The sequence below is a fragment of the Rutidosis leptorrhynchoides genome, chromosome 5, assembly GCF_046630445.1.
Source record: "Rutidosis leptorrhynchoides isolate AG116_Rl617_1_P2 chromosome 5, CSIRO_AGI_Rlap_v1, whole genome shotgun sequence".
Taxonomy (NCBI): Eukaryota; Viridiplantae; Streptophyta; class Magnoliopsida; order Asterales; family Asteraceae; genus Rutidosis; species Rutidosis leptorrhynchoides.
Genome location: NC_092337.1, coordinates 173984114 through 174272471, shown reverse-complemented (window position 1 = coordinate 174272471; position 288358 = coordinate 173984114). Strand labels below are relative to the sequence as shown.

Here is a 288358-nt window from a genome sequence, read left to right as displayed (position 1 = left end):
TGAATGTGACAAGCCGTTTTGCCACCGGTGCCAAAGAAGTGGTCATTTGGCCAACGATTGTAGAAGTGCCGCCCCCGTGGCTCAAAAGGGGCCCAATGCGCCAAAATCGGGCGTTTGCTTTGAATGTGGCCAACCGGGTCATTTTAGAAATGCATGCCCAAAGAAGAAAGCTAACCCCAATGCACGCGGCCGAGCTTTCAACATCAACACCGAGGAAGCCTGAGATGACAATGAACTAGTCACGGGTACGTTTCTTCTCAACAATTCTTATGTCTCTTGTTTATTCGATTCGGGTGCCGACAAGAGTTTTGTATCCAAGACTTTGAGTCATTCTTTTAGCACTCCACCACTTCCACTAGATACTACTTATACCATTGAAGTGGCCAACAGGAAACTATTGAGTGCCGACAAATTTTACCGGGGGTGTACGTTAAACTTAATGGGTAAAGAGTTTGAAATTGACTTGATACCTATAGAACTAGGGAGCTTCGAGACTGGTTAGCCAAAACAAAATCTCACATCCTTTGTGATCTTAAAGCGATTCAAATTCCTATCAAGAATGGCGAACACTTGATTGTCTATGGCGATAAGAGTTGCACCGGACTCAACCTCGTCTCGTTCCTTAAAGTTGAAAAATACCTTCGTAAAGGTTGTTTTGCGATTCTAGCCCACGTTAAGAAAGTCGAGATTGATGAGAAGCTCATCGACGATGTTCTGGTTGTTAGTGAATATTTCGATGTATTTCCCGACGAATTGCTGGGTCTTTTGCCTCATCGACCGGTTGAATTTCAAATCGATCTTATTCCCGGAGCCGCACCCGGAGCCGCACCCGTAGCACGTGCACCGTATAGGCTTACTCCATCCGAAATGCAAGAATTGCAAAGTCAAATTCAAGAACTACTTGACCGTGGTTTTTGAAATGTCCGGTTCATATTGATTATAAACGTTCCATATTAATTGATTTCGTTGCGAGGTTTTGACCTCTATATGAGACGTTTTTCAAAGACTGCATTTATTTTTAAAACAACCATAACCTTTATTTTATCAATAAAGGTTTCAAAAGCATTACGTAGATTATCAAATAATGATAATCTAAAATATACTGATTACACACGACCATTACATAATGGTTTACAATAGAAATATATTACATCGACATATGTTTCTTGAATACAGTTTTTACACAATATCATACAAACATGGACTCCAAATCTTGTCCTTATTTTAGTATGCAACAGCGGAAGCTCTTAGTATTCACCTGAGAATAAACATGTTTTAAACGTCAACAAAAATGTTGGTGAGTTATAGGTTTAACCTATATATATCAAATCGCAACAATAGACCACAAGATTTCATATTTCAATACACATCCCATACATAGAGATAAAAATCATTCATATGGTGAATACCTGGTAACCGACATTAACAAGATGCATATATAAGAATATCCCCATCATTCCGGGACACCCTTCGGATATGATATAAATTTTGAAGTACTAAAGCATCCGGTACTTTGGATGGGGTTGGTTAGACCCAATAGATCTATCTTTAGGATTCACATCAATTAGGGTGTCTGTTCCCTAATTCTTAGATTACCAGACTTAATAAAAAGGGGCATATTCGATTTCGATAATTCAACCATAGAATGTAGTTTCACGTACTTGTGTCTATTTTGTAAATCATTTATAAAACCTGCATGTATTCTCATCCCAAAAATATTAGATTTTAAAAGTGGGACTATAACTCACTTTCACAGATATTTCCTTCCTCGGAAATAAGACTTGGCCACGGATCGATTCACGAACCTATAACAAATATGTACATATATATCAAATTATGTTCAAAATATATTTACAACATTTTTAATACGTTTTACTATTTTAAAATTATTAAGTCAGCTGTCCTCGTTAGTAACCTACAACTAGTTGTCCACAGTTAGATGTACAGAAATAAATCGATATATATTATCTTGAATCAATCCATGACCCAGTGTATATATGTCTCAGGCTAGATCACAACTCAAAGTATATATATTTTTGGAATCAACCTCAACCCTGTATAGCTAACTCCAACATTACTGCATATAGAGTGTATATGGTTGTTCCAAATAATATATATACATGGGTCGATATGATATGTCAAAACATTTGCATACGTGTCTATGGTATCCAACGATTACATAATATATTAGAATACAAGTATAATACAATATAAGTTAGCTAGGATATGATTTGTATAGATTTGTTAAACATTTCCCGTAGCTAAAATAATCAAAAAATATCCAATCTTGTTTTACCCATAACTTCTTCATTTTAAATCTGTTTTGAGTGAATCAAATTGCTATGGTTTCATATTGAACTCTAATTTAAGAATCTAAACAGAAAAAGTATAGGTTTATAGTCGGAAATTTAAGTTACATGTCAATTACTAAAGAGGTAGTCATTTCCGTCGAAAAAACGACATCTTGATGACCATTTTGGAAAACATACTTTCACTTTGAGTTTAACCATAATTTTTGGATATAGTTTCATGTTCATAAGAAAAATCATTTTCCCAAAAGAACAACTTTTAAATCAAAGTTTATCATAGTTTTTAATTAACTAACCCAAAACAGCCCGCGGTGTTACTACGATGGCGTATGTCCGGTTTTACGGTGTTCTTCGTGTTTCCAGGTTTTAAATCATTAAGTTAGAATATCATATAGATATAGAACATGTGTTTAGTTGATTTTAAAAGTCAAGTTAGAAGGATTAACTTTTGTTTGCGAACAAGTTTAGAATTAACTAAACTATGTTCTAGTGATTACAAGTTTAAACCTTCGAATAAGATAGCTTTATATGTATGAATTGAATGATGTTATGAACATCATTACTACCTCAAGTTTTCTGAATAAAGCTACTTGAAATGAGAAAAATGGATCTAGCTTCAAAGGATCCTTGGATGACTTGAAAGTTCTTGAAGCAGAATCATGACACGAAAACAGTTCAAGTAAGATTTTCACTCGAAATAATATTGTTATAGTTGTAGAAATTGAATCAAAGTTTGAATATGAATATTATCTTGAATTGGAAAGATAACCTACTGTAAATAACAAATGTTCCTTGATCTTAGCTGATTACTTGAAATGGATTAGAAAGCTTGGAAGTAGACTTGCAAACTTGGAAGTATTCTTGATTTTTATGAAACTATACTTATGAAATTTATGAAGACCACTTAGAACTTGAAGATGGAACTTGAGAGAGATCAATTAGATGAAGAAAATTGAAGAATGAAAGTGTTTGTAGGTGTTTTTGGTCGTTGGTATATGGATTAGATATAAAGGATATGTAATTTTGTTTTCATGTAAATAAGTCATGAATGATTACTAATGTTTTTGTAATTTTATGAGATATTTCTTGCTAGTTGCCAAATGATGGTTCCCACATGTGTTAGGTGACTCACATGGGCTGCTAAGACCTGATCATTGGAGTGTATATACCAATAGTACATACATCTAAAAGCTGTGTATTGTACGAGTATGAATACGGGTGCATACGAGTAGAATTGTTGATGAAACTGAACGAGGATGTAATTGTAAGCATTTTTGTTAAGTAGAAGTATTTTGATAAGTGTCTTGAAGTCTTTCAAAAGTTAATGAATACATATTAAAATACTACATGTATATACATTTTAACTGAGTCGTTAAGTCATCGTTAGTCGTTACATGTAAATGTTATTTTGAAACCTTTAGGTTAACGATCTTGTTAAATGTTGTTAACCCATTATTTATTATATATAAAGAGATGTTAAATTATTACATTATCATGATATTATGATATATTAATATATCTTAGTATGATATATATATAGTTAAATGTTGATACAACGATAATCGTTACATATATGTCTCGTTTCAAAATCATTAAGTTGGTAGTCTTGTTTTTACATATGTAGTTCATTGTTAATACACTTAATGACATGTTTAATTATCATTTATCATGATTAAACATAGTGTAACAATATCTTAATATGATTCATATGTAATTAGTAAGACGTTGTTATAACGATAATCGTTATATATATCGTTTCGAGTTTTTTAATTCAATAAACACAATTTTATGTACATAACTCATTGTTAAAATACCTAATGAGATATTTACTTATCATAATATCATGTTAACTATTTATATAATCATATATATGTCATCATATAGTTTTTACAAGTTTTAACGTTCGTGAATCACCGGTCAACTTGGTGGTCATTTGTCTATATGAAACCTATTCCAATTAATCAAGTCTTAACAAGTTTGATTGCTTAACATGTTGGAAACACTTAATCATGTAAATATCAATTTCATTTAATATATATAAACATGGAAAAGTTCGGGTCACTACAGTACCTACCCGTTAAATAAATTTCGTCCCGAAATTTTAAGCTGTTGAAAGTGTTGACGAATCTTCTGGAAATAGATGCGGGTATTTATTCTTCATCTGATCTTCACGCTCCCAGGTGAACTCGGGTCCTCTACGAGCATTCCATCGAACCTTAACAATCAGTATCTTGTTTTGTTTAAGTCTCTTAACCTCACGATCCATTATTTCGACGGGTTCTTCAATGAATTGAAGTTTTTCATTGATTTGAATTTCGTCCAACGGAATAGTGAGATCTTCTTTAGCAAACATTTCTTCAAATTCGAGACGTGGAAAGTGTTATGTACAGCCGCGAGTTGTTGAGGTAGCTCCAGTTGGAAAGCTACTGGTCCGACATGATCTATAATCTTGAATGGTCCAATGTACCTTGGATTTAGTTTCCCCCGTTTACCAAATCGAACAACGCCTTTCCAAGGTGAAACCTTAAGCATGACCATTTCTCCAATTTCAAACTCTATATCTTTTCTTTTACTGTCTGCGTAGCTCTTTTGTCGACTCTGGGCGGTTTTCAATCGTTGTTGAATTTGGATGATTTTCTCGGTAGTTTCTTGTATTATCTCCGGACCCGTAATCTGTCTATCCCCCACTTCATTCCAAAAAATTGGAGACCTGCACTTTCTACCATAAAGTGCCTCAAACGGCGCCATCTCAATACTAGAATGATAACTGTTGTTGTAGGAAAATTCTGCTAACGGTAGGTGTCGATCCCAACTGTTTCCGAAATCAATAACACATACTCGTAGCATGTCTTCAAGCGTTTGTATTGTCCTTTCGCCCTGCCCATCATTTTATGGATGATAGGCAGTACTCATGTCTAGACGAGTCCCCAATGCTTGTTGCAACGTCTGCCAGAACCATGAAACAAATCTACCATCCCTATCAGAGATAATAGAGACGGGTATTCCATGTCTGGAGACAACCTCTTTCAAATACAATCGCGCCAACTTCTCCATTTTGCCATCTTCTCTCATTGGCAGGAAGTGTGCTGACTTGGTGAGACGATCAACTATTACCCAAATAGTATCATAACCACTTACAGTCCTTGGCAATTTTGTAATGAAATCCATGGTAATGTTTTACCATTTCCATTCCGGGATTTCAGGTTGTTGTAGTAGACCTGATGGTTTCTGATGTTCAGCTTTGACCTTAGAACACGTCAAACATTCTCCTACATATTTAGCAATATCGGCTTTCATATCTGGCCACCAAAAATGTTTCTTGAGATCCTTGTACATCTTCTCCGTTCCAGGATGTATTGAGTATCTGGTTTTATGAGCTTCTCTAAGTACCATTTCTCTCATATCTCCAAATTTTGGTACCCAAATTCTTTCAGCCCTATACCGGGTTCCGTCTTCCCGAATATTAAGATGCTTCTCCGATCCTTTGGGTATTTCATCCTTTAAATTTCCCTCTTTTAAAACTCCTTGTTGCGCCTCCTTTATTTGAGTAGTAAGGTTAGTGTGAATCATTATATTCATAGATTTTACTCGAATGGGTTCTCTGTCCTTTCTGCTCAAGGCGTCGGCTACCACATTTGCCTTCCCCGGGTGGTAACGAATCTCAAAGTTGTAATTATTCAACAATTCAATCCACCTACGCTGCCTCATATTCAGTTGTTTCTGATTAAATATGTGTTGAAGACTTTTGTGGTCGGTATATATAATACTTTTGACCCCATATAAGTAGTGCCTCCAAGTCATTAATGCAAAAACAACCGCGCCTAATTCCAAATCATGCGTCGTATAATTTTGCTCGTGAATCTTCAATTGTCTAGACGCATAAGCAATCACCTTCATTCGTTGCATTAATACACAACCGAGACCTTGCTTTGATGCGTCACAATAAATCACAAAATCATCATTCCCTTCAAGCAATGACAATATAGGTTCCGTAGTTAGATTTTTCTTCAATAACTAAAATGCCTTCTCTTGTTCATCCTTCCATTCAAATTTCTTCCCTTTATGCGTTAATGCAGTCAAGGGTTTTGCTATTTTGGAGAAATCTTGGATGAATCTTCTGTAGTAACCAGCCAATCCTAAAAATTGACGTATATGCTTCAGAGTTTTTAGGGTTTCCTACTTTTCAACGGTTTCGATCTTTGCCAGGTCCACCTGGATACCTTCTTTGTTCACTATGTGACCGAGGAATTGAACTTCTTCCAACCAAAATGCACACTTTGAAAACTTAGCGTACAGTTTTTCTTTCCTCAATACTTCTAGCACTTTTCTCAAATGTTCTTCGTGCTCTTGATCATTCTTTGAGTAAATAAGTATGTCATCGATGAAAACAATGACAAACTTGTTAAGATATGGCCCACACACTCAGTTCATAAGGTCCATGAACACAGCTAGTGCGTTAGTCAATCCAAACGGCTTAACCATAAACTCGTAATGACCATAACGCGTCTTAAAAGCAGTTTTTGGAATATCATCCTCCTTTACTCGCATTTGATGATATCCAGAATGTAAATCGATCTTCGAATAAACTGACGAGCCTTGTAGTTGATCAAATAAGTCGTCAATTCTCGGCAGTGGATAACGGTTTTTGATGGTAAGTTTGTTCAACTCTCTGTAGTCAATACACAACCTAAATGTACCATCCTTCTTTTTGACAAACAAAACAGGAGATCCCCATGGTGATGTGCTTGGTCGAATGAAACCACGTTCTAATAGTTCTTGCAGTTGGCTTTGCAGTTCTTTCATCTCGCTGGGTGCGAGTCTGTAAGGAGCACGAGCTATTGGTGCAGCTCCTGGTACAAGACCTATTTGAAATTCAACAGATCGATGTCGAGGTAGTCCAGGTAATTCTTTCGAAAATACATCAGGAAATTCTGTTGTGACGGGAACATCATTGATGCTCCTTTCTTCAGTTTGTACTCTCTCGACGTGTGCTAGAACAGCATAGCAACCTTTTCTTATTAGTTTTTGTGCCTTCAAATTACTAATAAGATGTAGCTTCGTGTTGCCCTTTTCTCCGTACACCATTAAGGGTTCTCCTTCTTCTCGTACAATGCGAATTGCATTTTTGTAACATACGATCTCTGCTTTCATCTTCTTCAGCCAGTCCATGCCAACTATTACATCAAATCTCCCTAACTCTACTGGTATCAAATCAACCTTAAATATTTCGCTACCCAGTTTAATTTCTCGATTCCGGCATATATTATCTGCTGAAATTAATTTACCGTTTGCTAATTCGAGTAAAAATTTACTATCTAACGGCGTCAATGGACAACTTAATTTAGCACAAAAACCTCTACTCATATAGCTTCTATCCGCACCCGAATCAAATAAAACGTAAGCAGATTTATTGTCAATAAGAAATGTACCCGTAACAAGCTTCGGGTCTTCATGTGCCTCTGCCGCATTAATATTGAAAACTCTTCCGCGGCCTTGTCCATTCGTGTTCTCCTGGTTCGGGCAATTTCTAATAATTTGGCCCGGTTTTCCACATTTATAACAAACTACATTGGCATAACTTGCTCCGACACTACTTGCTCCGCCATTACTCGTTTCGACACCATTTGTTCCTTTTGTTCTGTTAACCCCTGGTCCGTAGAACTCACACTTCGCCGCGCTATGACCATTTCTTTTACACTTGTTGCAAAATTTGGTGCAGAACCCCGAGTGATACTTTTCACACCTTTGGCATAGCTGCTTCTGATTGTTGTTGTTGTTGCGGTTGTTATTGTTGTTGGGATAATTGTTGTAGTTGTTGTTGTTGTTGTTGTTGTTGTTGTTGTTGTTGTTGTTGTTGTTGTTGTTGTGCCGTTTGTTGTAGTTGCGATTGTTGGGAGAGTTGTTGTTGTATTGGTGACTCTTATCACCGTTTTCTTCCCACTTTCTTTTGACTAGCTTCACGTTGGCCTCTTCGGCCGCCTGTTCTTTAATTCTTCCCTCAATCTGGTTCACTAGTTTGTGAGCCATTCTACATGCCTTTTCTATGGAGACAGGCTCGTGTGAACTTATATCTTCTTGGATTCTCTCCGGTAACCCTTTCACAAACGCGTCGATCTTCTCTTCCTCATCTTCGAACGCTCTCATACAAAATAGGCACAATTCTGTGAATCATCTTTCGTATGAAGTAATATCGAATCCTTGTGTTCGTAACCCTCTAAGTTCTGACTTGAGCTTATTGACCTCGGTTCTAGGACGGTATTTCTCGTTCATCAAGTGCTTGAATGCCGACCACGGTAGTGCGTAAGCAGCATTGTGTCCTACATGTTCAAGATAGGTGTTCCACCATGTTAATGCAGTATCTGTGAAGGTATGCGTAGCGTACTTAACTTTGTCCTCTTCAGTACACTTACTTATGGCAAACACCGATTTGACTTTCTCGATCCACCGTTTCAATCCAATTGGTCCTTCGGTTCCATCAAATTCCAAAGGTTTGCAAGCAGTGAATTCTTTGTAGGAGCATCCTACACGATTTCTTGCGCCGTTAGCTGCATTGCTAGATTCAGAGTTATTGTTGGTATGAAGCGCAGCCTGTACTACGGCTATGTTTGCAGCAAGAATGGTACGAAATTCCTCTTCACTCATAATCATGGTCTGTCGAGTAGTCGGTGCCATTTCCTTCAAAATAGCCAGTTGAATCGAGTTAATCATACAGAATATTAAGAGTAGTCAATAGTATTTCGTAGCATAATATGAACTCATTTATAAAAGCTTTTTCTTCATACTAGCGTTTTATAAGTTTAAATTCGGGTACTACCTACCCGTTAAGTTCATACTTAGTAGCTAATATACAATTCAACTACTACAATTCTATATGAAAAACTGATAATAATATATCACATACAAATATTCTTCAAACTTACAACTTCGCTATATTACATATAACATGAAATATAGTACACTTTGATACAGGACAGTTTTGAAGATAAATCTAGTTAATACGCAAGTTGTTCAGCAAAGGAAATAAAGGCACGTAATTCATAAGTCCAGAAACAAGTCATGCATTCTGGTTTTACTAAGATGACTTCCCATCCTTGGTCTTGTAGAAAATAACTGTTATGACCATTGGCTAGGCAGCATGTTGTAATGTCGTCAAAAGGACGAGGGTTTCGTAATGTCCAACAGCCTCGTAATAATCTAAAAACCTTGTTTCTCACCCCAACTACTGAATCCATTACTTGTGGGAAGGTTTTATTTAAAAGTTGCAATCCGATGTTCTTTTTCTCACTTTGTTAAGAAGCGAACATCACTAACCCGTAAGCATAACATGCTTCTTTATGTTGCATGTTAGAAGCTCTTTCTAATTCACGAAATCCTATGTTGGGATATGTTGAGTCAAAATAGGTTCTTAACCCGTAGCGTAAAATTGCATTTGGGTTCCCCGCATTTAACGCTTTAAAGAAAACACGGCGTAACTTACGGTCTCCCCAATGTGATATACCCCACCTATCAAAGGAAAGCCTTTTATAAATTAAGGCATTTCTGGAAAGTCTATCAAATGTTTGACAAGTTAATTTCGCAATAACTAAATATGCTGATGAATTCTGACCGACTCTAGACAAGATTTCCTCAATCATATCCTCTGGTAAGTCTTCTAAAATATTCGGTTGTTTACCCTTAACGTCCATTTTGTTTATATACTGTAAAATAGACAAGGATTAGATTCGTAAAAGATAATTAACAAACAATACAAGCAATTTTTTTATAGAACATAAAAGTACAAGCACACTACAATACATATAATACACAACATGATTACAACCCTCTAATCTGAATCACTGGTTTCTTCTTCTTCGAACTTGGTTCGTTTTCCTAATTTTCTAGGAATATAAGGTGTTCCTCTAATACGATCCGTCATTTTCCACAATGGTTTAGAAAAACCTGGTGGTTTAGAGGTTCCCGGGTCATTGTTACATTTTAGGAAATACGGATGTTGCCGATACATATAAAGTTCATCGGAGTTGGAATCGGGTTTCTCTATTTTTATACCTTTTCCCTTATTATTTTCTTTCGCTTCATTAAATTGGGTCGAGGTTATTTCTATAACATTATCAGAATCCTCATCGGGATCCGATTCATCGGAAAATTGGTAATCTTCCCAATATTTTACTTCCTCGGCGGAAACACCATTCACCATTATTAACTTTGGTCCGTTGGTTGAGGATTTTCTTTTATTTAATCGATTTACTATAGGTATCAATATTTCTTCCTCCAGAACCTCTTCTTCTTCTGCTTCCTCCTCTTTCGATTCCTCTTCTTCTGGTTCCTCTTCTTCCGGTTCCTCCTCTTCCGATTCCTCCTCTTCCAGTTCCTCTTCGGAAATTTGTGAATCTTCCCAAAATATATTCGACTCTTCATTATTATTAGGTGAATCAATGGGATTTGTACTAGAGGTAGACATCTATCACATAATATCAAACACGTTAAGAGATTAATACATCACATAATATTTACATGTTAATAATATATAGTTTCCAACAAAAAAAATGTTAAACAATCGTTTTTGAAAAAAAACACGGTCGAAGTCCAGACTCACTAATGCATCCTAACAAACTCGGTAAGACACACTAATGCAATTTTCTGGTTCTCTAATACCAACGCTCGGATACCAACTGAAATGTCCCGTTCATATTGATTATAAACGTTCCATATTAATTGATTTCGTTGCGAGGTTTTGACCTCTATATGAGACGTTTTTCAAAGACTGCATTCATTTTTAAAACAACCATAACCTTTATTTTATCAATAAAGGTTTCAAAAGCATTACGTATATTATCAAATAATGATAATCTAAAATATACTGATTACACACGACCATTACATAATGGTTTACAATAGAAATATATTACATCGACATATGTTTCTTGAATGCAGTTTTTACACCATATCATACAAACATGGACTCCAAATCTTGTCCTTATTTTAGTATGCAGCAGCGGAAGCTCTTAGTATTCACCTGAGAATAAACATGCTTTAAACGTTAACAAAAATGTTGGTGAGTTATAGGTTTAACCTATATATATCAAATCGTAACAATAGACCACAAGATTTCATATTTCAATACACATCCCATACATAGAGATAAAAATCATTCATATGGTGAACACCTGGTAACCGACATTAACAAGATGCATATATAAGAATATCCCCATCATTCCGGGACACCCTTCGGATATGATATAAATTTTGAAGTACTAAAGCATCCGATACTTTGAATGGGGTTGGTTAGGCCCAATAGATCTATCTTTAGGATTCACGTCAATTAGGGTGTCTGTTCCCTAATTCTTAGATTACCAGACTTAATAAAAAGGGACATATTCGATTTCGATAATTCAACCATAGAATGTAGTTTCACGTACTTGTGTCTATTTTGTAAATCATTTATAAAACCTGCATGTATTCTCATCCCAAAAATATTAGATTTTAAAAGTGGGACTATAACTCACTTTCACATATATTTCCTTCCTCGGAAATAAGACTTGGCCACGGATCGATTCACGAACCTATAACAAATATGTACATATATATCAAAGTATGTTCAAAATATATTTACAACATTTTTAATACGTTTTACTGTTTTAAAATTATTAAGTCAGCTGTCCTCGTTAGAAACCTACAACTAGTTGTCCACAGTTAGATGTACAGAAATAAATCGATATATATTATCTTGAATCAATCCACGACCCAGTGTATACACGTCTCAGGCTAGATCACAACTCAAAGTATATATATTTTTGGAATCAACCTCAACCCTGTATAGCTAACTCCAACATTACTGCATATAGAGTGTCTATGGTTGTTCCAAATAATATATATACATGGGTCGATATGATATGTCAAAATATTTACATACGTGTCTATGGTATCCCAAGATTACATAATATATTAGAATACATGTATAATACAATATAAGTTAGCTAGGATATGATTTGTATAGATTTGTTAAACATTTCCCGTAGCTAAAATAATCAAAAAATATCCAATCTTGTGTTACCCATAACTTCTTCATTTTAAATCCATTTTGAGTGAATCAAATTGCTATGGTTTCATATTGAACTCTAATTTAAGAATCTAAATAGAAAAAGTATAGGTTTATAGTCGAAAATTTAAGTTACATGTCAATTACTAAAGAGGTAGTCATTTCCGTCGAAAAAACGACATCTTGATGACCATTTTGGAAAACATACTTTCACTTTGAGTTTAACCATAATTTTTGGATATAGTTTCATGTTCATAAGAAAAATCATTTTCCCAGAAGAACAACTTTTAAATCAAAGTTTATCATAGTTTTTAATTAACTAACCCAAAACAGCCCGCGGTGTTACTACGACGGTGTATGTCCGGTTTTACGGTGTTCTTCGTGTTTCCAGGTTTTAAATCATTAAGTTAGCATATCATATAGATATAGAACATTTGTTTAGTTGATTTTAAAAGTCAAGTTAGAAGGATTAACTTTTGTTTGCGAACAAGTTTAGAATTAACTAAACTATGTTCTAGTGATTACAAGTTTAAACTTTCGAATAAGATAGCTTTATATGTGTGAATCGAATGATGTTATGAACATCATTACTACCTCAAGTTTTCTGGATAAAGCTACTGGAAATGAGAAAAATGGATCTAGCTTCAAAGGATCCTTGGATGGCTTGAAAGTTCTTGAAGCAGAATCATGACACGAAAACAGTTCAAGTAAGATTTTCACTCGAAATAAGATTGTTATAGTTGTAGAAATTGAATCAAAGTTTGAATATGAATATTACCTTGAATTGGAAATATAACCTACTATAAATAACAAAGGTTCCTTGATCTTAGATGATTACTTGGAATGGATTAGAAAGCTTGGAAGTAGACTTGCAAACTTGGAAGTATTCTTGATTTTTATGAAACTATACTTATGGAATTTATGAACAACACTTAGAACTTGAAGATGGAACTTGAAAGAGATCAATTAGATGAAGAAAATTGAAGAATGAAAGTGTTTATAGGTGTTTTTGGTCGTTGGTATATGGATTAGATATAAAGGATATGTAATTTTGTTTTCATGTAAATAAGTCATGAATGATTACTAATGTTTTTGTAATTTTATGAGATATTTCATGCTAGTTGCCAAATGATGGTTCCCATATGTGTTAGGTGACTCACATGGGCTGCTAAGAGCTGATCATTGGAGTATATATACCAATAGTACATACATTTAAAAGCTGTGTATTGTACGAGTACGAATACGGGTGCATACGAGTAGAATTGTTGATGAAACTGAACGAGGATGTAATTGTAAGCATTTTTGTTAAGTAGAAGTATTTTGATAAGTATCTTGAAGTCTTTCAAAAGTGTATGAATACATATTAAAATACTACATGTATATACATTTTAACTGAGTCGTTAAGTCATCGTTAGTCGTTACATGTAAATGTTGTTTTGAAACCTTTAGGTTAACGATCTTGTTAAATGTTGTTAACCCATTGTTTATTATATCTAAAGAGATGTTAAATTATTACATTATCATGATATTATGATATATTAATATATCTTAGTATGATATATATATATATAGTTAAATGTTGTTACAACGATAATCGTTACATATATGTCTCGTTTCAAAATCATTAAGTTAGAAGTCTTGTTTTTACATATGTAGTTCATTGTTAATACACTTAATGACATGTTTACTTATCATTTATCATGATTAAACATAGTGTAACAATATCTTAATATGATTCATATGTAATTAGTAAGACGTTGTTATAACGATAATCGTTATATATATCGTTTCGAGTTTCTTAATTCAATAAACACAATTTTATGTACATAACTCATTGTTAAAATACCTAATAAGATATTTACTTATCATAATATCATGTTAACTATTTATATAATCATATATATGTCATCATATAGTTTTTACAATTTTTAACATTCGTGAATCACCGGTTAACTTGGGTGGTCATTTGTCTATATGAAACCTATTCCAATTAATCAAGTCTTAACAAGTTTGATTGCTTAATATGTTGGAAACACTTAATCATGTAAATATCAATTTCATTTAATATATATAAATATGGAAAAGTTCGGGTCACTACAGTTTTATCCAACCTAGCCATTCACCATGGGGCGCTCCGATTTTATTCGTTAAGAAGAAAGATGGATACCTACGAATGTGCATCGATTATCGTTGTGATGACCCGGAAATTTCTGACCAAATTTAAACTTTATCTTTAAATGATTTAATGTTTTCGACACGATAAGCAAAGTCTGTTAGATTGAGTCTCAAAATTTTAGAACTGTTTCATATATACAATTACCTTTGACTACTCTCGACGATTCATGAACAATTATATGTATGCATATATATATATATATATATATATATATATATATATATATATATATATATATATATATATATATATGTATATGTACAAGTAAAAACAACTTTCCTACAGTAAAACATTATTTGCTACAGTAAAAATGACTTTGCTACAGTAAAACACTAATTGCTACAGTAAACACTATTTGATGTCGACGAACTAGCAAACAAAAATGGATAAGGGGGCCATGCGATCGCATGGCAAAAATACTGAAAACTCATGCGATCGCATGGGGTCTGAAATCTGGCTACATCTATAAATTCGAACGTTTTCTGATTTCTGATTCACTTTTCATTCTTCATTCCTCCGTATTATTATTTATATTAATATTATTAATTTTAATATTATTATTATTATTATTAAGATTAATATTATTATTAATCTTATTATTATTAATGTTATTAATTAGTATTATACATAAAATACTACGACGAGGTTATGAGCGTGTCACTTTCAAAATGGTTTTTAAGCGGGATAGAGCTAAGGAAATTATGGGTTATTGTCAAGGAGGTTATGGGTAATGTTCGGGGGTATATTTGTGAATCAAATCTAGTGTTTATCATCTCCGTTACGTCTACGTACTTTTCTGAAATATTGAATCACAATATTGATACGTTGAGATCTACGGTTATTTGGTAATCCGAGTTTCAGTCACATTTTGGTGAACGACTTTATATGCTGCTAAGGTGAGTTTCATTTGCTCCCTTTTTAAATGCTTTTGCAATATATATTTTTGGGCTGAGAATACATGCACTTTATTTTAAACAATGGACACAAGTACATACTAAATTCTATACTGAGTTTGAACCGAAAATCTCTTAGCTTTGGTAACTAGTAACTGTCGGTTATAAGAACTGGTGGGCGTGAGTAGTAGTATATGGATCCATAGGGCTTGATATCCCCGTCAGAGCAAGAGCACTAGCCTTTTAACGGATGTATGCTATTTGAGAAGCGTACACGTTGGTTTGCGTGTATTATTAAGATGATTATACAAAGGGTACAAATTATATATACGTTAAAGTTTAGTTACCAGGGTGCTCAATTTCGTAGAATATTTTGATAAACGTTTCTGGATGAAACAACTGAAATCTTGTGATCCACCTTTATATACAGATTATACGAAACATTAAAACTATGAACTCACTAACCTTTGTGTTGACACTTGTTAGCATGTTTATTCTCAGGTTCCCTAGAAGTCTTCCGCTGTTTGCTTATATGTTAGACAAGCTATGTGCATGGAGTCTTACATGGTATATTTATCAAGGAAACGTTGCATTCACCAAATAATCACCATGTATCTTATTTTGACTGCATTGTCAATGGAAGTAGTATTGTAAACAATTATTTACGGTGATTGCCTATATGTAGAAATCATCAGATGTCGAAAACCTTTGATTTAAATATTCATTTATGGTGTGCCTTTTCAAAAGAATGCAATGTTTACAAAACGTATCATATAGAGGTCAAATACCTCGCAATGAAATCGATGAATGACGTGTTCGTCCATATGGATTTGGAGCGATCGTCACAATCGTGAACTAAACAAATTGACGATCAAGAACCGATATCATCTTCCGCACATCGATGACCTCTTTGATCAACTACAAGGATCCCGTGTATATTCAAAAATCGATCTCCGCTCGGGTTATCATCAACTAAGGGTTAAGGGGGAAGATGTCTCCAAAACCGCTTTTCGGACTCGCTATGGTAGTTACGAATTCCTTGTCATGCCATTTGGTTTAACTAATGCATCGGTGGTGTTCATGGATTTTATGAACCGCGTGTGCAAACTGTATCTCGACAAGTTCGTTATTGTATTCATCGATGATATCTTGGTCTATTCTAAAAGCGAAGAAGAGCACGAACAACACCTTCGACTTGTGCTCGAACTCTTGAGACAAGAACGACTCTATGCCAAATTCTCCAAGTGTGAATTTTGGTTGAAAGAAGTTCAATTTCTCGGTCATGTCGTAAGTGACCAAGGCATTAAGGTCGATCCCGCAAAAATCGAAGCCATTAGCAAATGGGAAACCCCTACTACTCCTACTCACATTCGACAATTTTTGGGTCTCGCCAGATACTATCATAGATTCATCAAGGATTTCTCTTTGGTTGCTCATCCTCTAACCGCATTAACTCACAAGGAAAAGAAATTCATTTGGGCATCCGAACAAGAGTCCGCGTTTCAAATCTTGAAGACAAAGCTAACCACCACTCCTATCTTGTCACTTCTCGAGGGCAATGATGATTTTGTTGTATATTGCGATGCCTTGAAACATGGTTTTGGGTGTGTATTGATGCAACGAAAGAAAGTCATTGCTTATGCCTCTCGACAACTAAAAATTCATGAACGGAATTACACGACACATGATCTTGAACTCGGAGCCATTGTCTTTGCAATCAAAATGTGGAGACACTACCTTTATGGAACCAAGAGTACTATATTCACCGATCACAAAAGGCTTCAACACATCTTCGATCAAAAGCAACTAAACGTGAGACAACGACGGTGGATTGAAACCTTAAACGATTACGATTGTGAGCTTCGTTATCATCCCGAAAAGGCAAATGTAGTAGGCGATGCCTTAAGTCGAAAGGAAAGAGCGGTGCCTCTTCGTGTCCGAGCCTTAAACATCACCATCCACACCAATCTCAATAACCAGATTCGGGTAGCCCAAGATGAAGCCCTTAAGGATGAAAACATATCTCTTGAACGCTTGAACATCCTCACCTCACGATTCGAAGTTAAGGAGACCGGACTCCGATATTTCGCCGGAAGAATTTCGGTGCCAAGTTATGGGGACTTGCGAAGCCTTATTCTAGACGAAGCCCATAAGTCGAGGTATTCGATTCACCCTGGTGCCAATAAGATGTACCACAACCTCAAGGAACAATATTGGTGGCCGAATATTAAAAGGGACGTTGCTACTTATGTTGGAAGGTGCCTAACTTGCTCCAAAGTCAAAGCCGAACACCAAACGCCGTCCGAACTACTTCAACAATCCGAAATCCTACAATGAAAGTGGGAAAGAATAACGATGGATTTTATCACAAAACTACCAAGAACGACAAGCGGTTATGATACTATTTGGGTTATTGTAGACCGTCTCACCAAATCCGCTCACTTCCTTGCCAGGAAGGAAACCGAAAAAATGGAGAAACTTGCACAACTTTACATTAAAGAAATCATAGCCCATCACGGTGTGCCTTTATCGATTATTTCTGACCGAGATGGCCGTTTTGTTTCTATATTTTGGCGTACTTTACAAGAAGCGTTGGGAACGCGTTTAGACATGAGCACCGCATATCATCCACAAACCGACGGACAAAGCGAACGCACAATTCAAACCTTGAAAGAGTTGCTACGAGCTTGTGTTATCGATTTCAGAAAAGCTTGGGACAAGCACTTGCCTCTTGCCGAATTCTCTTACAACAATAGTTACCACACGAGTATCAACGCCGCACCTTTCGAAGCTTTATATGGCCAAAAATGTCGTTCTCCTCTTTGTTGGGCCGAAGTAGGCGACACACAAATCATCGGACCCAAACTCATTCATGAAACAACCGAGAATATCCTTCAAATCCGAGATAGGCTTAGGATGGCCCGAAGTCGTCAAAAGAGCTATACCGACAAAAGACGCAACGACCTCGAATTTCAAGTCGGTGACAGTATAATGTTAAAAGTCGCACCTTGGAAAGGTGTAATTCGTTTCGGGAAACGCGGAAAGTTAAATCCGCGGTATATTGGTCCTTTCGAAATTTTGGAGCGTGTTGGAACCGTTGCTTATCGTTTAGATCTTCCGCCTCAATTAAGCTCCGTTCATCCTACTTTCCATGTATCGAACTTGAAGAAGTGTTTTGCCGAACCCGAACTCGTCATCCCTCTCGAGGAGCTTACTATTGATGACAAACTTTATTTTGTGGAGGAACCGGTTGAGATTGTGGACCACTCGGTCAAAACGCTAAAACAAAGCCGAATTCCAATTGTCAAGGTCCGTTGGAACGCCAAAAGGGGACCCGAGTTTACTTGGGAAAGACAAGATCAAATGCAAAGGAAGTATCCTCATTTATTCGTGGATTCGGGAACGCAAGATCCTGAGGAAGAAACAATGACTACTACGCCTACTTAAATTTCGGGACGAAATTTCTTTTAAGGAGTAGGTAACGTAACATCCCGCCTTTTTATGTTTACCTTCCGTTATAATATTTTAAAGTCCGTTATGTAATTATAACATCCTCCATTAATACGCGTTTTAAAATATCTCGTTTACGTAATTCACGCACCCGATTCAAACTCGAGGGACTAGACTTACCAAATGACCAAAGATGTTACTAGGTCAAATGGTCAAACCATCATCCCTTCCACTCATTCACCTCCTCACTCTTTTACTACTTCCACTTTATTCTCTCAAACACCAAATCAAAGATTCATCATCTATTCAAGATCTAGCAAGCATCAATTCAAACAAATTACATATTCGGAATCCTTGCATCTTCCTCTTCGAATCCATACCAATCTCATTGCATTTAGGTAACTTTCTAAAAACGCTAAATTTCTTGTTCTTGGTCTTTTAAACTTAAAAGTGTGTTAATTGGTGTCTATGGCTCAAGTCTAACATGAATATGTGATTTCTATGCTTGTTCTTGTCATTTTGATGTAACTAGCTTAAACTTGAAATGGTTGTGTTTGATCTTGAGATTTGGTTGCTTAAATATTGTTAGATGTTAAAAGTGCATGTATTAAATGTATTACTAGCATCACTAGCTTCAATTTGGTATGTAGGTTGGCATGGATTAGCTTCATAAACAAAATTGTTAAATTTGTGATTTTGTGTTAGGATTTTGGTAGAAGTAAAATGAGCTTTTGTTGCATTAAATGCTTTGCAATATGGTTTGTAAGTGTTTAGTTGTATTGTATGCGTGATTACCTACGAAACGGCGTATCATATGTGTGCATTTAATTCCCGAATCGTAAATGTGCATTTATAAATTTGAAGCATTAATGATGAGCATTAATTGATCATTCAATTTGGAAATTTGATATTTTCAAATGATAATTTTGATTGATAGAATATGTTTAGTTGTGTTCCTCGTTAATTTACCTTTCCAATGATATAAGATACGTGCCTTGAATGTTTACGGTTCGTTAAATGTGTTTGAATGAAATTTGGTTTGGGACTTAGACTTTTGAAACGAGCCAGGCACCAGCTCCAGTTGATTTCCGCGGCGCGGCCATCCCATGTCGCGGCGCGACATAAGCTATGTTCAGTGGCTGTTCACCATGACACTTTTACGAAAAATGTTTGCTATGCTACGCACCTCCGATTCACATGTAACTTGTTCTAACATGCTTATAAATGATTAAAAACCTCTGAAAAATAGTTCGGGACCCGACCCGAACGTGTTGACTTTTTCGTTGACTTTGACTTGACCAAAGTTGACTTTTGTCCAAACTTAACCGATACTTGTTTAAACCGTTCTAATCTTCTTGTATACTTGATTCTTGCATGAAACTTGACAACTTGATTCACATGCTTTATAATCGAGTCATAATGAACCATATGATTAATTGAGCACTTTGACCAACCGTGTTTACCGATATTGATATGAACCTATTTGTTTAGGTCAAGACTAGCATTCGTTCTTGCACACGTTACTTTGTGAAGTACAATTTATTATTCGTGCAACCAAGGTGAGATCATAGTCCCACCTTTTCAACAACTTTTACTTTTAAACTATGGGATGAGAAACATATACGTATCATACTTTTATGCTTTGAACACAAGTACGAAAACAAACATTCCACAACGAGTTAGAACAAAAAGCCTCAATTCAATTATCATTAGTTACACTTGCAGGGTGTAAACGTGAACTTATGTTATGTGATCACATTGGGCTTGACGAGCCCTCATTCGGACGGTTCGCTACCGTTAGTGGATGAAATATATTTTCGAGTATAGTGTATGTTCTAACACTACGTAACATGGTACAAAACAGTTAAGTCTTGATAATTGGGTGCTCGCGAACATATACTTTTGGAATACAAACGATTTGGATAATCAACTATATTAAATCTTGTGGTTCAAAAACAACGTTACTAATACACCTATGATTTCACCAACGTTTTTCGTTGACAGTTTTCTATATGTTTTCTCAGGTCCTTGAACGCTAGGTGATACATGCTTCCGCACATTATTTTTGATATTTGCTTGGATGTCGAGTATACATGCATACGCGGAGCGTCTTTTGACTTAACTTAATTTGTGTCGCATAGGTTTCAATTGTACTTAAAACGTTGTAACACGTTTGGTCGTCGAACTACTTTGTAAACTTTGAAACATCTTTATAATTGAAATGAATGCGACATATTTTGGTCAAACGTTGTTTTAAAGACGTATGACCACGTAACGGGACCTAAGTAGACGGCGCCTTCAATGACGATTTTATCGGGTCGCCACACTTAATCTCTAAGTTAAACAAGCAATGGAAAAAGATCATTTCAATGGTGTGGATAACGGGAGCGACAGAGTCGTGCTTAGTCATCTCAAGTAGCAGATGATACAGTACGATTTTATTTTTGGAGTGGAGCACGCGAAAATATCCAACAATATGAAGATTTTAAGGTCTTTTGAGGATTTATCAGGCTTGAAGGTTAACTTTTACAAAAGTTACTTATTTGATATCGGTGTGCCTATGGATGTGGTTACCTCAATGGCAAATCATTTTGGGTGTAACATAGGCTCTTTTCTATTCTCATACTTATGGTTACCAATCGAGATCAAGATGAACAAAGTGGAGGCGTAGAAACCGGTGATTGAGAAACTTCAAGTAAAGGTTGTCGGATTGGAAAGTAAAAATGTGGTCTTTTGGTGGTCGATTAACTCTCGTGAAGTCGATGCTTAGTAACTTACCATTGTACTTTTTTTCACTCTTCCAGGCTCCTTTTTTGTGCAATTAATATCCTTGAAAAGTTGGGGCGTAATTTTTTGGGGTGGGTCGGGTGAGGGCTTCAAACTAGCATGGGATAAATGGGATACCATTCTTTACCATTCTTTCATGTGATCTTCATATCGTGTTAGTAAAAGTAAAGATTTGGGCACTTTCAGGGAAATGATGGTGGCGTTTTCGGATAGATTAAATGCCTTTTGGATTCGTGTTATTAAATGTATTTATGTATGGGAAGGGGGTTTGGGTTTCAATATTAACAATATGTACAACTCAACTTGGGCTAGCATTCTCAAGACGGGTTCCAATTTGTCAAATATTAAAATCAAATTTGTAAGTTCATTTGAGGTCGAAATTGGAGAGGATTGTAGCATTCATTTTTGGCAAGATCGATGGGAAGAAAATCACAAGAACGATGGGTAGAAAATCAGAGGCTGTGTGATCGATACAACAGGTTGTATCGGCTAGAGAACACAAAGATGGTTGATGTGTGAGATCGTTTAAAGTGGTCTGGAATAAATTGGGAACACTTTTGGGATTGGTCTAGACCGCTTTCTGGAAGAATATTGGATGATGTTGAACACTTGAAGGCTCTACTTACAAAAATTAAATGCAGGACCAATAGCAACGATTCAAGGAAATGGTCGATGGGGAAAAATGGGCTATTCTAAACTAGGGTATTTGTGCAGGAAATTGACAAAGTGCTCCTCAACAATGTGCATCAAGTTAAGGAAGCAACCAGAAACAAACTAGTGCCACAAAAAGCCGAGATTTAGAGAGCTCTATGTGGAAGGATACCAGTTCGTATTGAATTAGATAAAAGAGGAATAGACATGGATACAGTGGCAAAAACCAAGATGAAATCCAAATGTGATCTTAAAGTTTTTTTTCCGAAGTTAATTACCTTTGAAGGGTGTACTTTAGTGGTTGTTTACCTAAATAAAACATAAATTTAGAAAATATATGTGTTCCTAAAGTTAAATTTAGCGATTTCTTATACAAATTACAGACTATATTGTGTAAAAATTTCCAATATATTGGGATCAAAGGACCCCACACTCTAAAGAGTAGAATCGCCTCTGCATGGATACGGTTCGATGTCCAACATGTGATGATGACTTGAAACCAGTGGACTATTCTTTTTATTTTGTAAACATGCTTATGATATTTGGGAGCTAGTTATAGCTAGGTGTTAGGGCTTTGGTAATATGTCCAAGTTAAATATCAAGGAAATTTTTAATGGGAAGGGTGCAAATGAGAGATCGGGTGAAAGTAAACAAGGTATGGCAAGCGTTCGAGTAGGCTACGGGTTACACGATATGGAAGATTAGAAATCAAAATCAGTTTCGAAATTCTTTATGTCTTGAAACGATCGCCTTAAACGAGACTCAAGTTAATTCATAGAATAAGTTTCAAAGAGATCGATGAAAACAAGGTTTGAATTGTGTCAATGGCTTTTCAACCCAAACTCTTACGATGATGGGATAAAGGTTCGTACTGAAGAAAATGGTTAAGTGCAATTAGTGTAGTTGTTCGTGGTCGGTATACAGCCTTCGACTGATGTAAATACATAACCAAATTAGTATATAGCCTTCGACTGATGTAAATACATAACCAAATTATTAATAATGATATACTCCCACCGTCCCAGATTAATTGTAACCAGAGAAAAAACACAGAGTTTAAGAAATGTTATTGTACTTTTTATGTACTTTTTTCTTACTTTATAGTTTTAGCCTCAACTAATTAATAAGAAAGGTCTTTCACTTTTGTAAGTTAATTAATTCATTAGAGACAATATTGTAAACTTCGTTAATTTACTTTTCGTTTTTGGAGGACAATTAATTTGAGACAACTCGAAAAGAAATACTAGACTATTAATCTGGGAGGGAAGTAGTGTTTCTTTACTTTCCAAAAAGAAAATTTTGTATATAAATTTTGCCTATTATTTTTCACATAGAGAGTATTACATACATTATACGGAGTCCTATTTGTTCAGATTCAGAAGAGATACACAACTTCCACTGGGTAGAGTTAAAAAGCAATTGAAACGCAAAGTAACCTTAATTCAAATTCACAAGAAAAGGTAAATACAGCCGGAAACAAAAAACAATTCAATTGAACACTAATAATCATCATTAGAATCATTATCATCACTAATCATTAGTCATTACCAAAAGCAAAAGCTTCAAAAACACCATTAATGGCAGATCTAACCCTTTCATGATACCATTAACAAAAAAATAAACAAAAAAATACTAACGCCATGAAGAAACACTGATAAGAGGTACATCATTCCAAGCAAGTGATAGAAACCCTAATTGTGAATCATCATCATCATCATCATCAATTAAAGTATACATCTCACTGTAATTATAACTCCATAGCAATATTTTAGCTTGACTTACTGCATAATTACTTAAATTAACCCTTTCAAAACCCGATTTCGTCATCATTTTCCGCCATTGTTCTTTCTCCTCCATTCGTTCCCTTTTACTTCCTTCTTCCTCGTACCCAACCACACCTGCAATTCGCCTTCCGAATAACGATCTTTCGACCAATAACCTTTCCTTCGACCCACGTGTCATATTCGGTTCAAGTGAATCAAACAAAGCCGAATAATAAGTTAACGCGTTATCAAACCGTTTAACAAACCCTACGCGATTCAAACTTGCTTCATATTCGCCTAACGTCACAATACCAGGATTCAACGATTTCGCTAGATTTAGCGCTTTCTCAACTGCATTCGTGTTTTCGTCTAACAAATTATACAACTGAAGCATGAAATTAACAGCTAAAAACTCATTTTCTTCTATCCAAAAGCTTGAAACATCAAGTTCTTCAATAGGAATTGAAATGTGTTTGAATTCGAAGTTTAGATCTAGTACCTTTGCGAATTCACGGAGCCGGTTACCGGTCGCGATAAGCTCTGTATCTGGCGAATCTCCTAGAATTAAAGCTGGAATACCCGAGATCCGGATCCGATTCGGTTTACCAGCGGGTCGGGTCGCTAGGGCTTGTAAAAGTGATGCCCATTGGACACCTTGAAGAATACCGAAATCAACGATGTGAATTGTATCGGCGGTTTCGGAAGCTTCTAGAATCGCTTGATTTGCAGTTAAGTGAGCGAATTTGAAGTACGGACAAGCGTCATTTAAAGCTTTGTAAGTGAGAGTGAACTCTTCAGGTGACGTCACATCAGAAACTGCACGTGCTTTCTGCGTGATACGGCTGTGTAAAGCTTCAGCGAAGTAAAACGCTACTCTCTCCGTCGGATCTCCGTCGCCGGTTAGTGAATCTCGGAGGCGATTAACGGCTTTTGTTGCTTCTGCTGGATCTGTATCTACAGTCCGCGCGATATCAGTTAGGGTTTTGAGTAACGGTTTCGATTGAATACTCTCCGGTGAACTTGTTGAAGTCGACGGCGGAGCAGTTTCTGGCTTCGTTTCCTTCTCCGGCGGTAATAGATGTTCGGAAGTGAGAAGCACCGAAACCGCCGCCGCCTGTGACGGCGGCTGCCAAGTAGGATTTTTCAGATCGGTGGAAAATGGATCGGCGGCGGCGTATAGAGTGAAATCAGAGGACGGTTGCCACGTGGAACTCACCGTCGTTGAGTCAATTAAACTCTCCATCCACTCGTCGGTATCAAAGTCACCGACGGAACCAGAGGCGGCTACAAAATCGGCGAACTTAAACCCTAGCTGATGGTGTTGGTGGTGGTCCAAGTTAGGGAAGTGAAATCCAGTGGTTTCTTCTGTTCCGGCGACATCAGGAGGTTCGGCTTCAAACGGATCGGAAAAGTTGTAAGGGAGAGATGAAGATTGGTGGCCGGTGGTGGTGGTAGTGGTCCAAAATGGATTAACATTTAACGGCTGTTGGTGATGGTGGTGGTGTTGTTGATGATGAAGTTGTTCTTGCTGTTGTTTTTGTTGGATAACTTGTTGAGCTATGGCCATTAAATTGCCACTGTCGGTGCACATATAAGCTGCCATTATTCACTGAATTGTTGCCGGCGACGGTGTTTATGTCATCAGTCAGTAGAGAGAGTAGAGTAATAACGGTGAGTATATATTATGAGCAACGGCAACATTTGAGATATATTAAATTAAAAATAAAAAGGTTATTATATTAAAGATAAATTAAATTAAATTAAAAAGATTATTTAAAAATTTAACAACCAAAAATGAAAAAATGAAAAGAAAAAATTACACGAATGGACCTTATGATTTATCCTCAATTATGTGGCGGTCCTTGTAATTTTTCTAGACGTGTTTTCGGTGATCCTATCATTAACGGTCATTAAAAACTTCCTTCAAATTTTGAAATGAGTCTCGCATATTAGGTTATTTTAGTAATTTCATCTTTTCTATTTCTTTTAGTCGCTCTATCATCATCGTCATAAACTATCCTTTTTCATCTTTTCTATTTCTTTTAGTCGCTCTATCTTCATCGTCATAAACTATTTTGTATCCTTATCCAAAAACAAGATAAACTATAATTATTTTTCTCTAAAGCTAGATAAGAAAAAAAAAAAAACATCAAAATTATTATCTTACATACTGATATATCTATATTAATGAATTACAGAGAAGAGTCATTACTTTCTCACCAATAAACAACAACAAAACACACATGGTTCAGTAACATAACAACCCCACTTAATTTTAAACTCGAAATATAATAATCGTGTGTATTTTCATATTACTGTACCAGTTTTGCTGTACTTAAATACTAGTTCAGCAACCACATACTTTAAACTCAAGAGCTGAAGAGGATGATGATGATGGCATACTGCGATGGGACGCAGTTGGAAGATTCAGGTGATTGTCTTAATGGTAGTTTTTCGTGGATGGATGAACAACTTGAAGATGAATAAATCGATTAGATCTACAATTTTTCAATTTCGATCTACAAGTTTTCAAATTCGATTTTGCCCAAAATCGTTCGGATATGCAAGGCTATGAGATTTTCTTAAGTCAATATTGCTGAAATGGTCCTTGTAGTTTGTACCAAAATGTTGAGTTAGTTCCTGTGGTTTTTTACGGATTTTATCCCCGTGGTTTGCAAATGCTGCTGATTTCGTCCATCTGACTGATGGTGGTCAAAAAATTCCGTTAACTCCAGTCATGTGCTAAACATGTGAGGGTATCTTCATCTTCTTCTTTCCTTACCTTCTTTTCTCTTATATTAGCATCCACATTCATTCATCTTTCGCAAGTCCCCAAATCACAAACCATAATCAATAACAAATTCATTTACATTCCCAAATTTAAATCTAAATCCAAATCCAAATTTAAATCTAAACCCGAATCAGGATATATCTTCCAAATTAAAGCAATAGAAACTTAAAAAGAAGATGCATACCAAACATAACTTTTGAACTAAATCTCATACATTAATGAGGTAGAAAACCACATTATCACTCTAATAACATCACCACATCAAAACATACATTAATCGACAGCTACATATGGAAAAAGTACAACCACAAACCACGTTATCTCTCTAGTAACTTCACCATAACAACTGTAGAAAACACGAACAACCGTCGACTGATCTATTAGTGATGACGACGGATCTGAGCAATCGTCGCCGAAAAACATAAATCTGATTTGATCACCCCTTTTTCTTCCATTAAAGTTGTGAAATTATCGAGAAATACCTTTGATTTCATTTTTCTAAGCAGCTTAGTCGGTCGACATTTGGCAAGTGGTTGCAGTTGTTGTAGGTGGAGGGTTTCAAAAAAATCAAGCAGCTCATCCACACCAAGCAGATGACGAAAAAGGGTTGTGAAAGTGTTGTAGGTGGTCGATTGAAACACAATTAATTTTATTTATTTTTATATCTGGGAAGGTATATTTGGATTTGGGTTTAGATTTAAATTTGGGAATGGAAATGAATTTCATGTTTATTAAGGTTTGTGATATGAGGATTTGAGAAAGATAAATGAATGTGGATGATGATATAAGAAAGAAGAAGGTAAGGAAAGAATAAGACGAAATACGTCAAAAAAACGACGAGTGACTAAATCAGCTTTTTGGCACAAACAACGACATTTCACTAATTTTGTCTTTTCTTAGTTAATTTGATATTTTTTTACTCATTTTGTTCATCAAACTTTCTTATAGATTTGTTTTTGTAACACCCCGTTTTTCAGTTACGCGTTATTTTGGACGTCATTCGAATTACGAGGCGTGTAAGCGTATATTTGAATCTCAAATAAAGTTTGAGTTGATGTTCCAAAACCTTACCATTGGATAGTAAATCTCATTACGTTTCCAACGATATTTGATTCATCGAAAACGGAGTTACGGTTTGAAAGTTACGACCAAAACAAGATTCAGATTCAGGTTCGAGTGTTAAAGTTGTTCCTTGCGTTCTTAGCTACGTTTTGGTAGTGGTGGTAAGTCCTAACTCCGATTTTCTTTATTTGATTTTGATATTCAAATTAGGGTTTGAGCTTGATTTTGTTAGAAACCCTTGAATAGTTGTGAAATGGGTTTGTTGTGGTTAGTAGATGGGTTTTGACCCGTTATTGGCGGGTTAGGGTTTGATGACGAATTTGGTCATGGTTTTGGGTATAATCACTAAATCATAAATGTGTTAGTGTATAGATGTTCATAAGAACTTGTGTACTAGTTAAAATGGGTATTGACCTTGATTTGTGCCGAATTATGTTTTGGGTCAAGATGTGATGAATCGAGTATATAAATGTTTGATTAAAGTGTTAAATAGTGTTTTGGAAAGTAAATCACTAGCCGTTAGTGATTAAAGATATTTTTGGGACTCATGTTAAAATGGGTTGACTTTGATGGGTCAAAATTGGTAATGACACTAGTTTTGGTCAAATGGATGTTAAACGCTTTTGTTAGATATTAAGTGGCACTTTTTGAATGAAAATAATCATGGGAAGCGATTTTGGTTTAAATGGCGTCAAGTATAACTTAGGTTAAATTGTACTTGTTTGATGGGTCAGAATTACCACCCGTAGTGGTAATTGGTGAAGTCCACTTTAGGTGTCTAAATGGGCGGTTTGTGGAGGTAGGTATAATGTGATGCCCCGTACAAAACCATCGTGTATGGATCATCAACAACAGGATCATTACAAGGTCAAACACTATATGTTGTTTTAAAATAAGTTTGCATTCATAAGAAAAGGTGACGTCATAACCAACGCCAAATGTTTAACATACGATGATGTGCCTCTACGAATAGAAGGCGATAATAATATACGTAACCCAATGGTCGTTACAAATTCATTGTTTCAAAAGTAACATAGTTTGCATGCAAAATAAACGTTTCATGCGAAGACATCTCTAATAAGCGCAGCGGGAGTCTACAAAGCATGACAACTACAGCGGAAGCAATCAAACCTTAAACACCTTAGAAAAACATGCTTAAAAACATCAACACAAAGGTTGGTGAGCTATAGTTTAAGTATAACAGTAATGTAAGGTAGGCCACGAGATTTCAGCGTTTCAAAACAGTATGAAAAGTATATGTATAACCGTGAGCACTTGATAACTAACTTAACGTAAATAACACCCCCTAAAAGTACACTTGGCGAGTGCATAAGTTTATGAAGTATTAAACACCTATTAAATGATAGCACTACTAGCCCGAGTGGGGATGTCAAACCCTATGGATCCATATCTAAGATTCGCGTTCACCGGTTCAAAGACCAATGACTAAACGTTACCGAGCTAAGGGGAAAGTTTATGCCGTTGTATAACCCACACATATATAAAGTTTAAGTACTCGTGCCTAGTATGTAAAACGTAAAATGCGCATGTATTCTCAGTTCCCAAAATAGTTAAAGTATAAAGGGATGCTATAACTCACAGTGGAAAGTAATAAAAGTCGATATGCGGGAATAGTAAGCAAGTGGTTGGTCCGAAAGGTCCTTAACCAAAGTCAAAAGTTACTAAGTCAGTAAATCGTTCCCAAAGGTTTAAAAGTATGTAAATTAGGTCTTAAGTATCATCATCATTCATCATTAACCAAAAAATGTAAAGTAAGTTTCAATCAAGAATAGAGTTTGAAATAAAGGCTGACTTCGTTCAGTCGCCACAACCTCTATACAAACTGAAATGAAGTGAGACCAGTGGCCTGACTCTGTATATGAGTCCCCTAGAGGCCGACCAATTTCCATAACCAAACTCGTCTTCGTTTGACCGTGGTGATGGTTTAAGTGCGAGTAGGTCAGAAATTTCAGCACGACGTTAAAAGGGTGTAGTGACTTTCGGATGGCCATAAATCCTAAACCGTAACTCGGATTAAGATGAGGTCTAAACGGAAAATCATCTACTCAAACTGAACTAGCTGGAAATCAACTTTTCCGGTAGCCCAGGTTACTGATCAGTTCCAGAAAACAGTAAGTAAGGTGTTCCGGTGGGTTCTTGGTGCTTGATGCTCATCACGGTTCTCATCCTTGATGCTTATAGCTTCAAGTGTACAACTCGTTGATGGGTTTGCATCATCTTAACCAAGTTTTAACCATAATAACACTAGTGTAAGTCTAAGATATGTAGCACAACTCACTTAAGAGTTGTAAGTAGTTTGATGAACCAAAGTTACATCAAGATCTTAGATCCGACACATACATGAGTTCTAATAGTAATATTAAGCTACAAACTTGAAAGTAAACTAAATAAACAAGATCTTAAGTTGTAAAACTTAGATCTTAGCTAGATCTTAAAGATCCTAGACTAGAAAGTCTAGATCTAGTGTTCTTAAGTTAGACCCTAAGTTATAAGACTTGGATCTTTACTTTAATGAAACCATAAGTTATGAAACTTAGATTTTCATCTTGTAAAATGTATATAAGCTTATAAGCTCTTGTTTGCAACAAAATTAGAAGACCATAAGCTATAGAAACTTAGATCTAACATAAGTGTTTGAAGTTATAACTAGAAAGTTATACTTCCATGTTCTTGAACTTATAAAGTTAACTTTAGTTTCAAGAAGTATGAGATCAAGCTTAACTAGTAATACTTGACCAAATTAACAACATCACAACTTTAAAGTACTTACAAAAGAAAGAAATAAACTAAAGTTACAAGTATTATGTTCATGTTTGTTTCATACTTAAGAAGATTCAAGTCAAGCTTGGATCTTAAGAATTTAAGTCTACAAATCATGAACACAAGTATAATGATAAAGTTTATGAACCTTAAATCTTATAACATTTAAGTGTAGAACCATTTGTTAGATTCTTGTTCTTGGTTCTTCATCAAACAAAGATGGAAGTAACCAAGATTACATGAAGATACAAGTTATAGAACTTGATCTTTAACAACAACAAACAATAATAAACTACAAACTAGTAAAATGATGATGAATGGTGGCGGTTTTAGGAAGAAAAAGAAAGAAGAAAAGAAGTTGTTACTTACAAAGCTTTGAGAGAAAAAAGAGAATAAATGAAAGTGTGTAAGTATGTGCGTGTAAATGTGAGAGGAATACTAGTGAATATGTAACACAAAAAAAATTTAAACTCCTCCTTGCTTCCAAAACTGACGGTTTAGGCACCAAAGAGGAAAGTCAAGACTCACTTTCATGTCTTGGAGAATGGTGTAAGATCAAAATGGTATTAAAGTTAAATTGCATGGGAGCTTGGTGCTAGCATGCTTGACAAGTCTCTTCATACTTAAGTTAATTATTCCATGTTTATCATTAATAAAACACTAGCTTAAAAGTGTGCTTACTTAGTCCATTAAGAAGGTAGGGTGGGCTTCCAAGTCCATGTACATTAATAAAAGCCCAAGTCCAAGTAAGTATGCAACAATTAAATAAATAAAGCCCAAGTAATTAACTACTTGCATTAGTTAATTAAAAATGATTAATAATAATAATTAATCATGTACGTAAATAATATTCGAAATATTATTCGTGAAAAGTACGTATGTTACAAAGACAAGTCGAGCCATGTAAAGTCAAATACGGCAACAAGTAAATGTATAAAAATACATTTATTAACACGCAAGTATTAATAATAAATATTAATAATAAAAGTTGGAAAATCCAGGGTCGTTACATATAAACCCTTGGTTAAGGGTGTTGGGCGTCGAATTCTCTTGTAGAGAATGTATGTTGATTGTGTGTATATCTATATGCGTATTATAGGTAAAAGCTTGCTCGATTGCGTTTGGAGGCGATTTACATATATGACTTGTGCAGGCATCTCGAGGTGAGTGGAATAATTATATATATGCGTATATAGTTTATTTTCTTTTGGGCTTGTGGTTAGTGTTATCCGGGCTTGTGAATTCACTATAGTGTTATCCGGGCGTGTGGATTCACTACTCTTTTGTGCGATGGAGGCCACATGTGCGTGAAGGGTGGTTCGGTAAGTGCGGACGTCCACCTAGGGGGTTAGATGTACACTAAGGGTCATTGTGCGAGTAGCAGCGGCCATTGTGCGAGTACCGTTCCCTTGTGTTGTGTGTGTGTGTGTGTATGGTTAATCATATACGTGAAGGGTGGTTCGGTAAGTGCGGATGTCCACCTTGGGGTTAGTTATACCAACGGTCATTGTGCGAGTACCGTTCCCATGTATGTGATAATAGTTAACCATGGTTATGTGTTGTATTGTTATTAGCATATTATATTGTTTTGGTTATATTCTATTGATGGGTTAGCTTGCGGTAATGGAGACTTTTAGCTTTATACTTTGTGATGGTATGCTAATTAGATTGCTAGCATGTAAGCGGTATTTGTGTAAGTGATTGCAAGTAGGTAAATGATATATGTATGTGTATAATTATTGCATTCACTAAGCCTAGGCTTACCCCTCTCGTTGTTTACCTTTTTACATGTATTGTGATTATGATGCTAGCTAGTTGTTAGACTAGATGTGTGTGATGCCCGTACAAAATTAACGTGTACGGATTATCAACAACAGGATCATTACAAGGTCAAACACTATATGCTGTTTTAAAATAAGTTTACATTCATAAAACGGAGTGACGTCTTAACCAATCATTAAAAGTTTTACAACCGATAGTGTGCTTCTATGAATAGAAGCAATTAATAATAGTACGTGACCCAATGGTCGTTACGAATACATTGTTCAAAAATAATAAAGTTTGTGAATGCAAGATAAACGTTTCATGCGAAGACATCTCTAACACAAGCAGCGGGAGTCTAGAAAGCATGGCAACTACAGCGAAAGCAATCAAACCTTAAGCACCTGAGAAAAACATGCTTAAAAACGTCAACACAAAGGTTGGTGAGCTATAGTTTAAGTATAACAGTAGTAAGGTAGGCCACGAGATTTTAGTGTTTCAAAATAGTATGAAAAGTATATGTATAACTGTGGGCACTTGGTAACTAACTTAACGTAAATAACACCCCCTAAAAGTACATTTGGCGAGTGCATAAGTTTACGAAGTATTAAACACCCGTTTAATGCTAGCGCTACTAGCCCGAGTGGGGATGTCAAACCCTATGGACCCATATCTAAGATTCGCGTTCACCGGTTCAAAGACCAATGACTAAACGTTACTGAGCTAAGGGAAAAGTTTATGCCGTTGTATAACCCACACATATATAAAGTTTAAGTACTCATGCCTAGTATGTAAAATGTAAAACGTGCATGTATTCTCAGTTCCCAAAATAGTTAAAGTAAAAAGGGATGCTATAACTCATAGTGGAAAGTAGTAAAAGTCGATACGCGGGAAAAGTAAGCAAGTGGTTGGTCCGAAAGGTCCTCAACCTAAGTCAAAAGTCACTAAGTCAGAAAATCATTCCCAAAGGTTTAAAAGTATGTAAATTAGGTCTTAAGTATCATCATCATTTATCATTAATCAAAAAGTGTAAAGTAAGTTTCATTCAAGAATAGAGTTTGAAATAAAGGCTGAATTCGTTCAGTCGCCACGACCTCTATACAAACTGAAATGAGGTGAGACCAGTGGCCATGGCTCCGTTTATGAGTGCCGTAGATTCTGACCAATTTCCAGAACCAAACTCGTCTTCGTTTGACCATGGCGATGGTTTAAGTGCGAGTAGGTCAGAAATTTCAGCACAACGTTAAAAGGGTGTAGTGACTTTCGGATGGCCATAAATCCTAAACTGTAACTCGGATTAAGACGAGGTCTAAACGGAAAATTATCTACTTGAACCAAACTAGCTGGAAATCAACTTTTCCCGTAACCCAGGTTAATGATCAGTTCCAGAAACCAGTAAGTAAGGTGTTCCGGTGGGTTCTTGGTGCTTGATGCTCATCACGGTTCTCATCCTTGATGCTTATAGCTTCAAGTGTACAACTCGTTGATGTGTTTGCATCATCTTAACCAAGTTTTGACCATCATAACACTAGTATAAGTCTAAGATATGTAGTACAACTCAATTAAGCGTTGTAAGTAGTTTGATGAACCAAAGTTACATCAAGATCTTAGATCCGACACATACATGAGTTCTAATAGTAATATTAAGATACAAACTTAAAAGTAAACTAAATAAACAAGATCTTAAGTTGTAGAACTTAGATCTTAGTTAGATATTAAAGATCCTAGACTAGAAAGTCTAGATCTAGTGTTCTTAAGTTAGATCCTAGGTTATAGAACTTGGATCTTCACTTTAATGAAACCATAAGTTATGAAACTTAGATTTTCATCTTGTAAAATGTATGTAAGCTTATAAGCTCTTATTTACAACAAAATTAGAAGACCATAAGCTATAGAAACTTAGATCCAACACAAGTGTATGAAGTTATAACTAGAAAGTTATACTTCCATGTTCTTGAACTTATAAAGTTAACTTTAGTTTCAAGAAATATGAGATCAAGTTTAACTAGTAACACTTGACCAACCAAACAAGAATCACGAATTGAAACATGTACAAAAGAAGAAATAAATTAAATCTACAAGTAATAAGTTCATGGTTGTTCATACTTAGGAAGATTCAAGCCAAGGCTTGGATCTTTAAGAAAGTAAACCTTAAGTTTACAAAACATGAACACAAGTATGATTATAAAGCTCATGAACTTTTTTTTTAACAAGTTTTATGGAGGAATAAAACTATAAACATGATCCTCCTTGCTTCTTGTATGTTCTTGTATAAACAAGATAATATGAAGAATAAACTAGAAAGTTTGATTCTTAACAACTAGTAAGTAAACAACAACAAAAGAACAAGTAACAAAACAAGTAATTGATGATGATACTTGTGCTAGAATTCGGTTTTCAAAGGGAAAAAGAAGAAGAAAATAGTTCATGTTACTTACAATGTAGAGAGAAAAGATGAGAGAAAAAGAGTAGTAAAATGAAGTGTGTGTAAAAGTGAAGTAATACTAGCTAATAAGTAACAAAAAAATTTGAAAATGGAACTCCCTCTTTGTCCATGGATGCCGACGGTTTAGAGGACAAAAGGGGAAAGGTCAAAAGTAATCTTTCAAATGTTGGGAGATGGTGTGAGCTCAAAATAGTATTAAAGCTAAATGGCATGAGAAAGAGGTGTAAGTATACTAGTAACAAGTCTCCTCATATCCCTAATTAATCTTGTTTTGTCTTAATGAAATACTTGCATAATAATGGGCTAATTAGTCCATTAAGAAAGTAGGGTGGGCTTCCAAGTCCATGTCCATTAATAAAGGCCCAAGTCCAAGTATGTAACAATTAATTAAATAAAGCCCAAGTAATTAACTACTTACACTAGTTAATTAAAAATGATTAATAATAATTAATCATGAACGTAAATAATATTCAAAATATTATTCGTGTAAAGTACGTGTGTCACAAAGACAAGTCGGGACATGTAAAGTCAAATACGGTAACAAGTAAATGTATAAAAACACATTTATTAAAACACAAGTATTAATAATAAATATTAATAATTAAACGTTGGAATATCCAGGGTCGTTACATTACCCACCTGTTAAAGAAAATTTCATCCCGAAATTTAATTTCATCCCGAAATTTTAAGATGAGCTAGATGGAGGAGTTGGGAAAAGGTGAGGATACTTCTGCATCATTTGATCCTCTCGTTCCCAGGTAAACTCAGGTCCTCGTTTGGCATTCCATCAGACTCGGACGATCGGAATCCTGTTGTGTTTTAAAGTTTTGACCTCACGGTCCATAATTTCGACAGGCTCTTCCACAAAGTGGAGTTTGTCATCAATTGTAAGTTCCTCCAATGGTATGACATGTTCCGGTTCAGCAAGACACTTCTTCAAATTCGATACATGAAAAGTAGGATGAACTGAGCTCAATTGAGTTGGAAGATCCAAACGGTAAGCAGCGGGTCCAACACGCTCCAAGATTTCAAAAGGACCAATGTATCGCGGGTTTAAATTTCCACGCTTTCCAAAACGGATTACACCTTTTCAAGGTGCGACTTTCAACATTACACGGTCACCCAAGTTGAATTCGAAGTCTTTACGTTTAAGGTCTGCATAACTCTTTTGGCGATCACGGGCCGTCTTGAGTCTCGCTTGAATTTGGACAATCTTCTCAGTTGTTTCATGGACTATCTCGGGTCCGGTGATTTGCGTTTCGCCTACTTTGGCCTAACAAATAGGAGAACGGCATTTGTGACCATACAACGCTTCAAAAGGTGCGGCATTAATACTCGAATGATAACTGTTGTTGTAAGAGAATTCGGCTAGCGGCAAATGCCTTTCCCATGCCTTTTCGAAATCAATGACACATGCACGCAACATGTCCTCCAAAGTCTGAATCATGCGTTCGCTTTGTTCGTCAGTCTGCGGGTGATACGCAGTGCTCATGTCGAGACGAGTCCCCAAGGCTTCTTGCAAAGAACGCCAAAATCTGGAAGCAAAACGGGGATCGCGATCTGAGATGATCGATAAGGGTACACCATTACGAGATACAACCTCTTTTATGTAAAGTTGAGCGAGTCTCTCCATCGTATCAGTTTCCTTCATGGCTAAAAAGTGTGCAAATTTAGTAAGACGGTCAACGATAACCCAGATGGTATCGTATCCGCCCACTGTCTTTGGTAACTTCGTAATGAAATCCATTGTTATCCTTTCCCACTTCCATTGCGGGATTTCTGGTTGCTGAAGTAACCCAGAGGGCCTCTGATGTTCGGCCTTAACTTTCGAGCAAGTCAAACACTTACCAACATAAGTTGCAACGTCCTTCTTAAGATTAGGCCACCAGTACTGTTCCTTAAGATCGTGGTACATTTTACCGGCTCCTGAGTGAATCGAATATCTCGACTTGTAGGCTTCTTCTAGTATAAGGTTCCGTAGATCTCCATAACGAGGTACCCAAATTCTTTCGGCATAGCATCGGAGTCCAGTCTCCTTAACTTCAAATCGAGAAACGAGAATGTTCAAGTATTCATGAGATATATTCTCCTCCTTGAGAACCTCATCTTGGACTGCTCGGATCTGGTTATTGAGGTTCGAATGAATGGTGATGTTCAGTGCTCGAACACGAAGAGGTGCCATCCTCTCCTTTCGGCTCAAAGCGTCAGCTACATCATTGGCCTTGCCAGGGTGATAACGAATTTAACAATCATAGTCGTTCAGTGTCTCGATCCATCGACGCTGTCTCATATTTAGTTGCTTCTAATCAAAGATGTTTTGGAGGCTTTTATGATCGGTGAAAATAGTGCTCTCTGTTCCATAAAGGTAGTGTCTCCACAGTTTTAATGCAAAGACAACGGCTCCAAGCTCGAGATCGTGCATTGTGTAATTTTGCTCATGAATCTTCAGTTGACGAGAGGCGTAAGCGATAACCTTTGTTCATTGCATCAGTACACAACCAAAACCACTTTTCGAAGCATCGCAATAAAAAACGAAATCGTCACTGCCTTCAGGAAGTGATAAGATAGGTGCGGTGGTTAACTTCTTTTTCAAGGTTTGAAATGCTGATTCCTATTCGAGTTCCCAAATGAACTTCTTCCTTTTGTGAGTCAACGCAGTCAAAGGACGCGCAATTAGAGAGAAACCCTCAATAAATCTTTGGTAGTAACAGGCGAGGCCTAAAAATTGGCGGATATGAGTTGGAGTAGTGGGGGTTTTCCACTTGCTGATAGCTTTGATCTTTGCGGGATCAACTTTGATACCTTGATCACTCACAATGTGACCCAGAAATTGGACTTCCTTCAACCAAAACTCACACTTGGAGAATTTTGCATAAAGTTGCTCTTGTCTCAAGAGTTCCAACACTAGACGAAGATGTTGTTCATGTTCTTCTTCACTTTTGGAGTAGATGAGGATATCTTCTATGAAGACGATAACGAACTTATCCAGGTATGGCTTGCATACACGATTCATGAGATCCATAAACACGGCAGGTGCGTTGGTTAAACCGAATGGCATCACGAGAAACTCATAATGGCCATAACGAGTTCTGAATGCAGTCTTCATCACGTCGCTCTCCTTCACCCTCAACTGGTGATAACCGGATCGCAAGTCGATCTTAGAGTAAACGCTCGATCCTTGTAGTTGATCAAAAAGATCGTCAATTCGGGGAAGAGGATACCGATTCTTGATCGTCAATTTTTAGTTCACGGTAGTCGATACACATGCGGAATGATCTGTCCTTCTTCTTCACAAACAAAGCAGGTGCGACCCAAGGTGAGAAACTTGGTTGGATAAATCCACGGTCTAGCAGTTCTTGTAATTGGCTCTGCAACTCTTGCATTTCAGAAGGTGCGAGTCGATAAGGTCGCGAGCTACAGGTGCATCCCCTGGCACTAAATCGATCTGAAACTCCACTGCTCTCGATGCCGGTAATCCAGGCAATTCTTCCGGAAAGACATCGGAAAATTCGTTCACAATTCGTACATCGTCCACGCTCTTCACCTCAGTTTCTAACGTTTTCACATGTGCTAAAACAGCAAGACGTCCTTTCTTCATGATGTTTTGCGCTTTCATGCAACTAATGAGATTCAGTTTCGAGCTACATCTCTCTCCGTAAATAATCAGTGGCTCACCATCTCCGTGTGGTATACGAAGAGCTTTATCTCCACAGATAATGTCAGCCCTTATCTTGGTCAACCAGTCCATACCGACAATAACATCAAAGCTTCCCAACTTAATGAGTATCAAGTCAATCTCGAAATCCACACCAGCTATGTTGATAATAGCTCCACGGCTAATTTGGTCAATTTTCTCAAGTTTTCCATTGGCTACCTCTACAAGCATACTCTCCTTTAAAGGAACCAACGACCAATTTATCTTAGAGAAAAAGTGTCTACATACATAACTTCTATCGGCACCAGTATCAAACAGAACATAAGCTAATAAATTGTTGATAGTGAATATACCTGTAACCAAGTCGGGGTTCTCACGGGCATCCCTTGCGTTTACGTTGAAAGCTCTTCCACGCTGTGGTTCGCTGTCCTTTCACTTGTTGGGACACTCATTTTTGAAGTGGCCCAGTTGTCCACATTCATAGCACTTTCTCGGTCCAGTAGGGTTTGTCTTCACATTCAGGGTGGTGATCTTGCAGTCTTTGCCAATTGATAATGCTAAAAACGAACATATATTTCATAGCATTATTCCTCAAGAAAGACAAGCTTTTAGTTACAATTGTCCTATTTACAAGTGATATTCGTTTAAATAATAAAAGGTGAAGACAAAAGACAGATTCGATGAATTGAAGACGCAAACGACTAAAAAGCACAAAAGTACAAAATACAATCCAAGAGGTTCCAATTATTGATAAGAAACGTCTCGAAATTACAAGAGTACAAGATTCAAAACGCAAAGTACAAGATATTAAATTGTACGCAAGGACGTTCGAAAATCCAGAACCGGGACCAGAGTCAACTCTCAACGCTCGACGCAACGGACTAAAAATTACAAGTCAACTATGCACATAAATATAATATAATATTTAAATAATTCTTATAATTATTTAATATATTATATTATTTATAAAACCGTCGGCAGAAGAAAACAACCAAATATGAGCCTCCCCAGCTGGCCATGCGATCGCATGGCCTGGAAGGCATAAATCCATGCGATCGCATGAGCCCCAGTTCCAGCCCACATGCCTATAAAAATCGAGCTTTGGTGCACCACAAAACAATCTATCTTTCTCTTTTCTCCATTCATACGATATATTTATATTTATAATTTATATTTTAATTTTAATTTTAATTTTAATTATAATTCTAATAATAAGGGTATGTTAGCGAATGTTGTAAGGGTGTAAGTCGAAATTCTGTCCGTGTAACGCTACGCTATTTTTAATCATTGTAAGTTATGTTTAACCTTTTTACATTAATGTCTCGTAGCTAAGTTATTATTATGCTTATTTAAAACGAAGTAATCATGATGTTGGGCTAATTATTAAAATTGGGTAATTGGACTTTGTACCATAATTGGGGTTTGGAGAAAAGGACGACACTTGTGGAAATTAGACTATGGGCTATTAATGGGCTTTATATTTGTTTAACTAAATGATAGTTTGTTAATGTTAATATAAAGATTTACAATTGGGCGTCCCTATAAATTACCATATACACTCGATCGAACACGATGGGCGGGGTATTTATATGTATGAATAATCGTTCATTTAACCGAACACGGGAATGGATTAATAGTCACTAGAATAATTAAAACAGGGGTGAAATTATGTACAAGGACACTTGGTATAATTGATAACAAAATATTAAAACCTTGGATTACACTCAGTCGACATCCTGGTGTAATTATTAAACAAAGTATTAAAATCTTGTTACAGTTTAAGTCCCCAATTAGTTGGAATATTTAACTTCGGGTATAAGGATAATTTGACGAGGACACTCGCACTTTATATTTATGACTGATGGACTGTTATGTACAAAAACCAGACGGACATATTAAATAATCCAGGACAAAGGATAATTAACCCATGGGCATAAAACTAAAATCAACACGTCAAACATCATGATTACGGAAGTTTAAATAAGCATAATTCTTTTATTTCATATTTAATTTCCTTTATTTTATATTTAATTGCACTTCTAATTATCGCATTTTTATTTATTGTTATTGTATTTAATTGCACTTTTAATTTTCGTACTTTTTAATTATCGCAAGTTTATTTTATCGCACTTTTATTATTCGCAATTTCATTATCGTTATTTACTTTACGCTTTAATTTAAGTCTTGTATTTATTTTTAATATTTTACATTTGGTTTTAACTGCGACTAAAGTTTTAAAATTGACAAACCGGTCATTAAACGGTAAAAACCCCCCTTTATAATAATAATATTACTTATATATAAATTTGTATTTTTATAAAAGTAAACTAATATAGCGTTAAGCTTTGTTTAAAGATTTTCCCTGTGGAACGAACCGGACTTACTAAAAACTACACTACTGTACGATTAGGTACACTGCCTATAAGTGTTGTAGCAAGGTTTAAGTATATCCATTCTCTAAATAAATAAATATCTTGTGTAAAATTGTATCGTATTTAATAGTGTTTCCTGCTAAAATTAATAGCTATTTTATATACACCTCGCGAAACATCAAGTATTTTTGGCGCCGCTGCCGGGGACCAATCTAGCTTAAAAGCCGGAAGCGCAACGCTAATAATAAAAAAAAAAGAATTTTTAGTTTACTTTTATTAAAATTCGTTTTTATAAAAATACGTTTTAAATATTCGAAAATATAAAAAGAAAAAACAAAAATATAAATATTTTTTTTTAGAGTTTGGTAAATAAATAAGTTTTATAAAGTTTCTTTATTTCTATTTTTTTTAGTTTGTAAAAATATAAGTTTTATTTAATTAATAAATATATTTTATATTTTACAGCAAAAACAGAAAAAAAAAAAATTTTTTTAATTCGGCCTGTACTGTAGCAGCCCACTCTGTGGCCAGAAACCCTAGCCCATGCGATCGCATGGCTGGGCAACTGAGGACTCATGCGATCGCATGAGCCCATCTGACACGCCAGACTGCAGCCAGCAATCATTACGGAGTATAATTATTAATTATAATTAATTATAACCCTAATTAGGGTTTAGGTTATTTTATTATTTAGATTAGTTTTAATTAATTTGTATTTAAAATTTTAATTAGTTTTTATAAATTACAAAATTAATAGTTTAATAAAATAAATAATATAAAAATAATATTTTTATAAAAATTGTACTTTTTACAACTTTTTGTATATTTTTATATTTTGTCCCTTTTTAATCGTTTTAGCGTAATATTTGTATTTTTAGCTCATATTTAGTTTTAAATATAGTTTTTGCCATAGTTATTTTCACTTCTAGATTTTTAGGCTTTGCCGTAGAATTCCTTAAGTACTTTTTCTTTAGACTAAGATTTAAGTGCTTTAGAATTTTGCGACGCCTTTTTAAGTTTTAGTTTCTTTTTAAGTTATTTCCATTTGGGATATAGTTTTTCCTGTAAGCTTTAATATTTTTAGACGACTTTTACCTATGTATCAATTATCATTCCAATTAGTAATCTCAATTTGCGATTATAATTTTAAGTTAGTTGTAGTAATAAGGTTAGGTTAGTCAAGTGTTTTTTTAGTTTTATAAGTTTCTTTTATTTTTCCGTCACCTTTTATTTTTCAACCATTTTTCTTTTTCGACCTTTTTCGACGAACTCTTTTTCTTTCTTATTTCTCGCTATTCTAGTTTTAGGACATTAATTTTTATTCTACTTCTTATCTAAATTTCTTAAAATTACGAAAATTTATTTTAAGTGGTTAAATTGATAGACATCAAAATTTTCTGGTTCGTAATAATAGTTGGATTTGTACGTGGACCGGGTTATTGGAGCCAAACAGTCCTCAATTATATTGAGACCAAACGAATCCTGCCCCTCTGCTGCATCTTTTGGCTATTCGAAACGTGGGCAAAATCAGAAAAGTCTATTGATTGGATAACTTATTATAATTTTTCTTTCCTTTTAAAAACTAATAGGATATTCAGTGAATGCACCGAGCAAGACGTTCACCACCTTTTGTACGTTCACCACCTGTAACTAGATCAAGACATTTAGCAAATATTACTGCCGTTGATTTTTCTTTAGAATCGTCATCCAGTCGACCAAGTACTCCAGTTCAAATTTCCGATAATCCATTTTTTTAACCCGACCTCACAATTGAGAATCCGGAGAATATTCAGGAACGATTCGTAGATCCTGAACCACTAAACTTTCCTCCGGAACCACCAATCATTCCAACAGAGATTGTTGAGGAACGAACCATTAAATCAGAATCCTCTAGTGATTCCGATTCAACAAATTCAATTATGGAGAATCTGGAACCTTTAAGTATGGAAGACCGAATGAGAGCTAATTGCACTGGCCAAGGTCACGCAATTACTCATCCAGACATTAATGCGCCAGATTATGAAATCAAAGGACAAATTCTACACATGGTGACTAATCAATGCCAATTTAGTGGTGCGCCAAAGGAAGATCCAAATGAACATCTACGTACCTTTAATAGGATTTGCACACTATTTAAAATCCGAGAAGTGGAGGATGAACAGATATATCTCATGTTATTTCCCTGGACTTTAAAGGGAGAAGCCAAATATTGGTTGGAATCGTTACCTGAAGGGGCGATTGATACATGGGATGTTTTAGTTGAAAAATTTCTTAAACAATTCTTTCCTGCATCTAAAGCCGTAAGACTTCAAGCAGAAATTGTTACGTTTACACAGAAGCCAAATGAAACTCTATATGAGGCGTGGACTAGATATGGAAATTTATTAAGAGGATGTCCGCAACATGGTTTAGACACTTGTCAAATAGTACAAATATTCTACCAAGGATGCGACATCACTACAAGGAAAGACATAGATATAGCAGCCGGTGGTTCTATTATGAAGAAAACCGAAACTGATGCTTAAAAATTATTGATAACACTGCTTCCCACTCACATGAATGGCACCAAGAAAAAGATATCGTTAGATCATCTAAAGCAGCTAGAGCCGATTCTAGCCATGACTTAGATTCCATTTCCGCAAAGATAGATGCTGTCGAGAGACGAATGGAAAAGATGACTAAAGATATTCACTCAATACGAATTAGTTGTGAGCAGTGTGGAGGACCACATTTGACAAAAGATTGTCTCAGTATTGAATTAACAATGGAACAAAGAGAGAATATTTCATACATAAACCAAAGGCTTCGAAATAATTATCAGAATAATTATCAACCGCCAAGACCGATTTACAATCAAAACCAGAATTATAACCGAAATATTCCATACAACAACCAACAAGGTCCTAGCAATCAACAAGTATCCAATAATACTTATAATCAGCAAAGACCTAATTTTCAAAACAAACCACCACAACAAACCGATGATAAAAAGCCGAATTTAGAAGATATGATGAAGAAGCTAGTTGAAACTCAAACGCAGTTTTTCACATCTCAAAAACAAACCAATGAACAAAATGCTCAAGCATTTAGAAATCAACAAGCTTCTATTCAAAATCTGGAACAAGAAGTAAGTAACCTAGCAAGGTTAATAGGTGAAAGAAAACCGGGAAGTCTACCTAGTGATACAAATGCTAACCCCCGGAATGAAACAGCTAAAGCCATTACCACAAGAAGTGGTACAACACTTAAACCACCTGAAATACCTGTAACTTCTGATGAAGCTATTCCTACTCCACAAGAACCACAACCTGATCAAGATAAGGAAAAAGAACCGGTAGTTGAAAAGGTTAATGAAGATAACACAGTTAAGGCTAAACCTTATGTTAAACCATACCAACCACCACTTCCTTACCCGAGTAAAATGAAGAAAGAGAAACTTGAAGCCGAGCAATCCAAATTCTTGGATATGTTTAAACAGATAAATGTAAATCTTCCTTTCATTGATGTGATTTCAGGAATGCCTAGATATGCTAAATTCTTGAAAGATCTGATCACGAATAGAAAGAAAATGGAAGAACTCTCGGCTGTTACTATGAATGCTAATTGTTCAGCAGTACTGTTGAATAAAATACCAGAAAAACTATCTGATCCAGGAAGTTTCACAATTCCATGTTTTCTGGGTAGTCTTAGTTCAATAGAAGCATTAGCAAATTTAGGTGCTAGTATAAATTTAATGCCGTATTCACTATACGCTAAACCAGACCTTGGAGAATTGAAACCAACAAGAATAAGCATACAACTAGCCGATCGATCAATAAAATATCCTAGAGGGATAATGGAGAACATGCTAGTTAAAGTTGGTACTTTAGTATTTCCAGTAGATTTTGTTGTTTTTGACGTGGAAGAAGATTCTCAAGTTCCTCTCATATTAGGAAGACCATTCTTAAACACGGCTAAAGCAATGATAGACGTGTTCGGTAAGAAATTGACCCTAAGTATAGAGGATGAGAGTGTTACCTTTTCAGTTGATAGAGCAATGCAACAACCGCAATCTGCAGATGATACATGTTATTATATTCAAACTATAGATGCACATGCAGAATTGTTAGAAGAATTTCCAGAATTACAAGGAACAGGAGAATGTTCTTTAGGAGAAGGTAATGAACCAATTGATGAAGCTGAAATGTTAGCTACACTTATAGCTAATGGATATGAACCAACAACAGAAGAAATTCAAATGCTAAAAGAAGAAGACAGATATCGATATAAATCATCGATAGAAGAACCACCGAAATTAGAGTTAAAGCCACTTCCAAACCATTTGGAATACGCTTATTTACATGGTGAATCTGAATTACCTGTAATAATATCGTCTTCTCTTACTGAAAATGAGAAATCACAACTCATTTATGTGTTGAAATCTCATAAACCAGCCATTGCATGGAAGATTCATGATATTAAAGGAATAAGTCCTTCGTATTGCACACATAAAATCCTTATGGAAGAAGGTCATAAAACGTATGTGCAACGCCAACGAAGACTAAATCCTAATATGCAAGATGTAGTTAAGAAAGAGATTATTAAACTGCTAGATGCAGGTCTAATTTATCCAATCTCTGATAGTCCATGGGTAAGCCCAGTTCAATGCGTACCTAAGAAGGGTGGCATGACTGTCATTACAAATGAGAAAAATGAGCTTATTCCTACTAGGACTGTAACAGGATGGCGTGTATGTATTGATTATAGAAAATTAAATGACGCCACCAGAAAAGATCACTTTCCCTTACCTTTCATAGATCAAATGTTGGAAAGATTAGCCGAAAATAGTTACTATTGTTTTCTAGATGGATTTTCCGGATATTTTCAAATTCCAATAGCACCCGAGGACCAAGAGAAAACCACATTCACGTGCCCTTATGGTACTTTTGCTTACAAACGCATGCCATTTGGACATTGCAACGCCCCTGCAACCTTTCAAAGGTGTATGATGGCGATTTTTCACGACATGATAGAAGAATGCATGGAAGTTTTTATGGATGACTTTTCAGTCTTCGGTGATACATTTGAATCATGTCTAGTTAATCTGGAACGAATGCTTATTAGATGCGAACAATCAAATCTAGTACTTAATTGGGAGAAATGCCATTTCATGGTTAAAGAAGGCATCGTTCTTGGACATAAAATTTCAAAAGAAGGAATTGAAGTGGATAGAGCTAAAGTAGATGTAATTGCTAAACTTCCACATCCCACCAATGTTAGAGGAGTTAGGAGTTTTCTAGGGCATGCCGGTTTTTATCGACGTTTCATAAAAGATTTTTCTAAAATTGCCACTCCTATGAATAAACTCCTAGAAAAGGATGCTCCATTCATCTTTTCAGATGAGTGTATCAAATCTTTTAATATTCTTAAAGAAAAACTCACTAATGCACCGATCATGATAACACCAAATTGGAATCTACCATTTGAACTAATGTGCGATGCAAGTGATTTTGCAATGGGAGCCGTTTTAGGACAAAGGATTGAAAAACGATTTCAACCTATATATTATGCTAGTAAGACGTTACAAGGAGCACAAACGAACTATACAACTACTGAAAAAGAACTCCTTGCTATTGTCTTTGCTTTTGACAAATTTCGATCATATCTCGTTCTAGCAAAAACGGTGGTCTATACCGACCATTCTGCTCTTAGATACCTATTTTCAAAACAAGATGCTAAACCAAGATTAATCCGTTGGATCTTACTCTTACAAGAGTTTGATATTGAAATCCGAGATAAAAGAGGAGCAGAAAATCTCGCCGCTGATCATCTTTCTCGTCTTGAAAATCTCGAATTAGAAGTTCTAAATGAATCGGCCATACAAGACAACTTTCCTGATGAATATCTATTGAAGATAGATTATAAAGAAATTCCATGGTTTGCAGACTATGCAAACTACTTAGTTTGTGGATTCCTTGAAAAAGGATTATCGTACCAAAAACGAAAGAAATTCTTCAATAATATAAAACACTATTTTTGGGAAGATCCACATTTGTTTAAAAGTTGTCCCGATGGAATAATACGCCGATGTGTATTTGGAGATGAAGCTAGTAAAATTTTAAACCGTTGTCACACAGGACCAACAGGAGGGCATTATGGGCCTCAACTAATAGCAAGAAAAGTTTATGATGCTGGATTCTATTTGCCTACAATTTATAAAGACGCACACCTTCTTTGCAAATCCTGTGATGCATGTCAAATGGCCGGAAAAATAAGTCAACGTGATGAAATGCCACAAAATGTCATCCAAGTATGTGAAGTATTTGACATTTGGGGTATTGACTTTATGGGTCCATTTCCAAAATCTCATAATAATCTATATATACTCGTAGCCATTGATTATGTATCTAAATGGGCGGAAGCACAAGCTCTCCCAACTAACGATGCACGAGTTGTAGTCAACTTTTTAAAACGTCTTTTTGCAAGGTTTGGAACACCGAAAGCTTTAATAAGTGATCGGGGTACTCATTTCTGTAATAATCAACTTGAGAAAGTTCTTAAAAGATATGGAGTAACTCATAAAATCTCCACCGCATATCATCCACAAACAAGTGGACAAGTTGAAAATACCAACCGAGCTTTAAAACGTATTCTAGAGAAAACCGTAGGATCAAATCCGAAGGAATGGTCCATTAAATTGGAGGATGCACTCTGGGCTTTTAGAACAGCCTACAAAACTCCAATTGGAACCACACCTTTTAGACTTGTTTATGGAAAAGCATGTCATCTTCCAGTAGAAATTGAACACAAAGCATTTTGGGCTTTGAAGACATGTAATCTTGATTTACATGAAGCTGGACGTATACGATTAAGTCAACTAAACGAATTAGAAGAATTAAGGCATGAAGCATATGAAAATTCATTAATCTATAAAGAAAGAACGAAGAAATGACATGATAAAAGAATCAGAAGTTCAAAAGAATTTAAAGAAGGAGACAGAGTTCTTCTTTTCAATTCACGATTCAAGCTATTTCCTGGAAAATTGAAATCAAGATGGTCTGGACCATTCATAGTCAAAAGAATTTTCCCATACAGAACAGTAGAATTGATAAATTCAAATGAGAATGAATTTAAAGTTAATGGTCACAGAGTTAAACATTACATACATGGTCCGATGGAAATCGACAACGAAGTTACTCACAATTTCGACACCACAGCTAACTAAGTGTGGGGAGAATCAAGTCTTTAAAGGATAATATGTATTTCTGTTAGAGTTAGATTGTCTGTTTTCGTGTAGTTCTCGAAAATGGAACCCGAATGGTCTTTCCCTAGCAGACCCTAAAGAACTAGTCTTCTCCCCCCATTCTGAATTTTTATATTTTTTAGGTTTTTACAAAATGAAGACTGCCTGTGAACTAAACCACGGTCTAATGCTACACGCTTTGATCACTAAACGTAATAATGACATACTACCGAGTGAACTAGTATCGGTAATCAGAGAAAGAATGGACGGATTTGAAAAGAATCCAGATGCGAAGATAATAAGTTACAATTTGGTAAAGGAAAATCAAAATCCGCAGCAAAAAGAAGAGCACGACACCTAGAACGATGTCACAAATTCGGAAAATGGTCACATGGAGGTAAATGTTCAAATAATCAAACCTATTCAAATACCGAATTTGTTACTTTATGCAGAGACGGACCGTTCATATGTTTAGAAGAAAAGACACTGAATGCTCGAGGTTACGCCTATGTAGCCATGGAAAACTAATTAAACCGACTATCTTATGAATGGGATAGATCATATAACTAAGAAATCTATTTCACAGGTATGTCTGTACATTTTTTATTTTTATTTTTTTTAACCTTTTGATAATAAACGCTAATTTGTTCGCTATAAAGTATTAAATTGGTATTAAATAAAATTAGGTTTGGCGACCGAAATTATTGATATCATTCAAAAATTTATTACATCACTACGAAATTTAACGTTTATTCTTAAGGTATAAATATCTTTAATCAATCAACCCAAAATATTTCAAAAATTCGTCATGAGTTAAATTAGGTCTTGGAACCGAAATTACTTTACCGAAAAGAGGAGCGCATATTTTTGATAATATTTGATTGATTAAAGTGGGATAAAAAGTCAAAAAGATTTTTAATTTTATTTTTACCATGTTTTTAAAATTAATATTTAAATCTTAAATTAATATTGTAAACTTTGTAAAAACAATATATTTAAAATTGTAAATATTTGAAAAATTAATATAAGTTTGGTGTGAATTTATAATATTAATTTTTAAATTAAGTTTGGTGTGAATTTTTAATTTTTAAAATATAAATTTTTAATTTTATGCATTTCAAATTTTAAGTTTGGTGTGAATTTTTAATATTAATTTTGAATTTTATTTTTAAGTTATGTGAATTTAAATACAAAAATTTACTTTATCTCATTAAGTTAAAAATACGATTTTTAAAATTCGTCGTAAGTTGAAGACTAGGTCTTTGAACCGAAATTGCTTTACCCAAGGGAGGGACGAGAACTTTTATTATCACTATTTTTAATCTTATTGAAGTAAGGTATAAAAAAAAAAAAAAAAAAATTAAAAAACCCAAAAATCTAAGCTTTTAAAACAATCGCTTGAAAAAGACAAATTTAAAAATTTTGTCGAAGGACGGACTAGGACATCGATCCGAAACGACCCCGTCCTAAGAAAAAGGGAAACAAAATTTTAAAAATTAATCACTTAATTGTTTTATAAGTTAATTTAAAAAAAAAAAAAAAAAAAAAACTGAAAACACTGTACCCGGACCCCCATGCGATCGCATGGGTTTTACACTTCAACTCCATGCGATCGCATGGAGCTGAAATCCAGGCCAGAAACAAATACAGCAGCGAGTTCTGCTCTTCACCACAACACACACACATTCACGAACCAACTCCAAAAATTCACCAATTTTCGCCATTTTTCCACCGTAATTTCGGTATTTTTCTTGCTCTAATCTTGCCTAGATTCTCATTCTTCAGCAAATTGGTAAAAATTACACCCCTAAACTCTATAAATTCCTAGTTTTTGTGATAATTACCAATTTTTTACCTAATGCAATTTTGTTAATTTCTAGTGTAATTAGTGTTAAATTGTTAGTATTTTATGCATGTATAGGATTAGGTTTATCCTAGTGTAATTAGGTTTATCCTTGGCGGTAGGATGTACAGAATGTCAATGCTGGACATGGCCAGGGCCTTACAGATATATACTCCTGGTGAGTTGCTATTACCCGATTGTACAAACTTGATTCATTATGGTGAACGGGTAGATAGTAACTTTGACGCGGACGCCATTTGGAGGCGTATGCCACATTTTGATGTTTTTACACGAGCAGGAGGACACTCCTATACACATATTGACAGATCCGAGCTTCGTATTATTCATAGATTTTTGGCTAACTCGATTACACAAAGAGGTCATAATAAAGAAAAAATTACCTTATATGATTTATTCTACCTAAAGTGTATTCGGGATCCTAGAAGCTTTGTCAATATCCCTTACTGTGTTGCTTTTTATTTATCTAAAATGGTAGAGGGATTGCAGGACGGGAGTATAATAGGAGGAGGTATTTTTGTTACTCTCATTGGAGAGTATTTAGGTGTTGATAGGAACCAAGGGGGTCCATTACAGATTTGTAGAGAACAGGTTGAGCCCTTAGGATTGAAAGTTTATGTGGGTGCTAAGGTATTGAAAAGTAGACGTAACCAGGCAGTACCCTATGAGGGATCTCATCCTCAGGTAGAGAGAGGCTCAGACGAGGAAATGGAGGAGGCGGAAGACATTAGGGATGTCTTTCGAGATGCTATTCTTGACGTCCACGTTCGTATAGATGAGGAAGCAATGACGAACGCGGCCAGACATAGTATGTATGAGCAGTGGAACTCCGAGCGAGTATACGAGGATTATAGGCGACGCCAACACGATAGCTGGTTAGTTCATCAGCACCAAATCATGAGCCAGCTATCATATCAGGTACCAAATAACTATGTACCTACTCGACCTGCTCATTTTCCGCCACATAGCCCCGATATCCGACCACCCTTTAACCGGTATGACTATAACCAAGCCTATCAGAACACCTATAACCAACAATGGAACCCACCCGATGAGATGAACTGGAACCCCTATCCAGACTGATTTAGTTCCATTTGGTTATTTTTATGATTTTTATGTTTTTATCTTTTGACTTTTTCATGTTTAAACTTATGTTATTGGATATATTTGTGTAATTTTTATTATTTTATTATTATTGTGTACTAATATTTCATATTTAGAATTTGAAAGTGGGATATTAAGTTCCATTTCAAATTGCCATGCATAATTATATTTGTATGTATGTATATTGTCGATTGTACAAAACAGGGTAAAACATCGCATTTTCAAAGACTGGCATTAAGTTCAGCAAAAGCTACTAATTTTGACGACAAGATGACAAATAAATGTGATGTAACAATAGACGAAATGAACAAATGATATGCACCATTTATCATTCAGCAAACAAACGCCAATATGTTTGGAAACTTTGGTAAAATTTAATCATTTCTACGCTAATCACCCTCAATAATTTAAATTGTACTGATTTCTTGCAAATGAGGGCATTGCAAGATCTTAAGTGTGGGAAGGGGTTAAATTCTTTCGAATTTTTAAAAAATTTTATCTTTATACACTTGGTTACCATTAAAAATACTAGTAACGTGGTAGTTGTATTAGAATCTAGTGCTCTCTGATAATAAAGAACAGCCCTAGTCTTATATACTGACTACCCAATTCTAGTAAAATTTTTAAAAATTTTCAATTAAATGAACTAAAAATCATGTTTATACATATTTATGAACGATAAAACTAGGTTTTAACACCGAAATTATTGTTACCTCAAAAAGGACATAAATTGAGAAACAAACCAAAATGTTGAAATTCATTTAAAATGGAATAGAGGACGATAAAAAGGAAAATAAAAGCCAAGTGTGGGAAAATTTACCAAGTTATCTTAAACATATGTCACATATATCTGTAACAAATAACTGAAAATACTTTTGCTTTGGACTAAACTAAACCATTTTACCCGATGAAAGAAAAGAAGAGATGGATCTACACGATGAATCAATTCCATCATTAAAAGGAAGTAAAGTCTTCTGAAAAAGACACGCGCTTCTTGATTTAAGTCAGGAAGTTGTCGTCCAGACCAGCTGTAGGTTGACGAAAAATCTAGAAAAGTCATCACTAAAATCAGCAGAAAATCCACGGACCTCAGCATTAAACAGGGTCGCCAAGTGGTCAGATTTATCCTAACCATGAGAAGGATTTATCTCGTAAAATGGGGGGCACCGTGCAAATTAGCTGGATAAGACTAATGAATCAGATCCCCAGAAAGGATAATCTCCTTAAAGATTAAAAATCAGCTTTTAAGCCTGATATTACTCAATCCTAGAGATTGACCTTAAAGATTGAGAATTCAAACTCATGGAATTCAATGATATCTAAACTCGAGCTTGAACGAGAAAATATTTTGATCAAAATTACAAACCGATTTGTTTTCTGAAAACCCTATTTTCAATGCGTTCATTACCATTGAACGTAAAATCCTAGGAATTCACCTGGAATTCATTAGGTCACCTGAACCAAATCGGGTGTCAACCGTAAGAACGGTGGTTGCATAGCATGGTCAAAGACAGGACCTTGTGCCAGACCGAAAAATCATAAGGGTGAGCTTTACTATTGCTCCTACCAAGGATAGTAATTGCGTCCGACACGTTATAGACCATAATTAAAAGCATGTCAGGGGACATTGCCTTAACAGTTGCTTGTTCAACGCTTTCCTTTACAAAGGGACGGTAGTTTATCGAAAGGTAATATACGGGACAAGTAAACTGGACGTGTTGCTTTCCTAATACAAGGTTAGCAAGTGGGTGACACAAAACCGCAAGTTTTGAGCTAAAATTTTCAAATCTGAAACCCACCAAACCCACAAAAATATTTTGCAAACACCGGTGAAGGGTTATTCCGGAAAACTTATCTAGGGTAAAAGCTAGATTGAATTTTCAAAAGATCAAATATTTTCATAAAGATCCAATTTCCTTAAGGATCTACATTTTCATAGTCATGTGGGACTGTAAACCGCCTTTCAAATGTGCACTTTGCTTTGGAAACTGAAAGTAAATCGGCTATTTGATTGCATATGTCGTTGACCTAAACCCGAGGCAACTGTGGATGACACACCCACCTTTAACCATGGTTCTATCGTTACTATCATTGTTTATACCGCCGTATAGAAATCACTGATGTACAAAGTGTGAAGAATAAAGAAGTGATTCTAGTATTTCAAGACGATATTGCTTGAGGACAAGCAACGCTCAAGTGTGGGAATATTTGATAATGCTAAAAACGAACATATATTTCATAGCATTATTCCTCAAGAAAGACAAGCTTTTAGTTACAATTGTCCTATTTACAAGTGATATTCGTTTAAATAATAAAAGGTGAAGACAAAAGACAGATTCGACGAACTGAAGACGCAAACGACCAAAAAGCTCAAAAGTACAAAATACAATCCAAGAGGTTCCAATTATTGATAAGAAACGTCTCAAAATTACAAGAGTACAAGATTCAAAACGCAAAGTACAAGATATTAAATTGTACGCAAGGACGTTCGAAAATCCGGAACCGGGACCAGAGTCAACTCTCAACGCTCGACGCAACGGACTAAAAATTACAAGTCAACTATGCACATAAATATAATATAATATTTAAATAATTCTTATAATTATTTAATATATTATATTATTTATAAAACCGTCGGCAGAAGAAAACAACCAAATATGAGCCTCCCCAGCTGGCCATGCGATCGCATGAGCCCCAGTTCCAGCCCACATGCCTATAAAAATCGAGCTTTGGTGCACCACAAAACAATCTATCTTTCTCTTTTCTCCATTCATACGATATATTTATATTTATAATTTATATTTTAATTTTAATTTTAATTATAATTCTAATAATAAGGGTATGTTAGCGAATGTTGTAAGGGTGTAAGTCGAAATTCTGTCCGTGTAACGCTACGCTATTTTTAATCATTGTAAGTTATGTTCAACCTTTTTACATTAATGTCTCGTAGCTAAGTTATTATTATGCTTATTTAAAACGAAGTAATCATGATGTTGGGCTAATTACAAAAATTGGGTAATTGGGCTTTGTACCATAATTGGGGTTTGGACAAAAGGACGACACTTGTGGAAATTAGACTATGGGCTATTAATGGGCTTTATATTTGTTTAACTAAATGATAGTTTGTTAATGTTAATATAAAGATTTACAATTGGGCGTCCCTATAAATTACCATATACACTCGATCGGACACGATGGGCGGGGTATTTATATGTATGAATAATCGTTCATTTAACCGGACACGGGAATGGATTAATAGTCACTAGAATAATTAAAACAGGGGTGAAATTATGTACAAGGACACTTGGTATAATTGATAACAAAATATTAAAACCTTGGATTACACTCAGTCGACATCCTGGTGTAATTATTAAACAAAGTATTAAAATCTTGTTACAGTTTAAGTCCCCAATTAGTTGGAATATTTAACTTCGGGTATAAGGATAATTTGACGAGGACACTCGCACTTTATATTTATGACTGATGGACTGTTATGGACAAAAACCAGACGGACATATTAAATAATCCAGGACAAAGGATAATTAACCCATGGGCATAAAACTAAAATCAACACGTCAAACATCATGATTACGGAAGTTTAAATAAGCATAATTCTTTTATTTCATATTTAATTTCCTTTATTTTATATTTAATTGCACTTCTAATTATCGCATTTTTATTTATTGTTATTGTATTTAATTGCACTTTTAATTTTCGTACTTTTTAATTATCGCAAGTTTATTTTATCGCACTTTTATTATTCGCAATTTCATTATCGTTATTTACTTTACGCTTTAATTTAAGTCTTGTATTTATTTTTAATATTTTACATTTGGTTTTAACTGCGACTAAAGTTTTAAAATCGACAAACCGGTCATTAAACGGTAAAAACCCCCCTTTATAATAATAATATTACTTATATATAAATTTGTATTTTTATAAAAGTAAACTAATATAGCGTTAAGCTTTGTTTAAAGATTTTCCCTGTGGAACGAACCGGACTTACTAAAAACTACACTACTGTACGATTAGGTACACTGCCTATAAGTGTTGTAGCAAGGTTTAAGTATATCCATTCTCTAAATAAATAAATATCTTGTGTAAAATTGTATCGTATTTAATAGTGTTTCCTGCTAAAATTAATAGCTATTTTATATACACCTCGCGAAACATCACCAATATGCCCAGTCCTTTTACATTTTTCGCAGACCACGTTGCAGTACCCAATGTGATGCTTGTAGCATCTCTTGCACTGCGGCAGACTACCCTTGTAGTTAGAGTTCGAGCTAGGGTTCGGGTTGGGGTTCCTTCCGTCGTTGTGCCTCTTAGCAGGGTTTTGTTCAAAGACTCTCCCCTTGTGTTGTCCCACTTACGCTTCTCACTACTATCTGATTCAGATTTAGCCTTTTCTGGTTCTTTGCTGGTGATTTGGTTCATCAGGGTGTGCGCCATGCGCATAGCTTCCGGGATGTCAGCTGGCTTTGAAGAGGTGACATTTCCTTGGATGGACTTGGGAAGTCCCCACAAATATCGTTCCATTCGCTTAAATTCTGGAGTAACCATCGTGGGACACATCAGAGCTAATTCCAGGTACCTACGGTTATAACCATCGAGATCGGTTCCCACAACCTTCAAATCCCAGAACTCAGCCTCCATTTTCTGTATCTCTGTCCTGGGGCAATACTCTTCAATCATGGCCCCTTTAAATTCCTCCCACGGGGTAGCATACGCCTCATCAATACCCTTAGCTTGAGCAAGTGTGTTCCACCAGGTTAGGGCACCGTCCGACAGTGTACATGAGGCATACTTAGTTTTGGTCATTTTCGAACAGTTGCTTACACAGAACACAACTTCTAATTTCTCAAACCACCTTGTAAGTCCAACTGGACCCTCAGTACCGCTAAAATTGTGGGGCTTACAACTTTGGAATTCCTTGTATGTGCACCCGTTATGATTGTGCTGGATAACCGGTGGAGCTTGGGGGTTCATTTCCGCTATAGCTGCGGCTACCCGTTCGGCTATCATTTCTTTGATCTGTGCTGCTGTGGGCGTTGATCTTCCGTTGGCCATTGATCTTCTAAACAAAAATTTTGACTCAAGTCAAAATCTAGCATTCAAATAATAATAATACAGTATATGGTAACCAACATGGAATCAACACAACACATGTTACTTAAGTAATGCAAATAGATACAGATACCATAAAGTCATCATACAGTAACGTAAATAGGACACCGTACAAAGATTAAACAATGCTAAGTTCCATTCATTAATTAAAAGTTGCATACATCCACATAAGGTTCGTACAATACATTAGAAAAGCATGAAACTACAAATGAGGTTACATAAAAAAACCTAATACAAAAGCCCTATGGTGACGGTGGGTAAAGGATGTCCAGTATGTGGGACACCTGGTCCCCGAGCTCAGTTACCCGAGCACGGAGGGCATGTACTCCCCTCGTCAGTTCCTCGACAGAGGGAGAGGCTAGTGGAGCAGGCGGTGCTGATGGTGCAGGTGGTGCCGGTGGTGCAGACGGTCCAGCACTAGAAGTAGATGGTGCGTAACGGGGAGCCTTACATATGAATGGATCAGCAGGATACGGCACAAGCCGCTTACGGGCGGTAACTCTAACCTTCAGTCCATGTGCGTTAACGAATGACCTACCTCCGTTAACCCCTGGAATAACGGTACCGTCGAAAGGATACCGCTTCTTCTGCGGGGTGGAGGGTGGATGAACGGGAATCTCCTCAGGGTCCTCGTCGGAATCATCCTCGCTGAAGTCATCGGATGATGAGTCGTCGGAATCATCGGAAGGTGGATGTGCTCGGCCTGTAGTCATCAGTCGGTATCTGCCGGGTGGAATCGACACGACACGTCCATCAGGAAGGCGTCTAGCCCAATGACCATGCTCATTTCAGAAAGGAATGTCCCAATATTCCCCAGGAATCACAGCACCACCAGAATGGTGCTGTGGCTCCGAGGGTCCTGGGATGAGTGGAGCTGGAATCTCCGGTGGATCCTCATGTCCGTCTGAGATGATCACTGGTTCGGGTGCATGGCTACTGTCTCCAGAGGACGAAGCGCTAGAGTCGCTGGAGGGTAAAGAGGACGGGATCTGTGTGTCGGCAGCAGTAGCAGGCGAGGTGGCAGATGAGTCTGAGTCGCTCTCCAAAATGATAACGGGCGGGACATCCGACATCTGAACAAGGAAAAATAACTTTTTCCATGTCAGTAAGTCATATAGCAAGCACGTATTTGGCAAAGTAACTACGACAGTCTAGATCATCTATAATAGTAAACAGCATGGCAATAATAACGAATCCTACAGAAGTATCATGCAATCAAAAGCAGATGGTAGCATGCAGTAATGAAATCACGTAGTAGCATATGGAATATAGCAGTAAAAGTAAACAGCAGTATGCAGCAAGTTCCGCAGAAACAAGTAAACTAGCAAGTTATAGATTAGTCCTATTAGTGAATCCTACTCGGTCCGGTCTAGACTCACTAATGCAACCTAATTCCCTACAACCAATGCTCTGAAACCAAATGTGATGCCCCGTAAAAAATTAACGTGTACGGATCATAAACAATAGGATCATTACAAGGTCAAACATTATATGCTGTTTTAAAATAAGTTTGCATTCATAAAACGGAGTGACGTCTTAACCAATCATTGAAAGTTTTACAACCGATAGTGTGCTTCTATGAATAGAAGCAATTCAAAATAGTACGTGTCCCAATGGTCGTTACGAATACATTGTTCAAAAATAATAAAGTTTGTGAATGCAAGATAAACGTTTCATGCGAAGACATCTCTAACACAAGCAGCGTGAGTCTAGAAATCATGGCAACTACAACGGAAGCAATCAAACCTTAAGCACCTGAGAAAAACATGCTTAAAAACGTCAACACAAAGGTTGGTGAGCTATAGTTTAAGTATAACAGTAATGTAAGGTAGGCCACGAGATTTCAGTGTTTCAAAACAGTATGAAAAGTATATGTATAACCGTGGGCACTTGGTAACTAACTCAACGTAAATAACACCCCCTAAAAGTACACTTGGCGAGTGCATAAGTTTACGAAGTATTAAACACCCGTTTAATGCTAGCGCTACTAGCCCGAGTGGGGATGTCAAACCCTATGGACCCATATCTAAGATTCGCGTTCACCGGTTCAAAGACCAATGACTAAACGTTACCGAGCTAAGGGGAAAGTTTATGCCGTTGTATAACCCACATATATATAAAGTTTAAGTACTCGTGCCTAGTATTTAAAATGTAAAACACGCATGTATTCTCAGTTCCCAAAATAGTTAAAGTAAAAAGGGATGCTATAACTCACAGTGGAAAATAGTAAAAGTCGATACGCGGGAAAAGTAAGCAAGTGGTTGGTCCGAAAGGTCCTCAACCTAAGTCAAAAGTCACTAAGTCAGTAAATCGTTCCCAAAGGTTTAAAACTATGTAAATTAGGTCTTAAGTATCATCATCATTTATCATTAATCAAAAAGTGTAAAGTAAGTTTCATTCAAGAATAGAGTTTGAAATAAAGGCTGAATTCGTTCAGTCGCCACGACCTCTATACAAACTGAAATGAGGTGAGACTAGTGGCCATGGCTCCATTTATGAGTACCGTAGAGGTTGACCAATTTCCATAACCAAACTCGTCTTCGTTTGACCATGGCGATGGTTTAAGTGCGAGTAGGTCAGAAATTTCAGCACAACGTTAAAAGGGTGTAGTGACTTTCGGATGGCCATAAATCCTAAACCGTAACTCGGATTAAGACGAGGTCTAAACGGAAAATCATATAATTGAACCAAAATAGCTGGAAATCAACTTTTCCAGTAGCCCAGGTTAATGATCAGTTCCATAAAATAGTAAGTAATGTGTTCCAGTGGGTTCTTGGTGCTTGATGCTCATCACGGTTCTCATCCTTGATGCTTATAGCTTCAAGTGTACAACTCGTTGATGTGTTTGCATCATCTTAATCAAGTTTTAACCATAATAACACTAGTGTAAGTCTAATATATGTAGTACAACTCAATTAAGGGTTATAAGTAGTTTGATGAACCAAAGTTACATCAAGATCTTAGATCCGACACATACATGAGTTCTAATAGTAATATTAAGCTACAAACTTGAAAGTAAACTAAATAAACAAGATCTTAAGTTGTAGAACTTAGATCTTAGTTAGATCTTAAAGATCCTAGACTAGAAAGTCTAGATCTAGTGTTCTTAAGTTAGATCCTAAGTTATAGAACTTGGATCTTCACTTTAATGAAACCATAAGTTATGAAACTTAGATTTTCATATTGTAAAATGTATGTAAGCTTATAAGCTCTTATTTACAACAAAATTAGAAGACCATAAGCTATAGAAACTTAGATTCAACACAAGTGTATGAAGTTATAACTAGAAAGTTATACTTCCATGTTCTTGAACTTATAAAGTTAACTTTAGTTTCAAGAAATATGAGATCAAGTTTAACTAGTAACACTTGACCAACCAAACAAGAATCACGAATTGAAACATGTACAAAAGAAAAAATAAATTAAATCTACAAGTAATAAGTTCATGGTTGTTCATACTTTGGAAGATTCAAGCCAAGGCTTGGATCTGTAAGAAAGTAAACCTTAAGTTTACAAAACATGAACACAAGTATGATTATAAAGCTCATGGATTTTTTTTTTAACAAGTTTTATGGAGGAATCAAACTATAAACTTGATTCTCCTTACTTCTTGTATGTTCTTGTATAAAAAAGATAATATGAAGTATAAACTAGAAAGTTTGATTCTTAACAACTAGTAAGTAAACAACAACAAAAGAACAAGTAACAAAACAAGTAATTGATGATGATACTTGTGCTAGAATTTGGTTTTCAAAGGGAAAAAGAAGAAGAAAATAGTTCATGTTACTTACAATGCAGAGAGAAAAGATGAGAGAAAAAGAGTAGTAAAATGAAGTGTATGTAAAAGTGAAGTAATACTAGCTAATAAGTAACAAAAAAATTTGAAAATGGAACTCCCTCTTTATCCATGGATGCCGACGGTTTAGAGGACAAAAGGGGAAAGGTCAAAAGCAATCTTTCAAATGTTGGGAGATGGTGTGAGCTCAAAATGGTATTAAAGCTAAATGGCATGGTAAAGAGGTGTAAGTATACTAGTAACAAGTCTCCTCATATCACAAATTAATCTTGTTTTGTCTTAAAGAAATACTTGTATAATAATGGGCTAATTAGTCCATTAAGAAAGTAGGGTGGGCTTCCAAGTCCATGTCCATTAATAAAGGCCCAAGTCCAAGTATGTAACAATTAATTAAATAAAGCCCAAGTAATTAACTACTCACACTAGTTAATTAAAAATGATTAATAATAATAATTAATCATGAACGTAAATAATATTCAAAATATTATTCGTGTAAAGTACGTGTGTCACAAAGACAAGTCGGGAAACGTAAATTAAAATACGATAACAAGTAAATGTATAAAAACACATTTATTAAAACACAAGTATTAATAATAAATATTAATAATTAAACGTTGAAAAATCCAGGGTCGTTACAATGTGCATGAGCGCTTGGTCTCAATGGGGTAGCTTTTGGATAATTGGACGCGGATGGGGGATTTGGTAGTCCCCGGGATTATGCTCATGGTATCGGGTTGGGTTGTAGAGTCCTAATCCGTCAATATATATATAAATGGGTCGAAATGGTCACTTTTCGTAGTTTGGGTCGATGTGGGCCTGGTGTTGTAAAACTCAATTTTATTGTGAAAATCTTTTAATTATAATTGTACTAATGTGTTGTGAAAACCATTTCGTTTAAAAGTGTTGGGAAGCGGGTTTTCCACCCGCGTGAATTTGAAAAACTGAGCAGAAACTTTTAGTTCATTTGGACGTCGTCCAAAGGTCTTGGACGCCGTCCTGATCTTCACTGCTGGACGCCGTCCAGATAACTGGACGCCGTCCAGATGTACAGTATAAAAAAAATAAAAATTTAGACGCGTTTTTGGTAAAACGAGGTTGGGTCGTTACAAGTGGTATCAGAGCATAGTCTTAGGGAATTAGGTGACCTTGGGATAGGTGCCTAGTCTTAGACTTATTAACGGTTGTGCGTTATTTGCGGGACTTGTAGGAATACGGGTCGGTTTGAGATTTGTTAGTGCCTTAGAGTAGGTGACTAATTAGGACTCGTGATTGTCCAAAGCGTGATTATGTGAGGCCTTATTTCGTGTGTAAATTAGTGCCTTAGATTGCTAGTGCCTAATGTAAGTAGGCGAACTTGGACGTTGTTTTAGTGATAGTCACCTAGGTTGTAGGTTGACTTGTTATCGCGGTGTACTTGTGTATATTTATTATTATATTGTATATAGGTGTATATATACAGGTATCTATTGGTGCGGTGTCCTAGAGACGAATCCATTGGAGAGATTTGGATGTTTGGCGGTTTTGAGTGATCAAGTTCGCGGTAAGGACTTTGGTCATTCGGGCACTAGGAGTTATCGCGTGTTATCTTGTGTGAATGTTGCGTCAGTCCGGGTAAAGTACTTTGCGTGACCATGTGAAAATGGTAAGGTACGTAATTGTAATAGTGACTGATTACCATTATTACAAAAGTGTATCTTGACACCAAGCATGACATGACGAGTATCGAGCGGAGGAAACGTGGCATGGTTGGGGTAGAATCGCGACGAGTAGGAATCTTTTATTGGTTCTTAGGATATAGTGGTCTCGAGTGATGTGCTTGTAGTCATATCAGGTTCGTTGCGAGTCTGGAAGTGTTACGGTGGATTCGGTTAGTTAAGTGAGTGAGCCAACTCACGAGTTCGGCGCGTACTTAGTCACCCTAGGTAGTGGGTGCACTATTGAGATTGTCATTAGCTAAAGTTACCCATCGTAACTAGGATCACCAATTAGTGTGTATGTGTGTGCGACAAGGACTTAAATCCCGTAATAGGACGTAGCAAGTCTAATGATTGTATAATTGAGTTACACTCCGTATAGTGTGTGGCTAGAGAATCGCGTAAGGATTCTAGTTATGAGTCGTCTTGGAATTTGCGAACCGAGGAGTCTTTGGGTCATTAAACTCATGGGAGTGAGACCCGTATAACGATGATTGCGTTAGCGTGTTATGGATTATAGGGTAATATTCTTAACGGAATATCCCTTGTTATAGTGGTGGTGTCTATATTTGGAAGGGTGTAAGACTTGGTGTACCAAGCACCTCTTAGCGTTAGACGGAAGGTTTCGTTAGGCAATATCATTTGGCCTTGTGGAAGTTGCGGGTAGTGTGTGATCGGTAGAAACTTTCGATAAGACAATAAACCGTAAGGTTTTTCTAGTAAGTATGACTTTGGGTCATTATTGGGGGAGAGATGGGCAATGTCGGGTGTATGGAACCCAAAGATCGAGTTCTAAATCTCGATAGGTTGCGATGGGAGTTTGCATGACACGGCGTCAGGTGCCTTCTTATACCTGCTAGTGTAATGTTCAACTCCGGTGATGGTCTGATCATTTTGTGCTTAGGGTGCCCGTGAGATACCCTTGGAAGCATCGAAGGTTATAATAATGATCGACGAGTGATAGTAATTCGACGGTTGCAAAAGTTGAAGTTTAAGAGCATTACGGTAAATACTTCTTATTAAGTGACAGGTGAGCGAAGCTTGTTGCTCTTAAGTGATAGACGGGTAAAGATGACCGGTGAGTCAATGATGGACTTAATGGACGGTTAGGCCGAAGGTTATGACGAAGTGATGATATTGCGGTCGATACAATTATTGTGTCGGGTTGGTCACTCTTCTCCATGAAAGTGAGCATTTGTAAATAAAGGTTCATTGCAGGGAAGGTTAGGTGATCTCGACTGAGATGCACGACTGATTAAGCGGAGTGGTGTATGCCTGGGTTTAGAGGCGTACATAGGATTTTGGTGATGTTCGCTTTGCGACCGATGAAGGGCTGTTAGTTGTTAATCGTGGTACGAAGGTGTGATGTCGTCGCGCGTACGACATCTCTAGTGATTGTGTATGATGGCTCTGAGAGCCTAAGGTAAATTTACGATGATTTGGTGTGTATGACCAACGATGAGGATGGTCATGTGTGTCGTGGAATGACAATTCCGCGGGATGATATCATCTTGGCGGAGAGAATGAGGAGCAGAATCCTAAGTGGGGGAGTTTTTACTGCTGTTTGAGGAAGCTCAGGTGGTGTTAGACCAAGTGAGGTGTAAGACTTCTTAGGTAAGGTGGTCGTGTAGTACCAAGGTGCGGTACGAGACCAAGTGCGAAGTTAGTGATCACGGAGGTGAGAGAAGGAAGTTGTTGTTGTAGGTGCTCTCATAATGTAAAATCTTGGTTGCAATGAAACTCATATAGTATTATTGAATGGATAAAAGTTCGATATTGTGGTGGATACTGTATTTTCCCTGTCGGGAAACGTGATCGTGAAAATTGTCAAGTGGATTATTCCACTTAACGGACGATTGTGAGGCGAGAGTGTCGGTTCTGATTGTCTCGCATAGAGACACGCGAGTGTTGTTTGGCAACGAGGGTATGTACCATAGTGATGTAACCCGTAGGTTGCATTGAAATGTCAAGGCCATCCTTAACGGACGGTCTAGGTAGGAAGGTTCACCCGGCTTGGGTGAATATTTTGGGGTCGTGTGGCGAAATGCAGAAATTTTATGATGATAAATCGCCGTTGAAGGGATTATGGTTTACGAATAGTTTTATGCTAGTACTAGGAAGCCGTATGGTATGGACGTGTTGTAGGGTTTAGGGGAGAAACCCTGTGATGAGTGTTGATGTTTCGTCTAATTCGTGGTGTATTGTTGTCGCCCTGGATTAATCCAGTGACGGATGGTCGTGCTCGAATCGATTGATGGGGAGGTGGTGCTCCTAAAGTGATTATTTTGGGGTACCGAAATTTCTTCGTTGAAGGAATGACCGGTTGGGTAGTACGTTTATGAACCAATGGAGTACGGAGTTTTAAGTAAGCATGAATCCTTCTCGATTTGGATTAATGCAAGACATGGTTCGCGACATAGTGAATTTTAGTAGATCGCGTTGGGTGACATAGTTATGGATGTAGCTTGTTGCGAGTTGTAGCCAAGAGAACTTGAAGGGTTATGTGGTGTATTCGTATTTCCTAAATGGGAATTCTGGACGTTGAGTGTATGAGATATCGCTTGTTGCGGTAGTGCACGCTAGTGATTATTAGCGTGTGGTGAGATCTTCAGATTTGCAGAAGATGTTATGGATGTCGGGCTTGGTTGTGTTTCATAGGATCGTGAGGCGTGACGATGATGATTGTCGGTGAATTGTTCTACTTTTAGGACGATTGTGAAATGTATGGTACGAGTTTGGATACTCGGCGTAGGAACAACGGTTACGGATGTTGTTAAATGTTGAGTTAGTGTACGAAGCGAGAATTCGGATGCGTGATTACTTCATGTGTGACTCCGCATTGGAAGCGGAAATGTCCGAGGGAGAAGTGCTTAACTTCTAGTGTTAGTGCGGATCACGAGGACGTGATCCAATTTAAGTGGGGGAGAGTTGTAACACCCCATTTTCAGTTACGCGTTATTTTGGACGTCATTCGAATTACGAGGCGTGTAAGCGTATATTTAGATCCCAAATAAAGTTTGAGTTGATGTTTCGAAACCTTACCATTGGATAGTAAATCTCATTACGTTTCCAACGATATTTGATTCATCGAAAACGGAGTTACGGTTTGAAAGTTACGACCAAAACAAGATTCAGTTTCAGTCTCAGTTGGTTTGGACGCCGTCCGGCCATTTTGGACGCCGTCTAAATGGCCTGACAGGCTAGCTGTGATATTTTAATGTTTTTAAAGGGTATATTTTGGGGTGTTTTGGTCTTTTCACTTTGGGGTCGGTTTGGGATCATCAAAACTGATCCAAGGCTCTTTCAAGCTTCATTTTCACCCACACAAACACTCCTATCTTATTTAGAGAGAGAGGGTGAGTTTTAGAGAGAGAAAGCTTCGATTGGAGAAGAAGAAGCTTGAATCGGGTGAAGGTTCGAGTGTTAAAGTTGTTCCTTGCGTTCTTAGCTACGTTATGGTAGTGGTGGTAAGTCCTAACTCCGATTTTCTTTATTTGATTTTGATATTCAAATTAGGGTTTGAGCTTGATTTTGTTAGAAACCCTTGAATAGTTGTGAAATGGGTATGTTGTGGTTAGTAGATGGGTTTTGACCCGTTATTGGCAGATTAGGGTTTGATGACGAATTTGGTTATGGTTTTGGGTATAATCACTAAATCATAAATGTGTTAGTGTATAGATGTTCATAAGAACTTGTGTATTAGTCAAAATGGGTATTGACATTGATTTGTGTCGAATTATGTTTTGGGTCAAGATGTGATGAATTGAGTATATAAATGTTTGATTAAAGTGTTAAATGGTGTTTTAGAAAGTAAATCACTAGCCGTTAGTGATTAAAGATCTTTTTGGGACTCATGTCAAAATGGGTTGACTTTGATGGGTCAAAATTGGTAATGACACTAGTTTTAGTCAAATGGAGGTTAAACGCTTTTGTTAGGTATTAAGTGGCATTTTTTGAATGAAAGTAATCATGGGAAGCGATTTTGGTTTAAATGGCGTCAAGTAACTTAGGTTAAATTGTACTTGTTTGATGGGTCAGAATTACCACCCGTAGTGGTAATTGGTGAAATCCACTTTAGGTGTCTAAATGGGCGGTTTGTGGAGGTAGGTATAAACCCTTGGTTAAGGGTGTTGGGCGTCGAATTCTCTTGTAGAGAATGTATGTTGATTGTGTGTATATCTATATGCGTATTATAGGTAAAAGCTTGCTCGGTTGCGTTTGGAGGCGATTTACATATATGACTTGTGCAGGCATCTCGAGGTGAGTGAAATAATTATATATATGCGTATATAGTTTATTTGCTTGCGGGCTTGTGGTTAGTGTTATCCGGGCGTGTGGATTCACTATAGTGTTATCCGGGCGTGTGGATTCACTACTCTTTTGTGCGATGGAGGCCACATGTGCGTGAAGGGTGGTTCGGTAAGTGCGGACGTCCACCTAGGGGGTTAGATGTACACTAAGGGTCATTGTGCGAGTAGCAGCGGTCATTGTGCGAGTACCGTTCCCTTGTGTGTGTGTGTGTGTGTGTGTATGGTTAATCATGTGCGTGAAGGGTGGTTCGGTAAGTGCGGACGTCCACCTTGGGGTTAGTTATACCAACGGTCATTGTGCGAGTACCGTTCCCATGTATGTGATAATGGTTAACCATGGTTATGTGTTGTATTGTTATTAGCATATTATATTGTTTTGGTTATATTCTATTGATCGGGCTAGCTTGCGGTAATGGAGACTTGTAGCTTTATACTTTGTGATGGTATGCTAATTAGATTGCTAGCATGTAAGCGGTATTTGTGTAAGTGATTGCAAGTAGGTAAATTATATATGTATGTGTATAATTATTGCATTCACTAAGCCTAGGCTTACCCCTCTCGTTTTTTACCTTTTTACATGTATTGTGATTATGATGCTAGCTAGTTGTTAGACTAGACATGCAGGAGCGCTTGAGCTCGATGGGGTAGCTTTTGGATAATTGGACGTGGGGGATTTGGTAGTCCCCAGAATTATGCTCATGGTATCGGGTTGGGTTGTAGAGTCCTAATCCGTCAATATATATATAAATGGGTCGAAATGGTCACTTGTCGTAGTTTGGGTCGATGTGGGCCCGAAGTTGTAAAACTCGATTTTATTGTGAAAATCTCTTAATTATAATTATACTAATGTGTTGTGAAAACCGTTTCGTTTAAAAGTGTTGGGAAGCGGGTTTTCCACCCGCATGAATTTGAAAAACTGAGCAGAAACTTTTAGTTCATTTGGACGCCGTCCAAAGGTCTTGGACGCCGTCCTGATCTTCACTGCTGGACGCCGTCCAGATGTACTGTATAAAAAAAAAAAAAAAAAATTTAGACGCGTTTTTGGTAAAACTAGGTTGGGTCGTTACAGTTTTCCCTTGATTTATTCACCAACCTTTCATTTTTTTTTTTTGTTTAAAAGGTTTTGGTTCGTAACGTTTTTCTTCCTTTGACTTCAGATCAAAACACAACGATCTATAAGGCAATAGAAAAAATATAAATAATCCAAAGATATTATTGGTTTTATTATTATTATGTGCGGGGTATGTAAAAGCTTCGTTGAACGTATGTTTTAGCTTTTCAGGTGTTCCATTCAATTTGTTCCATTCAATTAGAAATTTGAACTGGGGAAAGATGAAAATACACTTGCCTTGCACATGATTAAAATTAACAGAATATCAAACGATTGTTAGTGACAAGGACCAACGACGTAACTTAGATAAACCTCAATAACCAAATCACGTCAAAAAAGTACATCGATCATATGTGTAATTTGAGATAAAACCATAAGGACCAAGCAAATAATTTTTCAAATGAAAATGAAAAGAGTGAAGGGATAAACTTAAATTGGTTGTTTTTAAGAAATAAAATAATTTTTTTTATTATTACTCCGTTAAAGGCGTTATCTTTATGGGAAATAATTTGAAGTTATATTTGAATTCGACAATTAAATAAAAATAAAATTCAGGTTAAAAAGGTAGAAAAATAGGAAAGTAGTGAAATGACATTACATCCGTAACTTGTCTATTTTTTTTTGATTATTTTTTACTGTATAGATATTTGATAGCTGATTTGATGTTAGATGAACTACAAGTTTGTGTCGAATAAAATAAATTGATTTACTCAACATTAATTGGTAAAACAAAATTGCTTTTATAAATATGGAAATGATTCTTGCAAGTTCAAAGGTTCTTTACAATTTAATTTTTCTCTAGTTTTTAATCTAAAAAACTAGTGAAATAACCCGTGAAACCACGAGTTTGTTTAAATGAAACAGTTTAATGATATGTTTTAGGTATTAAGTGAACGTAATTGCTAAAATTATTTAGTTTAATGACCCGTGAAATCACAGAGTCCGACTTAGAAACTCATGAGCTGAACATTTCATCAAACACCTAAAATACATATTAAACAATCCACATTCAATTATAAGAGATGATATTGGTTATCATTTTATTTTAAAAGTGTAAATCAAAATATTAATTTGGAATTGGTTTCCTTCTGCCTAGCTTTTATACCTTCCGGTACTCAATTCAAAATAATTAATTAAAATAATTCAAAATTATTTAATCTTAATAATTAAAATAATTATTAATAAGATTTAATAACAATAATTAATTAATAAGATTTAATTTAATTCAAAAATATTTAGATTAATGACATCACCCACCATGCTTAGATATTTTTTTTTTAATTTTTTCTTAACAAAAAAATTTGTCTAATAATGACATTATCATTTTAACATTTTAATATTAACTATAGATAGATGGGTAGCATAGTTAAATAAATATAAATATAAATATAATTTACTCAACGTTGGTTTGAATATTTATAGGTTGAATTCAATACATATAAAAAAATATCAAAATTTAATGATCATTTAGGTTCTTCTAATTTACTCCAAACATGATGTTGAATTGAATATAGATAGGTTGACGTTTAAAGTGTTTTACTCGGCCACCTGAGACGATAGCAACATATGTGGTGGTCCCACAGACATCGAATAGTAGCATGATGTCACCGTATCTCTTTTTCTCGTAGAATACGACTTCAATCCACACCCTCCGTTTCTTTTTCTGTTCAGAACGCCGGCGTTTGAGACACTGCGCTCACAAAATAATTTCGTCTTATATTATAATTTAGACAAATTACGTAGATGTCTGCGTTTGACACTCCGTTTATAAATGTGGTATTTGTTATCGTGAATTGGTGTTTGATTGAATAAATAATACGTACAAATACACAAGATATAAATAGTCCAATACTAAAAAATTTAATGGGCTTATACAAGATAAATAGCTCTTATAGAACATAGATTAAAATACAAAATAAAATAGACTAGCTAACATCCCCCTGCATTTGGAGCGGGAGGCTTGCGGATGCTCAAACTGGTCTGAAACTCGTCAAACAAAATGGTGGGTAGCCCTTTGGGGAAGATGTCGGCGTATTGATAGCGAGAGGGAACCTGTAAAATGCGCACGTGTCCCTGTGTAACGAGATCGCGAACAAAATGAATATCTATCTATCTCGATGTGCTTGGTTCGTTGGTGTTGAACCGGATTGCCTGACATATAAACAACACTAACATTGTCGCAGTATACGACGGTGGCCGAGAAAAGAGGGCAATGGAGCTCCCGTAGAAGATTACGAAGCCAGCATGTCTCGGTGACGGCGTTGGCGACGCCGCGGTATTCTGCCTCTACACTAGAACGGGCAGAGTGAGCTACCGTTTGGATGACCACGATAGGAGATTATTACCAAAAAATACATAGTAACCGAAGGTGGAGCGGTAGATGATGCGTAAAGCTGTAGACCAAGATCAGTGTGCCCTGAATACCAAAGAATCCGTTTTAACGCGAAAAAATGCTGCTATCGAGGATCATGCATAAAAAGGCATATCTGCTAGACAGCGTAGGAGATGTCGGGTCTCGTGAAAGTGAGGTACTGAAGTGCACCTGCAAGACTACGGTCAAGAGTCGGGTTTGCAACAAGAGGACCCGTGGCTGAGAGTTTGGACCCAGTTTTAACCGGAGTCCGACTCGGGTGGCAGCCTGTCATGTCTGCACGCTCAAGTATGTCAGCTGCATACGTCTTATGAGATAAGTACATTCCTGAAGAGGTACGTGTAATAGAGATGCCCAGAAAGTAGTTCAGAGGACCACATTCGGTCATAGAGAACTCACGATGTAATGAAGTAATAAGCTGCTGGAGAAAAACAGTCGAAGATGCGGTCAAAATGATATCATCCACATATAGGAGAGAAATATGCTGTATCAGCCCATCGTCGAAGTACGAAGAGGGATGTATCACATCGGCTTTGTGCAAAGCCAATGTTGTGGGCATATCCCGCGAAGTGTTGGTACCATGCTCGATGAGCCTGCTTTATGTGACGACCCGGAAATTTTCGACCAAATTTAAACTTTATCTTTATATTATTCTGATATGATAAGCAAAGTTTGTTAAGTTAAATCTCAAGAATTTTAAACTGTGTTCATACATTCATTTAACCTCGACCAATTTCCGACGATTCACGAACCATTATATAAATAGATATGATTGTATATGTATATGTGTGTGTATATATATATATATATATATATATATATATATATATATATATATATATATATATATATATATATATATATATATATATATGTGTGTGTGTGTGTGTGTGTGTGTGTGTGTGTATATATATATTATAACTTGAAAACGTTAACAAAGTATTAGATATATAATACTTCACATGAACGTATTTGTTTCAGTATGTTTATCGATGGAATTATAAGATAATATCAAATGATTGAATTATCATATACATTGTGATTATGATTACGGGTCTCTGTTATGAGGTCCACTATGATTTAAGAAAATCCATTCTTTTTAACGGTATTAGGAATAATTGGTAAAGTAATCTATCATTGAGAACAAAGTATCAATTATCAGGAACTAGACAAGAGTTAGTGGAAATTCCTATTTGATTTTCAATTCATACTTTACTATATTTTCCTCGTAACTTTTGATACAGTAATTATTAGCTTTCATAATATATAAAGTAAAAGTTATGTGACATAGATAACTTAAAAAATAAATATCGACGTTTTACCTTAAAATGATTTTGTACGTTCAACTAACCTTTGGACCTTATCTCACGCTTCATCAATATTTATTAATTTAAAAACTTGAAACCTATTATATATAATTTTACTTTTCAAATACTATATAACGATTTCCATTATTTTAACCTTTTAATTCTTAATTATATATTAGTTTTGGAAAACAAAAGTTATCACATTTATTTGATTTAGTACTAAAACATTTTCAATTTAGAAAGAACCTTATTATCAAAACATTTTAAAAGATAATTTATTAATGAAGTTTGAAGAACTTAATTAAAACTTTGTGTTATAAAGTTACAAATATATTTTAAAAGATACTAAATAATAATTTCGAAACGATTTCAAATTATATAAAGAACTTTGAAATACAATTAGTTTTGAAAAACTATATATTATATTGTTAAATAAATAATTCAAATATATATTTCGAAATGAATATATATATATATATATATATATATATATATATATATATATATATATATATATATATATATATATTTTATAGTGTAATAAAACTTAATATTAATTTAGTTATAAAACGTTTTGAGTTAAAAAGATACTATTATATATACATATGTATATGTATATATAACGGGACGTTAATTTATAGAAGCAAACGACCAAAATACTCTAATGTTCAGGTTACACTTGAGAGATATAACTTATTGGCGAATTAAGTCTAGTTATTGACAATGGTACACGTAGTGTATCGTTTAATACAAGTTTTCTTAGTGTACGGAAGTACGTTCCAAAGATCGGAACCAGGACATAAGTCGAGTGACAATGTACGAATTATCGGAACTAATTTTACACGTTAACTAGATACGTAAATATAATATAATATATATATAATTATATAAATTAAATATATTATAAATAAAATATAATATAAACCAGCAGCCCACGTTTTGTTTACATTCAATCACACACACATGGGAAGTGCATAGTGAAACCATGCGATCGCATGGCCATTTTGGTCAGGAACTCTTTATAAGCTCGACGAGTTTGCATTCAATCACATACACATATCTTTATCTCTACTCCGTAAATAATAATAATAATAATAATAATAATAATAATAATAATAATAATAATAATAATAATATTATTATTATTATTATTATTATTATTATTATTATTATTAATATTAGGATTATTAATATTAATATTATTATTATTAATATTATTATTATACATAAAATACTACGGCGAGGTTCTGCTCACATGTTTTCAAAATGAGTTTTTGAGAGGGATAGAGCTAAGGAAATTATGGGTTATAGCTATGGAGGTTATGGGTATGGATCAGGGGTATAGCTTGGGAGGTCAACCTAGTGTTTATCATCTCCGTTGCGTCTACGTACTTTCCTGCAATATTGAATCTCAATATTGATACGTGAGCACTCATAACTTAACTTTTATATATTAATAGTGTATCCCTGACTAGTGCTCGAGTATATATGATTGTGCATGATTGTATGTTTAATTTCGTCATTAAATAGCTTATGATAGATTATGAATTTGATACATATGCAATTGAGATAAGGTATATGATATGTATGTCGTTGGAAAGCTAGCGAAAAATTAATAACTTTTCATTTAGAAAGTGTATGATTTCGATGAACGGATTAAAATATATCGTCAATTGAATTATCTATAATTTTAAAGTATTATTGTTAAAATGATTATTATTATCGTTATCGTTATTATTATCGTTAACGTTAACGTTATCGTTATCGTTATTGTTATCGTTATCGTTATCGTCATTATTATCGTTATTATTATTATTATTATTATTATTATCTAATAATCAATAGTATTATTATTATTATTATTATTATTATTATTATGATTATTATTATTATTAATAATATTTTTAAAATAATTAATATTTTTATCAAAACTATCATTTTATTATTTTTATCATCATCATTATTATTATTAAAAGTATCATTAATATTAAAACTATCATTTTTATTAAAATTATCATTTTTAATAGAAATTTCATTGTTATTATAAAATATCATTATTATTATCATTTTAGTATTATCATTATTAAAAATTTATCATTTTGAATAGAATTATTACTTTTATAAAATATTATTATTATTACAGTTAATATTAAAAAGTATCGTTATTATTAAGATTATCATGATTAGAATTACCATTTTATCATAATTAATATCATCATTAGTAAATATAAGTATTGTTATTGTTATTATTATTATTATTATTATTATTATTATTATTATTATTATTATTATTATTATTATTATTATTTTATTATTAATAAAAATAATTAATATTATTATTACAAAATAATACAACTTTTACTCATTATTATTATTTTCAATATTATTTTATCAAATAAATATGTGATATAAACATATTTTTACCACACATAATATAATTACATTAATAATACATACCACTATATTTTATGATATTAAGTGAACTTTTTAAATTTTATTACTTAATATATATAAAAGTATATTTTTATCATATATAAATTTTAATATAAAATTTTCCTTATTAATAAATGATTTGTATTCTTTACTTTAATAAAAATCTGATAAATATATTTAAATATATATAAAACGATTATATTTAAGTTATATAATAAGCATGTATAAATTTTGGAAATCGTTTTGGGTCAAATTGACTTTTGTTGACTTTGCATATCGATCTCGAGCATTAGAATTACGATACACTATGACTTGACCTAATTTGATAGACAGATATTGACCAACATATAAATATATATACTTAATATAGGTTCGTGAATCCAAGGCCAACCTTGCATTGTTCAATGTCGTCATACGTATTTTTACTACAAAATACAGTATTGTGAGTTTCATTTGCTCCCTTTTTAAATGCTTTTGCAATATATATTTTTGGGACTGAGAATACATGCGCTGCTTTATAAACGTTTGACGAAATAGACACAAGTACTTAAAACTACATTCTATGGCTGGATTATTAAACCGAGTATGCCCCTTTTTAGTCTGGTAATCTAAGAATTAGGGAACAGACATCCTAATTGACGCGAATCCTAAATATAGATATATCGGGCCCAACGAGCCCCATCCAAAGTACCGGATGGTTTAGTACTTCGAATTTATCATGTTCGAAGGTTGTCCCGGAATGATGGGGATATTCTATAAGCATCTTGTTAAGGTCGGTTACCAGGTATTCACCATATGAATGATTTTTATCTCTATACAGTTTACGAAATGCCTGATATGAGATGTATATTTATGAGAAATGGAAAATGAAAATCTTGTGGTCTATTAAAAATGGTGGAAATGAATATTGATGTTAAACTAATGAACTCACCAACCTTTTGGTTGACACTTTAAAGCATGTTTATTCTCAGGATTGAAAGAAATCTTCCGCTGTGCATTTGCTCATTTAAAGACACTACTTGGAGTCATTCATGGCATATTTCAAAAGACGTTGCATTCAAGTAGTTGAGTTCAATAAAGATTATGATTAAGTAAATGATAGATTAGGTCATTTATAATTGGATATTATGAAATGGTATGCATGCCTGTCAACTTTCGATGAAATGAAATTTGTCTTTTAAAACGAATGCAATGTTGTAAAATGTATCATATAGAGGTCAAATACCTTGCAATGTAACCATATGTTATTGTATTCGTCCATATAGATTAGGCAGGTCACTTCATGTGGTATCAGAGCGGTGGTCTTAGCGAACCAGGTCTGCATTAGTGTGTCTAACATATTATCGTTAGGATGCATTAGTGAGTCTGGACTTCGACTTTAGCTGCATGTCAAAAGTTTTGCTTATCATTTTCTGTCGGAAGTTATCTGCTTATCATTCTTAGTCTAGACACATCTTACTGTATTGATTGAATGAATAGTGTATAGACAAAATTCGTATCTATATCTTAGCGTATCTGTTACTGTAAACTTTGCCTGGCATATTCCTTAAATCCCTCCGTAATCTGCGAAATCTTTTATTCTATATATATATATATATATATATATATATATATATATATATATATATATATATATATATATATATATATATATATATATATATATATATGGATATTCTATGTAATTAGAATACCATCCGATAGCCAGAAATCTTTTCGTATCAAAAAATCCTTTATTCAATCGTACGAAATGGAACTCGCCACTAGTTCAAGTCCCTCGGATTCCGATATGGAGTTTCACTCGAGCTCCGAAAGCAGTGTGACCAGAATGGATCAACCAATTAGCCATCATCTATTTTGGATGAATTGGGGATGGGTTCGTAGTCTACTTAATCATTGGAGACAAGAAGAAGGCGATCCCTTCCATCCACCACATTGCCCTCTTGGCGATGAACCTGAAGCACTTAACGGCGAACATGTCCGAGACACCATTTTCTCTCTCATTTCCAGAGTGTCTCGTCATGACTACATATTATCTCAAATTATAGATCTTATTCATCCGCTCGTTCGAACTGCCAATCATCCCGGTGTAATAGAAGAAGTCAATGAGCTTCGCGCTCGGGTAGTGACTTTGGAGGATATGGTACAAAGGTTGCAGGCACCAGTAGCAGCACCGGCAGCAAAAGTACCACCATCAGCAACACCAATAGTACCATCACCACCACCACCACCAACAGTAACATCCGCACCCCACACCTCAACATCACAAACTATATCTCGAGCATCAACGTCACACACACCATAGATACCAAGGAGTACCAACAACAACAAAACGATGAAGTATTGATTCATAACTTCATCGGAGAAATATTCTACGGTGATTCTGTAATCTCTAAAGTTTTAAAAGTTAGAAATGATAGAAGGAAGAATAGAAACCCTGATAGGATGGTGCGCGATTTAAAAGTTAGACTTGTTTTACCAACAGCATCAACAGTACCGTCAACATCACCAACACCATCAGTACCGTCAGCATCAGCAGCGCTTAAAACATCACAAGCTCCACTAGATCTATAATCACCGCAAACATCATCACTAATCAACAACGCGTATATTGTATCAACGAGTTATGAAGTATTAACTCATTTTCGCTGAAGAATTTATATGTATATCTTATATATATAAATTTTGAAACCATAATATATCTTTTCGTACAAAGCTATTATGTATGAATTAAAAAGGGGTAGATACTACCCGGTTAAATTCATATTATTAATATACTATGGTGTACATCCTTCGTTAACAACTTAACCATCGTTAATTACAATTTCTGTTTCAATTCAATGAATTCCATTTCATAATAAACTAAGTGTATTATTAAATTACACATTTGATTTTACACTTTTGATATACTCGAAACTTTCTTGAGAACATAATTCGTATCTTGCGAAATTCACAAGAATTCCACAAGCACCAACATCATCCATCGAGGAAATATCAATGAAAATGAACAATGAGGTATTGATTACATTATTAAAATAATTCGCGGAAATTATATAATCTTGAATGTTTTAGAGATTATTCATTTCTAGTTCCAGCCGAAAATCAACTGAGTTTAATTTAATATTAACTCATTAAATCTGTATTACATCTGAAGAAAATATACATATATTTTCATAAAGAATGTGATAAAATTCGTTTATACAAAATATTAATTGTGAATTTTTTTTTAACGGGTAGGTAATACCCGAGAGATATATATAAATTCACAATTAGTATGTTACATTCTTCGAATCTGATTCAGCAATCATCAACTATACTCACTACTTTCACAACAATATACATTCTTTCATAGAAAACAGAACAACCATTTTTCATCCAAATTCGATTACATATTATGATTTTGACAAATCAAAATCCAAGTCAAGATTTAACAGAAGACATTAATCTTAAATTCCTACATTTATCAAAGCCATACTTTGAATTCAAAACTGTGATAGAACATCACTTTTATTCATAACACCCATAAGGATATTAGAATCATTCGAGATTCATGACGATTTCATCATTTGGATATTGATAATGACAATCTGCATTTAAAACCCTTCGAAATTCCTGAAGACACTCCAAATAATGAGCAATCGAGATGATGATCCAACCACATGTTATCCACAGTCATGTACCTGAAAAACTCTCGAAATCAAAGTCATAGTTCAACATGTATCCGTGTCAGACCCTTTGGCATTTATTAGCAAAAATAACTTTGCAATTCCTTTCAAAAATTACAAATTTTGTCACAACTCCAGCAAGTCAACTTCAACTTTTCAGTCAAAACAGTTTTATTATAACCTCGATATATACGTTGCCCTTTCATCATCGTTACCGAAGAACCTTTTATATCTCACCACATTAGCAATAAACTTACCAACAACTTCACTGATCTTTGACTTTCCAAAAAATCATTATATTTATCGAAACCCCATCATTTACTCATCCGCATCTTGTAACAAGAATTGTCATGCCAATTACTGGGAATCAGCAATCAGTATTTTGAAATCTTTTAGCAAGCCTACGCCAACAGTTATATGTGTACATATAACGTCTATCTCCTAGACTTATATACTTCGAATGTGAAGTTTCTGAAAAACACCCCAATCTACGAATTAGTTCTCCGAATTTTTGAAAAAGTTGAATGAAGCAGCAGAAACTGTAGACAACCGTAATAGTTAAAAGTCTGATGATAAAAAATAGTGTATTGGCAAAGCTCAGAAAAAGAGAAGGTTTGGAACTGGAAAACGGATTGAGCAAACCATGAAGGAGGCTGTGGACAAATCACAATGACTAAATCTGCCTTCAAATAATCCAAATGATTCAGTGTCTGCTGAAGTCTTTAGCGAAAACCTTACTCCTGACTCTAAACCTTTACGGACAAATCTTCATCATCATCCATCGATGTTAGAAATTCTAAGATATCATTGATGTCAAAGCTAAGGGGTATAAAATACTATTGAAGTTTACAAGGAAAAACTATTAAATACGATACAATTTTACACAAGATATTTATTTATTTAGAGAATGGATATAATTAAACCTTGCTACAATACTTATAGTCAGTGTACCTAATCGTACAGTAGTGTAGTTTTTAGTAAGTCCGGTTCGTTCCACAGGGAAAATCTTTAAACAAAGCTTAACGCTATATTAGTTTACTTTTATAAAAATACAAATTTATATATAAGTAATATTATTATTATAAAGGGGGGGTTTTTACCGTTTAATGACCGGTTTGTCGATTTTAAAACTTTAGTCGCAGTTAAAACCAAATGTAAAATAATAAATAAATACAAGACTTAATTCAAAGCGTAAAGTAAATAACGATAATGAAATTGCGAATAATAAAAGTGCGATAAAATAAACTTGCGATAATTAAAAAGTACGATAATTAAAAGTGCAATCAAATATAATAACAATAAAAATGCGATAATTAGAAGTGCAATTAAATATAAAATAAAGGAAATTAAATATGAAATAAAAGAATTATGCTTATTTAAACTTCCGTAATCATGATGTTTGACGTGTTGATTTTAGTTTTATGCCCATGGGTTAATTGTCCTTTGTCCTGAATTATTTAATATGTCCGTCTAGTTTTTGTCCATAACAGTCCATCAGTCATAAATATAAAGTGCGAGTGTCCTCGTCAAATTATCCTTATACCCGAAGTTAAATATTCCAACTAATTGGGGATTCGAATTGTAACAAGGTTTTAATACTTTGTTTAATGAATACACCAGGTTATCGACTGCGTGTAAACCAAGGTTTTACTACTTTGTTAACAATTACACCAATTACCCTTGAATGTAATCCACCCCTGTTTTAATGAGTCCATTGACTATTAATCCATCCCCGTGTTCGGTCAAATGAACAATAATTCGTACTTATAAATATCCCTCCCATCGTGTTCGATTAAGCGTATGTGGTTATATATAAATACGTCGAATTATAAGTTTGTATATTAAATTAACAAGGTATTTTTTAGTTAATATAAAACCCATTAATAGCCCATAGTCTAATTTCCACAAGTGTCGTTCTTTTATCCAAACCCCAATTATGGTACAAAGCCCAATTACCCAATTTTTAGTAATTAGCCCAACATCATGATTACTTCGGATTAAATAAGCATAATAATAACTTAGCTATGAGACATTAATATAAAAAGGTTGAACATAACTTACAATGATTAAAAATAGCGTAGCGTTACACGGACAGAATTTCGACTTACACCCTTACAACATTCGCTAACATACCCTTATTATTAGAATTATAATTAAAATTAAAATATAAATTATAAATATATATATATATATATATATATATATATATATATATATATATATATATATATATATATATATATATATATATATATATTTTACGATATAGATAGAGAGATGGATGGATATATTGTGATTTTTTTTCGATCAGAATTCGTTTGCTTTTATAGGGATTTTCAACTTTTGGGGCTCCGCGACTCGCGGCATTTTTGGCCTTCAAACTCCGCGAGTCGCGGAGATTGAAATTACAGCTCAGTCCCTTTTGGAGTCTTTCTTGCCGACGGTTTTAAATATAAATATAATATATTAAATAATTATAAGAATTATTTAAATATTATATTATATTTATGTGCATAGTTGACTTGAAATTTTTAGTCCGTTGCGTCGAGCGTTGAGAGTTGACTCTGGTCCCGGTTCCGGATTTTCGAACGTCCTTGTGTACAATTTAATATCTTGTAATTTGCGTTTTGAATCTTGTACTCTTGTTAATTTCAAGACGTTTCTTATCAATAATTGGAACCTCTTTGATTGTCTTTTGTACTTTTGAGCTTTTTGGTCGTTTGCATCTTCAATTCGTCGAATCTGTCTTTTGTCTTCACCTTTTATTATTTAAACGAATATCACTTGTAAATAGAACAATTGCAACTAAAAGCTTGTCTTTCTTGAGGAATAATGCTATGAAATATATGTTCGTTTTTAGTATTATCAAATATTCCCACACTTGAGCGTTGCTTGTCCTCAAGCAATATCGTCTTGAAATACAAGAATCACTTCTTTATTCTTCACACTTTGTACATCAGTGATTTCTATATGGCGGTATAAACAATGGTAGTAACGATATGGTTTACAGTCCCACATGACTATAAAAATTTAGATCCATTAAGGAAATTGGATCTTTATGAAAACATTTGATCTTTTGAAAATTAAATCTAGTTTTTTACCCTAGATAAGTTTTCCGGAATAACCCTTTACCGGTGTTTGCAAAATATTTTTGTGGGTTTGGTGGGTTTCAGATTTGAAAATTTTAGCTCAAAACTTATGGTTTTGTGTCACCCACTTGATAACCTTGTATTTGGAAAGCAACACGTCCAGTTTACTTGTCCCGTATATTGCCTTTCAGTAAACTACCGTCCGGTTGTAAAGGAAAGCGTTGAACAAGCAACTGTTAAGGCAATGTCCCCTGACATGCTTTTAATTATGGTCTATAATGTGTTGGACGCAATTACTATCCTTGGTAGGAGCAATAGTAAAGCTCACCCTTATGATTTTTCGGTCTGGCACAAGGTTCTGTCTTTGACCATGCTATGCGACCACCGTTCTTACGGTTGACACCCGATTTGGTTCAGGTGACCTAATGAATTCCAGGTGAATTCCTAGGATTTTACGTTCAATGGTAATGAACGCATTGAAAATAGGGTTTTCAGAAAACAAATCGGTTTGTAATTTTGATCAAAATATTTTCTCGTTCAAGCTCGAGTTTAGATATCATTGAATTCCATGAGTTTGAATTCTCAATCTTTAAGGTCAATCTCAAGGATTGAGTAATATCAGTCTTAAAAGCTGATTTTTGATCTTTTAAGGAGATTATCCTTTCTGGGGATCTGATTCATTAGTCTTATCCAGCTAATTTGCATGGTGCCCCCCCATTGTACGAGATAAATCCTTCTCATGGTTAGGATAAATCTGACCACTTGGCGACCCTGTTTAATGCCGAGGTCCGTGGATTTCCTGCTGATTTTAGTGATGACTTTTCTAGATTTTTCGTCAACCTACAGCTGGTCTGGACGACAACTTCATGACCTAAATCAAGAAGCGCGTTTCTTTTTCGGAAGACTTTACTTCCTTTTAATGATGGAATTGATTCATCGTGTAGATCCACCTCTTCTTTTCTTTCATCGGGTAAAACAGTTTAGTTTAGTCCAAAGCAAAAGTATTTTCAGTTATTTGTTACAGAAATATGTGATATATGTTTTGAATAACTTGGAGAATTTTCCCACACTTGGCTTTTATTTTCTTTTTTTATCGTCCTCTATTCCATTTTAAATGAATTTTAACATTTTGGTTTGTTTCTCAATTTATGTCCTTTCCGAGGTTACAATAATTTCGGTGTTAAAGCCTAGTTTTATCGTCATAAATATGTATAAACATGATTTTGAGTTCATTTAATTGAAAATTTTGAAAAATTTTACTAGAATTGGGTAGTCAGTATATAAGACTAGGGCTGTTCTTTATTATCAGAGAGCACTAGATTCTAATACAACTACTACTTTACTAGTATTTTTAATGGTAACCAAGTGTTTAAAGTAAAAATTTTAAAATCCGAAAGAATTTAACCCCTTCCCACACTTAAGATCTTGCAATGCCCTCATTTGCAAGAAATCAGTAACAATTTAAATTATTGAGGGTGATTTGTGTGAAAATGATTAAATTTTTACCAAAGTTTCCAAATATATTGGCGTTTGTTTGCTGAATGATAAATGGTGCACATCATTTGTTCATTCCGTCTTGTTGTTATTTCACATATATTTTGCTTCTTGTCGTCAAAATTAGTTGCTTTTGCTGAACTTAATGCCAGTCTTTGAAAATGCGTTGTTTTACCCTGTTGTGTACATAAGATAAACTGCAAACATATATACATATTTTTGAAGTTTGGTATATTACCCCACATTCAAAAATTATTAAAATCTAAGAATAAAAGTTAGAAAATTATAAAAGCTATTACAATATTAACATAAGTTTTAAATGTATCAACATTACAAATTACAAAATAAAAAAAAACTAAGTAGACTAGGGATGATACTGGTACCAATAGGGGTTCCAAGCATAACCATAGGTGCTATAGAATGCTTCGGCAGGGTTATACGTAGGATACGGTGGTTGCATCTCTATAGTCCAGGGAGGGAATATGGGTTTTGGTGTAGGAATATAGTTTCTACCTATATGTTGGCAATGAGCTATGATTTGGTTCTGATGAACTTGCCAATCTTCAAATGCTCTCTGTCTAGCATTTTCGTACTCCTGTGAAGCTATAAACCTTTGCATTTCTTGCATCTCATTTCCCCCTCCTACATTACCTTTGATAATGCTAAAAACGAACATATATTTCATAGCATTATTCCTCAAGAAAGACAAGCTTTTAGTTGCAATTGTTCTATTTACAAGTGATATTCGTTTAAATAATAAAAGGTGAAGACAAAAGACAGATTCGACGAATTGAAGACGCAAATGACCAAAAAGCTCAAAAGTACAAAAGACAATCAAAAAGGTTCCAATTATTGATAAGAAACGTCTCGAAATTACAAGAGTACAAGATTCAAAACGCAAATTACAAGATATTAAATTGTACGCAAGGACGTTCGAAAATCCGGAACCGGGACCAGAGTCAACTCTTAACGCTCGACGCAACGGACTAAAAATTACAAGTTAACTATGTATATAAATATAATATAATATATAATTAATTATATTAATTATATATATATTATATTTATAAATAAAAAACGTCGGCAGAGAAAGACTCCAAGGGACTGAGCTGTAATTTCATTCTCCGCGACTCGCGGAGTTTGAAGGCAAAAATGCCGCGAGTCGCGGAGCCCCAAAAGTTGACTTTTCCTATAAAAGCAACCGAATTCTGATCGCAAATCATCCATCTTTTTCTTCTTCTTATCATACGTAAATTATATATATATATTTATAATTTATATTTTAATTTTAATTATAATTCTAATAATAAGGGTATGTTAGCGAATATTGTAAGGGTGTAAGTCGAAATTCTGTCCGTGTAACGCTACGCTATTTTTAATCATTGTAAGTTATGTTCAACCTTTTTACATTAATGTCTCGTAGCTAAGTTATTATTATGCTTATTTAAAACGAAGTAATCATGATGTTGGGCTAATTACTAAAATTGGGTAATTGGGCTTTGTACCATAATTGGGGTTTGGACAAAAGAACGACACTTGTGGAAATTAGACTATGGGCTATTAATGGGCTTTATATTTGTTTAACTAAATGATAGTTTGTTAATGTTAATATAAAGATTTACAATTGGGCGTCCCTATAAATTACCATATACACTCAATCGGACACGATGGACGGGGTATTTATATGTACGAATAATCGTTCATTTAACCGGACACGGGAATGGATTAATAGCCACTAGAATAATTAAAACAGGGGTGAAATTACATTCAAGGGTAATTGGTGTAATTGTTAACAAAGTAGTAAAACCTTGGTTTACACGCAGTCGATAACCTGGTGTATTCATTAAACAAAGTATTAAAACCTTGTTACAATTCGAATCCCCAATTAGTTGGAATATTTAACTTCGGGTATAAGAATAATTTGATGAGGACACTCGCACTTTATATTTATGACTGATGGACTGTTATGGACAAAAACCAGACGGACATATTAAATAATCCAGGACAAAGGACAATTAACCCATGGGCATAAAACTAAAATCAACACGTCGAACATCATGATTACGGAAGTTTAAATAAGCATAATTCTTTTATTTCATATTTAATTTCCTTTATTTTATATTTAACTGCACTTCTAATTATCGCACTTTTATTTATTGTTATTTAATCGCACTTTTTAATTATCGCAATTTTATTTTATCGCACTTTTATTATTCGCAATTTCATTATCGTTATTTACTTTACGCTTTAAATTAAGTCTTTTATTTATTTAATATTTTACATTAGGTTTTAACTGCGACTAAGGTTTTAAAATCGATAAACCGGTCATTAAACGGTAAAAACCCCCCTTTATAATAAAATTACTTAGATATATGTTTGTATTTTTATAAAAGTAAATTAATATAGCGTTAAGCTTTGTTTAAAGATTTCCCTGTGGAACGAACCGGACTTACTAAAAACTACACTACTGTACGATTAGGTACACTGCCTATAAGTGTTGTAGCAAGGTTTAAGTATATCCATTCTATAAATAAATAAATATCTTGTGTAAAATTGTATCGTATTTAATAGTATTTCGCACTAAAAATAATACTATTTTGTATACACCCCCTACGACATCAAGTATTTTTGGCGCCGCTGCCGGGGACACTCTTAAACACCGGAAGCGCAACGCTAATATATAAAAAAAAAAAAGATTTTTAGTTAACTTTTATTAAAATTCGTTTTTGTAAAAATACGTTTTAATTATTCAAAAATATAAAAAGAAAAACAAAAATATAAGTATTTTTAAGATTTTGTTAAATATTTAAGTTTTATAAGTTTCTTTATTTTTATTTTAGTTTATAAAAATATAAGTTTTATTTAAATATCTTTTATTTATATAAAAACAGAAAACAGAAAATAAAAAAAAAATAAATAAAGAAAAACGCGTCGAATTTAATAAGCTGTCATCTGAATTTCTGAACCCCGCGACTCGCGGGGTTTTCTTTATAAATTACCGCAACTCGCGGAGTTTCTCTGACACCGACAGAAACCCTAAACTGCATTTATTACGGATTATTATTAATTATAATTATTATTAACCCTAATTATTATTAATATTATAATTAAGTTTTATTTTAATTTAAGTTTTATTTAATTTATATTTTAGTTTATTAAGTTTAATTAAATTGTAAAATTAATAGTTTAATAAAATAAATAATATAAAAATAATATTTTTATAAAAATTGTAATTTTTACAACTTTTTGTATATTTTTATAGTTTGTCCCTTTTTAATCGTTGTAGCATAACTTTTGTATTTTTAGCTCATATTTAGTTTTAAACTTAGTCTTTGCTATAGTCATTTTTACTCCTAGATTTTTAGGCTTTGCCGTAGAATTCCTTAAGTGCTTTTTCTTTAGACTAAGATTTAGGTACTTTAGAATTTTGTGACGCCTTTTTAAGTTTTAGTTTCTTTTTTAAGTTATTTCCATTTGGGATTTAGTTTTTCCTGTAAGCTTTAATATTTTTAGACGACTTTTACCTATGTATCAATTATCATTCCAATTAGTAATTTCAATTTGCGATTATAATTTTAAGTTAGTTGTAGTAATAAGGTTAGGTTAGTCAAGTATTTTTAAGTTTTTATAAGTTTCTTTTATTTTTCCGTCACCTTTTATTTTTCAACCATTTTTCTTTTTCGACCTTTTTCGACGAACTCTTTTTCTTTCTTATTTCTCGCTATTCTAGTTTTAGGACATAGATTTTTATTCTACTTCTTATCTAAATTTCTTAAAATTACGAAAATTTATTTTAAGTGGTTAAATTAATAGACATCAAAATTTTCTGGTTCGTAGTAATAGTTGGATTTGTACGTGGACCGGGTTATTGGAGCCAAACAGTCCTCAATTATATTGAGACCAAACGAATCCTGCCCCTCTGCTGCATCTTTTGGATATTCGAAACGTGGGCAAAATCAGAAAAGTCTATTAATTGGATAACTTATATAATTTTTCTTTCCTTTTTAAAAACTAATAGGATATTCAGTGAATGCACCGAGCAAGACGTTCATCACCTTTTGTACGTTCACCACCTGTAACTAGATCAAGACATTTAGCAAATATTACCGCCGTTGATTTTTCTTTAGAATCGTCATCCAGTAGACCAAGTACTTCAGTTCAAATTTCCGATAATCCATTTTTTGAAACCAACCTCACAATTGAGAATCCGGAAAATATTCAGGAACGGTTCGTAGATCCTGAACCATTAAACTTTCCTCCGGAGCCACCAATCATTCAAACAGAGATTGTTGAGGAACGAACCATTAAATCAGAATCATCTAGTGATACCGATTCAACAAATTCAATTATGGAGAATCTGGAACCTTTAAGTATGGAAGACCGAATGAGAGCTAAACGCACTGGCCAAGGTCACGCAATTACTCATCCAGACATTAATGCACCAGATTATGAAATCAAAGGACAAATTCTACACATGGTGACTAATCAATGCCAATTTAGTGGTGCGCCTAAGGAAGATCCAAATGAACATCTACGTACCTTTAATAGGATCTACACACTATTTAAAATCCGAGAAGTAGAGGATGAACAGATATATCTCATGTTATTTCCCTGGACTTTAAAGGGAGAAGCCAAAGATTGGTTGGAATCATTACCTGAAGGGGCGATCGATACATGGGACGTTTTAGGTGACAAATTTCTTAAACAATTCTTTCCTGCATCTAAAGCCGTAAGACTTCAAGCAGAAATTGTTACGTTCACACAGAAACCAAATGAAACTCTATATGAGGCGTGGACAAGATATGGAAAGTTATTAAGAGGATGTCCGTAACATGGTTTAGACACCTGTCAAATAGTACAAATATTCTACCAAGGATGCGACATCACTACAAGAAAAGACATAGATATAGCAGCTGGTGGTTCTATTATAAAGAAAACCGAAACTGATGCTTACAAAATTATTGATAATACTGCTTCCCACTCACATGAGTGGCACCAAGAAAAAGACATCGTTAGATCATCTAAAGCAGCTAGAGCCGATTCTAGCCATGACTTAGATTCCATTTCCGCAAAGATAGATGCTGTGGAAAGACGAATGGAAAAGATGACTAAAGATATTCACTCAATACGAATTAGTTGTGAGCAGTGTGGAGGACCACATTTGACAAAAGATTGTCTCAGTATTGAATTAACAATGGAACAAAGAGAGAATATTTCATACATAAACCAAAGGCCTGGAAATAATTATCAGAATAATTATCAACCGCCAAGACCGATTTACAATCAAAACCAAAATTATAACAGAAATATTCCATACAACAACCAACAAGGTCCTAGCAATCAACAAGTATCCAATAATAATTACAATCAGCAAAGACCTAATTTTCAAAACAAACCACCACAACAAACCGATGATAAAAAGCCAAATTTAGAAGATATGATGACGAAGCTAGTTGAAACTCAAACGCAGTTTTTCACATCTCAGAAACAAACCAATGAACAAAATGCTCAAGCATTTAGAAATCAACAAGCTTCTATTCAAAATCTGGAACAAGAAGTAAGTAACCTAGCAAGGTTAATAGGTGAAAGAAAACCGAGAAGTCTACCTAGTGATACAAATGCTAACCCCCGAAATGAAACAGCTAAAGCCATTACCACAAGAAGTGGTACAACACTTAAACCACCTGAAATACCTGTAACTTCTGATGAAGCCATTCCTACTCCACAAGAACCACAACCTGATCAAGATAAGGAAAAAGAACCGGTAGTTGAAAAGGTTAATGAAGATAACACAGTTAAGGATAAACCTTATGTTAAACCATACCAACCACCACTTCCTTACCCGAGTAAAATGAAGAAAGAGAAACTTGAAGCCGAGCAATCCAAATTCTTGGATATGTTTAAACAGATAAATGTAAATCTTCCTTTCATTGATGTGATTTCAGGAATGCCAAGATATGCTAAATTCTTGAAAGATCTAATCTCAAATAGAAAGAAAATGGAAGAACTCTCGGCTGTTACTATGAATGCTAATTGTTCAGCAGTGCTGTTGAATAAGATACCAGAAAAATTATCTGATCCAGGAAGTTTCACAATTCCATGTTTTCTGGGTAGTCTTAGTTCAATAGAAGCATTGGCAGACTTAGGTGCTAGTATAAATCTGATGCCGTATTCACTATACACTAAACTAGACCTTGGAGAATTGAAACCAACCAGAATAAGCATACAACTAGCCGATAGATCAATAAAATATCCTAGAGGGATAATGGAAAACATGCTAGTTAAAGTTGGTACTTTAGTATTTCCAGTAGATTTTGTTGTTCTGGACATGGAAGAAGATTCTCAAGTTCCTCTCATATTAGGAAGACCATTCTTAAACACGGCTAAAGCAATGATAGACGTGTTCGGTAAGAAACTGACCCTAAGTATAGAGTACGAGAGTGTTACCTTTTCAGTTGATAGAGCAATGCAACAACCACAATCTGCAGATGATACATGTTATTATATTCAAACTATAGATGCACATGCAGAATTATTAGAAGAATTTCCAGAATTACAAGGAACAGGAGAATGTTCTTTAGGAGAAGGTAATGAACCAATTGATGAAGCTGAAATGTTAGCTACACTTATAGCTAATGGATATGAACCAACAACAGAAGAAATTCAAATGCTAAAAGAAGAAGACAGATATCGATATAAATCATCGATAGAAGAACCTCCGAAATTAGAGTTAAAGCCACTTCCAAACCATTTGGAATACGCTTATTTACATGGTGAATCTGAATTACCTGTAATAATATCGTCTTCTCTTACTGAAAATGAGAAATCACAACTCATTTCTGTGTTGAAAGCTCATAAACCAGCCATTGCATGGAAGATTCATGATATTAAAGGAATAAGTCCTTCGTATTGCACACATAAAATCCTTATGGAAGAAGGTCATAAAACGTATGTGCAACGCCAACGAAGACTAAATCCTAATATGCAAGATGTAGTTAAGAAAGAGATTATTAAACTGCTAGATGCAGGTTTGATATATCCAATTTCTGATAGTCCATGGGTAAGCCCAGTTCAATGCGTGCCTAAGAAGGGTGGCATGACTGTCATTACAAATGAGAAAAATGAGCTTATTCCTACTAGGACTGTAACAGGATGGCGTGTATGTATTGATTATAGAAAATTAAATGACGCCACCAGAAAAGATCACTTTCCCTTACCTTTCATTGATCAAATGTTGGAAAGATTAGCCGGAAATAGCTACTATTGTTTTCTAGATGGATTTTCCGGATATTTTCAAATTCCAATAGCACCCGAGGACCAAGAGAAAACCACATTCACGTGCCCTTATGGTACTTTTGCTTACAAACGCATGCCATTTGGACTTTGTAACGCCCCTGCAACCTTTCAAAGGTGTATGATGGCGATTTTTCACGACATGATAGAAGAATGCATGGAAGTTTTCATGGATGACTTTTCAGTCTTCGGTGATACATTTAAATCATGTCTAGTTAATTTGGAACGAATGCTAATTAGATGCGAAAAATCAAATCTAGTACTTAATTGGGAGAAATGCCATTTCATGGTTAAAGAAGGCATCGTTCTTGGACATAAAATTTCAAAAGAAGGAATTGAAGTGGATAGAGCTAAAGTAGATGTAATTGCTAAACTTCCACATCCCACCAATGTTAGAGGAGTTAGGAGTTTTCTAGGGCATGCCGGTTTTTACCGACGTTTCATAAAAGATTTTTCTAAAATTGCCACTCCTATGAATAAACTCCTAGAAAAAGATGCGCCATTCATCTTTTCAGATGAGTGTATCAAATCTTTTAATATTCTTAAAGAGAAACTCACTAATGCACCGATCATGATAACACCAAATTGGAATCTACCATTTGAACTAATGTGCGATGCAAGTGATTTTGCAATGGGAGCCGTTTTAGGACAAAGGATTGAAAAACGATTTCAACCTATATATTATGCTAGTAAGGCATTACAAGGAGCACAAACGAACTATACAACTACTGAAAAAGAACTCCTTGCTATTGTCTTTGCTTTTGACAAATTTCGATCATATCTCGTTCTAGCAAAAATGGTGGTCTATACCGACCATTCTGCTCTTAGATACCTATTTTCAAAACAAGATGCTAAACCAAGATTAATCCGTTGGATCTTACTCTTACAAGAGTTTGATATTGAAATCCGAGATAAAAGAGGAGCAGAAAATCTCGCCGCTGATCATCTTTCTCGTCTTGAAAATCCCGAATTAGAAGTTCTAAATGAATCAGCCATACAAGACAACTTTCCTGATGAATATCTATTGAAGATAGATTATAAAGAAATCCCATGGTTTGTAGACTATGCAAACTACTTAGTTTGTGGATTCCTTGAAAAAGGATTATCGTACCAAAGACGAAAGAAATTCTTCAGTGATATAAAACACTATTTCTGGAAAGATCCACATCTGTTTAAAAGTTGTCCCGATGGAATAATACGCCGATGTGTATTTGGAGATGAAACTAGTAAAATTTTAAACCATTGTCACACAGGACCAACAGGAGGGCATTATGGGCCTCAACTAACAGCAAGAAAAGTTTATGAAGCTGGATTCTATTGGCTTACAATTTACTAAGACGCACACCTTCTTTGCAAATCCTGTGATGCATGTCAAAGGGCCGGAAAAATAAGTCAACGTGATGAAATGCCACAAAATGTCATCCAAGTATGTGAAGTATTTGACATTTGGGGTATTGACTTTATGGGTCCATTTCCAAAATCTAATAATAATCTATATATACTCGTAGCCATTGATTATGTATCTAAATGGGCGGAAGCACAACCTCTCCCAACTAACGATGCACGAGTTGTAGTCAACTTTTTAAAACGTCTTTTTGCAAGGTTTGGAACACCGAAAGCTTTAATAAGTGATCGGGGTACTCATTTCTGTAATAATCAACTTGAGAAAGTTCTTAAAAGATATGGAGTAACTCATAAAATCTCCACCGCATATCATCCACAAACAAGTGGACAAGTTGAAAATACCAACCGAGCTTTAAAACGTATTCTAGAGAAAACCGTAGGATCAAATCCGAAGGAATGGTCCATTAAATTGGAGGATGCACTCTGGGCTTTTAGAACAGCCTACAAAACTCCAATTGGAACCACACCTTTTAGACTTGTTTATGGAAAAGCATGTCATCTTCCAGTAGAAATTGAACACAAAGCATTTTGGGCTTTGAAGACATGTAATCTTGATTTACATGAAGCCGGACGTCTACGATTAAGTCAACTAAACGAATTAGAAGAATTAAGACATGAAGCATACGAAAATTCGTTAATCTATAAAGAAAGAACGAAGAAATGGCATGATAAAAGAATCAGAAGTTCAAAAGAATTTAAAGAAGGAGACAGAGTTCTTCTTTTCAATTCACGATTCAAGCTATTTCCTGGAAAATTGAAATCAAGATGGTCTGGACCATTCATAGTCAAAAGAGTTTTCCCATACGGAACGATAGAATTAATAAATTCAAATGGGATTGAATTTAAAGTTAATGGTCACAGAGTTAAACATTACATATATGGTCCGATGGAAGTCGACAGCGAAGTTAATCACAATTTCGACACCACAGCTAACTAAGTGTGGGGAGAATCAAGTCTTTAAAGGATAATATGTATTTCTGTTAGAGTTAGATTGTCTGTTTTCGTATAGTTCTCGAAAATGGAACCCGAATGGTCTTTCCCTAGCAGACCCTAAAGAACTAGTCTTCTCCCCCCATTCTGAATTTTTATTTTTTTAGGTTTTTACAAAATGAAGACTGCCTGTGAACTAAACCATGGTCTAATGCTACACGCTTTGATCACTAAAAGAAATAATGACATACTACCGAGTGAAATAGTATCAGTAATCAGAGAAAGAATGGACGGAGTTAGAAAAGAATCCAGATGCGAAGATAATAAGTTACAATTTGGTAAAGGAAAATAAAAATCCGCAGCGAAAAGAAGAGCACGACACCTAGAAAGATGTCACAAATGCGAAAAATGGTCACATGGAGGTAAATGTTCAAATAATCAAACCTATTCAAATACCGAATTTGTTACTTTATGCAGAGACGGACCGTTCATATGTTTAGAAGAAAAGACACTGAATGCGCGAGGTTACGCCTATGTAGCCATGGAAAACCAATTAAACCGACTATCTTATGAATGGGATAGATCATATAACTAAGAAATCTATTTCACAGGTATGTCTGTACAGTTTTTATTTTTATTTTTATTTTTAACCTTTTGATAATAAACGCTAATTTGTTCGCTAAAAAGTATTAAATTGGTATTGAATAAAATTAGGTTTGGCGACCGAAATTATTGATATCATTCAAAAATTTATTACATCACTGCGAAATTTAACGTTTATTCTTAAGGTATAAATATCTTTAATCAATCAACCCAAAATATTTCAAAAATTCGTCATGAGTTAAATTAGGTCTTGGAACCGAAATTACTTTACCGAAAAGAGGGGCGCATATTTTTGATAATATTTGATTGATTAAAGTGGAATAAAAAGACAAAAAGATTTTTAATTTTATTTTTTTTTACCATGTTTTTAAAATTAATATTTAAATCTTAAATTAATATTGTAAACTTTGTAAAACAATATTTTTAAAAATTGTAAATATTTGAAAAATTAATATAAGTTTGGTGTGAATTTATAATATGAATTTTTAATTTTATGCATTTCAAATTTTAAGTTTGGTGTGAATTTTTAATATTAATTTTGAACTTTATATTTAAGTTGTGTGAATTTAAAAACAAAAATTTACTTTATCTCATTAAGTTAAGAATATGATTTTTAAAATTCGTCGTAAGTTGAAGACTAGGTCTTTGAACCGAAATTGCTTTACCCGAGAGAGGGACGAGAACTTTTATTATCATTATTTTTAATCTTATTGAATTAAAGTATGCCAAAAACATTGAAAAAACCCAAAAATCTTAGCTTTTAAAACAATCGCTACAAAAAGACAAATTTTAAAATTTTGTCGAGGGACGGACTAGGACATCGATCCGAAACGACCTCGTCCTAAATAACAAGAGAAACAAAATTTTAAAATTAAGTACTTAATTGTTTCAAAAGTTAATGATTATAAAAAAAAAAAAAAAAAAAAAAAAAACTCCGCGAGTCGCGGAGTTTGAAGTGCAATTCGCCGCGACTCGCGGGAGGACCGGATTACGGAAAAAAAAAATAAGAGCTGCAACAGCTCAGTTTCACACTCCACAACTCAAAAATAACTGCGAACATACTCCACAAAAACCCGAAAAATACACCCCAAAATCACAATTTTTAACCGTTAATCACCAAATTTTTTGCTAAAATCATGTTGAGAAGGATGCTATCTAAGAATTACTCAAGAAAAACGGTAAATTTCTACACCTAAACACCATTTAATCTGAAATTTGGTGTTCTTGAGCAATTTTTTCCCCAATTTGATTTTGATGCTTTTTAGTGTAATTATGCTTAAATTGTTTATGTATTATGCTTGTATAACCTAGATTGATGCTATTTAACATGATTAGAAGCCTTAAACTTCAAATTTTGAATAATCTAGGGTTTGTGTTCTTGAGAAATTTGGGGCTTTTTGATATAAACAGGTTATAGCCGATTTTTGTCATGAATTGTTGCTAAATTGAGTAGTGTAACATGTCTAGGTAGTTAAATGATCCAAACTTTGAGCCTAAACATGATTTTGAGAATTAAAGTGGACTTTTTCAAGTCTAAAAATTCATGAACTTGATTTTTGAAAGATAATGCCATTTGAGACTTGTTTAATTGCTAGTAATGATTATTTTGACATGTTATTTGAGTTGAATGCTTATGAACTTGGCGAACATTTTCGTATATGCTTATTTGAAAAAGTGTAGATTTGATAAAAATGTGAAAATGAGCTGAAGTTTGATATAAATTGATAATGTCATTGTAATTATTTTGATTGATGAGTTTGCTGACACTAATGCATATTTGGATGCACAAAAAATTGTGTTTGATGTGTTTTGCAGAATGAAAGGGGTGAATCTTCATCCCAAGCCCGCAATGCTCCTGCTGAGAATTTGGAACAACAGGAGGTGGATAACTACTACAAGCAGGATATACCTCATCCAGTCATGACCTTTTCTGATATGCACTTGGAAGAGTTGCACCCGAACCTGAGATTTGACAGACTTTGGATAGATTATCCAAAATATCAAAGGGGTTTGCATACTCTTCATTCTAAGGTTGTTGAGGTACCGAGGGTCATAGAATGGGGACCCTTAGAAGCTGTAGAATTGGCCGGGCCAATTAGGGAATTACTTGTACAGAGGTATGGTAATTCTTCTTTTAATGACTGGGTACGTTTATTCACCATGCGTAGACCTGTATATAAAGTATGGTGTGAAGAATTGTTATGTAGTATAGAGTTGAATGATCGGGTAGCTAGTTTAACTGATCGTTCTTTTATTAGATTTTTGTTAGGCGGTTCGATGCGCCACATGTCTTTACTGGACATGGCTCAGGCTTTACGTATATATACGCCTGAGGAGTTAGCGTCTGCCGATTATAGAGGATTGATACTAAACGGTAGAAAGATAGATGAATATTTTGATACACACGGTGTGTGGAGTCAAATGACAAGCCATCACCGTTTCAAAGGGGGAAATTACTCTTATTTGGATATAGATAGAGCCGAATTAAGAGTGATACATAGGTTTTTAGCTAATTCGATTACACAAAGGGGTAAGAACAAGGAAAAAGTAAATGAACAGGATTTGTTTTACTATATGTGTATTCGAGACCCACAAAGCGCTGTAAGTATACCGTATTGTGTGGGTTATTATTTATCAGCTATGGTTCGGGGGATGCGACCGCATAGCATAATAGGAGGTGGTATTTTTATTACTTTGATTGGTGAATATCTCGGTGTGGATATAAGTCGGGGGGGATTATTAGTAGAAGAACCAGAACCCCGCGATACTATAGGTTTAAATGTATACCATGGTGCGAAAGTTTTGAAGAGACGAAATAACGCCGCAGTACGATACCATGGTAGACATCCACAGGTGGAGAGAAACCAACAGCAAGGTAATGTAGGAGGGGGGAATGAGATGCAAGAAATGCAAAGGTTTATAGCTTCTCAGGAATACGAAAATGCTAGACAGAGAGCATTTGAAGATTGGCAAGTTCATCAGAACCAAATCATAGCTCATTGCCAACATATAGGTAGAAACTATATTCCTACACCGAAACCCATCTTCCCTCCCTGGTCTATAGAGATGCAGCCACCGTATCCTACGTATGACCCTGCCGAAGCATTCTATAGCACCTATGGTTATGCCTGGAACCCCTATTGGTACCAGTATCATCCCTAGTATACTTATTTTTTTTTATTTTGTAATTTGTAATTATTGATACGTTTAATACTTTTGTTTATATTGTAATCATTTTTATAATTATCTAACTTTTATTCTTAGATTTTAATAATTTTTGAATGTGGGGTAATATACCAAACTTCAAAAATATGTATATATGTTTGCAGTTTATCTTATGTACACAACAGGGTAAAACAACGCATTTTCAAAGACTGGCATTAAGTTCAGCAAAAGCAACTAATTTTGACGACAAGATGCAAAATATATGTGAAATAACAACAAGACGGAATGAACAAATGATGTGCACCATTTATCATTCAGCAAACAAACGCCAATATATTTGGAAACTTTGGTAAAAATTTAATCATTTTCACACTAATCACCCTCAATAATTTAAATTGTTACTGATTTCTTGCAAATGAGGGCATTGCAAGATCTTAAGTGTGGGAAGGGGTTAAATTCTTTCGGATTTTAAAATTTTTATCTTAAACACTTGGTTACCATTAAAAATACTAGTAAAGCAGTAGTTGTATTAGAATCTAGTGCTCTCTGATAAAAAAGAACAGCCCTAGTCTTATATACTAACTACCCAATTCTAGTAAAATTTTTCAAAATTTTCAATTAAATGAACTCGAAATCATGTTTATACATATTTATGAACGATAAAACTAGGTTTTAACACCGAAATTATTGTTACCTCGGAAAGGACATAAATTGAGAAACAAACCAAAATGTTAAAATTCATTTAAAATGGAATAGAGGACGATAAAAAGGAAAATAAAAGCCAAGTGTGGGAAAATTTACCAAGTTATCTTAAACATATGTCACATATTTCTGTAACAAATAACTGAAAATACTTTTGCTTTGGACTAAACTAAACTGTTTTACCCGATAAAAGAAAAGAAGAGATGGATCTACACGATGAATCAATTCCATCATTAAAAGGAAGTAAAGTCTTCCGAAAAAGAAACGCGCTTCTTGATCTAGGTCATGAAGTTGTCGTCCAGACCAGCTGTAGGTTGACGAAAAATCTAGAAAAGTCATCACTAAAATCAGCAGGAAATCCACGGACCTCAGCATTAAACAGGGTCGCCAAGTGGTCAGATTTATCCTAACCATGAGAAGGATTTATCTCGTACAATGGGGGGGCACCATGCAAATTAGCTGGATAAGACTAATGAATCAGATCCCCAGAAAGGATAATCTCCTTAAAGATTAAAAATCAGCTTTTAAGACTGATATTACTCAATCCTTGAGATTGACCTTAAAGATTGAGAATTCAAACTCATGGAATTCAATGATATCTAAACTCGAGCTTGAACGAGAAAATATTTTGATCAAAATTACAAACCGATTTGTTTTCTAAAAACCCTATTTTCAATGCGTTCATTACCATTGAACGTAAAATCCTAGGAATTCACCTGGAATTCATTAGGTCACCTGAACTAAATCGGGTGTCAACCGTAAGAACGGTGGTTGCATAGCATGGTCAAAGACAGGACCTTGTGCCAGACCGAAAAATCATAAGGGTGAGCTTTACTATTGCTCCTACCAAGGATAGTAATTGCGTCCAACACGTTATAGACCATAATTAAAAGCATGCCAGGGGACATTGCCTTAACAGTTGCTTGTTCAACGCTTTCGTTTACAACCGGACGGTAGTTTACCGAAAGGTAATATAGGGGACAAGTAAACTGGACGTGTTGCTTTCCAAATACAAGGTTAGCAAGTGGGTGACACAAAACCATAAGTTTTGAGCTAAAATTTTCAAATCTAAAACCTACCAAACCCACAAAAATATTTTGCAAACACCGGTAAAGGGTTATTCCGGAAAACTTATCTAGGGTAAAAACTAGATTTAATTTTCAAAAGATCAAATGTTTTCATAAAGATCCAATTTCCTTAATGGATCTAAATTTTTATAGTCATGTGGGACTGTAAACCATATCGTTACTACCATTGTTTATACCGCCGTATAGAAATCACTGATGTACAAAGTGTGAAGAATAAAGAAGTGATTCTAGTATTTCAAGACGATATTGCTTGAGGACAAGCAACGCTCAAGTGTGGGAATATTTGATAATGCTAAAAACGAACATATATTTCATAGCATTATTCCTCAAGAAAGACAAGCTTTTAGTTGCAATTGTTCTATTTACAAGTGATATTCGTTTAAATAATAAAAGGTGAAGACAAAAGACAGATTCGACGAATTGAAGACGCAAACGACCAAAAAGCTCAAAAGTACAAAAGACAATCAAAAAGGTTCCAATTATTGATAAGAAACGTCTCGAAATTACAAGAGTACAAGATTCAAAACGTAAATTACAAGATATTAAATTGTACGCAAGGACGTTCGAAAATCCGGAACCGGGACCAGAGTCAACTCTTAACGCTCGACGCAACGGACTAAAAATTACAAGTTAACTATGTATATAAATATAATATAATATATAATTAATTATATTAATTATATATATATTATATTTATAAATAAAAAACGTCGGCAGAGAAAGACTCCAAGGGACTGAGCTGTAATTTCATTCTCCGCGACTCGCGGAGTTTGAAGGCAAAAATGCCGCGAGTCGCGGAGCCCCAAAAGTCGACTTTTCCTATAAAAGCAACCGAATTCTGATCGCAAATCATCCATCTTTTTCTTCTTCTTATCATACGTAAATTATATATATATTTATAATTTATATTTTAATTTTAATTATAATTCTAATAATAAGGGTATGTTAGCGAATATTGTAAGGGTGTAAGTCGAAATTCTGTCCGTGTAACGCTACGCTATTTTTAATCATTGTAAGTTATGTTCAACCTTTTTACATTAATGTCTCGTAGCTAAGTTATTATTATGCTTATTTAAAACGAAGTAATCATGATGTTGGGCTAATTACTAAAATTGGGTAATTGGGCTTTGTACCATAATTGGGGTTTGGACAAAAGAACGACACTTGTGGAAATTAGACTATGGGCTATTAATGGGCTTTATATTTGTTTAACTAAATGATAGTTTGTTAATGTTAATATAAAGATTTACAATTGGGCGTCCCTATAAATTACCATATACACTCAATCGGACACGATGCGCGGGGTATTTATATGTACGAATAATCGTTCATTTAACCGGACACGGGAATGGATTAATAGCCACTAGAATAATTAAAACAGGGGTGAAATTACATTCAAGGGTAATTGGTGTAATTGTTAACAAAGTAGTAAAACCTTGGTTTACACGCAGTCGATAACCTGGTGTATTCATTAAACAAAGTATTAAAACCTTGTTACAATTCGAATCCCCAATTAGTTGGAATATTTAACTTCGGGTATAAGAATAATTTGATGAGGACAATCGCACTTTATATTTATGACTGATGGACTGTTATGGACAAAAACCAGACGGACATATTAAATAATCCAGGACAAAGGACAATTAACCCATGGGCATAAAAATAAAATCAACACGTCGAACATCATGATTACGGAAGTTTAAATAAGCATAATTCTTTTATTTCATATTTAATTTCCTTTATTTTATATTTAACTGCACTTCTAATTATCGCACTTTTATTTATTGTTATTTAATCGCACTTTTAATTATCGTACTTTTTAATTATCGTAATTTTATTTTATCGCACTTTTATTATTCGCAATTTCATTATCGTTATTTACTTTACGCTTTAAATTAAGTCTTTTATTTATTTAATATTTTACATTAGGTTTTAACTGCGACTAAAGTTTTAAAATCGACAAACCGGTCATTAAACGGTAAAAACCCCCCTTTATAATAAAATTACTTAGATATATGTTTGTATTTTTATAAAAGTAAATTAATATAGCGTTAAGCTTTGTTTAAAGATTTCCCTGTGGAACGAACCGGACTTACTAAAAACTACACTACTGTACGATTAGGTACACTGCCTATAAGTGTTGTAGCAAGGTTTAAGTATATCCATTCTATAAATAAATAAATATCTTGTGTAAAATTGTATCGTATTTAATAGTATTTCGCACAAAAAATAATACTATTTTGTATACACCCCCTACGACATCAACCTTGCTGTTGGTTTCTCTCAACCTGTGGATGTCTACCATGGTATGGTACTGCGGCGTTATTTCGCCTCTTCAAAACTTTCGCACCATGGTATACATTTAAACCTATAGTATCGCGGGGTTCTGGTTCTTCCACTAATAATCCCCCCCGACTTATATCCACACCGAGATATTCAGCAATCAAAGTAATAAAAATACCACCTCCTATTATGCTATGCGGTCTCATCCCCCGAACCATAGCTGATAAATAATAAACCACACAATACGGTATACTTACAGCGCTTTGTGGGTCTCGAATACACATATGGTAAAACAAATCCTGTTCATTTACTTTTTCCTTGTTCTTACCCCTTTGTGTAATCGAATTAGCTAAAAACCTATGAATTACTCTTAATTCAGCTCTATCTATATCCAAATAAGAGTAATTTCCCCCTTTGAAACGGTGATGGCTTGTCATTTGACTCCACACACCGTGTGTATCAAAATTTTCATCTATCTTTCTACCATTTAGTATCAACCCTCTACAATCGGCGGATGCTAACTCCTCAGGCGTATATATACGTAAAGCCTGAGCCATGTCTAGTAAAGACATGTGGCGCATCGAACCTCCTAACAAAAATCTAATAAAAGATCGATCGGTTAAACTAGCTACCCGATCATTCAACTCTATACTATACAATAATTCTTCACACCATACTTTATATACAGGTCTACGCATGGTGAATAAACGTACCCAGTCATTAAAAGTAGAATTACCATACCTCTGTACAAGTAATTCCCTAATTGGCCCGGCCAATTCTACAGCTTCTAAGGGTCCCCATTCTATGACCCTCGGTACCTCAACAACCTTTGAATGATGAGTATGCAAACACCTTTGGTATTTTGGATAATCAATCCAAAGTCTGTCAAATCTCAGGTTCGGGTGTAACTCTTCCAAGTGCATATCAGAAAATGTCATGACTGGATGAGGTATATCCTACCTGTAGTAGTTATCCACCTCCTGTTGTTCCGCATTCTCAGCAGGAGCATTGCGGGCTTGGGATGAAGATTCACCCCTTTCAGTCTGCAAAACACATCAACACAATTTTTGTGCATCCAAATATGCATTAGTGTCAGCAAAATCATCAATCAAAATAATTACAATGACATGATCAATTTATATCAAACTTAAGCTTATTTTCATATTTTCATCAAATCTACACTTTTTCAAATAAGCATATACAAAAATGTTCGCCAAGTTCATAAGCATTCAACTCAAATAACATGTCAAAATAATCATTACTAGCAATTAAACAAGTTTCAAATGGCATTATCTCTCAAAAATCAAGTTCATGAATTTTAGACTTGAAAAAGTCCACTTTAATTCTCAAAATCATGTTTAGGCTCAAAGTTTGGATCATTTAACTACCTAGACATGTTACACTACTTAATTTAGCAACAATTCATGACAAAAATCAGCCATAACCTGTTTATATCAAAAAGCCCCAAATTGCTCAAGAACACAAACCCTAGATTACTCAAAATTTGAAGTTTAAGGCTTCTAATCATGTTAAATAGCATCAATCTAGGTTATACAAGCATAATACATAAACAATTTAAGCCTAATTACACTAAAAAGCATCAAAATCAAATTGGGGGAAAAATTGCTCAAGAACAACAAATTTCGAATTAAATGGTGTTTAGGTGTAGAAATTTACCGTTTTTCTTGAGTAATTCCTTGATAGCATCCTTCTCAACATGATTTTAGTAAAAAATTTGGTGATTAACGGTTAAAAATTGTGATTTTGGGGTGTATTTTTCGGGTTTTTGTTCGCAGTGTTTTTCTTTGAGTTTGTGGTGTGTGGTTTCAAACTGATCAGTTTTTTACGTTTTATTTTTTTTCTGGGTTTTAGTCCCTCCGCGAGTCGCGGAGATTTCCCCTTCAAACTCCGCGAGTCGCGGAGTTTGGTATTTTTTTTATATATAATTTCTAACTTATTAAAACAATTAAGTAATTAAATTTAAAATTTTGTTTCCCTTGTTATTTAGGACGAGGTCGTTTCGGATCGATGTCCTAGTCCGTCCCTCGACAAAATTTTAAAATTTGTCTTTTTGTAGCGATTGTTTTAAAAGCTAAGATTTTTGGGTTTTTTTAATGTTTTTGACATACTTTAATTTAATAAGATTAAAAATAATGATAATAAAAGTTCTCGTCCCTCCCTTGGGTAAAGCAATTTCGGTTTAAAGACCTAGTCTTCAACTTACGACGAATTTTAAAAATCATATTTTTAACTTAATGAGATAAAGTAAATTTTTGTTTTTAAATTCACACAATTTAAATATAAATTTCAAAATTAATATTAAAAATTCATACCAAACTTAAAATTTGAAATGCATAAAAATAAAATTCATATTTTAATAATTAAAAATTCACACCAAAATTAATTTAAAAATTCATATTATAAATTCACACCAAACTTATATTAATTTTTCAAATATTTACAATTTTAAATATATTGATTTTACAAAGTTTACAATATTAATTTAAGATTGATATATTAATTTTAAAAACATGGTAAAAATAAAATTAAAAATCTTTTTGGCTTTTTATCCCACTTTAATCAATCAAATATTATCAAAAATATGCGCCCCTCTTTTCGGTAAAGTAATTTCGGTTCCAAGACCTAATTTAACTCATGATGAATTTTTGAAATATTTTGGGTTGATTGATTAAAGATATTTATACCTTAAGAATAAACATTAAATTTCGCAGTGATGTAATAAATTTTTGAATGATATCAATAATTTCGGTCGCCAAACCTAATTTTATTCAATACCAATTTAATACTTTTTAGCGAACAAATTAGCGTTTATTATCAAAAGGTTAAAAATAAAAAAAAAATAAAATAAAAACTGTACAGACATACCTGTGAAATATATTTCTTAGTTATATGATCTATCCCATTCATAAGATAGTCGGTTTAATTGGTTTTCCATGGCTACATAGGCGTAACCTCGAGCATTCAGTGTCTTTTCTTCTAAACATATGAATGGTCCGTCTCTGCATAAAGTAACAAATTCGGTGTTTGAATAGGTTTGATTATTTGAACATTTACCTCCATGTGACCATTTTCCGCATTTGTGACATCTTTCTAGGTGTCGTGCTCTTCTTTTCGCTGCGGATTTTGATTTTCCTTTACCAAATTGTAACTTATTATCTTCGCATCTGGATTCTTTTCTAACTCCGTCCATTCTTTCTCTGATTACTGATACTAATTCACTCGGAAGTGTGTCATTATTACGTTTAGTGATCAAAGCGTGTAGCATTAGACCATGGTTTAGTTCACAGGCAGTCTTCATTTTGTAAAAACCTAAAAAAAATAAAAATTCAGAATGGGGGGAGAAGACTAGTTCTTTAGGGTCTGCTAGGAAAAGACCATTCGGATTCCATTTTCGAGAACTACACGAAAATAGACAATCTAACTCTAACAGATTTACATATTATCCTTTAAAGACTTGATTCTCCCCACACTTAGTTAGCTGTGGTGTCAAAATTGTGATTAACTTCGTTGTCAACTTCCATCGGACCATGTATGTAATGTTTAACTCTGTGACCATTAACTTTAAATTCAATCCCATTCGAATTTATCAATTCTATCGTTCCGTATGGGAAAACTCTTTTGTCTATGAATGGTCCAGACCATCTTGATTTCAATTTTCCAGGAAATAGCTTGAATCGTGAATTGAAAAGAAGAACTCTGTCTCCTTCTTTAAATTCTTTTGAACTTCTGATTCTTTTATCATGCCATTTCTTCGTTCTTTCTTTATAGATTAACGAATTTTCGTATGCTTCATGTCTTAATTCTTCTAATTCGTTTAGTTGACTTAATCGTAGACGTCCAGCTTCATGTAAATCAAGATTACATGTCTTCAAAGCCCAAAATGCTTTATGTTCAATTTTTACTGGAAGATGACATGCTTTTCCATAAACAAGTCTAAAAGGTGTGGTTCCAATTGGAGTTTTGTAGGCTGTTCTAAAAGCCCAGAGTGCATCCTCCAATTTAATGGACCATTCCTTCGGATTTGATCCTACGGTTTTCTCTAGAATACGTTTTAAAGCTCTGTTGGTATTTTCAACTTGTCCACTTGTTTGTGGATGATATGCGGTGGAGATTTTATGAGTTACTCCATATCTTTTAAAACTTTCTCAAGTTGATTATTACAGAAATGAGTACCCCGATCACTTATTAAAGCTTTCGGTGTTCCAAACCTTGCAAAAAGACGTTTTAAAAAGTTGACTACAACTCGTGCATCGTTAGTTGGGAGAGCTTGTGCTTCCGCCCATTTAGATACATAATCAATGGCTACGAGTATATATAGATTATTATGAGATTTTGGAAATGGACCCATAAAGTCAATACCCCAAATGTCAAATACTTCACATACTTGGATGACATTTTGTGGCATTTCATCACGTTGACTTATTTTTCCGGCCCTTTGACATGCATCACAGGATTTGCAAAGAAGGTGTGCGTCTTTGTAAATTGTAGGCCAATAGAATCCAGCATCATAAACTTTTCTTGCTGTTAGTTGAGGCCCATAATGCCCTCCTGTTGGTCCTGTGTGACAATGGTTTAATATTTTACTGGCTTCATCTCCAAATACACATCGGCGTATTATTCCATCGGAACAACTTTTAAACAGATGTGGATCTTCCCAGAAATAGTGTTTTATATCACTGAAGAATTTCTTTCGTCTTTGGTACGATAATCCTTTTTCAAGGAATCCACAAACTAAGTACTTTGCATAGTCTGCAAACCATGGAATTTCTTTATAATCTATCTTCAATAGATATTCATCAGGAAAGTTGTCTTGTATGGCCGATTCATTTAGAACTTCTAATTCGGGATTTTCAAGATGAGAAAGATGATCAGCGGCGAGATTTTCTGCTCCTCTTTTATCTCGGATTTCAATATCAAACTCTTGTAAGAGTAAGATCCAACGGATTAATCTTGGTTTAGCATCTTGTTTTGAAAATAGGTATCTAAGAGCAGAATGGTCGGTATAGACCACCGTTTTTGCTAGAACGAGATATGATCGAAATTTGTCAAAAGCAAAGACAATAGCAAGGAGTTCTTTTTCAGTAGTTGTATAGTTCGTTTGTGCTCCTTGTAACGTCTTACTAGCATAATATATAGGTTGAAATCGTTTTTCAATCCTTTGTCCTAAAACGGCTCCCATTGCAAAATCACTTGCATCGCACATTAGTTCAAATGGTAGATTCCAATTTGGTGTTATCATGGTCGGCGCATTAGTGAGTTTCTCTTTAAGAATATTAAAAGATTTGATACACTCATCTGAAAAGATGAATGGAGCATCCTTTTCTAGGAGTTTATTCATAGGAGTGGCAATTTTAGAAAAATCTTTTATGAAACGTCGGTAAAAATCGGCATGCCCTAGAAAACTCCTAACTCCTCTAACATTGGTGGGATGTGGAAGTTTAGCAATTACATCTACTTTAGCTCTATCCACTTCAATTCCTTCTTTTGAAATTTTATGTCCAAGAACGATGCCTTCTTTAACCATGAAATGGCATTTCTCCCAATTAAGTACTAGATTTGATTGTTCGCATCTAATAAGCATTCGTTCCAGATTAACTAGACATGATTCAAATGTATCACCGAAGACTGAAAAGTCATCCATAAAAACTTCCATGCATTCTTCTATCATGTCGTGAAAAATCGCCATCATACACCTTTGAAAGGTTGCAGGGGCGTTGCAAAGTCCAAATGGCATGCGTTTGTAAGCAAAAGTACCATAAGGGCACGTGAATGTGGTTTTCTCTTGGTCCTCGGGTGCTATTGGAATTTGAAAATATCCAGAAAATCCATCTAGAAAACAATAGTAACTATTTCCGGCTAATCGTTCCAACATTTGATCTATGAAAGGTAAGGGAAAGTGATCTTTTCTGGTGGCGTCATTTAATTTTCTATAATCAATACACACACGCCATCCTGTTACAGTCCTAGTAGGAATAAGCTCATTTTTCTCATTTGTAATGACAGTCATGCCACCCTTCTTAGGCACGCATTGAACTGGGCTTACCCATGGACTATCAGAAATTGGATATATCAAACCTACATCTAGCAGTTTAATAATCTCTTTCTTAACTACATCTTGCATATTAGGATTTAGTCTTCGTTGGCGTTGCACATATGTTTTATGACCTTCTTTCATAAGGATTTTATGTGTGCAATACGAAGGACTTATTCCTTTAATATCATGAATCTTCCATGCAATGGCTGGTTTATGAGCTTTCAACACAGAAATGAGTTGTGATTTCTCATTTTCAGTAAGAGAAGACGATATTATTACAGGTAATTCAGATTCACCATGTAAATAAGCGTATTCCAAATGGTTTGGAAGTGGCTTTAACTCTAATTTCGGAGGTTCTTCTATCGATGATTTGTATCGATATCTGTCTTCTTCTTTTAGCATTTGAATTTATTCTGTTGTTGGTTCATATCCATTAGCTATAAGTGTAGCTAACATTTTAGCTTCATCAATTGGTTCATTACCTTCTCCTAAAGAACATTCTCCTGTTCCTTGTAATTCTGGAAATTCTTTTAATAATTCTGCATGTGCATCTATAGTTTGAATATAATAACATGTATCATCTGCAGATTGTGGTTGTTGCATTGCTCTATCAACTGAAAAGGTAACACTCTCATCCTCTATACTTAGGGTCAATTTCTTACCGAACACGTCTATCATTGCTTTAGCCGTATTTAAGAATGGTCTTCCTAATATGAGAGGAACTTGAGAATCTTCTTCCATGTCCAGAACAACAAAATCTACTGGAAATACTAAAGTACCAACTTTAACTAGCATGTTCTCCATTATCCCTCTAGGATATTTTATTGATCTATCGGCTAGTTGTATGCTTATTCTTGTTGGTTTCAATTCTCCAAGGTCTAGTTTAGCGTATAGTGAATACGGCATTAGATTTATACTAGCACCTAAGTCTGCCAATGCTTCTATTGAACTAAGACTACCCAGAAAACATGGAATTGTGAAACTTCCTGGATCAGATAGTTTTTCTGGTATCTTATTCAACAGCACTGCTGAACAATTAGCATTCATAGTAACAGCCGAGAGTTCTTCCATTTTCTTTCTATTTGAGATTAGATCTTTCAAGAATTTAGCATATCTAGGCATTCCTGAAATCACATCAATGAAAAGAATATTTACATTTATCTGTTTAAACATATCCAAGAATTTGGATTGCTCGGCTTCAAGTTTCTCTTTCTTCATTTTACTCGGGTAAGGAAGTGGTGGTTGGTATGGTTTAACATAAGTTTTATCCTTAGCTGTGTTATCTTCATTAACCTTTTCAACTACCGGTTCTTTTTCCTTATCTTGATCAGGTTGTGGTACTTGTGGAGTAGGAATAGTTTCATCAGAAGTTACAGGTATTTCCGGTGGTTTAAGTATTGTACCACTTCTAGTGGTAATAGCTTTAGCTGTTTCATTTCGGGGGTTAGCATTTGTATCACTAGGTAGACTTCCCGGTTTTCTTTCACCTATTAACCTTGCTAGGTTACTTACTTCTTGTTCCAGATTTTGAATAGAAGCTTGTTGATTTCTAAATGCTTGAGCATTTTGTTCATTGGTTTGTTTTTGAGATGTGAAAAACTGCGTTTGAGTTTCAACTAGCTTCGTCATCATATCTTCTAAATTCGGCTTTTTATCATCGGTTTGTTATGGTGGTTTGTTTTGAAAATTAGGTCTTTGCTGGTTGTAAGTATTATTGGATACTTGTTGATTGCTAGGACCTTGTTGGTTGTTGTATGGAATATTTCGGTTATAATTCTGGTTTTGATTGTAAATTGGTCTTGGCGGTTGATAATTATTCTGATAATTATTTCCAGGCCTTTGGTTTATGTATGAAATATTCTCTCTTTGTTCCATTGTTAATTCAATACTGAGACAATCTTTTGTCAAATGTGGTCCTCCACACTGCTCACAACTAATTCGTATTGAGTGAATATCTTTAGTCATCTTTTCCATTCGTCTTTCCACAGCATCTATCTTTGCGGAAATGGAATCTAAGTCATGGCTAGAATCGGCTCTAGCTGCTTTAGATGATCTAACGATATCTTTTTATTGGTGCCACTCATGTGAGTGGGAAGCAGTGTTATCAATAATTTTGTAAGCATCAGTTTCGGTATTCTTCATAATAGAACCACCAGCTGCTATATCTATGTCTTTTCTTGTAGTGATGTCGCATCCTTGGTAGAATATTTGTACTATTTGACAGGTGTCTAAACCATGTTGTGGACATCCTCTTAATAACTTTCCATATCTAGTCCACGCCTCATATAGAGTTTCATTCGGCTTCTGTGTAAACGTAACAATTTCTGCTTGAAGTCTTACGGCTTTAGATGCCGGAAAGAATTGTTTAAGAAATTTGTCAACTAAAACATCCCATGTATCAATCGCCCCTTCAGGTAACGATTCCAACCAATCTTTGGCTTCTCCCTTTAAATTCCAATCAATCTTTGGCATTGATTAGTCACCATGTGTAGAATTTGTCCTTTGATTTCATAATCTGGCGCATTAATGTCTGGATGAGTAATTGCGTGACCTTGGCCAGTGCGTTTAGCTCTCATTCGGTCTTCCATACTTAAAGGTTCCAGATTCTCCATAATTGAATTTGTTGAATCGGTATCACTAGATGATTCTGATTTAATGGTTCGTTCCCCAACAATCTCTGTTTGAATGATTGGTGGTTCCGGAGGAAAGTTTAGTGGTTCAGGATCTACGAATCGTTCCTGAATATTCTCCGGATTCTCAATTGTAAGGTCGGGTTCAAAAAATGGATTATCGGAAATTTGAACTGAAGTACTTGGTCGACTGGATGACGATTCTAAAGAAAAATCAACGGCAGTAATATTTGCTAAATGTCTTGATCTGGTTACAGGTGGTGAACGTACAAAAGGTGGTGAACGTCTTGCTCGGTGCATTCACTGAATATCCTATTAGTTTTTAAAAGGAAAGAAAAATTATAATAAGTTATCCAATCAATAGACTTTTCTGATTTTGCCCACGTTTCGAATAGCCAAAAGATGCAGCAGAGGGGCAGGATTCGTTTGGTCTCAATATAATTGAGGACTGTTTGGCTCCAATAACCCGATCCACGTACAAATCCAACTATTACTACGAACCAGAAAATTTTGATGTCTATTAATTTAACCACTTAAAATAAATTTTCGTAATTTTATGAAATTTAGATAAGAAGTAGAATAAAAATCTATGTCCTAAAACTAGAATAGCGAGAAATAAGAAAGAAAAAGAGTTCGTCGAAAAAGGTCGAAAAAGAAAAATGGTTGAAAAATAAAAGGTGACGGAAAAATAAAAGAAACTTATAAAACTTAAAATACTTGACTAACCTAACCTTATTACTACAACTAACTTAAAATTATAATCGCAAATTGAGATTACTAATTGGAATGATAATTGGTACATAGTAAAAGGTGTCTAAAAATATTAAAGCTTACAGGAAAAATTATATCCCAAATGAAAATAACTTAAAAAGAAACTAAAACTTAAAAAGGCGTCGCAAAATTCTAAAGCACCTAAATCTTAGTCTAAAGAAAAAGCACTTAAGGGATTTTACGGCAAAGCCTAAAAATCTAGAAGTAAAAATAACTATGGCAAAAACTAAGTTTAAAACTAAATATGAGCTAAAAATACAAATATTATGCTAAAATAATTAAAAAGGGATAAAATATAAAAATATACAAAAAGTTGTAAAAAGTACAATTTTTATAAAAATATTATTTTTATATTATTTATTTATTAAAACTACTAATTTTATAAATTAATTAAACTAATTAATACTAAATACATAAATTAAATAAAAAGTAAAAGTTAAAATAAAACTAATTATAATAATAATAATAATAATTAGGGTTAAATAATAATAATAATTAATAATTACCCGTAATTAATGCTGAATTAGGGTTCTGTCGCGTGTCAGAAAAGCTCCGCGAGTCACGGTAATAGATGCAGCAAACCCCGCGAGTCGCGGGGTTCCAAAATTCAACTGACAGGTTTAAAATTCGACGCGTTTTTCTTCTTTTTTTTTTTCTTTTTTTTTCTTTTATGTTTTTATATTTTCTGTTTATATTATCTAATTAAAATATTTATATAAAACTTATCTTTAATAACTAAGATAAAAATAAAATACTTTATAACAAAAAAAATAGATTTATGTATATTTATATTTTTTTTTGGTTTTTTATATTTATAAAATATATTTATAAAATAAATTAAATAAAACTTATATTTTTACAAACTAAAGAAACTTTATAAAACTTAAATATTTATCAAACTCCTAAAAGTATTTATATTTTTGTTTTTCTTTTTATATTTTCGAATATTTAAAACGTATTTTTATAAAAACGAAATTTAATAAAAGTAAACTAAAAATCTTTTTTTTTATGTAGCGTTGCGCTTCCGGCGTTTAAGAGTTTCCCCGGCAGCGGCGCCAAAAATACTTGATGTCAAAGCTAAGGGGTATAAAATACTATTGAAGTTTACAAGGAAACACTATTAAATACGATACAATTTTACACAAGATATTTATTTATTTAGAGAATGGATATACTTAAACCTTGCTACAACACTTATAGGCAGTGTACCTAATCGTACAGTAGTGTAGTTTTTAGTAAGCCCGGTTCGTTCCACAGGGAAAATCTTTAAACAAAGCTTAACGCTATATTAGTTTACTTTTATAAAAATACAAATTTATATATGATGTTTCGCGAGGTGTATATAAAATAGCTATTAATTTTAGCAGGAAACACTATTAAATACGATACAATTTTACACAAGATATTTATTTATTTAGAGAATGGATATACTTAAACCTTGCTACAACACTTATAGGCAGTGTACCTAATCGTACAGTAGTGTAGTTTTTAGTAAGTCCGGTTCGTTCCACAGGGAAAATCTTTAAACAAAGCTTAACGCTAAATTAGTTTACTTTTATAAAAATACAAATTTATATATAAGTAATATTATTATTATAAAGGGGGGTTTTTACCGTTTAATGACCGGTTTGTCAATTTTAAAACTTTAGTCGCAGTTAAAACCAAATGTAAAATATTAAAAATAAATACAAGACTTAAATTAAAGCGTAAAGTAAATAACGATAATGAAATTGCGAATAATAAAAGTGCGATAAAATAAACTTGCGATAATTAAAAAGTACGAAAATTAAAAGTGCAATTAAATACAATAACAATAAATAAAAATGCAATAATTAGAAGTGCAATTAAATATAAAATAAAGGAAATTAAATATGAAATAAAAGAATTATGCTTATTTAAATTTCCGTAATCATGATGTTTGACGTGTTGATTTTAGTTTTATGCCCATGGGTTAATTATCCTTTGTCCTGGATTATTTAATATGTCCGTCTGGTTTTTGTCCATAACAGTCCATCAGTCATAAATATAAAGTGCGAGTGTCCTCGTCAAATTATCCTTATACCCGAAGTTAAATATTCCAACTAATTGAGGACTTAAACTGTAACAAGATTTTAATACTTTGTTTAATAATTACACCAGGATGTTGACTGAGTGTAATCCAAGGTTTTAATATTTTGTTATCAATTATACCAAGTGTCCTTGTACATAATTTCACCCCTGTTTTAATTATTCTAGTGACTATTAATCCATTCCCGTGTCCAGTTAAATGAACGATTATTCATACATATAAATACCCCGCCCATCGTGTCCGATCGAGTGTATATGGTAATTTATAGGGACGCCCAACTGTAAATCTTTATATTAACATTAACAAACTATCATTTAGTTAAACAAATATAAAGCCCATTAATAGCCCATAGTCTAATTTCCACAAGTGTCGTTCTTTTGTCCAAACCCCAATTATGGTACAAAGCCCAATTACCCAATTTTAGTAATTAGCCCAACATCATGATTACTTCATTTTAAATAAGCATAATAATAACTTAGCTACGAGACATTAATGTAAAAAGGTTGAACATAACTTACAATGATTAAAAATAGCGTAGCGTTACACGGACAGAATTTCGACTTACACCCTTACAACATTCGCTAACATACCCTTATTATTAGAATTATAATTAAAATTAAAATTAAAATATAAATTATAAATATATCGTATGAATGGAGAAAAGAGAAAGATAGATTGTTTTGTGGTGCACCAAAGCTCGATTTTTATAGGCATGTGGGCTGGAACTGGGGCTCATGCGATCGCATGGATTTATGCCTTCCAGGCCATGCGATCGCATGGCCAGCTGGGGAAGCTCATATTTGGTTGTTTTCTTCTGCCGACGGTTTTATAAATAATATAATATATTAAATAATTATAAGAATTATTTAAATATTATATTATATTTATGTGCATAGTTGACTTGTAATTTTTAGTCCGTTGTGTCGAGCGTTGAGAGTTGACTCTGGTCCCGGTTCCGGATTTTCGAACGTCCTTGCGTACAATTTAATATCTTGTACTTTGCGTTTTGAATCTTGTACTCTTGTAATTTCGAGACGTTTCTTATAAATAATTGGAACTTCTTGGATTGTATTTTGTACTTTTGAGCTTTTTGGTCGTTTGCGTCTTCAATTCGTCGAATCTGTCTTTTGTCTTCACCTTTTATTATTTAAACGAATATCACTTGTAAATAGGACAATTGTAACTAAAAGCTTGTCTTTCTTGAGGAATAATGCTATGAAATATATGTTCGTTTTTAGCATTATCAAATATTCCCACACTTGAGCGTTGCTTGTCCTCAAGCAATATCGTCTTGAAATACTAGAATCACTTCTTTATTCTTCACACTTTGTACATCAGTGATTTCTATACGGCGGTATAAACAATGATAGTAATGATAGAACCATGGTTAAAGGTGGGTGTGTCATCCACAGTTGCCTCGGGTTTAGGTCAACGACACTTGCAATCAAATAGCCGATTTACTTTCGGTTTCCAAAGAAAAGTGCACATTTGAAAGGCGGTTTACAGTCCCACATGACTATGAAAATGTAGATCCGTAAGGAAATTGGATCTTTATGAAAATATTTGATCTTTTGAAAATTCAATCTAGCTTTTACCCTAGATAAGTTTTCCGGAATAACCCTTCACCGGTGTTTGCAAAATATTTTTGTGGGTTTGGTGGGTTTCAGATTTGAAAATTTTAGCTCAAAACTTGCGGTTTTGTGTCACCCACTTGCTAACCTTGTATTAGGAAAGCAACACGTCCAGTTTACTTGTCCCGTATATTACCTTTCGATAAACTACTGTCCGATTGTAAAGGAAAGCGTTGAACAAGCAACTGTTAAGGCAATGTCCCCTGACATGCTTTTAATTATGGTCTATAACGTGTCGGACGCAATTACTATCCTTGGTAGGAGTAATAGTAAAGCTCACCCTTATGATTTTTCGGTCTGGCACAAGGTCCTGTCTTTGACCATGCTATGCAACCACCGTTCTTACGGTTGACACCCGATTTGGTTCAGGTGACCTAATGAATTCCAGGTGAATTCCTAGGATTTTACGTTCAATGGTAATGAATGCATTGAAAATAGGGTTTTCAGAAAACAAATCGGTTTGTAATTTTGATCAAAATATTTTCTCGTTCAAGCTCGAGTTTAGATATCATTGAATTCCATGAGTTTGAATTCTCAATCTTTAAGGTCAATCTCTAGGATTGAGTAATATCAGGCTTAAAAGCTGATTTTTAATCTTTAAGGAGATTATCCTTTCTGGGGATCTGATTCATTAGTCTTATCCAGCTAATTTGCACGGTGCCTCTCATTTTACGAGATAAATCCTTCTCATGGTTAGGATAAATCTGACCACTTGGCGACCCTGTTTAATGCTGAGGTCCGTGGATTTCCTGCTGATTTTAGTGATGACTTTTCTAGATTTTTCGTCAACCTACAGCTGGTCTGGACGACAACTTCCTGACTTAAATCAAGAAGCGCGTGTCTTTTTTGGAAGACTTTACTTCCTTTTAATGATGGAATTGATTCATCGTGTAGATCCATCTCTTCTTTTCTTTCATCGGGTAAAATGGTTTAGTTTAGTCCAAAGCAAAAGTATTTTCAGTTATTTGTTACAGATATATGTGACATATGTTTAAGATAACTTGGTAAATTTTCCCACACTTGGCTTTTATTTTCCTTTTTATCGTCCTCTATTCCATTTTAAATGAATTTCAACATTTTGGTTTGTTTCTCAATTTATGTCCTTTTTGAGGTAACAATAATTTCGGTGTTAAAACCTAGTTTTATCGTTCATAAATATGTATAAACATGATTTTGAGTTCATTTAATTGAAAATTTTTAAAAATTTTACTAGAATTGGGTAGTCAGTATATAAGACTAGGGCTGTTCTTTATTATCAGAGAGCACTAGATTCTAATACAACTACTACGTTACTAGTATTTTTAATGGTAACCAAGTGTATAAAGATAAAAATTTTTAAAAATCCGAAAGAATTTAACCGCTTCACACACTTAAGATCTTGTAATGCCCTCATTTGCAAGAAATCAGTACAATTTAAATTATTGAGGGTGATTAGCGTAGAAATGATTAAATTTTAAAAAAGTTTCCAAACATATTGGCGTTTGTTTGCTGAATGATAAATGGTGCATATCATTTGTTCATTTCGTCTGTTGTTACATAACATTTATTTGTCATCTTGTCGTCAAAATTAGTAGCTTTTGCTGAACTTAATGCCAGTCTTTGAAAATGCGCTGTTTTACCCTGTTTTGTACAATCGACAATATACATACATACAAATATAATTATGCATGGCAATTTGAAATGGGACTTAATATCCCACTTTCAAATTCTAAATATGAAATATTAGTACACAATAATAATAAAATAATAAAAATTACACAAATATATCCAATAACATAAGTTTAAACATGAAAAGGTCAAAAGATAAAAACATAAAAATCATAAAAATAACCAAATGGAACTAAATCAGTCTGGATAGGGGTTCCAGTTCATCTCATCGGGTGGGTTCCATTGTTGGTTATAGGTGTTCTGATAGGCTTGGTTATAGTCATACCGGTTAAAGGGTGGTCGGATATCGGGGCTATGTGGCGGAAAATGAGCAGGTCGAGTAGGTACATAGTTATTTGGTACCTGATATGATAGCTGGCTCATGATTTGGTGCTGATGAACTAACCAGCTATCGTGTTGGCGTCGCCTATAATCCTCGTATACTCGCTCGGAGTTCCACTGCTCATACATACTATGTCTGGCCGCGTTCGTCATTGCTTCCTCATCTATACGAACGTGGACGTCAAGAATAGCATCTCGAAAGACATCCCTAATGTCTTCCGCCTCCTCCATTTCCTCGTCTGAGCCTCTCTCTACCTGAGGATGAGATCCCTCATAGGGTACTGCCTGGTTACGTCTACTTTTCAATACCTTAGCACCCACATAAACTTTCAATCCTAAGGGCTCAACCTGTTCTTTACAAATCTGTAATGGACCCCCTTGGTTCCTATCAACACCTAAATACTCTCCAATGAGAGTAACAAAAATACCTCCTCCTATTATACTCCCGTCCTGCAATCCCTCTACCATTTTAGATAAATAAAAAGCAACACAGTAAGGGATATTGACAAAGCTTCTAGGATCCCGAATACACTTTAGGTAGAATAAATCATATAAGGTAATTTTTTCTTTATTATGACCTCTTTGTGTAATCGAGTTAGCCAAAAATCTATGAAAAATACGAAGCTCGGCTCTGTCAATATGTGTATAGGAGTGTCCTCCTGCTCGTGTAAAAACATCAAAATGTGACATACGCCTCCAAATGGCGTCAGCGTCAAAGTTACTATCTACCCGTTCACCATAATGAATCAAGTTTGTACAATCGGGTAATAGCAACTCACCAAGAGTATCTATCTGTAAGGCCCTGGCCTTGTCCAGCATGGACATTCTGTACATCCTACCGCCAAGGATAAACCTAAGAAATCTTCTATCATCTATTCTAACTATATTTGTATCAAGTGATACAGTACTCATCAACTCAACACACCATTCCTTATATACAGGTCTACGAATGGTGAAAAGACGTTCCCAATCTGTAAAAGAAGAACTGCCATACCTTTGAACTAAAAGCTGTCTAACACGGTCAGCTAGATGGACCGTTTCCAAAGGGGCCCAATCAATTACCCTTGGCACCTCTACATTTTTTGTTACCAATTTGAATTTGTTCCTTTGATATGTCTCGTAATCTCTCCATCTTCTATCAAATCTCAGATTAGGATGTAGAGTGTGCTCAGGAATCGTTGGGAATTCTACTGGCGGCCTCATTGGGAATACTATGAATTCATCAACAAACTGTACCGGATCATAATAAGGTATATGCTGATCAGGCTGTTGTTGTTCCTGTTGTGGTTCTTGTTCGTGTTGCATTTCTAGTTCTGGTTCTGGTGCTGGTCGTCTAGATGATAATGCTCCTGAACCTCCAGTATCGGCTCTCTGTAAAACACATTAAACACAAAATTTGTGCATCCAAATATGCATTAGTGTTAGCAAAATAACAACTTAAAACAATCACTATAACATGTTAAATCAAAATTAAACTTATACACATTTTTACAATTTTTCACAATTCTACACTTTTCAAATAAGCACATATGAAAATGTATACAAAATTCATAAGCATTTAACTCAAATAACATGTCAAAATATTCATTACTAATAATTAAACAAGTCTCAAATGGCAAATATATCAAATTAATCAAGTTCATGAATTTTGGGCTTAAAAAGTCCACTTTAATCTCCAAAAATCATGTTTAGGATCATTGTTTGGATCATTTAACTATCTAAACATGTTACACTACTCAATTTAGCAATAATTCATGACAAAAATCGGCCATAACCTGTTTATATCAAAAAGCCCCAAATTGCTCAAGAACACAAACCCTAGATTTCTAAAAATTTTGAAGTTTTTGGCTTCAAATCATGTTAAATAGCATTAATCTAGGTTATACATGCATAAAATACTAACAATTTAACACTAATTACACTAGAAATTAATAAAATTGCATTAGGTAAAAAATTGGTAATTATCACAAAAACTAGGAATTTATAGAGTTTAGGGGTGTAATTTTTACCAATTTGCTGAAGAATGAGAATCTAGGCATGATTAGAGCAAGAAAAATGACGAATTACGGTGGAAAAATGGCGAAAATTGGTGAATTTTTGGAGTTGGTTCGTGAATGTGTGTGTGTTGTGGTGAAGAGCAGAACTCGCTGCTGTATTTGTTTCTGGCCTGGATTTCAGCTCCATGCGATCGCATGGAGTTGAAGTGTAAAACCCATGCGATCGCATGGGGGTCCGGGTAAAGTGTTTTCAGCTTTTTTTTTTTTTTAAATTAACTTATAAAACAATTAAGTGATTAATTTTTAAAATTTTGTTTCCCTTTTTCTTAGGACGAGGTCGTTTCGGATCGATGTCCTAGTCCGCCCTTCGACAAAATTTTAAAATTTGTCTTTTTTAAGCGATTGTTTTAAAAGCTTAGATTTTTGGGTTTTTTAATTTTTATTTTTTTTATATACCTTACTTCAATAAGATTAAAAATAGTGATAATAAAAGTTCTCGTCCCTCCCTTGGGTAAAGCAATTTCGGTTCAAAGACCTAGTCTTCAACTTACGACGAATTTTAAAAATCGTATTTTTAACTTAATGAGATAAAGTAAATTTTTGTATTTAAATTCACATAACTTAAAAATAAAATTCAAAATTAATATTAAAAATTCACACCAAACTTAAAATTTGAAATGCATAAAATTAAAAATTTATATTTTAAAAATTAAAAATTCACACCAAACTTAATTTAAAAATTCATATTATAAATTCACACCAAACTTATATTAATTTTTCAAATATTTACAATTTTAAATATATTGTTTTTACAAAGTTTACAATATTAATTTAAGATTTAAATATTAATTTTAAAAACATGGTAAAAATAAAATTAAAAATCTTTTTGGCTTTTTATCGCACTTTAATCAATCAAATATTATCAAAAATATGCTCCCCTCTTTTCGGTAAAGTAATTTCGGTTCCAAGACCTAATTTAACTCATGACGAATTTTTGAAATATTTTGGGTTGATTGATTAAAGATATTTATACCTTAAGAATAAATGTTAAATTTCGCAGTGACGTAATAAATTTTTGAATGATATCAATAATTTCGGTCGCAAAACCTAATTTTATTTAATACCAATTTAATACTTTATAGCGAACAAATTAGCGTTTATTATCAAAAGGTTAAAAAAAATAAAAATTAAAAATGTACAGACATACCTGTGAAATAGATTTCTTAGTTATATGATCTAACCCATTCATAAGATAGTCGGTTTAATTGGTTTTCCATGGCTACATAGGCGTAACCTCGAGCATTCAGTGTCTTTTCTTCTAAACATATGAACGGTCCGTCTCTGCATAAAGTAACAAATTCGGTATTTGAATAGGTTTGATTATTTGAACATTTACCTCCATGTGACCATTTTCCGCATTTGTGACATCGTTCTAGGTGTCATGCTCTTTTTTTTGCTGCGGATTTTGATTTTCCTTTACCAAATTGTAACTTATTATCTTCGCATCTGGATTCTTTTCTAACTCCGTCCATTCTTTCTCTGATTACTGATACTAGTTCACTCGGTAGTATGTCATTATTACATTTAGTGATCAAAGTGTGTAGCATTAGACCATGGTTTAGTTCACAGGCAGTCTTCATTTTGTAAAAACCTAAAAAAAATAAAAATTCAGAATGGGGGGAGAAGACTAGTTCTTTAGGGTCTGCTAGGGAAAGACCATTCGGGTTCCATTTTCGAGAACTACACGAAAACAGACAATCTAACTCTAACAGAAATACATATTATCCTTTAAAGACTTGATTCTCCCCACACTTAGTTAGCTGTGGTGTCGAAATTGTGAGTAACTTCGTTGTCGATTTCCATCGGACCATGTATGTAATGTTTAACTCTGTGACCATTAACTTTAAATTCATTCCCATTTGAATTTATCAATTCTACTGTTCCGTATGGGAAAACTCTTTTGACTATGAATGGTACAGACCATCTTGATTTCAATTTTCCAGGAAATAGCTTGAATCGTGAATTGAAAAGAAGAACTCTGTCTCCTTCTTTAAATTCTTTTGAACTTCTGATTCTTTTATCATGCCATTTCTTCGTTCTTTCTTTATAGATTAACGAATTTTCGTATGCTTCATGCCTTAATTCTTCTAATTCGTTTAGTTGACTTAATCGTAGACGTCCAGCTTCATGTAAATCAAGATTACATGTCTTCAAAGCCCAAAATGCTTTGTGTTCAATTTCTACTGGAAGATGACATGCTTTTCCATAAACAAGTCTAAAAGGTGTGGTTCCAATTGGAGTTTTGTAGGCTGTTCTAAAAGCCCAGAGTGCATCCTCCAATTTAATGGACCATTCCTTCGGATTTGATCCTACGATTTTCTCTAGAATACGTTTTAAAGCTCGGTTGGTATTTTCAACTTGTCCACTTGTTTGTGGATGATATGCGGTGGAGATTTTATGAGTTACTCCATATCTTTTAAGAACTTTCTCAAGTTGATTATTACAGAAATGAGTACCCCGATCACTTATTAAAGCTTTCGGTGTTCCAAACCTTGCAAAAAGACGTTTTAAAAAGTTGACTACAACTCGTGCATCGTTAGTTGGGAGAGCTTGTGCTTCCGCCCATTTAGATACATAATCAATGGCTACGAGTATATATAGATTATTATGAGATTTTGGAAATGGACCCATAAAGTCAATACCCCAAATGTCAAATACTTCACATACTTGGATGACATTTTGTGGCATTTCATCACGTTGACTTATTTTTCCGGCCCTTTAACATGCATCACAGGATTAGCAAAGAAGGTGTGCGTCTTTATAAATTGTAGGCCAATAGAATCCAGCATCATAAACTTTTCTTGCTGTTAGTTGAGGCCCATAATGCCCTCCTGTTGGTCCTGTGTGACAATGGTTTAAAATTTTACTAGCTTCATCTCCAAATACACATCAGCGTATTATTCCATCGGGACAACTTTTAAACAAATGTGGATCTTCCCAAAAATAGTGTTTTATATTACTGAAGAATTTCTTTCATTTTTGGTACGATAATCCTTTTTCAAGGAATCCACAAACTAAGTAGTTTGCATAGTCTGCAAACCATGGAATTTCTTTATAATCTATCTTCAATAGATATTCATCAGGAAAGTTGTCTTGTATGGCCGATTCATTTAGAACTTCTAATTCGGGATTTTCAAGACGAGAAAGATGATCAGCGGCGAGATTTTCTGCTCCTCTTTTATCTCGGATTTCAATATCAAACTCTTGTAAGAGTAAGATCCAACGGATTAATCTTGGTTTAGCATCTTGTTTTGAAAATAGGTATCTAAGAGCGGAATGGTCGGTATAGACCACCGTTTTTGCTAGAACGAGATATGATCGAAATTTGTCAAAAGCAAAGACAATAGCAAGGAGTTCTTTTTCAGTAGTTATATAGTTCGTTTGTGCTCCTTGTAATGTCTTACTAGCATAATATATAGGTTGAAATCGTTTTTCAATCCTTTGTCCTAAAACGGCTCCCATTGCAAAATCACTTGCATCGCACATTAGTTCAAATGGTAGAATCCAATTTGGTGTTATCATGATCGGTGCATTAGTGAGTTTTTCTTTAAGAATATTAAAAGATTTGATACACTCATCTGAAAAGATGAATGGAGCATCCTTTTCTAGGAGTTTATTCATAGGAGTGGCAATTTTAGAAAAATCTTTTATGAAACGTCGGTAAAAACCGGCATGCCCTAGAAAACTCCTAACTCCTCTAACATTGGTGGGATGTGGAAGTTTAGCAATTACATCTACTTTAGCTCTATCCACTTCAATTCCTTCTTTTGAAATTTTATGTCCAAGAACGATGCCTTCTTTAACCATGAAATGGCATTTCTCCCAATTAAGTACTAGATTTGATTGTTCGCATCTAATAAGCATTCGTTCCAGATTAACTAGACATGATTCAAATGTATCACCGAAGACTGAAAAGTCATCCATAAAAACTTCCATGCATTCTTCTATCATGTCGTGAAAAATCGCCATCATACACCTTTGAAAGGTTGCAGGGGCGTTGCAAAGTCCCAATGGCATGCGTTTGTAAGCAAAAGTACCATAAGGGCACGTGAATGTGGTTTTCTCTTGGTCCTCGGGTGCTATTGGAATTTGAAAATATCCGGAAAATCCATCTAGAAAACAATAGTAACTATTTCCGGCTAATCTTTCCAACATTTGATCTATGAAAGGTAAGGGAAAGTGATCTTTTCTATTGGCGTCATTTAATTTTCTATAATCAATACATACACGCCATCCTGTTACAGTCCTAGTAGGAATAAGCTCATTTTTCTCATTTGTAATGACAGTCATGCCACCCTTCTTAGGTACGCATTGAACTGGGCTTACCCATGGACTATCAGAGATTGGATAAATTAGACCTGCATCTAGCAGTTTAATAATCTCTTTCTTAACTACATCTTGCATATTAGGATTTAGTCTTCATTGGCGTTGCACATACGTTTTATGACCTTCTTCCATAAGGATTTTATGTGTGCAATACGAAGGACTTATTCCTTTAATATCATGAATCTTCCATGCAATGGCTGGTTTATGAGATTTCAACACAGAAATGAGTTGTGATTTCTCATTTTCAGTAAGAGAAGACGATATTATTACAGGTAATTCAGATTCACCATGTAAATAAGCGTATTCCAAATGGTTTGGAAGTGGCTTTAACTCTAATTTCGGTGGTTCTTCTATCGATGATTTATATCGATATCTGTCTTCTTCTTTTAGCATTTGAATTTCTTCTATTGTTGGTTCATATCCATTAGCTATAAGTGTAGCTAACATTTCAGCTTCATCAATTGGTTCATTACCTTCTCCTAAAGAACATTCTCCTGTTCCTTGTAATTCTGGAAATTCTTCTAACAATTCTGCATGTGCATCTATAGTTTGAATATAATAACATGTATCATCTGCAGATTGCGATTGTTGCATTGCTCTATCAACTGAAAAGGTAACACTCTCTTCCTCTATACTTAGGGTCGATTTCTTACCGAACACGTCTATCATTGCTTTAGCCGTGTTTAAGAATGGTCTTCCTAATATGAGAGGAACTTGAGAATCTTCTTCCATGTCCAAAACAACAAAATCTACTGGAAATACTAAAGTACCAACTTTAACTAGCATGTTCTCCATTATCCCTCTAGGATATTTTATTGATCTATCGGCTAGTTGTATGCTTATTCTGGTTGGTTTCAATTCTCCAAGGTCTAGTTTAGCGTATAGTGAATATGGCATTAGATTTATACTAGCACCTAAGTCTGCCAATGCTTCTATTGAACTAAGACTACCCAGAAAACATGGAATTGTGAAACTTCCTGGATCAGATAATTTTTCTGGTATCTTATTCAACAGCACTGCTGAACAATTAGCATTCATAGTAACAGCCGAGAGTTCTTCCATTTTCTTTCTATTTGAGATTAGATCTTTCAAGAATTTAGCATATCTAGGCATTCCTGAAATCACATCAATGAAAGGAAGATTTACATTTATCTGTTTAAACATATCCAAGAATTTGGATTGCTCGGCTTCAAGTTTCCTTTTCTTCATTTTACTCGGGTAAGGAAGTGGTGGTTGGTATGGTTTAACATAAGGTTTAGCATTAACTGTGTTATCTTCATTAACCTTTTCAACTACCGGTTCTTTTTCCTTATCTTGATCAGGTTGTGGTTCTTGTGGAGTAGGAATAGCTTCATCAGAAGTTACAGGTATTTCAGGTGGTTTAAGTGTTGTACCACTTCTTGTGGTAATGGCTTTAGCTATTTCATTTCGGGGGTTAGCATTTGTATCACTAGGTAGACTTCCCGGTTTTCTTTCACCTATTAACCTTGCTAGGTTACTTACTTCTTGTTCCAGATTTTGAATAGAAGCTTGTTGATTTCTAAATGCTTGAGCATTTTGTTCATTGGTTTGTTTTTGAGATGTGAAAAACTGCGTTTGAGTTTCAACTAGCTTCGTCATCATATCTTCTAAATTCGGCTTTTTATCATCGGTTTGTTGTGGTGGTTTGTTTTGAAAAGTAGGTCTTTGCTGATTATAAGTATTATTGGATACTTGTTGATTGCTAGGACCTTGTTGGTTGTTGTATGGAATATTTCGGTTATAATTCTGGTTTTGATTGTAAATCGGTCTTGGCGGTTGATAATTATTCTGATAATTATTTCCAGGCCTTTGGTTTATGTATGAAATATTCTCTCTTTGTTCCATTGTTAATTCAATACTGAGACAATCTTTTGTCAAATGTGGTCCTCCACACTGCTCACAACTAATTCGTATTGAGTGAATATCTTTAGTCATCTTTTCCATTCGTCTCTCGACAACATCTATCTTTGCGGAAATGGAATCTAAGTCATGGCTAGAATCGGCTCTAGCTGCTTTAGATGATCTAACGATATCTTTTTCTTGGTGCCACTCATGTGAGTGGGAAGCAGTGTTATCAATAATTTTGTAAGCATCAGTTTCGGTTTTCTTCATAATAGAACCACCGGATGCTATATCCATGTCTTTCCTTGTAGTGATGTCGCATCCTTGGTAGAATATTTGTACTATTTGACAAGTGTCTAAACCATGTTGCGGACATCCTCTTAATAACTTTCCATATCTAGTCCACGCCTCATATAGAGTTTCATTTGGCTTCTGTGTAAACGTAACAATTTCTGCTTGAAGTCTTACGGCTTTAGATGCAGGAAAGAATTGTTTAAGAAATTTTTCAACTAAAACATCCCATGTATCAATCGCCCCTTCAGGTAACGATTCCAACCAATCTTTGACTTCTCCCTTTAAAGTCCAGGGAAATAACATGAGATATATCTGTTCATCCTCCACTTCTCGGATTTTAAATAGTGTGCAAATCCTATTAAAGGTACGCAGATGTTCATTTGGATCTTCCTTCGGCGCACCACTAAATTGGCATTGATTAGTCACCATGTGTAGAATTTGTCCTTTGATTTCATAATCTGGCGCATTAATGTCTGGATGAGTAATTGCGTGACCTTGGCCAGTGCGTTTAGCTCTCATTCGGTCTTCCATACTTAAAGGTTCCAGATTCTCCATAATTGAATTTGTTGAATCGGAATCACTAGAGGATTCTGATTTAATGGTTCGTTCCTCAACAATCTCTGTTGGAATGATTGGTGGTTCTGGAGGAAAGTTTAGTGGTTCAGGATCTACGAATCGTTCCTGAATATTCTCCGGATTCTCAATTGTGAGGTCGGGTTCAAAAAATGGATTATCGGAAATTTGAACTGGAGTACTTGGTCGACTGGATGACGATTCTAAAGAAAAATCAACGGCAGTAATATTTGCTAAATGTCTTGATCTAGTTACAGGTGGTGAACGTACAAAAGGTGGTGAACGTCTTGCTCGGTGCATTCACTGAATATCCTATTAGTTTTTAAAAGGAAAGAAAAATTATAATAAGTTATCCAATCAATAGACTTTTCTGATTTTGCCCACGTTTCGAATAGCCAAAAGATGCAGCAGAGGGGCAGGATTCGTTTGGTCTCAATATAATTGAGGACTGTTTGGCTCCAATAACCCGGTCCACGTACAAATCCAACTATTACTACGAACCAGAAAATTTTGATGTCTATCAATTTAACCACTTAAAATAAATTTTCGTAATTTTAAGAAATTTAGATAAGAAGTAGAATAAAAATCTATGTCCTAAAACTAGAATAGCGAGAAATAAGAAAGAAAAAGAGTTCGTCGAAAAAGGTCGAAAAAGAAAAATGGTTGAAAAATAAAAGGTGACGGAAAAATAAAAGAAACTTATAAAATTAAAAAAACACTTGACTAACCTAACCTTATTACTACAACTAACTTAAAATTATAATCGCAAATTGAGATTACTAATTGGAATGATAATTGATACATAGGTAAAAGTCGTCTAAAAATATTAAAGCTTACAGGAAAAACTATATCCCAAATGGAAATAACTTAAAAAGAAACTAAAACTTAAAAAGGCGTCGCAAAATTCTAAAGCACTTAAATCTTAGTCTAAAGAAAAAGCACTTAAGGAATTCTACGGCAAAGCCTAAAAATCTAGAAGTAAAAATAACTATGGCAAAAACTATATTTAAAACTAAGTATGAGCTAAAAATACAAATATTACGCTAAAACGATTAAAAAGGGACAAAATATAAAAATATACAAAAAGTTGTAAAAAGTACAATTTTTATAAAAATATTATTTTTATATTATTTATTTCATTAAACTATTAATTTTGTAATTTATAAAAACTAATTAAAATTTTAAATACAAATTAATTAAAACTAATCTAAATAATAAAATAACCTAAACCCTAATTAGGGTTATAATTAATTATAATTAATAATTATACTCCGTAATGATTGCTGGCTGCAGTCTGGCTTGTCAGATGGGCTCATGCGATCGCATGAGTCCTCAGTTGCCCAGCCATGCGATCGCATGGGCTAGGGTTTCGGGTCACAGAGTGGGCTGCTACAGTACAGGCCGAATTAATTTTTTTTTTTTTGTTTTTGCTGTAAAACATAAAATATATTTATTAATTAAATAAAACTTATATTTTTACAAACTAAAAAAAATAGAAATAAAGAAACTTTATAAAACTTATTTATTTACCAAACTCTAAAAAAAATATTTATATTTTTGTTTTTTCTTTTTATATTTTCGAATATTTAAAACGTATTTTTATAAAAACGAATTTAATAAAAGTAAACTAAAAATTCTTTTTTTTTTTATTATTAGCGTTGCGCTTCCGGCTTTTAAGCTAGATTGATCCCCGGCAGCGGCGCCAAAAATACTTGATGTTTCGCGAGGTGTATATAAAATAGCTATTAATTTTAGCAGGAAACACTATTAAATACGATACAATTTTACACAAGATATTTATTTATTTAGAGAATGGATATACTTAAACCTTACTACAACACTTATAGGCAGTGTACCTAATCGTACAGTAGTGTAGTTTTTCGTAAGTCCGGTTCGTTCCACAGGGAAAATCTTTAAACAAAGCTTAACGATATATTAGTTTACTTTTATAAAAATACAAATTTATATATAAGTAATATTATTATTATAAAGGGGGGTTTTTACCGTTTAATGACCGGTTTGTCGATTTTAAAACTTTAGTCGCAGTTAAAACCAAATGTAAAATATTAAAAATAAATACAAGACTTAAATTAAAGCGTAAAGTAAATAACGATAATGAAATTGCGAATAATAAAAGTGGGATAAAATAAACTTGCGATAATTAAAAAGTATGAAAATTAAAAGTGCAATTAAATACAATAACAATAAATAAAAATGCGATAATTAGAAGTGCATTTAAATATAAAATAAAGGAAATTAAATATGAAATAAAAGAATTATGCTTATTTAAACTTCCGTAATCATGATGTTTGACGTGTTGATTTTAGTTTTATGCCCATGGGTTAATTATCCTTTGTCCTGGATTATTTAATATGTCCGTCTAGTTTTTGTCCATAACAGTCCATCAGTCATAAATATAAAGTGCGAGTGTCCTCGTCAAATTATCCTTATACCCGAAGTTAAATATTTCAACTAATTGGGGACTTAAACTGTAACAAGATTTTAATACTTTGTTTAATAATTAAACCAGGATGTCGACTGAGTGTAATCCAAGGTTTTAATATTTTGTTATCAATTATACCAAGTGTCCTTGTACATAATTTCACCCCTGTTTTAATTATTCTAGTGACTATTAATCCATTCCCGTGTCCGGTTAAATGAACGATTATTCATACATATAAATACCCCGCCCATCGTGTCCGATCGAGTGTATATGGTAATTTATAGGGACGCCCAATTGTAAATCTTTATATTAACATTAACAAACTATCATTTAGTTAAACAAATATAAAGCCCATTAATAGCCCATAGTCTAATTTCCACAAGTGTCGTTCTTTTGTCCAAACCCCAATTATGGTACAAAGCCCAATTACCCAATTTTAGTAATTAGCCCAACATCATGATTACTTCGTTTTAAATAAGCATAATAATAACTTAGCTACGAGACATTAATGTAAAAAGGTTGAACATAACTTACAATGATTAAAAATAGCGTAGCGTTACACGGACAGAATTTCGACTTACACCCTTACAACATTCGCTAACATACCCTTATTATTAGAATTATAATTAAAATTAAAATTAAAATATAAATTATAAATATAAATATATCGTATGAATGGAGAAAAGAGAAAGATAGATTGTTTTGTGGTGCACCAAAGCTCGATTTTTATAGGCATGTGGGCTGGAACTGGGGTTCATGCGATCGCATGGATTTATGCCTTCCAGGCCATGCGATCGCATGGCCAGCTGGGGAGGCTCATATTTGGTTGTTTTCTTCTGCCGATGGTTTTATAAATAATATAATATATTAAATAATTATAAGAATTATTTAAATATTATATTATATTTATGTGCATAGTTGACTTGTAATTTTTAGTCCGTTGCGTCGAGCGTTGAGCGTTGACTCTGGTCCCGGTTCCGGATTTTCGAACGTCCTAGCGTACAATTTAATATTTTGTACTTTGCGTTTTGAATCTTGTACTCTTGTAATTTCGAGACGTTTCTTATCAATAATTGGAACCTCTTGGATTGTATTTTGTACTTTTGAGCTTTTTGGTCGTTTGCGTCTTCAATTCGTCGAATCTGTCTTTTGTCTTCACCTTTTATTATTTAAACGAATATCACTTGTAAATAGGACAATTGTAACTAAAAGCTTGTCTTTCTTGAGGAATAATGCTATGAAATATATGTTCGTTTTTAGCATTATCAATATATAAGTAATATTATTATTATAAAGGGGGGTTTTTACCGTTTAATGACCGGTTTGTCGATTTTAAAACTTTAGTCGCAGTTAAAACCAAATGTAAAATAATAAATAAATACAAGACTTAATTCAAAGCGTAAAGTAAATAACGATAATGAAATTGCGAATAATAAAAGTACGATAAAATAAACTTGCGATAATTAAAAAGTACGATAATTAAAAGTGCAATCAAATATAATAACAATAAAAATGCGATAATTAGAAGTGCAATTAAATATAAAATAAAGGAAATTAAATATGAAATAAAAGAATTATGCTTATTTAAACTTCCGTAATCATGATGTTTGACGTGTTGATTTTAGTTTTATGCCCATGGGTTAATTGTCCTTTGTCCTGATTTATTTAGTATGTCCGTCTAGTTTTTGTCCATAACAGTCCATCAGTCATAAATATAAAGTGCGAGTGTCCTCGTCAAATTATCCTTATACCCGAAGTTAAATATTCCAACTAATTGGGGATTCGAATTGTAACAAGGTTTTAATACTTTGTTTAATGAATACACCAGGTTATCGACTGCGTGTAAACCAAGGTTTTACTACTTTGTTAACAATTACACCAATTACCCTTGAATGTAATCCACCCCTGTTTTAATGAGTTCATTGACTATTAATCCATCCCCGTGTCCGGTCAAATGAACAATAATTCGTACTTATAAATATCCCGCCCATCGTGTCCGATTAAGCGTATGTGGTTATATATAAATACGTCGAATTATAAGTTTGTATATTAAATTAACAAGGTATTGTTTAGTTAATATAAAACCCATTAATAGCCCATAGTCTAATTTCCACAAGTGTCGTTCTTTTATCCAAACCCCAATTATGGTACAAAGCCCAATTACCTAATTTTTAGTAATTAGCCCAACATCATGATTACTTCAGATTAAATAAGCATAATAATAACTTAGCTACGAGACATTAATATAAAAAGGTTGAACATAACTTACAATGATTAAAAATAGCGTAGCGTTACACGGACAGAATTTCGACTTACACCCTTACAACATTCGCTAACATACCCTTATTATTAGAATTATAATTAAAATTAAAATATAAATTATAAATATATATATATATTTTACGATATAGATAGAGAGATGGATGGATATATTGTGATTTTTTTTCGATCAGAATTCGTTTGCTTTTATAGGGATTTTCAACTTTTGGGGCTCCGCGACTCGCGGCATTTTTGGCCTTCAAACTTCGCGAGTCGCGGAGATTGAAATTACAGCTCAGTCCCTTTTGGAGTCTTTCTTGCCGACGGTTTTAAATATAAATATAATATATTAAATAATTATAAGAATTATTTAAATATTATATTATATTTATGTGCATAGTTGACTTGTAATTTTTAGTCCGTTGCGTCGAGCGTTGAGAGTTGACTCTGGTCCCGGTTCCGAATTTTCTAACGTCCTTACGTACATTTTAATATCTTGTACTTTGCGTTTTGAATCTTGTACTCTTGTTAATTTCGAGACGTTTCTTATCAATAATTGGAACCTCTTTGATTGTCTTTTGTACTTTTGAGCTTTTTGGTCGTTTGCGTCTTCAATTCGTCGAATCTGTCTTTTGTCTTCACCTTTTATTATTTAAACGAATATCACTTGTAAATAGAACAATTGCAACTAAAAGCTTGTCTTTCTTGAGGAATAATGCTATGAAATATATGTTCGTTTTTAGTATTATCAATCATCATATCTCTCATTATAAATATCTTCGATATTTCTGAAGATATCTTCATAACTATTGTTATCCGAAATCATTTATCTCTTCGCGCTATCTGTGTTATATCATAAAAGAAACTATTTTAGTTTCTAAATTCTGAAACCTTCGAGTTTAAAATATGAATGTTTTTGAAGTAGTGTTGGGAACTGAAGCATGCGTTAGTATAATATAATGACACTTGATCAACGTGATTATATTACAGTAAGTCATGCTGAGTTTCTAATGAAACATGATAATTCACAGACCATAACATCATCATGTGCCATTTTACACGACTCTTACATTTACCTGACCTTTAAACATATCAAGAAATATTTTTCTTGATGATTCGGTCTTTTTCAGATATTCTGATAATTTGACAAATCAAGATCATGCCATTACAATTTTCTTCTTAGAACATTAACTGTGTTCATTTCAAAATCCATACCTACAAATTCTGGACCATTATTCGCTTGACTTGAAGTCGGGAAAAGGAGACAAAAGTATGGAACTCTTGAATATAAAAGAAAATATAAAGCTCGACAACAACACATAAATTACAAACCGTGCATATCAATACGTACTGCCACATAAAGGCACGAGAGAATTAAAATTACTATAACCCGAAGGTAATAGTAGAAATAAATAAAATCCTCCGGTGGTAGATGAAAAAGAAGAATGACAGAGATGAAAGTTAAGAGTATATCCAGAATCAGTACTGGATGGAGTATACTGATGAATGCTTTAAAATATGAGTTGAGAGAGAAAGAAAAGAAGGGGTGAGTTGTGGAAATAAGGAAATGAAGGGAGGTGGATTTATAGTGAAATATCAGACAGAGCAATTGAGACAGGTTATCGCATTTAACCAAAGAAGATCCTAATTTCCTTAATTACGGAAGAACCAAATCTTATTACGAAGATTTCCTCTAGAATCCCTTGAATACCAGAAATCAACTATGACTACGTTAGCGGTTAAGTCGAATATGCATTTACTCATTTCACCCTTTTGTGATAGCTTTACTCGTACTCTTCACATAAACATATTGTTTTATCTATATTACTCAATGATGATAAAATTCTATTTATCAACTCATATTCATCATAAAAACATTCTTATTGTTATCCATGACAACCTCGATTAAATTTCGAGGACGAAATTTCTTTAACGGGTAGGTACGGTGACGACCTGGAAATTTCTGACCAAATTTAAACTTTATCTTTATATTATTCCGACATGATAAGCAAAGTTTGTTAAGTTAAATCTCAAGAATTTAAAACAGTGTTCATACATTCATTTAAACTCGACCAATTTCCGATGATTCACGAACCATTATATAAATAGATATGATTGTATATGTATATGTGTGTATATATATATATATATATATATATATATATATATATATATATTATAACTTGAAAACGTTAACAAAGTATTAGATATATAATACTTCACATGAACGTATTTGTTTCAGTATGTTTATCGATGGAATTATAAGATAATATCAAATGATTGAATTATTAGATACATTGTGATTATGATTACGGGTCTCTGTTATGAGGTCCACTATGATTTAAGAAAATCTATTCTTTTTAACAGTATTTGGAATAATTGGTAAAGTAATCTATCATTGAGAACAAAGTATCAATTATCAGGAACTAGACAAGAGTTAGTGGAAATTCCTATTTGATTTTCAATTCATACTTTACTATATTTTCCTCGTAACTTTTGATACAGTAATTATTAACTTTCATAATATTTAAAGTAAAAGTTATGTGACATAGATAACTTAGAAAATAAATATCGACATTTTACCTTAAAATGATTTTGTACGTTCGTCTAACCTTTGGACTTATCTCACGCTTCATCAATATTTATTAATTTAAAAACTTGAAATCTATTATATATAATTTTACTTTTCAAATACAATATAACGATTTCCATTATTTTAACCTTGTAATTCTTAATTATATATTAGTTTTGGAAAACAAAAGTTATCACATTTATTTGATTTAGTACTAAAACGTTTTCAATTTAGAAAGAACCTTATTATCAAAACATTTTCAAAGATACTTTATTAATGAATTTTGAAGAACTTAATTAAAACTTTGTGTTATAAAGTTACAAATATATTTTAAAAGATACTAAATAATAATTTCGAAACGATTTCAAATTATATAAAGAACTTTGAAATACAATTAGTTTTGAAAAACTAAATATTATATTGTTAAATAAATAATTCAAATATATATTTCAAAATGAATATATATATATATATATATATATATATATATATATATATATATATTTTATAGTGTAATAAAACTTAATATTAATTTAGTTATAAAACGTTTTGAGTTAAAAATATACTATTATATATACATATGTATATGTATGTATAACGAGACGTTATTTATGGAAGCAAACGACCAAAATACTCTAATGTTCAGGTTACACTTGAGAGATATAAATTATTGGTGAAATAAGTCTAGTTATTGACAAAGGTACACGTTGTGTATCGTTTAATACAAGTTTTCTTAGTGTACGGAAGTAAGTTCCAAAGACCGGAACCAGGACATAAGTCGAGTGACAATGTACGAATTATCGGAACTAATTTTACATGTTAACTAGATACGTAAATATAATATAATATAATATATATATATATATATAATTATATAAATTAAAGATATTATAAATAAAATATAATATAAACCAGCAGCCCACGTTTTGTTTACAATTAGTGCTGGACAGCTACTCCCATGCGATTGCATGGGAAGTTCATAGTGAAACCATGCGATCGCATGGCCATTTTGGTCAGGAACTCTTTATAAGCTCGACGAGTTTGCATTTAATCACACACACATATCTTTATCTCTACTCCGTAAATAATTATATTATTATTATTATTATTATTATTATTATTATTATTAATATTAGGATTATTAATATTAATATTATTATTATTAATATTATTATTATACATAAAATACTATGGCGAGGTTCTGCTCACATGTTTTCAAAATGAGTTTTTGAGAGGGATAGAGCTAAGGAAATTATGGGTTATAGCTATGGAGGTTATGGGTATGGAATAGGGGTATAGCTTAGGAGGTCAACCTAGTGTTTATCATCTCCGTTGCGTCTACGTACTTTCCTGCAATATTGAATCTCAATATAGATACGTGAGCACTCATAACTTAACTTTTATATATTAATAGTGTATCCCTGACTAGTGCTCGAGTATATATGATTGTGCATGTTTGTATATTTAATTTCATCATTAAATAGCTTATGATAGATTATGAATTTGATACATATGCGATTGAGATAAGGTATATGATATGTATGACGTTGGAAAGCTGGCGAAAATTTAATAACTTTTCATTTAGAAAGTGTATGATTTCGATGAACAGATTAAAAGATATCGTCAATTGAATTTTCTATAATTTTAAAGTATTATTGTTAAAATGATTATTATTATCGCTATCATTATTATTATCGTTAATGTTATTGTTATCGTCGTTATTATCGTTATTATCTAATAATCAATGTTATTATTATTATTATTATTATTATTATTATTATTATTATTATTATTATTATTATTATTATTATTATTATTATTATTATTATTATTATTATTATTATTATTATTATTATGATTATGATTATTATTAATATTTTTAAATAAATAATATTTTTATCAAAACTATCATTTTATTATTTTTATTACCATTATTATTATTAAAAGTATCATTAATATTAAAACTATCATTTTTATAAAAATTATCATTTTTAATAGAAATATCATTGTTATTATAAAATATCATCATTATTATTATCATTTTAGTATTATCATTATTAAAAATTTATCATTTTGAATAGAATTATTACTTTTATAAAATATTATTATTATTACAGTTAATATTAAAAAGTATCGTTATTATTAAGATTATCATGATTAGAATTACCATTTTATCATAATTAATATCATCATTAGTAAATATAAATATTATTATTATTATTATTATTATTTTATTATTAATAAAAATAATTAATATTATTATTACAAAATAATACAACTTTTACTCATTATTATTATTATCAATATTATTTTATCAAATAAATATGTGATGCAAATATATTTTTACCACACATAATATAATTACATTAATAATACATACCACTATATTTTTTGATATTAAGTGAACTTTATAAATTTTATTACTTAATATATATAAAAGTGTATTTTTATCATATATAAATTTTAATATAAAATTTTACTTATTAATAAATGATTTGTATTCTTTACTTTGATAAAAATCTGATAAATATATTTAAATATATAAAACAATTATATTTAAGTTATATAATAAGCATGTATAAATTTTGGAAATCGTTTGGGGTCAAATTGACTTTTGTTGACTTTGAATATCGATCTCGAGCATTAGGATTACGATACACTGTGACTTGACCTAATTTGATAGACATATATTGACCAATATATAAATATATATACTTAATATAGGTTCGTGAATCCAAGGCCAACCTTGCATTGTTCAATGTCGTCATATGTATTTTTACTACAAAATACAGTATTGTGAGTTTCATTTGCTCCTTTTTAAATGCTTTTGCAATATATATTTTTGGGACTGAGAATACATGCGCTGCTTTATAAATGTTTGACGAAATAGATACAAGTACTTAAAACTACATTCTATAGCTGGATTATTAAACCGAATATGCCCCTTTTTAGTCTGGTAATCTAAGAATTAGGGAACAGACACCCTAATTGACGCGAATCTTAAAGATAGATCTATCGGGCCCAACGAGCCCCATCCAAAGTACCGGATGCTTTAGTACTTCGAATTTATCATGTCCGAAGGTTGTCCCGGAATGATGGGGATATTCTATATGCATCTTGTTAAGGTCGGTTACCAGGTGTTCACCATATGAATGATTTTTATCTCCATGCAGTTTGAAAAATGCCTGATATGAGATGTATATTTATGAGAAATGGAAAATGAAAATCTTGTGGTCTATTAAAAATGATGGAAATGAATATTGATGTTAAACTAATGAACTCACCAACCTTTTGGTTGACACTTTAAAGCATGTTTATTCTCAGGATTGAAAGAAATCTTCCGCTGTGCATTTACTCATTTAAAGACACTACTTGGAGTCATTCATGGCATATTTCAAAAGACGCTGCATTCAAGTTGTTGAGTTCAATAAAGATTATGATTAAGTAAATGATAGATTATGTCATTTATAATTGGATATTATGAAATGGTATGCATGCTTGTCAACTTTCGATGAAATGAAGGTTTGTCTTTTAAAACGAATGCAATGTTGTAAAATGTATCATATAGAGGTCAAATACCTCGCAATATAACCATATGTTATTGTATTAGTCCATATGGATTAGGATGGGTAACTTCACTTTAATCCAAATAAGGATTTCTAAAGGAGGCAAACATGATCTGGATGCGGCGGGTCACGAAAACCTAGGGGCTGATGCATGTAGACAGTCTCTGATAGATTACCTTGAAGAAATGCGTTCTTGACATCTAGCTGATTAACAGGGCAATGTCGTGAGACTGCGAGACTAAGAACTGTGTTAATGGTGGTCGACTTTACAACCGGGCTAAAGGTCTCGTCATAATCAATATCGACTTGTTGGCTACGACTGTTGGCTACGACTGTTGGCAACGAGTCAAGCCTTATACCTGCTCAATGATCCATCTGCATTAAACTTGTGCTTATATAGCCACATGGAGCGAACTATGTTCGTGTTTGTGGGGCGTGGCACAAGGCTCTAAGTACTATTATTAATGAAAGCATTATATTCTTCGGTCATAGCGTGTTGCCAGTTAGGGTCTTTGAAAGCGTGATAGTATGTGGTAGGAATAGGAGATATGGTGGATACATGTAGGTTAAGATGTTGGACGAGTTTAGTGGGGCCTACACGGTGACGGATGACCATGGGATGAGTGGATGTTGTATAAGTGTTGTTCGGGATAATTTGTGGTTGTGGATTATGTGGCGGATCGTGTGGTGGTGAAGTGGGTGGAGTAGGGTTAGTGACAGGGATGGGTGTGGCTGGAGTGGTTGTCTCAGTGGTGTCAGGAAAGGTACAAAAAAAGTGTTTGGATGTGGGTTTAGGAAGGTATAGGAGGATGGGTTAGTGTGAGGTGAAGGCGAAGATTGAGAGGAGCCGTAAGGGAAGGTGGTTTCGTGAAGGTTACATGACGGGATAAGATTATTTTGTTGGTGGAGAGGTCGAGGCAGTGGTACCCGCAGTGATCGGATGGGTATCCGAGGAAAATGCAAGGGGTGGAGCGAGGTGCGAGTTTATTTGTGTTGTTGAGGTGAGGGTAACAAAGGCAATCGAAGACTCGTAAGGTGAATTAGTTAGGTGGTTGTCACGACCCCCGTCTCGATTTCCCAAGACGTAGTGTGACCTTCAACATAGTGTCCCAGGTCATAGTCAACGTAGCAGCGGAAACATAAATATTATTACATCACGGTCTCTGTTTTTAGTTTTGGTACATCGTGGTTATAAAATACAAGTACAGACATAGTACAAATATAAATACATCATAATCTAGCCTATCAATACTAGATTTAACAAAAGACATTTTTTAAAACTTCCACGATGCCCGACCTGAAAGTGCTTCCAAAAGTTAAGTACCTGAGATAAATACTTAAAAACATCAATATAAATATTGGTGAGTTTATAGGTTTAGTTACAATGCATAAATTAAAGTACATCTAGATTTCATGTATAAAACAGTTAAAAAGTGATTCTAGTTCATGAGCTTTCGATATCGAACGTTAACGTAAAAGTACCCGAAAACAAGTGTCACTTAAGGTGTAAGTGCATATGGTCAAAGGTTATGCATCCGATAGCCTAGAAGGCCTATCCTGATGTGAGGAGTCATCCTCAAATAGAACTATTCATAATATTCGCGTTTACCAAACCGGTAATTAACGATATCAAAATCGGGCTTTCTAAATTGACCTTTGTTAATCAACATAGAATATAGTTGTATTTACTTGATTCCAATATGTAAAACAGTAAACAAGTATTATCTCATCCCATAAGTATAAAAGATTGATTAAAAATGGGACTACGAACTCACAAGTAGAGCGGTGCGAAGCGTTCACGGTAATTGGTCAGATTGTGTTCGGTGTTCCGGGCTTGAGACCTAATAACATTTTAATAGGTCAGAGGTCTTACTATATGATATAGTACTTATTTAAGGTTTAAGATCAATCCCTTAAGTAATCTTACATGTCCAAATCGATTCTTGGTTTCAAAAGTTACTAGTTCTTAGTTTTAGAAAAAGACTGTTTTCGACTAGTTTTATCATGACATAAGTGTGGGTGTTTCTAAAGATATAGATATCCATTTTAAGTGAACTTAGTATCTATGGAAAGGTCTTTGAGTGTAGGTTCTAACCATGTAAGTTTATCCTCTAAACTCAGAACATAAGTTGGTCAAAAGTTCATTTCTTTACAAGTGTGCAAAACCATTCAGTTTTACACTATACAATCTTTTGCAAATTTAAAAATAGGAAAACTTATCTATTTGACTCAAGAACTTTATAGAAGCCTTAGAACACATAACATTGCTTGTTACCAAAAGTAATAGTCTCAAAGTTTTGATTAACCTTGTCTTTGGAGATAAGGTTTTAGACTAATTTCTGACTTCAACAAATTCTTGTGTCAACTAGATAGGACTATATCTTGATGATTTCTTAATGGATTTAAGTGATTTTACTGTCCTTGGTTTCCTTATTAAGTGTAATAATTAGATCAGAAGAATTTAGTTCGAAATCTATTTTATATTTTAATCTATACATGATTCTTTCACCCTTGGTCAGATTGCCATGAATCTGAACCTGTTTCACAAAATAAAATTCTAAAATGACTTTCCCTTTGATTTAAATCATGAAACTTTTACTAGAAGTCGCAAACACATATATGAACATCATATAAATTCATGAGTTCCAAATAGCAACCATAAGTTGGTGTTTAGGTCATAGACTTCAAGTAAAAATTTGGACAGCTTAAAGATAAAATAGTTTTACATAGTATAACCACTTTGGTTCTTACTTTAACTTCATTTTAAGAGATTGGACATATATAGATCTTAAGTATACTGATCTAGTATCAAAATCAAGGTTATCTTTATAATCATCCTTGAGTGAATTAACACTCTAGATCTAGCTTTTTACACCATGAAGGTTCTTGATTTTTGACTAGAAATGATGAAGAGATTAAGTTAGCTAGTTATACCTTGATGAAATCTACTTCTAAAGTTTCAAGAATATGATTATTATATGGCCTAAGATCTATATTTGAGAGTAAGAAAGAGTAAAGAGGGAAAGGGGAATGAAGAAATGGATGAATGAGAGGTAGAAGTGAGCTTTATATAGAGATCATGGTGGTGGTGGTGTGGGACGTGGCACAAGGAGAGGAGGGGGAGGGAGTGACTCATCCTTGCTCATTAATGAAGATCATGATTGTGTCTTGAATGATGCTTAGCTTAATGGAGAAGCATTAGAGAAGATATTTGAGAAGATATTTGATGATGGTGTATGATGATGATGAAAACATTGATGATGATGATGATGATGATGTTCTAGTCAATTTTTGGTTTTGCAAGTGTACATGTACTTGTGTAGGCTTTCTAATGTTAAATCCTAAGATGTTTACTTGTATGTTTAGGGTTTAGGAAGTAAGCTAAAGTTAGGTTCTAATCAAGATAGGTTAAAGTTGATAGAAATGGTTAAGTTCAAGGAATTCAAGACTAGTTGTGAAAATGAAGAAGTGTAGAAAAGTTTCTATCTTATGAACAAATGTTCAAATGAAATTGTCTCAAGTCATTATTCTAAATACTTAGTTAACAAGTTTATTTATTAAATTAATATATACATAAAAGTATAATTTTCAACTTTAGGGTTTATGGTAATGAATTAGGGTTCATAGTAGTGAACTAGGGTTTATGATGATAAGTTAGGGTTTATAACTTTATGCAAATATGTAAAGTAATACCCAAACAAGTAAAGCTTAAAATGTATCCTTAGAGCTATACAAACCCTAAAATAAACCAAGACATAGATTAATAAATTTACTCATCATGTCGGAAAAGATAACCTAAAGAAATCAACTAGACAACTTAAGTCGAAAAGCTAGAGTTGTGACAGTGGTTGTTTGTATAGTCAGGTGTGGGGAATTTCGTAGTTAATGGCGAAGGAGGGTAAAAGATTTAGGAGGTAGGTGGACATGTGTAAAGCTTCCACCCAGTATGTTGGTGAAAGTTTGGCTTGGAATAGTAGTGTGCGTATGAGGTTATTGATGGTGCGAATCGTTCTTTCGGATTTCTCGTTTTGTTGGGATGTTTCTGGACATGAAAAGCAAAGTTGAATGCCGTTTGATTTTGTTAATTGGTGAAATGGTGTGTTATAAAATTCTCAATCGAGGTCATATTGAAAGGCTTTTATTTTAGTGTTAAATTGTGTATTAACATAGGTGCGAAATTGAATAAATTTATTAAATACTTCAGATTTATTACGTAAAGGATACAAAGATAACGAGAATAATGATCAAGAAAAGTAAGATAATACTTAAAACCACTGAAACTTAAAACTGGTGAAGTCCATAAATCTGAATGTATAATATCAAACATAAAAGAAATTAGCGATCTAGAACTATGAAACGGAAGTCTCACGTGTTTGCCAAGTTGGCATGCATGTCAGAACTTAGGACACTTCGTATTATTACAAGCTATAGAATTATTTGAAATAAGTCGACGAAAAGCATCAACGCTGGGATGTCCTAATCGTTGATGCCAGGTGGTTAAGGTGTGAGAAGTGCTTGCTGGTTGGCTGATTTATTTTGAGTGGTGAGTGGGTACAGATCTTCGGTGTTGTCACATTGGAGGAGTAGGTGATGTGTCAGGTAGTTCTTTACAAAAAAACCAAATTCGTCAAAACAAACAGATACTTTATTATCAAGGGGAAATCGGCGTACATAAATAAGGTTTTTGACAATATTCAGACTGACAAGGACGTTGGACAAATATAGTGGTCGGTTAATATTAGGCAACACGCAATGCCAGTGTTAGTGACGGGAATGGTGTTCCCGTCACCAACGACGACCGATGGGTACATGCAATGATTAAATATAGTACTTAAATTATTAATGCTAGATTTCTAGATGTAAGATGTAAAGTAGCACCTGTGTCAATATGCTAGCCGACATTGGCGTAGTCCTGAAGAGTCATTGTGCCAAAGGCATGCGGTAAAAGTGTCTCCTGACCATAAAAATTAGGCTGCTGAATTGGGCCAGTGGGAGGTGCGGTCTGAGCTGAATCAGGCCCAACATAGTGGCCAGTTGGTGGATAAGCAGACGGCCCTGAAACAGAAGCTGGTTAGGCCTTATAGGCAGTTGCCGAAGAATAAGTAACAGACCCATGCATCGGAGTAGGGTGGAAGTGGGCTGCAGGTCCGCTGTTGTAGGCTTGGTGTGGAGGAGGTGTGATGGGCCTAAGGCCCATAAAAAGAAAAACCAAGGGGCCTGATGGTGTAGGCTAGAGGTGTACGTGGCTTGAAAGAAAAATGGGCTGCATATGGTGTATAGGCCCGATATTGTCCCTGTTGGGCTAGAAGCTTGTAAGTAACTAGGGGGGGGGGGGGGGTTGAATAGTTACTTAATACGTTTTTAAAAGTTTTTCAATGTTAAACAATATTTAATCTACTTCAACTCAAACTCAATGTGCATAGTGTTTATGTTTGAAGCGATATTGAAGATAAGGTAAAGAACATGAACACAAGGATTTATAGAGGTTTGGGTTGATGTTAACTAATCCACCTTAATCCACTCCTCGATACTCCTTATCGAGAGTTTGCTTCACTAAGCCTTTTCTCCAAACCCTGTGGAGATTCGATTTACAAATCCTGTATAACTAGTAGACAACACATCTAATCTTTCTAACTTAGATCAACTTGTCTTCACCTTAGAAAAGTATTAATTCCCAATGGAGTTAATCACCTCTTAATTCCCTATAAGGAAGATGATCTCTAAGCAAGCTAATTCTTTTAGTACTAAGTAAACTCACAAAGATAATAATTTTAAAGTAAGTTTACATCAATTCTATAATCTATGAGATTATAGAATTTCTCTTGCTAATCACAAACATATATGAATGAAGGTCTTGTGATTCTCAGATATATTTGAGTTGAAGCATGCAAGAGAGTCCCTAAATCATATGCTCTCCAAGTCTTGCTATTTAAAGTGAGAGACAAAAAAACTAGCCGTTGCCACGGCTCAGGTCACGGTCGACCGTGGGTCGACCGCACGCTATCTGGTCACTTTCACCTAGCCGTTGTATAGCCATTTGAATCCATTTAAACCTGATTCTTTTGACCCCTTTAGTCCATTTAATATCTGCAAAAGATACCCAACATCCTATACAAGTACTATATGAATTAAGTGTTTGATTTCTCTTGGATGTATTACTTTGATAGTGACTTGTCATATCCAAAAAGGTAAGTCTACATTTCTTGGATACTTGTCTTGATACCCATTTGAAGTAATTTCAGATTTGTCATAATCTCTTATTTGTATTTAACAGACATGCTTAAGTGCTATTGGTTAGTCAACATGTCATTATCAACATTATTCTAATTAATTACTAAGCATATTATAATTCATCTTTAAGCTTGCATTGAAGTAGGCTAAGCATGCATTTGTGGTTTCCTAACTTATAGCATATAGCAAGACAAAGATCATATTATCATTCATACATATTTAAATGAGTATAAGCAAGTTAGTAATTAGCACAAAGTCAAGTAATACTCATGTAATAATAGTAAGAATTCACTAGTGATCAATTTAAGATTAAACGCTCAGTGATGAGATAGCAATATACTAAGGCTATGTAAGTTTACTTGCAATATAGAACATTGCAAGATTATTGTATAAGTATACATTAATGTCCTAACACATGTACAAGGGAAGAGTCTTGGTTGGGACTTAATGACCATCCTAAGTATGTCTAGATACATTTTAATGATATAAGATATTTTTTTAACACTTATGTGTTATATATAATCAAAGCTAAAATGTCATTAAGATGTCATTAGGTGCGATTAACCAAGATTAGCATTCTATTGACCAAGACTCTTTTTGATATAAAGGAGGCAACTATTCTAAGCATGTTGAAAAAGGTTTTGTGAATTACAGATGCCTCGAAGTGGTTAAACTTTATTTGGTTAAAATTTTGAACAAAAGTTTTACCGACGAACCATGGTCTGATTGTAGTGTCAACCATTTACCAGGTTTCTCAGAAACTGTGGTATAAGACACCCCACGGTCAGACCAGCGGTCGACCATGGACCCAAGCCGTGTACTACATGAGTTTTGAATTCTTTTTGTTTTCCTAATGTTTTCACTCTAAGCTTCATTTAGTTTGGTCATTTGCTAGATTAAATGTGGATTAGTGAACTTGTATATTTATGTCAAGATGTCTATCATCACTTTTGATTATGTGTGTGTCATCATCAAACACTTATTACCGTTGGTTAAGATTAATATTATCTTTAAGCATAAACCAACATTTTACCCCTTTTTGATGATGACAAACACATAAGTTATGAGGGACATTTATCTATAAATACGCAAGTGTTAACATCACTTATACCCATAACTTTCTCCCCCTTTTTTTGAAGCAAAAAGGTTAGCTCTCACTGGAACTAAGCGCGCCCTTAGCGCAAAGCTCCCCCTTAAATCTTACGTGGTGGAAATTAACAACCACAAAACACACAAATCTTAAACATTTAATCATTCTTAAAATAGTGTCCTGAGATTTGCATGAGTGTTTACATATGGAGAATGAAATAACATATTCAGGTGAAAGTAAGATGATCACAGGGGATCATTATAATTCGAGAATCTCTTAATACCTACAATGTGCTTTATCTGCATGATTCCAGGTAGTTAGAGACATCATTTTGTGTGGATCACGTGCAATGGAAGTAGTAGAGACACACAGAGAGGAAGAACAGTTGGTCAATAGATTGAGATGTTCGAAGTTGTGTGTTAAACGAAGACCATAGGGAAGTGGTTGTGTAGGATCTTGATTTAGATCATTCATTCATGATGCCATCAGAAAGGCAATATTGACTGGTATTGACTGGTTCAGACACCATATCAGTCCTAGTTCAGTCATAGACAATCGATCATCATCATCTTTGCAGAAGAAGATGTTGCAGCAGATGATCATCTTCCATGTCTCATATTTCACTCGAACGTCACTATCTAGAAGACCTTCCTGTCATAGTGTACTTAGTTTGAGATTTGAATTGAGAAGGAGAGAAGTAAGAGTCCTTCGTGGAATGAACCGAGGTAGGAGTTGTATATGATTTTGAGTGTTATAGAATTCTACACCTTTTGATGGCACTTAAAGAATGTTTCCAAATTGTTTAAGTGTCATGAGATACATTTGATCAAACATTTTGAAATTTACCTTGCGATATGAGGTGAATTCAAAGTTTGAGTAGAATTCTTTGACAAGCGAAGGAAAGACATAAGTTTTAAGCAATTAAAATGACCCCCATACTATTTTATCAAACTCATCTTGAAGAGTAGGATAGTCATAGCAGAACACTTCACGTTCTTCTTGGATGTGTATTGAGTCAATATGAGAGGTTATCCTTATGTCATATGATGTTTTGTTGGGAACTCTTGATAATTTTAGATTTGAGTGATGATTAGAGTTAGAGAATAGAAAGGGTTTAGAAGAACTCATTGCTTTGTGGTGTAAGTTGTTTCTTACTTTCCTTCCTTTTAAAGAGAGTAAGTAACATAGATGAGAATGTCTTTATATTATTTTTGAGTAATTGTTGGTTTTAAGAATTTTCAAAGCATAGTTAAATATGATTGTGTTTAGATATTGGTTGCAGAGAAATGACATTGATTTGTAGTTGTTCTATATTTAATGAAGCAAAGGATTTTTGGCAGACGGTCAGCGGTTGAGTCTAAGGTCGACCGTGACTCGACCGTGTACAGTCTGTTGTCTTTGTTTTGTGTCAACAATCTTTCCTATTTATTTGTTAAGTAAGCATCATGCATTACAACATATATCTTGATAAAATAACATTCATGCAACAAATATCCAAGTCATAATAAAATAAATTACCAACAAATTAAAACACGTTTTTGACATAAACCAACATTTATCTTCAATCACTTTCTCCAGCAGCTCCATTTGAGTCTTCTACGTCAACATTTCTACTTGACCTGCATGATGTGATCTCAGCACTCCTTTTAATAATTTCTTCATTTTGGAATGAGTTTTCTTGTTCTTGATGTGATTTTTGTAAATTTGATCAAGCTTTCCATTAATGTCCAAAGTACGGACAGAGTCTGTAGTTTCTTCCTCATCACTATCTGATATTTCAATGGTCCTTTTACTTGGTTCACTTAGCCTTGTCTCTTCAGTTGTTTTCCTTCTTTTCAAAGTATGGTCGTGATCGAGTTGTCTCGGTGATAAGATTGTTCATTCTTGAAGCCATGAGAAAAGCAATGTTAACTGGCTCCTTGTTTTTCAAACACCAGATTAACGTAAGTTGAGTGGCGTGGATGCTGGAATGATTTTTAGCTTTACAGTAGACTGATGTTATGCGAGGTGTATATAAAATAGCTTTATATTTTAGCAGAAAATACTATTAAATACGATACAATTTTACACAAGATATTTATTTATTTAGAGAATGGATATACTTAAACCTTGCTACAACACTTATAGGCAGTGTACCAAATCGTACAGTAGTGTAGTTTTTAGTAAGTCCGGTTCGTTCCACAGGGAAAATATTTAAACAAAGCTTAACGCTATATTAGTTTACTTTTATAAAAATACAAATATATATATAAGTAATATTATTATTATAAAAGGGGGGTTTTTACCGTTTAATGACCGGTTTGTCGATTTTAATTCTTCAGTCGCAGTTAAAACCAAATGTAAAATATTAAATAAAAGACTTAATTTAAAGCGTAAAGTAAATAACGATAATGAAATTACGAATAATAAAAGTACGATAAAATAAACTTGCGATAATTAAAAAGTACGATAATTAAAAGTGCAATTAAATACAATAACAATAAATAAAAATGCAATAATTAGAAGTGCAATTAAATATAAAATAAAGGAAATTAAATATGAAATAAAAGAATTATGCTTATTTAAACTTCCGTAACCATGATGTTTGACGTGTTGATTTTAGTTTTATGCCCATGGGTTAATTGTCCTTTGTCCTGGATTATTTAATATGTCCGTCTGGTTTTTGTCCATAACAGTCCATCAGTCATAAATATAAAGTGCGAGTGTCCTCGTCAAATTATTCTTATACCCGAAGTTAAATATTCCAACTAATTGGGGACTTAAACTATAACAAGATTTTAATACTTTGTTTAATAATTACACCAGGATGTCGACTGAGTGTAACCCAAGGTTTTAATATTTTGTTATCAATTATACCAAGTGTCCTTGTACATAATTTCACCCCTGTTTTAATTATTCTAGTGGCTATTAATCCATTCCCGTGTCCAGTTAAATGAACGATTATTCGTACATATAAATACCCCGCCCATCGTGTCCGATCGAGTGTATATGGTAATTTATAGGGACGCCCAATTGTAAATCTTTATATTAACATTAACAAACTATCATTTAGTTAAACAAATATAAAACCCATTAATAGCCCATAGTCTAATTTCCACAAGTGTCGTTCTTTTGTCCAAACCCCAATTATGGTACAAAGCCCAATTACCCAATTTTAGTAATTAGCCCAACATCATGATTACTTCGGATTAAATAAGCATAATAATAACTTAGCTACGAGACATTAAATTAAAAAGGTTGAACATAACTTACAATGATTAAAAATAGCGTAGCGTTACACGGACAGAATTTCGACTTACACCCTTACAACATTTGCTAACATACCCTTATTATTAGAATTATAATTAAAATTAAAATTAAATTATAAATATAAATATTACGTATATAGATAGAGAGATTGATGGATATATATGTTTTTGCGTTCACCAAACTGCGAATTTATAGGAGATGTGGCCTGACTTTTCATGCCATGCGATCGCATGGACTTTCTTCTTCCTGGCCATGCGATCGCACGGCCAGCTGAGAGAGCTCACATGTTGCTTGTTTCCTTGTACCGACGTTTTATAAATATAATATAATATATATATTAATTTTAAGAATTAATTATATATTATATTATATTATATTCATATGCATAGTTGACTTGTAATTTTTAGTCCGTTGCGTCGAGCGTTGACTCAGGTCCCGGTTCCGGATTTTTGAACGTCCTTGCGTACAATTTAATATCTTGTACTTTGCGTTTTGAATCTTGTACTCATGTGATTTCGAGACGTTTCTTATCAATAATTGGAACCTCTTTGATTGTATTTTGTACTTTTGAGCTTTTTGGACCTTTGCGTCTTCAATTCGTCGAATCTGTCTTTTGTCTTTACCTTTTATTATTTAAACGAATATCACTTGTAAATAGAACAATTGCAACTAAAAGCTTGTCTTTCTTGAGGAATAATGCTATGAAATATATGTTTGCTTTTAGCATTATCAAATATTCCCACACTTGAGCGTTGCTTGTCCTCAAGCAATATAGTCTTGAAATACAAGAATCACTTCTTTATTCTTCACACTTTGTACATCAGTGATTTCTTTACGGCGGTATAAACAATGGTAGTAACGATGTGGTTTACAGTCCCACATGACTATAAAATTTAGATCCATTAAGGAAATTGGATCTTTATGAAAACATTTGATCTTTTAAAAATTAAATCTAGTTTTTTCCCTAGATAAGTTTTCCGGAATAACCCTTCACCGGTGTTTGCAAAATATTTTTGTGGGCTTGGTGGGTTTCAGATTTGAAAATTTTAGCTCAAAACTTATGGTTTTGTGTTACCCACTTGCTAACCTTGTATTAGGAAAGCAACACATCCAGTTTACTTGTCCCGTATATTACCTTTCAGTAAACTACCGTCCGGTTGTAAAGGAAAGCGTTGAATAAGCAACTGTTAAGGCAATGTCCCCTGACATGCTTTTAATTATGGTCTATAACGTGTCGGACGCAATTACTATCCTTGGTAGGAGCAATAGTAAAGCTCACCCTTATAATTTTCTGGTCTGGCACAAGGCCCTGTCTTTGACTATGCTATGCAACCACCGTTCTTACGGTTGACACCCGATTTGGTTCAGGTGACCTAATGAATTCCAGGTGAATTCCTAGGATTTTACGTTCAATGGTAATGAACGCATTGAAAATGGGTTTTCAGAAAACAAATCGGTTTATAATTTGATCAAAATATTTTCTCGTTCAGGCTCGAGTTTAGATATCATTGAATTCCATGAGTTTGAATTCTCAATCTTTAAGGTCAATCTCTAGGATTGAGTAATATCAGGCTTAAAAGCTGATTTTTAATCTTTAAGGAGATTATCCTTTCTGGGGATCTGATTCATTAGTCTTATCCAGCTAATTTGCACGGTGCCCCCCATTTTACGAGATAAATCCTTCTCATGGTTAGGATAAATCTGACCACTTGGCAACCCTGTTTAATGCTGAGGTCCGTGGATTTCCTGCTGATTTTAGTGATGACTTTTCTAGGTGTTTCGTCAACCTACAGCTGGTCTGGACGACAACTTCATGACCTAAATCAAGAAGCGCGTGTCTTTTTCGGAAGACTTTACTTCGTTTTAGTGATGGAATTGATTCTCGTGTAGATCCATCTCTTCTTTTCTTTCATCGGGTAAAATAGTTTAGTTTAGTTCAAAGCAAAAGTATTTTCAGTTATTTGTTTTAGAAATATGTGACATATGTTTAAGATAACTTGGTAATTTTTCCCACACTTGGCTTTTATTTTCCTTTTTATTGTCCTCTATTCCATTTTAAATGAATTTTAACATTTTGGTTTGTTTCTCAATTTATGTCCTTTCTGAGGTAACAATAATTTCGGTGTTAACACCTAGTTTTATCGTTCATAAATATGTATAAACATGATTTTGAGTTCATTTAATTGAAAATTTTGAAAAATTTTACTAGAATTGGGTAGTCAGTATATAAGAGTAGGGCTGTTCTTTATCATCAGAGAGCACTAGATTCTAATACAACTACTACGTTACTAGTATTTTTAATGGTAACCAAGCGTTTAAGATAAAAATTTTTAAAAATTCGAAAGAATTTAACCCCTTTCCACACTTAAGATCTTGCAATGCCCTCATTTGCAAGAAATCAGTAACAATTTAAATTATTGAGGGTGATTAGCGTAAAAATGATTAAATTTTACCAAAGTTTCCAAACATATTGGTGTTTGGTTGCTGAATGATAAATGGTGCATATCATTTGTTCATTTTGACTGTTGTTACATCACATTTATTTGTCATCTTGTCATCAAAATTAGTAGCTTTTGCTGAACTTAATGCCAGTCTTTGAAAATGCGCTGTTTTACCCTGTTTTGTACAATTGACAATATACATACATACAAATATAATCATGCATGGTAATTTGAAATGGGACTTAATATCCCACTTTCAAATTCTAAATATGAAATATTAGTACACAATAATAATAAAAATGATAAAAATTACACAAATATATCCAATAACATAAGTTTAAACATAAAAAAATCAAAAGATAAAAACATAAAAATCATAAAAATAACCAAATGGAACTAAATCAGTCTGGATATGGGTTCCAGTTCATCTCGTCAGGTGGGTTCCATTGTTAGTTATAGGTGTTTTGATAGGCTTGGTTATAGTCATACCGGTTAAAGGGTGGTCGGATATCGGGGCTATGTGGCGGAAAATGAGCAGGTCGAGTAGGTACATAGTTATTTGGTACCTGATATGATAGCTGGCTCATGATTTGGTGCTGATGAACTAGCCAGCTATCGTGTTGGCGTCGCCTATAATCCTCGTATACTCGCTCGGAGTTTCACTGCTCATACATACTATGTCTGGCCGCGTTCGTCATTGCTTCCTCATCTATACGAACGTGGACGTCAAGAATAGCATCTCGAAAGACATCCCTAATGTCTTCCGCCTCCTCCATTTCCTCGTCTGAGCCTCTCTCTACCTGAGGATGAGATCCCTCATAGGGTACTGCCTGGTTACGTCTACTTTTCAATACCTTAGCACCCACATAAACTTTCAATCCTAAGGGCTCAACCTGTTCTCTACAAAGATGTAATGGACCCCCTTGGTTCCTATCAACACCTAAATACTCTCCAATGAGAGTAACAAAAATACCTCCTCCTATTATACTCCCGTCCTGCATTCCTTCTACCATTTTAGATAAATAAAAAGCAACACAGTAAGGGATATTGACAAAGCTTCTAGGATCCCGAATACACTTTAGGTAGAATAAATCATGTAAGGTAATTTTTTCTTTATTATGACCTCTCTGTGTAATCGAGTTAGCCAAAAATCTATGAATAATACGAAGCTCGGCTCTGTCAATATGTGTATAGGAGTGTCCTCCTGCTCGTGTAAAAACATCAAAATGTGACATACGCCTCCAAATGGCGTCAGCGTCAAAGTTACTATCTACCCTTTCACCATAATGAATCAAATTTGTACAATCGGGTAATAGCAACTCACCAGGAGTATATATCTGTAAGGCCCTGGCCATGTCCAACATGGACATTCTGTACATTCTACCGCCAAGGATAAACCTAAGAAATCTTCTATCATCTATTCTAACTATATTTGTATCAAGTGATACAGTACTCATCAACTCAACACACCATTCCTTATATACAGGTCTACGAATGGTGAAAAGACGTTCCCAATCTGTAAAAGAAGAACTGCCATACCTTTGAACTAAAAGCTGTCTAACACGGTCAGCTAGATGGACCGTTTCCAAAGGGGCCCAATCGATTACCCTTGGCACCTCTACATTTTTTGTTACCAATTTGAATTTGTTCCTTTGATATGTCTCGTAATCTCTCCATCTCCTATCAAATCTCAGATTAGGATGCAGAGTGTGCTCAGGAATCGTTGGGAATTCTACTGGCGGCCTCATTGGGAATACTATGAATTCATCAACAAACTGTACCGGATCATAATAAGGTATGTGCTGATCAGGCTGTTGTTGTTCCTGTTGTGGTTCTTGTTCGTGTTGCATTTCTGGTTCTGGTTCTGGTGCTGGTGATGGTCGTCTAGATGATGATGCTCCTGAACCTCCAGTATCGGCTTTCTGCAAAACACATTAAACACAAAATTTGTGCATCCAAATATGCATTAGTGTTAGCAAAATAACAACTTAAAACAATCACTATAACATGTTAAATCAAAATTAAACTTATACACATTTTCACAATTTTTCACAATTCTACACTTTTCAAATAAGCACATATGAAAATGTATACAAAATTCATAAGCATTTAACTTAAATAACATGTCAAAATATTCATTACTAATAATTAAACAAGTCTCAAATGGCAAATATATCAAATTAATCAAGTTCATGAATTTTGGACTTAAAAAGTCCACTTTAATCTCCAAAAATCATGTTTAGGATCAATGTTTGGATCATTTAACTATCTAAACATGTTACACTACTCAATTTAGCAATAATTCATGACAAAAATCGGCCATAACCTGTTTATATCAAAAATCCCAAATTGCCCAAGAACACAAACCCTAGATTTCTAAAAATTTTGAAGTTTTTGGCTTCAAATCATGTTAAATAGCATCAATCTAGGTTATACATGCATAAAATACTAACAATTTAACACTAATTACACTAGAAATTAACAAAATTGTATTAGGTAAAAAAATTGGTAATTATCACAAAAACTAGGAATTTATAGAGTTTAGGGGTATAATTTTTACCAATTTGCTGAAGAATGAGAATCTAGGCATGATTAGAGCAAGAAATTTGATGAATTACGGTGGAAAAATGGCGAAAATTGGTGAATTTTTGGGTGAGTTTCGTGAATGTGTGTGTTTTGTGGAGAAGAAACAGACCCGCTGGTCTGTATGTATCAGGCCTGTAATTGGCCTCCATGCGATCGCATGGAGGTATAGTGAAAATCCCATGCGATCGCATGGGGGTCCGGGTACAGTGTTTTCAGCTCTTTTTTTTTTTTTTTAAAACTTTAACTTATAAAACAATTAAGTGATTAATTTTAAAATTTTGTTTCCCTTTGTTTTAGGACGAGGTCGTTTCGGATCGATGTCCTAGTCCGTTCTTCGACAAAATTTTAAAATTTATCTTTTTCAAGCGATTGTTTTAAAAGCTTAGATTTTTGGGTTTTTTTTAATTTTTTTGGCATATCTTAATTCAATAAGATTAAAAATAATGATAATAAAAGTTCTCGTCCCTCCCTCGGGTAAAGCAATTTCGGTTCAATGACCTAGTCTTCAACTTACGACGAATTTTAAAAATCATATTTTTAACTTAATGAGATAAAGTAAATTTTTGTTTTTAAATTCACACCAAACTTAAAATAAAAATACATAAAATTCAAAATTAATATTAAAAATTCACACCAAACTTAATTTAAAAATTCATATTATAAAATTACACCAAACTTATATTATATTTTTCAAATATTTACAATTTTAAATATAGTGTTTTTATAAAGTTTACAATATTAATTTAAGATTTATATATTAATTTTAAAAACATGGTAAAAATAAAATTAAAAATCTTTTTGGCTTTTCATCCCACTTTTATCAATCAAATATTATCAAAAATATGCGCCCCTCTTTTCGGTAAAGTAATTTCGGTTCCAAGACCTAATTTAACTCATGACGAATTTTTGAAATATTTTAGGTTGATTGATTAAAGATATTTATACCTTAAGAATAAACGTTAAATTTCGCAGTGATGTAATAAATTTTTGTATGATATCAATAATTTCGGTCGCCAAACCCAATTTTTATTTAATACCAATTTAATACTTTATAGCGAACAAATTAGCGTTTATTATCAAAAGGTTAAAAAAAAAAAAAAAAAATAAAAACTGTACAGACTTACCTGTGAGATAGTATTCTTAGTTATATGATCTATCCCATTCATAAGATAGTCGGTTTAATTAGTTTTCCATAGCTACATAGGCGTAACCTCGAGCATTCAGTGTCTTTTCTTCTAAACATATGAACGGTCCGTCTCTGCATAAAGTAACAAATTCGGTATTTGAATAGGTTTGATTATTTGAACATTTACCTCCATGTGACCATTTTTCGCATTTGTGACATCGTTCTAGGTGTCGTGCTCTTCTTTTCGCTGCGGATTTTGATTTTCCTTTACCAAATTGTAACTTATTATCTCCGCATCTGGATTCTTTTCTAACTCCGTCCAATCTTTCTCTGATTACTGATACTATTTCACTCGGTAGTGTGTCATTATTACGTTTAGTGATCAAAGCGTGTAGCAGTAGACCATGGTTTAGTTCACAGGCAGTCTTCATTTCCTAAAAAAAATAAAAATTCAGAATGGGGGGAGAAGACTAGTTCTTCAGGGTCTGCTAGGAAAAGACCATTCGGGTTCCATTTTCGAGAACTACGCGAAAACAGACAATCTAACTCTAACAGAAATACATATTATCCTTTAAAGACTTGATTCTCCCCACACTTAGTTAGCTGTGGTATCGAAATTGTGATTAACTTCGTTGTCAACTTCCATTGGACCATGTATGTAATGTTTAACTCTGTGACCATTAACTTTAAATTCAATCCCATTTGAATTTATTAATTCTATCGTTCCGTATGGGAAAACTCTTTTGACTATGAATGGTCCAGACCATCTTGATTTCAATGTTTCAGGAAATAGCTTGAATCGTGAAATGAAAAGAAGAACTCTGTCTCCTTCTTTAAATTCTTTTGAACTTCTGATTCTTTTATCATGCCATTTCTTTGTTCTTTCCTTATAGATTAACGAATTTTCGTATGCTTCATGTCTTAATTCTTCTAATTCGTTTAGTTAACTTAATCGTAGACATCCGGCTTCATGTAAATCAAGATTACATGTCTTCAAAGCCCAAAATGCTTTGTGTTCAATTTCTACTGGAAGATGACATGCTTTTCCATAAACAAGTCTAAAAGGTGTGGTTCCAATTGGAGTTTTGTAGGCTGTTCTAAAAGCCCAGAGTGCATCCTCCAATTTAATGGACCATTCCTTCGGATTTGATCCTACGGTTTTCTCTAGAATACGTTTTAAAGCTCGGTTGGTATTTTCAACTTGTCCACTTGTTTGTGGATGATATGCGGTGGAGATTTTATGAGTTACTCCATATCTTTTAAGAACTTTCTCAAGTTGATTATTACAGAAATGAGTACCCAGATCACTTATTAAAGCTTTCGGTGTTCCAAACCTTGCAAAAAGACGTTTTAAAAAGTTGACTACAACTCGTGCATTGTTAGTTGGGAGAGCTTGTGCTTCCGCCCATTTAGATACATAATCAATGGCTACGAGTATATATAGATTATTATGAGATTTTGGAAATGGACCCATAAAGTCAATACCCCAAATGTCAAATACTTCACATACTTGGATGACATTTTGTGGCATTTCATCACGTTGACTTATTTTTCCGGCCCTTTGACAAGCATCACAGGATTTGCAAAGAGGGTGTGCGTCTTTGTAAATTGTAGGCCAATAGAATCCAGCATCATAAACTTTTCTTGCTGTTAGTTGAGGCCCATAATGCCCTCCTGTTGGTCCTGTGTGACAATGGTTTAATATTTTACTGGCTTCATCTCCGAATACACATCGGCGTATTATTCCATCTGGACAACTTTTAAACAAATGTGGATCTTCCCAGAAATAGTGTTTTATATCACTGAAGAATTTCTTTCGTTTTTGGTACGATAATCCTTTTTCACATACTAAGTAGTTTGCATAGTCTGCAAACCATGGTATTTCATTATAATCTATCTTCAATAGATATTCATCAGGAAAGTTGTCTTGTATGGACGATTCATTTAGAACTTCTAATTCGGGATTTTCAAGACGAGAAAGATGATCAGCGGCGAGATTTTCTGCTCCTCTTTTATCTCGGATTTCAATATTGAACTCTTGTAAGAGTAAGATCCAACGGATTAATCTTGGTTTAGCATCTTGTTTCGAAAATAGGTATCTAAGAGCAGAATGGTTGGTATAGACCACCGTTTTTGCTAGAACGAGATATGATCGAAATTTGTCAAACGCAAAGACAATAGCAATTAGTTCTTTTTCAGTAGTTGTATAGTTCGTTTGTGCTCCTTGTAACGTTTTACTAGCATAATATATAGGTTGAAATCGTTTTTCAATCCTTTGTCCTAAAACGGCTCCCTTTGCAAAATCACTTGCATCGCACATTAGTTCAAATGGTAGATTCCAATTTGGTGTTATCATGATCGGCGCATTAGTGAGTTTCTCTTTAAGAATATTAAAAGATTTGATACACTCATCTGAAAAGATGAATGGAGCATCCTTTTCTAGGAGTTTATTCATAGGAGTGGCAATTTTAGAAAAATCTTTTATGAAACGTCGGTAAAAACCGGCATGCCCTAGAAAACTCCTAACTCCTCTAACATTGGTGGGATGTGGAAGTTTAGCAATTACATCTACTTTAGCTCTATCCACTTCAATTCCTTCTTTTGAAATTTTATGTCCAAGAACGATGCCTTCTTTAACCATGAAATGGCATTTCTCCCAATTAAGTACTAGATTTGATTGTTGGCATCTAATAAGCATTCGTTCCAGATTAACTAAACATGATTCAAATGTATCACCGAAGACTGAAAAGTCATCCATGAAAACTTCCATGCATTCTTCTATCATGTCGTGAAAAATCGCCATCATACACCTTTGAAAGGTTGCAGGGGCGTTGCAAAGTCTAAATGGCATGCGTTTGTAAGCAAAAGTACCATAAGGGCACGTGAATGTGGTTTTCTCTTGGTCCTCGGGTGTTATTGGAATTTGAAAGTATCCGAAAAAACCATCAAGAAAACAATAGTAACTATTTCCGGCTAATCTTTCAAACATTTGATCAATGAAAGGTAAGGGAAAGTGATCTTTTCTGGTGGCGTCATTTAATTTTCTATAATCTATACAAACACGCCATCCTGTTACAGTCCTAGTAGGAATAAGCTCATTTTTCTCATTTGTAATGACAGTCATGCCACCCTTCTTAGGCACGCATTGAACTGGGCTTACCCATGGACTATCAGAGATTGGATATATCAAACCTGCATCTAGCAGTTTAATAATCTCTTTCTTAACTACATCTTGCATATTTGGATTTAGTCTTTGTTGGTGTTGCACATACGTTTTATGACCTTCTTCCATAAGGATTTTATGTGTGCAATACGAAGGACTTATTCCTTTAATATCATGAATCTTCCATGCAATGGCTGGTTTATGAGCTTTCAACACAGAAATGAGTTGTGATTTCTCATTTTCAGTAAGAGAAGACGATATTATTACAGGTAATTCAGATTCACCATGTAAATAAGCGTATTTCAAATGGTTTGGAAGTGGCTTTAACTCTAATTTCGGAGGTTCTTCTATCGATGATTTGTATTGATATCTGTCTTCTTCTTTTAGCATTTGGATTTCTTCTATTGTTGGTTCATATCCATTAGCTATTAGTGTATCTAACATTTCAGCTTCATCAATTTGTTCTATTCCTTCTCCTAAAGAACATTCTCCTGTTCCTTGTAATTCTGGAAATTCTTCTAATAATTCTGCATGTGCATCTATAGTTTGAATATAATAACATGTATCATCTGCAGATTGCGGTTGTTGCATTGCTCTATCAACTGAAAAGGTAACACTCTCGTCCTCTATACTTAGGGTCAGTTTCTTGCCGAACACGTCTATCATTGCTTTAGCCGTGTTTAAGAATGGTCTTCCTAATATGAGAGGAACTTGAGAATCTTCTTCCATGTCCAAAACAACAAAATCTACTGGAAATACTAAAGTACCAACTTTAACTAGCATGTTCTCCATTATCCCTCTAGGATATTTTATTGATCGATCGGCTAGTTGTATGCTTATTCTTGTTGGTTTCAATTCTCCAAGGTCTGGTTTAGCGTATAGTGAATACGGCATTAAATTTATACTAGCACCTAAATTTGCTAATCCTTCTATTGAACTAAGACTACCCAGAAAACATGGAATTGTGAAACTTCCTGGATCAGATAGTTTTTCTGGTATTTTATTCAACAGTACTGCTGAACAATTAGCATTCATAGTAACAGCCGAGAGTTCTTCCATTTTCTTTCTATTCGTGATCAGATCTTTCAAGAATTTAGCATATCTAGGCATTCCTGAAATCACATCAATGAAAGGAAGATTTACATTTATCTGTTTAAACATATCCAAGAATTTGGATTGCTCGGCTTCAAGTTTCTCTTTCTTCATTTTACTCGGGTAAGGAAGTGGTGGTTGGTATGGTTTAACATAAGGTTTATCCTTAACTTTGTTATCTTCATTAACCTTCTCAACTACCGGTTCTTTTTCCTTATCTTGATCAGGTTGTGGTTCTTGTGGAGTAGGAATAGCTTCATCAGAAGTTACAGGTATTTCAGGTGGTTTAAGTGTTGTACCACTTCTTGTGGTAATGACTTTAGCTGTTTCATTTCAGGGGTTAGCATTTGTATCACTAGGTAGACTTCCCGGTTTTCTTTCACCTATTAATCTTGCTAGGTTACTTACTTCTTGTTCCAAATTTTGAATAGAAGCTTGTTGATTTCTAAATGCTTGAGCATTTTATTCATTGGTTTGTTTTTGAGATGTGAAAAACTGCGTTTGAGTTTCAACTAGCTTCGTCATCATATCTTCTAAATTTGGCTTTTTATCATCGGTTTGTTGTGGTGGTTTGTTTTGAAAATTAGGTCTTTGCTGATTGTAAGTATTGTTGGATACTTGTTGATTGCTAGGACCTTGTTGGTTGTTGTATGGAATATTTCGGTTATAGTTCTGATTTTGATTGTAAATAGGTCTTGGCGGTTGATAATTATTCTGATAATTATTTTCAGGCCTTTGGTTTATGTATGAAATATTCTCTCTTTGTTCCATTGTTAATTCAATACTGAGACAATCTTTTGTCAAATGTGGTCCTCCACACTGCTCACAACTAATTCGTATTGAGTGAATATCCTTAGTCATCTTTTCCATTCGTCTCTCGACAGCATCTATCTTTGCGGAAATGGAATCTAAGTCATGGATAGAATCGGCTCTAGCTGCTTTAGATGATCTAACGATATCTTTTTCTTGGTGCCACTCATGTGAGTGGGAAGCAGTGTTATCAATAATTTTGTAAGCATCAATTTCTGTTTTCTTCATAATAGAACCACCAGCTGCTATATCTATGTCTTTCCTTGTAGTGATGTCACATCCTTGGTAGAATATTTGTACTATTTGACAGGTATCTAAACCATGTTGCGGACATCCTCTTAACAACTTTCCAAATCTAGTCCACGCCTCATATAGAGTTTCATTTGGCTTCTGTGTGAACGTAACAATTTCTGCTTGAAGTCTTACGGCTTTAGATGCCGGAAAGAATTGTTTAAGAAATTTTTCAACTAAAACGTCCCATGTATCAATCGCCCCTTCAAGTAACGATTCCAACCAATCTTTGGCTTCTCCCTTTAAAGTCCAGGGAAATAACATGAGATATATCTGTTCATCCTCCACTTCTCGGATTTTAAATAGTGTGCAGATCCTATTAAAGGTACGTAGATGTTCATTTGGATCTTCCTTCGGTGCACCACTAAATTGGCATTGATTAGTCACCATGTGTAGAATTTGTCCTTTGATTTCATAATCTGGCGCATTAATGTCTGGATGAGTAATTGCGTGACCTTGGCCAGTGCGTTTAGCTCTCATTCGGTCTTCCATACTTAAAGGTTCCAGATTCTCCATAATTGAATTTGTTGAATCAGAATCACTAGAGGATTCTGATTTAATGGTTCGTTCCTCAACAATCTCTGTTTGAATGATTGGTGGTTCCGGAGGAAAATTTAATGGTTCAGGATCTATGAATCGTCCCTGAATATTCTCCGGATTCTCAATTGTGAGGTCGGGTTCAAAAAATGGATTATAGGAAATTTGAACTGGAGTACTTGGTCGACTAGATGACGATTCTAAAGAAAAATCAACGGCAGTAATATTTGCTAAATGTCTTGATCTAGTTACAGGTGGTGAATGTACAAAAGGTGGTGAACGTCTTGCTCGGTGCATTCACTGAATATCCTATTAGTTTTTAAAAGGAAAGAAAAATTATAATAAGTTATCCAATCAATAGACTTTTCTGATTTTGCCCACGTTTCGAATAGCCAAAAGATGCAGCAGAGGGGCAGGATTCGTTTGGTCTCAATATAATTGAGGACTGTTTGGCTCCAATAACCCAGTCCACGTACAAATCCAACTATTACTACGAACCAGAAAATTTTGATGTCTATCAATTTAACCACTTAAAATAAATTTTCGTAATTTTAAGAAATTTAGATAAGAAGTAGAATAAAAATCTATGTCCTAAAAACTAGAATAGCGAGAAATAAGAAAGAAAAAAAAGCGTGTCGAAAAAGGTCGAAAAAGAAAAATGGTTGAAAAATAAAAGGTGACAGAAAAATAAAAGAAACTTATAAAACTTAAAAACACATGACTAACCTAACCTTATTACTACAACTAACTTAAAATTATAATCGCAAATTGAAATTACTAATTGGAATGATAATTGATACATAGGTAAAAGGTGTCTAAAAATATTAAAACTTACAAGAAAAACTATATCCCAAATGGCAATAAATTAAAAAGAAACTAAAACTTAAAAAGGCGTCGCAAAATTCTAAAGTACCTAAATCTTAGTCTAAAGAAAAACACTTAAGGGATTTTATGGCAAAGCCTAAAAATCTATAAATAAAAATAATTATGGCAAAAACTATGAATTAAAACTAAATACGAGCGAAAAATACAAATATTACGCTAAAACGATTAAAAAGGGACAAAATATAAAAATATACAAAAAGTTGTAAAAAGTACAATTTTTATAAAAATAATATTTTTATATTATTTATTTAATAAAACTATTAATTTTAAACTTTAAATAAACTAATTAAACATAAAAATACAAATTAAATATAAAAACTAAACTTAATTATAAAAATATATAACCCTAATTAGGGTTTAAATATATTAATAATAATAATTACCCGTAATTAATGCAGGCTGCAGTCAACTGTGGCGTGTCAGACGGGCTCATGCGATCGCATGAGTCCTAAGCTACCCGGCCATACGATCGCATGGGCTAGGGTTTCGGGCCACAGAGTGGGCTGCTACAGTACCGGACTCGAGTTTTACTATGTATATGTATATATATATATATATATATATATATATATATATATATATATATATATATATATATATATATATATATATATATATATATATTTTTTTTTTAAATATATTTATAAAATATATTTATAAAATAAATTAAATAAAACTTATATTTTTACAAACTAAAGAAACTTTATAAAACTTAAATATTTACCAAACTCTTAAAAATATTTATATTTTTGTTTTTCTTTTAATATTTTTGAATATTTAAAACGTATTTTTACAAAAGCGTATTTTTTTTCTTCTTTTTTTTTTTATAAAAGTAACTAAAAAGAATTTTTTTTTATATATATTCGCGTTGCGCTTCCTGCTTTTAAGCTAGATTGGGTCCCCGGCAGCGGCGCCAAAAATACTTGATGTTATGCGAGGTGTATATAAAATAGCTTTATATTTTAGCAGAAAATACTATTAAATACGATACAATTTTACACAAGATATTTATTTATTTAGAGAATGGATATACTTAAACCTTGCTACAACACTTATAGGCTGTGTACCTAATCGTACAGTAGTGTAGTTTTTAGTAAGTCCGGTTCGTTCTACAGGGAAAATCTTTAAACAAAGCTTAACGCTATATTAGTTTACTTTTATAAAAATACAAATATATATATATAAGTAATATTATTATTATAAAAGGGGATTTTTACCGTTTAATGACCGGTTTGTCGATTTTAATTCTTCAGTCGCAGTTAAAACCAAATGTAAAATATTAAATAAAAGACTTAATTTAAAGCGTAAAGTAAATAACGATAATGAAATTACGAATAATAAAAGTGCGATAAAATAAACTTGCGATAATTAAAAAGTACGATAATTAAAAGTGCAATTAAATATAATAACAATAAATAAAAATGCCATAATTAGAAGTGCAATTAAATATAAAATAAAGGAAATTAAATATGAAATAAAAGAATTATGCTTATTTAAACTTCCGTAACCATGATGTTTGACGTGTTGATTTTAGTTTTATGCCCACGGGTTAATTGTCCTTTGTCCTGAATGATTTAATATGTCCGTCTGGTTTTTGTCCATAACAGTCCATCAGTAATAAATATAAAGTGCGAGTGTCCTCGTCAAATTATTCTTATACCCAAAGTTAAATATTCCAACTAATTGGGGACTTAAACTGTAACAAGATTTTAATACTTTGTTTAATAATTACACCAGGATGTCGACTGAGTGTAACCCAAGGTTTTAATATTTTGTTATCAATTATACCAAGTGTCCTTGTACATAATTTCACCTCTGTTTTAATTATTCTAGTGGCTATTAATCCATTTCCGTGTCCGGTTAAATGAACGATTATTCGTACATATAAATACCCCGCCCATCGTGTCCGATTGAGTGTATATGGTAATTTATAGGGACGCCCAATTGTAAATCTTTATATTAACATTAACAAACTATCATTTAGTTAAACAAATATAAAACCCATTAATAGCCCATAGTCTAATTTCCACAAGTGTCGTTCTTTTGTCCAAACCCCAATTATGGTACAAAGCCCAATTACCCAATTTTAGTAATTAGCCCAACATCATGATTACTTCGGATTAAATAAGCATAATAATAACTTAGCTACGAGACATTAAATTAAAAAGGTTGAACATAACTTACAATGATTAAAAATAGCGTAGCGTTGCACGGACAGAATTTCGACTTACACCCTTACAACATTTGCTAACATACCCTTATTATTAGAATTATAATTAAAATTAAAATTAAATTATAAATATAAATATTACGTATATAGATAGAGAGATTGATGGATATATATGTTTTTGCGTTCACCAAACTGCGAATTTATAGGAGATGTGGCCTGACTTTTCATGCCATGCGATCGCATGGACTTTCTTCTTCCTGGCCATGCGATCGCATGGCCAGCTGGGAGAGCTCACATGTTGCTTGTTTCCTTGTGCCGACGTTTTATAAATATAATATAATATATATATTAATTTTAAGAATTAATTATATATTATATTATATTCATATGCATAGTTGACTTGTAATTTTTAGTCCGTTGCGTCGAGCATTGAGAGTTGACTCAGGTCTCGGTTCCGGATTTTTGAACGTCCTTGCGTACAATTTAATATCTTGTACTTTGCATTTTGAATCTTGTACTCATGTGATTTCGAGACGTTTCTTATCAATAATTGGAACCTCTTTGATTGTATTTTGTACTTTTGAGCTTTTTGGACCTTTGCGTCTTCAATTCGTCGAATCTGTCTTTTGTCTTTACCTTTTATTATTTAAACGAATATCACTTGTAAATAGAACAATTGCAACTAAAAGCTTGTCTTTCTTGAGGAATAATGCTATGAAATATATGTTTGCTTTTAGCATTATCATAGACATTGAAGCTGATCACTCGACTCCATAGATAATATTTAGGAGTAGGTGTCTTCCTAGCACTCCTTTCTCAAGGGTTTCTTTACGGGGGGCTTCTACAATACATAACATATCAATCACATTAAGTCGATCAGGAGGAAAGTTTGGAAGACTCATTATGTCATGATGTATGCTGTAGAATTCATGACCTTCGTAGGGAACTTCCAGTATTTCACCAAATTCCTTGAGGGTGACGGAGTATGGATTGTCAAGAAGGATAAAAGAGACTCCGCCATTCTCGAATGTGAAGTTCGCGTAGAATTCTCGAATGAGAGTTGGATAGAGTGGACCATCAATGGTTAGAAATGCCTCCTAATTGAGTGCGGTGAAGGCATACATAAGATCGGGCATTTGAGTATATGCAACCCTTCTTCCTTCAGGTATCTTCCTGTCACTGAGGAATTTCTTGTTGTAGTTGACCCTAAGACTTTGAGTTTTTGGAGGATTATATTCTTTCTTTCCCCTTGACTCAGCATCCTTGGTCCTTGCCATTTCCTACACAATAACACTTTAACTCAATTTAAGGTATACGTATAAATGATTCAATTGTGGACTCAATGTTTTTCAAACTTAGTTAACATCAATACATGAGTGTTTTGATGTTATCTTTCTTCACATTCTCACCCTCATTTAGTGACAACGTGTTTGCAATTGTATGAACACCGATTTTCATAATGTTCATATGTGTTAATGATTTGCAAACTTGGTTATCATCAATACATGAGTGTTTTGATGTTAAATATCTCTACATTATCACTCACTTTTAGTGATAATGTACTTGCACCATATGAAAAATGATTTTATGAAAACCTAATCTATCTGTATAATGAACCATAGAATTCATGACTTGAATTGATGCATTACTAATCACAATTTCAATGTTTTGGATGTTTCAAGAACACATTTGATTGTTTGCATCAATTTAAAGTTTAGGATTTTCTAGTGAGGGTTTCTACATAAGGTAATTGAAGATTTCCTCATACAAATACAATTGAATGAAAGGAGTTCATAGATTAATCTTACCGAGAGTGAAGATTAAGATTTTGTGAATGCGTGTTCTTCGGGTGTGCGGTTCGTCACCTTGATCCGTGAGAGAGAATGGGCGTACTTGATTTTGAGGGAAATAAAAAGTGATGGGTTTAATTTAAAATATAACAACCATCCGATGTCGTGCGATCAATCTGCGGTCGACCGTGGATCCAGCCGTGTTGGAAAAACACTCTGCGGTTGAGTGTGCGGTCTGTCGTGGTTCGACTGCGTAGCTTCAGATAGAGAAATTTGACCGTGTCTTCAAGTCGAGCGCGTTTTGGTGATTTTCTCAATCTATAGATCACTTGAGGACATGTTTTCTTTGCTTAACATTGTATGATCACTCCAACCGATGTTTGATCATCAATGACACGTATGAAGGCACGTTTATATATATATATATATATATATATATATATATATATATATATATATATATATACATATACATACATACATACATACATACATATATATATATATATATATATATATATATATATATATATATATATATATATATATATATATATATATATATATATATATATATATAGATACATACATAGATACAAATATACTATATTATACAAATAAAGCACTTTGATCTATATTTAGCATGCAAAAGGATTTTTCATCTTTTCAAGTTAAGCATTCATTCCTATGCTAAGTTTATTCACATTAAGTGTCTTTTATGATCATTTTGAGAATGTGATATTTTTAAAGTTTATTATCAAGAGGGATACATTCACTAATGTACTCAAGCACCATTGAATTTTAGATATGCTATCATATTCCCTTCTTGTTTAATCATACCTTTTAATTGCAAGAAAATCTTTCATTAGTTTAGAAAAGTTTCGACAAGATTATCCGTACGTGCATTATGATCATTGGTTCTCATTCATCCTTAAATTACCCAACCCTCGATTTATCCCTTCCATTGAATTATTATTGTTAGATTGATTTAACTTTCTCAAGTCTTCATTTTTCATAATGATTGGCATTGGGCTTGGAGTACTTGTTTGTAGGTCTAGAGTTGTGACATAATTTTAAATTAATTTTGTTGCTTGATGATTTAAAATTCTTTTTGATCTTTAAAGACCCTTTAGATCATTGTTTTCATCAATTAAAACTTTGTTAAGTTGATTGATTTTTTATAATTGATTTTCCAATGATTTTACTTTGTCAGGACTTCTAGTATCTACAAATTTTATATTTTTGTACTCATTGTAACGACCCTACTTTTTCCGTTATCTTTTACCGTTAATTATTTAACGACCGTTAATTGTTATTCATGCCACGTCATTTCTATGACCTATATTATTATATTTGTAATAATATATTAATTATTATGTGTTATATGAATATTTGTATTCATATCTTTAATTGTACGTTTCTACGTGTCGCGGATTTCTATCCGGCGAATCTTTTCGGTTTTCAAACCAACGGTCGAGCTTTTGGGATTTTTAAGTCCTAATTATTTTAAATATGATATTTTAATGTCATATGATCATATATAGTGTTTATATATTTTATCCGTCGCGTAGTTGTTATCTCTCCGAAAAATCAATCGTGTAGTAGCGTTTTCACGTTTCGGGCTTCGATCGGGCGTTCGGGCCACAAGCAATTAGTCATTTATCAATTTTGGGCCATAAAATGGGCCCACCCTCTTGCTAGAGCCGGCCATCACCCCATGGGTGTTTGTGCCATTTTTCCAAACTTGTGATTTTATGGAACAAAACCTAGTTTTCACTCCTCATTTCATATTCTAATTTTTTTTTTTGTGTGTTTCTCCTCTCCTTGCTCTCCTAGCCATCACCACTAGCATCATCACCATCATCATCCTTCAACCAAATATTAATTGGATCAAGAAGCTTTAATCATCAACGGATTCCTCTCTTCGATCTCTACACACTCATACCATTCGATTCTTGATTAGGGTATAAACCCTAACCCTAGATTTTTAATTTTTCTTTATTTTTCTGTATTTTGATTATATTTTAATAGTATAAGGATTACTTGTTGTTGTAATGGTGTTTGTATGCATAGAATTACTCATAAACACATGTTTTCAGTTTGATAATATTGGGACAGCAGCTATTTCGTGTATTTCTGATATTGTGACTGTTATAAAAGTTAAAATAAAGTATCTAGATGAGTTCCTCTTATCAAGACATTAATTTTAGACTCCGAATTCATGTCGTTTCGATTCCCGGAGCCCTAGATATGATCAAAGTGGTATTTTGTTAAGATTGAAATGTGATATTGGTATGAACCAGGTTTGGTCCGACTTTGTGACCATATTTGGTGACTTTAGGGTGTGTTAGTGTGTTAAGATCAATGATGGGACGAACTTTCATGTTCGGGTCATCTAAATCCGAGCCGCGAATCACCCGTTGCGTCTAAAACACGATTTTGATTGAATTAAAGTTTCAAGTGATGTCTTGGCTGATCACCATGACTTGTGGGCTGTTCTTGGTGTGTTATTGAGTGTACCGAAGTGTTGGGTGGTTTGATTAGGCAGAGATATATGTAAGGCTCGCCGAAAACCGACCCACGGGGCTCAAGATGCGACCCGATGAACTTTTGATTTAAAACTTGTGATTAATTATTAAACTTATGATATAAATAATGAATTTCATTATCATTTAATTACTTATGATATAAAAAGTAATTATTATAATTTAAGACTTATGATATATATTTATTATATCATTTAATTATTACTTACGATTTAATTAACATTTTAATTAAACTTATGATTAATAATATTTTTATTATTAATGGAAAATACTTATGATATGTATTAAACTAGTATTATAAGATTATTATTATAAGACTTATAATAAAGATTAATTAATTATTTAATTATTATAAGGCTTAGTTATTATTTAATTATTAAATATTTATGATTTAATAATTATAATTAGAAACTTATGATATGATTAATAATTTATTAATTAATAATACTTATGATATGATTTAAAATTTATTATTAATAAATAATACTTATATTATGACTAATATTTAATTAATTAATTAAATACTTATGTTATATTAATTATATCATTTAAACATATGTTAACTTTAATAATTCATTTTAATTTAATTAAACTTATGTTATGACATAATTATACATATTTAACTTTAATTAACATTACAACTTATATTATTATTATAACTTATACTTTTAAAATTAATGTTGACTATGTTTGACCAAGGTTGACTTTTGAGTTGACTTCTGGTTGACTTTGACTTTTAGTTGACTTTTGTTGACTTTCTAAATAAGAAAACTTTCCTAACTTAAAACTTTCTAAAAATAGAAACTTTCTAAATTTGGAAACTTTCCAAAAATAGAAACTTTTCAAAAATAGAAACTTTCCTAAAATAGAAACTTTCCAAAAATAGAAACTTTTCAAAAATAGAAACTTTCCAAAAATGAAAACTTGCTAAAAATAGAAACTTTCTCTAAAAATAGAAAGTGTGTGTCCGTACGCTGTTCCGATCAAACCGATGCATGTTGAGTATTGTTCTATGACTACTTGCAACATGTACAATAGCTATCATACTAAGACTTGACCTAAGTTAGTTATTTATATCGGCCTTCTTTATTTATAGGTCGGCGTTGTGATCATTCCTGATCACTTTACTTCATTTGCTGTTCGCATATTTGTATGGTTATTTCGTTTGCTATTAAGTTGAGTTATAGTCCCATTTTTCTATTTAAATCTTTTGGGATGAGAATACATGCAATTTATTTTATATTTTGGACACAAGTGGAGGTTGGTTTAAATTATTCATTGTGAGTTGAACAAAAATATTCCCTAGTCTGGTAACTATAATAACTGGTTTCTACTGGTGAACGCGAATCCTACGGATAGATCTATCGGGTTTGACAACCCCATTTCGAGCTAGTCGCGCTAGCAATTTATAATCGGAATGTTTAGTACTTCGTATTTTGTTGTAGATGCACTTATTCGGTGTATATTATTTATTGTGTTTGGCAAGGGTAAATAAATGGTTAAGTGGTTACCAGGTGGCTCACGGAAAATGGAATAATATTTTTATATGTTTTCTAACATATAATTTAGTGGTCCAAAAAGGAGTTTTTATGTTTTCAAACATAAATTTTTATGGTTTAAATTAGATATTGTTTACAATATTAAACCTATAATTCACTCAACATTTTTGTTGACAGTTACTCGCATGTTTTATTCTCAGATTCATGATTGATTATTTCCGCTGTGCTTAGAGAGTCTGCATATTTATGATGGCAGCTTTTGTTAAACATTAACTTGCATTCTATTTTGATACATTTAATAGTGGATGTTGTTGACTTTGTTTTGGTCAACTTTTGGTTAAGTAATAATGTATGGTTTTTCTAAACTTACACATTTTGGTAGGTTTCCTTTATAGGAAATCATTTTTAAATAAAGAATGCAAGGTTATTTATTAAATTCATATAGAGTTATGATCAAGCTGTGGGATCAAGATAACGATGGTCGTCAAGTGTACTTTGACGGGCCGTTAAAGTTGGTATCAGAGCGTTAGTTGTAGGGAATTAGGCTGCATTGATGCCGTTACCTGAGTCAATAGGGTGCATTAGTGAGTCTAGTCTACAGCCCGGCCCACAATATATTATCATATGTGATTATTTGTATCATATTGGTATGTATATTGTTATCATACATACATCCCTATTATGTTCTGAAACTGGGAGGAACTCCCATTCCGATTTAAATGTATTCTCCGACTCATGCGAACTTATCCTTATAAGAACACCTCGGGTAGTGAGACCGAGGGATGTCATTCTTGACTTCTGAAATTCTTGACATTTCTATGTCATCTATTATGGTTATGTATATTACGTTTGAGGTATATTACGCGAGATGTCATTCTTGACTTCTTAATGCTCGGCATTTCAATGTCAGCTATTATGTTTAGGTATATAACATTCTTGTTATATTATGTGCCTTTGTGCCGCTGTGCCTATGTGCTTTGGTTTTTTGAACCGGAAGACGTCATTCTTGACTTTTAGAGATTTTTGGCACTTCGAAGACATTTCTATGTCATCGTTACTCCTATTTTTTACTTATGATGTTTTTTTCTCTTGTGCTATCCTTAGCACATTGTTTAAGAAAATGTTTTAGAGAAATTGTGTGGAAATCCGAGGTTGATCGCGTGTCCTGACCTCATGTAGTGCTATTGGAATGGAGCTATGAATTAGTGAAATATAATGGCATCAGGCCAACGTGATTATATTACGTTAATTCATAAAGAAGTCCCAATATTGTGACATGAGGAATAGAAAGCGAGTCAAAGAAAATTTTTACACTACTCATTTAGAAATTCCGATATATTACATGGGTAGGGAAGATATTCATTATCTTGTTTGTTGATATACGAGAAGCTCGTTTTAACCAGATTATCTATCTCATGCCCTATCCTCCATAACTCGCTTGTTAGCAACTGCTTCGCTCGGGAACACTTTTGGCCCAAGGACTTCTGTCCTAATAATAGTCAAAATTACATTTAACTCATTGGTTTTCATGACCTCGTAACATTTGTTGGTCAAATGTCGCACGACGATTCAAGTCATTTACTCGATCTTTTACGATCTTACTTCAACTTGTAACCTCTGAAATACAGATACTCTGTTTATCATCGGGAGTTTTACACATTTGTTTAATTGGGCGGTTCTTACGGGATTTATGGGTGAATAGAAGTAATGAAATATTTTGTCATGTGTACAATTTATAAAAATCATATATGTATATATGGATTCAAATGAATAAATTTACCCTTACCTATTTTAGCTAGTATATACTAAATTATACCTACAAAATTATTTTAAGACCACTCATTTATTGAGCTGTTTTGACTAAGTCAATTTGTTTTATATAAAATGGTACACGTTGTACATACTTCTAAATTTACTAAGAACTTTGTTCCGTTTATGTTGTCACATCAAACGTTTAAAGCTTTTTCAAAACTCCTTTGATTAATTTTATCAAATTTTCGCATTATTCTACAGAGTGTTTGGATCACAGTTCTTCTCATCCTCGGTTTAAGGATGAAACTTACCATTAAGTTCATTGATAGAAACTCTTACGCCACTTTGGATGCCAGTTTTATAAAATTTGTTGGAAAGTCTTTGCGCTCATAAAATTTTCCCTCTTATGGTTGGACATGGCCGAAAGACGGACCGATAAATCAATTTTCTGGGATACGCTCGGTGGTCACCCTATTGTAGAAAAGGCACTAGGTGGGTTTCTACCCCAACTGTTGTTATAGTGGGTATCAAGGATATATATTTCACTAGACCGTTTGAGGAGTTTCAACTCTCAATATTCACTGTCAACCACAACACCCTCGTAAACATCAATCCTAGGATTCAATACTTTGAGGTGCACGAAATTATTTTTGGAGATTCATCTCACCTGGAGGCGGCCATTATTTATAACCCATGATTCGCGTTCTTTTCATCCGCACATAAATTTAAGAATATGGATGAATCCTAGATTTCCTCGCTCATTGTACAAGAAAGTACACTCTCGTTGAAATATCACACCTTTCGTACGTCTTCCTTTCGGAAATGTAATGAAAATTTACTTTGAAGTCCATGATCCTCGTTATCTCCTTTGAGAGAATTGCCTTAAATATCTATGCCACCGATGTGACTACTCCATATATTTCTTCCTTCATTGTTGCAACTATATTTCATTCGTCCTAGTTTGTCCCCTTGGGGAGCTTCTATTTTATTTGTTAAGAACAAAGGTGGTTCATTCCGATGGTGTATTGATTATCGCGCGTTGAACAAGCTTACGATTAAGAACCGTTATCCTCTTCCGAGAATTGATGATCTGTTCAATCAATTTCAAGGTTCGTCCGTTTATTCTAAGATTGATCTTCATTCCGGTTATCACCAACTGCGGGCTAAAGAAACTAATATTCCGAAAACCGCTTACTGTACCCGTTATGGTCACTGCAAATTTCTTGTTATGCCGTCTGGATTGACTAACGCACCTGCTGTGTTCACGGACCTCATGAACCGTGTGTGCAGACCCTATCTAGATAAATTCGTTATCGTTTTCATCGACGACATCCTTATTTATTCCAAGAGTGATGAAGAGCACGAAGAACATTTGAAGTTGGTGCTTGATTTGTTGAGAAAAGAAGAATAGTATGGTAAGTTCTGTAAGTGTGCTTTCTGGTTAAGAGAAGTTCAATTTCCTGGACATATTATTAGTAAACATGGAATAAAAGTTGACCCTGCTAAGATTGAAGTGATTGAAAAGTGGGAAATTCCGAAAACTCCTACTCAGATTCGTTAATTCCTAGGTTTGGTAGGCTATTATAGAAGGTTCATTCACGATTTCTCTCGTATAGCGAAACCTCTAACTGCTTTAATGCACAAGAGGAAGAAGTATGAGTGGAAGGATGAACAAGAGACTGCTTTTCAAACTTTGAAGAAGAAGTTGACTACCGTTCCGATATTGTCACTACCTGAGGGTAATGATGATTTTGTTGTTTATTGTGATGCTTCGCGTCAGGGCTTTGGTTGTGTTTTGATGCAACGAAAGAAAGTTATTGCATACGCGTCACGTCAGTTGAAGATTCATGAATAGAATTATACAACCCATGATTTAGAATTGGGAGCTGTTGTGTTTGCGCTCAAGATTTGGAGACATTATCTTTATGGGGTCAAAAGTACAGTGTACACTGATCACAAAAGTCTTCAACATATCCTTGATCAAAGACAGTGGAATATGAGGTAGCGGAGATGGGTTGAATTGTTGAACGGTTATGATTGTGAACTCCTTTTGCCAATCCGGGGAAAGGCCAATGCTGTGGCCGATGTGTTAAGTCGAAAGGAGAGAATTGAACCTCGCAGGTTTAGAGCCTTGAACATGACCGTTCGAACAAACCTCGCAAGGCAGATTCTTGCAGCTCAACAAGAAGCCTTGAAGGAGGAGAATTTCGTAACGGGAAGGTCAGAGGTTTGAGTAAATAGTTTGAGGTACGAACCGATGGCAATCGGTATTTTTACAGGACATCTTTGGGTTCCGATGTTTGGTGATCTGCGACAACTTGTGTTGGATGAGGCTCATAAGTCTAGGTACTCTATTCATCCTGGTTCAAGAAAGATGTATCATGATCTTAAGGAGCTGTTTTGGTGGCCTAATTTGAAAACTGATGTGGCTACTTATGTGGCTAGGTGTTTTACCTGTGCTAAGGTTAAAGCTGAACATCAGGAACTGTCTGGACTTTTGGTGCAACCTGAGATTCCCGAGTGGAAATGGGAAGGGATTACGATGGATTTTATTACAAAGTTATCGAGAGTTGCGGGTGGCTATGATACCATTTGGGTGATTGTAGATTGACTCACTAAGTCAACTCATTTCTTGCCAAATAAGGAAACAGATTCAATGAAGAAGCTTACTCATTTGTATTTGAAGGAGATGGTTTCGAGACATGGTGTTCCCGTATTGATTATTTCGGACCGAGACAGTTGATTTACATCGAGGTTTTGGCAGTCCTTACAAAATGCTTTGGGAACTAAATTAGATATGAGCACCGCTTATCATCCACAGTCGGATGGTCACAATGAAAGGACCATCAAAACATTGGAAGGCATGTTGAAGGCATGCGTAATTGATTTTGGTAATGGTTAGGATAGATACTTGTCGTTGGCTAAATTTTCTTATAACAACAAGTTATCATGCAAGTATTAAAGCCGCACCGTTTGAAGCTCTGTATGGTAGAAAGTGTAGGTCTCCTATCTGTTGGAATGAGGTTGGGGATGCTCAACTCACAGGTCCAGAAATTATTCATGAGACTACCGAGAAGATCGTATAGATCAAAGGAAGGTTAAGAATTGCCAGGAGTCGGTAAAAGAGTTATGCCGAGGTTAGAAGAAAAGATTTAGAATTTCAAGTTGGTGATCTTGCCATGTTAAAGGTATCACTCTGGAAGGGTGTGGTACAATTTGGTAAGAGAGGAAAGTTGAATCCTCGTTTTGTTGGACCGTTTGAGATTATTGAGAGAGTTGGACCCGTGGCTTATCGTTTGAAATTGCCACAAGAACTTAGTGCTGTTCATGACATTTTTCATGTATCGAATTTAAAGAAGTGTTTGGCCGAGGCCGATAAGACTATTCCTCTGGATGAACTTCATGTTGATAAACAACTCCAATTTATTGAGGAACTTGTTGAAATTATGGATCGAGAGGTTAAGACTCTAAAGCAAAGTAGAATTCCTATCGTCCGAGGGAGATGGAATGCCAGACACGGACCCGAGTTCACTTGGGAACGTGAAGATCAGATGAAGCAGAAGTACCCACATTTGTTCTCAGATGCCGAGACAACCCCTGCACCTGCTTAAATTTCGGGACGAAATTTCCGTAACGGGAAGGTACTGTAACGACCCTACTTTTTCCGTTATCTTTTACCGTTAATTATATAACGACCGTTAACTGTTATTCATGCCACGTCATTTCTATGACCTATATTATTATATTTGTAATAATATATTAATTATTATGTGTTATATGAATATTTGTATTCATATCTTTAATTGTACGTTTCTACGTGTCGCCGATTTCTATCCGGCGAATCTTTTCGGTTTTCAAACTAACGGTCGAGCTTTTGGGATTTTTAAGTCCTAATTATTTTAAATATGATATTTTAATGTCATATGATCATATATAGTGTTTATATATTTTATCCGTCGCGTAGTTGTTATCTCTCCGAAAAATCAATCGCGTAGTAGCGTTTTCGCGTTTCGGGCTTCGATTGGGCGTTCGGGCCATAAGCAATTAGTCATTTATCAATTTTGGGCCATAAAAGGGGCCTACCCTCTTGCTAGATCCGGCCATCACCCCATGGGGAGGGGGTGTTTGTGTCATTTTTCCAAACTAGTGATTTTATGGAACAAAACCTAGTTTTCACTCCTCATTTCACATTCTAATTTTTTTTGTGTGCGTTTCTCCTCTCCTTGCTCTCCTAGCCATCACCACTAGCATCATCATCATCATCATCCTTCAACCAAATATTAATTGGATCAAGAAGCTTTAATCATCAACGGATTCCTCTCTTCGATCTCTACACACTCATACCATTCGATTCTTGATTAGGGTATAAACCCTAACCCTACATTTTTAATTTTTCTTTATTTTTCTGTATTTTAATTATATTTTAATAGTATAAGGATTACTTGTTGTTTTAATGGTGTTTGTATGTATAGAATTACTCATAAACACATGTTTTCGGTTTGATAATATTGGGACAGCAGCTATTTCGTGTATTTCTGATATTGTGACTATTATAAAATTTAAAATAAAGTATCTAGATGAGTTCCTCTCATCAAGACATTAATTTTAGACTCCAGATTCATGTCGTTTCGATTCCCGGAGCCCTAGATATGATCAAAGTGGTATTTTGTTAAGATTGAAATGTGATATTGGTATGAACCAGGTTTGGTCCGACTTTGTGACCATATTTGGTGACTTTAGGGTGTGTTAGTGTGTTAAGATCAATGATGGGACGAACTTTCATGTTCGGGTCATCTAAATCCGAGCCACGAATCACCCGTTGCGTCTAAAACACGATTTTGATTGAATTAAAGTTTCAAGTGATGTCTTGGCTGATCACCACGACTTGTGAGCTGTTCTTGGTGTGTTCTTGAGTGTACCGAAGTGTTGGGTGATTTTATTAGGCGGAGATATATGTAAGGCTCGCCGAAAACCGACCCACGGGGCTCAAGATGCGACCCGATGAACTTTTGATTTAAAACTTGTGATTAATTATTAAACTTATGATATAAATAATGAATTTCATTATCATTTAATTACTTATGATATAAAAAGTAATTATTATAATTTAAGACTTATGATATATATTTATTATATCATTTAATTATTACTTATGATTTAATTAACATTTTAATTAAACTTATGATTAGTAATACTGTTATTATTAATGGAAAATACTTATGATAAGTATTAAACTTATATTATAAGATTATTATTATAAGACTTATAATAAAGATTAATTAATTATTTAATTATTATAAGGCTTAGTTATTATTTAATTATTAAATACTTATGATTTAATAATTATAATTAGAAACATATGATATGATTAATAATTCATTATTAATTAATAATACTTATGATATGATTTAAAATTTATTATTAATTAATAATACTTATATTATGACTAATATTTAATTAATTAATTAAATACTTATGTTATATTAATTATATCATTTAAACTTATGTTAACTTTAATAATTCATTTTAATTTAATTAAACTTATGTTATGACATAATTATACATATTTAACTTTAATTAACATTACAACTTATATTATTATTATAACTTATACTTTTAAAATTAATGTTGACTATGTTTGATCGAGGTTGACTTTTGAGTTGACTTCCGGTTGACTTTGACTTTCAGTTGACTTTTGTTGACTTTCTAAATAAGGAAACTTTCCTAACTTAAAACTTTCTAAAAATAGAAACTTTCCAAAAATAGAAACTTTCCAAAAATAGAAACTTTCCAAAAATAGAAACTTTCCTAAAATAGAAATTTCCAAAAATAGAAACTTTCCAAAAATAGAAACTTTCCAAAAATGAAAACCTGCTAAAAATAGAAACTTTCTAAAAATAGAAAGTGTGTGTCCGTACGCTGTTCTGATCAAACCGATGCATGTTGAGTATTGTTCTATGACTACTTGCAACATGTACAATAGCTATCATACTAAGACTTGACCTAAGTTAGTTATTTATATCGACCTTCTTTATTTATAGGTCGGCGTTGTGATCATTCCTGATCACTTTACTTTATTTTCTGTTCGCATATTTGTATGGTTACTTCGTTTGCTATTAAGGTGAGTTATAGTCCCATTTTTCTATTTAAATCTTTTGGGATGAGAATACATGCAATTTATTTTATATTTTAGACACAAGTGGAGGTTGGTTTAAATTATTCATTGTGAGTTGAACAAAAATATTCCCTAGTCTGGTAACTGTAATCACTAGTTTCTATTGGTGAACGCGAATCCTACGGATAGATCTATCGGGTTTGACAACCCCATTTCAAGCTAGTCGCACTAGCAATTTAGAATCGGAATGTTTAGTACTTCGTATTTTGTTGTAGATACACTTGTTCGGTGTATATTATTTATTGTGTTTGGCAAGGGTAAATAAATAGTTAAGTGGTTACCAGGTGGCTCACGGAAAATGGAATAATATTTTTATATGTTTTCTAACATATATATTAGTGGTCCAAAAAGGAGTTTTTATGTTTTCAAACATAAATTTTTATGGTTTAAATTAGATATTGTTTACAATATTAAACCTATAATTCACTCAACATTTTTGTTGACAGTTACTCGCATGTTTTATTCTCAGGTTCATGATTGATTACTTCCACTGTGCTTAGAGAGTCTGTATATTTATGATGGCAGCTTTTGTTAAACATTAACTTGCATTCTATTTTGATACATTTAATAGTGGATGTTGTTGACTTTGTTTTGGTCAACTTTTGGTTAAGTAATAATGTATGGTTTTTCTAAACTTACACATTTTGGTAGGTTTCCTTTATAGGAAATCATTTTTAAATAAAGAATGCAAGGTTATTTATTAAATTCATATAGAGTTATGATCAAGCTGTGGGACCAAGATAACGATGGTCATCAAGTGTACTTTGACGGGTCGTTAAACTCATCTAGCAATTCATCATAATTGGTAGGATAGATTATGTGTACCTCATTGCATTCAAAGCTTGAGTTCACCTATTCTTCTTCTTGGAAGCAAGATTCAACTTCATCTTCATCTTGATTTTCTTAACTAGGAGAGTTCCTTGAAACCATGAGACAAAGGTCTTCATCTTCATTTTGAGTATCTTCCCAAGCTCCTTCAGGATACTCAAGTCTTTCTATCTTTCTCTTGAACAAATTTTCTTTAAGCAACTTGAGGTCTCTTTATCTTGAGGGAATAGTGTATCCCAACATTCCGCACTTTCACATGAAAGTATTTTGATTCTTTCTTCACTTGGAAGAATTCTATGAAGTAGTGATATAGCATCAAATTGCTTTAGCACTTTGTCCATTACTTCACTATTTTGGAATGTTGAGTACATCATACTTGAAGATTCTCAAGGAATAAGGTTTCCTTCTGTGACGACCCAAAAATTTCCGATCAAATTTAAACTTAATCTTCATAGGTTTCCGACACGATAAGCAAAGTCGGTAATGTTGAGTCTCAAAATTTTTAAACTATTTTCATAAATTCATTTAACCTTCGACCATATCCAGCGATTCACGAACAATTAATTGTAAATAAATATATGTATATATATATATATATATATATATATATATATATATATATATATATATATATATTTATATATATATATATATATAATAACTTGATGACTTAAAAAAATTAATAAAATATTATACAATTTAAATTCTAAAATTTAAGACGTAAAATAATTTATGATATACAATAAAATTTGGTATTAAAATGTAATTATATATATAGTATAGTATTTAAGAATATATATAATTATATATTTAAAAACTTTGAATACATTAATTAGAAAAACTCGTTTTATTTTCTTAACAAAGTTAATAACGAATAATCATATATATTAACAATTGTAGATTAATATATATATATATATATATATATATATATATATATATATATATTGTAAAATAAGTAAATTGTAAATAATCCATATAGAAAATTTTAATATTTCAATCCATGTAAATAATTATGTAGTAATATTAAGTTGTTATATTAAAAATTAGTATTATTAAGTATTAATATTATTATTATTATTATTATGGTTTTTATCAATTTTTATTATTACTAACATTATTATCAAAAATTATAAATTATAATTACTATTAAAATTATTAAAAATTATCATCATTAGTAATATTATTTATTGATCATTATTATTAATAATAATTATTAAAATCATTATTATTTATTATTATTATTAATGTAATTATTTATTAATTATATATATATATATATATATATATATATATATATATATATATATATATATATATATATATATATATATATATATATAACGATATCTGCTCCCATCTCTATCTGTTTAGTTAATATATTTTTTTTGTTTTATCTCGTTTTTTCTTCTCTGCTTGTGAACCAGGTCGACATCATCTCCATTACAAAACAAATCTATCGTATTCTTGTTACTAGTCTTCAATTATTCGAATAATAGTTTGATATAACTGCTGTAAATCGCTGCTGATGGGAAATTAAACAGAAATATTTGGAACATACACATTTTCCTCTGTTCGTGCCTTTTTATAGCCAAAAGTCGAATTCGAAGCTTTTGTAAAAATCTAAAAACGCATTTATGATAGGAATCTTATAATGAAACTATCTACAAATTTTCAAATCCCAATTCGTAATATCAATTACGAATTCTTGAGTCAAAGTTGTTTGAAACAAAAGTCAAAACAATCTGTTCTTGTTAAATTCGAAAATTCTGTTGTGTTTTAGGTTTAATTAACGAGTCATATAGTTTCTAGGAAGGATTTTGAACCTATTTCGTGTTGTAACATTTGTCCAAAACAAGCACGAAATCAAAATCATATTTATTTTTTTAGCGACGAACAGCAGAAGCAGCAAGTCTTTTATTTTTTTTCTTCTTACCTTTGTTTAATTAAACCAATTTTCACTGCTAGTCATTTGCAATTAAATTTCAATCCTTATTTCCAACATTAATTAGTTATTTAATATTGAAATGGGTTCCATGATCGATTTGATTTTTGAGGATGGAGAGTAGAACAGAAAGGTTACCGGTTAAATAAATATGGATGGGTCATAATTTTAGAAAAACACAACTTGGTGATATGGTTAAGGGTGTTACCGGGTGGGCGAGAGGTCGCGGGTTCGAGTCCCGACGTGGGCGGTTTGTTATCTTTTTGAGCCTTTAAGGTAGTAATCATTTTTATTATTATTATTATTATTATTATTATTATTATTATTATTATTATTATTGTTATTATTATTATTATTATTATTATTATTATTATTATTATTATTATTATTATTATTATTATTATTATTATTATTATTAGTATTGTTATTATAAACTATTATTATTATTGTTATAAGTATTATTATTATTATTATTATTATTATTATTATTATTATTATTATTATTATTATTATTATTATTATTATCATGATTACAATTATTATTGGTATTAAAAGTATTATTAATATATTTATTATTATTAATTTTATCATTTAAGTATTATTATTATTATTATTATTATTATTATTAATATTATTATTATTATTATTATTATTATTATGGTTATTATTATTATTATTGTTATTATTACACTTATCATTATTGTTATTATTATTAGTATCAATAAGTATTAGAATTATTATTATTATTAGTATTATTATTAGTAAGTATTATGAATATTAGTTATTAATGTTATTATTACTGATATAAGTATTAGTTACCAAATATTATTATTGATATCATAACCCTAGTTACAATTATAATAATAATAATAATTATTATTATTACAAATATTATTATCAAAATAAGTATTATTATTAATTAATATGATTATTAATACTATCATTATTAATATCAAAAACTATCTTTTAAAACAGATAAATATTTTGTACATAAAATATGCTTGTTACATATACTATAATTGTATTAAAATTACACATAACTATATATATATAGCTGACCTATTAATATTATTTATATAAATACATACAGATAACAAACTATCAATTTTTAAATATAACATTAAACAATTATGTATATAAATATGGATATATTAATATAACTATATAAATATTAACCATTATGAATATATACACAAATTAAACATACATAATATATAAATTAAAGATATAATAAATAAATTTGTTCAGTTACGATTATATGTTTTAATATATATACAAATGATATAGGTTCGTGAATTCGAGGCCAACCCTGCATTGTTCAATGTTGTCATATGTATTTTTACTACAAAATACAGTATCGTGAGTTTCATTTGCTCCCTTTTTTAAATGCTTTTGCAATATATATTTTTGGGACTGAGAATACATGCGCTGCTTTTATAAATGTTTTACGAAATAGACACAAGTAATCGAAACTACATTCTATGGTTGGATTATCGAATTGAATATGCCCATTTTTAGCTTAGTAGCCTAAGAATTGGTGTTTATTATAATTGCCACCAATTGACGCGAATCCTAAAGATAGATCTATGGACCTTGACACGTCCCATTCGGGTTACGAATGCTTTAGTACTTCGGTTATCATATCTGATGAGAGTCCCAGAATGATGGGGATATTCTATATGCATCATGTTAGTTCGGTTATCAAGCGTTCACCATATAAATGATTTTTAATTCGCGGGTTACGCGTGTTATTATGTACTCGGGTTACGTGTACAATTGAATATATGAAATCTTGTGGTATATTAAAATGATGAAAATGAATGTTTATGATAAACTAATGAACTCACCAACCTTTTGGTTGACACTTTAAAGAATGTTTATTCTCAGGTATTAAGGAAATCTTCCGTTGTGCATTTGCTCATTTTAGAGATATTACTTAGAGTCATTCATGACATATTTCAAAAGATGTTGCATTCGAGTCGTTGAGTTCATCAAGATTATTATTAAGTCAATTATAGTTGGATATATTATGAAATGGTATGCATATCGTCAACTATCGATGAAATGAAAGATTGTCTTTTAAAAACGAATGCAATGTTTGTAAAATGTAGCATATAGAGGTCAAATACCTCGCGATGTAATCAACTATTGTGAATCATTTATAATGTATATGAACGGGTCCTTTCACCTTCGTTGATGATCATTCATATGTCATAGTCCTTTAATTTGACATAAATCTCAAATCTTAATTTCCACACATAGAAATCCTTTTTTTCAAAGATTGGTGCTTCTCTTGCCAATCCTTCTAGGTATGCCACTGTTTGAGTTGATCCTAAGAATGTTTGACTCGAGTTTTTGCACAAAATGGTTTTTGACACAAGCAAAAACGTTTTTAGATCAAAGGTTCCAGCAATCGCTCTGATACCAATTGAAAGTAACTAGGGGTGAATAGTTACTTAATACATTTTTAAAACTTTTTAGATGTTTAGCAATATTTAGTCGACTAATGTTTCGTCTAAACTAACTGAAAAGACCTAGAGCTCTGCAAGTTTTGCTAGCGATCTACGGCGATCAACTGGAGAATTTTACAATCTCTTGATTTTTTTCATCGCTCATCGTTCGTTCTTAATTCTTATTCATTCGTGGGTATTAAGCGATGGGAAAGAATTCTGGTGGAAAAAAGAAGAAACCAGGTATACAAGCGGGGTCTAGGGTGTTATGCAATAGGAAAATCGATTTTGATTCGAAAGATTCTGGTAGTGTAAAGTCATCGAATGAGGAATCAGAGACGGAACAGACCTAAAAAATTCTTACATATGTAAACCCTACCGTCCATGTAGTAGAGGCTGCGGTGCACGAAAGTGACAATAATACTGAACCAGTATTATCTGGAACACATAATAAGTAGAATGAAGATGATAATGTAAGTGTCCACTCTATTGATTTTTGGGATGAGAAGGATAATGGTAGGGCTAAGGATGATGAGTTCCCAACTTTGGGTAATAACTCAATAAATGGTAAATTGGTGAAGAACAAGTCAAGCCTCAATATAAAAGAGGTATCATACAGTAATGCTGTTGCGAGTCCAGCTAATAATCAAAATAAAGTTAGTTTTAGATTGATCAATCAAGTGGAATCTGATAATGAAGTGGATATTGTTCTTCCTGTTGAAGCGGTTAAGGAGGCATCAAGAAGGTACAACAATACCTTATATGATTATTTTTTGGGACGTAGATTACCTTTTCCAATAGTGCATAATCATGTTATGAATGCTTGGAGAAAATTTGGTATTGAGAAAACGATGATGAATGCTAAGGGATTTTATTTTTTCAAATTCTCTACAGAACAAGGTTTAATGGAGGTGATGGAGAGTGGACCATGGATGATTCGTACGGTACCAATCTTTCTAAATAATTGGTCTCTGGATGTTTCGCTTACTAAAGAGGATTTGTCTCGAGTTCTAGTGTGGGTAAAACTTCATGATGTAATGGAATAATCGAGAATCTCGAGTAACAGGCCAGGCTGCTAAAGTAGCTTATTGTTAGACTCGTATACTTCAACTATGTGTCTTGAAGCATGGGGTAGACCAAACTATGCAAGGGATATGATTGAAGTTTCATCTGAAAATGAACTATTAGACACGCTAAAAGTAGCTACTCCTAGTTTGGTGGATGGTTAAAGAACGATTGATGAGGTTACAATTGAATACGAATGGCGTCTTCCAAGGTGCTCTTGCTGCAAAATATTTGGTCACAAAGATGCGGAATGTCTAAAAGTGGTTAAGGTGGATGCGAGTACGATTATTTCTACAAATGATAGGTTCAAGCAAGTTAAGACAAAACATCCAGTGAAAAGTGATATTGGTACGCGTCCAGGAAATAAAACTGGAGTTTATGTTGGAAAGCAAAAGCCCAAATTTTTATACAGACCAAAAGTAAATGTTGATAGCAATAAAGATGGTAACGCAAATGCTGCTAGTATAAGCAGGGTGAAAGATTCTTATGTTATGCTCAATCAGTTTGATGTACTGAAGTCATGTAATGAGGAAGTAGAGGTTAATGATGTGCTAAGATCTGATGAAAAACAGTTGGAAGATGATCCGTATACAAATGACGTCGAAGATTGTGTGAATGAAACAACCACTTTTATGGAGGCTAATATTTCTGAGGGGGCAGGCACTCCCGTGTTAGACGGTCTCAATGATTAATATAAAGTCATGGAATATTCAGGGATTGAATCGGCTCCCTAAGGAAAATGAGGTTCACGAGGTAGTAACGAGTAATAAGCTAGGTATTTGTGCTATCTTAGAGTCACATGTGGCGATTGATAAACTCAGTCGTGTTTGTAGTTCTGTTTTTCCTTCATGGTATTGGACGTCGAATGGAAGTGTTTGTGCACGTGGAACTCATATTATTATTGGTTGGATCCCATATATTGTTCATTTAATGGTTATTGCTATTTCAGATCAGGCTATTCACTGTCAGGTGAAGTCTTTAATTGATGATAGTATGTTTTTTGTTTCATTTATCTATGCTGACGTGAATTGAATATGCACAACGTGTTTGTGGGGTCGAACCCCTGGGTTATGATGGGTGATTTAACGTGTCGCTTAGTATGGAAGAATCGTCGACAGGAACATCAAGTATCTCTATTTCTATGTGAGAATTAAGGGAGTGTGTTGACGCTATTCGGATGATTAATGTGAATCATTCTGGTTTTAGATACACATGGAATCAAACGCCTAATTCGAATGCGGGAATTTTGAGAAAACTGGATAGAGTCATGGCGTATGATGCTTTTGTTGATAAATTTATTGATTCATATGTAATGTTTCAGGCTTATAGAATTTCTGACCACTGTCCAGCTATTCTTAAGATTCCGTTAGGGGTGGAGACAAAACCAAAATCTTTCAAATTCATCAACTATATAACTGATAATCCTAAGTTCTTGAATATTGTGCAGGAGGGATGAAACCTGAATATTGAAGGCCATATGATGTTCAAGGTGGTAAAGAGAATGCGATTGTTGAAAAAACCTATCCGTAAATTAATGTGGATGAAAGGAAATCTTCACAATAATGTAGTGGATCTTCGAAATGAGCTTGATATGGTACAAAAACAATCTGATGATGCTCCTCATGACCTGGTAATTAGTAGTAAGGCTACTGATGTGCTCTGCAAATATAATAAAGCTATTTTGGAGGAAGAATGTTTTTTTAAAGCAAAAGGCTAAAATTGAGTGGCTTCGTGTTGGTGACAGTAATTCAAGGTATTTCCACCAAGTCGTTCGAGGTCGCATTCATCGAAACAAGATTCAATCTATTGAAAATAATCAAGGTGAAATTGTGGAAGGTAGGCATGTATGGAATGTTATTGTATCCCATTTTGCCTTGTTCCTGGGGTCGGATAATGCATGTACCAATATTGTTGACCCTCATAATTTATTCAACAAGAAGGTTAGTGAAGAAAAGACTTCATTAATGACTCGAGAAGTGTCAGATAATGAAATTAAAGATGCAATTTTTAGTATTGGAGACAATAAATCTTCATGGCCGGATGGATACTCCTCTGCTTTTTTTTAAAAAAAATTGGGATATTATAGGTGCTGATGTGAGTACTGCCATTAAGGATTTTTTTTTCAAAATGGTCGATTACTTTCAGAAATGAATCATACTGTTATTGCTTTGTTGCCCAAGGTTCACTCACCTACTAAGGTCACAGACTTTAGACCTATTTCGTGTTGCAATGTTTTATACAAGTGTATTAGCAAAATTATTACATCTCGTATCAAATCTAGTCTTGAAGATGTGGTGGGTTTGAATCAATCTACGTTCATTCCAGGTAGACAGATTTTGGATAGCATACTTCTAACGCAGGAGATTATGAAGAATTATCATCGTGATAGAGGAATTAAAAGATGTGTGTTTAAAGTTGATATACAGAAAGCATATGATACGGTGGACTGGAATTTTTTGAGATCGATTCTAAAAGGGTTTGGGTTCCCTAAGCTGATGATTTAGTGGATTATGCGTTGTGTTACGTCTACCTCGTTTTCCATTAATATCAATGGAGAGATGCACGGATATTTTAAAGGGAAAAAAGGTCTTCGTCAGGGTGATCCTAGGTCTCCTTACTTGTTCACGTTTGTTATGGAGGTTCTCTCTTTGATGTTACAAAGAAAGGTGTCGCAAATGACAGATTTCAAGTACCATCCAAAGTGCGAGGACTTGAAAATTATTAACTTATTTTTTGCTGACGACTTATTTATGTTCTCTCAAGCAGATACTAAATCGATGAAAGCCATTAGAGATGCGCTAAATGAATTTAAGGAGTGCTCGGGGCTAACTCCAAGTCTTCCAAAGAGCACGACATTTTTTGTTGCAAATGTTCCTTCGGTTTTGAAAGCGCAGATTCTTCAACTTTTACCATTCGAGGAGGGTGTCCTTCCTGTTCGATATCTTGTAGTGCCTTTGGTTTCATCTCGTCTCTTATACCGTGATTGTAAAGTTTTAGTCGAGAGAGTGAAGAAAAAGGTTGAAGACTGGAAGAATAAGTTTCTATCCTTTTGAGACGACCCATCAAGTACCCTTAACGGTTCTGTCACTTGGTCTCACAGCTTGATCATAATTCTAAATGAATTTAATAAGTAAAATTGCATTCTTTATTTAAAAATGATTTTCTATAAAGGAAACCTATCATAAATGTAAGTTTAGAAAAACCAACATAATTAATTAACCAAAAGTTGACCAAAACAAAATCAACAAACACCCAGAATTTAATGTAACCAAAATAGAATGCAAGTTTAATGTTTAACAAAAGCTGCAAACATGTATGCAGACTCTCTAAGCACAGCGGAAGCAATCAATCAAGTACCTGAGAAAACATGGGAGTAAACTGTCAACAAAAATGTTGAGTGAATTATAGTTTTAAATACCGTATAAGATTTAGACCACAATATTTCAAATGTTAGAAAATATAAAAACATTATTCCATTAACCCGTGAGTCACCTGGTAACCACTTAACCATTCCTTACCCCTACCAAACAACAATATACACTAAACAGGTGTATCTTCAAAAATTACGAAGTACTAATACATTCCGATTATAAATTGCTAACGTGACTAACATGAAATGAGGCTGTCAAGTTCAATAGATCTATCCATAGGATTCGCGTTCACTAGTAGAAACTAGTGATTACAGTCACCAGATTAGGGAATATTTTTGTTCAACTCACAATGAATAATTTAAATTAATTTCCACTTGTGTCTAAAGTGTAAAACAAAAGTTGCATGTAATCTCATCCCAAAAATACTTAAATAGTATAAAAACGGGACTATAACTCACTTTAAGCAAACGAAGCAAAAAGGAAACAAGTATGCGAACAACAAAGGCAAATGATTAAGAATGATCACAACTCCGACCTAAAAATAAAGCAAGTCGATATAAATAACTAACTTAGGTCAAGTCTTAACATGTTAACCATAGTTCTTTTTGTAGTAAAGCAAAGAACAGCAATCAGTATGTTTCGGTATGATCAGGACAACGTAAAACACGTAATTTCTATTTTTAGAAAGTTTCTATTTTTAGTAAATTTCCATTTTTAGAGAGTTTCTATTTTTGGAAAGTTTCTATTTTTAGAAAGTTTCTATTTTTAGTAAGTTTCCATATTTGGAAAGTTTTCTTATTTAGAAAAGTCAACAAAAGTCAACTGAAAGTCAAAGTCAACCGAAGGTCAAAGTCAACTCAAAAGTGAACTCAAGTCAACCTTGGTTAAACTTAGTCAACCTTAAAGTTTAAAGTGTAAATTATATTAATAACATAAATTATAATGTTATAAAATAATATTTGTATAAACTAGTCATATCATAAATTTAATTAAATTAAATTGAATTAAAAAGTTAATATAAGTTTAAATGACATAATTGATGTGCGTAGAGGTGTATACGAAATAGTTTATATTTTACTAGGAAATACTATTAAATACGATACAATTTTACACAAGTTATTTATTTATTTATAGAGTGGAAATACCTAAACCTTGCTACAACACTTATAGGCAGTGTACCTAATCGTACAGTAGTGTAGTTTTTAGTAAGTCCAGTTCGTTTCACAGGGATCTAGCCAAGTTTAACGCTATATTTAAAACTAAATTTGTATATATATATATATATATATATATATATATATAAATATAAGTAGTATTATTATTATAAAAGGGAGATTTTACCGTTTAATGACCGGTTTGTCGATTTTAAAACTTTAGTCGCAGTTAAAACCTAATTTAAAATATTAAAAATAAAAATAACTTAATTTAAAGCGTAAAGTAAATGACAATAATTAAAGTGCGATAAATTAAAGTGCGATAAATAAAATGACAATAAATAAAATTGCGATAATTAAAAAGTACGATAATTAAAAGTGCAATTAAATAAAATGACAGTAAATAAAATGACAGTAAATAAAAGTGCAATGAAATATGTAATAAAGGAATTATGCTTATTTAAACTTCCGTAATCATGATGTTCGACGTGTTGATTTTAGTTTATTACCATGGGTTAATTGTCCTTTGTCCTGGATTATTCGATATGTCCATCTGGTTTTTGTCCATAACAGTCCATCAGTCATAAATATAAAGTGCGAGTGTCCTCGTCAAATTATTCTTATATCAGAAGTCAAATATTCCAACTAATTGAGGACTTAAACTATAATTACACCAATTTTCCTTGTATGTAATTTACCCCTGTTTTAATAAGTCCATTAACTATTAATCCATTCCCGTGTCCGGATAAATGAACGATTATTAGTACTTATAAATATCCCGCCCATCGTGTCCGATCGAGTGTATGTGGTTATTTATAATTACGTCCAATTGTAAATCTTTATATTAAATTAATGAACTATCATTCAATTAAAAAAATATAAAGCCCATTAATAGCCCATAGTCTAATTTCCACAAGTGTCGTTCTTTTGTCCAAACCCCAATTATGGTACAAAGCCCAATTACGCCATCTTAATATTTAGCCCAACATCACGATTACTTCGGCATTAAATAAGCATAATAATAACTTAGCTACGAGACATTAATTTAAAAAGGTTGAACATAACTTACAATGATTAATAATAGCGTAGCGTTACACGGACAGGATTTCGACTTACACACTTACAACATTCGCTAACATACCCTTATTATTATTAAATTAAAATTAAAATTAAAATTATAATATATATATATATATATATATATATATATATATATATATATATATATATATATATATATATATATTACGTGAGAAATAGAGAGGATAGAAAAAGATGTGTATTTTTCGGCCAAAACACGCGAACTTTATAGGACATGAGCTGATACTGTTCACCATGCGATCGCATGGTTTTTGGTCTTCCTGGCCATGTGATCACATGGCCTTCTTTTACAGCTCACATGCTTTTGTTTTTTATTTGCCGACGGTTTTATTAAATAATATAATATATATATAATTTTAAGAATTAATTATATATTATATTATATTCATGTGCATAGTTGACTTGTAATTTTTAGTCCGTTGCGTCGAGCGTTGAGAGTTGACTCTGGTCCCGGTTTCGGATTTTCGAACGTCCTTTCGTACAATTTAATATCTTGTATTTTGCGTTTTGCGGCTCGTACTTTTGTAATTTTGAGACGTTTCTCATCAATAAATTGAACCTCTTGGATTGTACTTTTGAGCTTTTTGGTCGTTTGCGTCTTCAATTCGTCGAATCTGTCTTTTGTCTTCACCTTTTATTATTTAAACGAATATCACTTGCAAATAGAACAATTGCAACTAAAAGCTTGTCTTTCTTGAGGGATAATGCTATGAAATATATGTTCGTTTTTAGCATTATCAAATATTCCCACACTTGAGTGTTGCTTGTCCTCAAGCAATATAGTCTTGAAATAGAAATATACTAGAATCACTTCTTTATTCTTCACACTTTGTACATCAGTGATTTCTATACGGCGGTATGAACAATGGTAGTAACGATGTGGTTTACAGTCCCACATGACTATGAAAATTTAGATCCTTAAGGAAATTGGATCTTTATGAAAACATTTGATCTTTTTAAAAATTCAATCTAGCTTTTACCGTAGATAAGTTTTTCGGAATAACCCTTCACCGGTGTTTGCAAATTGTTTTTGTGGGTTTGGTGGGTTTCAGATTTGAAAATTTTAGCTCAAAACTTGCGGTTTTATGTCACCCACTTGCTAACCTTGTATTGGGAAAGCAACACGTCCAGTATACTTGCTTCGTATGTTACCTTTCGGTAAACTACCGTCCGGTTGTAAAGGAAAGCGTTGAACATGCAACTGTTGAGGCAATGTCCCGTGACATGCTTTTAATTATGGTCTATATCGTGTCGGATGCAATTACTATCCTTTGTAGGAGCAAGAGTAAAGATCACCCTATAATTTTTCGGTCTGGCACAAGGTCCTGTCTTCGACCATGCTATGCAACCACCGTTCTTACGGTTGACACCCGATTTGGTTCAGGTGACCTAATGAATTCCAGGTGAATTCCTAGGATTTTACGTTCAATGGTAATGAACGCATTGAAAATGGGTTTTCAGAAAACAAATCGGTTTGTAATTTGATCAAAATATTTTCTCGTTCAAGCTCGAGTTTAGATATCATTGAATTCCATGAGTTTGAATTCTCAATCTTTAAGGTCAATCTCAAGGATTGAGTAATATCAGTCTTAAAAGCTGATTTTTGATCTTTAAGGAGATTATCCTTTCTGGGGATCTGATTCATTAGTCTTATAAGCTAATTTGCACGGTGCCCCCCATTGTACGAGACAGATCGTCTCATGGTTAGGATAAGTCTGACCACTTGGCGACCCTGTTTGATGCCGAGGTCCGTGGATTTCCAGCTGATTTTCGAGAAAACTTTTTAAGGTTTTTCGTAGACTCTACAACTGGTCTGGACGACAACTTCCTGACCTAAATCAAGAAGCGCGTTTCTTTTTTCTTTCGGAAGACTTTACTTCCTTTTAAATTTCATTTATATTACAATGGGTAAAACTGATTAAAATTGTCCAAAACAAAAGTATCTTCAATTATTTGTACAAAAATATGTGACATATGTTCTAAATAACTTGGTAAATTTTTTCCACACTTGGCTTTTATTTTCCTTTCTTTGCCTTTTTATTGTCCTCTATTCCATTTTAAATGAATTCTAACATTTTGGATTGTTTCTCAATTTATGTCCTTTCCGAGGTAACAATAAGTTTGGTGTTAACACCTAGTTTTATCGTTCATAAATTCGTATAAACATGATTTTGAGTTCATTTAATTGAAAATTTTGAAATTTTTTACTAAAATTGGGTAGTCAGTATATAAGACTAGGGCTGTTCTTTATTATCAGAGAGCACTAGATTCTAATACAACTATTGCGTTACTAGTATTTTTTAATGGTAACCAAGTGTTTAAGTTAAAAATTTTAAAAATTCGAAAGAATTTAACTCCTTCCCACACTTAAGATCTTGCAATGCCCTCATTTGCAAGAAATTAGTAACAATTTAAATTATTGAGGGTGATTAGCGTAGAAAAATGATTAAATTTTACCAAAGTTTCCAAACATATTGGCGTTTGTTTGTTGAATGATAAATGGTGCACATCATTTGTCCATTCCGTCTTGTTGTTACATCACATTTGTTTTTCGTTTTGTCGTCAAAATTAGTAGCTTTTGCTGAACTTAATGCCAGTCTTTGAAAATGCGCTGTTTTACCCTGTTGTGTACATTTGACAATATACATACATACAAATAATAACATGCATGGTAATTTGAAATGGGACTTAACATCCCACTTTCAAATCAAATATGAAATATTAGTACAACATAATAAAAATGTTAAAACTTACATAAAAGTATCACAATATTATATGTTTAAACATAAATAAATAAAAATAATAAAAGATAAAAATCACCAACGGGAACTGTATGAATCTGGATAGGGGTTCCAGTTCATGTCATCGGGCGGGTTTCACGGTTGGTTATAGGTGTACTTATAGGCCTGGTTAGGGTCATAGAGAGTAAATGGTGGTCGCATATTGGGCTGGTGTGGAGGATAGTAAGCAGGTCGGGTCGGTACGTAGTTATTTGGTACCTGAGGTGATAGCTGGCTCATGATCTGATGCTGATGATAGTGCCATCTATCATGCTGTCGTTGCCTAGAATGCTCGTACACATTCTCGGCTTGCCACTGCTCGTACCGAATATGTCTATCCTCGTTTGTCATTTCTACCTCATCTATACGCTGGTAGACGTCAGTCATAGCCTCCATAATGACATCCCTAATGTCATCCGGTTCCTTCATTTCCTCATCTGAACCTCTCTCTACCTGTGGATAATGACCATCATATGGTATTGCCTGATTGCGTCTGCTCTTTAATACCTTTGCCCCTTGATAGACCTTCAATCCTAAAGTATCAAGATGTTCCCTACACACCATCAGTGGACCTCCTTGATCCCTATCTACACCCAAATACTCTCCAATGAGAGTAACAAAAATACCTCCTCCTATTATTCCCCCGTCCTGTATTCCTGCCACTATTTTGGATAGATAAAAATCAACACAGTAGGGGATATTAACAAAGCTTCTAGTGTTTCGAATACACTTAAGGTAAAATAAGTCGTGTAAGGTCATCTTCTACTTGTTTTTACCTCTTTGTGTAATCGAATTAGCTAAAAATCTATGTATAATACGTAGCTCTGCTTTGTTAATATCTAAGTAGGAGTGTCTTCTTCCTAGCGAAAAAAACATTATAATTTGACATACGCCTCCAGACGGCGTCCGCGTCAAAATTCCTATCTACCCGCTCCCCATGATAAATCAAATTTGTACAATCGGGTAGGAGTAATTCACTAGGAGTGTAAATCTGTAAAGCCCTGGCCATGTCCAGCATGGACATCCTGTACATCCTACGGCCAAGTAAAAATCTAAGAAAACTTCTATCATGTATCCTAACTACATCCGCATTAAGTGAAATAGTACTCATAAGCTCAACGCACCACTCTTTATATACAGGACTACGAATGGTGAATAAACGTTCCCAATCGGGAAAAGAAGAGCTGCCATACCTTTGGATCATATGCTGCCTAACTGAGTTAACTAGTTGGACCCTTTTCAAAGGCTCCCAATCGATTACCCTCGGCACTTCTACATTTTTCGTTACTAGTTTAAATTTGTTACTTTGGTACGTCGGGTAATCTCTCCAGCTTCGATCAAATCTCAAATTAGGATGCAACTGTTCTTCATGAATCGTTGGGTGTTCTACTATCGGATGAATCGGAAAAATTACGTAGGCATTAACATATTCTTGTTGCGGATAATAGTATGGTACGTGTTGATCAGGTTGTTGTTGTTGTTCCTGTTGTTGCTCCGGTTCATATTGCATTTCTGGTTCAGGTTCCGGAGCAGGTTGCCTAGATGATGATGATGATGCACCATCAGTATCGGTAAATCTCTGCAAAACACATTAAACACAAAATTTGTGCATCCAAATATGCATTAGTGTTAGCAAAATAACAACTTGAAACAATTGCAATAACATGTTTAATCAAAATTAAACTTATACACATTTTCACAATTTTAACAATTCTACATTTTTTCAAATAAGCATATATGAAAATGTTTACAAAGTTCATAAGCATTCTACTCAAATAACATGTTAAAATAACCATTACTAGCAATTAAACAAGTTTCAAATGGCATTTATATCAATTTAATCAAGTTCATGAATTTTAGACCTAAAAAGTCCACTTTAATTCTCAAAAATCATGTTTAGGATCAAAGTTTGGATCATTTAGCAACCTAAACATGTTACACTACTTATTTAGCAATAATTCATGACAAAAATAGGCCATAACCTGTTTATATCAAAAAGTTCCAAATTGCTCAAGAACACAAACCCTAGATTTTTAAAATTTTTGAAGTTTTTGGCTTCAAATCATGCTAAATAGCATCAATCTAGGTTATACATGTATAATATACTAACAATTTAACTCTAATTACACTAGAAATTAACAAAATCAAATTAGGTAAATTATAGCTCAAGAACACTAAAAATCAAATTTAAAGAGTTTAGGGGATGTAATTGTTACCTTTCTTGAGAAACTTCTTAACAAATTCATGATTAGAGCGGATTATAGCAAGAAATTTGGTTATTTTGGTGAAAAATTGGTGAAATTTGAGAGAGTTTGGGGAGTATTTGTGTATTGTGTGTGTATTGTGATGAAGACAGAACAGGTCGATGGAATTTTGTACCTGGCTAGTTTTTCAGCTCCATGCGATCGCATGGATTCTAAGAGGAAACCCCATGCGATCGCATGGGGTACCGTGTTTTTTTTTATTTTTTTATATAAAACCTTTAACTTATTAAACAAATAATTAATTAAGTTTTAAAAATTTTGTTTTCCTTGTTATTTAGGACGAGGTCGTTTCGGATTGTTATCCTAGTCCGTCCCTCGACAAAATTTTAAAATTTGTCATTTTTAAGCGTTGTTCTAAAAGCAAAGATTTTTGGGTTTTTTTTTTTTAATGTTTTTGGCATACTTTAATTCAATAAGATTAAAAATAATGATAATAAAATTTCTCGTCCCTCCCTTGGGTAAAGCAATTTCGATTCAACGACCTAGTTTTCAACTCACGACGAATTTTTAGATATCATATTTTTAACTTAGTGAAATAAAGTAAATTTTTGTTTTTAAATTCACACCAAACTTAAATTTAAAATGCATAAAATTAAAAATTCATATAAATATCATTAATTTTTTTATACATACAAACTTATATTAAAAATATTAATTTTTAAAAATACTTAAAAATTTAAATATATTGGTTTAAAAATTTACAATAATAAATTAATATTTATATATTAATTTTAAAAACATGGTAAAAAAATAAAATTAAAAATCTTTTTTGGTCTTTTATCCCACTTTAATCAATCAAATATTATCAAAAATATACGCCCCTCTTTTCGGTAAAGTAATTTCGGTTCCATAACCTAGTTTTACTCATGACGAATTTTTGAAATATTTTGGGTGTACCTTAAGAATAAACGGTAAATTTCGCAGTGATGTAATAAATTTTTGTATGATATCAATAATTTCGGTTACGCATACCTAATTTTATTGAATGCCAACTTAATACTTTATAGCGAACGATTCAACGTTTATTATCAAAAGGTTAAAAGCAATAAATAAAAAAATAAAAACTGTACATACTTACCTGTGAGAAAGAATTCTCAGAGACCTGCTTTAGCCGACTCATAGGAGAGTCGTGTGATTTAGTTCTCCTTAGCTACGTAAGCGTAACCTCGATTCTTCAATATCTTTTCTTCTAAACATATGAACGGTCTCGTGCTCTTCTTTTTGTTGCGGATTTTGATTTTCCTTTACCAAAAATGTCTTATGATGATCTTTCCTAAGTTCTTTCCTTACTCCGTCCATTTTACCTCTTATGAATGATACCAATTCACTCGGAAGGGTGTCATTATTACGTTTAGTAATCATAGCATGTAGCATTAGACCATGGTTCAGATCAAAGGAATTCTTCATCTTGTAAAACCTAAAAAAAAATAAAAATTCAGAATGGAGGGAGAAGACTAGTTCTTTAGGGTCTGCTAGGGAAAGACCATTCGGATTCCATTCTCGAAAACTACACGAAAACAGAATATCTAACTCTAACAGAAATATATATTACCCTAGAAAGATTCGAACCTTCCCACACTTAGTTAGCTGTGGTGTCGAAATTGTGATTAACTTCATCTTCAACTTTCATTAGATTATCTATGTAATGTTTAACTCTGTGACCATTAACTTTAAATTCAGTCCCATTTGAATTTATTAACTCTATTGTTCCATATGGGAAAACTCTTTTGACTATAAATGGTCCAGACCATCTTGATTTCAATTTTCCAGGAAATAGCTTGAATCGTGAATTGAAAAGAAGGACTCTGTCTCCTTCCTTAAATTCTTTTGAACTTCTGATTCTTTTATCATGCCATTTCTTCGTTCTTTCCTTACAGATTAACGAATTTTCGTATGCTTCATGTCTTAATTCTTCTAATTCGTTTAGTTGACTTAACCGTAGACGTCCGGCTTCAAGTAAATCAAGATTACATGTCTTCAAAGCCCAAAATGCTTTATGTTCAATTTCTACTGGAAGATGACATGCTTTTCCGTAAATGAGTTTAAAAGGTGTGGTTCCAATTGGAGTTTTGTAGGCTGTTCTAAAAGCCCAGAGTGCATCCTCCAATTTCATGGACCATTCCTTCGGATTTGATCCCACGGTTTTCTCTTGAATACATTTTAAAGCTCGGTTGGTATTTCCAACTTGTCCACTTGTTTGTGGATGATACGCAGTTGAGATTTTATGAGTTACTCCATATCTTTTGAGAACTTTCTCAAGTAGATTATTACAAAAATGAGTACCCCGATCACTTATTAAAGCTTTCGGTGTTCCAAACCTTGCAAAAAGATGTTTTAAAAAGTTGACTACAACTCGTGCATCATTAGTTGAGAGAGCTTGTGCTTCCGCCCATTTAGATACATTATCAATGGCAACGAGAATGTAGAGATTATTATGAGATTTTGGAAATGGACCCATAAAGTCAATACCCCAAATGTCAAATACTTCACATACTTGAATGACATTTTGTGGCATTTCATCACGTTGACTTATTTTTCCGGCCCTTTGACAAGTATCACAGGATTTGCAAAGAACGTGTGCGTCTTTGAAAATTGTAGGCCAATAGAATCCAGCGTCATAGACTTTTCTTGCTGTGAGTTGAGGCCCATAATGCCCTCCTGTTGGTCCTGTGTGACAATGGTTTAAGATTTGACTAGCTTTATCTCCGAATATGCATCGGCGTATTATTCCATCGGGACAACTTTTAAACAAATGTGGATCTTCCCAGAAATAGTGTTTTATATCACTAAAGAATTTCTTTCGTTTTTGGTATGACAACCCTTTTTCAAGGAATCCACATACTAAGTAGTTTGCATAGTCTGCAAATCATGGAATTTCATTATAATTGATCTTCAAAAGATATTCATCAGGAAAGTTATCTTGTATAGCCGATTCATTTAGAACTTCTAATTCAGGATTTTCAAGACGAAAAAGATGATCAGCGGCGAGATTTTCTGCTCCCTTTTTATCTCGGATTTCAATATCGAACTCTTGTAAGAGTAAGATCCAACGAATTAATCGTGGTTTGGCATCTTGTTTCGAAAATAGGTATCTTAGAGCAGAATGGTCGGTTTAGACCACCATTTTAGCTAGAACGAGATATGAACGAAATTTGTCAAAAGCAAAGACAATGGCAAGGAGTTCTTTTCATTAGTTGTGTAATTTGTTTGTGCTGCTTGTAACGTCTTACTAGCGTAATAAATAGGTTGAAATTGTTTTTCAATCCTTTGTCCTAAAATCGATTGCAAAATCACTTGCATCGCACATGAGTTCAAATGGTAGATTTCAATTTGGAGTTATCATGATCGGCGCATTAGTGAGTTTTTTCTTTAAGAATATTAAAAGATTTGATGCATTCATCTGAAAAGATGAATGGAGCATCCTTTTCTAGGAGTTTATTCATAGGAGTGGCAATTTTAGAAAAATCTTTTATGAAATGTCGGTAAAAACCGGCATGCCCTAGAAAACTCCTAACTCCTCTAACATTGGTGGGATGTGGAAGTTTAGCAATTACATCTACTTTAGCTCTATCCACTTCAATTCCTTCCTTTGAAATTTTATGACCAAGAACGATGCCTTCTTTAACCATGAAATGGCATTTCTCCCAATTAAGTACTAGATTTGATTGTTCGCATCTAATTAGCATTCGTTCAAGATTAACTAGACATGTTTCAAAAGTATTACCGAAGACTGAAAAGTCATCCATGAAAACTTCCATGCATTCTTCTATCATGTCATGAAAAATCGCCATCATGCACTTTGAAAGGTTGCAGGGGCGTTGCAAAGTCCAAATGGCATGCGTTTGTAAGCAAAAGTACCATAAGGGCACGTGAACGTGGTTTTCTCTTGGTCCCCGGGTGCGATTGGAATTTGAAAGTATCCGGAAAAACCGTCAAGAAAAGAATAGTAACTATTTCCGGCTAATCTTTCCAATATTTGATCAATGAAAGGTAAGGGAAAGTGATCTTTTCTGGTGGCGTCATTTAATTTTCTATAATCTATATAAACACGCCATCCTGTTACAGTCCTAGTAGGAATAAGCTCATTTTTTTCATTTGTGATGACAGTCATGCCACCCTTCTTAGGTACACATTGAACTGGGCTTACCCATGGACTATCATAGATTGGATAAATTAAGCCTGCATCTAGCAGTTTAATAATTTCTTTCTTAACAACATCTTGCATATTAGGATTTAGTCTTCGTTGGCGTTGCACATATGTTTTATGACCTTCTTCCATCAGGATTTTATGTGTGCAATACGAAGGACTTAAGCCTTTAATATCATGAATCTTCCATGCAATAGCTGGTTTATGAGCTTTTAGCACAGAAATGAGTTGAGATTTTTCATTTTCAGTAAGAGAAGACGATATTATTACAGGTAATTCAGATTCACCATGTATATAAGCGTATTCCAAATGGTTTGGAAGTGGCTTTAACTCTAATGTCGGTGGTTCTTCTATCGATGATTTGTATCGATATCTGTCTTCCTCTTTTAGCATTTGAATTTCTTCTGTTGTTGGTTCATATCCATTAGCCATGAGTGCGGCTAACATTTCAGCTTCATCAATCGTTTCAGTTCCGTCTCCTAAAGAACATTCTCCCGTTCCTTGTAATTCTGGAAATTCTTCTAACAATTCTGCATGTGAATCTATAGTTTGAATATAATAACATGTATCATTTGCAGATTGCGGTTGTTGCATGGCTCTATCATCAGAAAAGGTAACACTCTCGTCCTCTATACTTAGGGTTAGTTTCTTATCAAACACATCTATTATTGCTTTAGTCGTGTTTAAGAATGGTCTTCCTAATATGAGAGGAACTCGAGAATCTTCTTCCATGTCCAGAATAACAAAATCTACTGGAAATACTAAAGTACCAACTTTAACTAGCATGTTCTCCATTATCCCTCTAGGATATTTTACTGATCGATCGGCTAATTGTATACTTATTCGTGTTGGTTTCAATTCTCTGAGGTCTAGTTTAGAGTATAGTGAATACGGCAATAGATTTATACTAGCACCTAAGTCTGCCAATGCTTCTATTGAACTAAGACTACCCAGAAAACATGGAATTGTGAAACTTCCTGGATCTGAAAGTTTTTCCGGTATCTTATTCAACAGCACTGCAGAACAATTAGCATTCATAGTAACAGCCGAGAGTTCTTCCATTTTCTTTCTATTTGTGATTAGATCTTTCAAGAATTTAGCATATCTTGGCATTCCTGAAATCACATCAATGAAAGGAAGATTTACATTTATTTGTTTAAACATATCCAAGAATTTGGATTGCTTGGCTTCAAGTCTTTCTTTTCTTATTTTACTCGGGTAAGGAAGTGGTGGTTGGTATGGTTTTATATAAGGTTTTGCCTTAACTGTGTTATCTTCATTAACCTTTTCAACTACCGGTTCTGTTTCCTTTTCTTGCTCAGATTATGGTTCTTGTGGAGTAGGAATAGAGTCATCAGAAATTACAGGTATTTCAGGTGGTTTAAGTGTAATACCACTTCTCGTCGTAATGGTTTTAGCCGTTTCATTCCGGGGGTTAGCATTTGTATTGCTAGGTAGACTTCCTGGTTTTCTTTCACCTATCAACCTTGCTAGGTTGCTTACTTCTTGTTCCAAATTTTGAATAGAAGCTTGTTGATTTCTAAATGCTTGATCATTTTGTTCATTGGTTTGTTTTTGAGATGTGAAAAACTGCGTTTGAGATTCAACTAGCTTTGACATCATATCTTCTAAATTTGGCTTTTTATCATCGGTTTGTGGTGGTTTGTTTTGAAAAATAGGTCTTTGCTGATTGTAAGTATTGTTGGATACTTGTTGATTGCTAGGACCTTGTTGGTTGTTTTATGGAACATTTCGGTTATAATTCTGGTTTTGATTGTAAATTGGTCTTGGAGGTTGATAATTATTCTGATAATTATTTTCAGGCCTTTGGTTCATATATGAAACATTCTCTCTTTGTTCCATTGTTTGTTCAATACTGAGACAATCTTTTGTCAAATGTGGTCCTCCACACTGCTAATAACTAATTCGTATTGAGTGAATATCTTTAGTCATCTTTTCCATTCGTCTCTTGACAGCATCTATTTTTGCAGAAATGGAATCAAAGTCATGGCTAGAATCGGCTCTAGCTGCTTTAGATGATCTAACGATATCTTTTTCTTGATGCCACTCATGTGAGTGGGAAGCAGTGTTATCAATAATTTTGTAAGCCTCAGTTGCGGTTTTCTTCATAATGGAACCACCAGCTGCTATATCGATGTCTTTTCTTGTAGTGATGTCGCATCCTTGGTAGAATATTTGTACTATTTGATAAGTGTCTAAACTATGTTGCGGACATCCTCTTAATAACTTTCCAAATCTTGTCCACACCTCATATAGAGTTTCATTTGGCTTTTGTGTGAACATAACTATTTCTCCTTGGAGTCTCATGGCTTTAGATGTCGGAAAGAATTGTTTAAGAAATTTTTCAACTAAAACGTCCCATGTATCAATCGCCCCTTCAGGTAACGATTCTAACCAATCTTTGGCTTCTCCCTTTAAAGTCCAGGAAAATAACATGAGATATATCTGTTCATCCTCCACTTCTCTAATTTTGAATAGAGTACAGATCCTATTAAAGGTATGAAGATGTTCATTTGGATCTTCCTTCGGTGCACCACTAAATTGGCATTGATTAGTTACCATGTGTAGGATTTGTCCTTTGATTTAATAATCTGGCGCATTAATGTCTGGTTGAGTAATTGCATGACCTTGGCCAGTGCGTTTAGCTCTCATTCGATCTTCCATACTTGGAGGTTCTCGATTTTTCATGATTGAATTTGTTGAATCCGAATCACTAGAGGATTCTGATTTAATGGTTTGTTCCTCGACAATCTCTGTTTGAATGATTGGTGGTTCCGGAGGAAAGATTAATGGTTCAGGATCTCTGAATTGTCCCTGAATATCCTCCGGATTCTCAATTGTGAGGTCGGGTTCAAAAAATGGATTATCGGAAATGTGAATTGGAGTACTTGATCGACTTGATGACGATTCTAAAGAAAAATCAACGGCGACAATATTGGCTAGATGTCTTGATCGAGTTACAGGTGGTGAACATATAAAAGGTGGTGAACGTTTTGCTCGGTGCATTCACTGAATATCCTATTAGTTGTAAAAGATAAAAATTTTTATAAGTTATCAAATTAATAGACTTTTCTGCTTTTGCCCACGTTTCGAATAGCCAATAGATGCAGCAGGTAGCCAGGACCCTTTAAATAGGAAGCCCACAACTCGCCACTAACAAATCCAACTATTACTACGAACCAGAAAATTTAGGATGTCTATCAATTTAACCGCTTAAAATAATTTTTAGTCGAAATTTAAAGAAATTTTAGAGAAGAAATAAAAAAATTCTATATCCTAAAAACTAAAGCGTCGAGAAATAAGAAAGAAAAAGATTACGTCGAAAAACGTCGAAAAATAAAAGGTCAAAAAATAAGTGTCGAAAAACAAATAAATTGCAGCGTCGAAACTTAAAAGTCTAAAAACTAAATATTAAAACTTACGTCTAAAGCTATTAAAGCTTAGACAAATTCTATATCCAAAACGGCAATAACTTAAAAAGGTACTAAAATATATTAAAAACTAAAGCGATAAACGACGTCTTAAAATTCTAAAGCACCTAAATCTTAGTCTAAAGAAAAAGCACTTAAGGAATTTTACGGCAAATCCTAAAAATCTAGAAATATAAATAACTACGGCAAAAACTATAACTTAAAACTAATTACGAACGAAAAATACAAATATTACGATTAAACTATTAAAAAGATACGAAGATATAAAACTAAAGTTATAAAAATACAATTTTTATAAAAATATTTTTTTATATTATTTATTTTATAAAAGTATTAGTTTTTATATAAATAATAAAACTAGATAAAACTTAAAATACTAAAACTAATTAATAAATAAATAAAACCCTAATTAGGTTTTAATTAATAATAATAATAATTAATACTCCGTAATTAATACAGAACTAGGTCAAACCTGGCGTGTCATATCAGGCCATGCGATCGTATGGATATCGCGTTATATTTTCATGTGGTCACATGGGTTAGGGTTTCAGGCCTGATTATGGGCTGCTACAGTACCAGGCCCGAAAATTTTTAATTTTTTTAATTTTTCTGTTTTTATAAAATATTTATATAAACAAATAAAAACTTATATTTTAAAAACTAAAATAAAATTAAAGAAACTTTATAATTTTATATATATATTTAACAAACTCTTAAAAATATATATATTTTGTTTTTCTTTTTATATTTTTGTATTTTTAATATTTAAAACGTATTTTTACAAAAAAAATTAAAACTTAATAAAAATCTTTTTTTATAGCGTTGCGCTTTCGGCGTTGTTTGTCCCTGGCAGCGGCGCCAAAAATACTTGATGTGCGTAGAGGTATATACGAAATAGTTTATATTTTACTAGGAAATACTATTAAATACGATACAATTTTACACAAGTTATTTATTTATTTATAGAGTGGAAATACCTAAACCTTGCTACAACACTTATAGGCAGTGTACCTAATCATATAGTAGTGTAGTTTTTAGTAAGTCCGGTTCGTTCCACAGGGATCTAGTCAAGTTTAACGCTATATTTAAAAATAAATTTGTATAAAAATATATATATAAATATAAGTAGTATTATTATTATAAAAGGGGGATTTTACCGTATAATGACCGGTTTATCGGTTTTAAAACTTTAGTCACAGTTAAAACCTAATGTAAAATATTAAAAATAAAAATAACTTAATTTAAAGTGTAAAGTAAATGACAATAATTAAAGTGCGATAAATTAAAGTGCTATAAATAAAATGACAATAAATAAAATTGCGATAATTAAAAAGTACGATAATTAAAAGTGCAATTAAATAAAATGACAGTAAATAAAAGTGCGATGAAATATGTAATAAAGGAATTATGCTTATTTAAACTTCTGTAATCACGATGTTCGACGTGTTGATTTTAGTTTATTACCATGGGTTAATTGTCCTTTGTCCTGGATTATTCGATATGTCCATCTGGTTTTTGTCTATAGCAGTCCATCAGTCATAAATATAAAGTGCGAGTGTCCTCGTCAAATTATTCTTATATCCGAAGTCAAATATTCCAACTAATTGGGGACTTAAACTATAATTACACCAATTTTCCTTGTATGTAATTTACCTCTGTTTTAATAAGTCCATTAACTATTAATCCATTCCCGTGTCCGGTTAAATGAACGATTATTAGTACTTATAAATATCCCGCCCATCGTGCTCGATCGAGTGTATGTGGTTATTTATAATTACGTTCAATTGTAAATCTTTATATTAAATTAACAAACTATCATTCAATTAAACAAATATAAAGCCCGTTAATAGCTCATAGTCTAATTTCCACAAGTGTCGTTCTTTTGTCCAAACCCCAATTATGGTACAAAGCCCAATTACCCCATCTTAATATTTATCCCAACATCACGATTACTTCGGCATTAAATAAGCATAATAATAACTTAGCTACGAGACATTTATTTAAAAAGGTTGAACATAACTTACAATGATTAATAATAGCGTAGCGTTACACGGACAGGATTTCGACTTACGCACTTACAACATTCGCTAACATACCCTTATTATTATTAAATTAAAATTAAAATTAAAATTATTATATATATATATATATATATATATATATATATATATATATATATATATATATATATATATATATATATATATATATATATATATATATTACGTGAGAGATAGAGAGGATAGAAAAAGATGTGTATTTTTCGGCCAAAGCACGCGAACTTTATAGGACCTGAGCTGATACTGTTCACCATGCGATCGCATGGTTTTTGGTCTTCCTGGTCTTGCGATCGCATGGCCTTCTTTTACAGCTCACATGCTTTTGTTTTTTTATTTGCCGACGGTTTTATTAAATAATATAATATATATATATAATTTTAAGAATTAATTATATATTATATTATATTCATGTGCATAGTTGACTTGTAATTTTTAGCCCGTTGCATCGAGCGTTGAGAGTTGACTCTGGTCTCGGTTCCGGATTTTCAAACGTCCTTTCGTACAATTTAATATCTTGTATTTTGCGTTTCGCGGCTCGTACTTTTGTAATTTTGAGACGTTTCTCATCAGTAAATTGAACCTCTTGGATTGTACTTTGTACTTTTGAACTTTTTGGTCGTTTGCATCTTCAATTTGTCGAATCTGTCTTTTGTCTTCACCTTTTATTATTTAAACGAATATCACTTGTAAATAGAACAATTGCAACTAAAAGCTTGTCTTTCTTGAGGGATAATGCTATGAAATATATGTTCGTTTTTAGCATTATCAATAATAAATATAACATAAGTATTTAATTAATTAATTCAACATTAGTCATATCATAAGTATTATTAATTAATAATGAATTATTAATCATAATATAAGCATCTTAAATTAATTATGAAATGCTACACATACCATAAGTATCTTGTTATAATTATTAAACCATAAGTATTTAATAATTAGTTTGTATCATAAATAATTAATAACTAAGTCTTATAATAAATAAATAAATAATTAATCTTTATTATAAGTCTTGATATAATAATCTTATACCATAAGTTTTATACTTATCATAAGTCTTCCATTAATAATAATTGTATTATTAAATCATAAGTTTAATTATAGAAATAATTAAATCATAATATAAATGTTAAATGATATAATAAATATATATCATAAGTATTAATTAATAATAATTACTTTTATAACATAAGTAATTTAATAATCATGAAAATCATTATTTATATACCTAAGTTCAATTTTATAACCATAAGTTTCATTAAAAATTCGTCGGGTCATAACTTGAGCCTGGGGTGTCGGTTTTTGACGAATCTTATATATATCCTCGTCTAACAAACTATCCCGACATCTCAGAATACTCAAGAACACCCCAAAATCAGTTCATATGATTGTGATGAGCAGCCATGAACCAAACATTTCATTAATCCGTTTCAAAACTTGTTTTAGTCATTCCGGGTGATCCATGGCTCGAATTTTGATGACCCGAACATGAAAATTCATCCAATCATCAATCCTAACCCATTGGTACACCCAAGGTCTCCATATATGGCCCTAAATTTGGACCAAAACCTGGTCTCACAAGTTTGTTCATTTCAATTTTACAAAACCCTAATTTAAGGATAGTTTTTGATCAGTAACTCGAAACTAGATGAATTTAAAGCCTAAAATTATGTACTCGATGAGAAGAACTCATTTATACACTTTAATTAACCAAAAGAATGACTCTAATATACTGATTTCATCATTAAACCTGCTGTCCAAAATTTGATCAACCGAAAACATACGCAATTGAACATTTCTAAGCATAATAACAACAATACAACAACATACAAGCACTAATACATCAACATACAAGCGCTAATACATCAACATACATATAAATTCAGCAAAATAAGATGAAAATGAAAAATCTAGTGTTTGTGTTTATACCCTAATCAATAATCAATTGATATAGACGCGTAGAGAATGAAGAGAGGAATTCGTTTATGATGAAAGCCCTTGATTCAAGCTAGTAATTGATGAAGATGATGATGATGTTAGTGATGCTAGGCGATGGCCACAAGGGAAAAAGGAGGAAGAGAGAAAAAGTATTGAGGGAATTTAGGTTTAGAAATGAAATGTGTTAAAATGAAATGAAAATGGAAAAATGAAAACGAAAAGGGGTATGGGGGGGGGGGGTCGCTGAAAAATGGTAAGGGTGGCCCCCACATGGTTCACTTTGATCAAATGGAAAAAGTCTTGTGCCCCGCAAACCCGAATGAAGTCGCCGTTACGCGATTAAATCTTCGGAGAAACACGCACACTCGAAAAATAGGGTATAAAAATATCTTATACACTCATATGATATAAAATTATCATAAATAAAATAATTTGAATTCAAAAATCTCAAAAGTCTGATTATTGGTTTGAAAACTGAAATGATTTACCGGATAGAAATCCAAGATACGTAGAAATGTACAATTCTAAATACGAACACATATATTCATATAACATATAATAAGGAATATATTATTATTAAAATAATAATATAAGTCATAGAAATGACGTGGCATGAATATCAATTAACAGACGTTAACTATAAACGGAAAAAAAATAACGGAAAAGTAGGGTCGTGACACCTTTATTGGAAGAGTACAACTTATTATCTCAGTTTTAACTTTGATGCAGGTGTATTGGTCATCGGTTTTTATCTTGCCTAATGCTATAATCAAAGATATTGAAAAGATTTTAAGGGGTTTTCTTTGGTGTCAAGGGGAGATGAAAAGAGGTAAGGCGAAAGTTAAGTGGGATGATCTATGCCTACCGAAAGATGAAGGGGGATTGGGTATCAAAAGATTAAAGTATTGGAATGTTGCTATAATGGCGACTCATGTGTGGCGTATTGTTAATTATATGAAGTCGTTATGGGTAAAGTGGATTCATACATATCACTTACGTAATAAATCGTTTGGGGATGCTCCTATTGAGTCGGATTCTAGTTGGAGTTGGGGAAAGATTTTACAAACTCGTGAGGTGATTCATAAGAATTTTTTCCCTTGTCTTGGGAATGGTCAAAGCACTCTCACATGGTTTGATGTTTGGAATATTGCTTGTCCTTTAACTAATTTGATGGCGTGACATTCATGGTGCTGGGTTTAACACCTACTCATCTGTAAGTGAGTTAATTATAAATGATCATTGGAGATGTCTACTGTTATGGTACCAAAAATCCATGTTACTTCAAGTTGATGTTCCTAGGTTACAAGAGTTCCCTGATGTGATTAAATGGAAAAGTGTGGAAGGGTCTCTTTATAATTTTTCTATGGCTGCTACTTACGAAGATATTCGTCCAAGGCGTGCCAAAGTGAATTGGTTCCGGGTAGTGTGGTTTCCTCAATGTATTCCTCGCCATGCCTTCATTTTATGGCTTCTTATGAGAGACAAGTTGAAGACTCAAGATAAAATGAAAGATTGGGAGACTCACCATAATCAAGTGCTTTTGTGTCCGTTATGTAATTCTTGCTCAGACTCGCAATCGCACTTGTTCTTTGATTGTATTTTTTCTCGTGGAATTTGGTTGAAGGCCAAGTTATTTATGTGTCATGCGAACAACAACAACAATTGGCTACATATCACAAATGATTTGGGTGAAGGCCCGGTGAATAATGCAGCTATTATTGTTTCTAAACTTCTTTTTGCTGCCTTAGTATACTTTATTTGTAAAGATCGCAACAACAGGATTTTCGGGGGTAAATTTCAATCGATTGACAGGCTCTTTGATGATATTTATTCGACTATTCGCCTTAAGCTTCTTTCGGTTCGGTTCAAGGAGTCAAGTCAAGTAAAATAGCTGAAAATCACTTGCAAGTTAGACTAAGTCTGGTTCTCTTAGTGTTGGTTTAGCACTTATATAGTTTTATTTCTAGCTTTGTTTACACTGTTGGTTGTGTCTGTTGCTATAGGGTGCGCTTATAGCTCTAGTGCTTATTTGTATCATCTATTCTTTTATTATTTTTAATAAAATCTTCGCCGAGGTAACCCTTTATCAAAAAACAATATTTAATTGACTATGTGAAACGACACAAACCCGTTAACCGAAAAACCGACAAATTTTTTTTCTTTTAAAAACAGGAGCGGCGCTTTCAATAATAGGAGCGGCGCTTTTGTATCACATGAATGGGGATTTTGCTGCCAAAAGTGGCGCTTCTGCCGACTGATCAAAAAGGCTACAACCTGCAGACAAAGAGCGGCGCTTTTAAGATTAAAAGCGGCACTTTTGGTCCTGAACAGGTGCAGGTTCAAATTTTGCTAAGTGTTCAACCAACCCACTAATATCCAAACACACATTTACAATTCCAAGACTCAAACATAAGTTTAAAGTGACCCAATTTACATACGTTCCCACATTTAAGTCTTACAAATCCATGAACAAATCATTAGTTGCAACAAGAGACCCGTGGCAAATAAGGTGACAATTTCAACCCAATTGCACTAAATCAAGGATTAAGACTCGACATCCCAATCCAATACCATGAGCATGATCCCGGGAATTTTACCAAACCCCCAACCACATCCAAAGCCAATGCTACTCCATCTTAAGACAACTTCTAGCAACCTAGCCAAGCTACTAGAATCCTCCAATACATCAAACGGTACCTATACAAAAACGTAAACAACGAGGGAGTAAGCAAAAGCTTAGTGAGTACAATACTTATATGCATACATAAATACACCACTTACTTGCGCCACTTACACATAACCGCATACAAGATAGAATCAATAACGCAAATCAACACAATCCGAGTACAAGCTAGCATGTTAATTTCATAAACAAGAATATAACACACTATACAACCAATATACGACAAACGAACGCAAAATGGTTAACCATTCCCAAAAATGCTAATCATCAAATGAATAGCTCCAACAACCCGTGTACATGGCCAACAAAGGCGCCACCCGAATGGCACCGCCATATACACCCGAATGTCGTCACTGAAAAGTGTGGTCTCAATTGGTAACAGTTCCCACATCCTTATAAGTGGCCAACGAAGAGTGGACTTTAAAGTAATCACACTCACCACTTTCCCCAAACGCAATGTGGCCAAAGAAGAGCGAGTCATTATTAGAGACATCACTCGCCACAATGCACCAAGTGGCCAACGAAGAGTAAAATCCTTCACAATCGAATAGTACTCGCCACTAAACCTGCAAGCAAACAACTTATATACATGCACATATAAATACTCCACTCACCTTGGAACACAAGCACACGCCATGTATATAATACCATCGCCACCGCATCCAAGCAAGAAATCAGCTATTTAGATATATGCACACAAACATATAAACACTTATTCTCTAAAAGAGAATCTAATACCAACACCCTTAACCAAGGGTTTCCACCTTGCTCACTAACACTCGCCCATTTAAACATCTAAATGAACATCACTAAATTACCACTACGGGTGGTAATTTCAACCCACACACAATAAGTGCCATTAAACAGAATTGCACTCGACCCAAAAGACCCGAACCATCCCCACTACATGTGGTAAGTTGAGCGCAACAACACCCTAAAATTATAGACACGTACACCATGTTCAAAATTCCAAACAACAACACTTTGTTCACTTTTTACACATTCCACCCAAACTGGATAGCCCTACATTCCCACCAGTTTCTAAACCATTTAAACTCCAAAACAGTAAGTACAAGCTTATTCTTTGGAATATACACTCAAAGACCTTTCTGAAAAGTGCTCACACGCCTCAAACGGAGTCACGGTTTGCAAAATATGACCTTTACAAAATCATGTTTCATGCAGTTTTTATAGTGACGGGTTTCACCCAAAACGACACCATTTCGACCCAATACGAACCACAACACTCTTAAGTGACTAAATTCAGTTTATACACATTAATATATATATATATATATATATATATATATATATATATATATATATATATATATATATATATATATATATATATATATATATATATATATATATGACTCTTTTTAACAATCAAAATCATATTTATCAACATCAACATTTAGTTTAGGCATTTCATGAAACACTTCATGTGCAAGGTACACTTTCTTGACAATCTTGAACTCAAAATCAACAACTCTTGCTCAACAACAATAATGATCATAAAAACCAAGATAAAAGACTCTAAATTCGTCATCCAAAACCCTAGACACCAAATTAGGGTTAACACACCCAATCATGACCCAAACCCCCCAAATTTCTCAAGAAATGTGGTTTACAACCCACTACTTGCTCAAACCCTCAATCAAACCCGAAATCAAAGCATAAATTCGAGTTAGGGTTCTTACCAAATATGAAGATGATGACAAGGAAGCTGAAATTGATACATGCAACCACTCTTAGATGATAGTTGAGACCCTAATTGCAATAATCCAAAGTATGAAGACTTGATTCCACCAAAATCACATGATTCTTACACTTTCTCACTCTAATTTTGTCACTCTCTCTCTAGAATATGGGAGTGAATTTCTAGAAGCTGTTAGAGCTGGAAATTGAGCTCTCAAGATTGATTTTGATGGTCAAAAATGTTTTTGGGCATTTTACACTTTTCGTCCCTCAATTTACAAAAGCTGCCAGACCCCACTTTAACTCGTACTTGGCCCGTTTCCCGTCAATCGGGGCACAATTTTGAAAAACTTAAAACATGAAAGTTATCACATATTTAATTACGAACTCCTAGGTTTTTGAATCACCTCAATCCGAGAAAATATGTGCAAGTTATGCTTGTTTTACGAAACAGCTCCGAAATACTTATCATCGACAAGTTAACCATTTAGCACCTCGACTTAGCATTCTTAGCCCGTGACCACCAATACTTATTATTATTAAAAAAAAATATTTTAAGTCACATCTAACATCTCGAAACATCTCGATCGCCTTCGGCATTATTAAATGATATATAAAAATATAATAAAATAATACTCTGAAATTTCGGGATGTTACACTATGATCAACTTAATCAACTCAAACTCAATGTGCATAGTGTTTATGTTTGAAGTGATATTGAAGATAAGGTAAAGAATATAAACACAAGGATTTATAGTGGTTCAGGTGGATGTTAATTAATCCACCTTAATCCACTCCTCGATACTCCTTATCGCGAGTTTACTTCAACAAGCCTTTTCTCTAAACCCGGTGGAGATCCGATTTATAAATCTTATACGCCTAGTAGACAACACATCTAATCTTTCTAACTCTTCATAACATTACTTCTAACTTAGATCAACTTGTCTTCACCTTGGAAAAGTATTGATTCCCAATGGAATTAATCAACCTCCTAATTCCCTTTAAGGAAGATGATCCCTAAGCTAGCTAATGCTTCTAGTACTAAGTACAAGTGTGACACCCCCAAATAGGGCCTGGGGTATTTGTGTCTAATTATATCAAATCGCAGTTGTATAAACGAGAACGACTCTACACGAGACGTTTTGTTGAGTTTTGCAACGGAAGATAAATATGTCTTTAATTGATATGATATGTAATGAAGACTCCAAGCATAGCAAACAATCATCATCAAAGCAGTAGATATACAGCGAAAGCAATATTTAAGTACCTGAAAATAAACATGCTTAAAAAGGTCAACACGAGATTGAGTGAGTTCATAGGTTTGTAATAAATAATGATTTTAGTAATAGATATAGACCACAAGATTTAATAAAGTAGATCTCGCAGATCCAAAAGTTGATCTCCCGCAGGATCAAAAGTTATGCCAGTGCGTGATATTTAGACTAAACGTTGTTTGCCCCATGACAAGTTGTTCTGTCCTTGTCGTTTAATTTCATTATCAATTAATACAAAGACTTAGTCAAATGTATCGGGGACGTTACTCCCGATAGGCCTATCCCCAATAATTAAGAATGCCGCAGCAATTAAAAATATCACTGTAGGGACTTAGTCGGACATAGCAGGGTATAGCATAGTTTTAACAGTTGGTACTGATATTTAGACTAGACTTTCAAGTTTGCCCCGTAACAAGTTATCGTTTATACTTGTTGGTTGGGACTTGCTGGTCATAGCCCAACATATCACAGTTTAATAGTTGGTACTTGTATTTAGACTAGACTTTCAAGTTTGCCCCGTAACAAGTTATCGTTTATACTTGTCGGTTGGGGACTTGCTGGTCATAGCCCAACATATCACAGTTTAATAGTTGATACGTGTAAAACAGTTATAAAAGTTGCGCATGTATTCTCAGCCCAAAAATATAGATAAAAAGGGAGCAGATGAAACTCACGAAAAATCAGTTTTAGTATTTGTATTCATTTCATAAAAACAGTTATAAAAGTAGCGCATGTATTCTCAGCCCAAAAATGTAAAGAGTAAAAGGGAGCATATGAAAACTCACGATACTGATACGATAGTTTGTAGTAAATTTGTGTATGATGGTACTGAACAAGTGTGGAGTTGTCCTCGGATTCACGAACCTATATCAAGTTTATATATTAAAATCTATAATTGTAATTGAGCACGTTTATATGTAGTATTACTAATAATATGCTTGTTATATTATATGTTATTTTAAAATAGTGAATTAAATATATTTATAGGATATATTTTAAATAGATAAGTAATGTTTATTATAAAAATATAAACATACTTATATTATAAGTTTTAAACTAGTATTTATAATATTAATAGTTATAAATAAAAATTGTATCTTTTTATGATAATAATAATAATAACTTAAATGAAATTTTAAAAAAGCTTGTAACTTTAATTAAAATGATACTTTTAATAAGATGATAATAGTAATAATAATGCTAAATATGATAATAATAATCGTAATAATAACACAGTTTTAATAATAATAAAATGTTATATGTTAATAATAATAATAATAATAATACTAAATGATACTAATACTTAGTAGTAGTAATAATAATAATAATAATAATAATAATAATAATAATAATAATAATAATAATAATAATAATAATAATAATAATGAGAAGGAAACTACCTTATATAGCTTTTTCCAAAAATTTGCCCAAGACGGGACTCGAACCCATGACCTCTCGCTCACACGAAACACACCCAAACCATTACACTCTATCTGTTTTTCTGTTTTAAATCCGTAAACTGAAATATATATAACCTGACTTCAGTTTACTTGTTCTTCTTCTTCTTCCTAATTCACTCAACAAAACCAAATCAACACTTTTACAGGTTTGAATTTAGACATGGACTTCAAAACGAATCTTAACCAACCTGAGTTGGATTATTTAGTTAAATCGTACAAAGCAAAAAAAAAAAAAATGAATTCAGCTTGCTGCTGCTGTTGTAGTTTTTAGAAAAAAAAAATTCACGATTTCAATTTTGAGAATTTTTTAGACAAAGGTTATAAAACTAATTATGTTTCAAATCATCCCTAGTAACTATCTAAATTATCAATTTAGCTGAAAACATTAAAAATGTAAACGAATTTCGTGATGAACCAAACGGTTGACTTTTTAATTTGAAGGTTTGACTCGAAAATTCGTAAGCAATATTAGGAATTAGAACTTGAAATTTTGTGGAAAGTTTGAGTACGTGATTCCTAACAACACTGCAATTATAGATTTTGTAATGGGATTCGTTTATGAAGTTTTTGAAAAATGGAACAAACACAGAGATATATCGAGCTTTTAATGGTTTTTCTGTTTTTATTTCTAATTTGTAGAGCTCTACAGCCATTATATAATACTAACGATGTTGCAATTCGTACGTGTAAAGCAGTAATTTCTGTTATTTAATGATAATGGTGTCGACTTGATCTCACGATTAAGAACAGAGAAAGAAAAAAATAAAAAAAAAAATAAAAGCAGATAAAAATATAAAAATAATAATAAAGCAGATGATTCATGATTAATAAAACAGATAATGCAGATTAATAGTTGACCTAATTTAGGTATTAGGTTTCCTGTCTATTTTTTTTAAATATTTATATCTGTATTCTTTTAATAATATTAATAAACATAATAATAAAAATGCTTATAATAATACTAAAATTAATAATAATATTAATGATATTAATAATGTCAAAATAATACTAATTAATAATAATTATGTTAACAATATTAATAATAGTATTAATAAGATACTAGTAATAAAAAAAATGATAAATAAGTTTAATAACAAAAATGATAATAATAATACTAACAATAATACTAACTAATAATAATAATGAAGATATTACTAATATTAACAATAATGATAATAATATTAGTAATGATATTACTCTTTATAATAATAACAATAATACTAGAAATGATAATAATATTACAATTTAAATGTATCACATTTCATTATATATTGCAAATAATATAACTAATACTGATATTAATAATAATAAAAGTAATGATATTATAAAGTTTTACATTTTTAGTTATAACAATTAAGTCGTATTATTCAAGTTTTAAAATTATCTGTTCGTGAATCGTCGGAATTCGTTCAAAGTTAAATGAAGTCATGTAGAGGTTTTGTTTAAATTTTATCGAAAATTTTCCGGGTTGTTATAGTACCTACCCATTAAAAGAAATTTCGTCCCGAAATTTAGTTGTTGCCATCAGTCGGCGTTGTCTGTAAACAGGTGAGGATATTTTCGTTTTAATTGGTCTTCACGTTCCCAAGTATACTCGGGGCCTTGCATGAAATCCAACGGATAGAATATTGTTTTGTTTCAAGAGTTTATATCATACGAATCATAATTTCTACAGGTTCTTTTATGAAGTGCATTTTATCATTAATGCGGTGGTAATTCAAAGGAATAATGAGAGTGTCATTTGACTATGTTATCCTCAATGGGATGATGGTGCTATACAAGCATTTCAGTAAACTGAACAAATGAAATGTGTTATGAATAGTATCGAGCTCATTTAAAATCTTGAGCGTTTATGCCACAATATTAGGGCGGACAAGTATAGAGTAGTTTATGAAAATTTATAGTTATGAAATTTGATAGATATCATCATTGTTTACAACAAGAATATTGTAATGATGAATATAAGTTGAAATATAAAGTTTTATCACTATTGAATAATATGGATAAAACGATTCGATTATAGGAAGCGTATAAACAAAGCTATCGTAAAAGAGTGAATGAGAAAATTAAATGTTCGCCTTAACTTTTGACGTAGTCACGATTGATTTCCGGATTTCAAGGAATTAAAGAAATCTTCGGAATTTTTATAAGATTTGATTCTCCGATAATTACGGAAATTAAGATTTTCTTTAATTAAATATGGTGAATTGCCTCGATTGTTGTGTTTGGAATTTTTGCTATAAATTAGCTTCTTCCGTTTCATTATCTTCACCACTTCTATACTTTCTCAATTCATACTTCCAAAAGTTTTGTTAATATGCTCAATCCAGTTCTTGTTCTTGACCTTATATTGGTTATAGCCACAATCTTCCTTCTTTTCCAACTCCTACCAGAGGAGTCTGTTTACTTCTACTATGCTCTAGGGTTTATTGTGTTTTTAGTCCTCCCGTGTCTTTATATTGCTATACGCATTGATATACACGGTTTGTAATTTTGGTGTCGTTATCGGGCTTTATATTTTCCCTTATATGTCAAAGCTCTTTGCCTTTTTGTTCTCCTCTCGACTCTAAGTAAAGCGAGTAATGGTCCAGAATTCATAGGTATGAAGTTTCGAATGGACCTACTGTTCTAAGCGTAATATCACGATTTGATTTGGTAAATTACCAGAATTGCTGAGAATAGAACTATCAAGAATATATTTTCTTGATATGTTCAGAGATTTAGTAGAATATAAGAGTCGTGTAACATGGAAAATGATGATTATAAAGTCTATGAATCATCATCTTCCATTAAAAATTTAGCATGACTTACTGTAATATAATCAGGTTGGCCTGACGTCATTATATTATACTAACTCATGCTTTAATTCCCAACACTACTTCAAATCATTCATAATATAAACTTGAATTTTACAGAATATAAAAACTAAAACAGTTTCCTTTATGATGTGATAAAGATATCGCAAAGAGATAATTAATTGCGGACAAGAATTGTTATAAAGATATCTTCAGAAATATAGAGGATATTTATAACGAAAGATACGGTGATATCTTAGAATTTCTAAGATCCAATGACGAGGATAATTCTTTTGTTTCCTCTGCATTTAATGCTACCATATCTGAATCATTGGTTATCAATCCGAGATGGTTTTAAGAAATTTTATTTTTAGATGATTAAACGCTGATTGTAATCGTTAACAGATCTAATGGTTAACGAATAGGCGTTGTTGATTTCGAAAGTAATGAATGATAATTTCGGTGGTTTGATGTGATAATTCATTGCAGAATACAAATGAATATAATTCGTGAATGTAGTGATCTTTAGGAAAATAACACCTGTTAAAGCTTTACTTGAATTCTGATATGTTAATTTCAGAATGTGTAATTAAATTGGTATGAAAATGATTGTGTATCACTGTGAAGGTAGTGCGTATAATTAATGATTTATGAATCGAAATTGAAGAATGTACAGTGTATTAATGTGAGATGTAAATATTTCTCTGGTATTACCTACCCGTTAAAATATTTTCACAATTAACAGTTTGTACAACAGAATTTACAATCTTTATGAAGATATATGTTCATATATGTATTCTTAATGAGTTAATATATATTGAACTCATCAGATTTGCAGTTTGGAACGAGAGTAAATAATCTCCAAAACCTTAGAGATTTCATAATTGTTGCGAAATATTTCGCTAATGAAGTTATGAATCAATACATTCATCGTTACACTTGATTCATTTTGAAATGGAGTTTATTGTGTTGAAGCAGTGATTAACAATTGTTAAGTCATTAACGAAAGGTGTACATCATAGCATATTAGTGATATGAATTTACCAAGTAGTACATACTAGTTGAGATTCACACGTAATTGCTTAGTACGACAAGATTTATTATTGTTCCAAATCATATATATATAAGGTATACATATATAATTCTTTACGAAGAATGAGTCAATACATCTTATCTCATTATTATTAATATTCCTTGGTATCTATGGGCGTATGATGTTGATATTTGAGGTACTGAGTGTGATGTTGAGGCGTGGGATGCGGATGTTGTTCTTGATGAAGCTGATGTTGTTAGTGGTGATGTTGATGGTACTGATGGTACTGGTGGTGATGCTGGTTATGCTGCTGGTGCTGCTGCTAGTGTTCGTAGGTTTCGCACCATATTCTCCAGAGCCACTACTCGAGCGCGAAGCTCGTTGACTTCTTCTATTATTCCGGGATGATTGGTGGTTGGAACAAGGGGGTGAATAAGATCTAGAATCTTTGATATTATATATTCGTGATGGGATACCCTGGAAAGAAGAGAGAAAATAGTGTTTCGGACTGGTTCGCCGGTAAGTGCTTCAGGTTCTTCGCCAAGAGGTGAATTTGATTGGTGGAAGGGATCACCTTCTTCTTGCCTCCACTGATTGAGTCGGCTACGAACCCATCCCCGATTCATCCAGAATAGATGATGGCTGATTGGTTCGTTTGTTCCGGTTACGCTGCCGTGGGAGCTTGAAGAGTTTGAGAAATTCATATTATATGTTTGGAATAGGGTTTGATATGAAATGGGTATTGAATACTGAATGATATATTAGTCTCCTTGAATATGTATTTATAGCAAAAAGATTTCCGTAATTTACGGAGGAAATTTAGGAAAAGTGGTAGACAAAGTTTACTGGGATAGACATGATAAGATATGATAAGATATGATGTGTCATCCATTTATGTAATAATGGTGGTATGACATGTTGAGATTATAAATAATAAGTTTGTAATCAAATATTGATTAAAGAATTTCAATTCGTATACTGTGATAACCCAGTGACATTTTTTAGTTCGCAAACCGATGCATAAAGGCATAAGATACGTGAGTGTTTGGAGTAGCAGGAGCTTGTGGATGAATCATTATCTTCAATAACATAAGGGTGTATAGAAGTTTGATAAATCTGATAGGTTAAAAAAAATTTAAGTGGAATAAAGATGAATATGATATAAACGAAACACTTTATTTTATTGAAGCTTTAAACAAGCCTTCTTATTACACGATCTGGAGATAGAAATAGTTTAAGGCCTAGCCTTTACATAGATAGAAAATAGAAAAAATAACTAGGAAATATTAAGATTAAAGTAGTCTTCATATTTCTTCTTCTCGTCCTCAACCGCTTTCATAAACTTCTCAAACTTGTCGTTCTTCTCCTTTTGTTCCTCATAAAAATACTCAAGGTTATCATAAAGATTGAAAACATCATTGTTGATTACATGATACATGTAGTCCCTCATAGAAAGTTGACTATTCATGTGGTCTTCCTCCATCTTAAATTTAATGTCAACATCTTCTCTCAAATAGGCAAGCGATTGTTTTCCCCGGCGGGTATTGCGTTCTTCATCATCCTTTACTTTCATCACCTTCTCCATCACTTTTTCTGTGTTATACTTTACAAGTTCTTCTAGCCTTTCAGTTCGAGTTTCGAAGGATTTTATGATGATCTCTTTCAAGATTTTGTTTTCTTTCTCTAGGTTATTTAGACGTGCCTCTATCTGAGCGATGTTTTCACGAGATGGTGAGCTAGCCCTTCATCAGCAGTATTGGTTTCGGTTTGCTTTCTCTTTAGAGATAAGTTTTTAGATGATTCATCAATAGGCTCTTTTTCGGGCTCGTAGCCTGAGTAGTCACCATTGTAGTTAGGAAGGCTTTGAATAGCTTCCCATTCAGAAGTACTCGTTGGTTTGTATACCGGTGAATGATTAGAGCCAGAGTCAGCAGAATCAACAGGTATCGCATTTGAATGTGGTGGCATAATTGGAGAGTAGACAGAATTCTCTGATTGGCTCGGCATTCTAAGAAATATTAAAGAATTTAATAAGCATAGTTTCTAAGGCATAGTGTAGCATTTAACAGTTAAAGGCAACAATTAAAGGCACTATGGTCAAGGAAAGTTGTAGTCCTACATTGCTAAGGTACCTAATTGTATAAGGCACACATAAAATGAAATCCTGGTTCTCTACAACAACCTGCTCTGATACCAATCTGTGACACCCCCAAATAGGGCCTGGGGTATTTGTGTCTAATTATATCAAATCGCAGTTGTATAAACGAGAACGACTCTACATGAGACGTTTTGTTGAGTTTTGCAGCGAAAGATAAATATGTCTTTAATTGATATGATATGTAATGAAGACTCCAAGCATAGCAAGCAATCATCATCAAAGCAGTAGATATACATCAGAAGCAATATTTAAGTACCTGAAAATAAACATGCTTAAAAAGGTCAACACGAGGTTGAGTGAGTTCATAGGTTTGTAATAAATAATGATTTTAGTAATAGATATAGATCACAAGATTTAATAAAGTAGATCTCGCAGATCCAAAAGTTGATCTCCCGCAGGATCAAAAGTTATGCCAGTGCGTGATATTTAGACTAAACGTTGTTTGCCCCGTGACAATTTGTTCTGTCCTTGTCGTTTAATTTCATTATCAAGTAATACAAAGACTTAGTCAAATGTATCGGGGACGTTACTCCCGATAGGCCTATCCCCAATAATTAAGAATGCCGCAGCAATTAAAAATAACACTGTAGGGACTTAGTCGGACATAGCCGGGTATAGCATAGTTTTAACAGTTGGTACTGATATTTAGACTAGACTTTCAAGTTTGCCCCATAACAAGTTATCGTTTATACTTGTCGGTTGGGACTTGCTGGTCATAGCCCAACATATCACAGTTTAATAGTTGGTACTTGTATTTAGACTAGACTTTCAAGTTTGCCCCGTAACAAGTTATCGTTTATACTTGTCGGTTGGGGACTTGCTGGTCATAGCCCAACATATCACAGTTTAATAGTTGATACGTGTAAAACAGTTATAAAAATTGCGCATGTATTCTCACCCCAAAAATATAGATAAAAAGGGAGCAGATGAAACTCACGAAAAATTAGTTTTAGTATTTGTATTCATTTCATAAAAACAGTTATAAAAGTAGCGCATGTATTCTCAGCCCAAAAATGTAAAGAGTAAAAGGGAGCATATGAAAACTCACGATACTGATACGATAGTTTGTAGTAAATTTGTGTATGATGGTACTGAACAAGTGTGGAGTTGTCCTCGGATTCACGAACCTATATCAAGTTTATATATTAAAATCTATAATTGTAATTGAGCACGTTTATATGTAGTATTACTAATAATATGCTTGTTATATTATATGTTATTTTAAAATAGTGAATTAAATATATTTATAGGATATATTTTAAATAGATAAGTAATGTTTATTATAAAAATATAAACATACTTATATTATAAGTTTTAAACTATTATTTATAATATTAATAGTTATAAATAAAAATTGTATCTTTTTATGATAATAATAATAATAACTTAAATGAAATTTTAATAAAGCTTGTAACTTTAATTAAAATGATACTTTTAATAAGATGATAATAGTAATAATAATGCTAAATATGATAATAATAATCGTAATAATAACACAGTTTTAATAATAATAAAATGTTATATGTTAATAATAATAATAATAATACTAAATGATACTAATACTTAGTAGTAATAATAATAATAATAATAATAATAATAATAATAATAATAATAATAATAATAATAATAATAATAATAATAATAATAATAATAATGAGAAGGAAACTACCTTATATAGCTTTTTCCAAAAATTTGCCCAAGACGGGACTCGAACCCATGACCTCTCGCTCACACGAAACACACCCAAACCATTACACTCTATCTGTTTTTCTGTTTTAAATCCGTAAACTGAAATATATATAACCTGACTTCTGTTTACTTGTTCTTCTTCTTCTTCCTAATTCACTCAACAAAACCAAATCAACACTTTTACAGGTTTGAATTTGGACATGGACTTCAAAACAAATATTAACCAACCTGACTTGGATTATTTAGTTAAATCGTACAAAGCAAAAAAAAAAAAATGAATTCAGCTTGCTGCTGCTGTCGTAGTTTTTAGAAAAAAAAAATCACGATTTCAATTTTGAGAATGTTTTAGACAAAGGTTATAAAACTAATTATGTTTCAAATCATCCCTAGTAACTATCTAAATTATCAATTTAGCTGAAAACATTAAAAATGTAAACGAATTTCGTGATGAACCAAACGGTTGACTTTTTAATTTGAAGGTTTGACTCGAAAATTCGTAAGCAATATTAGGAATTAGAACTTGAAATTTTGTGGAAAGTTTGAGTACGTGATTCCTAACAACACTGCAATTATAGATTTTGTAATGGGATTCGTTTATGAAGTTTTTGAAAAATGGAACAAACACAGAGATATATCGAGCTTTTAATGGTTTTTCTATTTTTATTTCTAATTTGTAGAGCTCTACAGCCATTATATAATACTAACGATGTTGCAATTCGTACGTGTAAAGTAGTAATTTCTGTTATTTAATGATAATGGTGTTGACTTGATCTCACGATTAAGAACAGAGAAAGAAAAAAAAATAAAAGCAGATAAAAATATAAAAATAATAATAAAGCAGATGATTCATGATTAATAAAACAGATAATGCAGATTAATAGTTGACCTAATTTAGGTATTAGGTTCCTGTCTATTTTTTTTTAATATTTATATCTGTATTCTTTTAATAATATTAATAAACATAATAATAAAAATGCTTATAATAATACTAAAATTAATAATAATATTAATGATATTAATAATGTCAAAATAATACTAATTAATAATAATTATGTTAACAATATTAATAATAGTATTGATAAGATACTAGTAATAAAAAAAATGATAAATAAGTTTAATAACAAAAATGATAATAATAATACTAACAATAATACTAACTAATAATAATAATGAAGATATTACTAATATTAACAATAATGATAATAATATTAGTAATGATATTACTCTTAATAATAATAAAAATAATACTAGAAATGATAATAATATTATAATTTAAATGTATCACATTTCATTATATATTGCAAATAATATAACTAATACTGATATTAATAATAATAAAAGTAATGATATTATAAAGTTCTACATTTTTAGTTATAACAATTAAGTCGTATTATTTCAAGTTTTAAAATTATCTGTTCGTGAATCGTCGGAAGTCGTTCAAAGTTAAATGAAGTCATGTAGAGGTTTTGTTTAAATTTTATCGAAAATTTTCTGGGTTGTTATAACAAGATACACCATGTTGGTTGAATGTTGGTTAATGAACTAAACGACAAAGTTAAGTATGATGATTAACCAAAGAATATGTTTTGATGATGACACATACATATGCATAAGTGATGACCGACATATTAACATAAAATACGCAAGGTCACTAATCCATAATTTATCTTGCAAATGACCAAGTCAAACATAGCTTAAAGAATGGAATTAAAGATCAGTAAAATACACGGTCAAGGTACGGTCGACCGCATACCCAGCTGTAGAACCTCAAACTGAATTGCAACGCCATTTTATGAAAACAAGTTGCACGGTCGCCACCACGGTCAACTGCAGTGCGACCGCAGTTTTCTCTGTCACCACTTTTGACCAAATTAAGTTTGACTAGTTCCCGACATCTATAATTCATGAAACCATTCTCAACATGCTTAGAATAGATGCCCTCTCCATACTCAATTGAGTTTTGGTCATAAAAATACTAATTGTGGTTAATTACGTCTAATGGCATCTTAATGACAAATTAACCAAGATTAGGCATAACACATAAGTGTTAAACAAAAACTTGTGATCTTAAATCTTATCTAGACATCCTTAGTATGATCATCAAGTACCAATACACTTAAGCTAACATCACTAGAACAATAATTACTATTAAAGATGACTTGGTGATTAATTAAGGCTAAATGAAGAACAATGCTTTCAAGTGTAACTAGTAAAGACTTGTAATCCTAAAATACACTTAGATACATTTAGGATGATCACCAAGTCCTAACTAGAGATTGCTCTTCCCTTGTGCATGTGTTGGACATTAATGTGTGCTTACACATTAATCATGCAATATGTTATATTGCAAGTAAGCTTGTTAAAAGCTTAAATTATAAGTTGTGCAAATATCTATATGATTGATCTTAGAGTAACTATCTCTTGCTATGTGTGTGTATTACTTGCTACTTGCTAATATGTTTAATACTCATAAATTTTTCAACTTAATTAATATACTTGCTATGTGCTTACTAGTTAGAATATTAGGATTCAAGTAACTAGCCTACTCCAATAAATTAAATGTAAAATGGTTCACAATGAAATTATGGTCAATTGTTTATTTGGTCTTGTCTAAGTAACAAGTTGTGATTGCTTATTCAAATATGACTTAATTTTGATGTCTCTACACACTTAATGATTATCTTAGAAAGACATCATTCAATTAATCTCTACCTAATCTTAAAATGAACATGACTTGTGATTAATTGAAACTAGGAAGTTAATGACATATTGACTAGTCGTTAGAATTGAACCAAATGCATTAATGTAACTAACTAAGTCTTGACCAAACTGAGATTTCCCAAAATATCAATCAAGACACTTCTCCAAGCTATTGGAGTGTTATGTCACTTTCACTCTTGCAGGTGCTAGATGGAGTAAAGGTGCCAAAATGTGGTGTTCAAATTTGAGTCAAACGGCAATACAATGGATACACATTTTGGAATGGAGCACACACGGTCGAACCACGATCGACCGTTCTGGCAACCGTGTGTCAACGGCTATTTTTTGAATCCTACTATAAAAGGCAAGCATTGAAGAGCATTTGAAGCTGATCCTCTTGCATATTTCAAAAGCTTATTTCCAGAGATCACAAGTGCTCTAATTACTACTCAAATGCGATCAAGTAAGAGAAGATTCTATGATCTTATAGATATAGAATTTGGTTGTTGTAAACTTACTAATCAAAATCATTAATCTTGTGAGTTTACTTAGTGTAATGTATGTTCTAGTATTGTCTTAGGATCATCATTGCAAAGTGTATAAGTCTTGTTACTTCAATTAGTAGAAGCATAGGCTAGCTTAGTGATCTACTTCCTTAAAGGGACTTAGAAAGTTGATTAATATTATTTGGAGATTAATACTTGTCCAAGGTGAAGACAAGTTGATCTAGGTTGGAGTTGATCTTTCAAAGGGACAGAAAGATTAGGTTTGTTGTCTACCAAAGAAGTTGAAGACTTGTAAATCGGATATCCATCGGGTTTGGAGAAAAGTGCTTAGTGAAGCCAGAAATCCCGATTAGTGTAATCGGGGAATGGATTAAGGTGTATTAGTTAACATCCACCCGAACCACTATAAATCCTTGTGTCTATGTTCTTTACATTACTTTATTCATCATTTTGAACATATACACTATACACATCAAGTTTGAGTTGAATTGGTTGATCATAATTAATCGAATTTGGTGATCAATCGAAAAATTGTTAAAAACGTTTTAAGTAACTATTCACCATCCTCTAGTTACTTAAAATTGGTATCAGAGCGGTTGCTCAAATCATTGCTCTATAAATGTTTTTGAAAGTATCAAAATTCGTTTTATGCAAAAACTTGAGTCAACGATTCTCGAATCAACTCAAACTATGGGATAATTGGAAGAATTGGTGAAAGAAGCACCAATCTTTGATAAGGTAGATATTGATGTGTAGAAATTGAGATTGTGACTTATCTCAAATCCAAGAATTACTACTTGTGGAGAATAATCAAAGTAGGAGGCTTTGTTCCACAAGCAAGTTCAAGATTAGTGAAGTCAACATTTCAAAACAGTGTTGTCATGAAACAATTTGATGCAATTTCACTACTTCATGAAGTTCTTCCTAATGAAGAAAGAATAAAGATAATTTCATATGAAAATGCAAAGGAATGTTGGGATTCACTATGCTCTTAAGAAGAAGAAAATTCTAGGAGTTTAAAGGGTAAATGGGTAAGGAAGAATTTGGAGAAGCTTGGAGACTTTCAAGAAAAGGGTATGATGTAAATGAAGATTTTCGTCTCATGAGTTCTTGGAATGATATTAATCAAGATGGTCAAAGTGAAGAAGAAGTTGAATCTCCTTTCAAAGAAGATGATGTCTCAAGCATGGATTGTAATGAGGTACATGTATTCTATCCTTCTAATTATGAAGAATTGTTAGATGATTACAAGACTATTAAATTTGTGTATGATAGTAGTCGTGACAAAGTAAAACTTTTAGAAAAGGAATTACCCAAAGTTAGACAACTTAACAAAGTTTTAATTGATGAAAACAACACTTTGAAAAGAAAACTTGAAATAATGATTATTTATGATTCATCAAAAGACAAACTTGAAATGAATGTGTGTCACGACTCCAGCAAACGCAAATCATGTAATCAAAGTCCATTGTCTATTATTAGAAGAATTGAGAACATGGAAAAAATGGACCAACATAGCAATTCAATGGTAGGGATAAGTCAAGGATTGGGTAATCTTAAAATCAATCAAAACCAATGATCAAAATGCTAATGTGAATAACCTTTTCAAAAAGACTTTGAATTAATGAAAGTTTTTTTTTTTTTTACAAATGCAAAATTGTTTTTGAAAAATGATTTTAAAAGATTATTGAAGGAAGTTTACTTGTATTAGAATTGTGTGTTTGTGTGAAACTATTAATTGCATGCTAAATACAAGATTGATGCGTTTTGTGTATAATATGTGTATAATTGAATATATATATATATATATATATATATATATATATATATATATATATATATATATATATATATATATATATATATATATACATATATGGTATATTACGTGTCATTAATGATTAAACATCGAAAGGATGTGATCATTCAATGTTAGGAAAAGAAAACTTGTCCTCAAGTATTCTATAGAACCTAAGAATCGTCAAAATGCGCTCAAAAAAAGAAGAAGTGAAGAAGTTGGTGATCGGAAGAATCCACGGCTGAATCACGGCTGACCGCATACTCGATCGCAGATTCCTGTTTTGTACGTCTGAAAACTCTCTCACGGCTAACACCACGGTCGACCGTGCTACGACCGTGCATGTTCTGATTCCGTTTTAAATTAAATAAAACCCTCACTTTTTGTTTCATTCAAATTCACTTCAAAACACACACTTTCCACACGGCTGAGCAGAACGACCGCACGAAGAAGAACACGCATTCCTTCAATCTCAATTCCTACTTTTGGTATGATTAATCCTTGCTTTCCTAGCATTCAATTGTGTTTGTATGATGAACTAGGGTTATGAAGAAACCCTTACTAGAATGAATCAAAACTCAAATTGATGCAAACAATCAAAATTGTTCTTGAAGAACAACTTAGAAATGATTGTAGTAATGAATATCTATGCATTGATTTAAACTTGAACAATTCTAGGGTTCATTATACATCTAGGTTAAATTTTCATAGAATCATTGTTCATATGATATAAATGACATTGTTGCAATTTGAGTGTAATAATGTTAGATGTCAAAACATGTGTTGATGATGATCTCAAAAGTCTAAGAACACATATGAACTTTGTGAAAATCACAATCTAGTTGCAAACTCATTAACACTAATGAAGAGTGAAAATGTGAAGAACATTAACATCAAAACATCTAAGTATTGATGATAATTAAAGTTTGCAAAACTTGTTGCCTATAGTTGAATTAAACACTTTGGATTAATTTGAAGTATCATTGTGTAGAAAATGGCCAGAGGAAAGGGCAAGAACGTTGCCACAAAAAGAAAAGACTCATATGATCCACCATCGGATCCTGAAGAGAGAATTGCTTACAACATTGAATTTCTAACAGGCAGAAAAATCGCTGAAGGAAGAAGAGTTGCTCACACTCAAATGCCTGAAATGGAAATCCTTTCTTACTCTGAACGATCTTATTTATCCTTCACTCATTCGAGAATTCTACGCTAACTTCAACTTCGTGAATGATGAAGTATTCTTCAATCTTCTGGGCATTAATTATCGTTATCCATTCAAGGATTTTGGGATTATGCTAGATGTTCCCACCGATGGTGAAAAATTCTACAATAGGCAACATGATCTATCAAATCTTCCTGACTTCATTTCAGACAAAACTCCTCTGATCGATACGCTTTGCAAGGATGATGCTCCTAGAGCTGAAATTAAGAAATCTGGTGTACAAGGAAAACACCTTCGTCATGAATATGACATCTGGAACAAAATCATCATCTACAACATCTATTGAAAATCCAGTAATCACTCAAATGTCCATGCCACTCAATTCACTCTAATGTGGTGCTTAAAAAATGACATCAAAGTAAACATGGCCTATCTCATGGCATCAAGGATGAATGGAATTATCACATAAACCACTTGTGCATACCCTACGGTTCGCATCTCAATAAAGTGTTTGACTATTTGGGTGTCACAAGTGATAACCTTCGTCAATCCACTCTTGCCATATTCAAAGGACCAAAAATTTCAGAAGTAACCACTCGCAAACGAAAAAGAACGACTAGTGAAGCAGGAACCAGTAGAGAAAATATTGTGATGCCTGACAGCGAAGACGAAGAGGATGATGAACAAATTCAATAATTAAGGATGATGGCAAAAATGGACAAAATCTACAAGGAACAAATCAAGAACCTCAAAAAGGAGTTAAAAATTGTGAAGATGATGAAGGGGGTAATAAAGAAGTTGACCTACAAGACAAGCGATACGGAGGATGACAACTCAAGTGCGTCAACCTAAGAAATCCTTGAAGTAGCTTAATTATGTTGTGTAATGTGTAAGACTATTATGCTATGAATCTATAGTTGAATGTAGACATGATGCATTTGAATATTGTAATGCCTTAATCTGTTCAAAATGACCTGCTCAAAAATATAAGATGTTAAACAACTTGAAAATATGTTGCTGACAAAATGCGGTCGCAGTCATGGTTGACCGTGATCTTAACCGCAGATTGACTGCAATTCATTGAAGTTTCATTAAATGTACACCAATAGCAAATCAATATCACTATTACAAACAATATCCAAATGCAATCAAATTTAACTCCAACTTTAAAATTCTTGAACAAAACAATTACTCAAAATGGATGTAAACCCTTCACGTAAGGTTCCTTAAATTGAGAAATCTCAAAGAACATCTTGCACCCCAAAGCAATGAGTTCTTCAAAACCCTTTGTCTTCTCAAACTCCAAACATCACTCAAATCTCAAAATGTCAAAAGTTCTCAACAAACTTCCATGTGATGAAAAGAAGAACTCTCAAGATGATTCAAGACATATCCAAGAAGAACATGAAGTGTTCTATGATTATCCTACTCTTTAATGAGAGTTTGACAAAATTGGATGGGGATCATTTCTCTCACTCAAAACCTACACATTTCCTTCATTTGTCAAACAATTTTATTCAAAGTTTGAATTTACCACTGACCGAAAGGTAAAATTCACTCTTTTAACCAAGAGCATGTGATGACGCTCGAGCGATTTGGTTATATCCTTAGAGTGCCAACAAAAGGAGCTGAGTTTTATGATACTAAGAATCATATACAACTCCTTCCCAAGTTCATTCCAAGAAGAGAACTAACCTCACTATTCATTGATCTTGAACTCAAGCTAAGTACTCTCTGTCAAAAAGGTGTTTTTGACTGCGATATTCGAGCGAAATATGGGACATGTAAAACGATCATAAGTCACAACATTTTCTTCATAAAAGAAGGTGACGATCAAATGTCCATGACTGAACTTGGACTCATGTGGTGCCTAACCAAGTCCATACCAGTAAATCTTGTCTTTATAATGGCTTCAAGGATGCAAGATCTCAAACAAGATCTTACGCAACCTTATCCATATGGTCGCCGTTTGACGCTTTTGTTCAAGCATCTCAATGTATTGACCTTCACATCCTCTTCAGGAAACAAATGCATCATCACCCATGCGTAATTCCATAAAGGGTTGCTTTCAAGCATCTTAGGATAAATGACTTGCTGTATTTTCCATGTATATTTTCATATATGCATAACTATATTTCTTGTTTGTTATGAATAAAATGTGTGCTTGTTATGTTTTAATAAATATTTTCCATCGTGCACAATTTAAGGGGGAGTTTTTGTAACGACCCAACTTTTTCAACTTGCTTTTGTGCTTTGTACTTTCAAGAAACTGCGTATTTATGTGTACTGAGCTAGTTTATGCTTTGGGATCCTATTTCATGATAATTACTTTCGTTAATATCTTACAACGTGCTATTAAGTGTGTAATCACTTAACTTGATCCCCGAAAGCTTTTACGACCGTTAGTGTCACTTGACGTTTGAAACGAGCTATGTATTTTGGTACATGTTTAACCTTGGTCATAATCTGAATATTATGACTACGTATACTAATTGTTATTTCCTAATAATAATTACTTGAGTTTTTGGATGCTTAATTACGCTTAGTAATTTACTAGAACACACTAGTTAGTCCTGTTGGACTTTCTACCTTGTTGGACTTTAGTCCACCCTACATTAGCTAGTGGACTATTTAATTAGCCAAATTATTAATAACTAGTGACCCAATAATAAGTAAGACAAATGCCAATTTATTAGAGGGAACATACTAGCATTTTTATTAACCATTACCCATAATGTTGCATGAGATCCTAACAAAAGCACCAACTTTAGACAACCACTAACCAAAAAGTGAAAAAGGTGTCCCCCTTGTCCTCTTGGAAACCCACGGCCACACCACCCTCCCCATGCCCTCACCTTCTATAAATACAATCCTTATTGAACCCATTTTACACTGGTCTCATTTTCAATTTACACACACTTACTCTCTAATTCTCTCTCTAGTCTTTCTCACTCTAAAAAGTGTAAGTATTTGATTTTTTTCTTCTTCTTCTTCCCTTCTCTTTCACGAATTCATCATCATCATCAAGGGGTCTAGCTTTTTAGCTTTTGATCTTGATTACATCTTGTAGATTCAAACATGGATTTGAATCCTTCAAGAACATGGAAGATTCAAGCTTTCTAGCTTTGAATCTTCACCTATCTTGTAGATCTAAATCTTTTAGCTTTAATCTTGTTATTTTGTTGTAAAGATTCAAACTTGTGTTTGTAATCTTCATGTAACTTAAAGATCCAAGCTTTATGCTTCAAGATCTTCAAGAACAACCAAGATTCAAGCTTTCTAGCTTTGAATCTTCATTTCTTTTGTTGGATCTAAGTTCTTTAACTTATGATCTCATTATTTTGTTATAAAGATCAAAACTTGTGCTTGTGGTCTTCATGTAACTTAAAGATTTAAGCTTTATGCTTCAAGATCTTCTAGAACACCAAAGATTCAAGCTTTCTAGCTTTATAATCTCATAACTTTATGTGAAAAGGATCCAAGCTCTCTAGCTTAGGGTTCCATTACTTTATTTGATCAAGATTGTGTTCATACTTAAGTTTGTAGCTTTAGTTGTAAATAGAACTTGTATATGTGTTAAGACTAAGAATATGATGTAACCTTGGTTCATCATCCTTCTAAAGCTCTTAAATGAGTTGTAATCTTACTTGGTCTTAACATATTGTGTGTTGATGGTTGAATCTTGGTCAAGGTGATGCTAACCCATCAATGAGTTGTACACTTGAAGCTACAATCATCAAGGATGAGAACTGTGATGAGCATCAAGCACCAAGAAACCCACCAGATCACTTGTTTACTGTTTTTTGTGATCTGATCAGATTCCTGGACTTCTGGAAAATTGATTTTCAGTTAGTTCATTTTGAGTAGATGACTTTTCGTTTAGGCCTCGCCTAAATCCGATATATGGTTTAGGATTTAAAGCCTCCCGAAAGTCACTATGCCTTTGTAACGTTGTGCTGAGATTTCTGATCTACTCGCACTTAAACCGTCGCCACGGTCAAACAAAGACGAGTTAGGTTCTGAAAATTGGTTAGAGATTAGAGGACTCACATACGGAGCTATAGCCACTGACTACACGTCTTTTCGATTTTTATAGAGGTCGTAACAGCCGTCTAAAGTCAGCCTTTTGTTTCGATCTCTATTCTTGTTAAACTTACTTAGCTTTTACAAACGATGAATGATGATGATGGTGACACTTAAATGAAGGTATTTCGTATGCCCGAGAGACATATTAAATTAATGTGGCTAATGTGTTATGATCCAAGTCGGGTCATAACCAATAACAAGCTTACCGACACTTTATAGGTATTTAATCTCAACAATTGGATCGTTTAATAAATACGTGACACTTGAACTTTAGAAAATCGGTTTTCTAAAATATTATCACTTGAGATAAATTATTTGGATAATTTATATTTAATTATTTATAGGTTTAAATAATTATATTGTGTTATATTTTATAAAAGGTTTATAAAATATGCAAGTAACTTAATAAAATACATGGTTTTATATATATATAACAAGTTTATATATATATTAAAACATTGTTATTATTATAAAGAGTGGGCAGATTTTGGGACTCCTAGGATACAACCCATGCTTACTTTTGTTACTTTCTATATACACACTTCCTTAAGTGCAAGACCATACTCTTCTACCAAGTAATTTTGACTCTTACATGCAAATACATTTGAAAATTGCAAAGAAAACTCTCCAAAAATTGAGCTGTAGGCCGTGGCCTGTTTAGAGGTAAAAGAGGGGTTTTAATTTGGTTTTGCAAGCTAGTTTCAAGTGTCACATAAATCCTAACCAATAGCAAGGGTGTTGGGTTAATAGCTTGGGGTATTTCTCCTTGAGGTTTCATCATTTTGAAGCTCCATTCTTCATCATCTTCATCATCATCTTGCTCATTTGAAAACAACCCTCAACTAGCTTGAGGAGGTATGAATCTTCTCCCCTTGTTCTTATATGTAAGCATATGTTCAAGACTTGATAACAATATGGAATTCATTTAAAATGGTTTAACATATATACTTGGTTTTATATACTATCATGCTTCCGCTTTCTTTAACTATCATAAAATGGTTTTGTGATCATGTTGATATTAAGAACTTGTTGTTATGTTGAATTCCATCAATGGTATCTAGAGCCGAAGTCTATGAAATATGCTTTTTATATATGGTCTTTAAAACCCACCAACTTTGCATTCTATTAACATGCATGAAAGTAGAATGTAAAAATGTTCAGGTTTGGGTGGGTTTATGGTGTTGGCCTAATTCTAAGGGGTTCCAAATGTGGTTTTGGACTTGCCATTTGGTTCATATTTGTTGGTATACACAATCATAGCCATGACCTTGTGTTTGAATGAATGTTTGTTTGGTTGATTTGTTAATCTCTCAATATGGTTGTAATATTCATTCAATTTGGTTTGTAATATTAATTATTCATTTGGTATGTAATATTAATTTTGGTTGTGTAATTTATTTTATATTTGACATGTAAAATAGATTAGGTTGTATTTTCATTTTTTAGAAAAATGTATTAGGATATATTTTTTGTAAAAATGAAGATGCAAGATGAAGACAAGGAAGATGCAAGATTAAGTGGGAGATTTGAAATCTCCTACTTTGTGTTATAACCCTTTATCGGTGGCATTTGTTTTCGGCTAAACAAATGTCTACCAAATTGGCTTGATTGTGAACATATTTATTTTGCATGCATGGTTGTTTATTGTGTTTGTATGTTTGGTTGCTACAAGTAAATCACAAATTAACAACAAGCAAAATGACAATTTAATTGGTTAAATTAGACATTATTAACGACAAGCAAAATGACAATTTAATTGGTTAAATTAAAAGTGGCAAAAGGATTTAATAATTGCTTATTAAGACACAATAAAATGGTTTATTTTCAAAGTAATAAAATTGGCTTTATTACATAATATGAAAAATGGATTTTCACATGAACCACACACTAAATTCATGTTAGTGTATGGTACAATAGTTTTCTTAAACCAGAAATTATGAAAACTTAAAATCCCTAAATTAACAAGGTAAACAAGTTAAACGCCATCCTTATTGTATGACACTTAGGCATATTAGGGAACTCATGATGGGATAAAGGTCACTTAACCATTATGAGCAAACTAATATGATTAAGGTGAATTTCGCACACTTGTAGGATAAAGGGCACCTAACCACTTGTATGTTGAATTTACACGTTTACACAAGTAGGACGACTTGATTTGGGAATCATGAACTTAGGGTCACCGAAGCATGAGGAACAAATAGGCGTTGATGGGATAAATTTGCCATGCAAAAGGATTGCATGATCCCATAACTTAGAAGTTGCAAAAGGATTGCAATTGTCATATAATGACTACCTAGCTAAATCAAATGACGGGATAAAGGTCACCTAACCGAAATTTGGTTTACCGTTGGATTCTAAAATTTAATAAATATCAATTGAATTTAAAGGATATTGATTGTTAAATTAAAATTGATAGTTAAACAACTTTGTTAAATTTTGTAGATGGCCGCCAATAACAAAAACATTCCAAACGTACCAATCAACTTTAACAACCTATCGTTGAGGTCAATCCTCGAAAAGGAAAAACTCAACCATACGAACTTCATGGATTGGTTTCGCAATCTAAGAATTGTCCTCAAACTAGAGGATAGGGCGTATGTGTTGAAAGACCCCATTCTCGATCAACCGGACGAGGATGATACAGATGGCATGGCTTATTGGGAGAAATATTGCACCGATTCGATGCAAGTTTCTTGCCTCATGCTTGGGACTATGATACCAGAACTCCAAAAGGATTTCGAGCATCATAGTGTATATGACATGATCACACAATTGAAGGAGATGTTCCTTCAACAAGCTCGTGTCGAGTGCTTCGAAACGGTTCGAGCGCTTCATGCATGTCGGATGGACGACTCCCAATCCGTTTCATCTTATGTCCTTAAGATGAAAAGCCTAATTGATCGAGCGAACCGTCTAAACTGCAACGTGTCTAATAAATTAGCCACGAACCTTATCCTTAATTCTTTGTCAAAGAGGTTTGACACATTTGTAATGAATTACAACATGAATGGATGGGATAAGAGCATTGGCGAATTACATGCCATGCTTAAGACGGCCGAAGCGAGCATGGGTAAAAGGGCTTCACCCATATTTATGATCAATGAAGGCGGGTCCAAAAACAATAACACTTCTAAGCCAAAGACTGCTAAGAGGAAAGGACCCGCCTACCAAGGCAAGGGCAAGGGAAAGGGGAAGATGGTTACCCCAATCAACAATAACAAGAAGCAAAAGGTTGCCGGTAAAGCTAACCCCAAGGAAGATCCGTGCTTTGGTTGCGGTGAAATGGGTCACTGGAAACGCAACTGCCCGGTCTACCTAAAGGAGTTGAAAGAAAAGAGGGATGCAGGGCAAACCTCAGGTAATGTATATATGGTATACATTAAACTTAGTATTACTTCTTCTAATACATGGGTATTAGATACAGGATGTGGAACTCACATTTGCAATTCTATGCAGGGGTTCAAAAGAAGTAGACAAGAAGCGGGAACATCAAGTCTCTTCATGGGAAATGGAGCTAAGGTGCAAGTAGTAGCTCAAGAAGACTTTACTTTGAAGCTTCCAAGTGGTTTGGAGCTTATTTTGAAAAATGTTTTGTATGCACCCGATTTATCTCGAAACATTATTTCTGTATCCCGTTTGAAACAATGTGGTTTTAATCTTAATTTCATTAATGATGATATCCATGTTTCTTTAGATAATGTGTTCTATTTCAAGGCTTCGCTTTTGAATGGTATTTATGAATTGGTTCATGATGACACATCATACAATAGCTCAATATACCATGCAAACACCAAGAAACTCAAAAGGGATTTGAGTGATTCCTACTTATGGCATTGTCGCCTTGGTCACATAAACAAGAACTGAATGCATACACTTAAAAAGAATGGACTTTTGAAATCAAATGAACTAGACTCGTTTGATGTATGTGAATCTTGTTTACAAGGCAAAATGACTAAAACACCTTTCAAAGGGACCTATGAAAGGGCTAAAGACTTATTGGGATTAATATATTCGGCTGTATGTGGACCTTTTAAGCCCATAACTAGGAATGGTGAAAGATACTTCATTACTTTCATTAATGACTTTAGTCATTTCGGATATGTCTACTTATTAAGACACAAGGACGAAACTTTTGAAGCATTCAAGGAGTATCAAAACGAAGTACAAAATCAACTCAATAAGACAATCAAGGTACTTCATACCGATAGAGGAGGTGAATACCTAAGCGATGCTTTCCATAATCATCTTAGAAGTTGTGGGATTATCTCGCAACTTACTCCACCTGGAACACCCCAACTAAATGGAGTTTTCGAAAGGAGGGTTCGATCAATGATGGCAAGAAGCTCGTTACCTCTATCATTTTGGGGTTATTGTCTATGCTCCGCGGCTCGTATTTTAAATATGGCCCCAACCAAGAAAGTGGAACGAACTCCTCATGAGATGTGGTTTGGAAAACCTCCATCTCTATCATACTTAAAGGTATGGGGATGTGAAGCTTATCCTAAGTGTTACGTCCCTAATAAGTTGAATGCTCGATCCACGAAGTGTATCTTCATAGGATATCCCAAGGATGATATGGGATACTATTTCTATGATCCAACCGAGAAAAATGTATTTGTTACTCGAAAGGATGAATTCCTTGAAACTAAGTTCCTAATGGAAGGAAATAGTGAGAGGAAGATAGATCTTGAAGAGGTTCAAAATTAAGTAGATGATACACAATTGGTTGACACTAGCACTCAACATGAAAATGTTGAGAGTGATCGAATGGATGATCAAAATACACAAGACGTTCACAGATCTGGTAGGATTAGTAATCCTCCTGAGAGATATGGGTTTCTCATGGATGGTTGCTATGTGGTTGATTTGGATGAACCAACAAACTACCAAGATGCTTTATCAAGGATTGATAAGGATAAATGGCAGGAAGCCATGAACGCTGAGATGCAATCCATGTATGACAACCAAGTTTGGGAACTTGTTACACAACCTACTGGCTCAAGGCTAGTTGATTGTAAATGGATTTTCAAAATGAAAACTGACATACATGGAAACTTGGATACATATAAAGCTAGACTAGTAGTAAAAGGTTTCACTCAAACTCAAGGGGTTGACTATGATGAAACTTTTTTGCCTGTGGCAATTCTAAAGTCTATTAGGATATTACTTGCCATTGCTGCTCATTATGATTATGAAATATCGCAAATGGATGTCAAGACCGCTTTCCTAAATGGACATTGAAAGGACCCGTTCATATACATTATAAACGATTCACAATAGTTGATTACATCGCGAGGTATTTGACCTCTATATGATACGTTTTACAAACATTGCATTCGTTTTTAAAAGACAAACTTTCTTTACATCAAAAATTGACGGCATGCATACAATTTCATATTACATCCAACTATAATTGACTTAATATTAATCTTGATGAACTCAACGACTCGAATGCAACGTCTTTCAAAGTATGTCATGAATGACTCCAGGTAATATCCTTAAAATGAGCTAATGCACAGCAGAAGATTTCTTTAATACCTGAGAATAAACATGCTTAAAAGTGTCAACGAAAAGGTTGGTGAGTTCATAGGTTTATCATATCAATCATTTCAATATATTAATAGACCACAAGATTTCCGTTTATAAATATATGTACACTCGCAAGTGTATAAAAGTATTCTATAAGTTGTAGGCACCCGGTAACAAGCCTTAACGTTCATGTTTTACCCTCTGAAGTACACCAGATCAGGTGTGTTTAATATAACCTCGAAGTACTAAAGCATCCCATAGTCAGGATGGGGTTTGTCAGGCCCAATAGATCTATCTTTAGGATTCGCGCCTACCGTACATAGACAAGTAGTTTAATGTTACCAAGCTAAGGGTATATTTCTGGTTTAAACCCACGTAGAATTAGTTTTAGTACTTGTGTCTATTTCGTAAAACATTTATAAAACAGCGCATGTATTCTCAGCCCAAAAATATATATTGCAAAAGCAATTAAAAAGGGAGCAAATGAAACTCACAATACTGTATTTCGTAGCAATTATGTATATGACGGCACTGAACAAGTGCAGGGTTTGTCTCGGATTCATGAACCTATATTAAGTATATATATATTTATATGTTGGTCAATATCTGTCTAACAATTTAGGTCAGGTCGTAGTGTATCACAATCCTAATGCTCGAGACCGACATGCAAAAGTCAACAAAAGTCAACTTGACCCAAAATGACTTCCAAAATCTATACATGTTTATTATATAACTTATATATAGTCGTTTTATATATTTAAATATATTTATCAGATCTTATTATACTAAATAATATAAGTCATTTATTAATAAATAAAAATTTATATTTAAATTCATATATGATAAAAATATACTTTTATATATCTCAAGTAATAAAATTTATAAAATTCACTTAATATCATAAAAATATAGTGGTATGTATTATTAATGTAATTATATTACGTGTGATAAAAATATCTTTGTACGCATATTTATTTGATTAAATAATATTGATAATAATAATAATGATAAAAATAATAAAATGATAGTTTCAATAAAAATATTAATTTTTAGTAATAAAAATAATTTTAGTAATAACATCAACTGATAACAATTATAATAATCGTTTTAATAATAATATTAAAATTAATAATAATTCAGTTGACCATATCTTTTAATCCGTTCATCGAACCCACACGATTTCTAAATGAAAAATTATTAATTTTTCTTTAGCTTTTCAACGACATGCATATCATATACCTTATCTCAGTAGCATATGTATCAAATTCGTGATTTATCATAAACTATTTAACGACGAAACTAAGCATACAAACATGCATAATCATATATACTCGAGCACTAGTCAGGGATACACTATTAATATATAAAAGATAAGATATGAATGCTCACGTATCAATATTGTGATTCAATATTGCAGGAAAGTACGTAGACGCAACGAAAATAATAAACGTTAGGTTGACCTCACGAGCAATACCCTCGAACAATATCCATAACCTCCATAGCTATAACCCATAATTTCCTTAGCTCTATCCCATTTGAAAACTTATTTTGAAATCGTCTGAATATAACTCCGTCGTAGTATTTTATGTATACTAATAATATCTTGAAATAATACTAAGTAAATATATATATGTAATTCGATTGAGAGAGTTTAGAGAAATATATTTTCAAATTTCTATGAAATAATAAAACCTATTGAATTCTATTTATAATAGATTTTTGAATTATTAAAGTGAATTATTAAAGTATGAATTATTAAAATGAATTATTAAAGTATGAATTATTAAAGTGAATTATTAAAGTATGAATTATTAAAGTGAATTATTAAAGTGAATTAATAAAGTGAATTATTAAAGTTAAAGTAAAGTAAAAGTAATGTAAAAGTAAAGTAAAGGTAAAGTTAAAGTATAGTAAAAGTATAAAACTATGTACGTATAATACGCGTATAAATATATTTAATATTAATTTAAATCGTTATATCATAAAACATTTTAGAAAAGTAGAATTATATATATTCATAAAAGGTTTCAAGTTTTTAAATTACAGTCTGTTTGTGAAGCATGGGATAAAGTCCAAAGGTTTAATAAACGTATGAAATCATCTTAATGAAAAATGTCGAGTTACTTAACTTGTCGATATCCAACATCTAAGTTATTTACACTCCACGTTCTTACTTATAGATCACTTTACCATTTTCCGAATATTGTCAAAAAGAATAGATTTCTTAAATCACAGTGGACCTCATAACATTGGCCCGTAATCATATCATAATGTATCTGATAATTCAATCATTTGATATTATCTCTTAATTCTGTCGATAAATATATCGAAACAAATACGTTCATGTAAAGTATCATATATATCAAATACTTTGTTAATGTTTTCAGTTATTATATATTATATATACATATCTACATACACATAATTGTTCGTGAATCGTCGAACACGGTCAAAGTGTAATTGATTACATGAATGTAGTTCCAAACTTTTTGAGATTCAACATTACAAATTCTGCTTATCGTGTCGGAAACATATAAAGGTTAGGTTTAAATTTGGTCGGAAATTTCTGGGTCGTCACAGTACCTACCCGTTAAAGAAATTTCGTCCCGAAATTTGATCGAGGTCGTCATGGCTAACTTTAAAAATGTTTTCATGACGAATATGAGTTGATAAATAGAGTTTTATCATCATTGAGTAATATAGATAAAACAATTTTATTACACGAAGAGTATAAGTGAAGCTATCGCAAGAGAGTGAAATGAGTAAACGTATATTCGTTTTAACCGATGACGTAGTTATGATTGATTTCCAGAATTCATAGAATCTAAAGAAAATCTTTGCAATAAGATTTGGTTCTTTGGCGATTAAGGAAATCAGGATCTTATTTGATTAAATGCGATAATCTGTCTCGATTTCTCTGTCTGATATTTTACTATAAATCCACCCCTTCGTTTCTTTATTTCCACAGCTCACACCTTCTAGTCTTTCTCCCCAATTCATACTTTAAAGCATTCGTTAATATGCTTCATCCAGTATTGATTCTTGATATACTCTTAACTTTCATATCTGTCATTCTTCTTTTTCATCTACCACCGGAGGAAGTTATTTTCTTCTACCATTACCTTGGGGTTATTGTTTTTTTCATTCTCCTGTGTCTTTATATTGCTATACACATTGATATACAAGGTTTGTAATTTCGGGGTTTTTATCGGGCTTTATATTCTTCATTATATTTCGGAGCTTCATGCTTTCATTTTCTCTTCCCGACCTTAAGTCAAGCGGATAATGGTCCAGAATTTGTAGATATGAATTTTTGGATGAATATAGTTAATGTTCCAAGAAGAAAATCGTAATGGCATGATCTTGATTTGGCAAATTACCAGAATATCCTAAAATATAGAGGTATCAAGATGATATGTTCTTAATATGTTTGGAAATTGGGTAGAATGTAAGAGTCGTGTAAATAGTACATGATGACGGTATGTTCTGTGAATCATCACATTCCATTAGAAACTCAGTATGACTTACTGTAATATAATCACATTGATCAAGTGTCGTTATATTATACTAACTCATGCTTCAGTTCCCAATACTACTTCAAAAACATTCCTATTTTAAATTCGAATTTTTTTTTTCTTCAGAATTTAGAAACTAACACAGTTTCTTTTTATGTTGTAACGCCGATATTGCGAATAGATAGAAGATTTTGGATAAGAATAGTTGTGAAAATATCTTCAGGAATATCGAAGATATTTATAATAAAAGATACGATAATATCTTAGAATTCTTAACATAGATGGATGATGAAGAAGATTTGTCTGTGAAGGTTTAGAATAAGAAGTAAGGTGTTTGCTAACTATTTCAGTAGACACTAAATCATTTGGATCCTTTGAAGGCAGGTTTAGTCTTTGTGATTTGTCCACAGCCTCCTTCATGGTCTGCTCAATCTGTTTTCCAGTTTCAAACCATCTCTTTTTCTCAGCTTTACCACCATACTATTCTTTATCATCAAACTTTTGACTGTTAAAGTCGTTTACAGTTTTTGCTGCTTCATCAGCATTTTTCCAATTTCGGAGAACTAGTTCATAGTTTGGGATGTTTTTCAGAAAATTCACATTCGAAGTATGTAAGTCTAGGAGATAGACGTTATATGTATACATATAACTTTTGACGTAAAATTGTCGCGAAATTCAAAATACTGATTGCTAATTCCCAGTAGTTGGTGTGATAATTATTGTTACAGGATGTAGGTGAGTACATGATGGGGTTTTAATGAATAAGTATAGTGGCTTTTCGGAGAGGCTTAAGTCGAAGATTAATGAAGTTGTTGATAAGTTTACTGCTAATGTGGCGAGATATGAAAGGTTCCCCGGTAACAATGATGAAGGGGTAATTGTTATAATAAGGTTTATTCGTATAAACAAATGAAGGTGATTTGTTGAAGCTATGACAAAACTGTCTATTTTGGAAAGAGATTGAAAAATTCTATTTGGTAATAAATATCAAAGGATCTGACATGGATACGTGTTAAACTATAACTTTGGTTTCGAGAGCTTTTCAGGTGCATGGCAGTGGGTAATGTGTGGTTGGATCATCATCTCGCATGTCTTTAATAATTTTGAAGTGTTTGAACACATATTGTAATTGTTAATATACATATGATGTTCTAAGATTTTGAATGATACAAATATTTTTGTGAGTTCCATGAATAGAAATGAGGTTCTAGGACAGTTTTGAAGTCAAAGTATAGTTTTGAAAGATGTAGAAATATAAGAGTGATGATTTCGGTTATATCTTGAATCGAATTCCGAGATTTCAAAATCAGAATATGTAATTAGATTTTGAATGAGTATGGTTGTTTTGATTTCTATAAAAGAATGTATATTGTTGTGAAAGTAGGGAGTATAATGGATGATTTGCTGAATCAGATTCGAAGAATGTAACATATTAATTGTGAATTTATATATCTCTCGGGTATTACCTACCCGTTAAAAAAATTTCACAATTACTATTTTGTACAAAAGAATTTTATTACAGTCTTTATGGAAATATATATGTGTATATTTCTTCAGATGTAATATAGATTTAATGAGTTAATATTAAATTAAACTCGTTTGATTTATGGTTAAGGCTAGGATAGATAATTTCTAAACTTTAGAAATTACATAATCGTCGTAGAATGTTTTCCCAATGAAGTTATGAATCAGTACTTCATCGTTGTGGTATTCCTTGGTATCTACATGGCGTATGACGTCGATGCTCGTGGGAAAGATTGTGAAGTTGAGGTTTGCGATGCGGTTGTTGTTGGTGGTGGTAATGGTACTGTTGATGTTGTTGATGGTGGTACTGGTTATGCTGCTGGTGCTGCTGCTGGTGTTTGTAACCTTTGCACCATATTCTCCAAAGCCACTACCCGAGCGTGAAGCTCGTTGACTTCTTCTATTACACCGGGGTGATTGTCGGTTCGGACGAGCAGATAAATAAGATCTAGAATTTGGTGTAGTATATAATCATGACGAGATACTCTGGAAATGAGAGAGAAAATGGTGTTTCGGACAGGTTCGCCGGTAAGTGCTTCAGGTTCATTGCCAAGAGGGCAATGTGGTGGATGGAAAGGATCGCCTTCTTCTTGTCTCCAATGATTAAGGAGGCTACGAACCCATCCCCAATTCATCCAGAATAGATGATGGCTGATTGGTTGATCTATTCCAGTCACACTGCTTTCGGAGCTTGAGTGGGATTCCATTTCGGAATCCGAGGAACTTGAACTGATGACGAATTCCATTTCGTACGATTTGATAAAGGATTTTTTTTGATACGAAATGATTTTTCGGCTATCGGGTGGTATTCTAACTACATAGAATATCTATATATATATATATATATATATATATATATATATATATATATATATATATATATATATATATATATATATATATATATATATATATATATATATATATATATATATATATATATATAGATCAAAAGATTTCATAGATTACGGAGGAATTTACGGAATATGTCAGGCAAAGTTTACGGTAATAGATACGATAAGATATGATTTAGCAGATACGCTAAGATATGAATTTTGTCTATACACTATTCATGCAATCAATGCAGCAAGACGTGTCTAGACTAAGAATGATAAGCAGGTAATTTCCTAAGGATGGTAAGTAGATGATTTCCGACTAAAAATGATAAACAAAACTTTTGACATGCAAACACGGTCGAAGTCCAGACTCACTAATGCATCTTAACAACTATCAGTTAGACACACTAATGCAAGACCTGGTTCGCTAAGACCACCGCTCTGATACCAACTGAAAGGACCCGTTCATATACATTATAAACGATTCACAATAGTTGATTACATCGCGAGGTATTTGACCTCTATATGATACGTTTTACAAACATTGCATTCGTTTTTAAAAGACAAACTTTCTTTACATCAAAAATTGACGGCATGCATACCATTTCATATTACATCCAACTATAATTGACTTAATATTAATCTTGATGAACTCAACGACTCGAATGCAACGTCTTTCAAAGTATGTCATGAATGACTCCAGGTAATATCCTTAAAATGAGCTAATGCACAGCAGAAGATTTCTTTAATACCTGAGAATAAACATGCTTAAAAGTGTCAACGAAAAGGTTGGTGAGTTCATAGGTTTATCATATCAATCATTTCAATATATTAATAGACCACAAGATTTCCGTTTATAAATATATGTACACTCGCAAGTGTATAAAAGTATTCTATAAGTTGTAGGCACCCGGTAACAAGCCTTAACGTTCATGTTTTACCCTCTGAAGTACACCAGATCAGTTGTGTTTAATATAACCTCGAAGTACTAAAGCATCCCATAGTCAGGATGGGGTTTGTCAGGCCCAATAGATCTATCTTTAGGATTCGCGCCTACCGTACATAGACAAGTAGTTTAATGTTACCAAGCTAAGGGTATATTTCTGGTTTAAACCCACGTAGAATTAGTTTTAGTACTTGTGTCTATTTCGTAAAACATTTATAAAACAGCGCATGTATTCTCAGCCCAAAAATATATATTGCAAAAGCAATTAAAAAGGGAGCAAATGAAACTCACAATACTGTATTTCGTAGCAATTATGTATATAACGGCACTGAACAAGTGCAGGGTTTGTCTCGGATTCATGAACCTATATTAAGTATATATATATTTATATGTTGGTCAATATCTGTCTAACAATTTAGGTCAGGTCGTAGTGTATCACAATCCTAATGCTCGAGACCGACATGCAAAAGTCAACAAAAGTCAACTTAACCCAAAATGACTTCCAAAATCTATACATGTTTATTATATAACTTATATATAGTCGTTTTATATATTTAAATATATTTATCAGATCTTATTATACTAAATAATACAAGTCATTTATTAATAAATAAAAATTTATATTTAAATTCATATATGATAAAAATATACTTTTATATATCTCAAGTAATAAAATTTATAAAATTCACTTAATATCATAAAAATATAGTGGTATGTATTATTAATGTAATTATATTACGTGTGATAAAAATATCTTTGTACGCATATTTATTTGATTAAATAATATTGATAATAATAATAATGATAAAAATAATAAAATGATAGTTTCAATAAAAATATTAATTTTTAGTAATAAAAATAATTTTAGTAATAACATCAACTGATAACAATTATAATAATCGTTTTAATAATAATATTAAAATTAATAATAATTCAGTTGACCATATCTTTTAATCCGTTCATCGAACCCACACGATTTCTAAATGAAAAGTTATTAATTTTTCTTTAGCTTTTCAACGACATGCATATCATATACCTTATCTCAGTAGCATATGTATCAAATTCGTGATTTATCATAAACTATTTAACGACGAAACTAAGCATACAAACATGCATAATCATATATACTCGAGCACTAGTCAAGGATACACTATTAATATATAAAAGATAAGATATGAATGCTCACGTATCAATATTGTGATTCAATATTGCAGGAAAGTACGTAGACGCAACGAAAATAATAAACGTTAGGTTGACCTCACGAGCAATACCCTCGAACAATATCCATAACCTCCATAGCTATAACCCATAATTTCCTTAGCTCTATCCCATTTGAAAACTTATTTTGAAATCGTCTGAATATAACTCCGTCGTAGTATTTTATGTATACTAATAATATCTTGAAATAATACTAAGTAAATATATATATGTAATTCGATTGAGAGAGTTTAGAGAAATATATTTTCAAATTTCTATGAAATAATAAAACCTATTGAATTCTATTTATAATAGATTTTTGAATTATTAAAGTGAATTATTAAAGTATGAATTATTAAAATGAATTATTAAAGTATGAATTATTAAAGTGAATTATTAAAGTATGAATTATTAAAGTGAATTATTAAAGTGAATTATTAAAGTTAAAGTAAAGTAAAAGTAAAGTAAAAGTAAAGTAAAGGTAAAGTTAAAGTATAGTAAAAGTATAAAACTATGTACGTATAATACGCGTATAAATATATTTAATATTAATTTAAATCGTTATATCATAAAACATTTTAGAAAAGTAGAATTATATATATTCATAAAAGGTTTCAAGTTTTTAAATTACAGTCTGTTGGTGAAGCATGGGATAAAGTCCAAAGGTTTAATAAATGTATGAAATCATCTTAATGAAAAATGTCGAGTTACTTAACTTGTCGATATCCAACATCTAAGTTATTTACACTCCACGTTCTTACTTATAGATCACTTTACCATTTTCCGAATATTGTCAAAAAGAATAGATTTCTTAAATCACAGTGGACCTCATAACATTGGCCCATAATCATATCATAATGTATCTGATAATTCAATCATTTGATATTATCTCTTAATTCTGTCGATAAATATATCGAAACAAATACTTTCATGTAAAGTATCATATATATCAAATACTTTGTTAATGTTTTCAGTTATTATATATTATATATACATATCTATATACACATAATTGTTCGTGAATCGTCGAACACGGTCAAAGTGTAATTGATTACATGAATGTAGTTCCAAACTTTTTGAGATTCAACATTACAAATTCTGCTTATCGTGTCGGAAACATATAAAGGTTAGGTTTAAATTTGGTCGGAAATTTCCGGGTCGTCACAGACATCTTGAGGAAGATGTCTATATGGTTCAGCCTGAAGGTTTTGTTGATCCGAAATATCCTAAAATGGTATGCAAGTTAAAGAAGTCAATCTACGGATTGAAACAAGCATCTAGAATGTGGAATCATCATTTTAATGAGGAGGCCAAGAAATTCGGCTTCATTAAAAATGGTGATGAAGCTTGTGTATACAAGAAAGCTAGTGGGAGTACAATCATGTTCCTTGTACTATATGTGGATGATATATTGTTATTTGGAAATGATATTCTGACAATGTAAGGTGTTAAAACTTGGCTAAGTAAATGCTTCTCCATTAAGGATCTTGGAGAAGCACAATACATTTTGGGGGTTGGGATCTACAGGGATAGATCCAAGAAACTGATAGGTTTGAATCAAAGTGCATACATTGAAAAGATATTGAAAAGGTTCAAGATGGACAACTCTAAGAAAGGTTTGGTACCTATTCAAAGAGGAATGCTTCTCAGTTCATCTCAGTGCCCTACCACGAAAGATGAACAAGAGAGAATGAAAAAGGTCCTGTACGCATCTGCTATTGGGTCAATCATGTATGCAATGATATGCACTAGACCGGATGTGTCATGCGCTCTAAGCTTGACAAGTAGATACCAGAATAACCCAAGTAACAGTCATTGGATTGCTGTCAAAAGTATATTGAAATACCTTAGGAGGAATAAGGATATGTTTCTAATATATAGGTCTGGTGAGGAGGAACTTGCTGTAAAAGGTTACGTGGACGCGAGTTACCAAACTGATTGAGATGATTCTCGATCACAATCCGGTTGTGTCTTCACATTAAATGGAGGTGCGGTCTCTTGGAAGAGTTCAAAACAGGATGTTGTTGCCTTATCCACTACAGAGTCAGAGTACATTGCCACCTCATTGGTAGCTCCGGAAGCTGCATGGATGAAGAAATTCATCGACGACTTAGGAGTAGTCCCTTCCATTCAGGACCCTCTTGAGATCTTTTGTGACAACGAGGGTGCGATTGCTCAAATCAAAGAACCTCGTGCTCACCAAAAGACCCGTCACATTCAGCGGAGATTGAACTACATAAGGGATGAAGTTGAAAAGGGAAATATATGTATTCGAAAAGTTCACACAGATCTTAATATAGCGGATCCACTCACGAAACTCTTACATGGTGCAAAACCTCAAGGGCATGTTAGTGCATTAGGGCTTCGATATTCTAGTGATTGGTTGTGATCTGTTTTATGTATTGTAACAGAACGAAGTGTTTCAAACTCATTAATATAATTATGGTGTTAATTTATTAATCTTGAGTCAGGTTCCTATTTTGTATATTTTATCCATGAATAAGTAATTATTCTAAATTCCGTAGTTGATCACATTTGTGGGAGCAAGTGTGAGGTTTAGACTATTATGAACTTGGATTGGTATACATTCACGGGATGAATGTGGTGCAAGGTTGCAAACAAGGTTCATAGATATTTGTGGGATACAAATATTGGAAGACCCGCCCTCAAGATTTACTAAATGGAGCCTTTATGGTTGATCACATGTAATCTTGAGTAAAGGCGAATATCATTGTATCCTCTGACCCGAGATACATATTGGGTTCGGATATTTACCAAGTATCGTGCCTTGATTCTTTCCTTCGCTATTCTGAAATATGATAGTTCATAAGGAAGAGCTCAGGTATAATGCAAGGTATATATTTAGGACGTATGTAATTAAGATGGAATTTGTCCCTCTTATTCGTTGAGAGTCAGATGTCTAAGGCCTGATAAAGTTAAATCTAGAAGAGAGTGATCACTTTGTGTCTCTTGGATCTAACATGACATCTAGGACAAAAGGATAAATGAAAGTTTCACCTATTCATATTCGAGATGGGAACTCGAAAAGGATGATGTTATTGAATATCACAAAGTCATAACATATTGGGAGTGATGGACGGTCGTTAGGTGGTATCCATCACTTGCATTAATTTCTGATGTTTCTCGTGCAAGTGGGAGATTGAAGGTATTTCGTATACCCGAGAGACATATTAAATTAATGTGGCTAATGTGTTATGATCCAAGTCGGGTCATACCCTATAACAAGCTTACCGAAACTTTATATGTATTTAAACTCAACGATTGGATCGTTAAATAAATACGTGACACTTGAACTTTAGAAAATAAATTTTCTAAAATATTATCACTTGAGATAAATTATTTGGATAATTTATATTTAATTATTTATAGGTTTAAATAATTATATTCTGTTATATTTTATAAAAGGTTTATAAAATATGCAAGTAACTTAATAAAATACATGGTTTATATATATATATATATATATATATATATATATATATATATATATATATATATATATATATATATATATATATATATATATATATAACAAGTTTATATATATACTAAAACATTGTTATTATTATAAAGAGTGGGCAGATTTTGGGACTCCTAGGAGACAACCCATGCTTACTTTTGTTACTTTCTATATACACACTTCCTTAAGTGCAAGACCATACTCTTCTACCAAGTAATTTTGACTCTTACATGCAAATACATTTGAAAATTGCAAAGAAAACTCTCCAAAAACTGAGCTGTAGGCCGTGGCCTGTTTAGAGGTAAAAGAGGGGTTTTAATTTGGTTTTACAAGCTAGTTTCAAGTGTCACATAAATCCTAACCAATAGCAAGGGTGTTGGGTTAATAGCTTGGGGTATTTCTCCTTGAGGTTTCATCATTTTGAAGCTCCATTCTTCATCATCTTCATCATCATCATCTTGTTCATTTGAAAACAACCCTTAACTAGCTTGAGGAGGTATGAATCTTCTCCCCTTGTTCTTATATGTAAGCATATGTTCAAGACTTGATAACAATAAGGAATTCATTTTAAATGGTTTAACATATATACTTGGTTTTATATACTATCATGCTTCCGCTTTCTTTAACTATCATAAAATGGTTTTGTGATCAAGTTGACATTAAGAACTTGTTGTTATGTTGAATTCCATCATTAAACTTAATTTATGAACTTTTAAACTTTTGGGGACAACATACTGACTTAGTGACCTTTGACTTAGGTTGACGACCTTTCGGACCGACTTACTACTTGCATACTTTTCATACCGACTTTTACTGCTTATACACTGTGAGTTATAGCTTCCCTTTTTTACTTATACTATTTTAGGGACTGAGAATACATGCGCTTTTTATGTTTTACTTACTTGACACGAGTACTTAAACTTTACATATGTGTGGGTTATATAACAGCATAAAGATTCCCCTTAGCACGATAACGTTTAATCATTGGTTTTGAAACGGTGAACGCGAATATTAGATATGGATCCATAGGGTTTGACATCCCCACTCGGGCTAGTCGCGCTAGCATTTAATGGGTGTTTGATGCTTCGAGGACATACGCACTCGCCAAGTGTACTTTTAGGGGGTATTACTATTACGTTAAGTTAGTTACCGGGTGCCCACGGTTAAGCATATACTTTTCATACTAATTTAAACTGCTGGTTGAAGCACTGAAATCTTGTGGTCTACATTACTTTACTGATTATAAACTATAGCTCACCAACATTCGTGTTGACTTTTTAAGTATGTGTTTCTCAAGTGCTTAGACGTTGTTGCTTCCACTGTTAGATTTGCTGTTATAGTCTTAGTGTTATAGACTTGCTGTTACAGACTCGCTGTGTTAGACTTCTGCTGCATTACTTAGAGATGTCTCAATCATGGAACTTTTATTTTGCATTCGTAACTTATGTTATTTTCAAACAATGACTTTGTAACGACCTTTGTGTCACATACTTATGTTAGTGCTTCTATTCATAGGAAGCACGTTAACTTTTGTATAACGCTATCTTTTCATGAATGCAAAACTGGTTTTTAAACAACATATAATGTTTGACCTTGTAATGATCATGTTGTTGATGATCCGTACACGATGGTTTTGTACGGGGCGTCCCATTTAGTATCAGAGCATTGGTTGTATGAAATTAGGTTGCATTAGTGAGTCTAGACTAGGCTGAGTAGGATTCACTAATAGGACTAATCTACAACTTGCTTGTTTACCTGTTTCTGCGGAACTGCTGCATGCCACTGTATTATATTATTGCATGTTACTGCTTACTACTACTGCATGCTACTGCTTACTTTTACTGCTATATGAACTTGTTGCATGCTACTGCCTACTTTCACTGCTATGTGAACTTACTGTATGCTACTGCTTATTCTCGCTACTGCATGCTACTATCTGCTTTTTGCATGATACTTCTGTTGATACTGCTATTACTGACATGCTATGCACTGCTGTAGACGATCTAGGCTGCTGTAGTTACTATGCCTGATTTCGTGCTTGCTACCCGTCTGCTTTTCGCTGTACCGACTTGAAAAATTTATCTTTCCTAGTTCAGATGTCTTTCTGAACCCTTTTCCCACTCGTCTAACCCTAAAGACTAGTATTGTAGTCCACCTGTTACTACCGTTCCACCGTTCCAGAGATCGAAACATTACTTCACGTAACCTAGGAGGAGTACCCCTCGGAATACACACCCACTAAGGTTGATCCTCGGAGAAGGAGACATGTGAGGACTTGTCGGAGTAACTGCACCCCGAGCTCACTCTAATTAGCCACGTACAATGTATGAACATTAGAAGGTTGTTCAGTTCCCGTAAGTTGACTCGTATCCCGTACATCTTCATGACCATCACTTATCTCTTTCATTCTACACCACTACTCGACGATCTAACGACACTTCTGGACTTAGGTCCCCAACACTCTTAGGAATTAGAGAAGTCGAGAGGACATCTCCTTTCACAAGGTCAGAGTGCCTTCTACTGATGCTCAGCCATACCCAAAGACTTGGGAGTTGCCTCAAAACATATCGTATTACTACTTGCTACACGTACAACTCAACACGAGACCCAAATTAAATTTCTAGAAAGGAACCTAACGAAATTACCTGAACCTACGCACCCACACCGAGAAACCGTGAGATTAATTATGTAGATTTTGTTTTGAGATAGCATAGATAAGCAACGTTAGATGCAATTGAGTAGAACTTGAAGTGATCACGTTACATTGACCATATGGAGTGATATTGGAATGAACAAACGATTTAGTACAATATAATGACGCCAGGCCAGTGTGATTATATTGAAGTAAATCATGCAGAAGTCCCAATGCTACTATATAAGGAATATGAAGTGATACAAAGAAAATTTTGCTAGGAATCACTTGAGTATACGCATTATGGTCTGTTAGAGGTAGGGAAAAATAACCACTATCCCAGATACTATACAAGAAGGGCCTTGATTGCAGAATTGCTAACCCAAAAATTTGTTATAGATATAGACACCCTGGACACTTAAGGAAAAATTAATCAAATAGTAAAAACTTTGGACTTACTTGCGATAGAGCAATCGTTATCTCGGCTCTGGAGACTCGCATGGATCCTGATTTTTGTTAGGGTACGTTTTGTCACAACGTTTTATTTTCTCGGAGTTGTTTAAAACTAGAGCGATAGAAACCTTATATCTAAGAACCTTAGTGTTATGACTAATAAGCCATTAACAACCATGAGGGTTAAGTATTCTATAGGACAAACAAATGGTAAGCTGGCAGAGATAGAGGAACAATTTTAGGTAGTACCTTAAAATTAACAAGTAGGTCATTTGGAGATGACCTCATGTCAACAAAACTTGGAAGTTTTAAAGTAGTAGTTGGAAAAGATTAGTTACCTACGCACAAGCAGATGTCATTTGAGAAGATTGATGGAATCTTTCACGGTAGTATAATAAGATTTGGTTGGAATGAACCCTAAGATTAACCTAATACCCATCAAGTTAGGAAGTTTGATGTAAAAGTTGGAATGGACTTTAGGATTAACATAATACTCATCAAGTTAGGAAGCTTTGATGAAATAGTTGGAACGGACTGGCTTTTAAGGATGAAAGCAAAAGTTATTTATGATAAGATTATTCGTATACCTCGCGAGAATGGTGAGCTAAAAGCCATCTGGATTACTTCAATAACCTGAAATCCCACAATGGAAATGGAAAGGAATAACAATGGATTTCATCACGAAGCTACCAAAAACGGTAGGCGGTTAGGACACTATCTGGGTTATTGTTGACCATCTCACCAAATCTGCTCACTTTCTAGCCATAAAAGAAACCGATACAATGGACAAACTTGCACAACGATACATAAAGAAAATTGAATCCCGTCACTTCAGCGATTCAGATTCTATTTTAAAGATTACCCAAGAATCTTATTTGATACTCATTCTTACGCGACTCTAAATCCTAACTTATTCTGAGAAATTTCTTATTCGATGATAATCACAACATCATCCTTCTTACTTCGATATTAGCCATACCAGTTTGAAATTTCCAAAATCAATGGGTAGTCAATTCCCATTCTCATAATCCCCCTTTCATATCTCACTTATATGCAACAACTTTACACTTAAGCATTTTTGTCAAAGGACTTACACCCTACTAATAGTCATCAACCACATTTAAATTCAATAGTTTTCATTACCTCGCGATATTTTTGCTCAAATATCACCCAAAAATTTTCAAAATCTTTTACTCAAATCCTCATCAATCTTTTTCCAACTTGTAACCTCCGAAAAATGAAAATTTTGTTGCCAAAATTTTACACACGCTATTTTACTGTGCGATCCTCTCAAAGTTTTATAAAAATAAATTTATTTTATTTTCCATACGTGCAAATTTTTGAAATCGTATATGTTACATAAAATAAAGTAAATGATTACTTATTTTTGACAAATACATATGAAATTTTACTTTCGCTTGTACAAATCAAATCTTTTATTCAAAAGATATTTTACCTTGAATGGTACGTGTTGTACATAACCCTAGTTTACTAAGAACTTCATTTCTTTTCTTACATTGTCACCTTAAACGATTTCCATAAAATTTTCGTTGCTTGTCCTATAAAATTTTTCGTTGCTTATTCGTATCCAAGTCATCATGAAGACTCTACAATCGTCGAAATTGAGAGATTCATGTGTGTGTATGTGATGAAGGCACTTACTACCACGTCATGCAGAGCCTTCGGACATCCACTAATACTTAAACCATTCAAAATTACTGCGTTACCCCAGGAATCTTATTTGTCACACCTGTCGGAGCGATGCTCTTTCTTACATAACTCGAAGTCCTGACTTATTCCAAGAGAGTCTCATCTATCGATATTAACACCATCAGTATTCTGACTTTAATATCAGTCATAACCTGTTTGGCATTTTGCAAAATCAAGAAGCGATTAACTTCTCATCCTCATGCTCTATCCTTCATACCTCACTTTTTAGCAATGGCTTCGCACGTGAACATTTTTGGCCCGAAGACTTATGTCCCGATAATTATTAAAACTACATTTAATTCATTAGTTTTCATTACCTAGTAACATGTCACCTGATGATTTAAAGATTTTTAACTCGATCTTTTTCAACTCGTAACCTCTGAAATACGAAAAACTATGTTTATCAAAATTTTTAAACGATGTTTATTTATGCGGTCCTCACGAGATTTATGGACAAACGAAAGTACTAAAAACTTTTCTGTCACTTATGCGATTTATAAAATCATATATGTATAAATTTACCCTTACTTATTTTGGTTAGTACATACCAAGTTATACCTCCAAATTATTTAAAAATTACTCCTTTATTGAGTTGTTCAACTTAAGTCAAAAAGTTTTTACAAAATGGTACACGTTGTACATACTTCTAAAGTTACTAGGAACTTCGTTCCGTTTATGTTGTCACAACAAACGTTTAAAAGTATTTCAAAACTCCCTTGGTTAATTTTATTAAAGGTTTTCGTATTAGACTACACAATGTGTGGATCACACTTCTTCTCGCCCTCCGTTAGGCATAAAACTTACTATTAATCTTTGTTAAAAACTCTTGAGCCACTTGAGATGGCAGTTTTATAAAATTTGTTAAGAAGTCCTTGCGCTCATAAAATATTCCTTTTAAGGTTAGACATGGCAAAAACACGGGCCGATAAATCAGTTTTCTGAGGTACACTCAGTGGTCACCCTATCATAGAAAAGGCACTAGGAGGGTTTCTACTCTCACTGTTTCACGGATAATCGCAACACCCTCGTAAACATCATCACTATGAATCAGTAGGTTGAGGTACAAGGAATCGTTTTTGAGATTCCTTTCACTTAGAGTAAACCATTCTTTATGACCAAGGGTTCACGTATCTTCTCATCCGCGCATCCCCTTAAGTATATAAGGATAAATTCAGAACGAACTGCTCGAAGAGTTCACTCTTGTTCAAAGATCACACCTTTCGTGCCATTTTCTTTCAGAAATGTAATATAAGATACTTTGAGAATCTATAAATCTTGTTATACTCTTGGATGGGGACTGCTTAAAACATTTACGACACTGATGTGGATACTCTATATATATCTTCCTTCGTTGATTGCAACTAAATGTTGATCTAGTTAATGTTAACCCTAACTTCAACATGTAACTGAAAGGATAAAGTTACATTATGGAACTGTGCTTTCATTTCATCCTAGGATAAGTTCACATACAGTATGTTGATGTGTGCGAGGTGTAGTATGAAATAGTTATATTTTTGTTACGAAATACTATTAAATACGATACAATTTTACACAAGTTATTTATTTATTTATAGAGTGGATATACCTAAACTTTGCTACAACACTATAGGCAGTGTACCTAATCGTACAGTAGTGTTGTTTTTAGTAAGTCCGGTTCGTTCCGCAGGGAGCTAGCCAAGTTTAACGCTATATTTTTTTTAAACTATATTTGTATATATGTATATATAAGTAGTATTATTATTATAAAAGGGGATTTTTACCATTTAATGACCGGTTTGTCGATTTTATGTCTTAAGTCACAATTAAAACCTAATGTAAAATATTAAATATATAAATGACTTAATTTAAAGCGTAAAGTAAATGACGATAATAAAATTGCGATAGTTAAAAGTTCGATAAATAAAATGACGATAAATAAAATTACGATAATTAAAAAGTACGATAATTAAAAGTGCGATAAATAAAATGACAGTAAATAAAAGTGCGATGAGATATAAAATAAAGGAATTATGCTTATTTAAACTTCTGTAATCATGATGTTTGACGTGTTGATTTTAGTTTATTGCCATGGGTTAATTGTCCTTTGTCCTGGATTATTCGATATGTCCATACTGTTTTGTCCATAATAGTCCATCAGTCATAATTATAAAGTGCGAGAGTCTTCTTCAAATTATCCTTATACCCGAAGTCAAATATTCCAACTAATTGGGGATTCGAACTGTTACAAGGTCTTAATACTTTGTGTAATGAATACACCAGGTTATCGACTGTGTGTAATCCAAGGTTTTAATACTTTATTAACAATTACACCAATTACCCTTGAATGTAATCCAACCCTGTTTTAATGAGTCCAGTGATTATTAATCCATCCCCGTATCCGGTCAAATGAACAATAACTTGTATTTATAAATATCCCGCCCACCGTACCCGATTAAGCGTATGTGGTTATTTATAGATACGTCAAATTGTAACCTTTATATTAAATTAATGAGGTATCATTCAGTTAATATAAAGCCCATTAATAGCCCATAGTCTAATTTTCACAAGTGTCGTTCTTTTGTCCAAACCCCAATTAAGGTACAAAGCCCAATTACCCCATCTTTAATATTTAGCCCAACATCACGATTACTTCATCTTAAATAAGCATAATAATAACTTAGCTACGAGACATTAATTTAAAAAGGTTGAACATAACTTACAATGAGTATTAATCGCGTAGTGTTATACGGATAGAATTTCGACTTACAAACTTACAACATTCGCTACCATAACCTTATTATTATTAAACTTTAATATTAAAATTATAATTAAAATATAAATATAAATATATATTTGAGAGATAGAGTAGATGGATATGATGTACATAAACTCGTCCGAAAATTTGCATTTTATAGAACCTGACCCGCTACAGTACTCCATGCGAGTGCATGACTTTTGTGCCTTCTGGCCATGCGATCGCATGGCCAGCTGTTTCAGCTCACATTGAGTTTTAAACGTGGGCTGCGCGTATTTATTTAATATATAATATAATATATATAATTTTATATAATTAATTATATATTATATTATATTCTTGTGCATTGTTGACTTGTAATTTTAGGTCCGTTGCATCGCGCTTTGATAGTTGGTTCATGTCCTAGTTTCGGATTTTCGAACGTCCTTGCGTACTATTTAATATCTTATACTTTAAGTTTTGCGGCTCGTACTCTTGTAATTTTTAGACGTTTCTTATCAATAAATTGAACCACTTGGATTGTACTTTGTACTTTTTAGCGTTTTGGTCGTTTGCATCTTCAAATCGTCGAATCTGTCTTTTGTCTTCACCTTTTATTATTTAAACGAATATCACTTGTAAATAGAACACTTGCAACTAAAAGGTTGTCTTTCTTGAAGGATAATGCTATGAAATATATGTTCGTTTTTAGCATTATAAAATATTCCCACACTTGAGCGTTGCTTGTCCTCAAGCAATATAGAACTTGAATAAAACTTTACTAGAATCACTTCTTTATTCTTCACACTTTGTACATCAGTGATTTTAATACGGCGGTATGAACAATGGTAGTAACGATGTGGTTTACAACCCCACATGACTATAAAAAATTAGATCCTTTAGGAAATTAGATCTTTATGAAAACATTTGATCTTTTAAAAATTCAATCTAGCTTTTACCCTAGATAAGTTTTTCGGAATAACCCTTCACCGGTGCTTGCAAAATGTTTGTGGGTTTTGTGGGTTTCAGATTTGAAAATTTTAGCTTAAAACTTGCGGTTTTGTGTCACCCACTTGCTAACCTTATATTAGGAAAGCAACACGTCCAGTTTACTTGCTCCGTATATTACCTTTCGGTAAACTACCGTCCGGTTGTAAAGGAAAGTGTTGAACAAGCAACTGTTAAGGCAATGTCCCGTGACATGCTTTTGATTATGGTCTATAACGTGTCGGATGCAATTACTATCCTTTGTAGGAGCAATAGTAAAGATCACCCTATAGTTTTTCGGTCTTGCACAATGTCCTGTCTCCGACCATGCTATGCAACCAACGTTCTTACGGTTGACACCCGATTTGGTTCAGGTGACCTAATGAATTTCAGGTGAATTCCTAGAATTTTACGTTCAATGGTAATGAACGCATAAAAAATAGGTTTTCAAAAAACAAATCGGTTTGTAATTTGATCAAAATATTTTCTCGTTCAAGCTCGAGTTTAGATATCATTGAATTCCATGAGTTTGTAATTCTCAATCTTTAAGGTCAATCTCAAGGATTGAGTAATATCAGTCTTAAAAGCTGATTTTTGATCTTTAAGGAGATTATCCTTTCTGGGGATCTGATTCATTAGTCTTATAAGCTAATTTGCACGGTGCCCCCCCATTGTACGAGACAGATCCTCTCATAGTTAGGATAAGTTTGACCACTTGGCGACTCTGTTTGATGCTGAGGTCCGTGGATTTCCAGCTGATTTTCGAGAAAACTTTTCAAGGTTTTTCGTAGATTCTACAACTGGTCTGGACGACAACTTCCTGACCTAAATCAAGAAGCGCGTGTCTTTTTTTCTCGGAAGACTGTACTTCCTTATAAATTCTATTTATATTATAATAAACTGGGTAAAACTGATTAATATCGTTCCAAACAAAAGTATCTTTAATTATTTGTACAAAAATATGTGATATATGTTCTAAATAACTTGGTAAATTTTTCCCACACTTGGCTTTTATTTTCCTTTCTTTGCCTTTTTATTCTCCTCTATTCCATTTTAAATTAATTCAAGCATTTTGGTTTGTTTCTCAATTTATGTCCTTTACGAGGTAACAATAATTTCGGTGTTAACACCTAGTTTTATCGTTCATAAATATGTATAAACATGATTTTGAGTTCATTTAGTTAAAAATTTTGAAAAATTTTACTAGAATTGAGTAGTCAGTATATAAGACTAGGGCTGTTCTTTATTATCAGAGAGCACTAGATTCTATTACAACTACTGTGTTACTAGTATTTTTAATGTTAACCAAGTGTTTAAATTAAAATTTTAAAAGAATCCGAAAGAATTTAACCCCTTCCCACACTTAAGAACTTGCAATGCCCTCATTTGCAAGAAATCAGTAGCAATTTAAATTATTGAGGGTATTAATAGCGTAGAAAAATGATTAAAGTTTACCAAAGTTTCCAAACATATTGTTGTTTGTGTTGAATGATAAATGGTGCACATCATTTGTTCATTCCGTCTGTTGTTACATAACACTAGTTTTTCGTTTTGTCGTCAAAATTAATAGCTTTTGCTGAACTTAATGCCAGTCTTTGAAAATGCGCTGTTTTACCCTGTTGTGTACATGAGATAAAATACATACAACACAAATATAAACATGCATGGTAATTTGAAATGGGACTTAATATCCCACTTTCAAATTACAAAAATGAAATATTAGTACAAAATAATAAAAATATTAAACATTACATTAAAGTATAAAAATGTTAAATGTTTAGCATAAATAGATAAAAATAATAAAAGGGAAGACATCACCAATGAAACACTATTGATTTGGATAGGGGTTCCAGTTCATATCATCGTTCGAGTTCAATGGTTGGTGATAGGTGTTCTGGTAGGCTTGATTGGGATCGTACAAGTCAAAGGGTGGTCGCATGTCGGGCTGATGTGGTGGATAGTAAGCAGGCCGAGTCGGGATGTAGTTATTTGGTACCTGATATGATAGCTGGCTCATGATTTGGTGCTGATGAACTTGCCAGCTATCATGTTAGCGTCGCATGGAATTCTCACACTCATTCGCGGCTTGCCAATGCTCATACTGACGATGCATATCCTCATTAGTCATTTCTACCTCATCTATACGCTGGAAAACGTCGGTAAAACTATCCCTAATTACATCCTTGATGTCATCTGCTTCCTCTAGCTCATCATCCGAACCCCTCTCTACCTGTGGATGGTTGCCCCGATATGGCATTGCCTGATTGGGTCTCCTAGTCAATACCTTTGCACCTTGATAGACTTGCAAACCTAAAGTCTTGTCCTGTTCCCTACATACCATCATCGGACCCCCTTGTTCCTTATCTACACCTAAATACTCTACAATGAGAGTAACAAAAATACCTCCTCCTATTATTCCCCCTTCCTGTATACCTTCCATCATTTTGGACAGATAAAAACCAACACAGTAGGGGATATTAACAAAGCTTCTAGTGTCTCGAATACACTTAAGGTAAAATAAATCGTGTAAGGTCATTTTCTCCTTGTTGTTACCTCTTTGTGTAATCGAGTTTGCTAAGAATCTATGTATTATACGAAGCTCGGCTTTATTAATATCTAAATAGGAGTGTCTTCCTCCCCGCGAAAACACATTAAAATTTGACATACGCCTCCAAATGGCGTTAGCGTCAAAATTTCTATCTACCCGCTCACCATGATAAATCAAATTTGTACAATCAGGTGATAGTAATTCAGCGGGAGTGTAAATCTGTAAAGCCCTGGCCATGTCCAGCATGGACATCCTGTACATCCTACAGCCAACTAAAAATCTAAGAAAACTCTTTTCGTCTAACCTATCTACATCCTTATTAAAAGCTATAGTACTCATTAGCTCAAAACACCACTCTTTATATACTGGCCTACGAGTGGTAAATAAACGTTCTCAATCAGTAAAAGAAGAGCTGCCATACCTTTGGATTAGATGCTGCCTAACTGGGTTAGCTAGGTCAACCCTTTCCAAAGGCTCCCAATCTATTACCCTTGGAACTTCTACATTTTTGATCCAAAGCTTAAATTTTTTTACTTTAGTACGTCGGGTAATCTCTCCAACTTTTATCAATCCTTAAATTGAGATGCAACTGTTCTTCATGAATTGTTGGGTGTTCTATTATATGGTGAACGGGAGATACTATGTAGGTAATAAAAAATTGTGGCTCCGGTTCATAGTATGGTACGTGTTGATCATAATGTTGTTGTTGTTCAGATTGTTGTTCCGGTTCGTGATATTGCATCTCTGGCTGTGGTTCCGGATCAGGGTGCCTAGACGATGATGCACCGTCCGTATCTGTATTTCTCTGCAAAACACATTAAACACAAAATTTGTGCATCCAAATATGCATTAGTGTTAGCAAAATAACAAATTAAAACAATTACAATAATATGTTTAATCCATATTAAACTTATACTCATTTTCATTTTTTTTTATCAATTCTACACTTTTTCAAATAAGCGTATATGAAAATATTTATAAAGTTCATAAGCATTCAACTCAAATAACATGTCAAAATAATCATTACTAGCAATTAAACAAGTTTCAAATGGCATTTATATCAAATTAATCAAGTTCATGAATTTTAGACTTTAAAAAGTCCACTTTAATTCTCAAAAATCATGTTTAGGATCAATGTTTGGATCATTTAGCAACCTAAACATGTTACACTACTTAATTTAGCACTAATTCATAACAAAAATCGGCCATAACCTATTTATATCAAAAAGCCCCAAATTGCTCAAGAACACAAACCCTAGATTTCTAAAATTTTTGAAGTTTAAGGCTTCAAATCATGACAAATAGCATCAATCTAGGTTATACATGCATAATATACTAACAATTTAACTCTAATTACACTAGAAATTAACAAAATTAAATTAGGTAAAAATTAGCTCAAGAACACTAAAATTCGAATTTTAAGAGTTTTAGGGGTGAAATCTTTACCTTTCTGCTTCCCCATCTGAAGAAAGACATGATTATAGCGGATTATTGCAAGAAATTTCGAGTAATTTGGTTGAAAAATGATGATTTTTGAGAGGGTTTTGTGTGTATTTGCGTATGTTTGTGTGTGTGATGAGTGTGGACAGAAGCAGCTCGCTGCTCTTTTTGTTGCTGACCAGCATTTGGTCCCCATGCGACTGCATGGTATTGAAGCACAAACCCCATGCGATCGCATGGGGTGTATTTTTTTTTTAAAACCTTTTACATATAAAACAATAAAAAATGAAATAAAATTAAAATTTTGTTTCCTTTTATATTGAGGGCGTTTCGGTACGTTGACCTAGTTCGTCCCTGGACAAAATATAGGTTTTTGGATTATTTTTTTTTTATGTTTTTGGCATACTTTAAATCAATACGAAAAAATAATGATAATAAAATTTCTCGTCCCGCCTTCGGGTAAAGCAATTTCGATTCAACGACCTAGTCTTCAACTCACGACAAATTTTAGAAATCATATTTTTAACTTAATGAAATAAAGTAAATTTTGTATTTAAATTCACACCAAACTTAAATTTAAAATGCATAAAATTAAAAATTCATATTAATACTATTAATATTTTTATACATTAATTTTACAAACTTATATTGAAAATATTAATTTTTAAAATATTAAAAAAACTTAAATATATTGATTTTAAAATTTTACAATAATAATTTAATATTAATTTAAAAACAAGGTAAAAATTAAAATTAAAAATCTTTTTGGTCTTTTATCCCACTTTAATCAATCAAATATTATCAAAAATATACGTCCCTCTTTTGGGTAAAATAATTTCGGCTATTTTACCTAATTTTACTCCTGACGAATTTCTGAAATATTTTGAATTGATTAATTAAAGATATTTATACCTTATGAATAAACGGTAAATTTCGCAGTGATGTAATAAATTTTTGTATGATATCAATAATTTCGGTTTCGCATACCTAATTTTATTGAATATCAATTTAATACTTTATAGCGAACGATTCAGCATTTATTATCAAAAGGTTAAAAGCAATAAAAATAAAATAAAAACTGTACATACTTACTTGTGAGATAGAATTCTCAGAGACCTGCTTTAGCCGACTCATAGGAGAGTCATGTGATTTGGTTTTCCATAGCTACATAAGCGTAACCTCGATTCTTTAATAACTTTTCTTCTAAACATATGAACGGTCCTTCTCTGCATATAGTAACAAATTCGGTATTTGAATATGTTTGATTGTTCGAACTTTTACCTTCGTGTGACCATTTTCCGCATTTATGACATCTTTCAAGGTGTCGTGCTCTTCTTTTTGTTGCGGATTTTGATTTTCCTTTACCAAAATGTGTTTTATGATGATCTTTCCTGAGTTCTTTCCTTACTTCATCCATTTTTCCTCTTATGAATGATACCAGTTCACTCGGGAAGATGTTATTATTACGTTTAGTAATCATAACGTGTAGTAGTAGACCATGGTTCAGATCAAAGGAATTCTTCATCTCGTAAAACCTAAAAGAAATAAAAATTCAGAATGGAGGGAGAAGACTAGTTCTTTAGGGTCTGCTAGGGAAAGACCATTCGGATTCCATTCTCGAAAACTATACGAAAACAGAAAATCTAACTCTAACAGAAAAATATATTATCCTTAAAAAGACTCGAACCTTCCCACACTTAATTAGTTGTGGTGTCGAAATTGTGATTAACTTCATTTTCAATTGGACTATCAACAACTTGTATATCTCTGACTTTTGCTTTAATACAATTGTTGATTTCCTCTATAACTTTCACAAATTCAACTAACATTGCCTTTTCTTTAGGCGACAAATTGGATACTAATCGGTTACATAACTTAAAGTTCCCCTTAATCCTAGCATCTTGAATTCGTTTATAAAGTTTCTTCGTTGAACAGTTGAAAACGGGTTCATCTAATTTCGTATCAATAACAGGGTTCTTTGTTATCGGGTCATCATTGGTTGTTGCTTCATCTTTCCCACACTTAGGCGTTTTTATTGGTTCAACAGTTTTGGTTGGTGGAGATCTAAACTTTCGGTTCACAAAGGTAACCGATTTGTCACCATCCCTAAGTGTCATTCTACCTTCTCTTACATCAATGAATGCTTCGGTGGTTGCTAAAAATGGGCGACCTAAAATTAGAGGAATATCAAGGTCTTCCTCCATATTAATAACTATGAAGTTTACAACAAAGGTCAAACTTCCCACTTTAACAAGTAAATTATTGGCTATTCCAACCGAGTGTTTAATGGTTTGATCAAATAATTGAACACCTATTCTGGTTGGTCTTAATTTACCCACACCTAATCTTTTGTACAAGGAAAGAGGCATAACATTTGCACTTGCTCCTAAATCTGCGAGTCCATTATACATAGCACCATCATTAAGCAAGCAAGAAATGATAAATTCACCAGGGTCTCCTACTTTAGTAAGTAGAGTTGGTTTGTTAACCTTTTCCAAGTGATCTTTTCTAGGTTCTTTCACTTCTATTTGAACTTCTTGTTCACAATTTTCTTTGTTTCTTAGAATGGGAGGTTTGTATAGGAATTCTTCTTCATCACTCCAATTTGAAGCTTCTCCTTCTTCCAATTTTGATTTTTGCATATGTTGAAAACATATTTATGTTCTCATTCTGAGGGTTTTCTTTGGTGGTGAAATTATGATTGACTTCATTGTCAACTTCCATCGGACCATGTATGTAATGTTTAACTCTGTGACCATTAACTTTAAATTCAATCCCATTTGAATTTATCAACTCTATTGTTCCATATGGGAAAACTCTTTTGACTATGAATGGTCCAGACCATCTTGATTTCAATTTTCCAGGAAATAGCTTGAATCGTGAATTGAAAAGAAGGACTCTGTCTCCTTTCTTAAATTCTTTTGAACTTCGAATTCTTTTATCATGCCATTTCTTCGTTCTTTCCTTATAGATTAACGAATTTTCATATGCTTCATGTCTTAATTCTTCTAATTCATTTAGTTGACTTAACCGTAGACGTCCGGCTTCATGTAAAACAAGATTACATGTTTTCAAATCCCAAAATGCTTTATGCTCAATTTCTACTGGAAGATGACATGCTTTTTCGTAAACGAGTCTAAAAGGTGTGGTTCCAATTGGAGTTTTGTAGGCTGTCCTAAAAGCCCAGAGTGCATCCTCCAATTTCATGGACCATTCATTCGGATTTGATCCTACGGTTTTCTCTAAAATACGTTTTAAAGCTCGGTTGGTATTTTCAACTTGTCCACTTGTTTGTGGATGATAAGCAGTTGAGATTTTATGAGTTACTCCATATCTTTTGAGAACTTTCTCAAGTTGATTATTAAAAAAATGAGTACCCCGATCACTTATTAAAGCTTTCGGTGTTTTGAACCTAGCAAAAAGACGTTTTAAGAAGTTGACTACAACTCGTGCATCGTTAGTTGGGAGAGCTTGTGCTTCTGCCCATTTAGATACATAATCAATGGCAACGAGAATGTAGAGATTATTATGAGATTTTGAAAATGGACCCATAAAGTCAATACCCCAAACGTCAAATACTTCACATACTTGAATGAAATTTTGTGGCATTTCATCACGTTGACTTATTTTTCCGGCCCTTTGACAAGCATCACAGGATTTACAAAGAAGGTGTGCGTCTTTGAAAATTGTAGGCCAATAGAATCCAGCGTCATAGACTTTTCTTGCTGTAAGTTGAGGCCCATAATGCCCTTCTGTAACGACCCGGATTTTTCCGATCATTTTATACCTATGAGATTAATATTTACATAAATTAAACCTTACCAACATGATAAGCAATCCAAATTGTTGAGACTTGTGTTTTTGAAAGTTGTTTTACACGACGTTTGACCGTCCAATTTGACCGATGATATCTCGAACTATATAACATACCATAATTATACGTTTTTGTATATATATGTATTTATATATATTTAACATGATTTAAGGATAGTTTAATATCTCATTGTGTACTAATGACAATGAGTTATAAGTATATTTTGAAACTACTAACTTAAGTTTTCAAAACGATAACTATACGTAACGTTCTTTGACTTAAAACTTATAATGTTTATACATGTATCATATAGATATGTATTTAATCACTTTTAAAGGGCTTTTATACATAAAATAATATAAGTATATTTACAAAAGATAGCTATATTTGAATCCTCATTCCGTTTCCTCAAGATTTCTATACGTATATCTTGGGTATATGTACCCGTATCATACCCATCTTCTATACGTATTTACTATTGGTATATACACATCAAATCAACATCCTAATCAACATTATTACTGCCCTAGATATGAGGTAACTAGGATTTGTCAAGTAGCATGAATTATTAGTAAGAAAACAAAATTATGAATCCTTTTCTTTCTTTATAAACTAAAAACGTTTTTATGAATGAACACCATTTCTTCACTCCATTTTCTCATACCTACACCCTCATTTCTCTCTCAAAATACTCCTAACTTCATACTTGATCATCTTCAAGCATTTTCCCCATCATTTAGCTTCAATTACAAGCCTTAAACACCATAAGAAAACTCTTTCAAGAACATATCAAAATAACCACCCATTTGAAGAAGTATACTTCCAACCTTTTGATCTAACTCCACCACTCTTTGATTCCAAGATTTTTTCTTATCTCTTACAGTAACTTTGTCCAAGTAACTTGAGGTAGTAACCTTATTCATAATTTTATTCGATTCATATTTATATAGCTATCTTATTTTATGTTGTAAAATTTTAACAACAAGAACATAGTTTGAATGATTTCAAACTTGTTTGCAAACTAAATAGATCCTTCTAACTTAACTTTTAAAACACTTCAAGACCTGTAATATATCATAATGATATGCTAACTTAACAAGATATAACTTGGTTTTACAAAGAACATCTTAAAAACTGAATCTACATCGTCGGAGTGCAACCGGGGGCTGTTTTGGGTTGGATAATTAAAAACCATCTTGAACTTTGAATTGGAAGTTCATGTTCTGGAAAAATGATATTTTTATGAATATGTTAACACATAAATATTTCATGGTTTAACTCAAAGTGTAAGTATTTTTAGAAAAATGATCATTAAATGTTGTTTTTATGATGGAAAATGATCACTTTCATAAGTTTCATCAAAGTTTGACCTATAACCTGTGATTTCGAATACAAACTAAGGTATTTTCAGTTCATATTCTTAAAATTTGACTCGATCCAAGGAAGTGGCAAGTTGAACCACCAAAAACGGAGTTGTAATGAAGAAACTACGACTAAAACAAGATTGGGTATCCGAAGCTAGTTTAGCTACGAAAATATTTGGAGAAAAATTAAATTAATCATATCTTTTCTAATTAATATGATATTTTATATATAATTACTTATGATTTGATTTTATATATTTCAGGACCACCCGTAAACAACATGAGAAGATTAATCATAAGACCTCATGATTGTACGCAACACGTCATTTGACAACACGGTACTTTATGTACGCAACACGTCATTTGACAACATGGTACCATGGGTCGAGATTAATTCTGATCAATACGAATACGATGGGGTCTTTATTTATTTTATTTAAGCAACTAATTGTGGACCACTAACATCGGACTGCTAACTACGGACTAAGAAAATATTAAAAGTATTAAAAGTATATATATATATATATATATATATATATATATATATATATATATATATATATATATATATATATATATATATATATATATAGAAAATATGTTGATATATTATATATATATGGTTAGGTTCGTGATATCTATCGGAGACCAAGTCGAATTAAATACCTTCAAGGCAAAAGTGAGTTTCATTTGCTCCCTTTTATATATATTTTTGGGACTGAGAATACATGCGCTGTTTTTATAAATATTTTACGAAATAGGCACAAGTACTAAAACTAATTCTACGTGGGTTTAAACCAGAAATATACCCTTAGCTTGGTAACATTAAACTACTTGTCTATGTACGGTAGGCGCGAATCCTAAAGATAGATCTATTGGGCCTGACAAACCCCATCCTAACTATGGGATGCTTTAGTACTTCGAGATTATTTTAAACACACCTGATCTGGTGTACTTCAGAGGGTAAAACATGAGCGTTAAGGCTTGTTACCTGGTGCCTACAACTTATAGAATACTTTTATACACTTGCGAGTGTACATATATTTATAAACGGAAATCTTGTGGTCTATTAATATATTGAAATGATTGTTATGATAAACCTATGAACTCACCAACCTTTTGGTTGACACTTTAAAGCATGTTTATTCTCAGGTATTAAAGAAATCTTCCGCTGTGCATTAGCTCATTTTAAGGATATTACTTGGAGTCATTCATGGCATATTTTGAAAGACGTTGCATTCGAGTCATTGAGTTCATCAAGATTATTATTAAGTCAATTATAGTTGGATATATTATGAAATGGTGTGCATGCCATCAATTTTCGTTGTAAAGAAAGTTTGTCTTTTAAAAACGAATGCAATGTTTGTAAAATGTATCATATAGAGGTCAAATACCTCGCGATGTAATCAACTATTGTGAATCGTTTATAATGTATATGAACGGGTCCTTTCAGTTGGTATCAGAGCGGTGGTCTTAGAGAACCAGGTCTGCATTAGTGTGTCTAACTGATAGTCGTTAGGATGCATTAGTGAGTCTGGACTTCGACCGTGTCTGCATGTCAAAAGTTTTGCTTATTATTTCGTGTCGAAAATTACCTGCTTATCATTCTTAGGGAATCATTTGCTTATCATCCTTAAAGTCTAGACACATCTTACTGCCTCTATTGCTTAGATAGTGTATAGACAGAACTCATATCTTAGCATATCTGCTAAATCATATCTTAGCGTATCTGTTACTGTTACCTTTGCCTGACAGCTTCCGTAGATTCCTCCGTAACATATAGGATTTTAGTATTATATATACATAAGTAAATTATGTATTGCAGGGTACTAAGCTACATCCTATAATCTATTTCTTATCGAAAATCCTTCATCTGATCGTACGAAATGGAACTCGTCACTAGTTCAAATTTTTTTGGAACCCGACAGCTATTCCGACATGGATGTTCACCTAAGCTCCGGAAGCAGCGTCACCAGAATGAATCAACCAATCAGCCATCCCCAATTCATCTGATGGGTTCGTAGGCTCCTTAATCATTGGAGACAAGAAGAAGGCGATCCTTTCCATCCACCACATTGCCCTCTTGGCGAAGAACTTGAATCACTTACCGGCGAACCTGTCTGAAACACCATTTTCTCTCTCATTTCCAGAGTATCTCGTCACGATTATATACTACACCAAATTCTAGATCTTATTTATCCACTCGTACGAACCGACAATCACCCCGGTGTAATAGAAGAAGTCAACGAGCTTCGCGCTCGGGTAGTGGCTTTGGAGAATATGTTGCAGAGGTTACAAACACCAGCAGCAGCACCCGCAGCATAACCAGTACCACCATCATTAACGCCAATAGTACCATTACCACCCCCAACCACAACTGCGTCATAAACCTCAACTTTACAATCTGTCCCACGAGCACCAATGTCATACGCTCTGTAGATACCAGAGAATACCAACAACAACAAACGATGAAGTATTGATTCATAATTTCATTGAAGAAACATTATGCGACGATTATGTAGTCTCTAAAGTCTTAGAAATTATCTACTCTAGCCCTAACCATAAATCAGATGAGTGAACCAAAATTATAGGAGGAAGAGTAGAAACCCTGACAAGAATGGTGCGTGATTTACTTGTTTTACCAACAGCATCAGCAGTACCATTAGCATCACCAGCATAGTCACTGCCGTCAGAATTGTCAGAATTAGCAGCACCTATAACATCACAAGCTCCATCGGTTTAAGAATCACCGTGGACATCATTACTAATCAACAACGCGTATAATGAAGTATTGATCACAGTAGTGAAATACTCTGTGAAGATTATGTAATCTCAAATGTTAGAGATTATTCATTTCTAACTCCAGCCTAAGATCAAATGAACTTAATTTAGTATTAATTCATCAAATCTGTATTACATCTGAAGAAAATATACACATGTATATTTTCATAAAGACTGTAATAAATTTCTTTTGTACAAAATATTAATTGTGAATTTTTTTTTAACGGGTAGGTAATACTCAAGAGATATATAAAATTCACAATTAATATGTTACATTTTTCGAATCTGATTCAGCAATCATCAACTATACTCACTATTGTCATAACAATATACATTCTTTTATAGAAATAAAAATAACCATACTCATTCAAATTCAATTACATATTCTGATTTTGAAATCGCAAAATTTAATTCGAGATATAGCCAAAAATCACCACTCTTAAATCCTTACATCTTGCAAAGCTATACTTTGACTTCAAAACTATGTTAGAACATCATAGGTATATTAACGATTACAATCTGTGTCCAAACCCTTCGAAATTCCTGAAGATGCTTCAAATAATGAACAATCGAGATGATGATCCAACCACTTGTTACCCACAGTATACACCTGAAAAACTCTCAAAACTAAAGTCATAGTTTAACACGTATCCGTGTCAGACTCTTTGGAATTTATTAGCAAAAATGAACTTTCAATTCCTTACCAAAGGAGACAGTTGTGTCACAGCTCCACAAGTTAACTTCGACTTTTCAATTAAAATGGTCTTATTATAATCTCGATATATACGATGCCCTTTCGCCATCGTTACCAGAGAACCATTTATGTCCCACCACATTAGCAATAAACTTACCAACAATTTCACTGATCTTTGATTTTCAGAAAAATCGATATATTCATTAGAACCCTATCATATACTCATCCGTACTTTGTAACAAGAATTGCCATACCAATTATTGAGAATCAGTAATCAGTATTTTGAAATCTTGCAGCATGTCTACATCAACAGTTATATATACATATAACGTCTACCTCCAAGACTTACATACTTCGAATGTGAAGTTTCTGAAAAATGCCTAAACTGCGAACTAGTTATCGAAATTTTAAAAAATGCTGATGAAGCAGCAGAAACTGTCAACGATCTTAACAGTAAAAAGTTTGATGATAAAAAAATAGTGTGTTGGTAAAACTCAGAAAAAGAGAAGGTTTGGAACTGGAAAACGGATTGAGCAAAGTATGAAGGAGGCTGTGGACAAATCACAAAGACTAAACCTGCCTTCAAAGAATCCAAATGATTCAGTATCGTCATTATCAAATACCTTGCTCCTGACTCTAAACCCTTGTGGATAATATTCTTCATCATCCTCTTATCTTAAATATTCTAAGATATCATCATATCTTTCATTATAAATATCCTCCATATTTTTGAAGATATTTTCATAACTATTCTTAACTGAAATCTTTTATCTCTTCACGATATCAGTGATACATTATAAAGGAAACTGCATTAGTTTCTAAATTCTGAAAAATTCGAATTTAAATTATGAATGTTTTTGAAGTAGTGTTGGGAACTGAAGCATGAGTTAGTATAATATAATAACACTTGATCAACGTGATTATATTATAGTAAGTCATGCTGAGTTTCTAATGGAACGTGATGATTATTATAACGTCATCATGTGCCATGTTACACGACTCTTACATTCTACCTAATCTCCAAACATATCGAGAACATATTCTTTCTGATAATTCTATCTTTTCTCTTGAATTTTGGTAATTTGACAAATCAAGATCGTGCCATTTCAATTTTACTCTTAGAACATTAACTATGTTCATTCCGAAATTCATATTTACGAAATCTGGACCATTATATACGGTGCTTAATCGCAAGAAGAGGAAATGAAAGAATGAAGCTCTGAAATAGAAATGGGAGTATAAATCGCAGCAAATAGAATGGAGCATTAACTGTAGATGACAATGATTATAGAAGACAGAAGCAGGGACTTGGAAATATAAGGGAAGATATAAAGCCCAATGACAACCCGAAAATTATAAACAATATATATCGATGCATAGAGCACCATAAAGACACGGGAGAACTAAAAACACTATAAAACCAAGAGTATAGTAGAAGTAAATAGATTCTTCGGGCGGCAGATGAAAAGGAAGAACGACAGATATGAAAGTGAGGAGTATATCAAGAATCAGCACCGGATGGAGCATATTGATAAATACTTTAAAATATGAGTTGAGGGAGAAAGAATAGAAGGTGTGAGTTGTAAGGAAACGAAGATGGTGGATTTATAGTGAAGTACCAGACAGAACAATCAGGACAGATCATCGCATTTAACTGAAGAGGATTCTAATTTCCTTAATTATCGAAGAACCCAAATCTTATGACGAAGATTTCCTCTAAATCTGAAAATCAACCGTGACTACGTCACTAGTTAAAACGAATCTGCATTTATTCATTTCACTCTTTTGTGATAGCTTCACTTATACTCTTCGCGTAATCAAATTGTTTTATCTATATTACTCAATGATTATAAAACTCTATTTATCAACTCATATTCGTCATGAAAACATTTTTATGGTTAGACATGATGATCTCGATCAAATTTCAGGACGGAATTTATTTCACGGGTAGGTACTGTAACGACCCAGATTTTTCCGATCATTTTATACCTATGAGATTAATATTTACATAAATTAAACCTTACCAACATGATAAGCAATCCAAATTGTTGAGACTTGTGTTTTTGAAAAGAGTTTTACACAACGTTTGACCGTCCAATTTGACCGATGATATCTCGAACTATATAACATACAATAATTATACGTTTTTGTATATATATGTATTTATATATATTTAACATGATTTAAGGATAGTTTAATATCTCATTGTGTACTAATGATAATGAGTTATAAGTATATTTTGAAACTACTAACTTAAGTTTTCAAAACGATAACTATACGTAACGTTCTTTGACTTAAAACTTATAATGTTTATACATGTATCATATAGATATGTATTTAATCACTTTTAAAGGGCTTTTATACATAAAATAATATAAGTATATTTACAAAAGATAGCTATATTTGAATCCTCGTTCCGTTTCCTCAAGATTTCTATACGTATATCTTGGGTATATGTACCCGTATCATACCCATCTTCTATACGTATTTACTATTGGTATATACACATCAAATCAACATCCTAATCAACATTATTACTGCCCTAGATATGAGGTAACTAGGATTTGTCAAGTAGCATGAATTATTAGTAAGAAAACAAAATTATGAATCCTTTTCTTTCTTTATAAACTAAAAACGTTTTTATGAATGAACACCATTTCTTCACTCCATTTTCTCATACCTACACCCTCATTTCTCTCTCAAAATACTCCTAACTTCATACTTGATCATCTTCAAGCATTTTCCCCATTATTTAGCTTCAATTACAAGCCTTAAACACCATAAGAAAACTCTTTTAAGAACATATCAAAATAACCACCCATTTGAAGAAGTATACTTCCAACCTTTTGATCTAACTCCACCACTCTTTGATTCCAAGATTTTTTCTTATCTCTTACAGTAACTTTGTCCAAGTAACTTGAGGTAGTAACCTTATTCATAATTTTATTCGATTCATATTTATATAGCTATCTTATTTTATGTTGTAAAATTTTAACAACAAGAACATAGTTTGAATGATTTCAAACTTGTTTGCAAACTAAATAGATCCTTCTAACTTAACTTTTAAAACACTTCAAGACCTGTAATATATCATAATGATATGCTAACTTAACAAGATATAACTTGGTTTTACAAAGAACATCTTAAAAACTGAATCTACATCGTCGGAGTGCAACCGGGGGCTGTTTTGGGTTGGATAATTAAAAACCATCTTGAACTTTGAATTGGAAGTTCATGTTCTGGAAAAATGATATTTTTATGAATATGTTAACACATAAAAATTTCATGGTTTAACTCAAAGTGTAAGTATTTTTAGAAAAATGATCATTAAATGTTGTTTTTATGATGGAAAATGATCACTTTCATAAGTTTCATCAAAGTTTGACCTATAACCTGTGATTTCGAATACAAACTAAGGTATTTTCAGTTCATATTCTTAAAATTTGACTCGATCCAAGGAAGTGGCAAGTTGAACCAACAAAAACGGAGTTGTAATGAAGAAACTACGACTAAAACAAGATTGGGTATCCGAAGCTAGTTTAGCTACGAAAATATTTGGAGAAAAATTAAATTAATCATATCTTTTCTAATTAATATGATATTTTATATATAATTACTTATGATTTGATTTTATATATTTCAGGACCACCCGTAAACAACACGAGAAGATTAATCATAAGACCTCATGATTGTACGCAACACGTCATTTGACAACACGGTACTTTATGTACGCAACACGTCATTTGACAACATGGTACCATGGGTCGAGATTAATTCTGATCAATACGAATACGATGGGGTCTTTATTTATTTTATTTTAGCAACTAATTGTGGACCACTAACATCGGACTGCTAACTACGGACTAAGAAAATATTAAAAGTATTAAAAGTATATATATATATATATATATAATGATTACTTAAAAAAGAAAATATGTTGATATATTATATATATATGGTTAGGTTCGTGATATCTATCGGAGACCAAGTCGAATTAAATACCTTCAAGGCAAAAGTGAGTTTCATTTGCTCCCTTTTATATATATTTTTGGGACTGAGAATACATGCGCTGTTTTTATAAATATTTTACGAAATAGTAACAAGTACTAAAACTAATTCTACGTGGGTTTAAACCAGAAATATACCCTTAGCTTGGTAACATTAAACTACTTGTCTATGTACGGTAGGCGCGAATCCTAAAGATAGATCTATTGGGCCTGACAAACCCCATCCTGACTATGGGATGCTTTAGTACTTCGAGGTTATTTTAAACACACCTGATCTGGTGTACTTCAGAGGGTAAAACATGAGCGTTAAGGCTTGTTACTGGGTGCCTACAACTTATAGAATACTTTTATACACTTGCGAGTGTACATATATTTATAAACGGAAATCTTGTGGTCTATTAATATATTGAAATGATTGTTATGATAAACCTATGAACTCACCAACCTTTTGGTTGACACTTTAAAGCATGTTTATTCTCAGGTATTAAAGAAATCTTCCGCTGTGCATTAGCTCATTTTAAGGATATTACTTGGAGTCATTCATGGCATATTTTGAAAGACATTGCATTCGAGTCATTGAGTTCATCAAGATTATTATTAAGTCAATTATAATTGGATATATTATGAAATGGTGTGCATACCATCAATTTTCGTTGTAAAGAAAGTTTGTCTTTTAAAAACGAATGCAATGTTTGTAAAATGTATCATATAGAGGTCAAATACCTCGCAATGTAATCAACTATTGTGAATCGTTTATAATGTATATGAACGGGTCCTTTCACCTTCTGTTGGTCCTGTGTGAAAATGGTTTAAGATTTGACTAGCTTCATCTCCGAATACACATCGGCGTATTATTCCATCGGGACAACTTTTAAACAAATGTGGATCTTCCCAGAAATAGTGTTTTATATCACTAAAGAATTTCTTTCATTTTTGGTACGACAACACTTTTTTCAAGGAATCCATATACAGTCTGCAAACTATGGAATTTCATTATAATCTATCTTCAAAAGATATTCATCAGGAAAGTTGTCTTGTATAGCCGATTCATTTAGAACATCTAATTCGGTCTTTTCAAGACGAGAAAGATGATCAGCGGCGAGATTTTCTGCTCCCTTTTTGTCTCGGTTTTCAATATCAAACTCTTGTAAGAGTAAGATCCAACGGATTAATCGTGGTTTGGCATCTTATTTTGAAAATAGGTATCTAAGAGTAGAATGGTCAGTATAGACCACCGTTTTTGCTAAAACGAGATATGAACGAAATTTGTCAAAAGCAAAGACAATGGCAAGGAGTTCTTTTTCAGTAGTTGTGTAATTCGTTTGTGCTTCTTGTAACATCTTACTAGCGTAATAAATAGGTTGAAATCGTTTTTTAATCCTTTGTCCTAAAATGACTCCCATTGCAAAATCACTTACATCGCACATGAGTTCAAATGGTAAATTCCAATTTGGAGTTATCATGATCGGCGCATTAGTGAGTTTTTCTTTAAGAATATTAAAAGATTTGATGCATTCATCTGAAAAGATGAATGGTGCATCCTTTTCTAGGAGTTTATTCATAGGAGTGGCAATTTTAGAAAAATCTTTTATGAAACGTCGGTAAAAACCGGCATGCCCTAGAAAACTCCTAACTCCTCTAACATTGGTGGGATGTGGAAGTTTAGCAATTACATCTACTTTAGCTCTATCCACTTCAATTCCTTCCTTTGAAATTTTATGACCAAGAATGATACCTTCTTTAACCATGAAATGGCATTTCTCCCAATTAAAAACTAGATTTGATTGCTCGCATCTAATAAGCATTCGTTCAAGATTAACTAGACATGATTCAAAAGTATCACCGAAGACTGAAAAGTCATCCATGAAAACTTCCATGCATTCTTCTATCATGTCATGAAAAATCGCCATCATGCACCTTTGAAAGGTTGCAGGGGCGTTGCAAAGTCCAAATGGCATGCGTTTGTAAGCAAAAGTACCATAAGGGCACGTGAATGTGGTTTTCTCTTAGTCCTCGGGTGCTATTAGAATTTGAAAATATCCAGAAAAACCGTCAAGAAAACAATAGTAACTATTCCCAACTAACCTTTCCAACATTTGATCAATGAAAGGTAAGGGAAAGTGATCTTTTCTGGTGGCGTCATTTAATTTTCTATAATCAATACAAACACGCCATCCTATTACAGTCCTAGTAGGAATAAGCTCATCTTTTTCATTTTTGATGACAGTCATGCCACCCTTCTTAGGTACACATTGAACTGGGCTTACCCATGGACTATCCGAGATTGGATAAATTAAACCTGCATCGAGCAGTTTTAATAATTTCTTTCTTAATACCATCTTGCATATTTGGATTTAGTCTTCGTTGGAGTTGCACATACGTTTTATGACCTTCTTCCATAAGGATTTTATGTGTTTAATACGAAGGACTTATTTCTTTAATATCATGAATCTTCCATGCAATAGCTGGTTTATGAGCTTTTAGCACAGAAATGAGTTGAGATTTTTCATTTTCCATAAGAGAAGACGATATTATTACAGGTAATTCAGATTCACCATGTAAATAAGTGTATTCCAAATGGTTTGGAAGTGGATTTAATTCTAATGTCGGTGGTTCTTCTATCAGTGATTCATATCGATATTTGTCTTCCTATTTTAGCATTTGAAGTTCTTCTATTGTTGGTTCGTATCCATTAGCCATAACTGCGGCTAACATTTCAGCTTCATCAATCGGTTCAGTTCCTTCTCCTAAAGAACATTCTCCCGTTCCTTGTAATTCTGGAAATTCTTCTAACAATACTGCATGTGAATCTATAGTTTGAATATAATAACATGTATCATCTGCAGATTGCGGTTGTTGCATGGCTCTATCAACAGAAAAGGTAACACTCTCGTCCTCTATACTTAGGGTCAATTTCTTACCTGAAATGTCCCATTCATATTGATTATAAACGTTCCATATTAATTGATTTCGTCGCGAGGTTTTGACCTCTATAGGAGATGTTTTTCAAAGACTGCATTCATTTTTAAAACAACCACAGCCCTTATTTTATCTATAAAGGTTTAAAAAGCATTACGTAGATTATCAAATAATGATAATCTAAAATATACCCTTTTACACACGACCATTACATAATGGTTTACGATAAGAATATATTACATCAAAAATAAGTTTCTTGAATGCAATTTTTACATAATATCATACAAGCATGGACTCCAAATCTTGTCCTTATTTTAGTATGCAATAGCGGAAGCTCTTAATAATTACCTGAGAATAAACATGCTTAAAACGTCAACAAAAATGTTGGTGAGTTATAGGTTTAACCTATATATTATCAAATCATAATAATAGACCACAAGATTTCATATTTCAATATACATCCCATACATAGAGATAAAAATCATTCATATAGTGAACACCTGGTAACTGATATTAACAAGATGCATATAAGAAAATCCCCTATCATTCCGGGAAATCCTTCGGACATGATAAAAACGAATTCGAAGTACTAAAGCATCCGGTACTTTGGATGGGGTTCGTTAGGTCCAATAGATCTATCTTTAGGATTCGCGTCAATTAGTAGATCGGTTTACTAATTCTTAGGCTACCAAGCAAAAGGGGCATATTCGGCTTCGATCATTCACCCATATAATGTAGTTTCATTTACTTGTGTCTATTTCGTAAAACATTTATAAAACTGCATGTATTCTCATCCCAAAATATTAGATTTTAAAAGTGGGACTATAACTCACTTTCACAGATTTTTACTTCGTCGGGAGTAAGACTTGGACACTGGTCAATTCACGAACCTATAACAAATATATACATATATATATATATATATATATATATATATATATATATATATATCAAAGTATGTTCAAAATATATTTACAATATTTTTAATACATTTTGATGTTTTAAGTTTATTAAGTCAGCTGTCCTCGTTAGTAACCTACAACTAGTTGTCCATAGTTAGATGTTCAGAAATAAATTGATATATATTATCTTGAATCAATCCACGACCCAGTGTATACACGTCTCAGGCTAGATCACAATTCAAAGTATATATATTTTTGGAATCAACCTCAACCCTGTATAGCTAACTCAAATATTACTGCATATAGAGTGTCTATGGTTGTTCCAAATAATATATATACATGGGTCGATATGATATGTCAAAACATTTGTATACGTGTCTATGGTATCCCAAGTTTACATAATATATTAGAATACATGTATAATACAATATAAGTTAGCTAGGATATGATTTGTATAGAATTGTAAAAATAATTCCCGTAGCTACAACAATAAAAAAATATCCAATCTTGTTTTACCCATAACTTATTCGTTTTAAATTCGTTTTGAGTGAATAAAATTGCTATGGTTTCATATTGAACTATATTTTATGAATCTAAATAGAAAAAGTATAGGCGTATAGTCTAAAATATAAGTTACAAGTCGTTTTTGTAAGAGGTAGTCATTTCAGTCGAAAGAACGACGTCTTGATGACCATTTTGAAAAACATACTTCCACTTTGAGTTTAACCATGATTTTTGGATATAGTTTTATGTTCATAAGAAAAATCATTTTCCCAGAAGAACAACGTTTAAATCAAAGTTTATCATAGTTTTTAATTATCAAACCCAAAATAGCTCGCGGTGTTACTACGACGACGTATGTCCGGTTTTACGGTGTTTTTCGTGTTTTCCGGTTTTAAATTATTAAGTTAGCATATCATATAGATATAGAACATGTGTTTAGTTAATTTTAAAAGTTAAGTTAGAAGGATTAACTTTATTTGCGAACAAGTTTAGAATTAACTAAACTATGTTCTAGTGATTACAAGTTTAAATCTTTGAATAAGATAGTTTTATGTGTATGAATTGAATGATGTTATGAACATCATTACTACCTAAATTTTAGTAGGTAAACCTACTGGAAATGAGAAAAATAGATCTAGCTTCAAAGGATCCTTGGATGGCTTGAAAGTTCTTGAAGCAGAATCATGACACGAAAACAAGTTCAAGTAAGAATTCCACTCGAAATAAGATTGTTATAGTTATATAAATTGAATCAAAGTTTGAATATGAGTATTACCTTGTATTATAAAGATATCTTACTGTAAATAAGAAAGATTTCTTGAGGTTGGATGATCACTTTACAAGATTGGAAGTAAGCTAGCAAACTTGGAAGTATTCTTGATTTTATGAAACTAGAACTTATAGAATTTATGAAGAACACTTAGAACTTGAAGATAGAACTTGAGAGAGATCAATTAGATGAATAAAACTGAAGAATGAAAGTATTTGTAGGTGTTTTTGGTAGTTGGTATATGGAGTAGATATAAAGGATGTGTAATTTTGTTTACTTGTAAATAAGTCATGAATGATTACTAATATTTTTGTAATTTTATGAGATATTTCATGCTAGTTGCCAAATGAAGGTTCCCACATGTGTTAGGTGACTCACATGGGCTGCTAAGAGATGATCATTAGAGTGTATATACCAATAGTACATACATCTAAAAGTTGTGTATTGTACGAGTACGAATACGGGTGCATATGAGTAGAATTGTTGATGAAACTGAACGATGATGTAATTGTAAGCATTTTTGTTAAGTAGAAGTATTTTTATAAGTTTCTTGAAGTCTTTCAAAAGTGTATAAATACATATTAAAACACTACATGTATATACATTTTAACTGAGTCGTTAAATCATCGTTAGTCGTTACATGTAATTGTTGTTTTGAAACCTTTAGGTTAACGATCTTGTTAAATGTTGTTAACCCATTGTTTATTATATCTAAAGAGATGTTAAATTATTACATTATCATGATATTATGATATATTAATATATCTTAGTATGATATATATACAGTTAAATGTTGTTACAACGATAATCTTACATATATGTCTCGTTTCGAAATCATTAAGTTAGTAGTCTTGTTTTTACATATGTAGTTCATTGTTAATACACTTAATGACATGTTTACTTATCATTTATCATGATTAAACATAGTGTATCAATATCTTAATATGATTCATATGTATTTAGTAAGACGTTGTTATAACGATAATCGTTATATATACCGTTTCGAGTTTCTTAATTCAATAAACTCAATTTATGTATATAACTCATTCTTAAAATACCTAATGAGATACTTACTTATCATAATATCATGTTAACTATATATATAATCATATATATGTCATCATATAGTTTTTACAAGTTTTAACATTCGTGAATCACCGGTCAACTTGGGTGGTCAATTGTCTATATGAAACCTATTTCAATTAATCAAGTCTTAACAAGTTTGATTGCTTAACATGTTGGAAACACTTAATCATGTAATTATAAATTTCATTTAATATATATAAACATGGAAAAATTCGGGTCACTACATTACCAAACACGTCTATTATTGCTTTAGCCGTGTTTAAGAATGGTCTTCCTAATATAAGAGGAACTCGAGAATCTTCTTCCATGTCTAGAATAACAAAATCTACTGAAAATACTAAAGTACCAACTTTAACTAGCGTGTTTTCCATTATCCCTCTAGGATGTTTTACTGATCGATCTGCTAGTTGCATGCTTATTCGTGTTGGTTTCAATTCTCCAAGGTCTAGTTTAGCGTATAATGAATACATCATTAAATTTATACTAGCACCTAATTCTGCCAATGCTTCTATTGAACTAAGACTACCCAGAAAACATGGAATTGTGAAACTTCCTGGATCTGAGAGTTTTTCTGGTAGTTTATTCAACAGTACTGCAGAACAATTAGCATTCATAGTAACAGCCGAGAGTTCTTCCATTTTCTTTCTATTTGTGATTAGATCTTTTAGGAATTTAGCATACCTTGGCATTCCTGAAATTACATCAATGAAAGGAAGATTGACATTTATTTGTTTAAACATATCCAAGAATTTGGATTGCTCGGCTTCAAGTCTTTCTTTTCTCATTTTACTCGGGTAAGGAAGCGGTGGTTGGTATGGTTTAACATAAGGTTTAGCCTTAACTATGTTATCTTCATTAAACTTTTCAACTACCGGTTCTGTTTCCTTATCTTGCTCAGATTGTGGTTCTTGTGGAGTAGGAATAGAGTCATCAGAAATTTCAGGTATTTCAGGTGGTTTAAGTGTAATACCACTTCTCGTGGTAATGGCTTTAGCTATTTCATTCCGGGGGTTAGCATTTGTATCGCTAGGTAGACTTCCCGGTTTTCTTTCACCTATCAACCTTGCTAGGTTGCTTACTTCTTGTTCCAGATTTTGGATTGAAGCTTGTTGATTTCTAAATGCTTGAGCATTTTGTTCATTGGTTTGTTTCTGAGATGTGAAATATTGAGTTTGAGATTCAACTAGCTTCAACATCATGTCTTCTAAATTTGGCTTTTTATCATCGGTTTGTGGTGGTTTATTTGGAAAAATAGGTCTTTGCTGGTTGTAAGTATTGTTGGATACTTGTTGATTGCTAAGACCTTGTTGGTTGTTGTATGGAACATTTCGGTTATAATTCTGATTTTGATTGTAGATTGGTCTTGGCGGTTGATAATTATTTTGATAATTATTTCCAGGCCTTTGGTTCATGTATGAAACATTCTCTCGTTGTTCCATTGTTTGTTCAATACTGAGACAATCTTTTGTCAAATGTGGTCCTCTACACTGCTCACAACTAATTCGTAGCGTGAATATCTTTAGTCATCTTTTCCATTTGTCTCTCGAAAGCATCTAACTTTGCGGAAATGGAATCAAAGTCATGGCTAGAATCGGCTCTAGCCGCTTTAGATGATCTAACGATATCTTTTTCTTGATGCCACTCATGTGAGTGGGAAGAAGTGTTATCAATAATTTTGTAAGCTTCAGTTGCGATTTTCTTCATAATGGAACCACCAGCTACTATATCGATGACTTTTCGTGTAGTAATATCGCATCCTTGATAGAATATTTGTACTATTTGATAAGTGTCTAAACCATGTTGCGGACATCCTCTCAATAACTTTCCAAATCTTGTCCACGCCTCATATAGAGTATCATTTGGCTTTTGCATGAACGTAACAATTTCTCCTTGAAGTCTCACGGCTTTAAATGCAGGAAAGAATTGTTTAAGAAATTTTTCAACTAAAACATCCCATGTATCAATCGCCCCTTCAGGTAACGATTCTAACCAATCTTTGGCTTCCCCCTTTAATGTCCAGAGAAATAACATGAGATATATCTGTTCATCCTAAACTTCTCTGATCTTAAATAGAGTACAAATCCTATTAAAGGTGCGAAGATGTTCATTTGGATCTTTCTTCGGCGCACCACTAAATTGACATTGATTAGTTACCATGTGTAGGATGTGTCCTTTAATTTCATAACCTAGCGCATTAATGTCTGGTTGAGTAATTGCATGACCTTAGCCAGTGCGTTTAGCTCTCATTCGGTCTTCCATACTTAGAGGTTCTAGATTTTTCATGATTGAAATTGTTGAATCTGAATCACTAGAAGATTCTGATTTAATGGTTTCTTCCGTGACAATCTCTGGATGAGTGATTTGTGGTTCCGGAGGAATGATTAGTGGTCCAGGATCTCTGAATTGTCCCTGAATATCCTCCGGATTCTCAATTGTGAGGTCGGGTTCAAAAAATGCATTATCGGAAATTTGAATTGGAGTACTTGGTCGACTAGATGACGATTCTAAAGAAAAATCAACGGCGACAATATTGGCTAGATGTCTTGATCGAGTTACAGGTGGTGAACGTATGAAAGGTGATGAACGTTTTGCTCGGTGCATTCACTGAATATCCTATTAGTTATAAAAGATAAAAATTATATAAGTTATCAAATTAATAGACTTTTTTGATTTTGCCCACGTTTCGAATAGCCAATAGTTGCAGCAGGTAGCCAGGACCCTTTAAATCGGAAGCCCACAACTCGCCACTAACAAATCCAACTATTACTACGAACAAGAAAATTTTGGATGTCTATCAATTTAACCGCTTAAAATAATTTTTCGTCAAAATTTAAAGAAAATAAAGAAAATTATATGTCCTAAAAACTAGAGCGTCGAGAAATAAGAAAGAAAAAGAGCGCGTCGAAAAACGTAGAAAAATAAAAGGTCGAAAAATATTAATAAGAAAGAAAACGTCGAAACTTAATAGTCTAAAAACTAAATATTAAAAGTTGCGTCTAAAGGAAATAAAATTTAAAGGAATTCTATATCCAAAATGGCAATAACTTAATTAGGCACTAAAATCTATTAAAACTAAAGCGATAAGCGATGTCGTAAATTTCTAAAGCACCTAAATCTTAATCTAAAGAAAAAGTACTTAAGGGATTTTACGGCAAATCTTAGAATTCTAGAAATAAAAATAAACTACGGCAAAAACTAAGTTTAAAACTAGTTACGAACGATAAATATACAATTACGTACTAAATAATAAAAAGATACAAAAATGCTAAAATTACTTATTTTTATAAAAATATTATTTTTATATTATTATTTTATAATAGTATTAAGTTTATATATTTAATAAAACTAATTATAACTTAAAAATACAAATTAAATAAAATTAAAACTAATTAATAAAATAATTAACCCTAATTAGGTTAATAATAATAATAATAATAATAATAATTAATTTAAACCATAAACCGTATTAATTGTGTACTAGGTTTCAGCTGTCAGACTAACTCATGCGATCGCATGAGATTTGGGCGTCTGATCCATGCGATCGCATGAAACAAGTTACCAGGCCTGCTGTTGGGCTTCGATAGGCTTCGGCCCAGTTTCAATTTAATTATTATTATGATTTTAATTTTCTAAATATTACAAAATATTTATATAAACTTATATTTATAAATAAAAATACTTATTAATTTTATATATAAAGTCTAGATTATATATATATATATATATATATATATATATATATATATATATATACATATTATTTTTTTTAATTTAAAAAAATAATATGTAATAAAAAACATATTTTTTTTAAAAATAAAAATACTTATTAGTTTTAATTTTTAACAAAAGAAAAATAAGAATATAAACTTTTAATTTAAATAGGAATATATTTTTTTTATTTTTTTGTATTTTAAAACTTATATAAAATTATATTTTTACAAAAATAATTTAAAAACTAATAATTTTTTTTAATAGCGTTTCGCTTCGGCGTTTTTGAAGTTCCCCGGCAGTGGCGCCAAAAATACTTGATGTGTGCGAGGTGTAGTATGAAATAGTTATAATTTTGTTACGAAATACTATTAAATACGATACAATTTTGCACAAGTTATTTATTTATTTATAGAGTGGATATACCTAAACCTTGCTACAACACTATAGGCAGTGTACCTAATCGTACAGTAGTGTAGTTTTTAGTAAGTTCGGTTCGTTCCACAAGGAGCTAGCCAAGTTTAACGCTATATTTTTTTAAACTATATTTGTATATATGTATATATAATTAGTATTATTTTTATAAAAGGGGGTTTTTACCGTTTAATGACCAGTTTGTCGATTTTTTGTCTTAAGTCACAATTAAAACCTAATGTAAAATATTAAATATATAAATGACTTAATTTAAAGCGTAAAGTAAATGACGATAATAAAATTGCGATAATTAAAAGTGCGATAAATAAAATGACGATAAATAAAATTGCGATAATTAAAAAGTACGATAATTAAAAGTGCGATAAATAAAATGACAGTAAATAAAAGTACGATGAAATATAAAATAAAGGAATTATGCTTATTTAAACTTCCGTAATCATGATGTTTGACGTGTTGATTTTAGTTTATTGCCATGGGTTAATTGTCCTTTGTCCTGGATTATTCGATATGTCCATACGATTTTGTCCATAATAGTCCATCAGACATAATTATAAAGTGCGAGAGTCTTCGTCAAATTATCCTTATACCCGAAGTCAAATATTCCAACTAATTGGGGATTCGAACTGTTACAAGGTCTTAATACTTTGTTTAATGAATAAACCAGGTTATCGACTGCGTGTAATCCAAGGTTTTAATACTTTGTTAACAATTATACCAATTACCCTTGAATGTAATCCACCCATGTTTTAATGAGTCCAGTGATTATTAATCCATCCCCGTGTCCGGTCAAATGAACAATAATTTGTATTTATAAATATCCCGCCCACCATACCCGATTAAGCGTATGTGGTTATTTATAGATACGTCAAATTGTAACCTTTATATTAAATTAACGAGGTATCATTCAGTTAATATAAAGCCCATTAATAGCCCATAGTCTAATTTTCACAAGTGTCGTTCTTTTGTCCAAACCCCAATTATGGTACAAAGCCCAATTACCCCGTCTTTAATATTTAGCCCAACATCACAATTACTTCGGCTTAAATAAGCATAATAATAACTTAGCTACGAGACATTAATCTAAAAAGGTTGAACATAACTTACAATGAGTATTAATCGCATAGTGTTACACGGACAGAATTTCGACTTTAAAACCCGTAAAATAACCTTTACATAACCCAAACTAACTAATATAAAATTACCCTATACTATATTATATATAAATTTATTATATATTACAGAGGGAGAGATTGAAAGAGTGTTTTAAAATACATCGAATTCGCTGGCTTTTATAGGAATGTGGCCAGCCTTTTTGGCTCATGCGATCGCATGAGATTATCTCATGCTGGCCATGCGATCGCATGGCCTGGTTTTCCAGCTCAGGATCCTTTGTCTCATAGCTTGTCGACATGATTTAATATATATTTATAATATATAAATAATTTATATAATTATTTATATATTATATTTTATTCTTGTACATAGTAGACTTGTAATTTTAGGTCCGTTGCGTCGTGCGTTGATAGTTGGCTCAGGTCCTGGTTCCAGATTTTCGAACGTCCTTTCGTACTATTTAATATCTTGTACTATGCATTTTGCAATTTGTAATTTGCACAAAAAATTATTTTCCTTAACTCCCAAAATCCGCGCAAGTCTTTAACTCACTTTAAGTGACACTTTTGAGTGCACTATGGCTTTAGTGGCACTTTTCAGGCTTTAGTGGCACTTTTTCTTCAATTCTTTAATCTTCGTGCTTTGTCTTCACATTTATTTATTTAAACGATTACAACTTTAAAATAAAATAATTACAACTAAAAACTTTACATATTGGGATGATATTGCGACTAAATATATGTTCATTTGGAGCACTATCAGATCCGTACATGATGGTTTTGTACGGGGCGTCACAGTTTTGTTCTAAGGGCGAGCATAGTTCTAGGGGAGCCAACCTTTTTTGCTTCGACAAAAGGGGGAGAAATATGGATACAAGTGATTGTTAACACTTGCGTATTTATAGCAAAATGTCCATCATCACTTATATGTTTGTCATCATCAAAAAGGGGGAAAATGTTGGTTGAATGTTGGTTAAAGAACTAAATGACAAAGTTAAGTATGATGGTTAACCAAAGAATATGTTTTGATGATGACACATACATATGCATAAGTGATGACCGACATCTTAACATAAAACACGCAAGGTCACTAATCCACACTTTATCTTGCAAATGACCAAGTCAAACATAGCTTAAAGAATGGAATTAAAGATCAGCAAAATACACGATCAAGGTACAGTTGACCGCATACCCTGCCGTAGAACTCCAAACTGAATTACAACGCAGGTTTATGAAAACAAGTTGTACGGTCACCACCACGGTCAACCGCAATACGACCGCAGATTTCTCTATAACCACTTTTGACCAAATTAAGTTTGACTAGTTCCCGACATCTATAATTCATGAAACCTTTCTCAACATGCTTAGAATAGATGCCCTCTCCATATTCAATTGAGTTTTGGTCATAAAAATACTAATCATGGTTAATTACATCTAATGACATCTTAATGACAAATTAAACAAGATTAGGCATAACACATAAGTGTTAATGAACAACTTGTGATCTTAAATCTTATCTAGACATCCTTAGTATGATCATCAAGTACCAACACACTTAAGCCAATATCACTCGAACAATAATTACTATTAAAGATGACTTAGTGATTAATTAAGGCTAAATGAAGAACAATGCTTTTAAGTGTAACTAGTAAAGACTTGTAATCCTAAAATACACTTAGATACATTTAGGATGGTCACCAAGTCCCAACTAGAGATTGATCTTCCCTTGTGCATGTGTTGGACATTAATGTGTGCTTACACATTAATCATGCAATATGTTATATTGCAAGTAAGCTTGCTAAAAGCTTAAATTATAAGTTGTACAAATATCTATATGATTGATCTTAGAGTAACTATCTCTTGCTATGTGTGAGTATTACTTGCTACTTGCTAATATGTTTAATACTCATAAATTTTCAACTTAATTAATATGCTTGCTATGTGCTTACTAGTTAGAATACTAGGATTCAAGTAACTAGTCTACTCCAATAAATTAAGTGTAAAATGGTTCACAATGGAAATATGGTCAATTGTTTATTTGGTCTTGTCTAAGTAACAAGTTGTGATTTCTTATTCAAGTATGACCTAACTTTGATGTCTCTACACACTTAATGATTATCTTAGAAAGACAACATTCAATTAATCTCTACCTAATCTTAAAATGAACATGACTTGTGATTAATTGAAACTAGAAAGTTAATGACATATTGACTAGTCTTTAGAATTAAACCAAATGCATTAATGTGACTAACTAAGTCTTGACCAAACTGAGATTTCCCAAAATATCAATCAAGACACTTCTCCAAGAATGTTGGGTTTACCACTATTGGAGTGTTATGTCACTTTCACTCAATAAGACCATATCTCATACAATTAATGCATATAGTACTTGTATAGGATGTTGGGTTTCTTTTGCAGGTGCTAGATGGAGTAAAGGTGTCAAAATGTAGTGTTTAAATTTGAGTCAGACGGCTATACAACAGATACACATTTTGGACTGGAGCACGCACGGTCGAACCACGGTCGACTGTGCTGGCAACTGTGTGTCAACGGATATTTTTTGAATCCTACTATAAAAGGCAAGCATTGAAGAGCATTTGAAGCTGAACCTCTTGCATATTTTAAAAGCTTATTTCCAGGGATCACAAGTGCTCTAATTACTACTCAAATGTGATCAAGCAAGAGAAGATTCTATGATCTTATAGATATAGAATTTGGTTGTTGTAAACTTACTAATCAAAATCATTAATCTTGTGAGTTTACTTAGTGTAATGTATGTCCTAGTATTGTCTTAGGATCATCATTGCAAAGAGTATAAGTCTTGTAACTTTAATTAGTAGAAGCATAGGCTAGCTTAGTGATCTACTTCCTTAAAGGGACTTAGGAAGTTGATTAATATTATTTGGAGATTTATACTTGTCCAAGGTGAAGAAAAATTGATCTAGGTTGGAGTTGATCTTTCAAAGGGACAGAAAGATTAGGTTTGTTGTCTACCAAAGAAGTTGAAGACATGTAAATCGGATCTCCACCGGGTTTGGAAAAAGTGCTTAGTGAAGCAAGAAATCCCGATTAGTGTAATCGGAGAGTGGATTAAGGTGGATTAGTTAACATCCACCTGTACCACTATAAATCTTTGTGTCTATGTTCTTTACATTATTTTATTCATCATTTTGAACATATACACTACAGACATCAAGTTTGAGTTGAATTGGTTGATCATAGTTAATCGAATTTGGTGATCAATTGAAAAACTGTTAAAAACGTATTAAGTAACTATTCACTCCCCCCTCTAGTTACTTAAATTGGTATCAGAGCGGTTGCTCATATCATTGCTCTATAAACGTTTTTGAAAGTGTCAAAATTCATTTTATGCAAAAACTTGAGTCAACGATTCTCGGATCAACTCAAACTATGGGACACTTGGAAGAACTGGTGAAAGAAGCACCAATCTTTGATAAGATAGATATTGATGTGTGAAAATTGAGATTTGAGGCTTATCTCAAATCCAAGGATTACTACTTATGGAGAATAATCAAAGTAGGAGGCTTTATTCCACAAGCAAGTTCAAGATTAGTGAAGTCAACATTTCAAAACAATGATGTCTTGAAACAATTTGATGCAATTTCACTACTTCATGAAGTTCTTCCTAATGAAGAAAGAATAAAGATAATTTCATGTGAAAATGCAAAGGAATGTTGGGATTCACTATGCTCTCAAGAAGAAGAAAACTCTAGGAGTTTAAAGGGTAAAGGTGTAAGGAAGAATTTGGAGAAGCTTGGAGACTTTCAAGAAAAGGGTATAGATGGAAATGAAGATTTTTGCCTCATGAGTTCTTGGAATGATCCAAATCAAGATGGTCAAAGTGAAGAAGAGGTTGAATCTCCTTTCAAAGAAAATGATGTCTCAAGCATGGATTGCAATGAGGTACATATATTCTATCCTTCTAATTATGAAGAATTGTTAGATGATTACAAGACTATTAAATTTGTGTATGATAGTAGTCGTAACAAAGTAAAACTTTTAGAAAAGGAATTACACAAATTTAGACAACTTAACAAATTTTTAATTGATGAAAACAACACTTTAAAGTAATCTCAGATTTGTCATAATCTCTTGTTTGTATTTAACACGCATGCTTAAGTGCTATTGATTAGTCAACATGTCATTACTAACATTATAATAATTAATCACTAAGCATATAATAATTCATGTTTAAGCTTGCACATAGATTAATTAGGTGTGTTTATGATATCTTACTAAGTGAAACATATAAGTTCAATTTATCACTTATAAGCAATACATTATATTAATCAAGACTAAACCATACCTAGACATGTTGCTGGAATTTAAACATGTTTCTAGTAATATTTCAATGTGTGTGTTAATAATCTTATAATCATATAAGACCATTTGATTATCATTCAATTATTATCAACCAAGTTACACTAATGCATTGGAGTAGTGAAATGTCCCGTTCTTATTGATTAAAAACGTTCCATATTAATTGATTTCGTTGCGAGGTTTTGACCTCTATATGAGACGTTTTTCAAAGACTGCATTCATTTTAAAACAAACCATAACCTTTATTTCATCAATAAAGGTTTAAAAAGCTTTACGTAGATTATCAAATAATGATAATCTAAAATATCCTGTTTACACACGACCATTACATAATGGTTTACAATACAAATATGTTACAACAAAATAAGTTTCTTGAATGCAGTTTTTACACAATATCATACAAGCATGGACTCCAAATCTCGTCCTTATTTAAGTATGCGACAGCGGAAGCTCTTAATAATCACCTGAGAATAAACATGCTTAAAACGTCAACAAAAATGTTGGTGAGTTATAGGTTTAACCTATATATATCAAATCATAATAATAGACCACAAGATTTCATATTTCAATACACATCCCATACATAGAGATAAAAATCATTCATATGGTGAACACCTGGTAACCGACATTAACAAGATGCATATATAAGATTATCCCCATCATTCCGGGACACCCTTCGGATATGATATAAATTTCGAAGTACTAAAGCATCCGGTACTTTGGATGGGTTTTGTTAGGCCCAATAGATCTATCTTTAGGATTCGCGTCAATTAGGGTTTCTGTTCCCTAATTCTTAGATTACCAGACTTAATAAAAAGGGGCATATTCGATTTCGATAATTCAACCATAGAATGTAGTTTCACGTACTTGTGTCTATTTTGTAAATCATTTATAAAACCTGCATGTATTCTCATCCCAAAAATATTAGATTTTAAATGTGGGACTATAACTCACTTTCACAGATTTTTACTTCGTCGGGAAGTAAGACTTGGCCACTGGTTGATTCACAAACCTATAACAATATATACATATATATCAAAGTATGTTCAAAATATATTTACAACACTTTTAATATATTTTGATGTTTTAAGTTTATTAAGTCAGCTGTCCTCGTTAGTAACCTACAACTAGTTGACCACAGTTAGATGTACAGAAATAAATCGATAAATATTATCTTGAATCAATCCACCACCCAGTGTATACGTATCTCAGTATTGATCATAACTCAAACTATATATATTTTGGAATCAACCTCAACCCTGTATAGCTAACTCCAACATTCACATATAGAGTGTCTATGGTTGTTCCGAAATATATATAGATGTGTCGACATGATAGGTCGAAACATTGTATACGTGTCTATGGTATCTCAAGATTACATAATATACAATACAAGTTGATTAAGTTATGGTTGGAATAGATTTGTTACCAATTTTCACGTAGCTAAAATGAGAAAAATTATCCAATCTTGTTTTACCCATAACTTCTTCATTTTAAATCCGTTTTGAGTGAATCAAATTGCTATGGTTTCATATTGAACTCTATTTTATGAATCTAAACATAAAAAGTATAGGTTTGTAGTCGGAAAAATAAGTTACAAGTCGTTTTTGTAAAGGTAGTCATTTCAGTCGAAAGAACGACGTCTAGATGACCATTTTAGAAAACATACTTCCACTTTGAGTTTAATCATAATTTTTGGATATAGTTTCATGTTCATAATAAAAATCATTTTCTCAAAATACCAACTTTTAAATCAACGTTTATCATAGTTTTTAATTAACTAACCCAAAACAGCCCGCGGTGTTACTACGACGGCGTAAATCCGGTTTTACGGTGTTTTTCGTATTTCCAGGTTTTAAATCATTAAGTTAGCATATCATATAGATATAGAACATGTTTTTAGTTGATTTTAAAAGTCAAGTTAGAAGGATTAACTTTTGTTTGCGAACAAGCTTAGAATTAACTAAACTATGTTCTAGTGATTACAAGTTTAAACCTTCGAATAAGATAGCTTTATATGTATGAATCGAATGATGTTATGAACATCATTACTACCTTAAGTTCCTTGGATAAACCTACTGGAAAAGAGAAAAATGGATCTAGCTTCAACGGATCCTTGGATGGCTCGAAGTTCTTGAAGCAGAATCATGACACGAAAACAAGTTCAAGTTAGATCATCACTTGAAATAAGATTGTTATAGTTATAGAAATTGAACCAAAGTTTGAATATGATTATTACCTTGTATTAGAATGATAACCTACTGTAAGAAAAAAATATTTCTTGAGGTTGGATGATCACCTTACAAGATTGGAAGTGAGCTAGCAAACTTTAAAGTATTCTTGATTTTATGTAACTAGAACTTGTAGAATTTATGAAGAACACTTAGAACTTGAAGATAGAACTTGAGAGAGATTAATTAGATGAAGAAAATTGAAGAATGAAAGTGTTTGTAGGTGTTTTTGGTCGTTGGTGTATGGATTAGATATAAAGGATATGTAATTTTGTTTTCATGTAAATAAGTCATGAATGATTACTCATATTTTTGTTATTTTATGAGATATTTCATGCTAGTTGCCAAATGATGGTTCCCACATGTGTTAGGTGACTCACATGGGCTGCTAAGAGCTGATCATTGGAGTGTATATACTAATAGTACATACATCTAAAAGCTGTGTATTGTACGAGTACGAATACGGGTGCATACGAGTAGAATTGTTGATGAAACTGAACGAGGATGTAATTGTAAGCATTTTTGTTAAGTAGAAGTATTTTGATAAGTGTATTGAAGTCTTTCAAAAGTGTATAAATACATATTAAAACACTACATGTATATACATTTTAACTGAGTCGTTAAGTCATCGTTAGTCGTTACATGTAAGTGTTGTTTTGAAACCTTTAGGTTAACGATCTTGTTAAATGTTGTTAACCCAATGTTTATAATATCAAATGAGATTTTAAATTATTATATTATCATGATATTATCATGTATGAATATCTATTAATATGATATATATACATTAAATGTCTTTACAACGATAATCGTTACATATATGTCTCGTTTAAAAATCATTAAGTTAGTAGTCTTGTTTTTACATATGTAGTTCATTGTTAATATACTTAATGATATGTTTACTTATCATAGTATCATGTTAACTATATATATATATATATATATATATATATATATATATATATATATATATATATATATATATATATATATATATATATATATCCATATATATGTCATCATATAGTTTTTATAAGTTTTAACGTTCGTGAATCA

At 33.2% G+C, this 288358-nt stretch overlaps 1 protein-coding gene and 1 pseudogene across 1 annotated transcript; both read right to left on the bottom strand.

Annotated features, from left to right (window-relative positions):
- Positions 1-23836: 23836 nt before the first annotated feature.
- LOC139847203 (scarecrow-like protein 4) lies at positions 23837-25828 on the bottom strand. Its single transcript, XM_071836840.1, has one exon. The coding sequence runs from the start codon at positions 25666-25668 to the stop codon at positions 23935-23937; it is 1734 nt and encodes a 577-aa protein (XP_071692941.1). The 5' UTR covers positions 25669-25828; the 3' UTR covers positions 23837-23934.
- Positions 25829-100811: 74983 nt separating this feature from the next.
- Positions 100812-260187, bottom strand: LOC139849167 (uncharacterized; annotated as a pseudogene).
- Between the last annotated feature and the right edge of the window lie 28171 nt (positions 260188-288358).

Excerpts from the sequence above, each read along its gene's own strand:
- LOC139847203 (XM_071836840.1), bottom strand. The coding sequence starts at position 25,668 with ATGGCAGCTTATATGTGCACCGACAGTGGCAATTTAATGGCCATAGCT.